General features: G+C 42.4%; 4 protein-coding genes and 1 pseudogene across 7 annotated transcripts; 1 reads left to right on the plus strand and 4 right to left on the minus strand.

Annotated features, from left to right (window-relative positions):
* Window positions 1–11,043: 11,043 nt before the first annotated feature.
* Window positions 11,044–59,827, plus strand: LOC139411174 (syntaxin-binding protein 1-like). 2 transcript variants are annotated; one of them, XM_071157087.1, is made up of 20 exons: window positions 11,044–11,141; window positions 22,173–22,222; window positions 23,124–23,205; window positions 23,307–23,383; window positions 23,754–23,832; window positions 24,393–24,496; window positions 27,350–27,498; window positions 27,792–27,876; window positions 28,321–28,451; window positions 29,032–29,139; window positions 29,286–29,346; window positions 29,483–29,548; window positions 29,845–29,925; window positions 42,536–42,674; window positions 42,874–42,983; window positions 43,349–43,453; window positions 44,080–44,165; window positions 48,027–48,181; window positions 56,815–56,940; window positions 58,497–59,827. In XM_071157087.1, exons 1-19 carry the CDS (start codon window positions 11,105–11,107, stop codon window positions 56,922–56,924), a joined length of 1,815 nt encoding a protein of 604 aa, XP_071013188.1. In that variant the 5' UTR covers window positions 11,044–11,104; the 3' UTR covers window positions 56,925–56,940; window positions 58,497–59,827. The 2 variants fall into 2 exon arrangements, with proteins under 2 accessions (XP_071013188.1, XP_071013189.1); XM_071157088.1 differs by lacking the exon at window positions 56,815–56,940.
* A 10,460-nt stretch (window positions 59,828–70,287) lies between these two features.
* Window positions 70,288–157,607, minus strand: LOC139412090 (whirlin-like). Its single transcript, XM_071158885.1, has 12 exons — window positions 156,849–157,607; window positions 115,765–115,977; window positions 111,140–111,265; window positions 100,639–100,865; window positions 88,264–88,300; window positions 83,873–84,055; window positions 83,249–83,452; window positions 80,417–80,491; window positions 79,402–80,173; window positions 78,590–78,762; window positions 78,115–78,240; window positions 70,288–70,728 (listed from the first exon to the last, which is right to left on the minus strand). Exons 1-12 carry the CDS (start codon window positions 157,605–157,607, stop codon window positions 70,516–70,518), a joined length of 3,108 nt encoding a protein of 1,035 aa, XP_071014986.1. The 3' UTR covers window positions 70,288–70,515.
* A 20,692-nt stretch (window positions 157,608–178,299) lies between these two features.
* LOC139411175 (neutrophil cytosol factor 2-like) lies at window positions 178,300–187,572 on the minus strand. The gene is made up of 15 exons (XM_071157090.1): window positions 186,856–187,572; window positions 186,679–186,761; window positions 186,350–186,458; window positions 184,852–184,989; window positions 184,464–184,571; window positions 184,308–184,367; window positions 183,797–183,834; window positions 183,197–183,335; window positions 182,108–182,179; window positions 181,559–181,650; window positions 181,236–181,344; window positions 180,024–180,184; window positions 179,714–179,819; window positions 179,378–179,501; window positions 178,300–179,260 (listed from the first exon to the last, which is right to left on the minus strand). Exons 1-15 carry the CDS (start codon window positions 187,081–187,083, stop codon window positions 179,115–179,117), a joined length of 1,713 nt encoding a protein of 570 aa, XP_071013191.1. The 5' UTR covers window positions 187,084–187,572; the 3' UTR covers window positions 178,300–179,114.
* Window positions 187,573–209,882: 22,310 nt separating this feature from the next.
* On the minus strand, window positions 209,883–225,693 carry LOC139411177 (ubiquitin-associated domain-containing protein 1-like). Of its 3 annotated transcripts, none has more exons than XM_071157092.1 (10): window positions 225,320–225,693; window positions 223,072–223,192; window positions 222,877–222,950; window positions 222,549–222,653; window positions 222,043–222,145; window positions 218,163–218,271; window positions 215,662–215,920; window positions 214,310–214,396; window positions 213,963–214,101; window positions 209,883–213,764 (listed from the first exon to the last, which is right to left on the minus strand). In XM_071157092.1, exons 1-10 carry the CDS (start codon window positions 225,455–225,457, stop codon window positions 213,649–213,651), a joined length of 1,251 nt encoding a protein of 416 aa, XP_071013193.1. In that variant the 5' UTR covers window positions 225,458–225,693; the 3' UTR covers window positions 209,883–213,648. The 3 variants fall into 3 exon arrangements, with proteins under 3 accessions (XP_071013193.1, XP_071013194.1, XP_071013192.1); XM_071157093.1 differs by having other exon boundaries at window positions 222,043–222,139; window positions 222,549–222,656; XM_071157091.1 differs by having other exon boundaries at window positions 222,549–222,656.
* A 3,278-nt stretch (window positions 225,694–228,971) lies between these two features.
* LOC139412376 (piggyBac transposable element-derived protein 4-like) lies at window positions 228,972–230,613 on the minus strand (annotated as a pseudogene).
* Window positions 230,614–231,972: the final 1,359 nt, after the last annotated feature.

Raw genomic sequence — 231,972 nt, forward strand, 5'->3', positions numbered from 1 at the left:
AAAGAGTTCAATCTTGGTTTCATCAGACCATAGAATCTTGTTTCTCATGGCCTGAGAGTCCTTTAGGTGCCTTTTGGCAAACTCCAAGCGGGCTGTCATGTGCCTTTTACTGAGGAGTGGCTTCTGTCTCGCGAGTGCTGCAGAGATGGTTATCCTTTTGGAAGGTTCTCCCATCTCCACAGAGGAACTCTGGAGCTCTGTCAGAGTGACTATCGGGTTCTTGGTCACCTCCCTGACCAAGGCCCTTCTCCCCGATAGCTCAGTTTGGCCAGGCGGCCGGCTCTAGGAAGAGTCTTGGTGCTTCCAAACTTGTTTCCATTTAAGAATGATGGAAGCCACTGTTCTTTGGGTGCATGGTAATCGAAATTGAGTTTTATTAAGTAAAATGCATATTTTTCCAGTTTTCTTTTCGGTGGCACACCATTCAACTAGTTTAGGAGGAAACAGATGCCTTTGCAGCCTGAATGGAGGATATTTTATGTACTCGTTGGTTGCAGGGGTTAAGAGTGTATTGCCAGCTACGCTATTCATATTGGGACGCCAAAGACAAGCTCCCTCTGCTGTTTCCTGAAGTCCACGATCATCTCCTTTGTTTTGTTAACATTGAGTGAGAGGTTGTTTTCCTGACACCACACTCCGAGTGCCCTCACCTGTGTATACAGTTGAGGTCGGAAGTTATCCAAGATGGCGTAGCAGTCAGACGTCTTTGTCCTCTTCTTGTCATCTTGTCGTGTATCGTGTATATATCTTTGTTCTTCGCATATCTTTTTTATATTTTTCCTAAACCTCAACTTCAATATACTCTCCTGCAACCCGCCTCACCCAATGTGGTATGGATCTGCTATTTTCTAAAGTATTTTTCTTTACTTTCAAACTGGAATCCCCAACAGAAGCGAGCCAGCTAACTAGCTAGTAGTCAGCTAACCACTGCTAGCGGTCATCAGCTAACCTCTAGCTTGGAAATCTCTCGCCAACGCGATTCAAACCAGAGCATACCGGACTTATTTTCTCTCCATATCCCCGGATTCCTACCGCAAGCTCTGAACCTTTTCTCCTGGATTATCGCAGGTAGCTAGCTGCAATCCGAGTGGCTACTCCTGGTTAACGTCTCTGTCCCGATGCAAGCACCAATTAGCCTGGAGCTAGCTCATGCTAGGCCCATCTCCCGGCTAGCTGAAGAGGTCCATCAGCCACTCCTTGGGCTACAATACCTATTTTGCCAATTGGCCTGGACCCCTTTTATTACACGAAGCCCTGCTAATCCATCACGACTGGACTACCGAGGTAATCTGCCTGGGGGTTCTTTTTCCAACAGGCCCCTCCGTCGCAACGTCCCCTGAAGGCCCATCTGCTAGCCTGCTTAGCCGCGGCCCGCACGCTGTCTAGAGCATATAGGACTGTTAGCTGAATAGGTCCATCGGCCAATTTCTTGGGCCACTATATCTATTTTTCCAATTTGACTGGGACCCTTTACCACATGGAACCCTACTAATCCATCACGGCTGGTCTGCTGACGGAACCGCACGAGGAGGCTACAACAGACTTCTTCCGTCGTGACGTCCCTCTAAGTCCCTTCTGCTAGCTTGCTAACCCTGGCCCGCTAGCTGTCTGAATCGCTGTGTCTCCAGCCAGCTTAACTACTCACTGGACCCCTATGATCACTCGGCTACGCATGCATCTCCCTAATGTCAATATGCCTTGTCCATTGCTGTTCTGGTTAGAGATTATTGTCTTATTTCACTGTAGAGCCTCTAGCCCTGCTCAATATGCCTTAGCTAACCCTTCAGTTCCACCTCCCACACATGCGGTGACATCACCTGGTTTAAATTATGTTTATAGAGACAATATCTCTCTCATCGTCACTCTATGCCTAGGTTTACCTCCACTGTATTCACATCCTACCAAACCTTTGTCTGTACATTATGCCTTGAATCTATTCTATTGCGCCTAGAAACCTGCTCCTTTTACTCTCTGTTCCGAACATACTAGACGACCAGTTCTTATAGCCTTTAGCCGTACCCTTGTCCTACTCCTCCTCTGGTGATGTAGAGGTTAATCCAGGCGCTGCAGTGCCTAGCTCCACTCCCATTCCCCAGGCGCTCTCATTTGTTGACTACTGTAACCGTAAAAGCCTTGGTTTCATGCATGTTAACACTAGAAGCATCCTCCCCAAATTTGTTTTATTCACTGCTTTAGCACACTCTGCTAACCCCGATGTCTAGCCATGTCTGAATCCTGGCTTAGGAAGACCACCAAAATGTCCATCCCTAACTATAACATTTTCCAACAAGATAGAACTGCCAAAGGGGGCGGAGTGGCAATCTTACTGCAGAGATAGCCTGCAGAGTTCTGTCATACTATCCAGGTCTGTGCCCAAACAATTCGAGCTTCTACTTCTAAAAATCCACCTTTCCCAGAAACAAGTCTCTCACCGTTGCCGCTTGCTATAGACCACCCTCTGCCCCCAGCTGTGCCCTGTACACCGTATGTGAATTGATTGCCCCCAGTCTATCCTCAGAGTTCATTTTGTCAGGTGACCTAAACTGGGACATGCTTAACACCCCGGCCATCCTTCAATCTAAGCTAGATGCCCTCAACCTCACACAAATTATCAAGGAACCTACCAGGTACAACCCCAAATCCGTAAACACGGGCACCCTCATAGATATCATCCTGACCAACTTGCCCTCCAAATACACCTCTGCTGTCTTCAACCAAGAGCTCAGCGATCACTGTCTCATTGCCTGCAGCCGTAATGGGTCTGCGGTCAAACGACCACCCCTCATCACTTTCAAACGCTCCCTAAAACACTTCAGCGAGCCTTTCTAATCGACCTGGCCCAGGTATCCTGAAAGCATATTGACCTCATCCTGTCAGTAAAGGATGCCTGATTATTCTTTAAAAGTGCTTTCCTCACCATATTAAATAAGCATGCCCCATTCACAAAAATAGAACCAGGAACAGATATAGCCCTTGGTTCACTCCAGACCTGACTGCCCTTGACCAGCACAAAAACATCCTGTGGCGTACTACATTGGCATCAAATAGCCCCCGTGATATGCAACTTTTCAGGGAAGTTAGGAATCAATATACACAAGCAGTTAGGAAAGCTAAGGCTAGCTTTTTCAAACAGAAATTTGCATCCTGTAGCACAAACTCAAAAAAGTTCTGGGACGCTGTAAAGTCCATGGAGAATAAGAGCACCTACTCCCAGCTGCCCACTGCACTGAGGCTAGGAAACACTGTCATCACCGATAAATCCACAATAATTGAGAATTTCAATAAGCATTTTTCTACGGCTGGCCATGCTTTCCACCTGGCTACCCCTACCCTGGTCAACAGCCCTGCACCCCCCACAGCAACTCGGCCAAGCCTCCCCCATTTCTCCTTCACCCAAATCCAGATAGCTGATGCTCTGTAAGAGCTGCAAAATCTGGACCCCTACAAATCAGCCGGGCTAGACAATCTGGACCCTCTCTTTCTAAAAGGATCTGCCGCAATTATTGCAACCCTTATTACTAGCCTGTTCAACCTCTCTTTCGCATCGTCTGAGATCCCCAAAGATTGGAAAGCTGCCGCATTCATCCCCCTCTTCAAAGGGGGAGACACTCTAGACCCAAACTGCTACAGACCTATATCTATAATACCCTGCCTTTCAAAGGTCTTCAAAAGACAAGTTAACAAACAGATCACCGACCATTTAGAATCCCACCGTACCTTCTCCGGTATGCAATCTGGCTTCCGAGCTGGTCATGGGTGCACCTCAGCCACGCTCAAGGTTCTAAACGATATTATAACTGCCTTCGATAAGAGACAATACTGTGCAGCTGTATTCATCGACCTGGCCAAGGCTTTCGACTCAGTCAATCACCACATTCTTATCGGCAGACTCAACAGCCTTGGTTTTTCAAATCACTGCCTCGCCTGGTTCACCTACTACTTCTCTGATAGAGTTCAGTGTGCCAAGTCGGAGGGCCTGTTGTCTGGACCTCTGGCAGTCTCTATGGTGGTGCCACAGGGTTCAATTCTCGGGCCGACTCTCTTCTCTGTATACATCAATGAAATCGCTCTTGCTGCTGGTGATTCTCTTATCCACCTCTATGCAAACGACACCATTCTGTAACCATCTGGCCCTTCTTTGGACACTGTGCTGACTAACCTCCAGACAAGCTTCAATGCCATACAACTCTCCTTCCGTGGCATCCAACTGCTCTTAATTGCAAGTAAAACTAAATGCATGCTCTTCAACCAATCTCTGCCCACACCTGCCCACCCATCACTACTGTGGACGGTTCTGACTTAGAATATGTGGACAACTTCAAATACCTAGGTGTCTGGTTAGACTGTAAACTCTCCTTCCAGACCCACATTAAGCATCTCCGATCCAAAATTAAATCTAGAATTGGCTTCCTATTTTACAACAAAGCCTCCTTCACTCATGTTGCCAAAGATTCCCTCGTAAAACTGACTATCCTACTGATCCTCGACTTCGGCGATGTCATTTACAAAATAGCCTCCAACACTCTACTCAACAATGGATGCAGTCTATCACAGTGCCATCCTTTTTGTTACCAAAGCCCCATGTACAGTGGGGCAAAAAAGTATTTAGTCAGCCATCAATTGTGCAAGTTCTCCCACTTAAAAAGATGAGAGAGGCCTGTAATTTTCATAGTAGGTACACTTCAACTATGACAGACAAAATGAGAAAAAAAATCCAGAAAATCACATTGTAGGATTTTTAATGAATTTATTTGCAAATTATGGTGGAAAATAAGTATTTGGTCAATAACAAAAGTTTATCTCAATACTTTGTTATATACCCTTTGTTGGCAATGACAGAGGTCAAACGTTTTCTGTAAGTCTTCACAAGGTTTTCACACACTGTTGCTGGTATTTTGACCCATTCCTCCATGCAGATCTCCTCTAGAGCAGTGATGTTTTGGGGCTGTTGCTGGGCAACATGGACTTTCAACTCCCTTCACAGATGTTCTATGGGGTTGAGACCTGGAGACTGGCTAGGCCACTCCAGGACCTTGAAATGCTTCTTACGAAGCCACTCCTTCGTTGCCCGGGCGGTGTGTTTGGGATCATTGTCATGCTGAAAGACCCAGCCACGTTTCATCTTCAATGCCCTTGCTGATGGAAGGAGGTTTTCACTCAAAATCTCACGATACATGGCCCCATTCATTCTTTCCTTTACACGGTTCAGTCGTCCTGGTCCCTTTGCAGAAAAACAGCCCCAAAGCATGATGTTTCCACCCCCATGCTTCACAGTAGGTATGGTGTTCTTTGGATGCAACTCAGCATTCTTTGTCCTCCAAACACGACGAGTTGAGTTTTTACCAAAAAGTTATTATGGTTTCATCTGACCATATGACATTCTCCCAATCTTCTTCTGGATCATCCAAATGCTCTCTAGCAAACTTCAGACGGGCCTGGACATGTACTGGCTTAAGCAGGGGAACACGTCTGGCACTGCAGGATTTGAGTCCTTGGCGGCATGGTGTGTTACTGATGGTAGGCTTTGTTACTTTGGTCCCAGCTCTCTGCAGGTCATTCACTAGGTCCCCCCGTGTGGTTCTGGGATTTTTGCTCACCATTCTTGTGATCATTTTGACCCCACGGGGTGAGATCTTGCGTGGAGCCCCAGATCGAGGGAGATTATCAGTGGTCTTGTATGTCTTCCATTTCCTAATAATTGCTCCCACAGTTGATTTCTTCAAACCAAGCTGCTTACCTATTGCAGATTCAGTCTTCCCAGCCTGGTGCAGGTCTACAATTTTGTTTCTGGTGTCCTTTGACAGCTCTTTGGTCTTGGTCATAGTGGAGTTTGGAGCGTGACTGTTTGAGGTTGTGGACAGGTGTCTTTTATACTGATAACAAGTTCCAACAGGTGCCATTAATACAGGTAATGAGTGGAGGACAGAGGAGCCTCTTAAAGAAGAAGTTACAGGTCTGTGAGATCCTGAAATCCTGCTTGTTTGTAGGTGACCAAATACTTATTTTCCACCATAATTTGCAAATAAATTCATTAAAAATCCTACAATGTGATTTTCTGGATTTTTTTCTCATTTTGTCTGTCATAGTTGAAGTGTACCTATGATGAAAATTACAGGCCTCTCTCATCTTTTTAAGTGGGAGAACTTGCACAATTGGTGGCTGACTAAATACTTTTTTGCCCCACTGTATTACCCACCACTGCGACCTCTACGCTCTCGTTGGCTGGCCCTCACTTCATACTCGTCGCCAAACCCACTGGCTCCAGGTCATCTACAAGTCTTCTAGGTAAAACCCCGCCTTATCTCAGTTCACTGGTCACCATAGTAGCACCCATTCGCAGCACGTGCTCCAGCAGGTATATTTCACTGGCCACCCCCAAAGCCAAATCCTAGACTGGCCGCCTTTCCTTCCAGTTCTCTGCTGCCAATGACTGGAACAAACTGCAAAAATCATTGAAGCTGGAGACTCATATCTCACTCACTAACTTCAAGCACCAGCTGTCAGAGCAGCTCACAGATTATTGCACCTGTACATAGCCCATCTGTAAATAGCTCATCCAACTACCTCATCCCCATACTGTATTTATTTATTTATTTTGCTCCTTTGTACCCCAATATCTCTACTTGCACATTCATCTTCTGCACATCTATCACTCCCGTGTTTAATTTCTATTTCGTCATTACCTTGCCACTATGGCCTACTGTATTATTGACTGTATGTTTGTTTATTCCATGTGTAACTCTGTGTTGTTGTATGTGTCAAACTGCTTTGCTTTATCTTGGCCAGGTCGCAGTTGTAAATGAGAACTTGTTCTCAACTAGCCTACCTGGTTAAATAAAGGTAAAAAAAAATAAAAATTAAACTACTCCCTGTAGGCTGTCTCGTTGTTGTTGGTAATCGAGCACACTACTATTGTGTCGTCTGCAAACTTGATGATTGAGTTGGAGGTGTGCATGGCCACACAGTTGTGGGTGAACAGGGAGTACAGGAGGGGACTGAGCTTGCACCCAGGTAAGGTGGAGGTGATATGATTCTTGACTAGTCTCTCAAAGCATTTCATGATGACAGAAGTGGGTGCTATGGGGCGGTAGTAATTTAGTTCAGTTATCTTTGCCTTCTTGGGTCCAGGACAAATGGTGGCCATTTTGAAGCATGTGGGGACAGCAGACTGGGATTGGGAGCGATTGAATATGTCAGCCAGCTGGTCTTCGCATGCTCTGAGGATGCGGCTAGGGATGCTATCTGGGCCAACAGTCTTGTGAGGGTTAACACGTTAAAATGTTTTACTCCCGTCGGCCATGGAGAAGGAGAGGGGGAGGTGCAGTACTTGTTTGTGGGCATTAACGGTAGCACTGTATTATCCTCAAAACAGGCAAAGAAGGTGTTTAGTTTGTCTGGAAGCATGGCATCGGTGTCCGTGACGTGGCTGGTTTTCTTTTTGTAGTCTGTGATTTCCTGTAGACCCTGCCACATATGTCTCGTGTCTGAGCCGTTGAATTGCAACTCCACTTTGTCCCTGTACCAGCATTTTGCTTGTTTGATTGCCTTGCTGAAGGAATAACTACACTCTTTATATTCAGCCATATTCTCAGACCTCTTTCCATTGTTAAATGTGTTCATGCTTTCAGTTTTTGCGCGAATGCCGCCATCCATCCATGGTTTCTGGTTAGGGTAGGTTTTAATAGTCATAGTGGGTACACCATCTCCAATGCACTTCTTTATAAACTCACTCACAGAGTTAGTGAGTAGATCGATGTTGTAACATATCCCAGTCTGCGTGATCAAAACAATCTTGAAGTGTGGATTCCGATTGGTCAGACCAGCGTTGAATGGTTCTATTCACTGGTACATCCTGTTTGAGTTTCTGCCTATAAGACGGTAGGAGCAAGATGGCATCGTGGTCAGATTTGCCAAAGAGAGGGCGCGGGAGGGCTTGTATGCATCACGGAAGTTAGAGTAGCAGTATTCCACCCGCGTGTAGTGCAATCAGTTGGTTGATAAAATTTAGGTAGCCTTGTTCTCAAATTTGCTTTGTTAAAATCCCCAGCTACGATGAATGCAGCCTCAGGATATATGGTTTCCAGTTTACATAGAGTCCAGTGAAGTTCCTTGAGGGCCGTCTTGGTGTCTGCTTGAGGGGGAATGTACACCACTGTGACGATAACTGGCGAGAACTAACTTGGGAGCTAATATGGCTGGCATTTGATTGTAAGGAATTCTAGGTCGGGTGAGCAGAAGGACTTGAGTTCCTGTATGTTGTTATGATTACACCATGAGTTGTTAATCTTGCAGCATACACCCTCGCCCTTTCTCTTCCCAACCTTGTTGTCAAGAGACTGAACATTGGCGAGTGGTATATTCGGGAGCAGTGGGCGATGTGCACATCTACGGAGCCTGACCAGGAGGCCGCTCCGTCTGCCCCTTCTGCGGCGCCGTTGTTTTGGGTCGGCTTTTGGGATTAGGTTGATTATCCTGGGTGGTGGTCCAAACAGAGGATCCGCTTCGAGAAGGTCGTATTCCTGGTCGTAATGTTGATAAATTGATGTCACTCTTATATCCAATAGTTCTTCCCAGCTGTATGTAAGACTTAAGATTTCCTGGGGTAACAATGTAAGAAATAATGCATATAAAAACACAATACTACATAGTTTCCTAAGGACTTCGAAGCGAGGCGACCATCTCTCGGCGTCGTCTTGCAACTAGATATTTCCACCTGCGTGTCCTGATGATCACGTCTGGTGTGGATGGACAAAATCGACATGCACGCGATGGCGCACGCACGTGCCTGCTCTGGTCAGCATGTTACTCCTCAGCCTGAAGTGTCCCCACTTGCACCAGCGAATAGCTGTTTTTTTGCATGGTGCCGACTGGGAAGACGCTTCAGGAGGGCGGTCATGTGTGCTAGCAAGGCATAGGTATCTAGTGTGACTGCCTTTCTGAAGCGTCTTATCAGTCGGCGTCATGCAAAAAGCTAGCTAATGAGGCAACACAAGCGGAACACTTCAGGCTGATGCCTTGATCAAACCAACCGCGTCATTGCATTATGGTACACCAGAAGTACAGATTTCCTATGAAAAGCTGCGTTTACCTTGCAGCATTGCGTTGCAGAGGCAATTGCAGTGCATTCTGTGTGTTTATTTGCCTATGCCTTTCGGCCATTGCTCATCCATATATTTATATGTACATATTCTTATTCTTTCCTTACACATGTGTGTGTATAAGGTAGTTGTTGTGAAATTGTTAGATTACTTGTTAGATATTACTGCATGGTCGGTACTAGAAGCACAAGCATTTCACTACACTCGCATTAACATCTGCTAACCATGTGTATGTGACCAATAAAATCTGATGTTGGGTTGGATTTATCGAACCCAACGTATGCGTCAAACTGTATGCGTAGACAGCTTGACAGAAATGGTAGCAGAGGGTGAATGTTGAAGTTTTGTTGCACACATATCCAGATGATGCTGCTGCATACCCTTTTGCGCAATGAAACTGTAGGTGTGGTCGAGGCGTGTTGATTAAGTTTCACACATCCCCATTTGCTACACAGGCTCTTCATGTTTTTGATTTAATCAACCTGGAATTCCAGGTTTGTGAAATTTAGGCAATCAGTGAACTGATCAATTAGCTCAGTTGGTCAGGTGTGCTGACTAGTTGGAACAAAATCCTGCAGTACCTGCAGCACTCCAGGAATAGGGTTGCCTACCCTTGGTGCATGCACAAGACATGACCTTACACCTCGATGACACTGACAACCTCATTGCATTTTGGTACAGCAGAAAAACATTTATTTCTGATGGAATGCTGTGTTTGCCTTGCAGCATTGCGTTGGAGAGGCAGTCGCAGTGCGTTCTGTGTAGTGCATACTTTTGGATTTATTAAACGTATGCGTGTACATTCAGAAATGGTAGCAGAAGGTAGTGGTGGAAAAAGTACTAAAATGTCATACTTGAGTAAAAGTAAAGATACCTTAATAGAAAATGACTCAAGTAAAAGTGAAAGTCACCCAGTAAAATACTACTTGAGTAAAAGTATTTGGTTTGAATATACTTAAGTATCAAAAGTCAAGGGAATTCTTCAAATATACTTAAGTAACAAAAGTAAAAGTATTAATTATTTCAAATGTCTTATCTTATGCAAAACAGACAGCACAATTGTCTTGTTTTTTATTTATTTTCCAGATAGCAAGGAGCGCACTACAACACTCAGACATAATTTACAAACAAAGCATTTGTGTTTAGTGAGTCCACCAGATGTTCTCTTGACAAGTGTGTGAACTGGACCATTTTCCTGTCAAAATGTAATGAGTACTTTTGGGTGTCAGGGAAAATGTATGTAGTAAAAAGTACATAATTTTCTTTAGGAATGTAGTGAAGTAAAAGTAAAAGTTGTCAAAAATATAAATAGTCAAGTACAGATACCCAAAAACTACTTAAGTAGTACTTTAAATTATTTTTACTTAAGCACTTTACTCCGCTGGCAGAAGGTGAATGTTGAACTTTTGTTGTACACATATCCAGATTATGTTGAGTTTTGTGCAAATACACTGTCAGTGTGAATGAACAAGGATGAATTAAAGGCCTATATTTACTTAGACATTACTGCCCCTCTGTGGACATCTGTGGGTATTATTGATAATGTAGCCATTGTAGTCTATTGTGTTTTATCCTATTGCAGTTGCTGTGAAAATACAGTATGTTAAAATACGAATTCAATAGTCTGATCATGCCTTTTTTCAATTAGGGTTGTACAATATCCTACTTGTTGTATACAAATTACTAGGCCCATAACTGCTATTTATTCTAACCTATTAAAATAGTTCATAAATACAATAACTTTATTTCACTTGATAAATAATACCACTGCAAACAGCTAGATAGGCTATGTGGATGTCTATTAAAAGTTGAAGTAGGTTGTCCGTGGCATTGTATGACAGACAGTTGAAATCGGCATGTTTGTGGAAGCGTGGAAGGGATTATTTTCGAAGCAATCCCTTTGGATGTTGTCCCGCGGCCTACACAGTATTAGCGGTGGTTGGGTAGAGTAGAGAGGGAAAGAAAAGGGGAGGCGGAGACACGGCCACGACAGAGACATCATTACCATGGCACCACTCGGACTAAAAGCCATTGTGGGAGAAAGTAAGAATATGTATTTTTGTTTAATCATTTCTTATGTAGGTCTATGCGCTATGGTTATTTTGTATTTTTTCAGGTACTGTGTGTTGGCCTAGGATATTTTATTTTTTGCTTTATTTTGGACATTCTATTAATTTGGGCTATTTAGTTGGTTTGAATTACTATTTTATTTAGATCTCAATTTGTATTTCAATCACAATTTAAATACTTTTTTGGGCCAAAAACTGGTCCAGAAGTAGACCTATTGAAAGTAAAATCTAGTGCGTCTCGTGTTCGATAGGACTGCTCAAAGTGCGTAAAGGCGCACTACCGCACTCTCAATTATCCTATATCTCTGCATCATTAGATATTGAAAAATGTTGGTCTTTTAATATTGGGTTTTAATTATGTGCACTGTACAATACTGGCATTTGTTTTGTAGTGAGTTGCACTATGAAATTGTCGTTTCGGGTAAATCCACATGCGCTAAATCCATACGGATTAAGCTCTTCCACTGTCATAGTGCTCCTTGCTGCATGGATCCACCACAATACAGCTCCACACTCAGTTACCTAAAGCCACCACGAAAGGGGAAAATCTCTTCTTTTGTGGATGAAAACGTGTAGGCCACAGGTGGCACTTTAATTGGGGAGGACAGGCTCATTGTAATGCCTGGGGCAGAAATACTGGAGTGGGATCAAACACATGGTTTCCATGTGTTTGATGCCATTCAGTTTTCTCCGTTCCAGCCATTATTATGAGCCGTTCTCCCCTCAGCAGCCTCTACTAGTGTAGGCCTATTACTTTGTATTGTGGCTTTTAAAATAAATCTGCTGTGTTGAAGGCAATTAATTAAAGAACGGGCATATAACCTAGTTTCCCCACTATGCACATAAAAAGCAAGACTTTATCCATGCATGAAAAAGTGAAAACAATAATTCCACAATGCAACTTCAGTCTTAATTATGTTAAATATTTGGCTGGCAGTCTTTTATTTATTTATGGTATGGTAGACGGTGGAATAGAGATATTGGGGTTAACGTGTGTTGTTATTGCGTGGGTATCCGCTATTTAATACCTCCTCAGCGGGGTTTGGTAGGTCACTTGGGTAGGTTACTTTCTAAATGTAATCCATTACAGTTAATACTTACCTGCCTAAAATTGTAATCAGTAACGTAACTTTTGGATTATCCAAACTCAGTAACATGATCTGATTACATTCAGTTACTTTTAGATTACATTCCCCTTAAGTGGCATTAGAAGAATACAAACATGTATGTTACCAATTGATTTATCCTGCAATAGATGTGGTTCAATGTTAACGTTTACATAGCTGGCCATATATGGATGTTAAATTTTACTTAATGGGTTGGTTATGTAGACTTCTTCTACCCATCGCTTTCTACTACATATAATAATACGATTACATTATATCTTTACAAGTCCAAAAATGAATGTTGCAACTACAGATTGCCCCTTTAAATCTATCGAAGGTGTGCGAGTTTGAGCATGTGTCCATTAGGCCTATGGATGTATGTATTTTATCAGCATGAATTAGACTGAGCAATTAAAAGCCCCTCTTTTATTCCTAAAGCAGGGATATGTACTACGCAGATGTTGCAAGAGCGCATTTTTCACTGGCTGTCGACTGGTTTCAAAAACAATGATTAATAGGCAGCTTAAACTATTTGAGTTCAACCATTATTGGGTTCAAATACACATTTAGATTTGTGAACAGCCATCCACAACAACCACAATCCGTAAGGCGCAAATAGCAAAATGAGAGAGCAGCAGTGTGATTCACATCAATGCGCTATGTAGATATCAATAATAAGTGATATCCGTATCGCCGTAGACTAAACCACTGCTGTCATCCTTACCTCCAAGTGTTTATTCAAGTTGGATAATCTTTGGGTGCCAACAGCAGTCACACCATTGGAAGACATAGCTTGGACTGTAGCCTACAAAAGCCTATTCCTGCTCTTTTCCCATGATCAATCAAACACATTCGGTGTGTCATCATAATGGTCTCTGACTTGTGGTCAGACTCGCTCAGGTGGAACCACCTTAAACCTGAGCCTTTTTTAAATGCAGATTTGAATGTCATCGAGAAAACAGAGAAGTGTCACAATATATTTTTTTAAAACATCCTTTCTGAATTTAAAGTATTCACCTAGTTTTTCAAAAGTATCTGTAATCTGATTACAATATTATTTTACTGGTAACGTAAAGGATTACAGTTACCGTTTTTTGTACATGTAATCCGTTACTCCCCAACCCTGCTCCTCAGATACCCACTTGTATTTGATTGAGGTGAGACAGGATGGTGCTACTCCACCCAGCCACCAGTAACATTCAGCATCACCAACTGCTAGCTATGCTGGACTTCCTGAAAATCACACATTGTAGTACTGTGTTCACAAGGAGTACTGTTGGTGTTCACAGTTTGTTGAGTCTGTCCCTTACATTTTCTGGGTTGAATTGCTCTTAATCCTGAAGGCTTTTATTGTCATACAGACATAAATATCTATAGGTATGACAAATACTGTATAATACATTTGAAATGGATGGAAATCACCAACTCAAAAAGACAGAGAAAAGTTAATTGAATTTCCAATGTGTTATCACTGCTTTCAACCATCTAAAAGCACAACCAAACTCCAATGGAAAAACAATGTCAGATTTTTGGATTAGTTGTCAACCAAATATCTATCACTGACCCCACCCCTGTTTTGGTAAAAAGCTGAGGAATGGGGGTTGGAGAAATTTAACCACTCGTACATTCATAGACAGAGCGACGGAAAAGGACTGACCATCCATGATATTAAAACTATAGTTTAAACCATGCTTTGAGGCTATGTGGTGTTTGTTTACATTTACTTTGTTTACAAACATCGGAGTAAAACAAGCTTACTGTAACGGTTTTCTATATGAGAAGGAGAGTCGGACCAAAATGCAGCGTGTAGATTGCGATCCATGTTTTAATGAACAAACGTAAAACACGAATCAATACAAACACTACAAAATAAAGAACGTGAATAACGTAACGAAAACCTAAAACAGCCTATCTGGTGAAAAACACATAGACAGGAACAATCACCCACAAACACACAGTGAAACCCAGGCTACCTAAATATGGTTCCCAATCAGAGACAATGACGAACACCTGCCTCTGACTGAGAACCATATCAGGCTGAACATAGAAATAGACAAACAAGACATGAAACATAGAATACCCACTCAGATCACACCCTGACCAATCAAAACATAGAAAATACAAAGTAAACTATGGTCAGGGCGTGACAGTACCCCCCCCCCAAGGTGCGGACTCCGGCCGCAAAACCTGAACCTATAGGGGAGGGTCTGGGTGGGCATCTGTCCGCGGTGGCGGCTCTGGCGCTGGACGTGGACCCCACTCCATGACAGTTTTAATCCCCCTCCTAAACGTCCCTAAATAGGTTACCCACCACAATGATAACATGGGACAGAGGGACAGCTCGGGACAGAGGTAACTCGGGACAGATAGGTAGCTCAGCACTGAGAGGAAGCTCAGCACTGAGAAGAAGCTCAGCACTGAGAGGAAGCCCAGGCAGGTAGTAGAAACTACCAGAACCTGGCTGGCTGGCGGTTTCAGCAGATCCTGGTCGACTAGCAGATCTGGGAGAATCTGGTCGACTGGCGGATCTGGGAGAATCTGGTCGACTGGCGGATCTGGGAGAATCTGGTCGACTGGCGGATCTGGGAGAATCTGGTCGACTGGCGGATCTGGGAGAATCTGGTCGACTGGCGGATCTGGGAGAATCTGGTCGACTGGCGGATCTGGGAGAATCTGGTCGACTGGCGGATCTGGGAGAATCTGGTCGACTGGCGGATCTGGGAGAATCTGGTCGACTGGCGGATCTGGGAGAATCTGGTCGACTGGCGGATCTGGGAGAATCTGGTCGACTGGCGGATCTGGGAGAATCTGGTCGACTGGCGGATCTGGGAGAATCTGGTCGACTGGCGGATCTGGGAGAGTCTGGACGACTGGCAGATCTGGGAGAGTCTGGACGACTGGCAGATCTGAGAGAGTCTGGTCGACTGGCAGATCTGGAAGAGTCTGGTCGACTGGCAGATCTGGAAGAGTCTGGTCGACTGGCAGATCTGGAAGAGTCTGGTCGACTGGCAGATCTGGAAGAGTCTGGTCGACTGGCAGATCTGGAAGAGTCTGGTCGACTGGCAGATCTGGAAGAGTCTGGACGACTGGCAGATCTGGAAGAGTCTGGACGACTGGCAGATCTGGAAGAGTCTGGACGACTGGCAGATCTGGAAGAGTCTGGACGACTGGCAGATCTGGAAGAGTCTGGACGACTGGCAGATCTGGAAGAGTCTGGACGACTGGCAGATCTGGAAGAGTCTGGACGACTGGCAGATCTGGAAGAGTCTGGTCGACTGGCAGCTCTGTCTGCTCCATGCTGACTGGCTGCTCCATGCTGACTGGCAGCTCTGGCTGCTCCATGCTGACTGGCTGCTCCATGCTGACTGGCAGCTCTGGCTGCTCCATGCTGACTGGCTGCTCTGGCTGCTCCATGCTGACTGGCTGCTCTGGCTGCTCCATGCTGACTGGCTGCTCTGGCTGCTCCATGCTGACTGGCTGCTCCATGCTGACTGGCTGCTCCATGCTGACTGGCTGCTCCATGCTGACTGGCGGCCCTGGCTGCTCCATGCTGACTGGCGGCCCTGGCTGCTCCATGCTGACTGGCGGCCCTGGCTGCTCCATGCTAACTGGCAGCTCTGGCGGCTCCATGCTAACTGGCAGCTCTGGCGGCTCCTTGCAGACTGGCAGCTTTGGCGGCATCCTGCAGACAGGCAGCTCTGGCGGCTCCTTGCAGACTGGCAGCTCCATGCAGACTGGCAGCTCCATGCAGACTGGCAGCTCCTTGCAGACTGGCAGCTCCTTGCTAACTGGCAGCTCTATGCTAACTGGCAGCTCTATGCTAACTGGCAGCTCTATGCTAACTGGCAGCTCTATGCTAACTGGCAGCTCTATGCTAACTGGCAGCTCTATGCTAACTGGCAGTTCTGAACAGGCGGAAGACTCCGGCAGCGCTGTAGAGGCGGAAAGCTCTGACAGCGCTAAACAGGCGGGAGACTCCGACAGCGCTGGAGAGGAGGAGGGCTCCGACAGCGCTGGACAGGCGAGGCGCACTGTAGGCCTGATGCGTGGTACTGGCACTGGTGGTACTGGGCCAAGGACACGCACAGGAAGCCTGGTGCGGGGAGCTGCTACCGGAGGGCTGGGGTGTGGAGGTGGTACTGGAAAAACCGGACCGTGCAGGCGCACTGGAGCTCTTGAGCACCGAGCCTGCCCAACCTTACCTGGTTGAATGCTCACGGTCGCCCTGCCAGTGCGGCGAGGTGGAATAGCCCGCACTGGGCTATGCAGGCGAACCGGAGACACCGAGCGCAAGGCTGGTGCCATGTAAGCCGGCCCAAGGAGACGCACTGGGGACCAGCTGCGTAGAGCCGGCTTCATGGCATTAGGCTCGACGCTCAATCTAGCCCGGCAGACACGCGGAGCTGGAATATACCGCACCGGGCTATGCACCCGCACTGGAGACACCGTGCGCACCACTGCATAACACGGTGCCTGTCCGGTCTCTCTAGCCCCCCGGTAAGCACAGGGAGTCTGCTCAGGTCTCCTACCTGGCATAGCCATACTCCCTGTTAGCCCCCCCCCAAGAAATTTTTGGGGCTGCCTCTCAGGCTTCCATCCGCGTCGCCGTGCTGCCTTCTCATACCAGCGCCTCTCTGCTTTCACCGCCTCCATTCTACGGTAACCTTCCTCGCACTGCTCCAGCGAATCCCAGGCGGGCTCCGGCACTCTCCCTGGGTCGGCCGCCCACCTGTCGATCTCCTCCCAAGTAGTATACTCCATACTGTACTCCTCCTTGGGCTGTTCCTGTTGTTTCTTCTCCCGCTGCACCTTAGTGCGGCTACACTCCCCTGGTTTAGCCCAGGGTCCTCTCCCGTCGAGGATTTCCTCCCATGTCCAGAAATCCTTATTGCGCTTCTCCTCGCGCTGCTCCTGCCTGTTGACACGCTGCTTGGTCCGTTGGTGGTGGGTGATTCTGTAACGGTTTTCTATATGAGAAGGAGAGTCGGACCAAAATGCAGCGTGTAGATTGCGATCCATGTTTTAATGAACAAACGTAAAACACGAATCAATACAAACACTACAAAATAAAGAACGTGAATAACGTAACGAAAACCTAAAACAGCCTATCTGGTGAAAAACACATAGACAGGAACAATCACCCACAAACACACAGTGAAACCCAGGCTACCTAAATATGGTTCCCAATCAGAGACAATGACGAACACCTGCCTCTGACTGAGAACCATATCAGGCTGAACATAGAAATAGACAAACAAGACATGAAACATAGAATACCCACTCAGATCACACCCTGACCAATCAAAACATAGAAAATACAAAGTAAACTATGGTCAGGGCGTGACACTTACAGTTTGGTTCCTGATGGGGTACAACAGTTGAGCTAGACTCATGAGGCATTTATAAGTTATATTCTTCAAGAATCAATAGGTATTTATCATTTATTTGTCGATCCAAAAATGTTTGTAGCAACTGCTGATTGCCCCTTTAAAAGTACATGGTGCAAGTGATCAATGCCTTTTGAAATTCTGCGCCGATTATTGCTGCAACAAACTGGAATTAAAGCCAGAATAAGTCAATGGAACAGATGGAACTATCCAAGCAGAAGATACATCTGCTTTAAAAGTTGATATTTGGTTGCCTTGACAACCGAACACAATTCAATATCACTAAATATCATTGCATTCACAGCTTGAAGCCCTAGGCCTATTGTATTGTCTATGTTTAGTTGAATTTTGGGTTGAATTGAAACAATAGCCGTTGATGTCTTTGCAATTGCTATATAGGCCTAAATAGCATAATGGATGAGATATGAGTGATAAAGTATGGTCCCATTTAATTTGCTCTTTTAAATCTACCTCGATAGTAACAGTGAATCTTAGTTTTCAAGTGGAGATCTCTCAGCAATCATTCTCACAATGGCACATTGATAATAGTCAGTGACAAATTGTAAATTCCACGTCATAATACGTTGACTAGTTACATTTAAGCAATGTTGATTCAACCAGTTTGTGCCCAGTGGGTTAGTTAATAATTGATATGTTAGTTTCACATCTCCTTCTCACCCCAAAAAGTCTAAATGAAAGAGTAGGACTAAATCAAATCAAACTTTAAATGCACTTTAAATAAAGTTTGATTTGATTTAGTTATATTATTTAACTCTCACAATAGCACACTGGTAATAGTCAGTTACAAATATCATAGCTAAGCAGGTCTTGTTTAAAACCATAGATGGGAGACCAAAGTGTAGCTGTGGATAGACCAATTATGTTGCACAGCCTATTGTTTATTTCTGATAGTGGATATAACTTTGAAGATCTGATGTTGTTTTAAAGGTACAAATTCAACATATTGTATACAAGGTTTGTCTGTTGAAATTTGGTTACCACGATGACATAATAATCCTGGTTGAAATTGAACTCTCCAAAAAACATGTTTATGTTGATTACTTTTTTCAAATCCAATGTATTTTCTACGTAGATTCCGCGTCACAATACATTGGCAAATTACATTGAAACAACGTTGATTCAACCAGTTTTGGCCCAGTGGGTGGGCTCTTCTGTTTACCTTCTGAGGCACTATAGTTGTGGCTGTCCGGCTCAGACAAACAGGAGGAGTTTAGTGGTGCGTCCCAAATGGCACCCTATTCCCTATATAGTTAACAAATGTTGACCAGAGCCTTATTGGCCTTGGTCGAAGGTAGTGCACTATATAGGGAATAGGGCGGCATTTAAGATACAGACATTATCTCCCATCCCAAAGCAGCTTCTTCGTTTGTTGATGCTGACTGACTCTTTCATGGGGCATTGGGGAAATTTCCCCTAACTAATCCAGTTGGGTAATTGGATACAGAACTCATTCACTGATAGACAGACATGTCACCTCAGTTTTCAACCCACCCGACCCATATTCAAAACAACAACAGTGTTTGAATGAAGCATATAGGCACATTTTTGTTCTTGATTTCTGAAATGTTAACAATGATTGAGTTGATTGATTGTTATATATTTGTGACATTGTCTTGTTTTGTCTTTCAATGGAGGTAATGCATGTTAAGATTAATTTAGAAAACAGAGAGCCATGCTATGCTACACCCTTTGAATAACTATTTTTGGTTCCATGTTGAAACATTTTTGTTCCAAGTAGAACCGTTTTTGGGTTCCATGTGGAACCATTTTCACAGAAGGTTCTACCTGGAACCAAAAAGGTTTTACCTGGAACCAAAAAGGGTTCTCCTATGGGGACAGCGGAAGAGCCCTTTTGGAACAATTTTTTAAATAGTGTATCCTGACACAACAGCCAACTACTTCTGCCACTGGCTTTTAGGATCCATGCTCTATGTAACAATCATTTTAAGCTGGGGATGAAGGATATACAGAGCCTTCAGAAAGTATTCACACCCCTTGACTTTTCCCACATTTTGTTGTGGTACAAATTTGGATTAAAATCGATTGAATTCTCTTTTTTTTTTCAACACAAAATACTCTAATGTCAAAGTGGAAGAAAATTCAATTTAAAAATAACCATAATATATCTTGATTAGATAAGTATTCAACCCCCTGAGTCAATACATACTGTATTAGAATCACCTTTGGCAACGTTCACAGCTGTGAGTCTTTTTGGGTAAATCTCTAAGAGATTTGCACACCTGGATTGTACAATATTTGCCCATTTATTCTTTTTAACTCTTCAAGCTCTGTCAAGTTCGTTGTTGACCATTGCTAGACAGCCATTTTAAAGTCTTGCCTTAGATTTTCAAGCAGATATAAGTCAACACTAAAACAAGGCCACTCAGGAACATTCAATGTCGTCTTAGTAAGAAACTCCAGTATATATTTGGGCTTGAGTTTAGATTATTGTCCTGCTGAATGATGAATTTGTCTCCCAGTGTCTGTTGGAAAGCAGACTGAACAGGGTTTTTAATCTTGAATTTTGCCTGTGCTTAGCTCTATTCCGTTTTTATTTTTATCCTACCAAAAAAACTCCCTAGTCCTTGCCGTTGATGAGCATACCCATAACATGATGCAACCACCACCATGCTTGAAAATATGAAGATTGGTACTCAGTGATGTGTTGTGTTAGATTTGCCCCAAACATAATGCTTTGTATTCAGGACAAGAAGTAAATTTCTTTGCCACATTTTTTGCAGAATTACTTTAGTGCCTCATTATAAACAGGATGCATGTTTTGAAATATTTTTATTCTGTACAGATTTCCTTCTTTTCACTCTGTAATTAAGGCAAGATACACCTGTATCTTTGTAGTGACTGGGTGTATTGATTCACCACCAAAAGTGTCATTAATAACTTCACCGTGCTCAAAGGGATATTCAGTGTCTGCTTTTTTTTATTTGTACCCATCTAATAATAGGTACCCTTCTTTGCGAGGCATTGGAAAACCTGCCTGGTCTTTGTGGTTGATACAGACAATTGTTTGTGTGGGGTACAGATATGGGGTAATCATAAAACATGTTAAACACTTATTATGCAATTCATTATGTTACTTTTTGAGCACATTATTACTCATGAAAGTATTTAGGCTAGCCATAACAAAGGGTTTGAATACTTAACTCAAGACATTTCTGAAATCAAAATTCCACTTTGACATTGTGGGTTATTGTGTGTAGATCAGTCCCACAAAATCTCAATTGAATCCATTTGAAATTCAGGCTATAACACAACAAAATGTGGAAAAAGTCAAGGGGTGTGAATACTTTTTTTGAAGGCACTGTAGCTACTACTCATTTAATATGTATACTTATTTAAAATCAAATAACACTGATGAATGTATTTAATATAGTTTTTTTTAGGATACTAGCCAAATCGAACATGCGCGTGTGTGTCAACAGGTTTCCCTGTGACATCACATCCGGTGGCACAGAAAGAGCCCAGAAATAGCGACCCTGGCGGTTCCGTGGCGTAAGAGGATTGGAAGAGATTAGGTCTTGTGATTGCTGTGTGTCTCTCTCACTGACTCATTCCAGTAAATAGATGGGCCAGCTTTTAAACTATAGATTCAATGCTGATCCTTCCCCCCTCTCCATTACCACAGACTGGCATTTGGGATGCATGAACTGTCTCCCAGATGGTTCCAACGGGGCACCAGGTTCCCAGACTCCTCACAGATGTAATGAGTGTTACATTGGTATAACTGCTCACTTCAGACCCCTCACCGGAGCCCATTAAATTCCAACTGTGGGTGTTTCGTCACTGCTAACACCGTCTGTCACCCACCTAAACTAACAATTCACTAGACCAAAATATCTAACATGCCCTTTTATACCTGAAGCATTATGCTTAGATACCCAGGCTTCGCTCAAGTTGTTCCATTAGTTTGAGTCAACGAGACGAGATTTGGAAGGATGACCATGGGAGACTAACCTGTATACAAGGTGTCAAGGCTCAGGAAAAGACCCAGATGCAGACAGTTTTGAAGTAACAAACGTTTATTACAAAAACAGGACGGCAGGCAAACGACAGGTTAAGGGCAGGCAGAGGTCAGAAGTCCAGAGCAGAGTCTGAAAGGTACAGAATGGCAGGCAGGCTCAGGATCAGGGCAGGCAGAGGTCAGAAGTCCAGAGCAGAGTCTGAAAGGTACAGAATGGCAGGCAGGCTCAGGATCAGGGCAGGCAGAATGGCCAAAAACCGGGAAAGCTAGAAAACAGGAACTAGAGACAGAAAGGAGCATGGGAAAAACCGCTGGTAGGCTTGACGAAACAAAACGAACTGGCAACAGAAAACAGGTATAAATACACTGGGGATAATGAGGGGCGACACCTGGAGGGGGGCAAATAGCACAAAGACAGGTGAAACGGATCAGGGTGTGACACAAGGGGCCAATAGCCTACAGTGCTTGTGCATGTTGAAGTGTGTGCTAATCAATTATTCCTCCGTTTACAGAGATTATGAATGATGTCATCAAGAAGGTGCACAAGAAGGGCGAATGGAAGGTATGGGCAAATAAAATAAAACGTTGTCACATGCACTGAATACAACAGGTGTAGACCTTACTTTGAAATGCGTACTTACAAGCACTTAACTAACAATTCAGTTCAAGAAAGAGTTAAGAAAATATTTACAGAATAAAATAAAAAATAATAAAAAGTAACACAATAAAAGAACAGTAACGGTAGCGAGTCAGTGTGCGAGGGTACAGGTAAGTCAAGGTAATTTGTACATGTATGTAGGGTTAAAGTGACTATGCATAGATAATAAACAGCAAGTAGCAGCAGTGTAAAAACAAATGGGGGGGTTTGTGTCAATGTAAATAGTCTGTGTGGCCATTTGATGAATTGTTCAGTGTTCTTATGGCTTAGGGGCAGAAGCTGTTTAGAAGCCTCTTGGACCTAGACTTAGAGCTCCTGTACCCATTGCAGTGTGGTAGCATAGAGAACAGTCTATGACTTGGGTGACTGGAGTCGGACAATTCTTGGGGCTTTCCTCTGAAATCGCCTAGTATGTAGGTCCTGGATGGCAGGAAGCTTGGTCCCAATGATGTACTGGGCCGTACGCACTACCCTCTGTAGCGCCTTTACGGTCAGATGCCGAGCAGTTGCCATACCACCGGTCAGGATGCTCTCAATGGTGCAGCTGTAGAACTTTTTGAGGATCTGGTTACCCATGCCAAATCTTTTATATCAATGACATTCTTGGTTATGAATGACTGTGTATGTGATAGTACATGATAGTAATTGTCTGCGCCCAAATGACACCTTATTACCTTTATAGTGCACTACTTTTGACCAGAGCCCTGTGAGCCCAAGTAAAAAGTCGCACACTATATAGGGAATAGGGTGCCATTTAGGATACAACCCTTGACCCCCTGTAAACCTCGTCCCTGTCCTCCCACAGGTTCTGGTAGTAGACAAGCTAAGCATGAGGATGATGTCATCCTGCTGTAAGATGACAGATATCATGTCAGATGGCATCACCAGTGAGTACCACTCCGTCAACATCACACACGCACATGCACGCTCAACGTTCAGCATCACTTCAAAGGCTAACTGAATGACTGTTCTTTTCTCTCCTGTACAGTTGTTGAAGACATTGGCAAGAAGCGAGAGCCTCTCCCCAGTATGGAGGCCATCTACCTAATAACTCCCAATGATGAGGTATTGGAACCATTTAGGTTTAGTAAATGCGTTTTTTTTTTTTAACCTTTTTTACCTTTAAGTCAGTTAAGTCAGTTAAGAACAAATTCTTATTTTTAATGACAGTGGGTTAACTGCCTGTTCAGGGGCAGAACGACAGATTTGTACCTTGTCAGCTCGGGGATTTGAACTTGCAACCTTCCGGTTACTAGTCCAACGCTCTAACCACTAGGCTACCCTGCATGCATACATTTATTTATGGGCGGTTCCAGTGTAATCAAACCCACAGCCCTGGCGTTGGAAGCGCCATGCTCTACCATCTGAGACATGCAGGAACAAAAAAGCTTTAGCTTTCTTTGGTAAGATTTGTGATGTTCCTTCTCCTACCCAGACTGTGGAGGCACTCATAGATGACTTCAGAGACCCGCGGTCGCCCAGATACAGAGGAGCTCACGTCTTCTTCACTGACAGTGAGTAATATTGGAGAGACATGGGACAACTTTGTACCATCACGTATTGTATACAGTATATGAATTTGAGTTTGGAGCAGTCTGATGATGCCTTTATATCTGATTCTCCTCGAGTACTGGGAACAGACTAGCAGACAACTCCTCTTTGCCACAATACCAACACTCAATGTCAACCTTACACAGTACACTCTCTCTTCCAAAAGGGTTCTTCAGCTGTCCCCATAGGAGAACCCTTTTTGGTTCCAGGGAAAACCCCTTTTTGGTTCCAGGTAGAACCATTTGGGGTTTCATGTAGAACCTTCTGTGGAAAGGCTTCTACTTGGAACCAAAAACGATTCTACTTGGAACCAAAACGGTTCTAACTGGAACCAACAAGGGTTCTTCAAAGGGTTCTCCTATGGGGACAGCCGAAGACCCCTTTTAGGTTCTAGATAGCACCTTTTTTTTTGTAGGAGTATATAGATTTCTATTCTATTTCCCTATTATTTTCATCCTTTAATTTCATCAAATTTCAATTTTCAATAATTTCATGTTTTTTTTCACTCCCCCCCAACTCCCAGCAATCCCAGATACATTGTTCAATCTGTTGACAAAATCCCGTGCTTCCAAAGCCATGAAGACCTTGACTGAGATCCACATCGCCTTTCTGCCCTATGAGTCACAGGTAAGAGCCTATCTGCCCCTCTGTCTCTGGCGAGGGATAGAAAGACTGTGGGAGAGATACATAGAGAGAGAGGAGGAGGAGGAAAGGGGAAGGATTATGATTAGGGGGGGGGGGGGGGGGTGAACAGGAGGGGACACAGTGTGGGAAACACCAGTGGAGAGTAGGAGAGGGAGAGGAGTTTGGGAAGAGTAGGGGAAGAGTGGGGGAGGGATTGCTGAATGAGCTTGGGCAGTCTCCTCTCCTCTTTCTCCTGATGGAATGTTCCAGAGCAGAGTGGCTTTAGCCAGGCCATGGCTTTGCTGTGCTTCCAATCCTCTGCTGTTCTGTTGTCCTCTAGAATTAATCCTACAGGGGACGGTGTGGGGATGAGAAGGAGATGAGGGGTGTGTGGGGATGCCACGTCGCCCGGCCTCCCTCCCTCCCAGTCCATCTCTAATCCCTCACCTCATTGGCGGATGCATCAAAATGCTGGCCAGGGAGTCAATGGGAGCCGGAGGAGGGTTGTGTGACAGCGGGAAGTTGTTTGCACACTAGAGGGATTGTTGTCATGTGACGGTCAACAGATGGGCTCGAGCGTTTGAAGGTGCTGGTTGCAGTGGTGCATGGGAAAGGGAGAGGCTGCCTGACTGACACACATGATTGGTTTAGTAGAGTGGATGAAGGGAGGCATGGCTGAGAAGAAATAGGAAGTTTAAGTTTGGAAATAAACTGTCACTTACTGTATGTCATGGGGCATTTGGCACTGTTATCAGAAAGCCTAGCAGTCTACATTTCTGTGTCACCAGAGGATTTTAGTTCCACAGATAAATTATTACACTGTATTAGTGATTTAAATACTTGTATGGTTCACAACTTCTTCTGGCTAAATCAAGACAAGACCGAGGTACTTATCGTTGGAACCAAAACACAGAGATAGAATCTAGCCTCACATTTTTATCAAAGATTAAACCTAGGTGTTATTTTAGATTCTGAACTAAATTTCAAATGGATATGTGACCAAAATAGCTTTTTACCCCCTGAGGAACATTGCCACGTGTCGTGGAAATTTCCTCTATTTACCAAATCATGAGAGCAAACCACACACACGTCAGAGTTAGTTATCACAAAGTCCATTTTTTATTATATGAGCTCTATCACAACCCTGTGACTCTCAGATCAATTCAGTGTCTATCAATGAATTCTCTGAGAGTCCATTCCACATTTCAACTTAGTTCCTTTATAGCAAAGACACACACAGGATAAGACAGCATCGGCATAATTCATCGTTCAGCTTTGTCTCCTAAAACATGTTATTTTCTCAAACTCAGAACCATAAACCAATCCTCCATATCAACAGGCATATATCAAATCCATCCTATCTTGACAAGATCACAGAGACACACTGACATTGTGGAGCCAAGAGATACACGCTTGACCTCTCCCCTCTCTCCGGCCCAAACAACTTAGTCTTGACATAGAACAGATACTGCAACCCCGCCACAGTATTATACAAAAATAACATTCTGATGAGAAGTAACTTACAAACATATGATGAATATAAAACATCTTACCTATGTTACCAACCAATACTGATTATTCCTCAACACACGGTGTGGCCATTTCAAATCAAATCAAATCAATCTCGCTCAGGCTGATACAGAGAGACTCATCCATGCTTTTATTACAAGCAAGCTTGAATACTGTAATGCTCTCCTGTCTGGTCTACCCAAGAAAGCCATTGGTCAACTTCAAAACATACAGAATGCTGCAGCACGGGTACTGACCAAGACCAGAGAGCACACATTACACCGGTTTTAAGGTCTCTGCACTGGCTGCCTGTGAGTTTTAGAATGAATTTGAAGATGTTTCTATTGGTTTTTCAATCAATCCACGATTGCGCACCCCAGTACATGTCAGACATGCTTTTAAGTTATGTAGCCATTAGGTCCCTCAGGTCTTCTGGCGCTGGCATTTTATCTATCCCAAAGCCTAGGACCAAGAAGCATGGAGATGCAACCTTTAGTTATTATGTCCCCAGCCTCTGGAATAGCCTGCCAGGGAACCGAAACTGTGGACATATTTAAAATAGATTTGAACACCTCTCTTTTTGCTTTGCTTTTCCTTTAGGGTGCTTTTTAGTTGTTCAGTTTGTGTTATTATTTAGTTCTTATCTTATGTTTGTTGTGTAGTAAATATTTCAGCTTTTATTTTCTAAATGTTTTTTTTTTTTTTTCTTCCTGTAAAGCACATTGCGTTGCATTCCATGTCGGAAACGTGCTGTATAAATAAAGCTTGATTTGATTTCAGAAATCAGTCATAAAGGAAAGAAATGGGAAGGGGAAAAGGGATTCATAGTCAGTTGCACAACTGAGTGGATTCAACTGAAATGTGTCTTCCGCATTTAACTCAACCTCTCTGAATCAGAGAGCCTTAATTAACGTCCACATCGTCGGAGCCCAAAGAGCAGTTGTTGTTGGGGTTTAACTGCCTTTCTCAAGGCTGGGGGAATTAATGAAAGATGTCCCATCTGATCCTACAACACCGTACTGTATTGTCAGTCATTTGGGAATCAATGCAGTCAAATAGGATTATATTATCTCACCCACACAGTCTCACACACTGCTACAGTGCCACCTGCAGGTCTGGCCCTGCATCTCCACTGGAAATTCATAAATTCACAGATTTCTTGCTTATTCTATCCTGATTCCGGGAATATTCCAACCAGGATTTCTAGAAATCCTAGGATTTTTGCAAAAGTGACCAACATTTTTGTGTATAGGACGGGTAACTGTAAAGCAAGTTGTTACTGCTGATGTAAAAACAGCCTAATAAAATACATTTCATTGATTTGATTATTTCTCTGTGTGCATCTAGGTGTTTTCCCTGGACAAAACAGATGCCTTCCAGGACTTCTACAGCCCCTACAAGGCTGACATCAAGCACAACATGTTGGCGCGTTGTGCTGAGCAGATCGCCACTCTCTGCAACACCCTGAAGGAATACCCTGGCATCAGATACAGAGGGTAAGAAAGAGCGAGAGAGCTACAGCAATATCAATTACTGCTCCTGTTTCATCTATACTGGCTTCTGTAGTGGTGGCTGGTGGTTCGTTTGAGTCCCAGACAGACCAGAATGGAATATATAGGCTATGTATCAATCCCAAGGCAGCTACCTACCTCCAAACATAGCATCCTTGTGGATTGGGACATAGCCTATTCATCCTCCTCTGAGAGGATTCTTAGAAGGAGTCAGTCTTCTGTACGTGTGATGGAAAGCTAAGAGCCTGTTTGTTGCCCACTCTGTTGTCTTGACTCAGGGAGTACAAAGACTGTGCCACTCTGGCTCAGCTCCTGCAGGACAAGCTAGACGGCTACAAGGCAGACGACCCCACCATGGGAGAGGTGAGGCAGGAGAGCAGCCAACCAACAAGCCACACTGATTTAACCGATATAACACACACTGTAAAGGGATTTCTGTGAATTTGACAGTATCTTACAGGCAGCTTGGTTGTGAGTACAATTCTGTATTTCATATTACAGTACACCTACTGTAATATAAATACAGTATCAAACAAGTACGATAGGTCAGCCACCCGCTGCTTTTACCCATTCGCCAGCACGGTGTGTTTTGTCCTTTAGGTTACAGTGAAACATGTCGTTATGTCAAATCAATGTATCATTCACAATAATGAAATAGTTGAATCTATTGTAGATCGTTATGACGTTTTGGAGGTTATGAAACTGCAATAGTACAGTCAAATCATAATGTAAAACTCTTTGTCCAGCCATTTGTCTCTCTGTCCCTGTCAGCTAATATGGCCCCCTCTTTCTCTCCGCCCTGCCTAGGGTCCGGACAAATCTCGCTCTCAACTCCTGATTCTGGACCGAGGCTTTGACCCAGTCTCTCCCATCCTCCATGAACTCACCCTCCAAGCCATGGGCTATGACCTGCTGGGCATCGAGAACGACGTCTACAAGTAAACACTCCCACGCTGGCACAGCCTGGCACAGCAATGGGTTCATCGCACACAACACACTGGGCCTCGCACCACAGAATTACAGAGAACATATAGGATCTCTATCCCTATGTGAATTATAGGATCTCTATCCCTATGTGAATTATAGGATCTATATCCCTATGTGAATTATAGGATGTCTATCCCTATGTGAATTATAGGATGTCTATCCTTATGTGAATTATAGGATCTCTATTCCTATGCGAATTATAGGATCTCTATTCCTATGCAAATTATAGGATCTCTATCCCTATGTGAATTAACAATAGGATCTCTATCCCTAAGTTATAGGATCTCTATCTCTGGCACAGCCTAGCAATAGGTCCATCTCTCGTTTTGTTTGGATAGGAATTGTCATCTTGTTCGGTAGCTTCCTATTTAGTTCTAAGTAAACATTTGGGAATATCAATCTTTGCTGTTATGAGCGTTTATGTTGTACATCTCTCTGTGTTTGACTCTGTTCCCTGTTTCTCTCTCTCTCTCTCTCCTCTCTTGCTCTCGCTTTCGTCTCTTGCTCTCTCGCTCTGTCTCTGTCTGTCAGGTATGACACCAGTGGGATGGGGGAGGTCAAGGAGAAGGCGGTGTTGCTGGATGAGGATGATGACCTGTGGATGAGTCTCAGACACAAGCATATTGCCGAAGTCACCACGTAAGTCTCTAAAAAATAGAATGCTCCCGTGGTTCTCACACACATACATGCACGGACACACAGACGCACGGAAGCCCTGCTGCCCTGTATAGATATTTTATTTATCTCTCTTTTTTTTTATCTATCCCTCTCACACATTCAAACAGGGCTGTGACCCGCTCCCTCAAAGAATTCTCAGCCACCAAAAAGATGAACACAGGAGAGAAGGTACATGCAACTCAGTCTTTATTAGTCCTACCGACCTACTGCATTATTGAACTGCGATGTGTCCTTCGTAACCCTCTGTACTGTATAGACTGCTGTATGTGTCTAACAGTGATGTGCTGTTCTGGGTTCGCTACAGACCACAATGAAAGACTTGTCTCAGATGCTGAAGAAGATGCCGCAGTATCAGAAAGAGCTAAGCAAGGTAAGCATGATGAGCCATGTGATACTGTATGTATATCCCAGCACAGAAATAATACACCCAACATGCTCAGACAGACAACTGGTTCCCCAGGCAGCTATGCAATATAACACATAGAAGACCTTCACTGTGGACTATTGAGACTATGAATGTGTGACACCAAACGGGAGACAATTGACTGAAACGCGGAGGGACTACCTTGACGTTGTCCAATAAGAAATGCTTGTTTCCTTTTTTCGGGCTGCAAATTGATTTTGCTACTGTGTACACTAATGAATCCAACCCTCCCTGTGTTTCAGTACTCTACCCACCTCCACCTGGCTGAAGACTGTATGAACCGATATCAGGGCACGGTGGACAAGCTGTGTCGTGTTGAGCAGGTAACAGAATAACCAGGGAGCCCAGGGAATTGGAATACATTTAAGTGAAATGTTTGCGATCTGTTTGTACTCTTGCCAACTCCATTGCTGTTATTGTCAAGCCAAACAACCAGTGACAGGGAGTTGGCATTATAGCACAAATAGACTAGCACTCGGGCTATTAAAATACACTATACGGGATATAACCTGAGTGTACAAAACATTAATATTGAGTTGCACCCCCTTTTGCCCTCAGAACAGCCTCAATTCGTCGGGGCATGGTCTCTACAAGGTGTCGAAAGCGTTCCACAGGGATGCTGGCCCCATGTTGACTCCAATGCTTCCCACAGTTGTGTCAAGTTGGCTGGATGTCCTTTTGGTGGTGGGACCATTCTTAGATACATCTTTTTCAACTATTATTATTATATAATTTTCCTTGTTTCAGGTCAACATCGTAAAGAGATTGTACATATATTTGAATTCCAAAATGAAACAAGGTAACGCAAAACATAGCATAACCAACAAACACCTAAACATAGCATAACCAACAAACACCTAAACATAGCATAACCAACAAACACCTAAACATAGCATAACCAACAAACACCTCACCAAAACATAGCATAACCAACAAACACCTCACCAAAACATAGCATAACCAACAAACACCAATCACCAAAACATAGCATAACCAACAAACACCAAAACATAGCATAACCAACACCAAAACATAGCATAACCAACAAACACCAAAACATAGCATAACCAACAAACACCAAAACATAGCATAACCAACAAACACCAAAACATAGCATAACCAACAAACACCAAAACATAGCATAACCAACAATCACCAAAACATAGCATAACCAACAAACACCAAAACATAGCATAACCAACAATCACCAAAACATAGCATAACCAACAATCACCAAAACATAGCATAACCAACAATCACCAAAACATAGCATAACCAAAACAATAACCAACAAACACCAAAACATAGCATAACCAACAAACAAACACCTAAACATAGCATAACCAACAAACACCAAAACATAGCATAACCAACAAACACCTAAACATAGCATAACCAACAAACACCTAAACATAGCATAACCAACAAACACCATAACCAACAAACACCAAAACATAGCATAACCAACAAACACCAAAACATAGCATAACCAACAAACACCAAAACATAGCATAACCAACAATAACCAGCAAACACCAAAACATAGCATAACCAACAAACACCTAAACATAGCATAAACAAACACCTAAACATAGCATAACCAACAATCACCAAAACATAGCATAACCAACAATCACCAAAACATAGCATAACCAACAAACACCAAAACATAGCATAACCAACAATCACCAAAACATAGCATAACCAACAATCACCAAAACATAGCATAACCAACAAACACCAAAACATAGCATAACCAACAAACACCAAAACATAGCATAACCAACAAACACCAAAACATAGCATAACCAACAAACACCTAAACATAGCATAACCAACAAACACCAAAACATAGCATAACCAACAAACACCAAAACATAGCATAACCAACAAACACCTAAACATAGCATAACCAACAAACAAAACATAGCATAACCAACAAACACCAAAACATAGCATAACCAACAAACACCTAAACATAGCATAACCAACAAACACCTAAACATAGCATAACCAACAAACACCTAAACATAGCATAACCAACAAACACCTAAACATAGCATAACCAACAAACACCTAAACATAGCATAACCAACAATCACCAAAACATAGCATAACCAACAATCACCAAAACATAGCATAACCAACAATCACCAAAACATAGCATAACCAACAATCACCTAAACATAGCATAACCAACAAACACCAAAACATAGCATAACCAACAAACACCTAAACATAGCATAACCAACAAACACCTAAACATAGCATAACCAACAAACACCTAAACATAGCATAACCAACAATCACCAAAACATAGCATAACCAACAAACACCAAAACATAGCATAACCAACAATCACCAAAACATAGCATAACCAACAATCACCAAAACATAGCATAACCAACAATCACCAAAACATAGCATAACCAACAAACACCTAAACATAGCATAACCAACAATCACCATAACCAACAATCACCTAAACATAGCATAACCAACAATCACCTAAACATAGCATAACCAACAAACACCTAAACATAGCATAACCAACAAACACCTAAACATAGCATAACCAACAAACACCTAAACATAGCATAACCAACAATCACCTAAACATAGCATAACCAACAAACACCAAAACATAGCATAACCAACAATCACCAAAACATAGCATAACCAACAATCACCTAAACATAGCATAACCAACAAACACCAAAACATAGCATAACCAACAAACACCTAAACATAGCATAAACATAGCAACCAACAATCACCAAAACCATAGAATAACCAACAATCACCAAAACATAGCATAACCAACAATCACCTAAACATAGCATAACCAACAAACACTAAACATAGCACCAACAATCACCAAAACATAGCATAACCAACAAACACCAATCACCAAAACATAGCATAAACCAACAAACACCAAAACATAGCATAACCAACAATCACCTAAACATAGCATAAACACCTAAACATAGCATAACCAACAAACACACCTAAACATAGCATAACCAACAAACACCTAAACATAGCATAACCAACAATCACCTAAACATAGCATAACCAACAAACACCTAAACATAGCATAACCAACAAACACCTAAACATAGCATAACCAACAAACACCTAAACATAGCATAACCAACAAACACCTAAACATAGCATAACCAACAAACACCTAAACATAGCATAACCAACAAACACCAAAACATAGCATAAAACACCTAAACATAGCATAACCAATCACCAAAACAAACACCAAAACATAGCATAACCAACAAACAATCACCAAAACCATAAACATAGCATAACCAACAATCACCAAAACATAGCATAACCAACAATCACCAAAACATAGCATAACCAACAAACACCAAAACATAGCATAACCAACAATAAACAACACCAAAAAATAACCAACAAACACCTAAACATAGCATAACCAACAAACACCTAAACATAGCATAACCAACAAACACCAAAACATAGCATAACCAACAAACACCTAAACATAGCATAACCAACAAACACCTAAACATAGCATAACCAACAAACACCTAAACATAGCATAACCTCACCAAAACATAGCATAACCAACAATCACCAAAACATAGCATAACCAACAAACACCTAAACATAGCATAACCAACAAACACCTAAACATAGCATAACCAACAAACACCTAAACATAGCATAACCAACAAACACCTAAACATAGCATAACCAACAATCACCAAAACATAGCATAACCAACAATCACCTAAACATAGCATAACCAACAAACACCTAAACATAGCATAACCAACAAACACCAAAACATAGCATAACCAACAATCACCTAAACATAGCATAACCAACAAACACCAAAACATAGCATAACCAACAAACACCTAAACATAGCATAACCAACAATCACCTAAACATAGCATAACCAACAATCACCTAAACATAGCATAACCAACAATCACCTAAACATAGCATAACCAACAAACACCTAAACATAGCATAACCAACAATCACCGAAACATAGCATAACCAACAAACACCTAAACATAGCATAACCAACAAACACCTAAACATAGCATAACCTAAACATAGCATAACCAACAAACACCTAAACATAGCATAACCAACAAACACCTAAACATAGCATAACCAACAATCACCAAAACATAGCATAACCAACAATCACCAAAACATAGCATAACCAACAATCACCAAAACATAGCATAAAACTAAACATAGCATAACCAACAAACACCATAGCATAACCAACAAACACCTAAACATAGCATAACCAACAACAATCACCTAAACATAGCATAACCAACAAACACCAATCACCAAAACATAGCATAACCAACAAACACCTAAACATAGCATAACCAACAAACACCAAAACATAGCATAACCAACAAACACCTAAACATAGCATAACCAACAAACACCTAAACATAGCATAACCAACAATCACCAAAACATAGCCAAAACAATAAGAGTTATACATTCCATTTCCGTTCTCTGCTCTTCATTTTTAATTACTTAAATCAAAAAAATATAACATTCATTTCATTATCATTATAATTATGTTTATGTTCCTTACATAGACTATCAAAATAAAGAAAGTCACACACTCCATATATTAACTCCCAGTCATTTAATGGGTATTTACCAACATTTCGGCAGCACTGTGCCTTCCTCAGGGTAATGTCATGAATACTTGAACCACGTTATGTAGACAAACAGTGCAATTAGTGCAACCAATGGCAGTAGTGAGGGGTGTGTCATAATGATTAAGTTAATTCAAATAAATGAGTGAAACTGTTAAAAAAAACAATAGTTTATGGCATATTAAATATATTACGCTATTGTTATCATAAAGAAACATAACTGAATATTATACATCATATTAGCATCAACATACATTATTGTTTAATTCAATTTCACATAATTGTTTCGTATTTAATTTCATATTGGTTACATGTAATCTTTTGGTTCAACCTTAATGTATAATTAGCATCATCAACAGGGGGGACGTATTAGGTGTACGCTAATAAGCTGTAGAAAGAATATATACATTTATAAGACTTGTTCATAAAATAAAGATACAAAACAAATGTGACTATGTGAATGAATGTCGCCAACAACTATCTAAAGGTGACTTCTATCGCAAACTGAATTGTGACCCTACCCTAGAATTCCAGTATAATATCTCATCCACAGTGGAAAGCTGTTTAGAATCAGGACAAATCACCAACAAATAAGTTTAATTTCTATGTGTGAAATTTCCCAAGATACCAACTTTCTATACAGTCGCTAAATTACACAAACAAGTGTCTCCTCCTCCAGGTAGACCCATTGTAGCAGCAATCGACTCTGTGACATCCAACATTTCTAAATTTGTGGATTACCACATTAAACCGATGGTTGAGAATCTCCCATCTTATGCCAAAGACACTAGTCACATGATCTCATTGATAGAGGGCTTAGGAAGGATACCAGAGGGCACCCTGCTGGCCACTTTTGATGTGGAAAGCATGTACACTAACATCCCACACACACAGGAGGCTTGCAGGCGCTGCAACACTTCCTTCAGCAGAGAGACTCTACCCTTGCTCCATCCAATGGTTGCATCTTACAACTTACTGAACTGGTATTATCCGATAATTACTCTGTCTTTGAGTCAGACTTTTCCTTCAAATTCGGGGTGTAGCCATGGGCTCCCCCTTTTCCCCCAACTATGCAAACCTGTATGTGGGACAATTTGAGGAAGCACTCCTTTATAAAAAAACAGAGACACACCCCTGACTTTCTAAAATACTCCTATGGAAGAGATACATAGATTATGTTTTTGTGCTCTGGGAAGGAAGTCACCAGGAACTAAATTAACTCCAAACTCTACTAAACGAGAGGTCTGAATACCTCAAATTCACCATGCTGACTGATGAGAGAAAAATAAACTACTTGGACTTATAGATTATCAAAGTGAATGATGCATTACACACAGACTTCCACATAAAGCCCACAGAACGCAATACCTTGCTGTGTGCGGATAGTATGCATCCCCTTCCCCTCAAGAAGGGTCTACCATATAGCCAGTTATGCAGGGTTGAACAAATCTGTGGCCACCAGACAGATTTTGACAGCAATGCTAAAAAAAAGACAGATACATTCAAAATGGGAGGCTACAAGGACAAAACTCTTGATACTGCAATGATGAAAATATCTCAAACTAAAAACTCAGAAGAAAAACAACGCAACTGTCTTTTGCACTAAGTACACCAAGGGTTCGGAGAAAATGAAAGCAATCCTGAAAAAGCACTGGCATATTCTGCAATCAGACATAAAAATCGCACACCTCTTCAAGGAACCCCCACTGGTGGTCTATAAGTGTGGTCGCAATATTGGAGATAGCTTGGTGAGATCTGACATGCCCACTCAGACACTCTTGAGACCTGTCCCAAATGGGAACTACAAATGTGGCTCATGCGCACAGTGCATTAGCACTATAAAAACGTCTTTCGTCAGACACCCACATACAGGTCGAAAAATCCCTGTTAGGGGTGTCATCTCATGCAAGACCAAAGGAGTAATCTATCTCATCACCTGTTTATTAGGAAAAGCCTACGTAGGACAAACGAAAGACAATTAAAACAACGCATAGCTGAACACCGCAGCTCAATCAGGTGTAAGAACATTGACTATCCAGTAGCAGCTCACTTTGTTGAAGCTAACCATCCCATCTCCTCCCTCAAATACACAGGCATTGAGCATGTTGCTCTACCAAGGAAAGGAGGTAACATCGAGATCCGACTACTACAAAGGGAGGCTTACTGGATATCCTATCTAAAAACATTGACCCCTGATTGGTCTGAATGTTGACTTTGATCTCAGGCCCTTCTTATGAACAATTCTTTATTTTATGAACAAGTCTTATAAACGTATATATTCTTTCTACAGCTTATTAGCGTACACCTACTATTTTCCCCCATTGATGATGCTCATTATACATTAAGGTTGAACCAAACGATTACATGTAACAAATCTGAAATTAAATACGAAACAATTATGTGAAATTGAATTAAACAATAATGTATTTTGATGCTAATATGATGTACAATATTCAATTATGTTTCTAATATGATAACAATAGCGTAATATATTTTATTTGTCATAAACTATTGTTTTTTTTAACAGTTTCACTAATTCATTTTAATTAACTTAATCATTATGACACACCCCTCACACTTGTCATTGGTTGCACTAATTGCACTGTTTGTCTACATAACCTGGTTAAAGTATTAATGACATTACCCTGAGGAAGGCACAGTGCTGCCGAAATGTTGGTAAATACCCATTAAATGACTGGGAGTTAATATATGGAGTGTGTGACTTTCTTTATTTTTATTAGTTTATAGTTTATTTGCCATTAGTCAGCACCTCCACACAAACTAATTTTTCTGGGTGTGCGCCAGCTCATGTGTTTTTTAAATCTATGTTCCTTACATGCCTTTATTAATGTTACTGTCACAAAATATGTGGCTGTAGTGTGTAAAATACCATTAGCAAAGTATTGAGGCCTATACGACAACATAATAACTTTATACAAGAAAGCGACAAGGGTCCATTTGACCAACAGACTCATAAAATGTTTATATTGACACTTCTCAGGGTATCTGTAAGATTAGGGGGAAGAGATAGCAAAATGGGGTCCCATATTGCATCGAAATCTCCTTCCGTGTTCCTAAATATAGCACTAATGTTCTCCAGTGGTAACACTTTTGAAAGATCTCACAATACCACTGCTTTATTGTTGATGGCTGGTCTTTTATCCAGTTAAGGAGAATGCATTTGTGGGCCACAAATAGTACATTTTTTAAGAAGATTGAGCTGTGCTAAGGTAAGTGAGGGCCTGTTCCCGACGACACCCAACACAAATAGCCATGGGTTCATTCTTATAGCACATATGAACATGCCTTCCAGTTCCGTTTTCAAATTTCCACAGAAAAAATCGTAGTTAGTAGGCCAAGTCCAAAAACGGATGGTCACGAGTGCCTTTTTCTTCTTACACTATCAGAAAATTCTGCTTTCATGTTATTCCATATAAGGGGAGTACTATGAACCCTTTTTGTATAATCTTATATTTCATCTCTTGCACCTCGTTGCAGATGACCAACTGTCTTGCTTCAAGCATAGTCTTTGTCCAATTTACTTGCAGATGTGGTACAGCACATTTTGGGGGGGATTTGCTGAAACGATAGCAACGTGTCACCATCAAATGTATCTGATATTGACCTTATACCTTTCTGGTACCAGAGGTGGAAAATGCTATCAGAGACGCCAGGGGAAAATACTTAATTCATTATTTATAAGGGGAGTCAGAGCAGAAAAGCAATTATTTCTCCCAAGATGTTTGCAAATATCTCTCCACATCATAAAGGGATAGTTAAGAGTCGGGTTATGTTTCACTTCTGTGCTGACTGAGTTTCTATCACCAAATCAAATTTTATTTGTCACATACACATGGTTAGCAGGTGTTAATGCGAGTGTAGCGAAATGCTTGTGCTTCTAGTTCCGACAATGCAGTAATAACCAACGAGTAATCTAACCTAACAATTTCACAACAACTACCTCATACACACAAGTGTAAAGGGATGAAGAATATGTGCATAAAGATATATGAATGAGTGATGGTACAGAACGGCAAAGGCAAGATGCAGTAGATGGTATCGAGTACAGTATATACATATGAGATGAGTAATGTAGGCTATGTAAACATATAAAAGTGGCATTGTTTAAAGTCGCTAGTGATACATGTATTACATCAAGATGGCAAGATGCAGTAGATGGTATAGAGTACAGTATATACATATGAGATGAGTAATGTAGGGTATGTAAACATTATGAAGTGGCATTGTTTAAAGTGGCTAGTGATACATTTTTAAATTATTAATGTGGCTGGAGTTGAGTCAGTGTGTTGGCAGCAGCCACTCAATGTTAGTGGTGGCTGTTTAACAGTCTGATGGCCTGTTAAAGAAGCTGTTTTTCAGTCTCTCGGTCCCTGCTTTGATGCACCTGTACTGACCTCGCCTTCTGGATGATAGCGGGGTGAACAGGCAGTGGCTCGGGTGGTTGTTGTCCTTGATGATCTTTATGGCCTTCCTGTGACATCAAGTGGTGTAGGTGTCCTGGAGGGCAGGTAATTTGCCCCCGGTGATGCGTTGTGCAGACCTCACTACCCTCTGGAGAGCCTTACGGTTGTGGGCGGAGCAGTTTCTGTACCAGGCGGTGATACAGCCCGACAGGATGCTCTCAGTCATAACACTGATTAATGAGTATGGAGATGTGAAGCAGGAGTCGTTACTGACCCAATTAGTGCAATGTTAATCTCTTAACCATTCTGCAATTATGCAAGCATGACATGCCCATTTATACAATAGCAAATTAGGTAGTGCTAAGCCTCTTAAATTACATGGTAGCTGCAGTTTACAGTGCCATATGAAGTCTTAGAGAAAACATTCATTTTAATCAGATGAATTCTAGCCAACCATGATAATGGAAAGTCCATCCGCCTATCTATGTCTGCCCTAAGTACAGGTGCAAAGTTGCTGTTAGACAGGTTGTGAAGTTTATTCAACATTTTTATACGAAGATAAACAAAACCATTTTTTGTCCAATTGAATTGGAAGTCATTCAAATTGTTGTCACTCAAGCTCCCTAGTGTCATAGTTTCTGATTTATTAAAATATTTTGAAGCCAAAGATCTATACCTCTTAAGTCAATAAGAAATAAATAGCTAACTATAATCTGCATATAGAGATATAATGTGAGTTTTGTTTTCCAATCTTGACACCTGTAAGACCTCTCTGTGAAAGTATAGCCTCTGCCAGGGGCTCTAATACCAAGGAAAATAACAGAGGTGACAGTGGGCAACCCTCGCATGTCCCTCTAATCAAAAATAAAGTGGGTGACTGCATTCCGTTTGTTATCACAGCAGCCTGTGGGGCAACTTGATCTGGTTATCGAAATTCTCTCCAACTTTAAAGCGGTGGAGTCCTTTAAATAGGCATGGCCATTCTACTCGGTCAAATGCTTTCTCGGCATCCAACGATAGAGACACTACTCAATGTTTTGATTGCTCACAATGTTGTATTATGCTAATGACTGATATTTGTAAATGAATGTATTTGCGTTATAAAACCAGTTTGGTCCCGCTTTATTCAAGTTTGTAGAAATCTTTCTAGTCCCCTGGCTAAGATCTTACTGTCTACACTAATAAGGGACACCAGTCTATAGTTACAGCAGTCTTCATCAATATTAGCATGGCTTAAAGTGGGAGGGAGTTCGCCCCTGGCAAAGGAGTCTGTATACATTTTGAGAAGGGGTTCCGTTATGAAACCTTGACCATTCCGATAAAACTCTGGTCCAAACCCATCATGTCCTGGGGGTTTCCCATCTTTAAGGGTTTGAATCATCTCTTGTATTTCGTCTTTGGATATCTCCTTGCATAATAATTATCTGTCTCCCACATGTATTGTTGGGAGAGACATAGTTTATCGAGAAAGTGTTGTACGTCAGCCAGATGATTGCTGGAGTCTGTAGTTTGATCCTTTTAATTGAAAGTATAGCGTCTGGTGAAGTTCTCTTCTTTGCCAGTCGACTTGTCTTATTTTCCTGTTCCTATAATCTGTGCCCAGACTGGGAAATAGATGCTTCTGCTTTGTCTGGTTTAATGCTGATCTTGCAGCTTGTAATTCTTTAAAAGGGCTGTTTGGAGGAAGTACTATACATTTTCTGTGTACCTTTTCTTTTTTTAAACTGAGCCAATACTTTTGTACATTTGAAAGGCAAATGAATTCCTTTCAAATGAATAGTAGTTATTTTTTTAATCACTCATTGGGGTTTGCTGTTGTTACAGGATTCGCAACATGCAATGAAAGAGCAATGAGAACCATCTGAGAATATTTCACGTTTGGACAACATTAAGATAAAGAAAAACATAAACACACCGTATACAGCCAACATTACATAACATAATAAAAACACCTGACAAAGACTGAATCAGTACGTTATACTGATTGGTTAAGCCACAGGGGAGGTGGAGTCTTGAAAATGGAAATCATTATTCTTCACCAAACCGTTCAATCCTCCCCATTTCTAACCTTAAATTATGTTCACTACGTATGAAACCATGCTTAAGGTAACCCATTGAAAATGGAAAAAGCGACAATATATTGACCGCATTTGGAGATACATTTAACGTTGTCTAGGCCATCGTCTCCTATGAGCATCTTCCATGGCGTTCATTAGTCCAAATAAACGTTAAGATTTTACCTGTTAGCTACCCTGGTACGGTCTACCTTCCCAGAGGCCTTTTCCCAAATTGAATTAGGGCAATTAAAACGGCATTCATAGTTCGTTTAGTCAACAAAACCATTAGCTGACAAGTCATTTACTAGCCTATTTAATTCATTATAGCCTAATGATACTAACGATAAAGTCATAATAATAATAATAATAATAATAATAATAATAATAATAATGGGCTGGGAAGGAGAAAAGAAAATGTATCAAACTTCCCTTAATTAACAAGCTCATTGTTTAATCAGAACAAAATAGACTTAAGAAAGAAGAAGGATTCGTTAATGACAGCTGGCTTCTTAATCAAATACCAGGGCAAATCCCATTCGGCTTCATATTATAGTCAGCAAAATCAAACAGAACCACCTCTCAATATTTGAATCCCAGTCTGAGAGCCAGGGCGAGGCTATAGTGGCACATTAATCTATCAATCTTGATTATTCGGGCCATATTATGATGGGCGTCTGACCAGCTCGAGTCATTTTCACCAACTGAGCTCTCAGCACCAACATAAAAAACATACGGCTAATAAATTGAATCCTTTATATGAGGAGGAAAAGAGAGGGATCTTTGGAATTTGGAATCTTTATGCTGAAAGTGGACAGGCACCCAGTCACCACATCAATGTGAAAATCCAAACAGAATAGACCCATACAAACCGCTACAGGTAGGTGCTCTCGAGCCACTGGTCGGCGGAGGCCCCTGCCCTCGACCAAAGGGATTTTCCAAGGACCCGGGAGAGACCCAACCCGGCCGGCCGACCCGACTGGCATGGAGACGAGCGCACCTACAAACCCAACTCCAAAACAATAATTTAAAAAACAATTACAAATAAATCGGGTCTATGATTAGTCAGATAATATCTTCATCAACACAAAGAATGTATATGCAGTTAGCCTATATTGTCCCGTTTGAATGACATGACACGTGACCAGTAATAGTCACCGTTAGGCTACCTCTGCCAATAATTAATATCCCGTTGAAGTCCATAGTCGTGCAGCATACTTAATAGGGACAAGAAGAGGGAACTTAACAAGAAACGAAATAATTCCTTCACGACATAGCATGAGTCATGACTTCCATTTCCTTTAGTCTTTAGTGAGATCTTTGTATCCATTTGACTGTAGTGTCAGCGTGCAGGTGGTGGTTGGACCATTCTTGATACACATGGGAAACTGTTGAGCGTGAAACCCAGCAGCGTTGCACTTCTTGACACACTCAAACCGGTGCGCCTGGCATCTACTAGCATACCATGTTCAAAGGGACTTTAATATTTTGTTTTCCCATTCACCCTCTGAATAGCACACATACACAATCCATTACTCAATTGTCTCAAGGCTTAAAAATCCGTCTTTAACCTGTCTCCTTCCCTTCATCTACACTGATTGGAAGTGGATTTAACAAGTGACATCAATAAGGGATCATAGCTTTCACCTGGATTCACCTGGTCAGTCTATGTCATGGAAAGAGCAGGTGTTCCTAATGTTTTGTATATCTGTTAGATCTCTCATCCTCTAATCCACCCTGTGCCCCTCCAACTGTCTTGCCCTACCCCAGGATCTAGCGATGGGTACAGATGCAGAGGGGGAGAAGATCAAGGACCCCATGAGGGCCATCGTACCCGTCCTGCTGGATAAAGATGTCACTGTCTTCGACAAGATCCGCATAATCCTGCTGTACATCTTCATGAAGAACGGTGAGAGAGAAATCTATTTCCTGTGTGTCTGTATTTTATGATGTACATGACTCCACTTCTCTGTTACCATTACAATTCAGATTTTGTTGTATGGGTGTGTGCATATTTCTGCATGTCTGTGCATGTTTTCACGCATGTGTGTGTTTTTCTGGGCATGTGCATGTGTCCATGTCTGTGTTTGTGCATGCGTGCGTGTCAGGTGTTTCGGAGGAGAACCTCTGTAAGCTCCTCCAGCATGCTAACATCCCTCCTGAGGACAGTGACATCATCGCCAACATGGCCCATATGGGCATGCCCATCATCTTAGAGGTGAGATCCTATAGTACCATACTTTAGTAACACCAGGACATATATCCATTAGGCACTGAACAGAAGAAAATGGACTGAAACAGGGAGGAACTACTAGCTAACTTGTCCAACAAGCAACTCTTGTTTTCGTTTTCTGTTGTAAAATGTTTTGTTATTTTTTTCTACAGTGTGCCCCAATGAATATGACCCATGAACCATTGTGGAACTCTCACAACTCTCTCACACACGAGTAAAACATTTTAACATGTGGATTGGGGATCCATTTTTGGGATAGTGGCATAAATATGATATCTGCAGTGTTTATATGCTATCTGGGTCCAACTGAATAGTGTTTCAGTGCGTCAATCATCTACTGAACTTCCTAGGGGAACCCGACCCGCAAAGTGAAAAAGACTGACCGGAAGGAGCGAGTGAGTGAGCAGACCTACCAGCTCTCCCGATGGACCCCTCTCATCAAGGACATCATGGAGGCAAGTCCAGCCTGCTGTTGTTGTCACGAGAATTTTTATCCCAATGGTTTTTCTCAACTATCACTATAGCTTTGACCAATTCCCAGAGGTTGTAAGGCCCTGGTTAATGAAGAATTAGACAAAGTCCCAGTCTGCAATAGATCAATACTTTATTCAGAGAGCGGTCTGACTTCAAAATGAGAACACAATCTTTTTATCACACGCACACACACACACACACACACACACACACAGGTTTCAGAGTTATCACAAGTCGACAGTTCAGTTGGCCTTGAATGTCTCAACTATACCCAGCTCATATTGCGAAATAGCAACACAATGGCCTAGTCACACACATGATTGAATTAAGACTCTAATACATTTCATACAATTAAATGGTTTCAGGGTAGAATACTTTAGTCATAATCTTAAACATACAAATTATTCTATCAGTTATAGACTGTTATATACATGATCAATTTGTTAGTAGGGTCTAACATACATTAATTTAGTGTGGGTTAAGACTGGCATGGAATAAATGGTCTCTCGCTTTTAGGGTTGAGCCAGGGTATGGACATAAAGCTAGGGTTAGTTTGGGTTGAGCCGGGGTATGGTTAGTCCACTGACCTAATTATGTCTCTCTACAGGATGCCATTGAGGACAAACTGGATCCAAAGCAGTACCCCTACATCTCCCAACGCACTGCATCCACCCACAGCAGCGCTCCATCAAGGTATACAGATAAACCCTATTCATTTTACATCACCTCTGTGCTCTGTACCTTCTGAGATTCCAATTACTTAATGACATTTTTCGTTTTAGGTCTTATTGGAACAGCCTCAATATTTCCCAACACTTTGATGTAATAGTTTTTATGCTGAACCTAAATATAAACACAACATGTCTAAAGTGTTGGTCCCTTGTTTCATGAGCTGAAATAAAAGATTCCAGAAATGTTCCATACTCACAAAAAAATGTATTTCTCTCAAAACTTTGTGTACAAATTTGTTTACATGCTTGTTATTGAGCATTTCTTCTTTGCCAAGATAATTCATCCATCTGACAGGTCTGGCATATCAAGAAACTGATTAAACAGCATGATGATTACACAGGTGCACCTTATGCTGGGAACAATAAACGACTACTCTAAAATGTTTCGTTTTGTCAGGGAGTCAAGTTGAGGGAGCACGCAATTGGCATGCTAACTGCATGAATGTCCACCAGAGCTGTAGCCAGATCATTTAATGTTAATTTCTCTACCATAAGCCGTCTCGAACGTTGTTTTAGATAATTTGACAGTACGTCTAACTGACTGACTGACTAACTGACCTCACAACTGCAGACCACGTGAATGGCATTGTGTGGGCGAGCAGTTTACTGATATCAACGTTATGAATAGAGTGCCCCATGGTGGCGGTGGGGTTATGGTATGGGCAGGCATAAGCTACGGACAACGAACACAATTGCATTTTATCAATGGCAATTTGAATGCACAGAAATACCGTGACGAGATCCTGAGGCCCATTGTTGTACCATTCATCCGCCGCCATCACCTCATGTTTCAGCATGATAATGCACAGCCCCATGTCACAAGGATCTTTACACAATTCGTGGATCCTGAAAATGTCCCAGTTCTTCCATGGCCTGCATACTCACCAGACCTGACACCCATTGAGCAGGGGGAATAAATATATTTCTCCCATGGGCATAGAAATTCAAAAGGGGTGATGATATGATTTAACAGTAATTTTTATCCGAATGTGCAAATTGTCTAAACAGATCCTCAAGGTAGATGGATGATTTAAAAAATGTTATTGGACCATAAACAGATATGGCTCTTCAACCTACAGGGTATTGGGAAAGTATTCAGACCCCTTGACATTTAGGTTACAGCCTTATTCTAAAATTGATTAAAAACAAAGTTTCCTCGTCAATCTACACACAATACCCCAAAATGACAAAACCAAAACAAGATTTTAGATTTTTTTTGCAACTGAAATATCACATTTGATATACACTATTACAAAATAGCCTCCAACACTCTACTCAACAATGGATGCAGTCTATCACAGTGCCATCCTTTTTGTTAACAAAGCCCCATGTACAGTGGGGCAAAAAAGTATTTAGTCAGCCACCAATTGTGCAAGTTCTCCCACTTAAAAAGATGAGAGAGGCCTGTAATTTTCATCATAGGTACACTTCAACTATGGCAGACAAAATGAGAAGACAAAAATTCCAGAAAATCACATTGTAGGATTTTTAATGAATTTATTTGCAAATTATGGTGGAAAATAAGTATTTGGTCAATAACAAAAGTTTCAAACGTTTTCTGTAAGTCTTCACAAGGTTTTCACACACTGTTGCTGGTATTTTGGCCCATTCCTCCATGCAGATCTCCTCTAGAGCAGTGATGTTTTGGGGCTGTTGCTGGGCAACACGGACTTTCAACTCCCTCCAAAGATTTTCTATGGGGTTGAGATCTGGAGACTGGCTAGGCTACTCCAGGACCGTGCACTGCTTCTTTACGAAGCCACTCCTTTGTTGCCCGGGCGGTGTGTTTGGGATCATTGTCATGCTGAAAGACAAAGCCACGTTTCATCTTCAATGCCCTTGCTGATGGAAGGAGGTTTTCACTCAAAATCTCACGATATATGGCCCCATTCATTCTTTCCTTTACATGGATCAGTCGTCCTGGTCCCTTTGCAGAAAAACAGCCCCAAAGCATACCTACTGCTTCACAGTAGGTATGGTGTTCTTTGGATGCAACTCAGCATTTTTTGTCCTCCAAACACGACGAGTTGAGTTTTTACCAAAAAGTTATATTTTGGTTTCATCTGACCATATGACATTCTCCCAATCTGCTTCTGGATCATCCAAATGCTCTCTAGCAAACTTCAGACGGGCATGGACATGTACTGGCTTAAGCAGGGGGACACGTCTGGCACTGCAGGATTTGATTCCGTGGCGGCGTAGTGTGTTACTGATGGTAGGCTTTGTTACTTTGGTCCCATCCCTCTGCAGGTCATTCACTAGGTCCCCCGTGTGGTTCTGGGATTTTTGCTCACCGTTCTTGTGATCATTTTGACCCCATGGGGTGAGATCTTGCGTGGAGCCCCAGATCGAGGGAGATTATCAGTGGTCTTGTATGTCTTCCATTTCCTAATAATTGCTCCCACAGTTGATTTCTTCAAACCAAGCTGCTTACCTGTTGCAGATTCAGTCTTCCCAGCCTGGTGCAGTTCTACAATTTTATTTCTGGTGTCCTTTGATAGCTCTTTGGTCTTGGCCATAGTGGAGTTTGGAGTGTGACTGTGAGGTTGTGGACAGGTGTCTTTTATACTGATAACAAGTTCAAACAGGTGCCATTAATATAGGTAACGAGTGGAGGTTAGAGGAGCCTCTTAAAGAAGAAGTTACAGGTCTGTGAGAGCCAGAAATCTTGCTTGTTTGTAGGTGACCAAATACTTATTTTCCACCATAATTTGCAGATAAATTCATAAAAAATCATACAGTGCGATTTTCTGGATTTATTTTCTAATTTTGTCTGTCATAGTTGAAGTGCACCTATGATGAAAATTACAGGCCTCTCTCATCTTTTTAAGTGGGAGAACTTGCACAATTGGTGGCTGACTAAATACTTTTTTGCCCCACTGTATATATAAATATACACTACCATTCAAAAGTTTGGGGTCACTTAGATATGTCCTTGTTTTTGAAAGAAAAGCATAAACATAAAATTGATCAGAAATACAGTGTAGACATTGTAAATGTTATAAATGACAATTGTAGCTGGAAACGGCTGATGTTTTATAGAATATCTACATAGGCCCATTATCAGCAACCATCACTCCTGTGTTCCAATGGCACGTTGTGTTAGCTAATCCAAGTTTATCATTTTAAAAGGCGAATTGATCATTATAAAAGCCTTTTGCAATTATGTTATCACAGCTGGAAACTTTTGGGATTATTAAAGAAGCAATAAAACTTTAGACTAGTTGAGTGTCTGGAGCAGCAGCATTTGTGGGTTCGATTACAGGCTCAAAATGGCCAGAAACAAAGAACTTTCTCCTGAAACTCGTCAGTCTATTCTTGTTCTGAGAAATGAAAGCTATTCCATGCGAGAAATTGCCAAGAAACGGAAGATCTCGTGCAACGCAGTGTACTACTCCCTTCACAGAACAGCGCAAACTGTCTCTAACCAGAAGTTAGAGTACATTAGAGTGTCTAGTTTGAGAAACGGACGCCTCAGAAGTCCTCAACTGGCAGCTTCATTAAATAGTACACGCAAAACACCAGTCTCAACGTCAACAGTGAAGAGGTGACTCCAGGATGCTGGCCTTCTCGGCAGAGTTGCAAAGAAAAAGCCACATCTCAGACTGGCCAATAAAAATAAAAGATTAAGATGAGCAAAAGAACACAGACACTGGACAGAGGAACTTTGGTCCATCCACAGATGTTCAACAAACTGTCAGTAGACTATTATCAATATCTCATCAGCTTTTCTTTAGCCTTTCAGTAGCATCTCAACAGTATGTCTCACCATAAATGGACTATCCAAATAAAGTTACTTGAATATCTTCCCCTCTCATTGCAGTGCCCGGTACGGTAACTGGCATAAGAACAAGGGCCCCACAGAGATGAAGACAGGTCCCCGAGTCATCATCTTCATCATCGGAGGCATGACCTTCAGCGAGATGCGCTGCGTCTACGAGGTCACACAAGCCAATGGAAAATGGGAAGCAATCATTGGTGAGTTGGCAGCATATGTAGGGTTACATGTTTTACTGTTTTGTGTCCTGTTTTTCTTTATCTAACATGGGAATATAAACTGTGAGTAAATACATAGGCCTAGGCAATATCCATGGGCTGGTTGCACTAGTTGGATGTATTCCTGGTAAGCAAATAAAATATACAACTGTATTTGTCACATGCTTTGTAAACAACAGGTGTAAGACTAACAGTGAAATGCTTACTCTTTTTCCAACAAAGCAGAGTTAAAGATAAATATATATATATTTTAAATATACAGTAAATAACGAATAACAATAACGAGTAAAATTAACATGGCTATATACAGGGAATACAGTATCAAGTCAATGTGCAGAGGTACGAGGCAATTGAGGTAGCTATGTACATTTGAAGTCGGAAGTTTACATACACCTTAGCCAAATACATTTAAACTCAGTTTTTCACAATTCCTGACATTGAATCCTAGTAAAATTTCCCTGTCTTAGGTAGTTAGGATCATCACTTTATTTTAAGAATGTGAAATGGCAGAATAATAGTAGAAAGTCATTTTATTCCAGCTTTTATTTCTTTCATCACATTCCCAGTGGATCAGAAGTTTACATACACTCAATTAGTATTTGGCAGCATTGCCTTTAAATTGTTTAACTTGGGTCAAACGTTTTGGGTAGCCTTCCACAAGCTTCCCACAGTAAGTTGGTGAATTTTAGCCCATTCCTCCTGACAGAGCTGGTGTAACTGAGTCAGGTTTGAAGACCTCCTTGCTCGCACACACTTTTTCAGTTCTGCCAACTAATTTTCTATGGGATCGAGGTCAGGGCTTTGTGATGGCCACTCCAATACTTTGACTTTGTTGTCCTTAAGCCATTTTGCCACAACTTTGGAAGTATGCTTGTGGTCATTGTCCATTTGGAAGACCCATTTGCAACCAAACTTTAAGTTCCTGACTGATGTCTTGAGATATTGCTTCAATATATCCACATAATATTCCTGCCTCATGATGCCATCTATTTTGTGAAGTGCACCAGTCCCTCCTGCAGCAAAGCACCCCCACAACATGATGCTGCCACCGCCGTGCTTCACGGTTGGGATGGTGTTCTTATGCTTGCAAGCCTCCCATTTTCCCTCCAAACATAACAATGGTCATTATGGCCATAAAGTTATATTTGTGTTTCATCAGACCAGAGGACATTTCTCCAGAAAGTACGATCTTTGTCCCCATGTGCAGTTGCAAACCGTAGTCTTTTTTATGGGGGTTTTAGAGCAGTGGCTTTGACCATGTTAATTCCTCAGTGATGTGGACACTGAAGAACTTGAAACTCTCGACCCGCTTCATTACAGACCCATCGATATGGATGGGGGCGTGCTCGCCCCTCCATTTCCTGTAGTCCACGATCACCTCCTTTGTCTCTGACATTGAGGAGAGCTTGTTGTCTCTGACCTCCCTGTAGGCTACCTTATCTTTGTTGGTGTTCGGTCCTACCACGTCGTGTCACAGCAAACATGATGATGGTGTTGGAATCGTGCGCAGCCACACAGTTGTGGGTGAACAGTGAGTACATGAGAGGACTAAGCACACACCCCTGAGGGGCCCCCTTGTTGATGGTCAGCATGGCATATGTGTTGTTGCCTACCCCCAACACCTGGGGGCGGCCCATCAGGAAGTCCAGGATCCAGTTACAGAGGAAGATGTCCTGTCCCAGTGTCCTGAGCTTGATGTTGAATGCTGAGCTGTAGTCAATGAGCAGCATTCTCACTTAGGTATTCCTTTTGCCCAGGTGGGTGAGGGCAGTGTGGAGTACAATAGAGATTGCATTATCTGTGGATCTGTTGGGGCGGTATGCGAATTGTGTGTCTGGAATGGTGGTGTTGATGTGAGCCATGACCAGCCTTTCAAAGAATTTCATGGCTATAGATGTGAGTGCTATGGGGCGCTAGTCATTTAGGCAGCTTAAGTTGGTATTACAGACCGGGTCATGGATGGGTTGAAAATGTCAATGAAGACACTTGCCAGCTGGTCAGTGTGTGCTCTGAGTACGTGTCCTGGTATTCCGTCTGGCCACGCGGCCTTTGCGACCTGTTAACCTTACTCACATCTGCTACGGAGAGTGGGATCACAGTCATCCGGAACAGCTGTGGGTCTCATGTAGGGCGTGGCGGTGACAAACTTTCGTCAGACGGTGATAGTCAAGCAAATAACTGTCGATCTCACGGTAATTGACCGTTAATTAACATAAACACATTTATTATCTCCTGGTTTCCAGACATAGCCTACAAGCCACTGATGCAGACCTTTGGAACATTACATTTTTTTAAAGTCTAACAAATCCATGTAATATAGCCTACACCTTCACAATAAATCCATTATTTATTTTAGAAGGGTCAAAAGAAGTATGATATGAATAAAATGTAGTCTATTTCAGAAGAACAGAATAGCATACTCTGAGTTGTCCTGGCTCTTTCACACTGTGGTAAATGAAGCATGCTGTCATTCAGTGATATTTATTCCCATAGTAATTCGTTATGGATCCATTAATATATTTAAAGTCCCTAAACTCGGCAAGAGTCTATTGTCCTGCTGATACTTTTTTTTTTTTACCCCTTTTTCTCCCCAAATTCGTGGTATCCAATTGTTGTAGTAGCTACTATCTTGTCTCATCGCTACAACTCCCGTACGGGCTCGGGAGAGACGAAGGTTGAAAGTCATGCGTCCTCCGATACACAACCCAACCAAGCCGCACTGCTTCTTAACACAGCACACATCCAACCCGGAAGCCAGCCGCACCAATGCGCCGGAGGAAACACCGTACACCCAGCCACCTTGGTTAGTGTACACTGCGCCCAGCCCGCCACAGGAGTCGCTGGTGCGCGATGAGACAAGGACACCCCTACCGACCAAGACCTCCCTAACCCGGGAGACGCTAGGCCAATTGTGCGTCGCCCCACGGACCTCCCGGTCGCGGCCGGTTACGACAGAGCCTGGGCGCGAACCCAAGGACTCTGATGGCACAGCTGGCCCTTAAACACTGCGCCACCCGGGAGGCCCTGTCCTACTGATACTTGACAAACATCTGCATTTTGAGAGAGTATTTTTATCATTATTTTATTAACAAAAGCATAAAGATGTTGATGAAGATATTCTGTACAGTATATGCTTTATCCAACATTATGCGGTTGCATGTTTGTAGTTAGAAATGTAAAACTTTAGAGTACTTAATACATTGCAAGTTGGGGAGATTTTTTTTCACACCTAGCCTGAACTATCCTCTTGTAAAGGTTGAAGAGTCTATTGTCCTGCAAACAACCCATCATGGAAACATTGTTTGCACTCATAGGTTTTAGGCCTGCACTAGGTTATAACAATCCATGCCTTCTGGGAAGTCCAAGAATTATGGGTGGAGTTAGAATTTTGGCTGTAAGAAGTATTAAAATCAACCAATGTCAGCCTTTAAATGCTTTATTATCCCATTTTGGTCTACAAGTTCCTTACTTTTCCCCCCTTCCTCATAAAGGTTCCAATTGATAAAGTAATTTCTCATTTCTGCCCTCCGAATTCATATTCATTATATAAATAGGCCCTTTTAATTTTGTCTGGCTTGCCATTCCATGTAATTATATAATTTTAATTTTAACAGGTCGCTAGGTGTAGTCAAAACCATAATTTAACCTTTATTTAACTAGGCAAATCAGTTAATTAAGAACAAATTCTTATTTACAATGACGGCTTACACCGGCCAAACCCAGACGTTTGCTGGGCCAATTGTGCGCCGCCCTATGGGACTCCCAATCATGGCCAGTTGTGATACAGCCTGGAATTGAACCAGGGTGTCTGTAGTGACGCCTCAAGCACGGGTGCCCAATAAGCAAATAGTTAAACTGTGATATGACTAAAGAGTTAATTAGGGTGATTTTTCCACAAATAGACAGGTATTTTCATCAAGGACACATTGTTTGCAGAGTCCACAAACAAGAGGTGGAGTTCCAGAGCTCACAGGTGTGCCTGGCATGGATTGTGACTTCATCTCGTTCCTCACCCCCTTCTTTACTTGAGTGAATGCCGCAAATGCCACCTGACTCCCCACCAATGACATGATTTTCCATCTACACTACCTGGCTCTGGATCAATGCATCAGCTGATTTCATTTTACGGGTTTCTGTTAGGAAAATATGGTGCTGTACAAAATAATCCTAACATTTCCAAATAAAAATCTGATTGATTTATCAAGACCAGTCCCCATGCTCTGTCATTCAGTAAAAGTAATAATAATCGTTGGATAACAGATCGGCTCTTGGAACTGATTAAGAGAGTGGCTTCTATCTTCAATATAATCATTAATTCAGGAGGTTAAACCCAAAGGTTTCAGGCCTGCAGTATGTTATAATGAACTGAAAATTGTGTGTCAATTCATAAACCATGTGCCAAGGACTCGGTATATTGATAATCTCTTCCCAACTATTTTGCAGTCTACATCCTTAAATGAAACTGGTATATATTTTTTATCTATCACAATTTTCTTTAACCAATTTTGATCTTTAATGCAGGGCTGACAGACAGGTTCCTTACTTTTTCCCTTTTCCACATGGTAATGGTTCTAATTGATTTTTTATTAATTAGCATATTTGAGTTTAACCACAATATTTGTTGCATTATTTGTTCTGTCTTTTCTGGTGGATTAAACTGAAATTGCAACCAACTTTCTGTGGCTTGTTTAAAAAATAACTATATTTTTGAGATTATTTTGTTTTCAAATAACCTAAAGTGAGCAGTTGTAATCTGAATAAAGGGGGAAAGGCCATTGTTGAACATGGGGTGAGGCATTCTTACTCATTTTTAAGTAAAGCCAGTTTGTTATTTAGAATTATTTATTTCTGTTTTTAGAGGGAGATTAACCAAAAGCCCACCGTGGCTTTTTAAAAAAACATCATCAGTCCACATGTAAAGTGTAATTCCCACATTTTGTTTACCCAAGTTCTCTCTTAACTCCAGCACCACCGACAGTTTTTTGTTGTTGCCTGATGTAGGAGACTCTGACTGAAAACACCCCCATTAAAGTCCATTTGTGCTACAATTTAGACTACCGATATATCAGCGTTCTAACTCCCCCTTGTGATAGTGTGGTGCAATGACAGAATGCCACCATCTACCAATAACGGTCATGGCATAAACTCAAAACTTTTAAAGGAAGAACCACTGTAGGTCCTGATCTGGCTATGCCAAATGGCTGTGGGCTGAGTGCACACATGCGGCTTTTCTGTGTTCAGCGGTTAACAAAGAAATGGGTATTCCTATATGCTTAATTTAGAGTTATTAATGTAACTTTAGTTGTTCTACGAACATGTTTTGATTTTTGGGATATATGTTTTGATTTTTAATACATGTTTTGATTTTTGCTTGAAAGCCATATATGTTTTGTACACATACATCAGTCACACATTCACAATTTGACAAGCACTTGATAATGCCTAGAATTTCATGGCGGCATGATGCTTCGCGTTCTCTAAGTATTTCGTTTTTTTATGTATTATTTCTCACATTGCTACCCCAGGAAATCGTAAATCTTATTATATACAGCCGGGAAGAACTATTAGATATAAGACCAACGTCAACTTACCAACATTATGACTAGGAATACGACTTTCCCAAAGCGGATCCCCTGTTTGGACCACCACACAGGACAATGGATCTAATCCCAGTAGGCGACCCAAAACAACGATGCCGCAGAAGGGGCAGACGGAGCGGTCTTCTGGTCAGGCTCCGTAGACGGGCTCATCACTCACCGCTCCCGAGTATACTACTTGCCAATGTCCAGTCTCTTGACAACAAGGTAGACGAAATTCAAACAAGGGTTGCCTTCCAGAGAGACATCAGAGATTGTAACATTCTCTGTTTCACGGAAACATGGCTCACTCCGGATATATTATCAGAGTCGGTACAGCCACCCGGTTTATTCACGCATCGCGCCGACAGAAACAAACATCTGTCTGGTAAGAAGAAGGGCGGGGGTGTATGCCTTATGATTAATGAGTCGTGGTGTGATCATAACAACATACAGGAACTCAAGTCCTTTTGTTCACCTAACCTAGAATTCCTTACAATCAAATGCTGACCACATTATCTACCAAGACAATTCTCTTCGATTATAATCACAGCCATGTATATCCCCCCCAAGCAGACACCTCGACCGCCCTGAAAGAACTTCATTGGACTATGTAAACTGGAAACCATATATCCTGAGGCTGCATTTTTTGTAGCTGGGGATTTTAACAAAGCTAATCTGAAAACAAGGCTCCCTAAATTTTATTAGCATATCGAATGCACGACATGGGCTGGCAACATTCTGGATCATTGCTACTCTAAATTCTGAAACGCATACAAAGCCCTCCCTTGCCCTCCGTTCGGCAAATCTGACCACAACTTTATTTTGTTGCTCCCAGCCTATAGACAGAAACTAAAACAAGAAACGCCTGTGCTCAGGTCTGTTCAAAGCTGGTCTAACCAATTGGATTCCATGCTTCAAGATTGCTTCGATCACGTGGACTGGGATATGTTCCGGATAGCCTCAGACAATAACTGATTCGGTGAGTGAGTTTATTAGCAAGTGCATTGGTGATGTTGTATCCACAGTGACTATTAAAACCTTCCCCAACCAGAAACCGTGGATTGATGGCAGCATTTGTGCAAAACTGAAAGCGCGAACCTCTGCTTTTAATCATGGCAAGGCGACCGGAAACATGACCGAATACAAACAGGGTATACAGTCAATCACAGATTACTAAAAGAAAACCATCCCCGTCACGGACACCGACGTCTTGCTCCCAGACAAATTAAACAACTTCTTTGCTCGCTTTAAGGATAATACAGTGCCACTGACATGGCCCCCTACCAAAACCTGCGGGCTCTCCTTCACCGCGGCCAACGTGAGTAAAACATTTAAATGTGTTAACCCTCACCACGCTGCCGGCCCAGATGTCATCCGTAGCCACGTCCTCAGAGCATGCGCAGACCAGCTGGCTGGTGTGTTTACAGACATATTCAATCAATCCCTATCCCAGTCTGCTGTTCCCACATGCTTCAAGAGGGCCACCATTGTTCCTGTTCCCAAGAAAGCTAAGGTAACTGAGCTAAATGACTATCGCCCCATAGCACTCACTTCTCACAGTGCTTAGAGAGACTAGTCAAGGATCATATCACCTCCACCCTACCTGACACTCTAGACCCACTCCAATTTGTTTACCGCCCCAATAGGTCCACAGATGACGCAATCGCAATCACACTGCACACTGCCCTAACCCATCTGGACAAGAGGAATAGCTATGTAAGAATGCTGTTCATCGATTGCAGGTGTGCGACTATGATTCGAAAAAGTTGCAAAAAAAAGGCAGTTTCTTATGCTTGGCATCATTCACATGTGATATTATATAATTCACAAGTGATAGGCTAATATTGTCACCAATCAAACTATTCTTTATTTCATCTTTACATATTCTAAATAATATTTGTGTGAAATTTGTTTTGATTTAGAATGGACCGTTCATACACCTGTCTCGAACAGGGGCAGTGGGAGAAAATATGCACTTAAATATCTCTTGCAATTTCATAGCCAATAGAAATGTTGCTCAACATGAGCTCATGGGCTCCCTTGACGTCACTGATGCACTTATTAATGACTGATGTGGTAAACTCCTAAATGTTACCAGAGGAATCCCGGAACATATTCAAGTCTGTGCTATCGAAACAGTCCTGTGGCTTAGCATTTGCTTCATCGTACTTCGGAATTGAGTGAGTCACTGGTACTTCCTGTTTGAGTTTTTGCTTGTTAACAGGTAGCAGGAGGTGGTTATGGTCTGATTTGCCAAAGGGATGGCGAGGGAGGAAGCCTAGCTAACGTTAGCCACCTAGCTAACATTAGCCACAACAAATTGGTATTCGTAACATATCATAGAATTTGTATGATAGCACCCTTTGACTTGATCTACATATCTTGAAACCTCCTATCTATACTTAGGAACTGTGGAAATCATTAGAATATACAGTTGATATCCTATATTGCTTTTCCACTGTGTCTGACTCAGCTGTTGCTGCTGCTACTGGGTGGAATCGGCTTAGTGTGTTAGTGGGCTCAGATCAGATGGTGTTTCTGAGAATGCATCAGATAGAGGATGTGTGTGTTGTGACAGCAGGGAAGGGATACCAACAGTGGCAGGGACAGGACACAGTTACTCTACGAAGGTACTGAATTACATTGATCTGCAGATGAGTTATCTATCAAATACCAAGTCTAGGTCAAGTTAAATGACTTACCTGCATCCTAAATGGCAGCCTATTCCCTATATAGTGTGTTACTTTAGGGTGCCATTTAGGACAAGAAAACCAGCTTAATTTCTGTTATCTGGAGAATGTCCTTTCACACATGTTATCTGCTTTTACATTCATTTTTTTTGCCACTAATATTTATCTTTTTCAGGGGACCTTACCATTTTGCATCAGATCAAGTGCGACAACTCCATCTCCACTTACAGTTCATGGCAACGCAGTCATGTTAGAATAATGTTATCTGTCAGAAGACAATGGAGATTTTACACAAAAACAGAGAATGAGATTAGGGTGCAATGTGAAAGCCTTTGTCCCTCCTTAGGTTCCACCCACACACTCACTCCCACCAAATACCTAAAGGAGCTGCAGCACCCGGACTTCCTGGACCCCAACGCTGCCCCTGAGGAACCAGAGCCTGCCCCTGCAGAATGAGAACACACACTGAGAAGTAAAGATAGTTGTTGTGATGTGAAGCCACCTTTTCTGATCTCTCTCAGCCTCACCCCACTTCCCCTCCTCTGGCGTTGGGCCCGGGTTCCCGATAGCAATGGAACTTAGGCTTTCAAGTGTTTTAAAGATGCATCGTTCTTACAACAACAGAACACGTAACATGCATTTCCCAAAACACTACGCAGAAAGAACGTTGGCTAAGTGTGTCGTTGGAGCATGTGTCAATACTGATAGGTTCGAAAGAAAGGCCCAGCTACTCTCGGATCAGCTTTCTCCATTGGAATCTTACCTTAACATTATAATTATTCCACAATACTGCCAACGGATCAGGTCCTAGAGAGATATTATCACCTTATGGCTTCAAATATTGAGGCGGCTTATTCTAATGCTTACCCTGGAGCCTAATAATGCATTAAATCACAAATCTGGCACATCAACGCGCACATATTGTTACACATCATTAAATATATTAAAGCAAAAAAATTCCAGACAGTTTAGCCTACAATTAGCAAAATAGAACTCGTTTGACTAAACATTTAAATGAATTTCAATATGATTGAAATACTGTATATGCAGAGGCCTATGTAGCCTACTGTATTTATTTTTTGAAGCAGTCATCTCGGTTTTCTGTTATCCTTCACAGACATTGCCGACTTTGTATTTGTCGTCAACTTCGATTCGAAGTTATGGGGGTCACAGAGCGACAGATAAACATCTTGATTCTATGTTTAGTGGAGATCGTCTGTATATAAAGTGACACGGAAGGGCAAAAAAAGCATCAAACGACGCACTTAGCTGTTTTGAGGCAGTCGGAAAATAACGAGAGTTTTCAAGTGCAACTTTACTAACGATGGTTTTGGGAAACAGCTTGGAGATTTAACGGTGCCCCTACAAAGGTTCTAACGATGAACTTGGCCTTAACTAGCCTTAAGACGCTTTCGGGAAACCGTGCCAAAGACTCTGTCCCCTGTTGTGCATCCCAAGTGGCACCCTGTTTCCGTTACATTGCACTACTTTTGACTAGGGCCCATAGGAAAGCACATTCTGATTCTACTGTTTGTGATCTATCCCTTTGTTCCTCACGGTTCAGTGGATTGTTTGTTCTCACCTCTATTCTTTGTCTGTATGTGTGTACTTGGTTAGTGGTGCTGTCGTCTATTCTGTTTATCTTGTCTGTGCTCTCTGTATCTGTCCTTTGGAGATTTGTCCTTGTGGTGTGCTGTATGCAGACAGTTGTCAATAGCTCCCATTTCTGTATTAACAATCAACAAGGCACTATGTCAGTATTGTATTTAGCAATGTAATATTCCTTGCAACGATTTTTTAAATGTAAGCTTTTTTGCCCCTGTATTTTTTTGTCATTTGGCTGAAAATGACATGTTTTAGAGAAGCATATAACAGCTGAACCCATGTATTTATATGTGATTTCTGCTGTCTGTGTATTTCTCTCAATGTCATTCCAATTTGGAACTGTACTGTACTATAATTAACAGACGAGCCTAGTTCAAACTGAGAAAATATGTGTAGTTCTCTCTCTCTCTCTCTCTGCTGCAGGATCAACCAATATCTTCACCCCTACACGCCTTCTTCAAGCCCTCAAAGACATGGATAAGCAACAAGATGTTTGAGCTGAACAGCTCCCTGGCTGCAGCTGTCCCTCTCCTAACCTCCAAACTCTCCCAACTGGCATACATGAATAGTCAGGACCCAAGACATAACAAGCCCTTCTACTCTATACATAAGACTGAAGAAAACAAATGGCAGCATCTATTTCTAGCATATCCAAGTCATGTATTCAGATATCATGTTTCAATAGAATTACATAAGATCCCTCAAAACCAGAGCACCAAGAACCACAATGTTTTAACTACTGTACACACACCCTTAATGATTGGATGGAAGAGTAGAGATTGTGTACGCTGGATAACTGTTGATACTATGAGCAGTCGATGTAAACTGCCATCTCAGGATGCTGTAGTTGCACTTCCTTAAAAGGGAAGCCAGTCATAGAGGAGATTAGAGTAGTGTAGTTGGAAATTGAGGAATTATTTAGGCTGGTGTTTGGTGTAGAGTGCTCATCATATTTCAGATAGGAGTAGAAAGGCACCAAATGTGAGGATAGTGGGATGGGATCTATGTATAACATTCCCCCCTCAAAAATATTTGCAAGATTCCTGTGTTTCTAAGACGGTCTGTTTTTAGTGTCATTATAGTATCATTTTAGTGTCATTATTTAGTGTCATCTTTTGTCTCATTGCTTGTAAACATTTCCGGAACACTGAGCAAATAGACTGATTTACTTTCCGTATTTTGAAAAACTATTTTAGAATTTGGAAACTTCAACCACCATTTTAAAATAAGAAACATCTTCTGTCTCATGCAATCAGTAGTTAGTAGAATATATGCCGTGCTGTATCAATGTTTTGACGGTGATGAACCTGACTTTGGACATGCCAATGTGAAGCCACTCTGTACTAGTGGTCATTTTAGCTGTAGTAAACAGTATAGTAGGTGGACAGTGATCAACCATTGGAAGGTTCTTCCTCTATTAGATTAGTTGTCTGTCTCTGTTCATTAACATTATGTCACTATGTTGACTTGATTTGTTATTTCCTCTCCCTGTAGAAGTTATGGTCATTTTCATTCAGCTTTCCAGTGTTGACACTGTCATGATGCAAAAAAAAATTGTTGTCATTGCAGCTGTTGTTGTTGTATAGTGATTTGTTAGCTTTCTATTAGAGTGATCTATTATTTATTAAGAGATATTAGTTCCTGTAATACCAGTATAACTTAGCAGAATTCGATGCTTGGAAGTGATTTATCACAAACCGTACTCTTTCTGCAAATATCATGTACAAAAGCTCCAATAAAGGCTTCAAATAAAAGTTGGTTTTGTGCTGTTACATTACTACATGACTATTGAAATACATACAGTGCATTAGAAACGTATTCAGACCCCTTGACGTTTTCCAAATTTTGTTACGTTACAGCCTTATTCTAATTTGTTTATTTTTTATTTATGATTCTCATCTACACACAATACCCCATAATTCCAACAAACTTCTAAAGCTTTTGAGTATTGTGGGGGTTACTTCAATAAATGAAAAATTGATTTGAATGGTAGGACTAAATTAATACTATGTTTTGTGGGTGGGGCTAATAACAAGATAACAAATGTAAAATATACTGTGTCTGTAAAATGTATATAGGTTCAGAACTTTTGTGAAATAGCACAGTTAAAAATATGTGGATGGAACTGGATGGATGGACATCAGAAATAGAGGAATGCCAGGACCAAAAACAAAAACGGAACTACTGTAAAATAGATTGTGTCTGTGAAATGTATATAGTATGTATAAGCTGGAAGTAGAAGCCTAAGTGTTGTTGTTTTTCGTTTACTCGAATTAGGGGACAGGCAGTAGGGTTTGTGAGAAATTATAAAGGAAAATATATGTATGTTTATATGTACAGTACCAGTCAAAATTGTAGGACACGCCTACTCATTTCAGGGTTTTCTATCTTTTTATTTCATTTTGTATTTCATTTTTTCCCCCCCGTTTTCTCCCCAATTTTGTGGTCTCCAATTGGTACTTACAGTCTTGTCTCATCGCTGCAACTCCCGTACGGACTCAGGAGAGGCGAATGTCGAGAGCCTTGCGTCCAAAACACAACCCACATTCTTTATTATTATAAGAATGAACACAAACAAACCAAAATAACAAAACGACACGTGCCGCTATACAAATGTGTGCTGACAGGCAACGACACATAGACAAGAACCCACAAACACCAAAGGGAAATGGCTACCTAAATATGATCCTCAATCAGAGACAACGATAAACAGCTGTCTCTGATTGGGAACCATATGAGGCCAACATAGAATGCAAAAAAACCCTAGACCTACAAAACCCTAGACTTACAAAAACTCTAGACAATACAAAAACCTTAGACAATACAAAAACTAGCGTACCCACCCTAGTCACACCCTGACCAAACCAAAATATAAAGAAAACAGAGATATCTAAGGTCAGGACGTGTGTCACGTCCTGACCCTAGTTCCTTTTTTATGTCTCTGTTTTAGTTTGGTCAGGGCGTGAGTTGGGGTGGGCATTTGATGTTTTTGTTCTATGTTTTGTATTTCTGATTTTGGCCTGGTATGGTTCCCAATCAGAGGCAGCTGTCAATCGTTGTCTCTGATTGAAAACCATACTTAGGAAGCCTGTGTTTCCACTATGATTTGTGGGTAGTTGCTTTCTGTTTTGTGTATTCACCTGACAGAACTGTTTCGTTTCTTCCTTTCACTTTGTTATTTTGTTTTGTGTGTTCAGTCTAATAAATTAACATGGACACTTACCATGCTGCATAGTGGTCCGATCCTTCCTACTGCTCCTCAGACGACGAATGTGACACACCCCCATCCCCCCCCCCCCCCCCCCCCCCCAAAGGTGCGGACTCCTGACCGCAAACCTGAACTCATAGGGGAGGGTCCGGGTTGGCATCTACCCTCAGTGGCAGTTCCGCTTCTGGACGCAGCACCCCCCCCCCCCCTTTACACGGATCCCTCCACCTTTGTATAACTAGACCGTGGATCATCGCCGGAGGCTCTGGACTACCGATCATCGCCGGAGGCCCCAGACTGGAAACTGTCGCTGGAGACCCCGGCCCGGGGCCCATCGCTGGAGACCCCATGCTGGGGCCCGTCGCTGGAGACCCCGGACTGTGGCCCATCGCTGGAGACCCCGGACTGTGGCCCGTCGCTGGAGACCCCGGATTGTGGCCCGTCGTTAGAGACCCTGGATTGTGGCCCATCGTTAGAGGTTCCGGACTGTGGCCCGTCGTTGGAGGTTCCGGACTGTGGCCTGTCGTTGGAGGTTCCGGTCTGGGAACTGTGGCCGGAAGCTCCGGACTGGGAACTGTCCCCGGAAGCTCCAGACTGGGAACTGTCGCCGGAAGCTCTGGACTGTGGAGGCAAACTGGAGGCCTGGTGCGTGGGACCGGTACAGGTGGCACCGGGCTGATGACATGCACCTCAGGGCAAGTGCGGGGAGCAGGCACAGGACGTACTGGACTGTGGAGGCGCACTGGAGGTCTGGAGCGTAGAGCTGGCACAACCCGTCCTGGCTGGATGTTTATTTTCGTCCCTGCCAATGCAGGGCGCTGACACAGGATGCACTGGGCTGTGCAGACGCACCGGAGACAGTGCGCAGAGCAGGCACCATCCGTCCTGGCTGGATGCCCATTCTAGCCCGGCCAAAGCTTGAATAGAGCGCACCGGGCTATGATAGCGCGGTGCCTGACCAGTACCACGCTCCCTACGGTAAGCACAAGGAGTTGGCTCAGGTCTCCAACCTGACTCAGCCAATCTCCTCGTGTGCCCTCCAATTTTTTTTTATTGGGGCTTGCTTCTTGGGCTTCCGTGCTAACCGCGTTCCCTTGTATTGTCTCCATTCCTCCTGCGCTATCTCCACCTGCTTCCATGGCAGGGTCTTGTCCCCTGCCATTACCTCCTCCCAGGTCCAGGATGTCCTCCACTCATCTTTCTCCCGGGCCCAGGTTGTCCGCTCCTCATTAACACGCTGCTTGGTCCTTTTGTGGTGGGTTCTTCTGTCACGTTCGTCGTACGAAGGAGACCAAGGAGTAGCGTGGTATGTGTACATTCTTTATTATTATAAGAATGAACATTGAACAAACTAACCAAAATAACAAAACGACACGTGATGCTATACAAATGAGTGCTGACAGGCAACTACACATAGACAAAAACCCACAAACACCAAAGGGAAACTGCTACCTAAATATGATCCTCAATCAGAGACAACGATAAACAGCTGTCTCTGATTGGGAACCATATCAGGCCAACATAGAATACAAAATAAACCTAGACTTACAAAAACTAGCGTACCCAGCCTAGTCACACCCTGACCTAACCAAAATATAAAGAAAACAGAGATAACTAAGTTCAGGACGTGACAATATTTGAGATTCAATATTTGGGAACTTCTTCAAGACTGTTGGAAAAGCATTCCTCATGAAGCTGGTTGAGAGAATGCCAAGAGTGTGCAAAGCTGTCTTCAAGGCAAAGGGTGGCTACTTTGAAGAATCTCAAATATAAAATATATTTGGATTTATTTAACCCTTTTTTGGTTACTACATATGTGTTATTTCATAGTTTTTATGTCTTCACTGTTGTTTTACAATGTAGAAAATAGTCCAAATAAAGAAAAACCCTTGAATGAGTAGGTGTTCTAAATCTTTTGACTGGTAGCGTATATACACCGTCGTTCAAAAGTTCGGGGTCACTTAGAAATATCCTTGTTTTTGAAAGAAAATAACATCAAATTGATCAGAAAAACAGTGTAGACATTGTTAATTAAATGACTATTGTAGCTGGAAATGGCTGATTTTTTAAAATTAAATACCTACATATGCGTACAGAGGCCCATTATCAGCAACCATCACTCATGTGTTCCAATGGTATGTTTTGTTAGCTAATCCAAGTTTATCATTTTAAATGGCTAATTGGTCATTATAAAACCCTTTTGCAATTATGTTAGCACAATTGAAAACGGTTGTCCTGATTAAAGAAGCAATAAAAAATAGCCTTCTTTAGACTAGTTGTGTATCTGGAGCATCAGCATTTGTGGGTTCAACTATTGGCTCAAAATAGCCAGAAACAAAGGATTTTCTTTGGAAACTTGTCAGTCTATTCTTGTTCTGAGAAATTAAGGCTATTCCATGCAAGAAATTGCCAAGAACTTAAGATCTGGTACAACGCTGTGTAGTACTCCATTCACAAAACAGCGCAAACAAATGAGCAAGAGGTACATTAGTGTCTAGTTTGAGAAACAGACGCCTCACAAGTCCTCAACTGGCAACTTCATTAAATAGTACCCGCAAAACACCAGTCTCAACGTCAACAGTGAAGAGGCGATTCCAGGATGCTGGCCTTCTAGACACTCTAATGTACTTGTCCTCTTGCTCATTTGTGCACCGGGGCCTCCCTCTCCTCTTTCTATTCTGGTTAGGAACAGTTTGCGTTGTTCTGTGAAGGGAGAAGTACACAGCGTTGTACGAGATCTTAAGTTTCTTAGCAATTTCTCGCATGGAATACTCTTCATTTCTTAGAACAAGACTAAACTGACGAGTTTCAGAAGAAAGTTATTTGTTTCTGGCCATTTTGAGCCTGCAATCGAACCCACAAATGCTGACGCTCCAGATACTCAAAAATATGAAAAAAAAAAAAAGAAGGCCAGTTTTATTGCTTCTTTAATCAGGATGACAGTATTCAGCTGTGCTAACATAATTGCAAAAGTTTTTTTAAATGATCAATTAGCCTTTTATAATTATAAACTAGGATTACCTAACATAATGTGCCATTGGAACATAGTAGTGATGGCTGCTGTAGTGATAATGGGCCTCTGTATGCCTATGTAGATATTCTATGAAAAATCTGCCGTTTCCAGCGAAAATAGTCATGTACAACATTAACAATGTCTACACTGTATTTCTGATTTAAAACATTTATTTTAATGGACAAAAAAATGCTTTTCTTTGAAAAACAAGGACATTTCTAAGTGACCCCAAACTTTTGAACTGTAATGTGTGTATATATATATATATCTGTTTGGTTCGACAGCAGGATACCCAGCAGTGATGCAGCTTCAACTTGCAGGTATATTTGAATTTGTCACTGATTATCTCCTTACGTAATGAATGCATAGCCAAAATAAAACTCCTACCTGACATAATAGAGAAAAATGCAGTACATCAAGAGTCATATGTGCTATCCTATTTATTAGCTCTATAATACTAGTCTCTCTGTTGAGCACTGTGAAGGAAGTGGCTGCTGAGCCAACTGAACACTATGTCAGCCACCAATTTATGGTGACAGCAGCAGAGGCTGGTGGGATGAGCTATAGGAGGAAGGGCTCATTGTAATGGCTGGAATGTAATAAATGGAACAGAATCAAACGTTGTTTCCTTATGTTTAATAGTGTTCCATTTATTCCATTCCAGTCTTTACAATGAACCCGTCCTCCTATAGCTCCTTCCACCAGCCTCCTCTGGGTCACAGTGTATTCTTAATTGATAAATGATAAATGAAATGAACAATATTTTGAAATGTTATAGCTATACAACCAAACCAGGCAAAAAAATGATCTAAGACATGAGTTGGTAAATCTTTATTCAATTCACTTCAGTGTGACATTGCTATGCACTCTATAGACTTCAGGAATATGTCTAAGGCCTAGATTCAATCAGATCAAGCATTAACCGGTGATAGCCGACACCTGATGCTTTGCCGGTGTTGGAGGTGTCAAATCGGTGAGCAGCTACTTGTGATCATTTTCAACAAGCCACATCCGTCCTACTGCTATTAGAAGTGCAGAATGAGAAAGTGTAGGCTGTATAGAAATAATGACACTCAAGCTGAAAATCATTAAACGAAATGATGAGGATTTCTGTCATCCTAATCGAGGTGTAGGCTTCATCTTACATTCCAGTGTTCAAACCTTTTTAAGAAAGCTGCATGGGATTTTTATTAATGCGGCTCCATGCAGCCAACGGCAATGTCCGCTTTAGGTGTAATGCCAAAAGCCGCTTGTGGATTTCACAGCTCTAACGCAGCTCCACCTCCGACACCGCCAAAACAACCCCTATGCAGATGTCGGATCTGATTGAATAGAGTCCTAAGGTTTTAGTGCAGTAAGCATTTGGTTATGATTGTACACCTCTAATATTGTGTCAGCTCTGTAGTAGTGAGATGCACTATGTTACTATGATATGCTGCTACAGCTATAGTGCTGCAACATTAGCCTGGTCCTAGACCTGTTTGTGCTTTTTTTTGTTGTAAAATGGGTATTACGTTTATTTGGCAGGGACAACGCACAACAAAAACATAAGTCTCAAACCACTGAGAATTGATGCGTCGCACCAGATTTCGCTTTCAGCTACTTTCCATCCGTAGCCAAATCCCTTGCTGTCATTGTCAAGCCAAACATTGCCATGACAATGAGTGACAGGGAGCTGGCATGATAGCACAAACAGACTGGCACTCAGGCTACTAAAACATTGTCCAGCATGATTTTTCTTTTTTACAATACAGCCTACTCTTGGGTAACAGACGGCCGGCACAGAACAAAAAAAATAACAACAAAAAAAAGGCAAATTGACTGACAATGTATTACCTATAGCAGGTGAGGGTGTTGTAATGTTACATCACTTTTATCTTTGCACCAAAACGATGCAAATACTCACGGTAAACAGTGTGTGACATCAGTTTAAATATAATTGTATTTGTCACATGCGCCGAATACAACATGTTTAGACGTTTACCATGAAATGCTTACTTACGAGCCCTTTCCCAACAATGCAAAGTTAAAAAGTAAGAAAAGTTAGCAAAATAAAGAAAGGAAACAGTAACACCAAATATCAATAATGAGGCTATATACAAGGAGTACCGGTACCGAGTCAATGTGCAGGGACATTTAGTTGACAATATAGCCAGATGAAAAACCCAATGTAAACCTAAAGTAGACTATTTACAAGTCTGCTGCATCATGGCTGCGTTTACACAGGCAGCCCAATTCTGATCTTTTGCCCAGTTATTGGCAAAAGTGCTGATCTGATAGGAGGAAAAACCAATTAGTCAAAAAAAGATCAGAATTGGGCAGCCTGTGTAAACCGGGCCAAGATGCAGCAGACTTGTAAATAGTCTACTTTAGATTTACATTTCATCTGACTGTATTGTCAACTGATGTTCACATACTGTTACTGTGAGTATTTGTAAATCTTGGAATTATTTTGGTGCAAAGTGCCAAAAGGTGATGTAGCATTACATCACCCTCATCTGCTATAGGTAATGCATTGTATGTGGTCAATCAATCAATACCCAACTGGAACCTGAGCAAATACACTCTGAGCAACTAGTCGAATGAGAGCTACTGTAGAATGTGACAGCAAACACAGGAATAATACATTGTTTGTAGTTGTGTGATACTTTCAAACAGTAATGTAATCTGTCACTATAATATGTCTATTAATCTATTTACAGCATATACAGTGCATTTAGAAAGTATTCAGACCCCTTGACTTTTTCCACGTTGTTACGTTACAGCCTTATTCTAAAATGGATTTAAAAAAAAAATCCTCTTCAATCTACACACAATACCCCATAGTGACAAAGCAAAAACAGCTTTTTATGAATTTTTTGACATTGAGCTCAGGTGCATCCGATTTCCATTGATCATCCTTGAGATGCTTCTACAACTTGATTGGAGTCCACATGGGGTAAATTCAATTGATTGGGCATGATTTGGAAAGGCACAAACCTGTCTATATAAGGTCCCACAGTTGACAGTGCAAAGACCAAGCCATGAGGTCGAAGGAATTGTCCGTAGAGCTCCGGGACAGGATTGTGTCAATGCACAGATCTGGGGAAGGGTACCAGGACTCTTCCTAGAGCTGGTCACCCGGTCAAATTGAGCAATTTGGGGAGAAGGGCCTTGGTCAGGGAGGTGACCAAGAACCCGATGGTCACATTGATAGAGCTCCAGTGTTCCTCTGTGGAGATGGGAGAGCCTTCCAGAAGGACAACCATCTCTGCAGCTCTCCACCAATCAGGCCTTTATGGTAGAGTAGCCAGAAGGGCGCTACTCCTCAGTAAAAGGCACGTGACAGCTCAGATGTTTTTCAGCGGCAGGGACAGGGAGACTAGTCAGGAATGAGGCAAAGATGAACGGAGCAAAGTACAGAGAGATCCTTGATGAAAACTGACTCCAGAGCGCGCAGGACCTCAGACTTGGGCGAAGGTTCACATTCCAACAGAACAACATTCCTAAGCACACAGCCAATACAACGCAGGAGTGGCTTCAGGACAAGTGTCTGAATGTCCTTGAGTGGCCCAGCCAGAGCCCAGACTTGAACCCGATCGAACATCTTTGGAGAGACTTGAAAATAGCTGTGCAGCGACGCTCAACATCCAACCTGACAGCGCTTGAGAGGAGCTGCAGAGAAGAGTGGGAGAAACTCCCCAAATATAGGTGTGCCAAGCTCGTAGCGTCATATCCAAGAAGACTCAAGGCTGTAATTGCTGCCAAAGGTGCTTCAATAAAGTATTGAGTAAAGGGTTTGAATACTTATGTAAATGTGATATTTCAGTATTTTATTTTGTATGAATTTGCAAAAATGTCTAAAAAACTGTTTATGGGGTATTGTGTGTAGATTGATGAGGGGAAAAATAAATTTTAAGCCATTTTAGAATAAGGCTGTAACGTATGCAAATGTTTAAAATGTCACAGGGTCTGAATACTTTCCAAATGCATATATGTGGACAATATATATGTATCATGTTTGGACTGTTTGCAGTCACAAAAACATGTCATTTGTATAACATTAAAAAATACATACAAACCTTTAGTCTATGATAATCTGTTATACTCTTATTGAAAGATGTATCGTTAGTCATTTTATACATTCTTATACTCTTTCAACAGTTCATCCAGTTCAAGACATCCATCAACAGCAAGCAATGTGATCTTTCCCAAATGGCACCCCATTCCCTATATAGTGCACTACTTTTGGCCAGGACCCATTTGGGAAGTGACTGGTGCCAACCTCCCCGTTATGGTGACAGGATATCCACTAGTATCTCACTACACTAGCATACACTGCCGCTGATACACTACATGGCCAAAAGTAGGTGGACACCCCTTTAAATTTGTGGATCCGGCTATTTCAGCCACACCCGTAACTGACAGGTGTATAAAATGGCGCACACCGTCATGCAATCTCCATAGACAAACATTGGCAGTACAATGGCCCATACTGAAGAGCTCAGTGACTTTCAACGTGGCACCATCATAGGATGCCACCTTTCCAACAAGTCAGTTTGTCAAATTTCTGCCCTGCTAGAGCTGCCCCGGTCAACTGTAAGTGTTGTTATTGTGAAGTGGAAATGTCGAGCAGCTACACACAAGCCTAAGATCAGAAGCGCCAAGCGTCAGCTGGAGTGGTGTAAAGCTCCCCGCCATTGGACTCTGGAGCAGTGGAAACACGTTCTCTTGAGTGATGAATCACGCTTTACCATCTGGCAGTCCGGCAGACAAATCTGAGTTTGGCGGATGCCAGGAGAACGCTACCTGGCCGAATGCATAGTGCCAACTGTAAAGCATGAATAATGGTCTGGGGCTGCTTTTCATGGTTTGAGCTAGGCCCCTTAGTTCCAGTGAAGGGAAATCTTAACGCCATAGCATACAATGACATTCTTGACAATTCTGTGCTTCCAAATTTGTGACATCAGCATGAAACTGTGCACAGACGTCGATAGTGAAATGGTTCGCCGAGATTGGTGTGGAAATACTTGACTTTTGGCGATGTGTACAGTATATTCTCTCCCATACACACAATGTGCATTACGGCTGCTGCTGCATCCCCTCCACCCCATCTCTGCTAATAGTGAGTCAGTTACCTATAATTGACAAGTTATGTATCTGTATAACGATGCATTAGCAGCTCATGTACTAATTTTCCTCTCCCAGGAAACATTACTGTCTCTGATTCAGCTCTACAGCTCAGATGAAGTGCCTTTGCTAATTCTCAGTATTGTCTCTGCTTTTATCTACTGCGTATATACTGTATATATACTGTATATATATATATATATATATATATATATATGGAAGTGTATGACAAAGGATTCTTAATGTAATCACAAGATTCACCCCACAGCCAATTAACCAATACTGTGTACCATGAACACAAAGTATAGAAAACGAACTGCCCTTATAAATAAAAAATTAAGTCAATTAATAAAATCCATAAAGAAATGTTATCTTCTTACATACAGACGACCTAGTGTTATAAATAGCTCAAATCCTCTACCCATTTCAATGTTATATACAACATATAGGGTGTTCATAAAACATTACAGAAATTATACAAAGAAAGTATTTTAGAGATAGCAGAAAGGTATAGTTCGACTAAGATTAGATACCATTTCTGTCCATTTTCAAAGCACCATCTTGGTATAACCACTTCCAGGGGAGAGCTGCTACAAATGGCAGACCTATTGGAGAGGAGAGAGCAGGGAGACTGAAAAGCAGCTAAATGGAATGACATAACTAATGACATCACAGCATTGATATTGTTGTTATAAGCTGTGATTTTCAAGATTTCAGTTCAATACCATTCGGTTCCTTTGGTGGGTTCTTCTTAGGTTCTATTAGGTTATATTGGTGAGTTCTTCTTATGTTCTATTAGATTATATTGGGGAGTTCTTAATGCAGAATGTCATGCATTTTGGCAATACAACTCTACATGGAAAGCCTGGTTGCGATCTACAGACAAAAAAAGTGGGAAGGGAGAACGGTCTTAGACGAGACTAAGATAGATTGTTTATATTAACACTCAGACCTCTCCCTCCCGTTCTCTCCTTCTCCTTCTCCTTCCGTTTCACCTCTTTAAAGTGCAAAGTCCTGCTAAAGCCCCTGCAGGAAAATAGGAACAAGCGTTTCTTATTTGACAAGTTCAGGTAGTCCCTGCCTATTTTAGTCCATTTTCTTCTGTATGGTGGCTAATGAATACGACCCTGCAAAAGGCCCTGCAGGAGGGTTGCGTTGAACTCTGTGACCAGGAAGTCAATGTGGTCCCTCTCTTTGGACTTGTAGGCCTCAGCGATGATGCAAGCAGCGTCCTGGTGCTCACGGCCCCTCAGGGAGACACCGTTCACTTCCAGAATCACCTGACCCACCTTCAGCTGCCCACAACCGTGTGCCGAGCCCCCCTTCTATAAGAGAGAGAGAGAGATGTGGGGGAGAGTGAGAAAGTGAGTGAGATACAGAGATACAGAGGGGGGAGTGAGAGAGAGAGTGAGAGAGATACCACAGTGTGCCATCACAGCAGCAAGATTTGTGACCTGTTGCCACAAGAAAAGGGCAATCAGTGAAGAACAAACACCATTGTAAAGACAACCCATATTTATGTTAATTTATTTGTCCTTTTGTACTTAAACTATTTGCACATAATATGACATTTGAAATGTCTTTATTCTTTTGGAACATTTGTGAGTGTCATGTTTAATGTTCATTTTTTATTATTTATTTCACTTGCTTTGGCAACGTAAACATATGTTTCCCATGCCAATAAAGCACTTAAATTGATAATTAATTGAATTCAGAGAGACAGAGAGAGATACAGGGAGAGAGAGATAATGAAGCATATATTAAATAATCACTTTTGTAGACATGATGTGTCCTTGTGACAGAAATAAAGAGCTAAAGAGAGCAAGAAGATATGAAGCGAAGAGAGAAGAGGAGAACATGGTTGGTGATTTCAAGGATAGGTGAGAGACAAAATACAAAGGTAGAGGATCTTCTGATTAATTGTCAGAAGAGATTGAGGGGAGGAATGATTTGGCACTTCTATCGGTCAGGCCACATAAGGACAAAGACATCAGGGTAAAGACATCAGGCTAATCAAATCAAATACCATTTTATTTGTCACATGCTTGTAAACATCAGGTGTAGACTAACAGTGAAATTCATACTTACGGGTCCTTTTCCAACAATGCAGAGTTAAAGACAAAACATTTAATAAAAAATGTATATAATGACCCAAGTTAGAAATACACAGTGAAAAACAAACAACAGTGAATCACTGTGAATTACTCCTATCCTCAAGCAGGCATTGACCATCAGAAGGAGCAACATCACAACATCTGATAAGCCATGGATGACTCCTCAAATAAAGGAGCTCATTGCCGATAGGCCGAGAGCTTTCCAATCAAAGGACAACAGTGAGTACCAGAGACTGGGGTCCAAAGTGGCATACCTGGGGCAGCAGGTAGCCTAGTGGCTAAGAGCATTGGGCCAGTAACCGAAAGGTTTGCCGGTCTGCCCTTGAGCAAGGCAGTTAACCCCCACAACAACTGCCCCCCGGGCGCCGATGACGTGGATGTCGATTAAGGCAGACCCCCCGAGCGATGGGTAACGATGCTTCGTGGGTGACTGTTGTTGATGTGTGCAGAGGGTCCCTGATTCGTGCGAGGGGACGGTCTAAAGTTATACTGTTACACATGCAACCTTATGCGACTCATAATAAGACTAAGCAATTAGCCTATAATGCTTTTTATCTGACTCCATGAAGATAATTAAAATATACAAGCAAGCATTACATGCTGACCACACCGCTTGCAAAATAAATGTGCACATACATGTTATTCAATCATTGCACCCACATTGCTTGCACGAGTCAACGAGTGTCTACGTAGCCAGGTGCTAAAATAGAACTTGGTTATATTTGTGATGCTTGACATACTGCAAGTCCCGCCTCTCCCATCTCCTCATTGGTTTTTAGGAGCATATATCCATGTGAGTGATTGAAAGATGAACTGAGGTCCACACTCCAGTTCAGTTGGTAGTGGTAATGCTTGATATTTGATATTTCAACCTGCGTGTCCTGATCGTGTCTTGTGTGAGTGGACAAAATCAACATGCGCACGATGGGGCACACGGACACACGTATTGACGAGCAAGACTTGGTCTGAGAATTGTCTATATCAAAATGCAGATATTTAAGTGATAACGCCCGAGAAGCCGGTGTTTGGAGGACACTGTATATTAGCACAGGTGTTGTTAAGCCCGAGTTGAAGTTGAAGACCGGCAAACTGTGCAAATATATCCTCCAAACACCGGCTTCGAGGGCATTATCACTTTTATACAACGAGTTACCAACATATTCAAATAATTTAACAAATAATGATTGACATATTTTCATTAAAACCTTTATTTTGATAAATGAGTGAAACGGTTCACAAAACTCACGGTTCGGTACGATACGGTACAGTGGTGTCACGGTTCGGTACGGTTTCGATACATTGACAAAATAAATGCCTGAGAAATATGTCATTTGTATTTAGATTTTCCATTTATTATAATTGTAAACATGGGTATCTTGAATTCCCAGGAGCATATGGAATCAAAGGGACAACAAAAAAACAGCAGTGCCTGCCTTATAACATGAAATGAAATAGTCATTTAAAACAGAAGTTCAACCAGAGTGCATAGTCCAGCAGCATATATCAAAATGAAATCACATAGCAGAGCCTTAAACAAAATAGGACCACTTGAGACTGGTTAGTTAAATTATAATTTTTTTTAATCAGATTTTCAAGTTTTTCTTTAAGAAGATGAATCTATTGAAATGATCTGCAGTGAGCGCAGATCGGCTTGTTGTGACAATGTCAGGCCCTGTGGAGAATACCCTCTCTCTAGGGACAGAGGTCCCAGGCACAGCCAGGTAGCACCTTGCTAACATGGCAACATGATGATATATTAACTCTTTGGTCTTCCACCATGTAAGTGGATCAGCAGTCCACTACAGTCCACTTCCCTGTATGAGGTCACCTCCTCCTCTATGACCTTGACCTTTGACTTGGTTCCCTGCTCCTGGATCGTGAACAACTCTCCAAAAAGCTCAGCCATGGCAGACATCTTGTCTGGAGGAGAACCCCTGTCTCTGTAGAGGGGTTGGCTCCTGTGGTATCTGTGGCTTGACCCTGCAGAATTACAATTAAGATGAAAATGACTGTCTCTGAAGTGGCTTTAAAAATATGATTTGTTGTTAGAAATATATATCAGACACTATTATGACAATTACAATTATAACTTTATAATGAATTGTTAAATCACTAATTAATCAAATAAATGTCACATTAACAAAATAAATACAATACCTGTTGTATATTGGTCACAAACTTTTAGACAGGCAGCAGCATCCAGGTGCAGCAGGGACTTGAACCGGGGGTCCAAAGCGGTGCTCTTGTGTAAGAAGTCTTGGACACCAGGGTCAGCATATCTAGGCTCCAGGTTAACTCTGATAGCAGTCTTGACACCCCTTACTGCGGGTTCATCTTCATCAGATGCCACCATTGATTTCAGGGTCATTGTTTTCATAGGCGGGACCATGGAAACTGAGAATGCTCTCAGTGCATATCAGTGTTGTGACTGTTTTGAGAGGTTTGAGGTTTGCACACTTTGATAAACTTCCTCTGCTAGTCTCACGTCATTTTCAGACAAAGTCACAATATCTTTGACATTCTTTCTCACAGCTTGATCAGTCAGTGTAGAATACACCACACCTTTCTGATCAAAGTATCGCTCAACCATGTTATGGCTTGAATTCCATCTAGTAAGGGACATCTTGGATTAGTTTGTGGTTTGGGAACTCCATCATGTGCAGCAGTTGTGCTTTTATGAAAGAAGGATACAACCTTCCTGATCTTTGCTAGGAGGCGAGAGATTGGATTCACTGACATTGCTTTTTGAGATGCTAGATTAATAACGTGAGAAAAGCATCCTATCTGTGGCTCCAATCCAGCTAGTGCAACTGCATTTACAATATTTCTAGCGTTGTCAGTGGTCACAGGAATCGTTACATTATCCCTCTCCAACTTCCACATTGCAACTACTTCCCTTAGCTCTTCCCCCAAGTTTACACTGGTGTCACTCCTCTCAAGGGGACGTGTTTAAAGGACATGGCTTTTAATCTCCCACTCTGCCGTAATGCAATGAGCCATTACAGTAAGGTAGCTCTAGACGTCCAAACTGTCTGTTGTTAGAGCAACAGACCGCGTTTCTGACTACTCGCTCTCAAGTTGTTCTTTTGAATAAAGGCAGGTATTAATATCTGGGCAAAATGTTTCTGAACCCCGCATTCTCTACAACAGAGAAAGGTCTCATATCTGCCACTATGAATTTTGCTATCGCTGCGTTGATTTCTTTAGCCCTACCAGAGTCAGCCGCATATTGTTGCCTGAAGGCTGTGGGGAGAAGTGGTTTAATTTTTTCACCTAGTCCCACTGATTGGCACTTTAGGGTGATGTCGACGCAAATGAATAGTCATGTTACGCGTATTGCTACTCGAATTGGCTATCGGCAATGAACAGCGCCTAAATTACATGTTGTAGAAGTTTAATCCACCACTCGTTGGCAATCCCCGTCATAGTTTAAAGGGAAACCGAAATGTTCCCAGATGGCAGACCTGAATGGTACTGGGGCGTCTTCTAGTTCTGGCTCGCCAATGCTTGCCATGTTGCTCCTTTGCATTGAGCTAACTGCTAATTCCTTCATAAGCTAATTGCTGCTACGATGTTTTCAGCTCTGTTCTCGACTGAAGTGAAATAACTACGTCAATGAGCGGCGCTGCGGACAACTATAAACAACTTTATTATTATGTGGATATGTTGCCTATGTTAATTTATACACCATTGGTTTATGCAATAAAACTTTTTTACAATGAATTTTTATATATATATATAAAAAAATGTTAAAAAAATAATATATATATATTATTTTTTTCTTCTTCCTAGCTATAATATATGATTAATGTATTGTTCAGTTCGCAGTGCGTACCGAACCGTGCACCGTGGACCCTGTACTGAACGGTTCAATACGAATACACTTACCGTTTCACCCCTAATATACTGTATATACACTACCGTTCAAAAGTTTGGGGTCACTTAGAAATGTCCTTGTTTTTGAAACCACATTTTTTGTCAAATAATATCAAATTGATCAGAAATATAGCATAGACATTGTTAATGTTGTAAATGCCTATTGTAGCTGGAAATGGCTTATTTTTTATGGAATATCTACATAGGCGTACAGAGGCCCATTATCAGCAACCATCACCCTGTGTTCCAATGGCACGTTGTGTTAGCTAATCCAAATGTATTATTTTAAAAGGCTAATTGATCATTAGAAAATCCTTTTGCAATTATGTTAGCACAGCTGAAAACGGGTTGTCCTGATTAAAGAAGCAACAAAACGGGCCTTCTTTAGACTAGCTGTGTATCTTGAGCATCAGCAATTGTGGGTTTGAGTACAGGCTCAAAATGGCCAGAAACAAAGACCTTTCCGATCCTGGATTACTACTGCCTCTGATCTGGCGGACTCACTAAACACAAATGCTTTGAGTGTTGGAGTGTTCCCCTGGCTATCGATTAATAAATAAAAACAAGACGCATGCTTGCCTTACTGCTCTCACTGTTCCTTCACTGTTTCTTACAGCAGACGCTTTTCAGAAGACGCTCTTATCCAGAACAATTTACATTCAGTTCATTTTTTGGTAGAAACCCCCCACCCCCCACATATCACAGTCAGTGCAAGTAGACCCTTCTTCAAAATAATGATCCTCTATCAGCAGAATCAGCGCCAGGAAGAAAAATATAAGTGTGGGATGTAATAACACTAATCAAAACACCCTAACAACAATTATATTGGACAGCAGCAGTCGCCACTTAAGTTTAAGCACCCTGCAATCTACCCTCATTACAACAGAGGAGTAAGGTATTCCAACTAACCAACAATGTTTACTCTTTGGAAAGCAGTGGCACTCTAGCGTTACGCAATAGCTGCTGCAGAGCCTTGAAATTGGCTGTGACAACCTATTGTTTATAATCTTCTTATCGCACCATATCCCCAGAGGTGGCAAGGCTACATATCATTAAGTCAGTAAAACAATACAATCCCATTAATGTTGACTGTCATATCCTGAAGTAACCTCTTCAACCATGTCACTTATAATTCTCTGTGTGACCATTCAGAGCCAACCTAATGGCTGCGTGTCAAATAGAACCCTATTCCCTATGTAGAGCACTACTTTTGACTAAGGCCCATACACTCTTAGAAAAAAGGGTTCCAAAAGGGTTCTGTGGCTGTCCCCATAGGAGAACCCGCTTTCGTTCCAAGTATATCCCTTTTTGTTTCAATGTGGAAGACTTTTGGGTTGTGGAAGACTTTTGGGTTCCACGTAGAACCCTCTGTGGAAAGGGACCAAAATGGGTTCTTCAAAGGGTTCTCCTCTGGGGACAGCCGAAGAATCGTTTAAGGCTCTAGATAGCAACTTTTTTTTTCTAAAAGTGTAGGAACTATAAGCACTATATAGGGAATAGGTTGCCATTTGGAAAACAACTATGGACTGTTACTGAATCATAGACAGTAGACAGTACCATTAAATGGTGGGGGGAAATAGTTGGAATAACGAGGCAGTGTGATATCCCTGCTATGTTGATAATGGGGGGGGGGGGGGGGGGGCAGTGAGTATTGTGTTAGATGAACCTATAAATGAGTGGGAGTCTGTCCAACAGGACTCTATTGGACTACTGATATTTATGGGGGCTGTTCATGAGGAGTCATTGATATGGAAATCTATGCACCTTGTCACACATACACCTGTTTCTGTCACGCCTGCTCCCGCTCTCCCTCTTTGGCGCTCGGGGGCGCCAGCCTGCCTTTCATTATGCACACCTTTCACCATCATTACGCGCATCAGCGCTCATTGGACTCACCTGGACTCCTTCACGTTTTGATTGCCTTCCCTATATCTGTCTGTTTCCTTGGTTCCATCCCTGTTATATTATTGTTGTTTCTGTTTCCCCTGTCCAGATGCTGTCTGTATTCTGTTCCTGTCCGTAGTTATTAAATGTTTACTCCCTGTACCTACTTCTCGTCTCCAGCGTCGATCCTTACATCAAGGCTGTTCTTGACAATAATATTTACATACACATGTAGGCCCACTCACAATGACTATGTCGGTCTACTCACACCTGAAAACTAAAATCCTTATTGGACAAGTTCAGGTAGACCCTCCATGTTTGGGTTTGCTTCCATTTTGTTCCTAATGAATATGGGCCCTGGTGACCTGAATTGATCATCCAATCCAAGATTTCGGAGGCTAAAACAGGTGGTAGAAAACTTTCTTCGACAAAGTTACAAATCCCCAGGAGAGCATCCTTTACCTGATTTGAGATTCTTATCAATGCAAATATAGGCAGCTATTACGCACATAAACAGATGCTCGGGGGAAAGTCACATTTAGGATGAAAGTGAAAATGGTAATTCTGTCGTTTTTTATGCTTGCTGCTATGCAATAAAATATATATAAGTATGGCACACCTTCAGGCGCAACATCGGGGGTCTACATTCACATAGGACGAAGTAGTTCTTACTATGTGCAGACATCACAGTACAAAAGCCCTGTGTAGTCCTCATCATGCTACATTCATGTTCAGAGTTACCCTTAAATGTTGGAGTCTGATAAGGTGATGGTCAAAAGTAGTGCACTATTTTGGGAATAGAGAGCCATTTGGGACGCAGGAGTCTCTCTTTCTCACCTGTATGGTGACGATGCGTGGCAGCGGCTGGCGTGTGTTTGCCCCTCCCTCTATAGCGATACCCAGAGTATTGGCATTCTTTACCACATGTACCAGGGTAGGGGTGGGCACTGGAGAGCCAGGCTGCTGCAGGGAACACAAGAAGAATGAGGACATAGAATGAGGACATTGAACAAGGTCAAAAAGACAGAAGCAAGACAAACACTATGGTAAAAGGATGGACAGTGTTCTGTAATAAAACGTGTGGCAAACCATGAATTTGTGAAAAGGTAAAACAGAGTGTTGTGAAACTCAAGAGATTTTTGAATGTTATGTGTGCGTCCCAAATGGCACCCTGTTCCCTAGCTAGGGCTCTGGTAAAAAGTAGTGCACTATGAGCCCTGGTCAAACGCAGTGCACTATATATGGTAAAGGGTTTCATTTGAGACACCAACATGTTATTTCTGTTGTGATATGGGCCCTTGGTGGCCCTCACCTGTTTGGATGCCAGTGCTGCAGGTCCCTGGGCCACTTGGGACTGCTGTGTGGCCTGGTTCTTACTGGGCCGAGGACTGCTGTCTTTACTCAGCCCTCCTGCCTCAGCAATGTCCACCCCACTGTCCTCACTCAGAGTCTGACCACTGTCTGACAGTTGGGACAATGTGGCGCCTGGATACACAGAAGTAATAGATTTGATTATATATACACCTTTCCTAATATTGAGTTGAACCCCCTTTTGCCCTCAGAACAGTCTCAATTCGTTGTGGCATGGTCTCTACAAGGCGTTGAAAGCATTCCACAGGGATGCTGGCCCATGTTGACTCCATTGCTTCCCACAGTTGTGTCAAGTTGGCTGGATGTCCTATGGGTGGTGGACCATTCTTGATACAGACGGGAAACTGTTGAGCATGAAAAACCGAGCAGCGTTACAGTTCTTGTCACACTCAAACCGGTGTGCCTGGTACCTACTACCATACCCCGCTCAAAGGCATTTCAATCTATTGTCTTGTACTTCCACCCTCCGCATGGCACACATACACAATCCATGCCTCAATTGTCAAGGCTTAAAAATCCTTCTTTAACCTTTCTCCTCCCCTTCATCAACACTGATTGAAGTGGATTTAGTGACATCAATAAGGGATTATATCTTGCACCTGCATTCACCCGGTCAGTCTATGTCATTGAAAGAGCAGGTTTGTCTAATGTTTTGTACACACAGGGTTCAAGCATGTAAAGTGATACACACACAGAAACACGGGCAGGTACGCACAAAAATACATAGACACACAGACACACATTGACCTTTACCTCTCTGCTGGGGCTGGGGCCTGACCTCAGCAGTCAGTCTGTGTACGCCTGCCATGACACACTGACCTCCCTGGCTGAGGGAGGGAGAACAGGGAGAGCAGGGTCTGTCTGGGCTACATGGGGGCGGCTTCAGGACAGTGAGAGAGGGACAGGGCGAGGGACAGGGGGACAGACATGGGGAGAGACCAGGGGAGGGACACGGTGAGAGACAAGGGGAGGCAGTCTTTTGGGAGGTAGCAGGCTTCTCATGGGAAGAGGATCTGAAGATGGGGTGCTTGATGGTCGTCTCCTGGGTTGGAAGAGCAGAGGGGAACCACAAGGGGTTGTGATCAAGGGAGCAGGTATGGTGGCCAGAGCTAGGGCAGCCTTGGTGGGGGTGGTGGTCAGAGGTGGGGGTGGAGATGTGGAGGGAGTTTTGGCAGGTGTGGTGAAGAGAGTTTATGGATGCCTGATGACCAGATCTTAGATTGGCACTGTGGTTGGTGCCAAGGTTGGGGTTGTTTTGGTGGCCAGGGTTGGGACAGGTGTGATGGAGGCCAGAACTAGGGGAGGTGGAGGTTTGGTGGTTGGAGGAGCTGAAGGCTTTGAGGGATTTGTGGTGACATTCCTGGTGTAGCCTGGTGGGGGCAGTAAAGATCAGGCCAGACTGGGAGTGACTGGATGAGGGACGCTTGGAAGGGTCCCTCTCCTTGGGGTTTCTCGTCTGGGTATGGCCGGAGGGAAGTGATGGCTTGAAGGACGGAAGAGATTCAGCTGTAGACCGCACTTCTTTCTAGAAACACAAAAGGACATCGCTTGTACCGAAAAGTGGTCCAAACTCTTTACAACCTCAGTCTGTCTGCTGAAGTTCACCAACAATGTTTTTAATGGAGAGACTCACCTTCAAACGCAACTTCACACCTCACCTTTAAATGCATTGTACACAAAGATTAGCATTTAAGTCTAATCTGCACATAATAAAACCTGACTATTATTTCCATCAAACTAGAACAACCTCAAACTCACACAGACTCACCAATGTAATGTCAGGTAGGACATTAGTGCGTACCCCTGGATCTTGCTCTACACTGTCACCATGTGAGCACTCATGCTGAAAGTGACAGACACAAGGTTTTGTGTGTTATAATATGACTTCACCTGTTTACTTTAACTTATCATTCAAAATAAACAGGCCCAACCATAGACTCACTGACCTGCATCCCAAAACAATGTTGTGTGACAATAATGTGCTGAAACATTAACCCAGAACCCGTGACTAAAGACTTCAATTATCAATTAACACAGGAAGTTAATTTAGTGCATACAATATAAATGAACTGCAATTACTTGTTTACTAAGGGTGTGATTTTACAGCTATAGTAATGAGGATGTCAACGAGGCCAATTATACAAGCACAGAATGGACCATGGCAATCAGCAAAACCAGCCAACCAACAGAAAACAACACTTTGTCACCTTGGACAATGGGGAAACTGACACGCACACACACACACACACACACACACACACACACACACACACACACACACACACACACACACACACACACACACACACACACAGTCACGTACAAACACACACACAGACAGTCGCACACACACACAGTGGCACACACACACACAGTCGCGTACACACACAGTCGCGTGCGCACACACACACACACACTAAGATGAACTACTGCTGAGCACACAGAGATATACAGTTGAAGTTGGAAGTTTACATACACTTTGGTTGGAGTCATTAAAACTTGTTTTTCAACCACTCCACAAATTTCTTGTTAACAAACTATTGTTTTGGCAAGTCGGTTAGGACATCTACCTTGTGCATGACACAAGTAATTTTTCCAACAATTGTTTACCGACAGATTATTTCACTTATAAATCACTGTATTACAATTCCAGTGGGTCAGAAGTTTACATACACTAAGTTGACTGTGCCTTTAAACAGCTTGTAAAATTGGCTTTAGAAGCTTCTGATAGGCTAATTGACATAATTTGAGTCAATTGGAGGTGTACCTGTGGATGTATTTCAAGGCCTACCTTCAAACTCAGAGCCTCTTTGCTTGACATCATGGGAAAATCAAAAGAAATCAGCCAAGACCTCCACAAGTCTGGTTCATCCTTGGGAGCAATTTCCAAATGCCTGAAGGTACCACATTCATCTGTACAAACAATAGTACGCAAGAATAAACACCATGGGACCACGCAGCCGTCATACCACTCAGGAAGGATCAGTACGGAAGGAGCGGTTCTGTCTCCTAGAGATGAACGTACTTTGTTGCGAAAAGTGCAAATCAATCCCAGAACAACAGCAAAGGACCTTGTGAAGATGCTGGAGGAAACAGGTACAAAAGTATCTATATCCATAGTAAAACGAGTCCTATGTCGACATAACCTGAAAGGCAGCTCAGCAAGGAAGAAGCCACTGCTCCAAAACCGACATAAAAAGCCAGACTACAGTTTGCAACTGCACATGGGGACAAAGATCGTACTTTTTGGAGAAATGTCCTCTGGTCTGATGAAACAAAAATATAACTGTTTGGCCATAATGACTATCGTTATGTTTGGAGGAAAAAGGGGGAGACTTGCATCATGTTGTGGGGGTGCTTTGCTACGGGAGGGACTGGTGCACTTCACACAATACATGGCATCTTGAGGAAGGGAAAGGATGTGGATATATTGGAGCAACATCTCAAGACATCAGTCAGGAAGTTAAAGCTTGGTCCTAAATGGGTCTTCCAAATGGACAAAGACCCCAAGCATTCTTACAAAGTTGTGGCAAAATGGCTTAAGGACAACAAAGTCAAGGTATTGGAGTGGCCATCACAAAGCCCTGACCTCAATCCTATAGAAAATGTGTGGGCAGAACTGAAAAAGCATGTGAAAGAAAGCCTGACTCAGTTACACCAGCTCTGTGAGGAGGAATGGGCCAGAATTCACCCAACTTATTGTGGGAAGCTTGTGGAAGGCTACCCAAAACGTTTGACCCAAATTAAACATTTTAAAGGCAATGCTACCAAATACGAATTGAGTGTATGTAATCTTCTGACCCACTGGGATTGTGATAAAATAAATAAAATCTGAAATATATCATTCTCTCTACTATTATTCTGACATTTCACATTCTTAAAATAAAGTGTTGATCCTAACTGACCTAAGACAAGGAATTTTTACTAGGATTAAATGTCAGGAATTGTGAAAAACTGAGTTTAAATGTATTTGGCTAAGGCGTATGTAAACTTCCGACTTCAACTGTATTTGGGTTCAGCTCTCAGTCACCTTAAAGATAATCTCTCCTCACAATGGTTTCAAATCCCCCCGGTCCACGGCTGAATAATCTCTGCTTTGTTGGAGCAAATGGCACCCTATTCTGTATAGTGCATTACTTTTGACCAGAGCCAGAGTCTGGCCAAAAGAGGAGCACTAAATAGGGAATAGGGTGCCATTGTGGATTCAAACACTGTTTTAACCGTTTCTATTACAGGGTGGCTGGGTCTCATTTGGATGGTTATAGAGTGTTTTGTAGAGTGACTGTGCCCTGGAAGAATGAGGTCCCATTGTACTGATCAGGGCCATACTGATTCAGTGAAACATCGATGCTACACTGGCACTGCAGCTCAGTAATCTCATCTGAAATCACTGCTCTCTCTCATTTGACACTGGTGCCAGATCCAATTGATGACAGAACATATTTTAAAAGGATGCCTGGAGGAAATCAAACACACACGCACCATAGACCTGAATAGGCATGCACGCACACGTGCACACACAGGGCTAATGGGGCTCTGGTCAAAGGTACTCCACTGTATAAGGAGTAGGGTGTCATTTAGGGTGAAATCTTTCCACTACCTTGGCAGAGCAGAGAGTGGTGGGGTTGGAGTGGCTGTGGCTGGCTGAGGGCTCTGTGTGTACACAGTGGCTGTGTGGATGCAACGTTCCTGTTTCTCCATGCCAGGCCTTCAGAGCCTCCCTCTCACGGTGCAGCACCAGACCATCATACACCTCCAGGTCCTGGGGAACCACCAGGCTACGCACCTCAGACAGCAAGGATAACTGTAGAGGAGAAACGGTCAACAAGTTACATAAAGGCCCAATAGAGTTACATAAATGCGCTCTCACAGTTACATGGAAGCCCTATGATGTTACAGAGGCCCTGTCGGTTACTTAGAGGCCCTATAGGTTATATAGAGGCCCTATGGGCTATATAGAGTCCTTATTTGACTTAGAGCAGGTGCTGTTCGTCAGAAAGGGTTCAATAAAAGGTGAAAAGGGAACTCCACACACTGCATTTATGCTCTCAATGGGAATTTATTGGACAGCGTTTAACTTTCGAGCACAAGGTTTTCATCGTCTCCTTTGACAAAGGGAACTGGAGGGAGGACAGGAGGAAGAATGGTGGACAGTTAGGGTGACCTATAGGGCGCCATTTGGGATGCTAGCTCAGATGTGCTGTCTCAGCAGGCTTTACAGTACCTTGGCGTGGGTGTTGAAGAGTTCAAACAGGGCCATAGCCAGGGGTTCCAGACCGATGTGTCCATCCTGGTACTCCTGCAGGTAGTAAACCATGGTCTGCCTCTCTGGGTCTGTCAGCAGCAGAAAGGCCTGCTCCTCCAGAGACACCTGGGAACCTGGGGGCCACACACCTCGACACACTGACTGTATCGAGGGAGGGAGAGGAGAGAGAGCGAGAGAGAGAGAGAGAGAGAACAAGAGGGAGGGAGAGAGAGAGAGAAAGAAAGACAGACAGGCAGAGAGTGGGAGGGAGAGAAAGAGAAAGACAGAAGAAGAGAGAAACAATGAATGTGCACTCTTAGAATTAAGGGTTTGGTTAGGGTACAGTATTGTTAACGAAAGGTACAAAGGACATACCTTAGAGTGTACCGCTACAGTGACAAGCGTTTGTACCCCTTTAAGAAAAATCTCAACCTTTATTTCTGAGCGCGTACAGAGTCTGCTGTACAGCATATCTCCTTTGCTCTCAGACATCCCACACACAGCAACAGCACACCAACAAGCGTTTCTCAAGATCTAACAATAGAAACCACTTCAAAGTCATCAGTGTTAGGGTGAGACCAATAACTGTATCATTGTTATTCAGCTGCAGCTTGAAATGACCATTCCGGCTTTAAATAGACCGGAACATAGAATATTGAGTACCTAGCCATTGATGGATCTTAAATACCATTCATGGTTAAACGATGGCACTCAAAATGATGCAGTTCCACTCATTCTAAAATGGGTGCCTGGATGAGAGCTGTGCGTGTATGTGGAGAGGACGTCTAACACAGATGGTTATGTTTGGACATCTGATATATCTGATATATGACATCTCACACCTTTTTGAGGACACAAAATGTTATAGACGCCTGGGAATGTGAAGCAGATTGTCAAGAGGAGCACCAGGAGGATGAATATGTTGCGGGGCCCAGAGAGTAAAGAGAAAAATGACAGAGACAGTTAGCAGGTCAGGAGCAAAGCATTGACTCTTGTTCCTATTAATTACTAAGGGGATTTGTCAGTCACGCCGGGCTCCTGTCCTGCGCGGTGCTGCCCTCACTTCTCCACCAGCAACATACTTAGCTCAGACCAGAGAAATTCCCAAATGGAAGCCTATTCCCGATGTAGTGTGCTACTTTTGGCCAGAGCCTCTGGTCAAAAGTAGTGCACAATAAAGAGAACAAGGTGCCATTTGGGAATCAATGAAGACATTCGTTTCTCCCCAAGGAGACCCTACAAGGGTTTACCCCGGTAGCATTCCAAGTAACACAACCCTGTGGAGTTTACGTGAGCTTCCATATTCTGCAGTGAAATCCATACAATGGAAGAGCAGTCACTTTTATGGTTACGTATCGGGTTTGAGATACAGTTGAAGGTCTACAAAGGTGTAAAGGAGAGTTGATGATGTGAACATTAGAGCATGACTAAGGACAGGGAAAACTGCGGAGAAAACACTTTCAGCATAATCAATCACAGAAAGTGTGATCAAGCACAGTATAGCTCTTTCGAGTCACCTCGGTCTCTGTCTTGGCCTCTCTATCTGTCTCTCGGTTTATCTCTCTTTCTCTCACTCTCTCACCATTGAGCTCCATTGTGAACAGAAAGCCAACATACAAATGTGCTTAGAATGCTTACAATTGGATCTACATCAAAGGACCTTGCTAAAATTAAACAGCTATTCATCAGGAATGAGTCCAAACTGGGTGCCTCTGGCGGTCTGCAACTAATGAGATTTGTAATTGGAGATTGGTGGTGAGAGCATGTTGATTTAATACAGGTCAGAGTATCATTTTAACAGCCGCAAGCCAGACTGACTGAATGCATTAGGGATACGAGGATGTGTCCTATGGGCTCTGGTCAAAGGTAGTGCACTATTTAGGGAATAGGGTGCAATTTAGGAAACAAGCCAAATAAAAGACATCCCCTCTTTGGAAACAAAGCTGCAACCATCGCAAGATTAGATGACACATTTAGGAACTGGTAGATGTGAATGTGTTGGTCTAGGTCAGAAGGAGGAAAGACAGAGCTTTTGTTTGCGTACCTGTATCATTTCACAGCAAGTGAATGTGTTTTTCTAAAGCTGGTTGTTGTGAGTTAGGTAGCATTGATATTGGCCATGAGTCCTCACTTCTCAGCAGGCGGCACCATAAGGTGTTCTCCTGCTGTTTTGACTGTGAGAGAATGGTATCTGTGTGTGTGTGACTGTGAGATTGGTTCCAGGGCCATTAACCTCTCTCTGGCTGCCAGAACTCACCATAGACACTGAAAAGCACACACACACACATACACACACACACACACACACACACACACACACACACACACACACACACACACACACACACACACACACACGTGTCTATATTGTGTGTGAAACCATTGTTGGTGCCATTGCGCTCCTTTGTGTCTCAACGTGTTTATGATGATTGAGTGTGTGTGTGGTGTGTGTGGCACACATGCGTGTTTGCTCAACCATGCATCTGTGTATGCATGCATGCTCGTGTGTATGATTGAGTGTCTAGGCTGTCTGTCATTGTATCCTGCCCCTCATCACCCCCATGGGACCACTCTGCAAGCCTCCCCAGGAGAGCCTGACTGGAGCATAGGTACACAGCACTCTACTCACAGCAGTAGAAGGTAAACCATAATACAAATGAAAGCTTCAGAACCTAGAATTGCTCAACCATCAAGTTGATATTTCTCTCACCAGACTCAGGGCACTCTGCACACTCACACAGTGGCTGTGAGAAGAGACTATTCCCAAACTGGAGAACATAAGGAGAACCTCAGGGTCTCCAAAGAAATGGATCAACTCTCTCTACATATCTCAGCTGATAAACACACTGCTTGCCCTAATAGTCATACTACTGTAAACTGTAATTCTACGTCATCTGTTGCATTGCATTTCTCTGTATTAAACTTTATAGATAGCGAATGCTCACGAGTAGCGTGAGGTTTTAGGGACAACAACAGTGACGCGTCATGGCTGAATACGGAATACAGCATTTCCTCCATGAGATTAGCTCAGTGTTCCCCTTTAATTAAAGATGACTAACGAAGGACTCTTCCCTCGCTTTTCTCTTTTATTGACGAGACCTGACTTTGAGTCGCCATGGTGATGGCGTCTTGTCAGGTGGCTGTCACTGTCCCTTGACAGGATCGATCAAAATGTCCAACTAAGGATGAGGTCATGGATGTTAGGAATGAAGTGAGGATGAAATTCAGCAACTCTTGGAGGACAGTGGATAAAAATGCTTCTTTATTGTTAAAACCACCACGTTTTGGCCTGTGAAGAAGGCCTGAACATGGAGAGTTGTTGAATTTCCTCTTCACTTCAGTGCCTCTTGTGCTAGGAAATAGAGAGAGAAAGAGAGAGAGAGAGAGAGCAAGAACAAGAGAGCGAGCGAGAGAAAGAGAGAGCGAGAGAGAGAAAGAGAGATAGAAGAGAAAAGCAGGGGTGAGCTACTCTTAACTGTAAAACGGTAAAACACAATATGTACATACAGTACCTAACCCGTGATGGTTTGTTAAAGTCCCATAACTTGAGTCACTGCTCTTCATGGTCAGATACCATCTGCAGTATTGATTTTCCAATCGAACTAGCCGCAAAGTGCCTCTCTTTCTTCTCTTCCAGTAAATCCTACTGTTTTCTATGTTTTCTGCATTTGCTACTAAATTGCATCCCATATAGCACCCTATTCCCTACATAGACCACTACGTTTGACCAGAGCCCATAGGGATCTAGTACACTATATAGGGAATAGGGTGCCATTTTGGGCCATAGCCCTGGTCTTACTTTAAGTACTCCCACTTTGAGCTATAGCTATTCGTACCTTAATGGTACTGTAAGATTTAGCGTGCATCCCAAATGGGACCCTATACTTTTGACCAGGGCCCAGAGGCACTTTGCGGCTAGTTCAATTTCAAAAATCCATATTGCAGATTGTATCCGACCCTGAAGAGCTGTGACTCAAGTTATGGGACTTTAACAAACCATCACGGGTAGCCCTGGTAGCCCACTATATAGTAATAGTCTGCCATTTGGGACACACACACTGTGTAGTTCATGTATGATGTGCTCAGCTGTCTGTGAGGTTAAAGGTACTAGAATATTAAGATTTAATCTGAAGATAGTGAACTGTCAGTCTAAAAGGCCTTAAGTGTGGCCAAATCTGGTGACCCCTCAATTAAGAGACCTATTATAAATGTGTGTATGCGATGTCCGTGTGTTCTTCACTTCTGATGTCATTCATTTGGGGTGGAGGAAAAAGAACTCGGATATTATACGTTTATTTATCAATGACGATATAGTAGCATCAAGTAGTATAGGAGTATATACTGTAAGTATGTAGTAGAATTTGACTTACCTTTCCTAATACAGGTGTAGCCCGCGCTGAAGATGGCCTGCAGCAAAAAACAGTAGAATATTAAAGATGCTCACATTATGAACCACTGACAGAAAACCTATTTTACAATAGCACATATAACAACCAAGCACAAATGACTTTGAAATATGTAATATGACGTGAAAACAACAGCCCGGAGAAAACTGGCAGAAGTGCTCCCTGTGCCTCAGCAAAAAGGAAGCCAACAGATGCATCCCAAATTGGCACACTATTCTCTACATACAGTGGTTCCTCAATTAAAAGTTGCGTGCGTAGATCAAATCACTTTTCAAATACACTTTCAGAATTCCATACAGGCAAGACGTTTTGATTGAGGAGATTCTAATGAATCTATTTTTGGCAAATAACTCTCAGAATTGTTTCCAAAAACTTTTTTCCACGTGAGTACTGGTAGCATTAGCCATCGGGAAAAATATCCTTTCTATTTTATTCTGTTATATTCCATTTTATTGTTACTGTAAAATGTGTGTGTGTTGATTACGGTAGGACAGGGGAATATTACACTGAACAAAAATATAAACGCAAAATGTAAAGTGTTGGTGCCATGTACAGTGCCTTGCGAAAGTATTCGGCCCCCTTGAACTTTGCGACCTTTTGCCACATTTCAGGCTTCAAACATAAAGATATAAAACTGTATTTTTTTGTGAAGAATCAACAACAAGTGGGACACAATCATGAAGTGGAACGACATTTATTGGATATTTCAAACTTTTTTAACAAATCAAAAACTGAAGAATTGGGCGTGCAAAATTATTCAGCCCCTTTACTTTCAGTGCAGCAAACTCTCTCCAGAAGTTCAGTGAGGATCTCTGAATGATCCAATGTTGACCTAAATGACTAATGATGATAAATACAATCCACCTGTGTGTAATCAAGTCTCCGTATAAATGCACCTGCACTGTGATAGTCTCAGAGGTCCATTAAAAGTGCAGAGAGCATCATGAAGAACAAGGAACACACCAGGCAGGTCCGAGATACTGTTGTGAAGAAGTTTAAAGCTGGATTTGGATACAAAAAGATTTCCCAAGCTTTAAACATCCCAAGGAGCACTTTGCAAGCGATAATATTGAAATGGAAGGAGTATCAGACCACTGCAAATCTACCAAGACCTGGCCGTCCCTCTAAACTTTCAGCTCATACAAGGAGAAGACTGTTCAGAGATGCAGCCAAGAGGCCCATGATCACTCTGGATGAACTGTAGAGATCTACAGCTGAGGTGGGAGACTCTGTCCATAGGACAACAATCAAGTCGTATATTGCACACATCTGGCCTTTATGGAAGAGTGGCAAGAAGAAAGCCATTTCTTAAAGATATCCATAAAAAGTGTTGTTTAAAGTTTGCCACAAGCCACGTGGGAGACACACCAAACATGTGGAAGAAGGTGCTCTGGTCAGATTAAACCAAAATTGAACTTTTTGGCAACAATGTAAAACGTTATGTTTGGCGTAAAAGCAACACAGCTGAACACACCATCCCCACTGTCAAACATGGTGGTGGCAGCATCATGGTTTGGGCCTGCTTTTTTTCAGCAGGGACAGGGAAGATGGTTAAAATTGATGGGAAGATGGATGGAGCCAAATACAGGACCATTCTGGAAGAAAACCTGATGGAGTCTGCAAAATACCAGAGACTGGGACGGAGATTTGTCTTCCAACAAGACAATGATCCAAAACATAAAGCAAAATCTACAATGGAATGGTTCAAAAATAAACATATCCAGGTGTTAGAATGCCCAAGTCAAAGTCCAGACCTGAATCCAATCGAGAATCTGTGGAAAGAACTGAAAACTGCTGTTCACAAATGCTCTCCATCCAACCTCACTGAGCTCGAGCTGTTTTGCAAGGAGGAATGGGAAAAAATTTCAGTCTCTCGATGTGCAAAACTGATAGAGACATACCCCAAGTGACTTACAGCTGTAATCGCAGCAAAAGGTGGCGCTACAAAGTATTAACTTAAGGGGGCTGAATAATTTTGCAAGCCCAATTTCTTCAGTTTTTGATTTGTTAAAAAAGTTTGAAATATCCAATAAATGTCGTTCCACTTCATGATTGTGTCCCACTTGTTGTTGATTCTTCACAAAAAAATGCAGTTTTATATCTTTATGTTTGAAGCCTGAAATGTGGCAAAAGGTCGCAAAGTTCAAGGGGGCCGAATACTTTCGCAAGGCACTGTATCATGAGCTGAAATAAAATATCCCAGAAATGTTCCATAGGCACAAAGCTATTATTTCTCTCAGATTTTGTGCACAAATTTGTTTACATCCCTGTTGGTGAGCATTTCTCCTTCGCCTAGATAATCCATCCACCTGACAGGTGTGGCACATCAAGAAGCTGATTAGACAGTATGATTATTACACAGGTCTACCGTGTGCTTGGGACAATAAACGGCCACTCTAAAATGTGTAGTTCTGTCACACAATACAATGTCACAGATGTCTCAAGTTTTGAGTGAGCATGCAATTGGCAGGAATGTCCACCAGTACTGTTGCCAGAGAATGTAATGTTCATTACTCTACCATAAGCTACCTCCAATGTTATTTTAGAGAATTTGGCTGACAACATGTATGGCATTGTGTGGGCGAGAGGTTTGCTGATGTCAACGTTGTGAACAAAGTTCCCCATGGTGGCGACGGGGTTATAATATGGGCAGGCATAAGCTACGGACAACAAACACAAATGCATTTTATCAATGGAAATTTGAATGCACAGAGATACCATGATGAGATCCTGAGGCCCACTGTGAGGCCCATTTTTGTAAGGTATCTGTGACCAACAGTTGCATATCTGTACTCCCAGTCATGTGAAATCCATAGATTACGGCCTAATTAATTTATTTCAATTGACTGAATTCCTAAAATGAACTGTAACTCAGTAAAATCTTCACATTTGTTGCATGTTATATTTTAGTTCAATATATAATCCTTATATAGTGTACAAAACATTGGGAACACTTTCAAAAGAGCCTCAATTCATCGGGCATGGACTCATCGGGGCATGGACTCTACAAGGTGTCGAAAGCATTCCACAGGGATGCTGGCCAATGTTGACTCCAATGCTTCCTACAGTTGTGTGACGTTGGCTGGATGTTCTTTGGGTGGTGGGCCATACTTGTTCCCTGTGTTGGGTAGGTTACTTTCTAAATGTATTCCGTTACAGGTACTAGTTACCTGTCCAAAATTGTAATCAGTAACTGAACTTTTGGATTACCCAAACTCAGTAACGTAATCTGATTACATTCAGTTACTTTTAGATTACTTTCCCTTTAAAAGGCATTAGAATAACACAAAAATCAATGTTAAAGGATGTTAAATCTTCTAACCCATCACTTTCTACTACATAGAATAATACAATTAAATTATATCTTTACATTAATATATATAATTGAAACTCCAAAAATTGATGTAGCAACTACAGATTGCACCTTTAAGTCTATCAAAAGTGTGAGAGCATTGTTTTTATCAGCATGAATTAGATTGAGCAATAAAAGCCCCACTTTTATTCCATTGGCTGGGATACCCACTGTGTATATGTTGCAAGAGTGCATTTTTCACAGGCTGTCGACTGGTTTCAAAAACAATGATTTAAAGGCAGTTTAAACTTCTTGAATTCATCCATTATTGGGTTCAAATACTGGTCTCTGACTTGTGGTCAGACTCACTCAGGTGGAACCACCTTAAATGTTAGCCTTTTTTCAATGCTAATATATATGAATGTCATTGAAAAAAACAGAAGTGTCGAGGATTTTTTTTCGGAAACATCCTTTCTGAATTTAAAAGTAATCCTCGATGCAGTCATCTAGTTTTTCTAAAGTATCTGTAATCTGATTACAATATTTTTTTCTGGTAACATAACAAATTACAGTTACCGATCGGTTTTTCCCCAACCCGTTTTTCCCCAACATACATGGGAAACTGTTGAGTGTGAAAAACCCAGCAGCGTTGCTGTTCTTGACACACTCAAACCAGTGCATCTGGCACCTACCATACCACATCCAAAGGCACTTAAATCTTTTGTCTTACCCGTTCATCATCTGAATGGCACACATACACAATCCATGTCCATACACAATCCATGTCTCAAGGCTTAAAAATCCTTCTTTAACCTGTATCCTCACTTTCACCTACACAGATTGAAGTAGATTTAACAGGTGACATCAATAAGGGATTTCACCTTGGTTCACCTGGTCAGTCTATGTCATGGAAAGAGCAGGTGTCCTTAATGTCTTGTACACTCAGTGTATATCAGAGTGATCCGCCGTTGATACATTTTAGTAAAGCTGGTGGTTAAATGCTGACATCTAGCACACCTAGCTAAGCTACTTTGTACAAACAACAGTCAATTACATTGTTACAAATCAAATCTAATTTTATTTGTCACGTGCACCGAATACAACAGGTAGACCTTACAGTGAAATGCTTACTTACAAGCCCTTAACCAACAATGCAGTTAAGAAAAAAAAGTTATAAGAAAATATTTACTAAAATAAACTGAAGTAAATTAAAAAAAAAAAAAACAATTACATAAAAAATTAAAAAATGTAAAAAATTAAGGAGCAACAATAAAGTAACAGTGGGCGAGGCTATATACAGGGGGTAGCGGTACAGAGTCAATGTGCGGGGGTACCGGATAGTTGAGGTTATTGAGGTACATGTAGGTAGAGGTAAAGTGACTACACATGGATAATAAACAAAGTAGCAGCAGTGTAAAAATGGGGGGACCTAGACTTGGTGCTCTGGTACCGCTTGCACGTGTGGTAGCAGAGAGAACAGTCTCTGACTAGGGTGTCTGGAGTCTTTAGCAATTGTTTGACACCCGCCTGGTATAGAGGTCCTGGATGGCAGGAAGCTTGGCCCCAGTGATGTACTGGGCCGTATGCACTGCCCTCTGTAGTGCCTTGTGGTCGGAGGCTGAGCAGTTGCTATACCCGGCAGTGATGCAACCATCATGCTCTCGATGATGCAGCTGTAGAACTTTTTGAGGATCTGAGGACCCCTTCCAAATCTTTTCAGTCTCCTGAGGGGGAATAGGCGTTGTCATACCCTCTTTACGACTGTCTTGGTGTGCTTGGACCATGTTAGTTTGTTGGTGATGTGGACACCAAGGAACTTGAAGCTCTCAACCTGCTCCACTACAGAATGGGGTTGGTCTCGGTCCTCCTTTTTCCGTAGTCCACAATCATCTCCTTTGTCTTGATCATGTTGAGGGAGAGGTTGTTATCCTGGCATCACACTGTCAGGTCTCTGACTTCCTCCCTATAGGCTGTCTCATCATTGTAGGTGATCAGGCCTACCACTGTTCTGTCCTCTGCAAACTTAATGATGGTGTTGGAGTCGTGCTTGGCCATGCAGTCATGGGTGAACAGGGAGTACAGGAGGGGACTGAGCACACACCCTTGAGGGGCCCCCGTGTTGAGGATCAGCGTGGCAGATCTTTACCACACCGGCCGGCCCGTCAAGAATTCAGACGTTACAGTTGTAGAGGAAGGTGTTTAGTCCCAGGGTCCTTAGCTTAGTGATGATCTTTGAGGACACTATGGTGTTGAACGCTGAGCTGTAGACAATTAATAGCATTCTCACGTAGGTGTTCCGTTTGTCCCGGTGGGAAAGGGGCGGTATGCAAATTGGAGTGGGTCTAGGGTTTCTGGGATAATGGTGTTGATGTGAGCCTTTCAAAGCACTTCATGGCTACAGACGTGAGTGCTACCGGTCGGTAGTCAAGGTTACCTTGGTGTTCTTGGGCACAGGGACTGTGGTGGTCTGCTTGAAACATGTTGGTATGACAGACTCGGTCAGGGACACGTTGAAAATGTCAGTGAAGATATATGCCAGTTGGTCAGCGCATGCTCGAAGTACACATCCTGGTAATCTGTCTGAAAGTTGACCTGTTTAAAGATCTTACTCACATCGGCTTCGGAGAGCGTGATCACACAGTCGTCCAGAACAGCTGATGCTCTCATGCATGCTTCAGTGTTGCTTGCCTCGAAGCGAGCATAGAAGTTATTTAGCTCATCTGGTAGGCTTGTCACTGGGCAGCTCGCAGCTGTGCTTCTTTTTGTAGACGGTAATAGTTTGCAAGCCCTGCCACATCCGACGAGCATCGGAAGCCGTTGTAGTTTGATTCAATCTTTTTCCTGTATTGACACTTTGCCTGTTTGATTGTTCATCCATGGCTTCTGATTGGGGTATGTACTTTGGTAGACCAGGGGGTTTGGTCAAGACGTTTACACAGATCAGACACGGACAGAGTAGGATAAACTCGGTTTCAAGGGTGTTTATTTAAATAATAAATAAAAAAGAAAAGGATAGGTCTCCCCTTTGAGACCCTCTCCGGGATACCGTCTTCTGGGCCCCGGGTCTTGCTGTATCCTGTCGGGATCGCAACTGCACTCACTCCTGTTCCCTCTGTAACCGTCCCCAACTATACGAGAGTCCTTTCTTCCCCCACTCTCCCTTGTGTGCTGCCCTTCTGGCAGCTTTAAGGGCCGTGCACAGCTGGTGAGCAATCAGCCCTTGATTCCTCACCAGCTCCCAATCAGCCCCATTTAGTCCCGGCCGGAGAGCTGTCGAGACCTGGCACGTCCAGCAGATGGAGCCATCGCCTGGTGATGTATACTCCGTCTGTCACCAGGCCTCGACGAGTCTCTCCCTGGTGGCTGACCTGCTGTACGCCACAGTATGTATGGTCACTGTCGGGATGACGTCATCGATACATTTATTGATGAAGCCAGTGACTGATGTGGTGTACTCCTCAATGCCATCGGAAGAATCCCGGAACATATTCCAGTCTGTGCTAGCAAAACAGTCCTGTAGCTTAGCATCTGCGTCATCTGACCACTTCCCTAGTGAGTCAGTTGTAGGGAGCTGCGCTGCTGCGCATAATTTTCTATTAAGAGCGGTCCATGATCTCTGTAAAAAGCATGAAGTAATTATTTTGCCTATTGGCCTGCTCCAGATCAGCCATGTGAATCCATTTGCAAATGAGAAAATAAATGGGGGCAAATTAATAATGAAGCATTACCATCGAATTTAACCAGAGGGCCCCTTCCATGTTGAGAAATAGCCTCACACACATGCATCTTGGTTGTGTGTTCTGGCTTGTGTTTGGGAGGGAGGTAGAGGGAGGGAAAGAGAGGAGGGGCTCATTTCTCCCATTCTGAGGACCGGAACGAAAGCATAATCAGCGTTCTAACTGCCCCTTGTGGCGGTTTGGCGCAATGGCACAATGACTAGGGCTGTTGCGGTGACTGCATTACCGCCACACCGGTGATCACGAGTCACAAAGGCAGTCAAATTCCGGTAAATAGGCTTCTCCAAGCTCTGATGCTGCTGATGGTTATTAGTAGCCTACCAAACTTACTAACTGCCTGTTACTCAGCACTCTATTGTCCCTCTAGTCACTCTGACATCAATGTAAATATAATCGAAAATCTAATCAAACACGTCATGAGAGCCCATGAGCAAATGTTGCGCAACATTTCTATAGGCTATGCAATTGTGCGAGAAAACCTAGTGATGGCCTCTACTAAAAAGTGGAGGATCCCATCGGCTTTCTATAGAGTAGGCCGATTATATTTATTTCTCAACTTTAATAATATTAAGCACATTGTTTATCTTTACATCAGGAGTATAGTCTTCCTGGCTGGCATGAAAATGAACCACATGAAAATCGTCTTCCATTCGCTATTTAAGTGCATACATTTGAAGTCGGAAGTTTACATACACTTAGGTTGGAGTCATTAAAACTTGTTTTTCAACCACTCCACACATTTCTTGTTAACAAACTACAGTTTTGGCAAGTCGGGTTAGGACATCTACTTTGTGCATGACACGTCATTTTTCCAACAATTGTTGACAGACAGATTATTTCACTTATAATTCATTGTATTACAATTCCTGTGGGTCAGAAGTTTACATACGCTAAGTTGACTGTGCCTTTAAACAGCTTGGAAAATTCCAGAAAATTATGTCATGTGTTTAGAAGCTTCTGATAGGCTAATTGACATCATTTGAGTCAATTGGAGGTGTACCTGTGGATGTATTTTAAGGCCCACCTTCAAACTCAGTGCCTCTTTGCTTGACATCATGGGTAAATCAAAAGAAATCAGCCAAGACCTCCACAAGTCTGGTTCATCCTTGGGAGCAATTTCCAAACGCCTGAAGGTACCACGTTCATCTGTACAAACAATAGTACGCAAGAATAAACACCATGGGAACACGCAGCTGTCATACCGCTCAGGAAGGATTGGTACGGAAGGAGCGGTTCTGTCTCCTAGGGATGAACGTAATTTGGTGCAAAAAGTGTAAATCAATCCCAGAACAACAGTAAAGGACCTTGTGAACTTGCTGGAGGAAACAGGTACAAAATTATCTCATTGGCCTATATATTTTGATAAGGTTTGTAATCATTACTAAAGTGGCTTCTTAAAATTAAGCACATTAATCTGCTTTACAAGGGGTTCAGAGCGTAACTGGCATACATAAGCAGGGCTTGGGTTTCAAGTGTGGGGAAGATCATTTTCACCATAAAAATGCGCCTTAATAATAAATGCATTACATGCATAATTGCATTCACGGTCATTTTTGATAGTGGTGTTTTCACAGCCTACTGCCATGTGCGCATTGCTGCACTTATAATGTGAAGAAATACCCTAATAGTTTATCAACATTTTAAGCTAAACGTTCTGATCTGATGCGTCAGCCACGTATTAATTTGGGATCTATTGCACCCCACAACTGTCCCAGACTATGTTTGGAATATTTATTTCTTGCACACAATAGAATAGGTCGACTTTTGTACTATGGGGGATAGTGGATTGACATAGGCTAGTGGTTTTGCTGTTCGTTGGGCCTTCTCATCTTGTTGGCTGACAAAAAGTAAATGTGGACAGTTCTTCCAATATCTTTAATATGCACCTCGGAATTGGACAAGGACATGCTCAATTGCGTCCCCAATGTGTCTGTCTTCACCTGTAGCCTGTGAGACAGACCCGATCATGTGATTGAGAGCCATGTGAGTGGGAGAGGCGCTTCGGATTGCACAGCAATCAGGGAGAAGGGCACAACGCAGCACTCTGGGCCACAAAAGGCACGGATCTTTTTAGGTTGCATTACGGCCACAAAGGAGATGCCGCCGTGAAATTCGAGGCATTATTAAGTGCTTGTCAAATTGGGAATGAGAGACGATTGAAGTGTGTACAGCCTGAGCAAAAAACAAAGCAGAGCTCGTGCCTTTTCAAGTGACTTTTTTCAAATCATCATTAGTCTCATCATGCAGCCTTACAATGTATTAAAAACAAAAACATATAGCCCAACGTTTGTGGAACAACTAAAGTTACATTAATAACTCTAAATTAAGGATAGGAGTTTGTAATTCTTTGTTAACTACTCAACACAGCATAGCCGCATGTGCACACTCCATCAAATCATTTGGAGAAAATGATTCAATTGCACTCATCATCCTATAAAATAATATAAAATAATGCCACGGATTTCTAAGCAAATCTTAGAATTAGCCCACAGCCATTTGGCATTGCCTCATCAGGACCTAACATAAGAACAACCCAGAGTATGATATTATTTATTGGGAAGGTGTTATATGAAGAGAAATTATCAAGAGAAAATATAGATAAAATGTAATGTTGCTCATCGGCCATTGGACATAAACATTACACAACAAGCTGGAAATTCAACAATGAGTGGTTTGGAAGGAATCAGTGGCTGCCTGCAAGCATTGCAAAGCAATCACTAGTCTGCTGGGTTTAAGGGTCTCTTTTCCAAGCTTAAAAGGATAAATATTAAACATTGGCCATGCTGTCAATCGAGCATGACTTCTAGAAAGAAGCCCGAGTTCCTGACTTGGAATCTCGGAACTGGAAAATCTCAGACTTCAGTGAGTTCAAGATAACTGGGAACTCTGAGAAAAAAACGAGCTCCGATTGGGAAAATATGTTTTGAATGGTCAGCCAATTCAGAATTCCAAGTCAGGAACTCGGGCCTCTTTCTAGAGCTCACTGACATCATGAATCAACCTTGTTTTTTTCAGAGTTCTCAGTTGTCTTGAAAAAAATCCAGAGAATGCCAGACTTTGACGACTGCCGCGCCACCTTCCTGTAAAAGTGAACACAACACAACAAGTCCAAAAATGTATTGTATGCTGCTGCATAAATTATGTAATATGACAGGGAGATATGTATACTGTAGCTAAAAAAGTAATACTAAATGTGTGTTGTTAAGTAAGCTGTTAGCTGTTGGTGGTGCATATGTAGCCTATAGCCTGTTTTAGATAAATGTCATCATTGAGTATTGTAAGAGCGTTCACTGTCTGCTTATATGCACCCTTTATTAATCCTACGTTTCTGACTTGGTGTACAGGGAAAATACTGTAACAACGGCCTATGTTCTGAATTCTGTCTTGGTACATTTCAAAAGTGCTCAACAAATAGTTATACTGACTACGTCCGTCCTAGCTCACTCATTAATGTCTTAATCAAAATTACGGATTGCCTCCTGTCCGCTCGTCGTCCCCTTATGCCATAGTTTGTACATCTCAATTGTCAGTAGAAACCACATGTGATTAAGCAAGTCAGCCATGTTTCTTTTAAAGGTAGTAAATGAGCCTGAGTTAACTGTTTTGCTGCCAGACAAGGCTTCACTAATAGCCAGGTGTAGCAGTGGTAAGGATTCATTCCATGGTGCTGAAAAGAAAGCTCTGTTGGGACAGCTTTATGTAGGCCCTAACAGTTTGTGGGCAACGTTTGTCACCGTTATAGTGCAACTAATGTATTGTTTAGTGTTGTGGCTTAGCTGGCATGCATCTTAAGCATTTTTTTTTTGCCCCCACCAATATTTCCATGGTAAAATCGCCACTGCACACACAAGTATACACCCACACTAAAGTGCCATAGGTTTTCCTGATAACCTTGAACAGTGAATGTCATTACAACAGTCAAGGACAGTATTCAGGAGAGAGCAGAGCAGACATTCAGACAGCTGCAGCTCAAGGTTCAGCCAATAACACACACTACACTGAAGCAGAACCCACCACAGCAATGTGTAGGCTATGCAGTTTCTTTGTTGACTAACTACTGCCCTCGCAAACACACACTTCTTACTCTGGAAATAATCGCTGGTGTCATTCGCTCATGGGAAAAGAAGCTACTGGCCTGGTCAAGCAAATTGGCTGCTGCACTCACGTTTCGTTTCACGGATACGTAAAGTGAAACAGCATGTGAGTTATTGCCAGATTAGCCTGGTTCCACCAGGCTAAGCAGCTGACGCAATGCGGTTTGATTGAATTGTGCCATAAGACCGAGTAGGCTCTTTGGTTAGTAATTAAACAGAAAGTGCTGGAAGGAGGATATCACTAATAATGAGATGCCAAATATATGGACGTGAAGGACTAAAAGCCACCTTGCTTGATTTCTAAAGGAGCTGAGGGGAAATGCATACTTCCTAGGGTTCTCAAACAGCCTGCCTCCATTAGAGCTGGTGACAGAGAGCTGAGGAAAGGAGGGAGAGACAGGCAGCTCGCTGTGGGACTGAGCACCATATCACACGTCACAGTCAAACCCCAACAATGAAGTGGATGTATTCTGCCTCACATTACTCACTCAATCACTAGCATGACAAAAGCCCTGCCACTGACAGTGGTAGGATAAATAAATACATTGGTCAGAGACTGAATGGTAATTTCATTCTGCTACCTTGCTATGTGATAATTCAATGAAATTCTTCAATGGGAGCTGTCTTATAAAGAAAACAAATATTAAATTATGTTGCTAATCTTAATGTCAACCGGTTGAATATAATTGATTTCACCCAACAGAATGACTGCATCCCAAATGGAATCCTATTCCCTATATAGTGTACTGGTAGTGTACTGGTAGTGCACTAAATAGGGAATAGGGTGCCATGCAGACAAAGTATTTTTCCATCAATGCCCTAGACATTCTTTCTGCTCAAATAAGAAATGACTGACTGAATGCAAATATCATTCAATGTTTGAAGCATGAAACATCCTACATCCCTCTTAAGAGAATGTTGGAGCCACTGTTCATTGTACATTCCAAGAATGTTTGGTTTAAAGGGAATTTAAAATAAACAGAGAAAAGAGCTTACACTCACTAGTTGCAGTTAGAACTGTGACCTTCAACATGACTTTTTCACTGAAAACAAAAATGTCATAGAACTCTCATAGGAAGCATCTCAAATGGCCCATAGGGTTCTGGTCAAAAGTAGAGTACTCTATTGGGAATTGGGGTGCCATTTGGGATACACCCATAGAATTCACAAAGAGATTGCCCTTTTGACAATGTTGTGCCTGTTTGTGCTAAATCACCGTGTAGTGGCTGGGCTGGCGGTGCTCTCTGCTATGGGCGGTGGGCTGGGGGGGCTAGGGCTGCTGATCCATTTGGTCTGGTCCACCACGGTGCGAGCATGGGGCAGGCGGCCAACGTCTCTCACCCTAACCAGCAGGTGGCGACACGTCTTCAGGATCCTCACCGCCTCATCATGGGGGATGGCCACGAAGCTCCGCCCATTCACCTCCAGCAGCTGGTCGCCCACCTGAACCCACAGAGAAGAGAGGTTATACTTGTAGATATACACTGAGTATACCAAACATTAGATACACCTTCCCTTTTGTCCTCAGAATAGCCTCAATTTGTCGGGGCATGGACTCTACCATGTGCTGAAAGTGTTCCACAAAGATGCTGGCCCATACTGACTGAAATCCTTCCCACGGTTGTGTTAAGATGGCTGAAAGTCCTTTGGGTGGTGGACAATTCTTGATACACACGGGAAACTGCCCAGCACGAAACAACCCAGCAACGTTGCAGTTCTTGACACAAAACAGTGCTCCTGGCACCAACTACCATTCAAAGACACTTAAATCTTTTGTTTTGCCCATTCACCCTCTGAATGGAACACATACACAATCCATGTCTAAATTGTCATAGGGCTTAAAAATCATTTTTTAGCCTGTCTCCTCCCCTTCATCTTCACTGACTGAAGTGGATTTAACAAGTGACATCAATAAGGGATCACAGGCAGAGCCCCACCTCTTTTGAGCCACACCTGTTTAGCCAAATGTTATTGGCATTTATACGTGTCACATATCCGTTTTCAAACAATGTAAAAGAATATATAAAAAAATTGCTAAGATAATAATGCCGCATACAAACATGGTCTCTTTTTTTGCTTTCTTGAGTAAGGCAGCTCCAAAATGCAGGTGTTTCAGCCTAGCTCAGTGATTTCTGTGGTGGAGGGGCAGCCAGCGGAAAATACAGTGTAGGGGTTGGTAATGTTTTCTAGTTGCATCATGATTGGGCGGCAGGGTAGCCTAGTGGCTAGAGTGTTGGACTAGTAACCGAAAGGTTTCATGTTCAAATCCCCGAGCTGACAAGGTACAAATCTGTCGTTCTGCCCCTGAACAGCAGTTAACCCACTGTTCCTAGGCCGTCATTGAACATAAGCATTTGTTCTTAATGTTCTTAACTGACTTGCCTAGTTAAATAAAGGTAAATTAATTGGCTCAGTGTTCTGTCACACATGGGGACACTATGTCACCTCAACATTTACAGAGAGAGCTAAAAAAATCAAGATTTACATTAGAAGTGCCCATCCAAGAAGGCTCAAGATTGGCTACAGATAAAATTACATCAAATCCTGTTATATCTACTGTATGATTTGATTGGACTGATGTGAGGCCACATCTATGGAAGGAACATCATTCATAAAACCATGTTCTAGCAGACCATAAGAACCAATGCTTATTATCTTCCAGCCTATTCATTCTTCAAAAGCACAAACAAAACACTTGACATAGTGATTTACAATCAATAATGTTTTATTTTTTATTTTTGTTTTATTTTCTTCCATATTCTTCCTGTTTGAGAAGCAGTTTAGCTTTGATTTGAGCTTAATAGTTATTAGGGAGTGAACGTTATACACAGAGAAAATTTTACCTCTCTGAAATTAAAATGAATGGCCCTCCCTTCAGCAAAATATATTTGACCTAAAGCCTCCCTGAACGCGTGAAAAAACAAAACAATTGACCCTCCCCTATACCCAAAATAATAATTAAAATAAAGTGAATAGCAGAGAACATGTCTACCGTTTACCCTCACTTCTTGGACAGACCTGAGACTTAGATATGCAGTTTTAAAAACGGTTCTTAATCCTGTCAGCATTACATAGCAAATCAGGAATTTTGATAGCGCTCAGAGCTGCCTGCCAGAAGGTTGTGGGTTTGCAAACCACCGTGGCCAAGAGCAGGGATGGAAATATCTCCTTTATAGTTAAAGCATTGCATGATTGACATTTATAAACATTTCATGCAATTCTACGTCATTTTACATATTAGCAGAACATTTTTTTAATACCACAAAAATTACCGAAAGTTACAGACTAATGGACAGAGTGATAGGCCTATGTGTTCATCTTATCATTATTTATCCAATGCCAAATCAGTGTGTCTTCTTTGTAAGGAAACTGTCCCAGTTGGCAAATAATAATAACCTGAGATGTCATTAGGAATCTGAGCATGGTACTTTCAAAAGCTAGGCCTACCTTTCCCGTTCTATCGATTCCTTGGATCATTTCATGTTTTCATGTGTACCTGAGTTATTGACGTTCAATCAGGCAGAAATCCCCGCCGGTATTACGGAGCACCGTGATAAAGTCACTCTCACTACAGTCGTGGACAAAAGTTTTGAGAATGACCCAAATATTAATTTCCACAAAGTTTGCTGCTTCAGTGTCTTTAGATATTTTTGTCAGATGTTACTATGGAATACTGAAGTATAATTACAAGCATTTCATAAGTGTCAAAGGCTTTTATTGACAATTACATGAAGTTGATGCAAAGAGTCAACATTTGCAGTCTTGACCCTTCTTTTTCAAGACCTGCAATTCGCCCTGGCATGCTGTCAATTAACTTCTGGGCCACATCCTGACTGATGGCAGCCCATTCCTGCATGGAGTTTGTCAGAATTTGTGCGTTTTTGTTTGTCCACCCGCCTCTTGAGGATTGACCACAAGTCTCAATGGGATTAAGGTCTGGGGAGTATCCTGGCCGTGGACCCAAAATATTGATGTTTTGTTCCCCAAGCCACGTAGTTATCACTTTTTCCTTATGGCAAGGTGCTCCATCATGCTGGAAAAGGTATTGTTCGTCACCAAACTGTTCCTGGATGGTTGGGAGAAGTTGCTCTCGGAGGATGTGTTGGTACCATTCTTTATTCATGGCTGTCTTCTTTGGCAAAATTGTGAGTGAGCCCACTCCCTTGGCTGAGAAGCAACCCCACACATGAATGGTCTCAGGATGCTTTACTGTTGGCATGACACAGACTGATGGTAGCGCTCACCTTGTCTTCTCCGGACAAGCTTTTTTCCGGATGCCCCAAACAATCGGAAAGGGGATTCATCAGAGAAAATGACTTTAGCCCAGTCCTCAGCAGTCCAATCCCTGTACCTTTTGCAGAATATCAGTCTTTCTTTGATGATTTTCCTGGAGAGAAGTGGTTTCTTTGCTGCCCTTCTTGACACCAGGCCATCCTTCAAAAGTCTTCGCCTCACTGTGCGTGCAGATGCACTCACACCTGCCTGCTGCCATTCCTGAGCAAGCTCTGTACTGGTGGTGCCCCGATCCCGCAGCTGAATCAACTTTAGGAGATGGTCCTGGCGCTTGCTGGAATTTCTTGGGAGCTGTCACCTTCTCTGTTTAGTTTGGTCAGGGCGTGAGTTGGGGTGGGCATTCTATTCTATTCTCACACCTGTGTTAACAAGAGAATCACTGACATGATGTCAGCTGGTCCTTTTGTGGCAGGGCTGAAATGCAGTGGAAATGTTTTTTGGGGATTCAGTTCATTTGCATGGCAAATAGGGACTTTGCAATTAATTGCAATTCCTCTGATCACTCTTCATAACATTCTGGAGTATATGCAAATTGCCATCATACAAACTGAGGCAGCAGACTTCTGAAAATTCATATTTGTGTCATTCTCAAAACTTTTGGCCACGACTGTACACTAGAAGTTGATAGGATTACAGACGTTTAGACCGCGAAAAACATCTATCATACATGTCTGATTTCAATATTGGCCGATGTCATAACTCGGGAGGATTTATTTTCTCGAATGAGCCATTTATCATATTTTTCGATATTCCTACCTCGAGAAATGTGTAATTTAACAGAGGATCTATCACATTTTCTATTTGTCTGCATCTTTAAGCTAGCGCGCATTGCATGTTGCATTTGCTAGAGATATTATAGAAAGGAGATAGGAATACAATGAACGAAGGAACGTATGACGTCCCACAAGCAGACTGTCAACCAATCGCGGTTGCTAATCACGCAATCCCTTCTCAAAGTCAGTGTATATTTTTTTCCTTGATAGTACCTAATGTCACGATTTAAACACTAAAAGATTTGTAATGTTGTACCTTTTGTTGACGAAATTCTGCAAATGTTGGGTTTTTGAGCTAGCCCCCAAAATAAGGATTTTTAAGCCTTGAGACAATTGAGACATGGCTTTTGTATGTGTGCCATTCAGAGGGTGAATGGGCAAGACAAAATATTTAAGTGCCTTTGAATGAGGTATGGTAGTAGGTGCCAGGCACACTGGTTTGTGTCACGCTCAACAGTTTCCCATGTGTATCAAGAATAGTCCACCACCCAAAGGACATCCAGCCAACTTGACATAACTGTGGGAAGCATTGGAACCAACACGGGCCAGCATCCTTGTGGAAGGCTTTCGACACCTAGAGTCCATGTGGAGTCCATGCCCCGATGAATTGAGGCTGTCCTGAGGGCAAAATTACATGACCCTCCCCTGGACCATGTAAAGAAATACTAAACCCTCCCCTTGACTGAAATTGAAAAAACATGACCCTCCCCCATTTTCCTCCAGGTACCCATTTTTTCCCATTTCTATCTGTCCCTTAGTAAGGAAAACATGATCTACAGGGGGATACAAAAGGCGTCTTTGCTATCAATATGTAACATGATTAGTATCTAATAGAAATATAATTCACAATGAAATAACTTCTACATAGACTGAAGTGTATCAATGTTGTTTTTCCATTTTTCAAGTCTTATACTCGTCTTCTCAGAGCATCAGAATGTTAGTCTAAAGGCCTGGGGTGGTCTAGCTCTCTCCCCCTGCCTCATAATCTCTATCCTATCCATTAAACATAAAAAAAAGAAAGGACTGCCCCACTCCTTAAAAAAGAATAAGTTAGTCTAGTCTAGAAATAAAAGACAACAGAAAATCTGAGAAACACAGGAGAAGCTGAGGATGTATAGTGGCATTACGGGACCTCTTCAAATGGCCAATTCTCTTTCCACAAGAGGAAGTAAAGGAAGAAATTAGTTATTGACTTCTCCCCTCCTCTCCCTCCCTCCCTCCCTCCTAACACTAATGCATTTACAGTATAAGCAGTGGAAGAATCAGCTTGAGTGAACTTCCATTACTCATTGAAGAGGAGGGAGGGAGGGAAAGAGATGGGAGGGGGGGGTCTGATTTACATCGCCCAGCCAGGGCATCTGAGGTGCAGCCACTGAACGGGAGAGTTTTACTATAGTGCACTATAAAGGGAATAGGGTACCATTTGGGACTCACCCAAAGTCCATGTCCCTCAGCCCCCTGCCTCTGTAATGCTTACTCTGTGGCAGTATGGGACCCCTCCAGCGTACTGTAACTCAGCTGCTCAAAGTCGATAGATTGAAACGTCATTTCCAACTGCCGTTTCATTGATCATCCGAGATGAAGCGTGAAATAAAATGGTTATGAGTCAGACGAGACTGAGAGGAGCAATTGTCCATACACAATGTTCTTGTCCTTTCTCAGAGAGAGAGAGAAGGGGGGTAGAGAGAGAGAGAAAAAAAAAACTAAGGAAGAGAGGCTAAGGGCAATTTCCTATTTTGGGTGGCCGAGACAGTTGTCTGACTTGATAGTTTATCTCCAGGTCGCCTGAGAGAGAGGGGCTATTACGGACACGGTACAGCAAATGGACAATCTCTCCCAAACACACTAAATGTTGTTTTTCAGAGGGTTGCCAGCCAAAGAGACAAGACACTGGCACCTATCTGTGGATGAGAAGTGGCAGAGGCTATTTCCAAAATGGCAGCCTGTGAAATGTTCCAGCTAAACAGGCCCTTGTCAATGTTTTATTGTGATCTCAAGCTGTATGCAAAGGTTGAACACGTCTATTTGAATTGCATACACCAGGGTTGCGAGATAAAATGTGTGCTTGGTTCATAGACCCGGGGTTGTTCTCTAATAAGAAACTACATGCATATGTTTTGGCACTGATTAACTGTTGAAGCTCTTTGGAAATAGGTTTGTTGATGTCTTAAGAAAAATTCTCAATAAGATTCTTCCATTTTGCCCCGTTCTCATGCTCTTTGGTTACAATCAAAAATTCGACATGTCTTTTCAAGAAAAGCAAATAATCTTAGCAGTTTCAACAGCTGTGGAGAAAAAAAAAGCATTCTCAAAAGTTGGTTTGAACTGAATATTGTATTGTGTAAAGTTTGGGTATTAATGTTCAGTGCCTAACAAACTTCATGGAGTTAGTGTTGAGATACTAACCACCTTGTCCAAGGCCATCATGTACACCCAGAAGATGATCTAGGATATTTCACTTTAAGATATTTGGCTGCTATTATAGGCTATATTTTTATGTTTGGTTTTTATATGTACTGTATGTGTACCTATAGGTAACTGCCAAAATAACAGAAACACCAACATAAAGTGTCTAAATAGGTTAACCTGGTAAACTCTGACCCCCCTGGTGGCATTTTCTAAACAACGCAGAATATTGTATACTACCCTCATAAAGTACATTTCGGTTTTCAAAACTATACATCCTACAAACCCATGCTAAGTAAAGTACTGATAGACAGGTAAGAACTGTGGGATGCTGATAAAGGTGTCAGAAACAACTACAGAGCCTGAGATAAAACAGGCCCTGAAATGTATTTTTTATTTTTTATTGTCCCCATTTAAGGAATAAGAGATTTGTAAGTTTAGGTTGAGCTCAAATATGTCACCAAAAAGATTTTCAAAAAAATTAAGAAAAACAACAATTTGGGGAAAAAACAAAATAAAAAAACTACCTGTTACCTAATGGTGGCGCTCTAAACATGCACAAATTCCAATAGGAACAGAGACTTTTGAAATGGCACAGGTCTTGTTCAACGTTCCTTGCCTTCATTTTTCGTCTTAAATAAATAATGGTTCCAAGTGGCACCCCATCCCCATAGGGCTCTGTTCAAAAGTAGGGGGGAAAGTATAGTGAGCCAGTGGGCTGGCCTGTTAAAATAAAATAAAAGGCATGGCTGTGGGCTGGATAAGACAGCGTCCGATCCCCTGGGGGAGTGACACTAATTAAATCCCACGTCATTGAACACAGATGGGACAGGCACACGATCATCTGTCACATCGCCCGTTAGACAACAGCTGTATCCAGACTGGCTTGATAGAGGCCCTCGTTATGGGGCTGACACCTGGCTGACGGACGGTGTCTTATTGCTCCTCAGTGACAGGATGACTAATAAGATGCATTTAGAGGAGTTTAGTTTATCCACTGTCAGAGGAGAGAAAAGAAGAGGAGGCATTTTGTTTCTCATAGCTTCTGTCAAATAACTTCAGAAAATGCCTTGAATCCAAAGAGCAACATTGAATTAGCTTCATGAAATCAGCCAGAACTTGATAGCTCACATTCTGTTTCACTGCTTGACCAGGCTAACATTGAATGTCCCTGTTCTCAAACATATTTTTTTTACTCCATAATTCACAGGGCTATACATAACTTCATCCATATATAAACAGGTTGTATAGAACATTAACATCGCCACAATAATGTCTGCAATCACGTACAGCCTTTGTGGTAAGTAATCATTTATACACCTGGCGATGATGCAGGTGCAAACTGCATACTAAAAAGAAACAATAGTTTGATATCTAGCTGTTTCCCATTGATATCTGCCAGAGGTAGCAGACAGACAGGCCTCGGGTCAGTGTTTAACAGGCTGAAGTAAGAGAGCGGTAGAGGGGAAGAAAGAGGACATAAGAGAGGGAAAGGAGAATAGAGAGAATGAGAGAGGGAGGGGAGGTAAATGGGGGTAGGCGAGACAGACAGAGATGGCCTCCCGAGGAGAACAGACAGCCTCTTTACTTTCCTACTGCTCCTCCTCTAATGGCAATATCACTCACTCTGCCAGACTGCCATGGATGTAGACCCACAACACAACTCCGACAGAGCATTACACTGGAAAACAGTCTAGTTCTTATGGATCTCTGAATACACTGTGGAGTACAATTACCAAAACTGAGGCAGAATATATATATATTTTTTTAAATCAAAATATCTGAGAGGCTTGTAGTAGAATAGAGAAAGAAAAATAACCTGTAACTTTTCCAAAATGAAAAGGTTCTCCAGAAATCCCAGTTGGAAGATTCCGGGAATCAGGAGGGAATAACCAGGGAATCTGGAATCTTCCAACCAGGATTTCTGGAAAACCTTTAGTCCATGCAGGTTGTCATCCCAGTGGCTAGAGTACCATCAGCCCCACAGAACTAGAATGAGTAGAACAGGTCTCCGTTAATGGGTGAACTGATGGCCATTTTGAGTGCTGGCATGAGTTTACCAGTTAAATTGCCATAGTCAGATATTTTTATTCCCATTCTAGTTATGCTATTTATATGATTGGCCGCAGAGCCCTAACACTCAGCTGATAGCGTGCCTGGCCTCTGTCCCTGCCTCCCCCTGCCACAGTCAGCTAGAAAACACAAGGCAGCACAGTGCTTTCTGTCAAAGAAATGCTGCCAAAATGTCAAGCGCCTGTTATTTAATCAAGAGTCCAGGCTTGGATTTAGTGTGGCTTTCTGAGTTTTTTTTATAGTCCTCTTTATGGAAGAAGATTTTTTCCAAAGAGGGAGATGGACATGTTGGAACTGGGCTGACAGAGGGGATGCAGTGAGAAACAGAGACAGATGTGTGCCAGATATCTTCCCAAGCCCAGCCATGCCATAATGCTATGATGCCAGTCATACTGTTTACAGGCACACTGATCTATACAGTGGCAAGAAAAAGTATGTGAACCAATTGGAATTACCTGGACTTCTATATAAATTGGTCATAAAATGTGAAACAATAGACAAACACAGTCTGCTTAAAGTAATAACACACAAACAATTACACGTTTTCATGTCTTTATTTAACACACCGTGTAAACATTCACAGTGCAGGGTGGGAAAAGTATGTAAACCCTTGGATTTAATAACTGGTTGACCCTCCTTTGGCAGCAATAACCTCAACCAAACATTTGGTCAGGAGGAATATTGGACCATTCCGCTTTACAAAACTGTTTCAGTTCAGCAATATTCTTGGGATGTCTGGTGTGAACCGCTCTCTTGATGTCATGCCACAGCATCTCAATCGGGTTGAGGTCAGGACTCAGACTGGGCCACTCCAGATGGCGTATTTTCTTCTGTTGAAGCCATTCTGTTGTTGATTTACTTCTGTGTTTTGGGTCGTTGTTCTGTTGCATCACCCAACTTCTGTTGAGTTTCAATTGGCAAACAGATAGCCTTACATTCTCCTGCAAAATGTCTTGATAAACTTGGGAAATCATTTTTCCGTCGATGATAGCAAGCTGTCCAGGCCCTGAGGCAGCAAAGCAGTTCCAAACCATGATGCTCCCTTCACCATACTTTACATTTGGGATGAAGTTTGATGTTGGTGTGCTGTGCGGTGCCTTTTTTTCTCCAAACATAGAGTTGTGTGTTCCTTCCAAACAACTCAACTTTAGTTTAATCTGTCCACAGAATATTTTGCCAGTAGCGCTGTGGAACATCCAGATGCTCAGACGTGCAACTTCAGACGTGCAGCAATGTTTTTTTTGGATAGCACTGGCTTCTTCTGTGGTGTCCTCCCATAAACACCATTCTGGTTTAGTGTTTTAGGTATCGTAGACTCGTCAACAGAGATGTTAGCATCTTCCAGAGATTTCTGTAAGTCTTTAGCTGACACTCTAGGATTCTTCTCAACCTCATTGAGCATTCTGCCCTGTGCTCTTGCAGTCATCTTTGCAGGACGGCCACTCCTAGGGAGAGTAGCAAAAGTGCTGAACTTTCTCCATTTATAGACAATTTATCTTATTGACTGATGAACATCAAGGCTTTTAGAGATACTTTTGTAACCCTTTCCAGCTTTATGCAAGGAAACAATTCTTAATCTTGTGTCTTCTGAGATCCCCTTTGTTCGAGGCATGGTTCACATCAGGCAATGCTTCTTGTGAATAGTAAACTCACATTTTGTGAGTGTTTTTTATAGGGCAGGGCAGCTCTACGATTGTACTCCAGGTTAGCTGACTCCTGATTCAAATTAGCTTTTGGAGAAGTCATTAACCTAGGGGTTCACACACTTTTCCAACCTACACTGTCAATGTTTAAATTATGTATTCAATATAGACAAGAAAAATATAATAATTTGTGTGTTATTAGTTTAAGCAGACTGTGTTTGTCTGTTGTTGTGACTTAGATGAAGATCAGATCTAATTGGATTCATACTTTTCCTTGCCACTGTATTCCTGCCTCAGAAATCTGACCTGAAAACACGGCAGACTGAAGTTGAAAATAGAGTGCAATGAACTATGTTTTGTACATAGAATTGATGTCTTTAGTCGAGTAAAAAGCGGCTGCCATGTTTCGAATCAGCAACACAGACCATAGCAGACTCTTTCCCCCACTGCTTTGCTGCGTCAGAACCTTTTCACTGTGGTGAGGTGAAACAATTTCCATAGGATGTGTATGGTAATGGTCTGTAAATACCTTGAGTCCACCGTGGTCTGCGGCTGAGCCTGGGTCCACTCCGGTAATGTATATGCCCAGGCCGTACTCTGCCCCTCCTCTGATCATCAGGCCCAGAGAGAGACCATCGTTCAAGTTTAGGGTGATCTGCAGGGAGACACAGACAGAGAGGACAGGGATCAGTGGTCGTGTTCATAAAGTGTGCAGATCTAGGATCAGGTCTTCCCTGTCTATATAATCTTATTCATTATGATCTAAATGTCACGACTTCCGCCGAAGTCGGTCCCTCTCCTTGCTCGGGCGGTGTTCGGCGGACGACGTCACCGGTCTTCTAGCCATTGCCGATCCACTTTTCATTTTCCTTTTGTTTTGTCTTGTTTTACACACCTGGTTTCAATTCCCCAATTACATGTTCATTATTTAACCTCTGTTTTGCCCATGGTTGTTGTGAGTGTTTATTCGTTGTGAAGTGGTCAGTACTTCTGTGAGCTGGTGTGTTTCCCAGTGGGGAATTTATTGTTGGTATATTTCGAGTAAAGTTACGTTTTTACTCAGTTCTGTGTCCTGCGCCTGACTTCGTCCAACCCGCTACACACGGACTCTTTACACTAAAAGGCAAATCCTTGATCAGCACTCCTATTGTGAGTTGATTGATACATATGGCCCCAGACTTCCTGGAAGTGACAGTGATCAGTGATTATAATTTAATAATAATAATAACAAGACTAACAATAATACATGGAACTTATACAGTATAGCACCTTTCAATGATCCAAAGTCACTTGACAATTGTAGAAACTAAACAAAACAACAGAGATCATAACAAGACAACACCAGACTAACAGAAGGAAGAGACAAAAACATTAAACAAAGAGAATTGGGAGGGGCTTAAAGAAGGGAAAAGAGTGTGATGTGTCAGTGTATGAGTGAGCGAGCGAGAAGGTGTTGCATGTGTGTATGAGAGAGAGTGCATGTGGGAGAGAGGGTGGGTGTGTGTGTGTGTGGGGGGGGGGGGCAAGGTGGCCTGCTGTGGTGGAATGTAGTGAGTGTGTGGGTTGGTAGGGGAGAAGGAGGTCGGAAAGGTAAGGGTGATAAGGTGGTGAAGGGCTTTGTTGTTCATAAGGAGGATCTTGTAGTTAATGCGTTGGGAGACAAGGAGCCAGTGGAGTTCACGGAGGACAGGGATGATGTGCTGCCAGGACTTAGTGTGGGTGAGGAGTCGGGCCACAGAGTTCTGAACCATTTGGAGCTTATGGAGGGAGCTTGCATTGATGCCGGAGAGTAGTCAGTTGCAGTAGTTGAGACGGTAGGTGATGGATGAGGGTTTCAGCAGCAGGACGGGAGAGGGAGGACCTGACTTTGGAAATATTGCGGATGTGGATTTGACAGTCTGTCGGATGTGGTGGTCGAAGGAGAGGGTGGAGGCCAGGATGACTCCAAGGTTGGTGCGTGGTGTTATCGATTTTGAGGGGGAGGTTGCTAACTTTTCTGAGTGTGGTTTTGGTGCCTAATAGGAAGAGTTCAGGTTTGTAATTCTTTAGCTTGAGGAAGTTGTGTTGCATCTAGGTTTTTATTGCAGAGAGGCATGATTCAATGTGGGTCAGTGGTGGGTCGAGGAGGGATTTGGTGCTGAGGTATATCTGGGAGTTGTCAGCGTAACTGTGGAAGTCGAGGTTGAAGTGGCAGAGGATCTGACCCAGGGGGAGGATGTTGATGAGAAGAGTAAGAGGCCCAGCACAGAGTCCTGGGGGACACCCTGTGTGACAGTAGCAGAGTCAGAAGTATGGCCATTGAGGGCAATGTAGTGGGCCCGGTTGGTACGATGTGATTGTAGCCATGAGAGTGCGGTGCCCCAACACCCAGACCCTGAGCAGGATGGCTCACCACGTAAAAGGCGGCACTCAGGTGGCGGAGAAGCAGGATGTTGAGGGCACCAGTATCAGTAGAGGTTAGGAGGTCGTTGAGGACTTTGAGGAGGGCAATTTCAGTACTGTGGATGAGATGGAAACCAGACTGGAGAGACTCAAATATGTTATTGTTCAGGAGGTGGGTTTGTAGTTAAAATCAAATCAAATTGTTTTTGTCACATGCTTCGCATGCTTTGTAAAAAGGTGTAGACTAACACACTAAAAAGGTGTAGACTAGACTGAAATCCTTACTAATAAACAATAGAAGGAAATTCTTTAGCTTGAGGAAGTTATCGTTACACATTGAGTAACGAACGATAACTTGGCTATATATACATTGGGTACCAGTACTGAGTTGATGTGCATGAGGTAATTGGGTATGAGGTAATTGAGGTAGATGTGTACAGTGCCGCGAAAAAATATTTGCACCCTTTCTGATTTTCTCTATTTTTGCAAATATTTTTTTACACACCCCATGGTATCCAATTGGTAGTAGTTACAGTCTTGTCTCATCGCTGCAATGAGGTGAAGGTCGAGAGCCATGCGTCCTCCGAAACACAACCCAACCAAGCTGTACTGCTTCTTGACACAATGCCCATCCAACCCAGAAGCCAGCCGCACCAATGTGTCGGAGGAAACAGCGTACACCTGGTCAGCGTGCACTGCGCCCAGCCCGCCACAGGAGTCGCTAGTGCGCGATGAGACAAGGATATCCCTGCCGGCCAACCCCTCCCTAACCCGGACGACGCTGGGCCAATTGTGTGCAGCCTCCCGGTCGCGAACCCAGAATATCTGGTGGCACAGCTAGCACTGTGATACAGTGCCTTAGACCACTGCGCCACCCGGGAGGCCCTTATTTTTGCATATTTTTGATACTGAATGTTATCAGATCTTCAACCAAAACCTAATATTAGATAAAGGGAACCTAAGTTTACAGTGTTTGGTTTTCGCCAGGCATAATGGGACCCATGTCATCGAAAAAGTTGACTCAAGTTTGGCAAAAAAGCATCTGGAAGCACCTGGATGATCATCAAGACTCTTGGAAGAATGATGATGATGATTCAAAAGTATATATTTTTGGATGACATGGGTCCCATTATGCCTGGCGAAAACCAAACACTGCATTCCACAGTAAGAACCTTTGGGGTGTCAGGTAACCTAGTGGTTAGCGCGTTGGGACAGTAACCAAAAGGTTGCTGGATCAAATCCCCGCGCTGACAAGATAAAAATCTGTCGTTCTGCCTGAGAACAAGGCAGATAACCCACTGTTCCCTGGTAGGCCGTCATTGTAAATAAGAATTTGTTCTTAACTGACTTGCCAAGTTAAAGAAAGGTTCACTTTATCTAATATTAGGTTTTGGTTAATGATCTGATTCAGTATCAAAAATATGCAAAAGTACAGAAAATTTGAAAGGGGGCAAATACCATTGTGTTGTCTGCAAACTTAGTGATGGTGTTGGAGTCGCCCGCTGCCACACAGTCGTGGTTGAAGAGGGAGATCAGAAGGGGACCAAGCACGCACCCCTGAGGGGCCCACATGCTGATGGTCAGCGTGGCAGATGTGTTGTTACCTACCCTCACCTGGGGGCTGCCTGTCAGGAAGTCCAGATCCAGTTGCAGAGGGAGGGGTTGGAGATGGGGAGGTAGTTATTGAGGATGGAGGTATCTAGTCCGGGCTTCTTTAGTATGGGGGTGACTGCATTTGTTTTGTAGTCTGATGGGACAGTTCCATGGGCCAGGGAGAAATCGATGTGGAGCTCCCCTCTGAGCATCCAGACTACATCCCAAATGGCACCCTATTCACGTGAGCCCTAGTCCAAATTAGTGCCCTTTATAGTGAATAGGGTGCCATTTGGGCTGTAGCCTGTGTTCTCCTTTCTCCAGTGTTTGTCCACCTCTCTCATATATTGATGTGAAACTGCATCGTCAGCTCCACAGACCAGGCGGGGTGGGCAGGGGTACGATACACCGTTTTGCACAGCGCTGCAGATTTAGATGGAAACTTTGATGATGGCCAAACACATCCAAACAGATTTACATTCACTAAAATAAACTGTGGGAATACTGGGCAGGCTTAATCCTACAGAAAATGGCGTATTTTTTCGCTGCATTTGGATGAGACTCGAATGTCGTGAGATGTTTTATGTCATTACTGTTGACAGTGATATAGTTTCTCTGGATGTGGGGCTGAGACATTGTTACCACTGATATCTCAGCCCAGGCCCCAGGCAGGGTATGACGTGTTGCTAAAATGGCACTCTATTCCCTTTGTACTGCACTACTTTTGAACATAGGGCACTACATAGGGAATAGGCTGCCATTTGGGAAGCAGACCGTGTCTTTAGGTGGAGTCAGGGGACATGAATCTCTTCCAATAGAGAGTCAGGTCTTTACTTTGGGACTCTTCCTTTGCTGGGCACCTAGCCTTCTTTGTGGGAATTGATGTTACCTCTGCACCTCTATATACACTAATTTGTATAGCATGGTTGCTGGCAAGGGCATTCTTTATCGTGTATATTTAAAATGTCAAGACACAGATCAAGTAGTTAGCATTTGATTCCTTGTAATAGCAAACCTACATGGCTGTCCGGAGCAGCCCGACCACGGACCTACCAAAAATTCTCTACCAACGCAGCTCCGCTTCCCCGGCAACAGAATGTGTTGATGGATAGAGAAATTGTTTGAACCTTGCTGAGAATTCAAAAAGTATGACAACCAACGGTCCAATATCAGACTCACCGTCTTCTCAGCCCTCTCCTGTGTGTGTCCACGTCTCTGGCTGTCCTGCCGTCCCAGGGTGCTGTGCTGCTCCTGCTTCTCCAGGTCGGAGGGAGGGGAGACACTGCGGCCCTGAGGGTCCACCCAGGTGTAGATGTGGTTGGTGATATAACCGCCAGGGATACGGCCCACAGAACACACTGACATGGCTAGCTTTTTACAGCCCTTCAGGACCTGCATGGAGGAGAGGGAGGGGATTCAATTGAATTCATCCCAAAGGGCAATTTCATTTGGGGATGTGAGACTAAGTAACCACAACAACATGAGAACATACAGCAAACACGCAATAAATGACACGCACACAGGAGAGTGAGTAGTAGAAGATGGGGAGGGAAGAAGAGGACAGGGGTGGATTGTGGATTGTTTGCTAACTTCAGTCATGACGCGTTGATCTTCTGTGGCTTACACACTCATTCCACATTCCACTTTGTGTCACGGCCGAATATACCCCTCACATCGTCCTAGCTGATTACGTACGCAAAGGCTCCACCATTATACAAGATACGGATGTTTTCAGACAAATTGGAGATGTAGACGCAGTGTTTCATTGTCCTCTCAGGATGAATCGCTGTGTTTACCATCGTCATGCCCCCGTCATTGATTTCATTATGTTCTGTTTGAAAACAGTGGAGTGTCTAGCAGCAGCCACATCATTCCCCTTCTTTATGGGCTGGAGGCAGCTCTCTGAGTGACTGTCCTCTGACTCATATGCACTGACGGAACTATGACAGAAACACACAGGGACACACACTGACACAGACATAGACAAACACACAAGGTTACACACACAGGGCCAAACACACACACACACACACACACACACACACACACACACACACACACACACACACACACACACACACACACACACACACACACACACACACACACACACACACACACACACACACTAGTACACACACTAGTACACACACTCAAACAAACACAAACACACACAAAGTACATGCCTCGCTATACAACACAGTCTGAGGGGGCAGGGAGATCATGTGGTGATAAGGATCTCCCTGGAGGCACCAAGCTGTCCCTCTCTACAGGATGGCTGTCAGAGACAGAAAGCAAGAGAGAGAGAGGGCAGAGACAGAAAGTGAGCACACTCGAGAGAGAGAGAGAGAGAGAGATGTGTATCTGAGAGTGGCAGATTGTCTGCTTTTATCTTTCTGAGTGCATCTATCTGTTTTTCTTCCTAGAAAAATAGTTCTGGAGAATATTGAAAACACTTTTCTGCTATACTGTTATTTGTGGCTGTACTGTATTTGTATTTTATTGTGGATGAATAGAGTCATCCGGAAGCGAGTTATATGTAAATTGGAGTTGCTCATCCTCTGTTCTTTCATGGTACAGTGCTAAAGAGAGCTCATAGGTTTCTTCACCCAGACCACACTGTTGAATCCACGTGCCTATCAAATCAAGCTTTATTTATACAGCACATTTCAGACAAGGAATGCAATATAATGTGCTTCACAGGTTAAAAAAACAAACAAATAAATACAATGAAAATAAAAACTGAAATATTTACCACACAACAAACAAGAGGATAAAAAAAACAAAAGAATAACAATAAAAACTGAACAACTAAAAAACAACCTGAAGAAAAGCAAAGATAAAATGTGTGTTTTAAGATCTCTTTGAAATATGTCCACGGTTTCGGCCCCCCTCAGGTTCTCTGGCAGGCTATTCCAGAGGCTGGGGGCATAGTAACTAAAGGCTGCCTCCCATGCCTCTTGGTCCGAGGCTTTAATTGGGATAGTTAAAAGGCCAGTACCAGAGGGACCGACTGGGGACCTACAACAGTAGGTACATAACTTAAAAGCATGTGTAACATGGATTTAAAAACCAATTGAAAAATCTTTAAATTAAACTCACAGGCAGCCAGTGCAGAGACCTTAAAACCGGTGTAATGTATGCTCTTCGTCTGGTCTTGGTCAGTACCCATGCTACAGGATTCTGTACGTTTTGCAGTTGACATTGGACATTTTCTAGAACATATGTGCCTCCATATACATTTCGTAGTAGTCAGCAGGATAAGTGCACTCTACATGTGTGTCTAGGTCAATAGACACCATTAGACATGCACCTGTCTGGGGAGTGGGCATGTCTGGTAATTTTTGTACCATTGCTATGGCCTAATATTTACTGTTGCTATGGTTACACCTATTGGGAATTTTCTAGAACATGTGTGCCCATTATACAGTTGAAGTTGGAAATTTACATACACCTCAGCCAACTACATTTAAACTCAGTTTTTCACAATTCCTGACATTTAATCCTAGTAAAAATTCCATGTCCTTGGTCAATTAGGATCACTTTATTTTAAGAATGTGAAATGTCAGAATAATTGTAGAGTGATTTATTTCAGCTTTTATTTCTTTCATCTCATTCCCAGTCGGTCAGAAGTTTCCATAAACTCAATTAGTATTTGGTAGCATTGCCTTTAAATTGTTTAACTTGGGTCAAATGTTTCAGGTAGCCTTCCCCAAGCTTCCCATAATAAGTTGGGTGAATTTTAGCCCACTCCTCCTGACAGAGCTGGTGTAACTGAGTCAGGATTGTAGGCTTCCTTGCTCGCACACACTTTTTCAGTTCTATAGGATTGAGGTCAGAGCATTGTGATGGCCACTCCAATACCTTGACTTTGTTGTCCTTAAGCCATTTTGCCACAACTTTGGAAGTATGCTTGGGTCATTGTCCATTTGGAAGATCCATTTGCGATCAAGCTTCAACTTCATGACTGATGTCTTGAGATGATGCTCCAATATATCCACATAATTTTCCTGCCTCATGATGCCATGTATTTTTTGAAGTGCACCAGTCCCTCCTGCAGCAAAGCACCCCCACAACATGATGCTGCCACCCCCGTGCTTCACGGTTGGGATGGGGTTCTTCGGCTTGCAAGCCTCTCCTTTTTCCTCCAAACATAACAATGGTCATTATGGCCAAACAGTTATATTTTTGTTTCATCAGACCAGAGGACATTTCTCCAAAAAGTATGATATTTGTCCACATGTGCAGTTGCAAAATGTAGTCTGGCTTTTTTATGGCGGTTTTGGAGCAGTGGCTTCTTCCTTGCTGAGTGGCCTTTCAGGTCATGTCGATATAGGACTCGTTTTACTGTGGATATAGACACTTTTGTACCTGTTTCCTCCATCATCTTCACAAGGTCCTTTGCTGTTGTTCTGGGATTGATTTGCACTTTTCACACCAAAGTATTTTCATCTCTAGGAGACAGAATGCGTCTCCTTCCTGATGGCTGCGTGGTCCCATGGTGCTTATACTTGTGTACTGTTGTTTGTACAGATGAACGTGGTACCTTCAGGCTTTTGGAAATTGCTCCCAAGGATGAACCAGACTTGTGGACGTCTACAATATTTTTCTGAGGTCTTAGCTGATTTCTTTAGATTTTCCCATGATGTGAAGCGAAGAGGCACTGAGTTTGAAGGTAGGCCTTGAAATACACAAATTATGTCAATTAGCCTATCAGAAGCTTCTAAAGCCATGACATCATTTTCTGGAATTTTCCAAGCTGTTTAAAGGCACAGTCAAGTTAGTGTATGTAAACTTCTGACCCACAGGAATTGTGATACAGTGAAATAATCTGTCTGTAAACAATTGTTGGAGAAATTACTTGTGTCATGCACAAAGTAGATGTCCTAACCGACTTTCCAAAACTATAGTTTGTTAATTAACAAGACAATTGTGGAGTGGTTGAATAATGACTTTTAATGACTCCAACCTAAGTGTATGTGAACTTCCGACTTCAACTGTACATCTTGGAGTGGTCAACAGAATAGGTGCGCTCTGTATGTGTGGCTAGCTCATTGGGCACCATTGGACATGCACCTGTCTGGGGAGTGGACATGTCTGTTTATTTTTGTACCGTTGCTATGGCCTAATATTTACTGTTGCTATGATTACGCCTATTGGGAATTTTCTGGAACATTATTCATCTTGGAGTGATCAACAGAATAGGTGCGCTCTGTTTGTGTGGCTAGCTCATTGGGCACCATTGGACATGCACCTGTCTCGGGAGTGGACACGTCTGTTTATTTTTGTACCATTGCTATGGCTCTAATGTTTCTATGCCCAAATATGAAATAAAACTAAAATTAGTTAAAGGCAAAAAGATAATGGTGGCTAAATGCCAGAGGGGATGAATTATTTAAAAAAGAGGAGTTACTATGTGTGTGACGTAAGGATGAAATCTGTATAAAAAGTGGTTGCCAAGGCTGGAAAGTTAGTTGTTTTCATGAACCAGCTCGGCTTATATTACTTTGTAATAAAAGTCTATTTGAACTCACAGGCTCCGGTATTTGAGACATGTTTTTGACTGAATAGTTCCACAACATAAATGGTGAGCTTGCTAGGAGTGGCAAAAAGGGACCAGAGACAGTGAAAATCTGCAGCTGCAGACTCTTGGATAAACTGCACAAATAAGAGGCCACTTGAAAAACAAGGTAAGCTTAGTTTGTGTCTATAGTATAGAGATTGTGTGGTCCGCTCCAGAAACCTGCCTCAGCGGTAGGTCACAAAGTGGGTCTCTCCAAATTTGCCAAACCAAAGATATATTGGGAGCTTTTGAGTTCAAATGAAATGCATGCAAAATTATGACGGGATAAAACGCTTTGAGGGTTGCAACAGTGAAAATAGAGTATATTCATTGGTGTGTGACCACTACGGAGGGAGAGTTGTGTGCTTCATCTGGCTTGACTGGCTCAGTTGAGTGGGGTTATTCACTAATTTGTTCGGGCGGTACATCTGACCAGTTTGTTCAATCTGTTTGAGTTGTGACTGTGTTGTCTGATTCAGTTTGGCTGGACTTATTTGTTTTAGACATGTTTGAGTTTGCGTACAAAACACAGCCCATTCATCTTATTCAATCAGTCCGAGTCAGCCAATTCAATTCATCCAGCTCGCTCAGTTGCTCATCTGGGGTGGGTGTGTTCAGTCTCGTTCAGGTTGGCTGTTGTCTGTCTGCCCTGTTGACTGTTCTGTTTGATCGAGTTTGGAGTGGCAACAGTCCATCTGCATGGTCAAATAAAATGAAATAGAAATCATGTGATACCGCTTATCGTGTTGAGGAAGTCAATCGATAACGACTGCTTGGATGGGTAGAAATCCTGTGATACCGCTTATCGTGTTGAGGAAGTCAATCGATAAGGACTGCTTGGATGGGTAGAAATCCTGTGATACCGCTTATCGTGTTGAGGAAGTCAAATGATAAGGACTGCTTGGATGGGTAGAAATCCTGTGATACCGCCTATTGCATTGAGGATATGAATCGATCAATGGGGACTGCTTGGAATACTGCCTTTTCTGTGTCGAGGAAGTGAATCAGAAAAATGCTGAATTTTCAGGTTGCTTAGAAAAGCGTGAGAGAGTGTGAAAGTGAGTGTAAAAGTTCTCTGCTGTTGGTGGGGAAAGGGCTACGCACCTCTCCCGAAACGTTGCTAAAAGAATGACCTGGTAGGGAGGATGCACCCAGTCCCGCACTAAAGGAGGGGAGTGTGAATGGTACATGAATAACCATTGAAGTAATATGATACTAGAAGTTTGAATAGTTAGGATAAATAAATAAAAAATACATGAACATTATAGTGAAATAGTAATAAATGTCAAGACGACATCAGCGATTGCCCGTAAGGCCATTGAAAATTGCATACTGTGTTGCAAGGTAGAAGAATATAGAGTTCAGAGAAATATAGAAATTGGAATATTTGAAGTAAGAATATACTCAAAAAGAGAGAACAATTATTTTAAAAAACTAGAGACGGGGCAATAACCAATAGACCATGTACAAGAATCAGAGAAACACGTCCTTTTTTATGTTTCTATTTTAGTTTGGTCAGGGCGTGAGTTGGGGTGGGCATTCTATGTTTTTGTTCTATGTTTTCTATTTCTGGTTTTGGCCTGGTATGGTTCCCAATCAGAGGCAGCTGTCAATCGTTGTCTCTGATTGAGAACCATACTTAGGCAGCCTGTTTTCCCACTATTGGTTGTGGGTAGTTGTTTTCTGTCTCTGTGTCTGCACCAGACAGAACTGTTTCGTTTTCGTTAGTTCTCTTGTTATTTTGTTTTGTGTTCAGTTTAAATAAATATTAACATGGACACGTACCACGCTGCATATTGGTCCGATCCTTCCTACTCCTCCTCCGAAGAGGAGGAAAACCGTTACAAACGTGGACATACATAGGAGGGAATAGGGTGTGGTCAAGTCGTTCAGGGCTTTAACAGACCGTTAAAAAGATTTAGCCCTGGACGAGTAGAGAGAAATCTAAGAACAAGAGAAAGAAAGTGGTTTTAATAAAGTGAATAGCACAATAAAACAAAACTAGGGAGCAAAGAATAAATACGGATATCACAGGAAAATAGGGAGAGGCTTGGAAACTAGTTAATAAAGGTATGTAATATAGAAGGGAGTGAAGAAATCTAAAACACCCTAGACACAGTAGGGAGAGGTTTGGGAATAATAATTATTCATGTGTTGACAAACGGCCCTGTTTCTCTCCGTAATATGAAGCTAGAGGATTTTAATAAAACCATGTCGCTGAAAGAAGCGCACGAAAATTCTACCAATTGAACTCGACTATGGGAAGAATTGAGCAAACTGGATAATATTGGCCAACATTACCCTGCTAACGGAGAATTCAAATCAAATAAAGAATTCAGGGAGGCAATTTTGAATTGGCACAATCACATAAAACCAAAATCAAAAGCTCAATATACCAGTGTATTGATGTTAGCATTCTATCAGCGTAATCGCATGAACCACACTATTTGAGTATGGATACTGTTGAATGGGGTACTTGGTAGAATCGCTCAGGCTATTTTGTTCGGATTTCAAAGTTCTAGTTTGAATGTACCAGAGTGCAGAATAACTGATGGGTTGAACATGGCCGGTGTTAGTAAACGTCAGGGAAATGACATAATTGAATTATTGCCAGAAGCACAGTTAGTCACCAACTTTTTTAACAAACTTTAGCCAGTTAGCTTGGGTACTTGACCGCCTTGTGGGGAAAAAAAGTATTGGGCATTATGAATCAACGTTTGGATCAACCCCGTTCATTAGCGGCTTTTGGGGTTGAATAATCCTTGTGAGAATCAAGGACAGTGGATATTAGGTAACATATTCAAATTGGCAGTGTATATGGGCGAGAGCACGAATGATATTTAAAAATAGTCATACTTTGTATCACGCCGCATTCAAACAAGAGCTAAAGGGTGTACATTTGGGGGTTCTCTGTTGATACAATATGTAAGGTAGTGTACTTGTTATTGGCGTTAAAAGACGAAGAAACTCACATGCCAAACATTGCCACATTAGTAAACTATGTGGTAGAGCAGGGACACAAGGAATTATAGCTATGGTAGAGTACAACCGGCGAAACAAGAGAACATATTTGGGGGTTTTGAGAACCATGCGACTCGAGAAGAAAACCCTAGTAGTTTTGAACTCGTGAGACTTTATTTCATTTTATTCTAAAAAAATATTTATTGAAGTGACAGAAGCGAGGAAGAGATAAGAGTAATTCAAGTGGCCTCCCTGTGAAAAGTAGAAGTTATGTTGTTCTGACTATAATTAAAGAAAAATTGAATGGTTGAGATTGCGGAGAGCTTTCTGAGTTTAAGGGGAGAGATGTAGACTAGGGAAGGTAACAAAGGAGAGTTATTCAGTTGGAAAGTAAGAATTTTGAAGATGAATTGTTTGGATTGATAAAAAATTGGTTGATGTATTTTCTACATTTGGGCATTACAAGTTCATCTTAAAATAATACATGTTTAATGAGTGTGAAGCAGAGGTTAGTGATTAAAAATATAGTTATATTGATAAGGAGGATTTATATAAAGGTAATGAGTGTTTGACAGTATGTGAATGGTAATATGTTATTTGTGTTTTTATAGCACTCTAATGATGTGATATTTTAGTAATTTGAAAAGATGAGGTTTTAATACAAGGTTAAGTGATGAGTAGAGGGATTGAGCCTTGAGATTGTAAAAAAGATTAGCTGCGGTTGAAAGCAAGCAGGTAGTGGGATATTTGAAGTAGAGGTATGAGAAACATTCTTTGTGTAATCGCGTGCGTGTAGGTGGCAGGGAAGTCAGGCGAACTTGATATAAATGGAGTCGTTTAATAGACTTAACAAAACTTCATAAACAAAATGATAAGATAAATTAAAGTGGGTACAATCACCCATCACGCACCAATACATAATACACGAACATACAAACAAACAATCTCCGACAAGGACATGAGGGGAAACAGAGGGTTAAATACACAACATGTAATTGATGGGATATGAACCAGGTGTGAAGGAAGACAAGACAAAACCAGTGGAAAATGAAAAATGGATCAGTGATGGCTAGAAGGCCAGTGACGTCGACCGCCGAACACCGCCCAAACAAGGTGAGGGACCGACTTCGGCGGAAGTCGTGACACTTTGACAGTTTCTGGTTATTGTTGCCTGGTTTTATAGTTGGGTAACACCAGTGAATTTGAGCAGGAAGTTCATGTATTCCAAAATTATAATCTGTTTCCATTACATGGAACAGTGTCTAGTGATAAAAGCATTAAATAAGAATTGACTATTAAGCTGATAAGACAGCTCCAACGTTTTGAAGGTTCTACATTTGTTAAACAACAGTTTTGTATTTTACTAAACTAATGCAACAGGTTAAACTGATAGGATTACCAGAAAGGGGTTCTGGGATTGTTTATTTTAGATGGGGTTGATTCCACTTGATGGAGTCTGATGTGTCTTGAGTAGGATTCTTGCTTCCAGGACTGATGGAAGTCCAATACAGTAGGTATGGTAATTAAGGGAGACATAGGAGGCCATGTCTCAAACAACTTTTTATTAGATACCTGGGATCAAATATCACTGATTCCTTAAGCTGAGAAATTGACTACATTTGCAACAGGAAAAATAATTCCATTTAGAAAGGCTAACAGGAACAATCTAAGGTGAAACAGCTATTACATATGTTGATTGGACATTGGTCTAGTAACGATATCAGGATAATTGTACATGGTTATGGAAGAGAGGGACCAATCATATAATACCATATGGGAGTGAATTGTGTTAAAGGTAATACATGCTAAATAAAGAATGGGGTGGATTAAAACAAACATTTAATGATTGGAGTAAGGACAGTGGATTTACCATTATCATGTTTGGTTTATAAATAATACTTTGGGATTGCTGATTAAGATGTAGCATAGTGAATGCTAACGAAATGTACACTTTCCTTTCCAGAAGAGGAGGGTGTCTCATTACCTCTCTCTGAAATGTTTCCTGGGGCTATGGTCTTGTGAGAGCAGTTAGTGAAATTAGGCAGTTTTATAGGTATAATTCAGTATAGGTATGATTCAGTGATGAAGAGAAATTACCAAATTAAATAAGGCCTGGCCATTATTGTTTGTTTTTGTCATATTGTTCACCACACACACACACACACACACACACACACAACAGCACGCACAAACAATTCACCGGTTATGAATATGCGTTAGTGGTGTTGAACCTGTGGGATTTATTTTGGATAGGGTTTTTTCATTTCAGTTTTAAATTGGGTATGCAGAAGAATGTAAATGCTTTGAAACATGTTTAAATGGTTTCGGAAGGTCAGGGAAAGAAAAGGGAGAGGACATATTTTAATGGTGTTGAATGCCCTGTATCCTGTCTTTCTGGTGAGGCCTTATCTGTCTCACAAGAAATAACAAGAACAGGTGGGATTTAATTATAAAATTAATGAGAAGCACCAGTATCTATTCAAATTGTACCATTACTGTATGAGATTCTAATATTTCCTTAGTGAGTTATAAAGAGTTGTAATTCTAAGTTGATTAGTTATTTGAATTGGTTTATTTTTTATTTAACACATTTTTTTAATCATGTCTTCGAAGGGGAACATTACCAGTTTCCTGGGGTCCTGGTCTTTGGGTAAATCTACAAATGTACTTTGTTCAGTCTGCATACAGAAGGAAAGATATATGTTAAGAAGGGATGACAGTTACTCCAAATGGAGTGTGATATGTAAATTGCTGATTACATTTTTTGTTTTTGTTTCAATACAAATTTCACCAGATTGGGATTTATGGAGCTTGGTATTTCTGCAAGGGGTTAGGGTTATAACGTTCTGATCTGGTAACTCTTCAGAGCGATCGCTAGGAAAATAAGATAGTATGAACTCATTTTGAAAATGGTTTTAGTAGTAACAGTATGTTGTTATGCGCTTTGACATTTCTCATTAGATAATGTTATTAAGAAAAGGTTAATGAATAATTTGACATATAGTCAATGCTTGTCTGGATTTCCTGAAACAGAAATGAATTGAACTAAACTGTTGGTCTGATCTGTTTCTTTAGGTTATCATGGAAGGTGACGTCAGATCGTATCTTAATGCATGGTAGGAATAATTTGACCACAAACAGTGTGTGTGAACCTCAAAACCCTCCCTAACCAGCTGAAGAAAGAGTGACAAAAGCATGCAATGCACAGTGACTTTTAACACTTTTATCTGAGTCCGAGTGCTGAGGGCGCGTGCGGAGTGAGTGTGAAGAGAGCAAACGGCTCAGGTGAGAGACTTGTGTACGTTGGAGATTAAAATTGGGTCATTATCAAGGGCCATCAAATGGGACAGGCAAGAGTTACATGTGCCATTGGGAAGAATAACTTTAAACGATATACAGTGCCTTGCGAAAGTATTCGGCCCCCTTGAACTTTGCGACCTTTTGCCACATTTCAGGCTTCAAACATAAAGATATAAAACTGTATTTTTTTGTAAAGAATCAACAACAAGTGGGACACAATCATGAAGTGGAACGACATTTATTGGATATTTCAAACTTTTTTAACAAATCAAAAACTGAAAAATTGGGCGTGCAAAATTATTGGTGAATTATTTGCCCCTAAATAAGATCTGGTGCAACCAAATACCTTCAGAAGTCACATAATTAGTTAAATCAAGTCCACCTGTATGCAATCTAAGTGCCATATGATCTGTCACATGATCTCAGTCTATACAGTTGAAATTTTAAGTTTACATACACTTGGGTTGGAGTCATTAAAACTCGTTATTGAACCCCTCCACACATTTCTTGTTAGCAAATTATAGTTTTGGCAAGTCGGTTAGGATATCTACTTTGTGCATGACACAAGTCATTTTTCCAACAATTGTTTCACAGACAGATTATTTCACTTATAATTCACTGTATCACAATTACAGTGGGTCAAAGTTAACATACACTAAATTGACTGTGCCTTTAAACAGCTTGGGAAATTCCAGAAAATGTCACGGCTTTAGAAGTGTCTGATAGGCTAATTGACATAATGCATGACATTATGGGAAAATCAAAAGAAATCAACCAAGACCTCAGAAAAAAAATGTAGACCTCCACAAGTCTGGTTCATCCTTGAGCAATTTCCAAACGCCTAGAGGTACCACGTTCATCTGTACAAACAAGTAGTACAAGTAGTACGCAAGTATAAACACCATGGGACCGCGCAGCTGTCATACCGCTCAGGAAGGAGACACGTTCTGTCTCTTAGAGATGAACGTACTCTGGTGTGAAAAGTGCAAATCAATCCCAGAACAACAGCAAAGGACCTTGTGAAGATGCTGGAGGAAACAGGTACAAACGTATCTATATCCACAGTAAAACGAGTCCTATATCGACATAACCAAAAACTCACCAAAACTCACGGACTAGGCAAAGAGGGCATTAATCAGAGAGGCAACAAAGAGACCAAAGATAACCCTGAAGGAGCTGCAAAGCTCCACAGCGGAGATTGGAGTATCTGTCCATAGGATCACTTTAAGCCATACACTCCACAGAGCTGGGCTTTACGGAAGAGTGGCCAGTAAAAAGCCATTGCTTAAAGAAAAAAAGAAGCAAACACATTTGGTGTTCACCAAAAGGCATGTGGGAGACTCCCCAAACATATGGAAGAAGGTACTCTGATCAGATGAGACTAAAATGTAGCTTTTTGGCCATCAAGGAAAACGCTATGTCTGGCGCAAACACATCACCTCTCATCACCCCGAGAATACCATCCCCAATGTGAAGCATGGTGGTGGCAGCATCATGCTGTGGAGATGTTTTTCATCGGCAGGGTCTGGGAAACTGGTCAGAATTGAAGGAATGATGGGCGACGCAAAACACAGGGAAATTTTAGAGGGAAACCTATTTCAGTCTTCCAGAGATTTGAGACTGGGACGGAGGTTCACCTTCCAGCAGGACAATGGCCTCAAGCATACTGCTAAAGCAACACTCGAGTGGTTTAAGGGGAAACATTTAAATATATTGGAATGGCCTAGTCCTCAATCCAATTGAGAATCTGTGGTATGACAAAGTGGTAGGCATGTTGTTTAAATCAAATGATACAAACCCCAGAAAATACATTTTAATTCCAGGTTGTAAGGCAACAAAATAGGAAAAATGCCAAGGGGGGTGAATACTTTCACAAGCCACTGTAGGGGTGACATTTCAGACACTATGATAAACTTTCAAGAAATATGCGACTCAGAGTTTTGTTTGGTTGGATATTCTTATTTTTTCTTTACATAGTTGAATGTGCTGACAACAAAATCACACAAAAATGATCAATGGAAATCAAATTTATCAAACCATGGAGGTCTGGATTTGGAGTCACACTCAAAATTATAGTGGAAAACCACACTACAGGCTGATCCAACTTTGATGTAATGTCCTTAAAACAAGTCAAAAAGAGGCTCAGTAGTGTGTGTGGCCTCCACGTGCCTGTATGACCTCCCTACAACGCCTGGGCATGCTCCTGATGAGGTGGGGGATGGTCTCCTGAGGGATCTCCTCCCAGACCTGGACTAAAGCATCCGCCAACTCCTGGACAGTCTGTGGTGCAACGTGGCGTTGGTGGATGGAGCGAGACATGATGTCCCAGATGTGCTCAATTGGATTCAGGTCTGGAGAACGGGCGGGCCAGTCCATAGCATCAATGCCTTCCTCTTGCAGGAACTGCTGACACACTCCAGCCACATGAGGTCTAGCAATGTCTTGCATTAGGAGGAACCCAGGGCCAACCGCACCAGCATATGGTCTCACAAGGGGTCTGAGGATCTCATCTCGGTACCTAATGGCAGTCAGGCTACCTCTGGCGAGCACATGGAGGGCTGTGCGGCCCCCAGAAGAAATGCCACCCCACACCAAGACTGACCCACCGCCAAACCGGTCATGCTGGAGGATATTGCAGGCAGCAGAACGTTCTCCACGGCGTCTCCAGACTCTGTCACGTCTGCCACATGTGCTCAGTGTGAACCTGTTTCATCTGTGAAGAGCACAGGGCGCCAGTGGCGAATTTGCCAATCTTGGTGTTCTCTGTCAAATGCCAAACGTCCTGCACGGTGTTGGGCTGTAAGCACAACCCCCACCTGTGGACGTTGGGCCCTCATACCACCCTCATGGAGTCTGTTTCTGACCGTTTGAGCAGACACATGCACATTTGTGGCCTGCTGGAGGTCATTTTGCAGGGCTCTGGCAGTGCTCCTCCTGCTCCTCCTTGCACAAAGGCGGAGGTAGCGGTCCTGCTGCTGGGTTGTTGCCCTCCTACGGCCTCCTCCACGTCTCCTGATGTAGTGGCCTGTCTCCTGGTAGGGCCTCCATGCTCAACATTGGATCATTCAGAGATCCTCACTGAACTTCTGGAGAGAGTTTGCTGCACTGAAAGTAAAGGGGCTGAATAATTTTGCACGCCCAATTTTTCAGTTTTTGATTTGTTAAAAAAGTTTTAAATATCCAATAAATGTCGTTCCACTTCATGATTGTGTCCCACTTGTTGTTGATTCTTCACAAACAAATACAGTTTTATATCTTTATGTTTGAAGCCTGAAATGTGGCAAAAGGTCGGAAAGTTCAAGGGGGCCGAATACTTTCGCAAGGCACTGTATATATAATTAGGCATAGCTTACCACATTGTTAATACCGTTATGTTTTTGTTTTTTTGCTTTCTAAGTCTTATGCTACTCTCTTAGGAACCAGAAGGAGAAAGTGGAGAAACTAAAAGCAGCTCAGCTGAAGTGAAGGAAGTCAGCGGCTTCAGCTGGAATGTCATTCTGTTGTGTGATGAGAGATGGAAATAAGATTGTGCATGGTGTGATCATAGAACAGAGGCCATAAGTCTCTGAGAAAACCTCACGGAAAGATGGCGAAAACCTGAACCAGGACCAGAGGTTCCCCGTCCACAAGGTACCATCTAAACCACTGCACCAAAGCTCCAAGGGCGATCGAACGACCATTGAGCCCGGAGGGAATGGAAGGAGAGTATGCCATGTGCCATGTGCCAATCCCTGTGCCGTGTGATTAGTTTCATACTGTTACAGTATCTAGAGTTTACAAAATGGTAGAATAGAGATAAATAATTATTCACAACAAAGACTGACATCTGCCCACATTATCAAATTGATGGTGGAGGAGAAAAGGATCACCGTGCAACTCCCAATAGTTAACAGATACCCTCGCCTGAAGATCCAGGGTGTCCAGGGATGGGCTGGAGGGACTTGCCTGTTGCTCCTGATGACATACATACTCTGGCAGATACCCCTGACGGAGGCGCTGTCCAAGGGGACAGAGAAATAACGACAGGAGAATGGAAAGGCCCTCACATCTGACCTCGCATTTTTTTTACATTTTAATTTGACCTTTATTCAACTAGGCAAGTCAGTTAAGAACAAATTCTTATATTCAATGACAGCCTAGGAACAGTGGGTTAACTGCCTTGTTCAGGGGCAGAACGACACATTTTTACCTTGTCAGCTCGGGGATTCAATCTTGCAACCTTCCGGTTACTAGTCCAACGCTCTAACCACTAGGCTACCTGCCGCCCCTATGGTCTTCCTAACAGACAGTGGAAACCAGGACAGATGAAGAACGGTAGAATGGCCTTGACAGCAACAGTGGAAAACCTAGAAGAAATGATAAAAACATCTCCCACTAGCACTAGTACACCAACAATAGCAGAAACACAAGAAAGTGGGTTGCTACAGAAAACCTGGACATCTGTTACTAATTGGGGTAGCCACAATGAAGAAAATACCCCAGAATCAAACATTGACCTAAAATTGAGGAAAAAAAGAGAAAAAAATGGCTGGTATAAGTGGGCTCAGTGGGCCAGCCCAAAAACATAGAATGGACAATTGTATACTGTGTAGAAAATACCCCATGACAGGCATATTAATAGTACCTGAACCTGCGACGTTTGAGGTTTGTGCAAATGGTACAAACTAGATGATGTGAAAATTGGACATTTTCATCATGATGACCCAATTTTCTGTGCCATTTGAAAAGGGGGGACTGCACCTTGTGTTGGGATAGAGAATGTGTTTAAAGTATATACATAGTGTAACAGAATATAACCATGTACTCAATGTAACAGTTGCTGAATGATATATGATGTTAGGGTTTTCCAATTACAGACCTTGCCCTTAATTCTTCAACAGGTTTAATAGGAGGGCCATATGTTTGTGTGTCATACTGAGAACGATGTTATAAGTGTTTATGAGGTTTAGTTTATTTTAAAAAAAGTTTTTCTTGTTTTTCTTATATTTTACATAACTGAGAACCTAGGGCAAGGCTAGGAAATGCATGCACATGCTTTTACACTGTATGTTAAAGGACAATTGGCTTGAGGAGGGATCTTTTACTTCCTTCTAGCTATGTAAAGGGATATATTTGGTCCTGCTGTCACAAATCCCGCTGAAGATGGTGCCTCTTCCTGTTCGGGCGGCACTCTGCGGTCGTGGTCGCAGGCCTACTTGCTGCCACCGATCTCCTTTTCTGTTTCAGTTAGTTTTGTCTGATTAGTTGCACCTGTTTCTTGTTTGGGTTTTGCTTTGGACTATTTAAACCCGGTAGGCCCGCTGGCTTTTGTGCGGGCTTGTTTTTCTGTTCATGGTGTGTGGATTATTGTGGATTCCGTTTTTCCGGACAGTTTCGTCCTGTTTGTTGGACTGGGTATTTATGCGCCCTTGTGTTTGGCGTGACCGTTAATCTGTTCTTGGAATAAAGATCCACGTTTTGAACTACCCTGCTCTCTGCGCCTGACTCCTCCACCCACTACTCCTAGAAGCCTTAACACCTGCCTCCCCAGTATGAATGAGAAAGTGAAGCAAAGGTTGATAAAGGTTTAAGGGAGGCAGATTGTCTCCTTAGCAACATAGAAGGTGCTTCCCTTCTCACTTGTACTGGAACAAACTTTAAAGTTTGGGACTTATTAAGCCCCAGAGGAGGGATATATTGGACATTTTCCAGTACATATGTGCCCATTACACATTTCGTAGTAGTCAGCAGGATAAGTGCACTCTACATGTGTGTCTAGGTCATTAGACATGCGTCTGGGGAGTGGGCATGTCTGGTTATTTTTGTACCATTGCTATAGCCTAATATTTACTGTTGCTATGATTACACCTATTGGGAATTTTCTAGAACATGTGTGCCCATTATACATCTTGGAGTGGTCAGCAGAATAGGTACGTGTAGGTATGTGTGGCTAGCTCATTGGGCACCATTGGACATGCACCTGTCTGTTTATTTTTGTACCATTGCTATGGCTATAATGTTTCTATGCCCTAATATGAAACTAAACTCAAATTAATGCAAGGCAAAAAGATAATGGTGGCTAAATGCCAGAGGGGATTAATTATTAACATAAAGAGGAGTTACTATGTGTGTGACGTAAGGATGAAACCTGTATAAAAAGAGCGTGCCAAGGCTGGGAAAGTTAGTTGTTTTAATGAACCAGCTCGACTTATATTACTTTGTAATAAAAGTCTATTTGAACTCAGAGGCTCTGGTATTTGAGAAATATTATTGACTGAATATTTCCACGACATTGACCAATGGCTTTCTTGGGTAGACCAGACAGGAGAGCATTACAGTAGTCAAACCTGCTTGTAATAAAAGCATAGATGAGTCTCTCTGTAACAGCCTGAGAGAGAAACGGTCGCACCGTGGAAATGTTCCTCAGAGGGTAAAAAGCTATTTTGGTCACATTCCTAATGTGTGTTTCGAAATTGAGTTTAGAATGTAAAATAACACCTAGGTTTTAGGTATTTAGGTAATATTTATTGCCCATTAATTAAAATGTGCGTCCAGATTCTCTCTCAGATTCTCTCTGCTTTGGCTCCAACAGTCTTGATTCATGTGGAGGACGTTGTGAGCCATCCAAGTATTTAAATCACTAATACAGTCTAATAATGTATTAGTCAAGCTAAAAGCCTCTCGTGACACAGAAATGGAAAGATGTGTATTGTCTGCGTAGCAGTAAAAATCCATGCTGTGCATTCTGATAACGCTGCCAAGGGTTAACATATATAAAGTGAACAGTACTGGAACCAAAATTGAACCTTGTGGAACGCCACATGTGATATGTATTTTCTCCGAGCTATGTTCACGAAGGGTGAAAAAACATTATTGACCGGTTCTAAACCAATTCCGAACTGGACCAGAGAGGCTAACCCATCTCTCCAGTCTGTCCAGAAGGATATCATGGTCAACAGTGTCGAATACAGCACTGAAATCTAAGAGTACAAGGACAGAGTGCTGTTTAGCATCTGTGTTTGGCTGTAAGATCCTTTTCCACTTTAACTAAGGCTGTCTCTGTGCTGTGGTGGGCCCGAAAACCAGATAATATTTTTTTTTTATACAGTTGGCACTATCAAATAATTTAACTGTTTGAAAACCAATTTTGCTTAAGAATGGAAGGTTGGAGATTGGCTGAAAATTGCTAAAAACGGAAGAATCTAGATGACTTTTCTTCAGAAGGGGTTTCACAATAGCAGTTTTTAGTGCAGTGCGGAAAGTGCCTGTGAACTTGCACTTCTTCCTACTAACAACTAAAATGAACCTGACAGACTGTTATTTCACAGCACGGTGCATTTTCAAGTGCTTTTTCATTAAACTTGACTTTCAGGACATTGCAATTGATGTGTAAAATATAAACAGCAGCTCCTCTCTTCCTCTTTCTCCCTCTCTCTCTACCCAATTAGGCTACTTAAAACCCCAAGGCATTTTTAACTCAAATAATTCTAGAAAGTTGAGCCCAATCTCCAGACCTGAACCCCATTGAAAACCACTGGAATGTGATCAAGAGGAAGATGGATGGTCAGAAGCCATCAAACAAAGCCGAGCTGCTTGAATTATTGCGCCAGGAGTGGCATAAAGTTACCCAACATCAATGTGAAAGACTGGTGGAGAGCATGTAAAGAAGCATAAAAGCTTTGATTGACAATCAGGGTTATTCCACCATATATTGATTTCTGAACTCTTCCTCAGCTAAAACATTAGTATTGTGTTGTTTAAAAATTAATATGAACTTATTTTCTTTGCATTATTCGAGGTCTGAAAACACTGCATCTTTTTTGTTGTTTTGACTAGTTGTCATTTTCTGCAAATAAAAGCACTAAATGACAATATTTGTATTTTGAATTTGAGAGAAATGTTGTCAGTAGTTAATTTTACCCAAACACATACCTATAAACAGTAAAACCAGAGACACTGGTAATTTTGGAGTGGTCTCTTAATTTTTTCCAAAGCTGTATATATATATATATATATATATAGTATATACAGCGGGGAGAACAAGTATTTGATACACTGCTGATTTTGCAGGTTTTCCTACTTACAAAGCATGTAGAGGTCTGTACATACCATGTGATTTTCTGGATTTTTGTTTTAGATCCCGTCTCTCACAGTTGAAGTGTACCTATGAAAAAATTACAGACCTCTACATGCTTTGTAAGTAGAAAAACCTGTATCAAATACTTGTTCTTCCCACTGTATATATATACAGTGGGGCAAAAAAGTATTTAGTCAGTCACCAATTGTGTTCTCCCACCAATTGTGTTCTCCCACTCCCAGTTCTCCCACTTAAAAAGATGAGAGAGGCCTGTAATTTTAATCATAGGTACACTTCAACAATGACAGACAAAATGAGAGAGAAAAATCCAGAAAATCACATTGTAGGATTTTTTATGAATTTATTTGCAAATTATGGTGGAAAATAAGTATTTGGTCACCTACAAACAAGCAAGATTTCTGGCACTCACAGACCTGTAACTTTTTCATTAAGAGGCTCCTCTGTCCTCCACTTGTTACCTGTATTAATGGCACCTGTTTGAACTTGTTATCAGTATAAATCTGCAATAGGTAAGCAGCTTGGTTTGAAGAAATCAACTGTGGGAGCAATTATTAGGAAATGGAAAACATACAAGACCACTGATAATCTCCCTCGATCTGGGGCTCCACGCATGATCTCACCCCGTGGGGTCAAAATGATCACAAGAACGGTGAGCAAAAATCCCAGAACCACACGGGGGACCTGGTGAATGACCTGCAGAGAGCTGGGACCAAAGTAACAAAGCCTACCATCAGTAACACACTACGCCGCCAGGGACTCAAATCCTGCAGTGCCAGACGTGTCACCCTGCTTAAGCCAGTACATGTCCAGGCCCGTCTGAAGTTTGCTAGAGAGCATTTGGATGATCCAGAAGAAGATTGGGAGAATGTCATATGGTCAGATGAAACCAAAATATAACTTTTTGGTAAAAACTCAACTCATCGTGTTTGGACGACAAAGAATGCTGAGTTGCATCCAAAGAACACCATACCTACTGTGAAGCATAGGGGTGGAAACATCATGCTTTGGGGCTGTTATTCTGCAAAGGGACCAGGACGACTGATCCGTGTAAAGGAAAGAATGAATGGGGCCATGTATCGTGAGATTTTGAGTGAAAACCTCCTTCCATCAGCAAGGGGATTGAAGATGAAACGTGGCTAGGTCTTTCAGCATGATAATGATCCCAAACACACCGCCCGGGCAACGAAGGAGTGGCTTCGTAAGAAGCATTTCAAGGTCCTGGAGTGGCCTAGCCAGTCTCTAGATCTCAACCCCATATAAAATCTTTGGAGGGAGTTGAAAGTCCATGTTGCCCAGCAACAGCCCCAAAACATCACTGCTCTAGAGGAGATCTGCATGGAGGAATGGGCCAAAATACCAGCAACAGTGTGTGAAAACCTTGTGAAGACTTGCAGAAGACGTTTGACCTCTGTCATTGCCAACAAAGGGTATATAACAAAGTATTGAGATAAACTTTTGTTATTGACCAAATACTTATTTTCCACCATAATGTGATTTTCTGGATTTTTTTTCTCATTTTGTCTGTCATAGTTGAAGTGTGAAAATTACAGGCCTCTCTCATCTTTTTAAGTGGGAGAACTTGCACAATTGGTGGCTGACTAAATACTTTTTTGCCCCACTGTATATATATATATATATATATATATATATATATATATATATATATATATATGTGTGTGTGTAATATATTTTAATAATTTTTGGGGGGTGACCCCAATTGGGACACGACCCGACTTTGAATACCACTGCCTTACAGGGTCATAGTGAGAAATGACTACAAAATCACTAACTAACTGTAGGCTACTCAGATATATTAAGTAATGACAGCACATTGGTGTTTACAGTGCATGGGAGGAGATAAGGTTTGTGTGATGCCCTGATTAGTGATCTCTACCCCTGGGACAATCGGACTATCATTCTCTCCCTCTTTTAAAACAAAATGGGCATGACTGTGACTCTCTTCAAACACACACACACACACACACACACACGGGTGCACGCACGTGCGCACACACAGCTTATTATTCACACAAATTATTTTCATTGTATCGTCTGCATGCATCCCCACCCCAGGGTTGGTGATGGATGTCTGCCTCAGCACTAAGGTACCTGAAGTGTCATTCCAGCAACACACTGCTCATCCATCACACTGTGCTCGGCCCATCGCCAACCTGACAAACCAGCTGACAAACAGCCAAAGACAGACCTCGGATATGTTAGCTACATCCCAAATGGCACCCCATTCCTTATGTAGTGCACTACTTTAGTTCAGATCCCTATGGGTCCTGGTCAAAAGTAGTGCACTATATAGTGTATAGAATGCCATTTGGGATGCAACCTCTATGCTGAGCCTATGAGCCTCGGATGGGCTGGGCCGGTGGTCCCCCACTCAACCATCCACATGCCCAGCCTGTACAGCTTCATCAGAGGGTGTGTGTGTCTGTCAGTCTAGGGCCATAGACACAACATTAACCCCACTCAGGCTCCACCCAGCCACAAACACATCAGACTAATTGTTGTTACATCAGTACAGTCGAAAATAAACAAACAATCCACAACAGTCCATAGTAATGTGAAGCTAGCAGCCAGATGTGAGTGACTGAACCGTTTTTGTACTGTTGAACCTTTGTTGTACCCAGCTGACTCAGTATAGAGCCTTTTGGGCCTGACTGACTCACAGCTTAAAGTAATACTTTTCTCTCTCCCCCTCTTCCCACTCTGTCAAACCTCAGCTACACTCAGGCTGAAACTAACTGCTGTAGCAGTCCCAGTCCTAGCAGATGGTTCCAGAACACTAAGTAGAGTGTTGGCACGCTGAGTTCTACCCCCAAAAGACTGAAGACCCAGAAACACACTTAAAACAGGTAGAAAAGGGCAGGAAAGGTAGGGCTGCACCCAAATTCCCAAATGGCACCCTATTCCATGGGTTCTGGTCAAAAATAGTAGAATAAATAGGGAATAGGGTAACATTTGTGCTGCACTCTAGGTCTAGTCTACCTCAGTCTCTAACAATAAATATGATAGACACCCCACATCCTTATGCTTTAAAGCATTTGTCACATTAAACAGGAATACTTGTGCTTTTTGACGATGTGTGAAGTTCCTCATTTACTTTGATGTGCCGTTCTATTTGGGAGTTAGGAAGTGTTTCAAGTACAGATGACAGGAGGTCATTGTGACAGTATAGTACTGTAGATCGCTTCATTTCTATGACAAGATAATTATAGATACAGTAAGTTCTGGGTTTTATCATATGAGAATGGGAGATATCATAAGTTGCTGAAGTTTTATTACTGCATTCTTTACTAAACATACATGATACAGCAGAATGTAGAGAAGTAGAGAAGGGACTGTCGAAGTCTGATTGTAAACTATGTTGACCAACATTATGCTTTGGGCATGGCAAAAAGTCCCCATGCATGTCCTAATTTATTGTACATTTTCTCCTAGTTCTATCCTGCCATCCTACAATCTGCTAGGCTTTCTAAATGATTTTTAATGTCATGATGACAAACATGGAAATTAAGTGTGGTGGAATGAATATAATTGCGACTGTGTTTAGTCATTATTCATTATAGATGCACAGGGGAGCAGACAGACATCAGGTGCATCCCAAATGGCACTCTATTTCCTATTCAGTGCATTACTTTTGACCAGGGCCCATAGAGTTCTGGTCAAGAGTGGGGCACTATATAGTGCAATTTAAGACGCAGCCTGTGTTTAGTTATTTTTTATTATGGATGTTCAGGGGAACAGACAGACAGTGTTTTCCTTGGCGCTGTCTATATAAAATCATGTGTCCTCCAACACTAAAGACCTCCAACCTCCAATTAAATCCTTCCCATGCTCCATTACTTCTGACAGCACACAGTAAAAGACACGCTGTTAAAACAAGCACTCAACATTAAAATGTCTCTCCTAGCCCATTATGGTCTTAATAAATTAGGTTGAGACATATAATCAATGTATTAATCACTTGACCCAGATACAGCTTAGAACAAAACAGAACAGCGCTCTTCTGCAGTATAAAATTGTTTCCCTAACTAACACACAAAACAATGTATGCTCGATGGTCACAAAAAAGATGCTAGCATAGAATTACAGTAAGAAAATAATCACTAGTGAATTACACAATCTTTATGGAGGCTACTGACTGGAACAATGTACTGAACCATCCACTACTTGTACAACATGCTTATATCACTCTTGAAGTATACATTTAGTCAGATGTACAGAACAGTAACCCCCTTTCTATTCTAAGTTGTTGGGTAGATATGCTGCAGGCACCAAGCCGAAGGTCAGTGCTGTATTGAGCACAGAGGAGTAACACTCAACTGCTATTAGGCTATACATGTCTCCCTCAGGTTTTCAACGGATGCAGTCAGAGTTGGAGTGGGCGTAAACAGTGCTGTCAGTGGTGTTGGAGTTGGATGTATGGTGATGGGTGGAGGAGGATAGAGGGCTTTATTTATAAGCTGGAAGAGCAGGCCGAGAGGAGCCTAGAGGAGAGGGGCCACTGCAGACGTCAGGGCAGGCGGCAAGCTGCAGTGGCTCTGGCTAACAGGGCTTTCAGAGTCGCACTTCACTACAGATGCGTATCTTAATTTGATCATCCTGTTTTTCCAGGAATTATTTCTGCACAGCAGGAAATGCAAACTTGTAGTGTTTTTGAGGTTTAAAAAGGCTTCTAAAGTTGCATATTCTATTTAAAGTGTCAGACTTTATTTGACCTAACTGAAAATGGATCATTAATTATAATCCACATATTAATTCACATTTCCTGTTACTGCAGGATTATTTTCCTGCTGTAGCAAACTGGTTCAAATTAAGATCCTACATCTGTAACAGTCTTCCCTCACAGCATTATCATAAATGTTTAAATCAAGTATCTGGTTCTGGGTGCCGAGATTAACATTAGTGGTATCAGATATTAGCTGACACCATGGAAAGGTGCTCTTCATTTCAGCTATTATTACAGAACACATCTTATGCTCTGTGTACAGTCGCTTGCAAAGTATTCATCCCCCTTGGCATTTTTCCTATTTTGTTGCCTTACAACCTGGAATTAAGATTGATTTTTTTTGGGATTGTATAATTTGATTTACAAAACATGCCTACCACTTTGAGGATGCAAAATATTTTTTTATTGTGAAACAAACAAGAAATAAGACAAAAAAAAAACAGAAAACTTGAGCGTGCATAACTATTCACCACCCCAAAGTCAATGCTTTGTATGCTTTGTAGAGCCACCTTGGGGTATGTCTCTACAAGCTTGGCACATCTAGCCACTGTGATTTTCGCCCATTCTTCAATGCAAAACTGCTCCAGCTCCTTCAAGTTGGATGGGTTCTGCAGGTGTACAGCAATCTTTAAGTCATACCACAGGTTTTCAATAGGATTGAGGTCTGGGCTTTTACTAGGCCATTCCAAGACATTTAAACATTTCCCCTTAAACCACTCGAGTGTTGCTTTAGCAGTATGCTTAGGGTCATTGTCCTGCTGGAAGGTGAACCTCCGTCCCAGTCTCAAATCACTGGAAGACTGAAACAGGTTTCCCTCTAAAATGTCCCTGTATTTAGCGCCATCCATCATTCCTTCAATTCTGACCAGTTTCTCAGTCCCTGCCGATGAAAAACATCCCCACAGCATGATACTGCCACCACCATGCTTCACATTGGGGATTGTATTCTCGGGGTGATGAGAGGTGTTGGGTTTGCGCCAGACATAGCGTTTTCTTTGATGGCCAAAAAGCTACATTTTGGTCTCATCTGATCAGAGTACCTTCTTCCATATGTTTGGGGAGTCTCCCACATGCCTTTTGGCGAACACCAAACGTGTTTGCTTAATTTTTTCTTAAAGCAATGGCTTTTTTTCTGGCCACTCTTCCGTAAAGCCCAGCTCTGTGGAGTGTACGGCTTAAAGTGGTCCTATGGACAGATACTCCAATCTCCGCTGTGGAGCTTTGCAGCTTCTTTAGGGTTATCTTTGGTCTCTTTGTTGCCTCTCTGATTAATGCCCTCCTTGCCTGGTCCATGAGTTTTGGTGGGTGGCCCTCTCTTGACAGGTTTATTGTGGTGCCATATTCTTTCAATTTTTTATAATGGATTTAATGGTGCTCCTTGGGATGTTCAAAGTTTCTGATATTTTTTTATGACCGAATGATCTGTACTTCTCCACAACTTTGTCCCTGACCTGTTTGGAGAGCTCATTGGTCTTCGTAGTGCCCCTTGCTTAGTGGTGATGCAGATTCTGGGGCCTTTCAGAACAGGTGTATATATATACTGAGATCATGTGACAGAGCCTGTGACACTCAGATTGCACACAGGTGGACTTTATTTAACTAATTATGTGACTTCTGAAGGTAATTGGTTGCACCAGATCTTATTTAGGGGCTTCATAGAAAAGGGGGTGAATACTTATGCATGCACCACTTTTCAGTTTTGTATTTTTTATAATTTTACAATTTGGACTATTTTGTGTATGTCCATTACATGAAATCCAAATAAAAATCCAAGGGGAATGAATACTTTTGCAAGGCACTGTATGCTTCTCAATAGAGTTGATATTGTACATAAAAGCAAACAAACTGCAAAGATACTATTTTTCTAGTTCATGAGGTTTGTCATTTCCAAAGCACCACAGTAGATTTACACAAGTACTTTCTTAACCCCTTCTACATGTGCACAAGCTGGAGTCAGACAAGATTGATTTCCAAACAACAAATAAGTAAACAAGGATTGCATAACAGTTTATATGAGGCCCAACAGCAGTGATTGTGTGTGTGTGTGTGTGTGTGTGTGTGTGTGTGTGTGTGTGTGTGTGTGTGTGTGTGTGTGTGTGTGTGTGTGTGTGTGTGTGTGTGTGTGTGTGTGTGTGTGTGTGGGACAACCTCAATGTAGCAGCTGTAAATTGAGGTAAATTGTCTGTCACCTCAAATCTCCTTTGCCAGCTGCTTTCCCCCATTTCTTCATCTATCACTGTTGACTCAACTCATCCCTTTCTAAACATACCTCCCCCATCCCTCTCATCCATCCACCCTCTGCTACCCCAGGCCGAGACACATCCAAACCCAGGACATGATTACTACACTCCCACTCCCACCTCCCTCTTCCTCTCCCTCACTCTCTCCTACATGGCCAGTTAGGGTGGTTTTTAGACACCAGAGGATCTGATTCACTTCATGTCCTCCTACACAGTGACTTTACTTAGAATATGTGCTTTGGAAGAATAACGAGCTACACTACATTACCAAAAGTATGTGGACACCTGCTCATCTCATTAATTTCATTCCAAAATCATGGGCAAAATCATGGGCATTAATATAGAGTTGGTCCCCCCTTTGTTGCTATAACAGCCTCCACTCTTCTGGGAAGGCTTTCCACTAAATGTTGGAACATTGCTGTGGGGACTTGCTTTCATTCAGCCACAAGAGCATTAGTGAGGTCGGGCACCGTTGTTGGGCGATTAGGCCTGGCTCGCAGTCAGTGTTCCAATTCATCCCAAAGGTTTTCGATGGGGTTGAGGTCAGGGCTCTGTGCAGGGCAGTCAAGTTTTTCCACACGATCTCGACAAACCATTTCTGTATGGACCTTGCTTTGCACACAGGGGCATTGTCATGCTGAAACAGGAAATGGCCTCTCCCAAACTGTTGCCACAAAGTTGGAAGCAATGAATCGTCTAGAATGTCATTGTATGCCGTAGCATTAAGATTTCCCTTCACTGGAACTAAGTGGCCTACAGCGAACCATGAAATACAGCCCCAGGCCTTTATTCCTCCTCCACCAAACTTTACAGTTGGTACTATGCATCCAGGCAGGTAGCGTTCTCCTGGCATCCGCCAAACCCAGATTCGTCAGATGGTGAAGCATGATTCATCACACCAGAGAATACTGTTTCACATTCCAATGGCGGCGAGCTTTCCACCACTCCTACCATCGCTTGGCATTGCGCAAGGTGTTCTTAGGCTTGTGTGTGGCTACTCAGCCATGTAAACCCATTTGATTAAGCTCCTGATGAACAGTTCTTGCTGACTTTGCTTCCAGAGGCAGTTTGGAACTCGTTAGAGAGTGTTGCAACCGAAGACAGTCCTGTTCTGTGAGCTTGTGATGCCTACCACTTCATGGCTGAGCAGTTGTTGCTCCTAGATGTTTCCGCTTCACAATAACAGCACTTACAGTTGACCGGAGCAGCTCTGGCAGGGCAGGACTTTGATGAACTGACTTGTTGAAAAGGTGGCATCATATGACGGTGCCACGTTGAAAGTCACTGAGATCTTAAGTAAGGCCATTCTACTGCCAATGTTTGTCTATGGAGTTTATATGGCTGTGTGCTTGATTTTATACAGCTGTCAGCAACGGGTGTGGCTGCAATAGCCGAATTCACTAATTTGAAGGGGTGTCCACATGCTTTTGTATATATAGTGTACATTCAAGGACACTCAACAACAGCCGCTGAAAAATGTGGTCTTATTAGAAGAGCTGTCATTGTTTGAAAGTGTGGGTTGTGCCATGAATAAAGAGGCTCCAAGGAACTCCAGGAGATGCTCAAGACAACAACGCTGGTTCTAATAACAGCTGTCATAATAATACGTCACTGACCTTTATCTAACTTTCAGAAAAACATCTCCTACGAACAAAGACATTTTCTTTCTTATTGTCTGTTGTGGAATATTCAAAGGTGTGAGCAAAATAACAGAAAGAAAGCGAGCTAGCAATTTAGCAAAAATGGTTCAAAGTTCCTGGAGTTATACTAATGTAGTTCATCACACTAGTTGAATAACTGAATAGTGTAACAGATGGGGATCAATAACTTACTCCTCAGCCTAAAATGTCTCCACCGGGCACTGCTGTATTGCTAGCTTTTCAGTGGCGTAACTTGCTAGGACATTGTCAAAGAGGTTGGTAGCGCATGTGTGTGAAGCAGAAGTTCCGAGTTCTAGTCTCAGTAAGTGCTGGTTAGGTAGGAAGTGGTACGGCAAGCACAGTGCCAGTGCTGTATCAACATTCACACTGTCTGCCAAAGAAACAACCTGATTACAGATTTACAAGTGCATCCCTGCTGTTACTGACAGACTAGAGGTGCACTGAAGGGAAAGAATGTAGTATTACCATTTCCCAACTGATGGCCCAGACAGAGAGGTAAAAATATAATAATGTCAACCACCAAACAGACACAAACAAACTTTTCTTCCCTACAGTATATAGTGCACTTTTGACGAGAGCCCTATGGGTCCTGGTCAAAAGTAGTGAACTATATAGGGAGTAGTGTGCTATTTAGGATGCATTCTAAGTTAATTAAGCAGGAAACACTGTCAGGCAATCAAGTGTTAGGGTACATAATGCTGCCTGCTGTGTGACTTGGAGCTCAGAAGCTGATGTGGCAAAGAGCATCTCTGTTCCACAGGGAATTCGGTGGCAATTATCAGAGTATCACAATAATGGATACTACAGTTTTGCTATTGTTATTCAACTGTAGTACATCCAAATTAGTCCATCATACTACTCATCGAAGCAAGCACCAGTGAGCCTGGAACTAGCCTTGTGCTAGGCCCATCTCCTGTCTAGCTGAAGAGGTCCATCAGCCACTCCTTGGGCTACAATACATATTTTGCCAATTGGCCTGGACCCCATTTACTGTCGACACGGAGCCCCGCCGTTTTCATCCCGACTGGTCTACCGATGTAATCAGTCCGAGGGGTTTCAACAGGCTCCTCCGTCGCAACGTTCCCTGAAGGCCCATCCGCTAGCCTGCTAGCCGCGGCCCACTAGCTGTCTAGAGCATATATGACTGTTAGCTGAAGAGGACCATCAGCCAATTTCTTGGGCTACAATACCTATTTTTCCAATTGGCCTGGACCCTTTTACTGCCTACACGGAGCCCTGCCAATCCAACACGACTGGTCTGCCGACGTAACCGTCCGAGGGGGCTAAAACAGACTTCTTACATCGCGAGGCCCTTCTGCTAGCCCAGGCCCGCTAGCTGTCTGAATCGCCGTGTCTCCAGCTCGCCTAGCTACCCACTGGTCCCTATGATCACTCGGCTATGCATGCCTCTCCCTAATATCAATGTCTTGTCCATTGCTGTTTTGTTTAGTGATTATTGTCTCATTTCACTGTAGAGCCTCCAGCCCTGCTCAATATGCCTTGACCAGCCCTTTCGTTTCCCTCCCACCTGGTCTAAATGATGTCTCTAGAGACAAAACCTCTCTCACCGTCACTCAATGCCTATGCTTACCTCCACTGTATGCACACCATACCATTCCCTTGTATGTACATTATGTCTTGAAACCTGCTCCTTTTACTCTCTGTTACGAACACACTAGACAACCAGTTCTTTTAGCCTTTAGCCGTACCCTTACCCTACTCCTGCTCTGTTCCTCTGGTGATGTAAAGGTTAATCCAGGCCCTCCAGGCCCTCCAGGTGCTCTCATTTGTTGACTTCTGTAACCGTAAAAGCCTTGGTTTCATGCATGTTAACATTAGAAGCCTCCTCCCTAAGTTTGTTTTACTCACTGCTTTAGCACACTCTGCCAACCCGGATGTCCTAGCCGTGTCTGAATCATGGCTTAGGAAGGCCACCAAAAATCCAGAAATGGCGATCCCAAACTATAACATTTTCCGACAAGATAGAACTGCCAAAGGGGGCGGAGTGGCAATCTACTGCAGAGATAGCCTGCAGAGTTCTGTCATACTATCCAGGTCTGTGCCCAAACAATTTGAGCTTCTAAAAATTCACCTTTCCAGAAACAAGTCTCTCACCGTTGCCACTTGTTACAGACCACCTTCTGCCCCCAACTGTGCCCTGGACACCATATGTGAATTGATTGCCCCCCATCTATCGTCAGAGCTCGTGCTGTTAGGTAACCTAAACTGGGACATGTTTAACACCCCGGCCATCCTACAATCTAAGCTAGATGCCCTCAATCTCACACAAATTATCAATGAACCTACCAGGTAAAACTCAAAATCTGTAAACACGGGCACCATCATAGATATCATCCTGACCAACCTGCCCTCCAAATACACCTCTGCTGTCTTCAACCAGGATCTCAACAATCACTGCCTCATTGCATGTGTCCGTAATGGGTCTGCGGTCAAATGACCACCCCTCATCACTGTCAAACGCTCCCTAAAACACTTCAGCGAGCAGGACTTTATAATCGACCTGGTATCCTAGAAGGACATTGACCTCATTCCGTAAAAGTGCTTTCCTCACCATCTTAAATAAGCATGCCCCATTAAAAAAATGTAGAACCAGGAACAGATATAGCCCTTGGTTCACTCCAGACCTGACTGCCCTTGACCAGCACAAAAACATCCCATGGTGTACTGCATTAGCGTCGAATAGCCCCGCGATATGCAACTTTTCAGGGAAGTTAGGAACCAATATACACAGGCAGTTAGGAAAGCAAAGCCTAGCTTTTTCAAACAGAAATTTGCATCCTGTAACTGCAAAAAGTTCTAGGACACTGTGAAGTCCATGGAGAATAAGAACACCTCCTCCCAGCTGCCCACTGCACTGAGGCTAGGAAACACTGTCACCACCGATAAATTCACGATAATTGAGAATTTCAATAAGCATTTCTCTACATCTGGTCATGTTTCCACCTGGCTACCCCTACCCTGGTCAACAGCCCTGCACCCCCCACAGCAACTTGCCCAAACCTCCCCCATTTCTCCTTCACCCAAATCCAGATAGCTTATGTTCTGAAAGATTTGCAAAATCTGGACCCCTACAAATCAACTGGGCTAGACAATCTGGACCCTCTCTTTTTAAAATTATCCGCCGCAATTATTGCAACCCCTATTACTAGCCTGTTCAACCTCTCTTTCGTATCGTCTGAGATTCCCAATGATTGGAAAGCTGCTGTGTTCATCCCCTTCTTCAAAAGGGGATACACTCTAGACCCAAACTGCTACAGACCTATATCTATCCTACCCTGCCTTTCTAAGGTATTCGAAAGCCAAGTTAACAAACAGATCACCAAACATTTTGAATCCCACCGTACCATCTCCGCTATGCAATCTGGTTTCCAAGCTGGTCATGGGTGCACCTCAACCAAGCTCAAGGTCCTAAACAATATCATAACCGCCATCGATAAAAGACAATACTGTGCAGCCGTATTCATTGACCTGGCCAAGGCTTTCGACTCTGTCAATCACCACATTCTAATCGGAAGACTCAACAGCCTTGGTTTCTCAAATGACTGCCTTGCATGTTTCACCAACTACATCTCAGACAGAGTTCAGTGTGCCAAATCAGAGGGCCTGTTGTCCGGACCTCTGGCAGTCTCTATGGGGATGCCACAGAGTTCAATTCTCGGGCCGACTCTCTTCTCTGTATACATCAATGATGTCGCTCTTGCTGCTGGTGATTCTCTGATCCACCTCTACGCAGACGACACCATTCTGTATACATCTGGTCCGTCTTTGGACACTGTGTTAACTAACCTCCAGACGACCTTCAATGCCATACAGCTCTCCTTCCGTGGCCTCCAACTGTTCTGAAATGCAAGTAACACTAAATGCATGCTCTTCAACCGATCGCTGCCCGCACCTGCCCGCCTGTCCAGCATCACTATGGACGGTTCTGATAATTACAAATACCTAGGTGTCTGGTTAGACTGTAAACTCTCCTTCCAGACTCACATTAAGTATCTCCAATCCAAAATTAAATCTAGAATCGGCTTCCTATTTCGCAAAAAACATCCTTCACTCATGCTGCCAAACATACCCTCGTAAAACTGTCCATCCTACCGATCCTCAACTTCGGCGATGTCATTTACAAAATAGCCTGCAACACTCTACACAGCAAATTGGATGCAGTCTATCACAGTGCCATCCGTTTTTTCACCAAAGCCCCATATACTACCCACCACTGCGACCTGTATGCTCTCGTTGGCTGGCCCTTGTTTCATATTCGTCGCCAAACCCACTGGCTCCAGGTCATCTATAAGTCTTTCCTTCCAGTTCTCTGCTGCCAATGACAGGAAGGAATTGCAAAAATAACTGAAGCTGAAGACTCATATCTCCCTCACTAACTTTAAGCATTAGCTGTCAGAGCAGCTCACAGAACATTGCACCTGTACATAGCTCATCTGTAAATAGCCCAACCAACTACCTCATCCCCATGTTGTTATTTATTTATTTTTTGCTCCTTTGCACCCCAGTATGTCTACTTGCACATTCATCTTCTGCACATCTATCACTCCAGTGTTTAATTGCTAAATTGTAATTACCTCACCACTATGGCCTATTTATTGCCTTACCGCCCTAATCTTACCTCATTTGCTCACACTGTATACAGATTTTTTATATTGTGTTATTGACTGTACGTGTGTTTATTCCATGTGTAACTCTGTGTTGTTTTTTGTGTCACACTGCTTTGCTTTATCTTGGCCAGGTCGCAGTTGTAAATGAGAACTTGTTCTCAACTGGTCTACCTGGCTAAATAAAGGTAAAATAAAAAATAAATAAATGTTTATATCATTTTAGCACCCAAAACCAAATAATCTTAATGCTCATATCACAGCAATACCTATAATCATCCAATTACCTCAAGCCTAGATTTGCAACTAATAGTGGTAAAGCCTACTCTCAAGGCCCAGTTTATCATAGTGTGAGGATGTCACCTGTCTGGACCTTTCATTATTGGGCCCATAGTTGTCCTGTGAGCCTGAGATTGTTCTGCATCCCACACAGCCCATAGTAAGGAAGTAGCCTTCCACAAGCCTTGGCTCCTGTTTCTGTAGCATGAGACAGCTTCATGTACAAGTTCACCCCCTGGACACTGGTCTATCACAGGGTCTTACCCCCAATCTCCATAACGCTGAGTGCCAAGCAGAGACACACCGGTTTCCATTTTTACAGTCTTTGGTATGACTCAGCAAGGGATTGAACTCCCAACCTTCCAATCTCAGTGCGGACACATTAACCACAAGGCCACTGAGTTGGTCAAAAGTATTGCACTCTATAGGGTAATAGGGTGCCATTTTGGATGTAGCCTGAGATGGAGTCTAGAGCCCAAGTATCTTCATTTCAGACAGTAATTACAAGCTACAGCTCAATGCTCTAACAGCTCCATAAAAACATATAATTTACTACTTCCTGTCTATCTATCCATCCATTCCACTGCTGTCTGACGGACAGACTGTTTTGATGTGCTGCTGAAGCATATCCGTTTCAATGTTTCTCTCTGTAGAGGGCTGTTGGTTGGTATTCTGAGTGAGTGGTAGAGTGAGATACACAGTATTGTCCAGGGAAGACAGAGTGCAAAGAGAGAAGGACAGAAATATATGTTTAGCAGTGAAAGGGAGACTGAAGAAAGAAAGGAATATAGGTCCAGAGAGAGAGAGACAGACAGAGAGAAAGAGAGCGAGAGATGCAGAGAAAGCGAAAGAGCTGAAAGACAGAGATGAAAGATGGGTGACAAGAAATGGATCCCTGGTGACAGGAGACAGGTGAAAAAGAAGAAAAAAGGAAAGAAAGGAAGATGGGGGAGAAGATGACAGACAGGTGGCTTTGATAAAGAGAAGCAGCACATACAATGGGGATGACAGTTCAGTAATGAAGCCAGGGACAAAGTCAGTCAGAACTGGGGGGGGGGGGGGACGACATGTATGGGCTAGGGCTGATCTGAGCCATAAACTAATCTAATTGTCAAAAGAATGAGCTCTCAGACTACAAATAACAAGAACTCATGTAAAGTGCATTAGTTAGCATCTTACATTTAACCTTGGGCAGCTTCAATATGTTCATTCTCAGTCCTTTGGTGCAGTGTTGAATACACTTTATGAATACAGGCCCAGAAGTATAAAAAGAGCAGGGCATGATTTTGAGAGATGGTTGAGGTGAGTCTCGTGTCGTCCTCTTTTCTTGCATCTCGTGGAGAGAGCTGTGCTGGAGTATGTTAGGCCCTGCAAGGCCCTCCATGGTGCCTCAGTAAGGAAGAGAAGATATATAGCACACATTTTGTGCATGGGATGAGAACCCACCCAATTGATTCAACTATAACTCCACATTTCAAACGTCTCCAAAAAAACACACTGCTGCCCCCTCAAAGCAAAATAGCGCTTTGATGAATCAATGGATGAACTGCGTCGCAAATGGCACCCTATTCCCTACATTGTGCACTATTTTTGACCAGAGCCTTATGGTCCCTGGTCTAAAGGAGTGCACCGTATAGGGAACAGGGTGCCATTTGGGATGCAACCCAAGCCTGGCTGGGATCCACTTTGATAATACTGACCACGCCATGGCAGCTGAACACAACTGCTGCTCCCTCCCTTGATATCTATTTATTTAAATATTTGCTTATTATTCACCTCATTATTCACACTCCGCCGTTATATAACGGTACCGTTTCTCTAAAGCTTTTGTCATGACATTCGCTTTTTGTTAGGTTACATGAAAAACTCAATTGCCCCTGTGTATCATGCTATATAAATAGCAGCAGCAGCATTGGTTAGAGGTCTGTTCCAGAGCGGTGGGAATTCAGCACAGCTTGTTTCTGCTTCATCTACTTCCTCCTGAATGAATGGAGAGGACGAGTAAGAGTATTAGCTATTCACAAGACTGTGAGGGCTGTTTTGCCTTCAGCAAATTCCTGTGTGTGTGTGTGTGTGCGCATGCGTGTGTGAGAGCGTGTGCGTGAGCGTGTGAAAGAGAGAAAGAGAGGGAGGAAAAGAGAGAGGGAGAGAATGCAGATAAGAGTGACCGATATAAGCTCCTTGCCCAGCCTGTTTGGTTTACTGTGAAGAAAGAGTCACAACACTGCAGGGGAGAACCATGTAGGTAAAACCCTATAGACCAAAGTTTCCATTTCACCTCAGCTACACTCCCCCCAGCTCTTTGACAGAGAATTTGAATATATTACACTGTATGTGTTCCATAACAGCACCGGATAAACAATGAAGAGTATACCAGCACAAAAAAGGTATGAAAATGTATGCATTCACTACTGTAAGTCGCTCTGGATAAGAGCGTCTGCTAAATCACTAAAATGGCAGCGTAAATGTATATAACTGCTCACTCCCTCCAGCTGCTTCCTGTCTGGCAAACTTACAGTGGCACTTTGTCTACGTCTCAAATGGCATCCTATTTTCTAAATAGTGCACTACACTACTAAAGTAGTGCACTATATAGGGAATAGGGTGCCATTTGTGACGTATCCTTTGAAGTAGCACAAGAGAGGAAGCATTAGCCTTGTTGCTCCCTGCCTTAAATGCTGCCTGCTTAATTAAAAGCTTTAATGAATTATTTAGTTCTTGATGAGATGGGGATCGAGACCAATGAATAACTGAGAGGGAGCCACAGTCTCTCTCTGCAGGGAAATCATAGCAGCACAGCAGGGTGGTACAGGCCTTAGGAACTGATAGGAGTCTGCTGGGAATGTATAGGAGACAAAAACTGAAAAGTGATGTAACAGTTATATAAAATGACAATTTCATCCTGTGGATCTTATCAGTTATCTGGAACAAAAACCCTTTTCCCATAACGTTATGAGTTAATAACCCTTTTCCCATAACGTTATGAGTTAATAACCCTTTTCCCATAACGTTATGAGTTAATAACCCTTTTCCCATAACGTTATGAGTTAATAACCCTTTTCCCATAACGTTATGAGTTAATAACCCTTTTCCCATAACGTTATGAGTTAATAACCCTTTTCCCATAACGTTATGAGTTAATAACCCTTTTTCCATAAAAAATATTAATGCCTAAAAAAAAATAACAGCAACAAACACACTGGAAAACCATTTTAATTTACTTTAGGCACACTAGAGCGCATTAGTAAAATGGCTCGGAAGAGGTGGTTTTAACTGCATTCTAATGTCGACATTACTTATGGAAACCGTATTTTTAAGCGAGTTAAGGCTTATACACATTTTCTGAAAATATATGAAAATATCTATGGCCACTTATGTAAATAGAGCTCTTTGTAATGGTTCAACTGTGTAAAGAATGTTAGAGACTGTAGTGACCTGAGCACCTTTTCATGTATAGTATAATTAGCTTATCAGGGTTATATTGAACCTACAGTGCATTCAGAAAGTATTCAAACTCCTTGAACATTTGCCCATGTGTAACACACATACAGTGCATTCAGAAAGTATTCAGACCCCTTGACTTTTTCCACATTTTGTTACATTACAGCATTCTTCTAAAATGTATTTTTTTAAATCCACCTCATTAATCTACACACAATACCCCAGAATGACAAAGTAAAAACAGGTTTTTATTAAAAAAAATTAAATGTATAAAAGTAAAAAACTGAAATATCACATTTACGTAAGTATTCAGACCCTTCATTCAGTACTTTGTTGAGGAAACTGTGGCAGCGATTACAGCCTTGAGTCTTCTTGGGTATGACACTACAAGCTGGGCACACCTGTATTTTGGGAGTTTATCCCATTCTTCTCTGCAGATCCTCTCAAGCTCTGTCAGGTTGGATGGGGAGCGTCGCTGCACAGCTATTTTCAGGTCTCTCCAGAGATGTATGATTGGATTCAAGTCTGGGCTCTGGCTGGGCCACTCAAGGACATTCAGAGAATTGTCCCGAAGCCATTCCTGCAATGTCATTGCTGTGTGCTTAGGGTTGTTGTCCTGTTGGAAGGTGAACCTTTTCCCCAGTCTGAGCGCTCTGGAGCAGGTTTTCATCAAGGATCTCTCCGTTCATCTTTCCTCGATCCTGACTAGTCTCCCAGTCCCTGCCAGCTGAAAAACATCCCACAGCATAATGCTGCCACCACCATGTTTCACCGACTTTCCTTAGTTTAATTAAGGTTACAAAAATAATTTGTAAAAACGTAGGGATGGTGCCAGGTTTCTTCCAGATGTGAGAGATCAGTCTTGGTTTCATCAGACCAGAGAATCTTGTTTCTCATGGTCTGAGAGTCCTTTAGGTGCCTTTTGGCAAACTCCAAGTGGGCTGTCATGTACCTTTTACTGAGGAGTGGCTTCCGTCTGGCCACTCTACCATAAAGGCCTGATTGGTGGAGTGCAGCAGAGATGGTTGTCCTTCTGGAAGGTTTTCCCATTTCCACAGAGTGACAGTCGGGTTCTTTGTCACCTCCCTGACCATGGCCCTTCTCCTCCGATTGCTCAGTTTGGCCATGCAGCCAGCTTTAGGAAGAGTCTTGGTGGTTCCAAACTGCCTCCATTTAAAAATGATGGAGGCCACCGTGTTCTTAGGGACCTTCAATGCTGCCGAATTTGTTTGGCACTCTTCCCCAGATCTGTGCCTCGACACAATCCTGTCTCAGAGCTCTACAGACAATTCCTTCGCCCTCATGACTTGGTTTTGCTCTGACATGCACTGTCAACTGTGGGACGTTGAATTGACATGTGTGTGCCTTTCCATTTCATGTCCAATCATTTGAATTTACCACAGGTGGACTCCAATGAAGTTGTAGAAACGAACAATGGAAACAGGATGTATCTGAGCTCAATTTCGAGTCGCATAGCAAAGGGTCTGAATACTGATCTAAATAAGTTATTTCTGTTTTTATTTTTAATACATTTGAAATTATTTCTAAAAACCTGTTTTTGCTTTGTCATTATTAGGTATTGTGTGTAGATTGATGAGGATATATATATATTTTTTTAATCTATTTTAGAATAAAGCTGTAACGTAACAAAATTTGGAACAAGTCAAGGGGTCTGAATACTTTCCGAATGCACTGTATGTGTGTTACACATGGGCAAATGGACAAGTACTGACAAGTACAGAAGGAGCATGTCTCTGAGTACAAGTACGATCCTATAAGAGTTGGATAGGAGCCATCTGTCTGGGATTAGAACATGTTTTGCAGAGTTGGACAGAAGCCATCTGTCTGGGTAATGATAAGGTCGTGGTTGAGTTACTGCCCACCAGTCTAGTTCCTATGGGAAGACGGGAGATGGTCTTCAACGTCGAAGTTGGGGAGCAGAGTGAGAATAACAGGATGCAGAGAGAGGAACTGCAACTCAAGGAGGAAGAATAGCCATCCGGCCCAGCCTGTGCAAATCCTCCTGTGACATTTGCTACATGCACTGTATATAAAGAACTGTGCAACCGTATGCTATCCAGCTGAAGCATCCAGTTGGGAGAGTACATCTGGTTTGAGCTTTTATCAGTGTCCGTCTAGATCTGTACCTTGAGAAGAACCGAAGACCAACAATAATACGTTGACTCATAATTACCAGGTTCCTAACATAACAAGCTGAACCCATTCAAAACGTAATAAGTAAGACAACACAACCCTATTTGCCTGTCCTTCAGAGACTCCTCTATTCAGGCACAATGAGCAGCCTGCTGAGCAATAACCACCAAGACCAACATCCATATATTTATTTATATGATTTATGTATATCTTAATACATGACTCTGCCAAGGCCCAACCATTCTAAATACCTCATTTTGAGGCAAGCTAACATTATCCAATAGAATAAATGTTTATTAAATAAAAAAAATATCTATTCATATTTTGACTCAGGATTTGACTAAATAAATGACTGGACGTGTTAACTTTGTAAAACTGTTTTTTCCTTCTAAAGTGATCCAAAATATCCACATTTTCTATGACTGTGTTGAAAATGGTTCTTTATTTGGTCTTAAATTATACATCAATCAATTCTGAATCGTCTGAAAGGGCTTTTATTTTGCAACAACAGAAAGCTGCAGGTTGTGTATTGAAGTCTGACTGGGTGAAATCAGATGGCATTTGCCATACAATGTCTTGCGACAGACAGCCTGACGAACACAGACAGCAGCACTGATAAAATACACCTGCTGTGACAACAAAACACCCCACTGATAGCAACCCCACAAATAATGTCACTATGTGAAACACATTCATTTTCCTGACTAGATAAGAAAACCAGGCATTACACTGTCTGATTGAGTCTTAAATGGTACCCTATTCCTTACAATGCACTAAATGACACCATATGGGTTCTGGGCAAAAGTAGTGCACTTTATAGAGAATATGCTGCTATTTGAGACACACACTCCCACTCTGCTGCTTGTATTCATCTCCCTCCACTCCACTCACCCTGCCCCCTCCACTTTACGTTCCACTTACAAGTCCACTTTCAATTTCATACTACTTTTAGTGCACTATGTAGGGGATAGGGTCATATTTGGGACGGCCCCAGTATCTGCACTATACTTTCTCTCCTCAGACTAGCAAAGTTCTGCAGAAATAGAAAATAAAAAAAGAGAAGTTCAGCTGAGGTCGCATTGGAGACACAGGCCATGGTAGGGAGCATGAATCTGTGATCGGTGGTGTAGAATAAAATACAATTTGATGGGATTAAAACTAGCGTCTTAAACTGGACCTTAAGCAACTGATGTCGTATCCCACATGACACTCTCTGCCGCTCTGTTTCAGCAGACAAGGCTACATTAGTAGTTTGCTTTTCACTGGTCCTGTCCTTTTTCCTTAACAGACATGAATTGTCTCCCAAAGAGCGCTACAGAGAGCTCTACAGTTGACGAGGGCCTTTTATGGCTCACGGTCAAAAGTAGTGCCCCTTTAAAAAGAATATTGTGCCATTTGAGACGTAAAAAGAGCTTTTGTGTGTTTATTAATGTCACATTATGTTGTATTGGAACTGGGCATCATTGCTACTACTACCCTGTGTCTTGGTTTCTTCTGTTTTATTAATCTTCTCTATTTAGCTGTGGATAGGCATATGCACTATGGATAGGGACAGTGGCAACCCGTCATTCAGGGCACGTGGGTTTTTCGCCTGTTTTGAATGCTATTTTGGAATGAATATATGTCACATATCAGTTAGCAAACAACGTCATTTAAAAAAATAACATTTAGTTAATAAAAACGCATACAAACATGGTCTCTTTTTTTGCTTTCTTGAGTAAGGCAGCTCCAAAATGCAGGTGTTTCAGCCTAGCTCAGTGATTTCGGTGGTGGTGGGGCAGCCAGCAGAAAATACGAAGTGTAGGGTCTGGTAATGTTCTCTAGTTGCGCCATGCTTGGCTCAGTGTTCTGTCACTCATGGGGACACTACATCACCGCAAAATCTACGGGTAGAGCTTAAAAATTAAAGCACGTTGGGTGCTGCCATAGAGTTACATTAGAAGTGCCCATCCAAAAAGGCTCAAGGTCTTTGGCCACAGATAAAATTACGTCAAATTACGTTATATCTACATTGGCTTTGATTGGACTGATCATGTCGACATCATATTTTCAAAACATTAGCTAGCATGCTACGACTGGGAAAATACATGTTCAATGGTCATCCAACTTGGAATTGCACGTTGGGAACTCGGGCCTCTTTCTAGAGCGCCGACCTGAAGATCACTGAAGTCATCAGGATTCAACCTTGAGTTCCCAGTTGTCTTGAAAGCACCATAAATCCAGAGAATGCCAGACTTTGATGTAAAAAACCGCTGCGCCACCTTCCTGTTCAAGTGAGCACAGCACAACAAGTTGAGTCCAAAAATGTCTTGTATGCTGCTGCTGCATAAATTATGTAATTTGTATACTGTAGCTAAGAAAGTAATACTAAGTGTATGTTGTGTAGTAAACTGTCAATTTTCCCCTCATAATTTAGCCTACTGTTCTGACTTGGTGGTGTACATGTAGCCTATAGCCTGTTTTAGAGAAATGTAAGCATTTAATATTGTAAGAGCTTTCATTGTCTGCTTATATGACCCCTTTATTTATCCTACGGTTCTGACTTGGTGTATAGGGAGAATACTGTAATAACGGTCCATGTTCTGAATTCTGTCGCTGTACATTTCAAAAGTAATGAAAAAATAGTTACATAGACTACGTTCATCCTTGCTCGCTCATTAATGTATTAATCAAAATTACAAATTGCCTCTTATTCGCACGTCATCCCCCTATGCCATCGTTTGTACATCTCAATTGTCAATGGAAACTGAAAAGAATGTTTCAGCAAGTCAGCCATATCAGCTATGTTTTGTTAAAAGCTAGTAAATGAGGCTGAATGAACTGTTTCGCTGCCAGACAAGGCACCACTGATAGCCAGGGGTAGAAGTCGTAAGGTGTTGGGACAGCTGTTGGGACTCTGCTGATGGGACAGCTTTATGTAGGTCCTAACAGTTTGTGGGCACCGTTTGTCACCGTTATAGTGCAATTAATGTATTGTTTGTGTGTGTTGTGTAGTGGCTTTGCTGGCATGCATTAAAAATGTTTTTGTTTGTTTGCCCCACCAAGATTTACATGCTAAAATCGCCACTTGATAGGGATATCCGTGTACACACACACACACACACACACACACACACACACACACACACACACACAATGAGATTTGAGGTGACAACCAATTTATCCTTGCTTCATGAAGGCTGACCCAGACACACACATATACACACAGCCACACAGCCTACCTTGACTGCCTCCATGTGTGAGAGTCTGTCAAACAGCATGTCGTTAACAGTCACTATTTGATCACCGACCCTCAATCCCTCATTCTCAGCAAAAGATCCGGGTTCTACTAGCGACACATATATTCCCACATCGTGCTCGGAGCCTCCCCGGATGCTGAACCCTAAACCCTCATTGCTCTTTCTGCGTCTCAATGTCACTTGGCGGATCTCTCCAAAAGGCTCCCCCTGGATGAAAGCCTCGGGAGCGGTCCCATCAGCAGTGGTGCTGAAACCATCCTTGCCGGGACACGCTCCTGGTGATGCATAACAAGAGAGATCATGAGGGTTCATACAGTGAGCTGTGGGAATTTGGACATGGTGGTTTGCAGCATTGCCTACATCTCCTCCAGAGCTTTCAGGGTTGTTACCACTGTTTTGAGGTAGATGGTCCGTTTTAAGGTACAGGCCCTCGGAAGTATACTGGTCAAACAACAGCTGGTCTGAGCGCGGAATGACCAACCGCAACATGGGGAGGAGTTGTCGTTTGTTTGGCGTGTTGAGGATTATTTTGAGAGTTTGAACTAAATCGAAGACGTTGCGCTTTGCATGGTACACATTTAGACAGTGTATGAACTGTTCTCTCTCGAAGTCTGTGAGCAGCAGGTTGAGCGCGTTGTGCAGCTTCCGAACGTTTGCTGACAGCGCGCGGCCACCCGACCCAATTCCCGAGTTAGCCGTCGTTGAATTGAGTGAAACGCGCTCCAAATCACTGTTCATCATGCTACAGCTTTACCATAAACAGCACACCCCAGACATGGATGGTCAGATCATGCATTTGAGATACTGCTATAGAAGTCTCTCCGCTCCGAAAACACATGAAAGCACGGTGATTCTTGGAGGAAGTCAGCGTTGAAAATGGTCATCTTTCCAATAATGCCTGTCGGAAGCATCAAATAATAACAGCTCTCCATTGCCGCCGCATCTTCGATCTTCACCTATTTATGGAGAGTCCGGTTTGTGTGAAGGTGCACCGTAGATCCGTAGATGATGGTGAGAAAATAATTGCTTCAAAAAGTTGGCAAAAATACTCGTGCAGCAGAGGAATATTTCTAGACTTGTCACAACAACAACAACTTTTATTCAACTGAATATTATCCTGGATAACAAAGAATACGGACAAGACGCGCGCGCTCTTGCGCTACGTGGCACCTGAATGTGTTCCTCTGGGTTGTCTGGGAGCAAAACTGTTCGCAATTGGTCATCTTTGTAGCCTACCTATGTCATCATTATTTTTATAGACCAAAATTAAAAAGCTGGTTGTTTCTCGTTCGTCTCAGTGTCCCCTTCAATTGCAAGGTAGTTGGTCTTCCTCTATCGGAGAAGAATATTTCATATTGTTACTTAAAAGCGCCACACTTGCTCATTCACTCAGATCTTTTCTGATTAGGAAATGGCGCAGGTGTGTGCAGTATGTATGTGTGTTGGTGAGAAACTGACGGGATTGCGAGGCGTTACACATCCACACATACAGATGCTTGGCAATACGTGAGTTGTTCTCATTGAAGTAACGCACATAAATAATAGAAGTTCCCAGCTACAGTATCACTACGCTCCAGTTAATTTACCTTACATAAGAAAGTTCCATAATGTACATGAGATCGACACAGGCTAGTGAGAGTGGCATCGAGAGTTCACTACTTAATTTCAATCACATGTAGGCCTATGGACTAAATGCAGGGCTACATTTCCCCATTCAGTGTATTATAATACATCTCTGGTAATTCTATATTTTTTTAGGCCAATATTTGGGGCTCCTCTGTGTCTGAGATACTGTTGCTGGTGGCTCTCTATTTGTCAGGAGCTAGATAATAATAGGCTAAGCATTCAGCAGACTTTAGGACCATACAGCTGCATTAGCCAGGTCCCTACACAGACCTCATCGCATAGCTGCACACCTTACCATGGGCTAATTATAATCGTTATCTATTTTTAGGTAATTGTCTCAACCAGCAATAACACAGCAATATGCCTTCTCTCTCCTAGCCACATATGTCCTCTTCCAGATGCACTCCATGATATTTGCTAAGGATAGGGTGAGCATGGAAGCATTAACGCTAGAATCCTTAGAAAAATGCCTTGAAAAAATGAAAATATGCCAAGACTGTGCAAAGCTGTCATCAAGGCAAAGGGTGGCTACTTTCAACAAACTAAAATATATTTTGATGTGTTCAACACTTTTGTGCTTACTACATGATTCCATATGTGTTATTTCATAGTTTTGATGTCTTCACTATTATTCTACAATGTATAAAATAGTAAAAAATAAAGAAAAACCCTGGAATGAGTAGGTGTGTCCAAACTTTTGATTGGTTCTGTATATATACGGTATATGGATAACATGGGTTCATGGTAGGCCTATCAAAACATGCGCCACCAACCAGCCCAGCAACACATGAAAAAGCGAGCAGGCGTATTGCACATCACGCTGACTTTAGTAAGACCCAGAAAGCAAGTGCCGACAAAAACAGAAACCTAGAAAAGTTTTTTTAAATGCTCCGGAGTTGCAACTGTTGGTAGGTAAGTAGCCTATCCAGAAACGGTCAAGTAAGCAAATGTCTACAAAAACAGCAGCCTACAAAAACAGTCGCTAACAACACGTTATTTAAATGCTCTGGATTTGAGAATGTTGCTAATTAACCTATTATGAGACGATAAAGCTGAACAGATAAATATAGGGTATATAATTTACATGAGGGGGGAATTGCATTGAATCTAAATATTAATGTCCAATGATAATACACATGCTTTAGAATAGATTCATATCTCAATCATGTGCATATACTTTATTAAGGACAAATCTAACATAAACTCAGCAAAAAAAGAAACTTCCCTTTTTCAGGACCCTGTCTTTCAAAGATAATTTGTAAAAATCCAAATAACTTCACAGATCTTCATTGTAAAGGGTTTAAACACTGTTTCCCATGCTTGATCAATGAACCATAAACAATTAATGAACATGCACCTGTGGAACAGTAGTTAAGACACTAACAGCTTACAGACAAGGCAATTAAGGACACAGTTATGAAAACTTAGGACACTAAAGACGCCTTTCTACTGACTCTGAAAAACACCAAAAGAAAGATGCCCAGGGTCCCTGTTCAGTCACAGGATGGCAATAACAACTGCCCGAGTTACACCAGGAACGCACAATCCCTCCATCACTGCTCAGACTGTCCGCAATAGGCTGAGAGAGGCTGGACTGAGGGCTTGTAGGCCTGTTGTAAGGCAGGTCCTCATCAGACATCACCAGGAACAATGTCACCTATGGGCACAATCCCACCGTCAATGGACCAGACAGGACTGGCGTGTCGCGGTTTTGTCTCACCAGGGGTGATGGTCGGATTCGCGTTTAACGTCAAAGGAATGAGCGTTACACCGAGGCCTGTACTCTGGAGCAGGAACGATTTGGAGGTGGAGAGTCCGTCATGGTCTGGGGCGGTGTGTCACAGCATCATCGGACTGAGCTTGTTGTCATTGCAGGCAATCTCAATGCTGTGTGTTCCAGGAAAGACATCCTCCTACCTCATGTGGTACGCTTCCTGCAGGCTCCTCCTGACATGACCCTCCAGCATGACAATGCACCAGTCATACTGCTCGTTCTGTGTGTGATTTCCTGCAAGACAGGAATATCAGTGTTCTACCATGGCCAGCGAAGAGACTGGATCTCAATCCCATTGAGCACATCTGGGACCTGTTGGATCGGAGGGTGAGGGCTAGGGCCATTCCCCCCAGAAATGTCCGGGAACTTGCAGATGCCTTGGTGGAAGTGTGGGGTAACATCTCACAGCAAGAACTGGCAAATCTGGTGCAGTCCATAAGGAGGAAATGCACTGCAGTACTTAATGCAGCTGGTGCCAATACCAGAAACTGACTGTTACTTTTGATTTTGACCCCCCCCCCCCTTTGTTCAGGGACACATTATTCCATTTCTGTTAGTCACATGTCTGTGGAACTTGTTCAGTTTATGTCTCAGTTGTGGAATCTTGTTATGTTCATACAAATATTTACACGTTAAGTTTGCTGAAAATAAACGCAGTTGACAGTGAGAGGACGTTTCTTTTTTTGCTGAGTTTAAGAATGACGCATACTCCATACAGTGAAAATTTGTTTTGAAATCAGCACTGTGAAAAGAGCTGGAACAAAGGGTTGTCATTGTAAAACATGAGCTGACAATTATGCAGTGACGGAAGTTAAAGACTAGTGGCGACCCGTCATTCAGGGCAAAAACCAATTGGACTAAAAAAAGGTTTTTATTTTTTACAAAATTGCCTGTTTTGCATGTTATTGTGGCATTAATACTTTTCACATCAGTTTACAAACAATGTCAAAATAAATCCATCAGTTAATAAATCCACATACAAACATGGTCTCTTTAGCTTTCTTGAGTAAGGCAGCTCCAAAATGCAGGTGTTTCAGCCTAGCTCGGTGATTTTGTGGTGGTGGGGCAGCCAGAGGAAAATACAGAGCGTAGGGGTTGGTAATGTTCTCTAGTTGCGCCATGATTGGCTCAGTGTTCTGTCACTCATGGGGACACTACGTCACCGCAAAATCTACAGGGAGAGCAAGAAAGTTCGAGCCCTTTGGGTGCTGCCATAGATTTACATTATAAGTGCCCATCCAAGAAGGCTCAAGGTCATTGGGCACAGATAAAATGATGTCAAATCACGTTATATCTACCATACCTTTGATTGGACTGATCATGTCAACATCATACTTTCAAAGTCTCAGCTAGCAAGTTAGACAAGCAGTCATAATCATGAATTAAGTCAACAATCTCTTTGTAAATCCTTTTCAATCCTTGTCAAATGAAGAGAAATTATAGATAAAACGTATCAGTGCTCATCGCGCATTGGACATAAACATTATACAAGTTGGAAAACGCTGTGGTTTGGAAGGGATCACTGCAAGCATTGCAAGCAATTACTAGCATGCTATTCAGTGGAGAGGGTGTGTGGTCCAAGTATGGGTTTAAGGGTCTCTTCGAAGCTTAAAATGATAAACATTCACATGCAACACCTTAATTATGCCCTCATTACTTAGCCTACTGTTTTGACACATGGTGCACATGTAGCCTACAGCTTATTTTTGAGAAATGTCATCATCAAATATTGTAAGCGCTTTCAATTGTCTGCTTATATGCCCCTTTTATTTATCCTACCATTCTGACCTGGTGTACAGGGAAAATACTGGAAGAAGGGTCCATGTTTCTGCATTTTGTCGCTGTATATTTCAAAAGTGCTGAACAAATAGTTATATTGACTATGTCCGTCTTAGCTCGCTCATTAATGTCTTAATTGAAATTATGGATTGCCTCATATCCGTTCGTCGTTCCCTTATACCATAGTTTGTACATCTCAATTGTTAGTAGAAACCACATTTGTTTAAGCAAGTCAGCAATATCAGCTATGTTTTTCTAAAAGGCAGTAAATGAGGCTAAATTAACTGCTTCACTGCCAGACAAGTCTGATAGCCAGGTGTAGCGTTGGTAAGGATTCACTCCATGGTGCTGAAAAGAAAGCTTTACGTGGGCCCTAAAAGTTTGCGGGCACCGTTTATTACCGTTATAGTACAATTAATGTATTGTTTAGTGTTGTGTGGTGTGGTGGCTTTGCTGGCATGCATCAAAAGATGTATATATTTTTTTGCCCCACCGAGGTTTACATGCTAAAATTGCCACTGATTCTAACTCCCAATCCATATTGCGATAGCACGAACATGAGACCCATATTTTCATGTTCTAGCACCATCTAGTGGAACTGTAGTGTATGACGTCTAAAGTAGTTCCAGAAGTATGTTGGATGCATTAGCTTCCTGTATGTTACTGCCCAAAGGTTTAAACACTTAGTAGGCTTTGAACTCAATCTGCGAGACAAGTCAGTGCGATGAGGATATCTGAACAGATGTTCAAATTTATTTTGGATGATAGTCCATAGTGATTCCACAGGTAGCGGATCTAGAATACCGACCTCATCTCACAGCATTTCAGATGATTCTGTATGTAAATCCGAGACACTCCATTTAGTATGACATGTTATGTTTCGTATGGTATGTATTAATTTGTGTTTGTGGATGTCCGGCATACATTTCGTATGATATGTTAGGGGTTGTGCCGGGAGGTTAGGCTTCAGCGAAGGGTTAGCTAAAAGGGTTAAGGTTAGAGGAAAGGTTAGCCTACAATTCTACTGTAAGTAGTTGCAAAGTAGCTAAAAAGTAGTAAGTAGTTGAAAAGTTCCTAATTATCTAAAATGCTGATGTTGTCCTTGATGAGATTCGAACATGCAACCTTTGGGTTGCTAGATGTTGGCGTTATACGCTCGACCAACCACCCCCCTTTAATTTTTTTAACCTTAAAAAACCTTTTGTCTTATGTAACCATACCAAACGTAACATATTCATGGTGCAATGCTGACCAGTACCTGATCACTTTACAAATATTTCCATTTCAAACATGGGACATTCTATTTCAATTATTTCTTAGAATTTAAAAATGTGGCTTATTCTGTTGATAATATTCAATCTGTTTGATAGATTTATTATGTAATAAACATATGTGATAGCATTCATTTTATTACATTTTCCTCCCCCCAAAAATGTATTAGAGTTGTAAAATGTAGCCTATTTCTGTTGATAATACTAAATTGATTTATTCGTGTTAATTTATGTAATTGATATAATAGAGATAAACAGGGAATTCATTTCAGGGGTGAAGTAGAAGAGGAGAAGGGGATTGTCTTACGTTAAGGGCAATATTAGCTTATCAGCAAAAATATTGATAGCCACGCTAGCTTCGCCCTCATGTGGGTGCTAGCAAGCAAGCAAGCATACTAGGTAGTGCTAGGTATCTATCAACAGCCAATCCAGTAGGGGCTGGAAGCTATAGTGATCTTTGATTGGTTAATAGCGTCGTGATGTCACAGAGTATTGCTCTCCGTGTTGCTGACACCTAGTCAGATCTCAGTCTCCAGTATCTATGCTGCAATAGTTTATGTGCCGGGGGGCTATGATCAGTCTGTTATGTCTGGTGTAATTCTCCTGTCTTTTCTGGTGTCCTGTGTGAATTTAAGGATGCTCCCTTTAATTCTTTCTCCCTCCCCTCCCAGGACCTGAGCCCTAGGATCATGCCTCAGGACTACCTGGCCTGATGACTCCTGGCTGTCCCCAGTCCACCTGGTCGTGCTGCTGCTCCAGTTTCAACTGTTAGGCCGGATGTGCCACCTTGTCCCGGACCTGCTGTTTTTGACTGTCTCTCTCTCTCTCTACCACACCTGCTGTCTCGACCTCTGAATGCTCTGCTATGAAAAGCCTACTGACATTTACTCCTGAGGTACTAACATGTTGCACCCTCTACAACCACTGTGATTATTATTTGACCCTCCTGATCATCTATGAACGTTTGAACATCTTGAAGAACAATCTGGCCTTAAATGGCCATGTACTGTTATAATCTCCACCCGGCAATGCCAGAAGAGGACTGGCTACCCCTCAGAGCCTGGTTCCTCTCTAGGATTTTTCCTAGGTTCCAGCCTTTCTATTAGGTTTTTCCTAGCCACCGTGCTTCTACATCTGCATTGCTTGCTGTTAGGTGTTTTAGGCTGGGTTTCTGTATAGCACTTTGTGACCTCTGCTGATTTGATTGATTGATTGATTGATTTTCCCTCCTCCACTGGTGGTGGTGCTAGCAGTTTTTCCCTTCCCCCAACTAGCTGCAGCCACGCAGATCAACTTCCCCAGCAACACTGGAAGAATGCCCAAAAGCTTCCCTGGCTCAATGTCATGATGACTTTGCTGCTCGCGCTCATGCGAGTAGAGCATTTCTAACTATCTAAAATGTCCATTAATTATATGAAAAATAATCATTCACATTTTCTGTTGCTGCAGAATTGTTTTCCTGCTGTGAGAAGCATGGTCAAATCAATATACGGCATCTGTAGAGTTAGAATGACAATTCAAACTCTGTCATGGGTTCTCACTTAGCCCTGGGCTACTCTTTTGAATCATTATGTGAGCGGGACTTATAGGTATCATAAACATCATTAGTATATGACTGACAACACACAGCCCTGTTGACCAAAGCACCAATCTAAATAGATGTGGGGTTATCTCATAGACTGAGGTTAGGGTGCAATAGGGTTAAAGGTGCTTAGGTGCAGAGGGTTGTTCTCTGTGGAGCAGTATTGCCTCTCACTGACCACAGCTGGAAGCCTCAGGCCAGGTTCATGGGAAGGGGCACGCTGGGGCAAATGGGAGGTCATATCAGGGTCTCGGCCTGCATAATTGTTTCTGTTTTCTTGTACGAGTAGGCTACGACCCACTAATGACTCCAGAACTTCCCTTTTGAGAAAATAAAAGTTATTTGAATTGGAGCGTTTTTAACTCTGGCCTAGATGTATTTTAGATCTGCTACCTGTGGAATCTCCACAGACTATTATCCAAAATCTATTTGAAATACTCAGAACACCTGTTTGGATATCATCATCGCACTGACTCGTCTCGCAGGTTAAGTTCAAAGCCTACACAGACCGCTTGCTAAACTAAAATGATTCGATCATGGATTTTACATCATAATAGACCAAATATCCTGTGCACGCTCCCTGTGTTGGAGCTAACCAGCTAGCTAGCTAGCCATTGCTACCGTATCTCCCGCAAGTGTTTGAAACTTTTGGCAGTGACCTACAGTAGACTATTGCATCAAACATTCTTAACATTCTTCTATATCTCTCTTGCTACATGGACTGGGTGAAATAATTATCTTTATCAGCTGTCACCAGGTCCGGTTCATTTTAAATCCATGGGGGGGGGCACAACTAGTATTACTTTGGAGCCATAATAACACAAGGTAAATTGGTCCTACTACTGTTCACAATTGGTCCAACTACTGTACGAAAATGCATCTGAAATGTAGCCGTACACATCAACAACCGTTGTTTTATATAATAATACATGAAAGATATGCGCCCCCCTCATACGACATTCAAGTGTATCCGAAATGCAGCCATAGCTGCACTGGAATATCGGACACCCCTGCAAGGGGGTGGGGGTGGGGGGGGGGGGGTGAGCTCTGAGTGCCCATGTGCCTGTCATCGATTAATTTAATATTTAACAAATCATTTTGACAGTAACACTATGAAATGTAAATGATAAATCTTTTTAATTTTCACATGTACTAAGAAGCTAAGTATTTCTTTCTTGGGCTTCAAGAATGTGACTGATCAAAGTGCCTCATGCCTTGAAAAATAAATCATTGAACTGATTGAAAGTAAGGGGATATCGGTGAACAAATGCCGTGGTCAAGGCTACGACGGAGCCAGTGCAATGAGTGGCTTACTCAGGTGTCTAAAAGCGCATATCAGAACAAGAGGCTAATGCTTAGTTCTTAGGTAGTTCTTTATGAGTTTTAGTTTAGAAAACAATCTCTCTACAGAAGCGACAGTTACAGGGATGGTTCAAAACGGCTTGATTACGGTAGCCGAAATCTCGACGGCCCTCAAAGAACTTCACTGGACGTTATGCAAACTGGAAACCACATATCTTGAGGCTGCATTTATTAGAGCTGGGGATTTTAACAAAGCAAATCTAAGGACTAGGCTGCCGAAATTCTACCAACATATTGACTGTCCTACTCGTGCTACTAAGACTCTTGACCATTGCTATTCAAACTTTCGGGATGCTTACAAGGCCCTCCCCTGCCCTCCTTTCGGCAAATATGACCATGACGCCATCTTGCTCCTTCTGTCCTATAGGCAGAAACTCAAACAGGAAGTCCTCATGCTTCGTACTATTCAACGCTGGTCTGACCAATCAGAATCTACGCTTCAGGATTGTTTTGATCACGTGGACTGGGATATGTTCCGGGGAGTGTACGAAAATAATCTAGACACATACACGGATACGGTAACTGAGTTCATAAGAAAGTGTATAGGAGATGTAGTACCCACTGTGACTATTAAAACCTACCCTAACCAGAAACCGTGGATAGATGGTAGCATTGAAAGCGCGATACACCACATTTAACAATGGCAAGGCGACTGGTAATATGGCAGAATATAAACAGTGTAGTTATTCACTCTGCAAGGCAATCAAACAAGCTAAACGTCAGTATAGAGATAAAGTGGAGTCACAATTCAACATCTCAGGCACAAGATGTATGTGACAGGGACTACAGACAATCACGGACTACAAAAGGAAAACCAGCCAGTTCGCCGAGACCGAAGTCTTGCTTCCAGACAGGCTAAACACATTCTTCGCACGCTTTGAGGATAACACAGCGCCACTGACGTGGCCCGCTACCAAGGACTGTGGGCTCGCCTTCTCTGTGGCAGACGTGAGTAAAACATTTCAACGTGTTAACCCTCGCAAGGCTGTCGGTCCAGACGGTATCCCTAGCTGCGTCCTCATAGCATGCACAGACTAGCTGGCTTGCGTGTTTACGGGCATACTCAATCTCTCCCGATCCCAGTCTGCTGTCCCCACATGCTTCAAGATGGCCACCATTGTTCCTGTACCCAAGAAGGAAAAGTTAACTGAACTTAAAGACTATCACCCCGTAGCACTCACCTCTATCATCATGAAGTGCTTTGAGAAACTAGTCAAGGATCATATCACATCTACCTTACCTGCCACCCTAGACCCACTTCAATTTGCTTACCGCCCCAATAGATCCACAGACGATGCAATTGCAATCACTCTGTTTAAGAATGCTGTTTATTGACTATAGCTCAGCATTCAACACCATAGTACCCCCCAAGCTCATCATCAAGCTTGAGGCCCTGGCTCTGACCCCCGACCTTTGCAACTGGGTCCTGGACTTCATGATAGGCCGCCCCCAGGTGGTGAAGGTAGGAAACATCATCTCCACTCCACTGATCATCAACACTGGGACCCCACAAGAGTGCGTGCTCAGCCCCCTCCTGTACTTCCTGTTCACCCATGACAGAATGGCCAAGCACGCCTCCCAACTCAATCATCAAGTTTGCAGACGACACAACAGTAGAAGGCTTGATTAGCAACGATGATGAGACAGCCTACAGGGAGGAAGTGAGGGCTCTGGGAGTGTGGTGCCTGGAAAACAACCCCTCACTCAACGTCAACAAAACAAAGGAGATGATCGTGGACTTCAGGAAACAGCAGAGGGTGCACCCCCATATCTACATCAACTGGACTGCAGTGGAGAAGGTGGAAAGCTTCAAGTTCCTTGGCGTACACATCACTGACAAACTGAAATGGACAACCCACACAAACAGTGTGGTGAAGAAGGAGCAACAGAGCCTCATCAACTTAGTCACCTAAAACCCTCACAAATGTTTACAGATGGACAATTGAAAGCATTCTGTCGGGCTGTTTCACCGCCTGGTACGGCAACTGCACCGCCCCCAACCGCAAGGCTCTCCAGAGAGTGGTGCCCAACACATTACCGGGGACAAACTACCGGCCCTCCAGGATAGGGCTGGGCGATATACTGTATTTTATGATATACCGGTATTGATGCAGGGACCGGTTTGGGTTTTTACTTTACCTTCTATACCGGTATTTGAATGTTTGGTTTGTTAAATGTGATACGCCATGTGTAATTTAAATTGTCATAGTTTACTTGAGTCATCTCTCTCTGCTCTTTCTCTCCATGCCACTTTCTACACAGACCTAGCCACGCCCCCTTTCACTCAAGGAGGGAATTTGATGTTCCTCAACCACGAGACACTTGTGTTCAGTCTGCATGGTCAATGCAGCACATGCAACAATGTTGATGACAACAATGCTGTTTTCACTTTGCTTCTTAATATAAATCCACTGGCGTTCTATAATGGCACTATTAGTTTGTGTTTCTTACATCAGCAAACAGCTAGTTTGTCTTTTCTTAGCAAGTTGCCCTAAATCTTGTGAGATGCTATTTGTTAGCCGCTAATAGCTAGCTAGCTAATAAATGTACTGAGAAAGAGCAAACGCAGCTAGCTAATACAGCCTGATAATACTAGTGATGGTGTGGACCTAAATCAGCATGTTGTTTGTGCAACAGTATCTTCTAAATCAAAGAAGAATATGCAAAGCAAGAATATGTTAGCTACATGAAGTAGCTAAGAGAAAACATGCAATGTAGCCAAAGCTTATAGGGAAGTGTTGCCAACTCCTCAGTAAGGAAAGTAGCTACTGGCTGTCCTAAAAGTCACTAGAAGTAGCTAAATGATGTCATCACCTAATTCGCATAATTGGCCATGTGCATATAATTGTGATGGACGCTGTAGGAGAGAGGAATAATGTCGTGGGAGAGACAAAAAGTGAGTAAAAAAATACCTAAATATGTTTATAACTACAAATGAGCAAGCTGCAGAGAGTGGCACACACAGCAAACAAGAACCAGATATTTGAGGTCATACTCCTCCTTCAGCACTTTATGGACCCCATTGTTAATCCCCGTCATAACAGAGGCATTGTCAGTCCCTATCCCCAGGAGTTTCTCTTTTTTAAGACAACACTTCTCTCGAGGAAAGCCACAACAGCACGGGCTATAGATTTGGCATCTCCTCCCTCCAACTCAACAAGCCCCAGAAATGTTGATAAATTGTCTGCTTGGTGTCACTAAAGTACCTTATCACAACCCCCCAGGTACTTAGAAACACTTACATCCGTGGACTCATCGAGGAGGAGGCTGAAACGCTGGTCACCCACATCTGCGACCAACATTTTCAGAAAGTATGGTGCTAGAACACCATTAATAATTTCTGTGCACTTTGAAGTGGGTAGCAGCTCTACATGCTTCTCCAATGTCATCACATGCCAGCATGGAACAGTGTTCAGCGAAAGCACACAGTGGACAAGGTGAGTAAGTGACTGAGGCTGTGTGAGTCAAATGCAGTGATTTCTTTTTGTGCAGTGGTTTATTTTAGACAAAGAACATTTTACATTTACATCCCACCCTGAATGTATACCAGGGCGGGATCAGCCAGCGGCGGCTTCCCACATGCGCGATTCATTTGCAGTCTGGACGTGGAGGGGTGAACATCTCCTGCTCTGACTGCAGCTGGGAGGGACTGCTGTGCGAGGACTGGGCCGTCGGTGAGTGCTTTGGGATGGGGTGGGGCCCACGGCAGCACCCACTGCTCGTTGAGAAGAGTAAGAACGATACGTGCTTTCACGTCAGTCTCCAAAAGTCTCCAATAACACAAGAAAAAGTCGCTAGTCAATTCTTTAAAAATGTGTCGCTAGAGGGGTCTGAGTGGCCACACTGTATACGGTCTCCTAGGAAACATTTCTCAACACTTCAGTTCCTATCATGTCACAATAACTCCTCCCTGCCATTTTAATTCATTGTCATCTCAAACAACACTATTCAAAATGTCCACTATTATATTCTATACTATAGAATTAGTCATTCTATTTCCATGATTCCAACAGTTTTGCTCTAATTCGCAAGTCAAATCGCAATTGCAACATTAGGTTAAAAATAAGTCCTAGAATATTTGCCCATATCGTGCAGCCCATGTGGCAGTGTGGAAATTATCTCAATTGAGCAGCGGTGTAAAATACTTCAGTAAAAATACTTTCAAGTACTACTTAAGTCATTTTCTTGGTGTCTGTACTCTACTTTACTATTTTTTTTTTTGACAACTTTTACTTCACTACATTCCTAAGGAAAATGCTGTACTTTTTACTCCATACATTTTTCCTGACACCTAAAAGTACTCGTTACATTTTGAATGCTTAGCAGAACAGGAAAATGTTCCAATTCATGCACTTGTCAAGAGAACATTCCTGGTCATCTACTGCCTCTGATCTGGTGGACTCACTAAACACAAATGCTTTGTTTGTAAATTATGTCTGAGTGTTGGTGTGCCCCGGGTTATCCGTACATTAAAAAAAAATAAAAATAAAATGGTGCCATCTGGTTTGTTTAATATAAGGAATTTGAAATGATTTATACTTTTACTTTTGATACTTAACTACATTTTATTAATTACATTTACTTTTGATACTTAAGTATATTTAAAACCAAATCCTTTTAGACATTTACTCAAGTAGTATTTTACTGGGTGACTTTCACTTTAACTTGAGTTATTTTCTATTAACGTATCTTTACTTTTACTCAAGTATGACAATTGGGTACTTTTTCCACCACTGCAATTGAGTGCAGGAAATGCAGAAATGATAAAAGGGCTGAAATTTGTTTTGGTTGAAGTTGAATTGAACAGTATAAAACAATCAGAATGGAGAAAGACTAATTGAAATCACTTAGAATGTACAGTGCCTTGCGAAAGTATTCGGCCCCCTTGAACTTTGCGACCTTTTGCCACATTTCAGGCTTCAAACATAAAGATATAAAACTGTATTTTTTTGTGAAGAATCAACAACAAGTGGGACACAATCATGAAGTGGAACGACATTTATTGGATATTTCAAACTTTTTTAACAAATCAAAAACTGAAAAATTGGGCGTGCAAAATTATTCAGCCCCTTTACTTTCAGTGCAGCAAACTCTCTCCAGAAGTTCAGTGAGGATCTCTGAATGATCCAATGTTGACCTAAATTACTAATGATGATAAATACAATCCACCTGTGTCTAATCAGGTCTCCGTATAAATGCACCTGCACTGTGATAGTCTCAGAGGTCCGTTAAAAGCGCAGAGAGCATCATGAAGAACAAGGAACACACCAGGCAGGTCCGAGATACTGTTGTGAAGAAGTTTAAAGCCGGATTTGGATACAAAAAGATTTCCCAAGCTTTAAACATCCCAAGGAGCACTGTGCAAGTGATAATATTGAAATGGAAGGAGTATCAGACCACTGCAAATCTACCAAGACCTGGCCGTCCCTCTAAACTTTCAGCTCATACAAGGAGAAGACTGATCAGAGATGCAGCCAAGAGACCCATGATCACTCTGGATGAACTGCAGAGATCTACAGCTGAGGGGGGAGACTCTGTCCATAGGACAACAATCAGTCGTATATTGCACAAATCTGGCCTTTATGGAAGAGTGGCAAGAAGAAAGCCATTTCTTAAAGATATCCATAAAAAGTGTCGTTTAAAGTTTGCCACAAGCCACCTGGGAGACACACCAAACATGTGGAAGAAGGTGCTCTGGTCAGATGAAACCAAAATTGAACTTTTTGGCAACAATGCAAAACGTTATGTTTGGCGTAAAAGCAACACAGCTGAACACACCATCCCCACTGTCAAACATGGTGGTGGCAGCATCATGGTTTGGGCCTGCTTTTCTTCAGCAGGGACAGGGAAGATGGTTAAAATTGATGGGAAGATGGATGGAGCCAAATACAGGACCATTCTGGAAGAAAACCTGATGGAGTCTGCAAAAGACCTGAGACTGGGACGGAGATTTGTCTTCCAACAAGACAATGATCCAAAACATAAAGCAAAATCTACAATGGAATGGTTCAAAAATAAACATATCCAGGTGTTAGAATGGCCAAGTCAAAGTCCAGACCTGAATCCAATCGAGAATCTGTGGAAGGAACTGAAAACTGCTGTTCACAAATGCTCTCCATCCAACCTCACTGAGCTCGAGCTGTTTTGCAAGGAGGAATGGGAAAAAAATTCAGTCTCTCGATGTGCAAAACTGATAGAGACATACCCCAAGCGACTTACAGCTGTAATCGCAGCAAAAGGTGGCGCTACAAAGTATTAACTTAAGGGGGCTGAATAACTTTGCACGCCCAATTTTTCAGTTTTTGATTTGTTAAAAAAGTTTTAAATATCCAATAAATGTCGTTCCACTTCATGATTGTGTCCCACTTGTTGTTGATTCTTCACAAAAAAATACAGTTTTATATCTTTATGTTTGAAGCCTGAAATGTGGCAAAAGGTCGCAAAGTTCAAGGGGGGCGAATACTTTCGCAAGGCACTGTATGTGTTGCCACCCTAGGATCACTCACTACTCGTAAAGCAAACGTAAAACTTGTATTATTCAAAAACAAAAAATACAGTCAAATACTGTCAAACTGTCCAATTAAAAAAAAATACCATGATATAATATTATGGCCATATCGCCAGGCCTCCTCCAGGACACCGACACCACCCGATGTCACAGGAAGGCCAAAAAGATAGTCAAGGACATCAACCACACGAGCCACTGCCTGTTCACCCCGCTATCATCCAGGAGGTGAGGTCAGTACAGGTGCAACAAAGCTGGGACTGAGAGACTTAAAAACAGCTTCTATCTCAAGAACATCAGACTGTTAAACAGCCATCACTAGCACATTAGAGGCTGCTGCCTATAGGCATAGACTAGGAATCACTGCCCACTTTAAGGAATGGAAGACTAGTCACTTTAATAATGTTTATGTATCTGGTATTACTCATCTCATATGTATATACTGTGTTCTACACTATTCTACGGTATCTTAGTCACTTAGTAATGTGTACATATCTTGCATTACTCATATCACATGTATACTGTATACTGTTTTTTCTGTACTATTCTACTGTATCTTAGTCCGTTCCGCTCTGACATCGCTCATCCATATGTATATAGTCTTAATTCATTCCTACTTAGATTTTTGTGTATTGGGTATCTGTTGTGTAATTTTTTAGATATTACTTGTTAGATAGTACTGCACTGTCAGAGCTAGAAGCACAAGCATTTCGCTACACCCGCAATAACATCTGCTAATCACATGTGACCAATACAATTTGATTTGATGCAGCACTCCATCACTCTCCTTCTTGGTCAGATAGCCCATACACAGCCTGGAGGCCTGTTGGGTCATTGTCCTGTTGAAATCAATTGATAGGCCCACTAAGCGCAAACCAGATGGGATGGTGTATCGCTGCAGAATTCTGTGGTAGCCATGCTGGTAAGTGTGTTTTAGTAGTAGTAAGTGTGTCCTCCTCCATGCTTCACGGTGGGAACCTACTCTGCGTCTCACAAAGACACAGCGGTTGGAACCAAAAATCTCCAATTTGAACTCATCAGACCAAAGGACAGATTTCCCCCGTCTTATGTCCATTGCTCATGTTTCTTGGCCCAAGCAAGTCTCTTCTTCTTATTGGTGTCCTTTAATAGTAGTTACTTTGCAGCAATTCGACCATGAAGGCCTAATTCACACAGTCTTCTCTGAACAGTTGATGTTGAGATGTGTCTGTTACTTGAACTCTGTGAAGCATTTATTCGGGCTGCAATCTAAGGTGCAGTTAACGCTAATGAACCTATCCTCTGCAGCAGAGGTAACTCTGGGACTTCCTTTCCTGTGCCGGTCCTCATGAGAGCCAATTTCATCATAGCGCTTGATGGTTTTTGTGACTGCACTTTTAAAGTTCTTGACATTTTCCGCATTGACTGACCTTCATGTCTTAAAGTAAGGATGGACTGTCATTTCTCTTTGCTTATTTTAGCTGTTCTTGCCATAATATGGACTTGGTCTTTTACCAAATAGGGCTATCTTCTGTATACCACCCCTACCTTGTCACAACACAACTGATTGGCTCAAATGCATTAAGAAGGAAATAAATTCCACAAATTAACTTTCAATGAGGCACACCTGTTAATTGAAATGCATTCCAGTTGACTACCTCATGAAGCTGGTTGAGAGAATGCCAAGAGTGTGCAAAGCTGTCATCAAGGAAAAGGGTGGCTCTTTTGAAGAATCTAAAATATATTTTGATTTGTTTAACTTTTGTTTTAGTTATTACTACATGATTCCATGTTTTATCATAGTTTTTATGTAATCAGTATTATTCTACAATGTAAAAAATAGTAAAAATAAAGAAAAACTCTTGAATGAGTAGGTGTGTCCAAACCTTCGACTGGTACTGTATATATATTCTTTGCTAAACAGGTGGGGCTCAAAACAGGTGGGGCTCAAAACAGGTGGGCTCTGGGATGCAGACAAGATCCTCTGCCCTTATACCTTTAATTCACACAGACTCAAGCTTCTATCTTTCTGCCAGTCCACAACCCTATTAAAAGAATATTACTTTCTGTTCAATGTGGGTACTAAGGTAAAGTAGGCCTATGTAGTCCTCCACATATAGCCTGCGTCTCAAATGGCACCCTATTCCCTAAATAGTGCATTACTTTTGACTAGGACCTATAGGGGTCTCTTCCCAAGGAGGGGGGGGGGGGAGACACACACACATACACCACAAATATACATTAACACACAGAAACTGCAAATCCTCCATATAATTAATCTCATAGGCCTAATAGTACTGTAGAGCTCTTTTTTACTTGCACACATTATAGCTGGGTCGCCCCGTCCTGTCCCTAGGGGTCCACCACCCTGCAGTGCCCCGACTCAACACACCCCACTCAGCTTTAGGATCTTAGTGAAACATTCATTTATTGGTTTTGGATGTGTTAGGCCAAGGCCAGAGTGACAAGCAACAGGACAGCAGACCCCCAGGGTCAGGACTGAGCAGCCCAGCAGCTAGGGATTGCCTAAATAGGTATCTCCCCTGACATGGGCATGTTTTCAATACAGACTCGTTTACTTGTCCTGTATTCCATATAAGGCATCAAATCAAATGTTATTTGTCACATACACATGGTTAGCAGATGTTAATGCGAGTGTAGCGAAAGGCTTGTGCTTCTAGTTCCGACAATGCAGTAATATCCAACGAGTAATCTAACCTAAGAATTTCACAACAATTACCTCATACACACAAGTGTAAAGGAATGAATAAGAATATGTACATAAAAAATATATGAATGAGTGATGATATAGAATGGCATAGGCAAGATGCAGTGGATGGTATAGAGTACAGTATGTACATATGAGATGAGTAATGTAGGGTATGTAAACATATAAAAGTGCCATTGTTTAAAGTGGCTAGGGATACATTACATCAAGATGGCAAGATGCAGTAGATGGTATAGAGTACAGTATATACATATGAGATAAGTAATGTAGGGTATGTAAACATTATATGAAGTGGCATTGTTTAAAGTGGCTAGTGATACATTTATTACATCAATTTTTTCATTATTAAAGTGGCTGGAGTTGAGTCAGTATTTTGGCAGCAGCCACTCAATGTCAGTGTTTAACAGTCTGATGTTCTTGAGATAGAAGCTGTTTTTCAGTCTCTCGATCTCAGCTTTGATGCACCTGTACTGACCTCGCCTTCTGGATGATAGCGGGGTGAACAGGCAGTGGCTTGGGTGGTTGTTGTCCTTGATGATCTTTTTGGCCTTCCTGTGACATCGGGTGGTGTAGGTGTCCTGGAGGGCAGGTAGTTTGCCCCCAGTGATGCATTGTGCAGACCACACTACCCTCTAGAGAGCCTTACGGTTATGAGAGGAGCAGTTGCCGTACCAGGCGGTGATACAGCCCGACAGGATGCTCTCGATTGTGCATCTGTAAAAGTTTGTGAGTGTTTTTTGTGACAAGCCGAATTTCGAGGTGCTGCTGCACCTTCTTCACCACACTGTCTGTGTGGGTGGACCATTTCAGTTTGTCCGTGATGTGTATGCCGAGGAACTTAAAACTTTCTACCCTCTCCACCACTGTCCCGTCGACGTGGATAGGGGGGTGCTCCCTCTGCTGTTTCCTGAAGTCCACAATCATCTCCTTTGTTTTGTTGACGTTGAGTGTGAGGTTATTTTCCTGACACCACACTCCGAGGGCCCTCACCTCCTCCCTGTAGGCCGTCTCGTCGTTGTTGGTAATCAAGCCTACCACTGTAGTGTCGTCTGCAGACCTTATGAAAGTTGCCCAGTATACCCATAATCTTGTAATAAATCAAATTTAGTGATACGTGAACTTGACATTTCTGCCATCTATTGTGACATTGTTGGGGGATAACCAACCTTTTCTTAGCTGCTATAAATGCTCGGCTACACAGTTTCTTCAGACAACAGTCTCCGGTATCAACATTGCCAAGCAAACAAAAACAGGCAGAAGGGAGAATCTGTAGACATGCTGAGATAAGAGAACATACTCTTTGCCAGAATTCAGCCAGCCTTCACAAGACCCTAACATATACAAACATGTCCCATGTTGTGTTTTACACCTCCAGCAGAGGAATGGCATTTATTTTTTTTCCCAGTATCACTGGCATATAGTATGTTCTATGGATGGTCTTAAACTACAGTAATTAATTTATGTCTGAGAGTATATGAACATGACTGGGCATTCAAACATATCTGTATCCATTCATCATCATCATCAATAGCTTTTCCTCTGATTTTTTGTTTTACCTGTCATCTGAAAAATGCCTGCGGGTGGCGACAGAGATCATTGCGACTTGGTCTGCATCTTTCATGCTGCGGGCGGTCAGAGAGACGTCTTTGGGATTCAAATATTTTTGTTGTCCTCTATATTATTTGAAAAGGGTCCGCTTTCTGCTTAATATGCGTTAGCCTATCTATTGTATTAAAAACACATCTTTATTCACACTCAGAATTGGCTGTTTCAATTTATGTAGCCTACCTCTCCTAGTTGGGCGTGAGAGTTCAAGTGCGCCTAGTATGTCTGGTCTCGTTAAAATAGAGTAGGCTGCATACGTGGGTGGAGAATCACGTGGTAGTTAATTGAAATATGAAATTAACTTAAATATGATTAGACTGTAGTTTACTACAGTGTCTGTAAGTAAATAGGCTTTTGATAATGGAAAGAAGTGGAGGGCGCTCAACCAAAGTGAGTCAAAGTGCAATATTTTTTGGGAATCATCATTGAGGAAAAAAGAAAAGGCACACAACACGCGCAAAGGTTAGACTACTGTGTTAAGCGAGCGTTGAACCTTTTCATTTTCAATAACTATTGATTATCCATTTATTTGTCTCTGCCTTGTAAAAGCTAGACTATATCCTATAGGCCTATGCAAAATGTAGGAAGTGTCGCTGTCATAATTCTTGCTGCTTCAAGTTCAGTAGCCATACCTGCGACATCAGGTGCGTGTGTGGTCTCAATTAAATAGAGTAGGCTATAGCCTATGCATGGGCAAAGAAGCACGGGGCAGTTATCTATCCGAGGAAATGTACTTCCTAAATACTTTACTACATTGCCTAGAAATAGATCACCCACATTTCTCCTTCTGATAATCTTCCAACTCCTAAAAGGTAGGCTATACAAATAGCTCAAGAGAAAGTGCAAGTCTCTCCTACTCTGCTCTCTTCAAACTACATCTAGCATACTGGCTGCCCAGTAATACAGATAGCCTAATATTATGGCCATGTGCCGAATCTTTGGTAATTTAAACTATTTCTTAAGTTATTTTTGCGCATCTGATATTGCCTATAGGGCACAACATTTCTGAGACCATGGCTGGCAAGTAAGCTGAGTCACATATGCCTAAAATAACATTGAGGGACTGTGGTTGGGTTTGGGACAAGTTCTTGCAGTAGCAGGTGGGAGTCAGACAGAAAGCCAGCGGTGCTGGCGGTTGCAGGTGGAGTGCGATATGAAAAACTGCAGATTAAGAAATCGGTCCCGCTCAGACCTCTACTGTGCACCATGACAGTGGAGCCTGTAATGTTAGAGCTGTTTATTACTGTGTCAGTGTGAAAGGCAGGGAATTAGCTAGGGAAACTGACAGATCAATAAAGTTACATTGCCATACTGACTAATAAAAACTCACATTGCACTGAAAAAACATTAGAATATCAATTTTCAATCATTTGGCTGATGGTTTCATCATTTGATTCAGGTCTAGTGTGATTGAGTAAAAAATCATAGCTAACATTAGCCAACCTTTTGCCAGCTCTCTCTTTCTAACGGTACATCAAGTTGTGAAAGCTTGACAAGTTAATTTACTTCTGTTGAAACAGAAGAAAACGAAGGCTAAAAAACATTTCCATACAAACAACTGCTGTTAGATAGTAATAATAGCCACCTCATATCGCTATCTGATAGATAGCTAGATGCTAGAACTGACCTGGCTGTGGTAGCTACAGTACTAGCTGGCGTAGCTAATTCATTCACCTCAGTAGCTAACGTTACATGTCAGTTACAATACTAGCTCAGCACTGCGAATAAACACTAGCTACCTTGTCAGTTACATCAGTCGCCTAAAGAGTAGCCAATTTTTACCACTCTGTGAAAAAGCGCAACACATACACACTGAACTATGCTCAACTCTCCCGTGCCGGTCCAGCCAGCCTTCCAGAAGCTTTGCCTTCAGACAGCCTGTCAGCCTGCTCTGTGGTATCCAAGCGGTCCTAAATCCAGCTGGCTGAACACTCCAAACAGCCTACCCGACCACTCGGAGGCATGGTCCTAAAGCACACCTTTGCCTCTTTTTGTATCACATTGCAATGATACAACTGGGGGGGCAAAAATGCCATTTCAGAATGTGGGGGGGACATGACCCCCCCCATCCCCAGTGAAAGTTGCACCCCTGGTTGTGGGGGTCTCTTCTTCCCGGTAGGCAAAACAGCTGGGGAAGATGCCAATGTAACCAGCACAGTGTCCCTCCAGCCACTCCTCGTTGACTGGTAGACCGACGGGGGAAAGAGGGGGGGGATAGAGTAATTTGTCAGAACAGGAGGTTACGTACTTACTGTGCACTTAAAAAGCACAAGACTTCATAATTTCTCATTCTCCATTACCTTCACTGAGAATGTCAATAGAGTCTCCCTCACTGAACTCCAAGTCCTCTGGGCCATCTGCTGCATAGTCATACAGTGCCACCATCTGGTAGAGAATGGTACGGTTGTCCAGGCGGTCCTCAGTCTGACACAGGGAGAGCAGAGGAACATACAAGTTATTTTTTACTCAGAAATTAGCCACACAATACATTGATGAATTTAAATTCAAAATGGCCCTGTGCTACATCCAGTATATTGTACTATTGATTATTCCAGAGGGATACAGGTCTTTGTCCAAAATGGCACCCTATTCCCTATATGCTGCAATACTTTTTGCCTGAGCCCTGTGGATCTCACCTGGCACCACAGTGTGGTTCTGCCTGCCTCTGCCACCTCCAGCAGGGCCCTGAGCCCCTCCTCCCCATCCAGAGGCTTCAGCACCTGGGAGCCATGCTGCCTGTGTCTGAGGGGAGAGGAGATAAGGAGAGGAAGAGGAGGAGGAAAGAGGGGAGGAGAGGGAATGGGAGAAAGGAAGAGAGGGGGAGAGAGGGAGAGGAAGAGAGAGGGGGAGGGGGGTAAAGTGGACACACATGAGGTTGAGTGGTTATATTTTTAGTGCGATAGCAGCACTGAAATGACAGAAATGGGTTGGCAGGTCTGCAGTTACCTGAGGCGCAAGTGTGAGGCTGGCTGCCCCAATTTGTGTGCAATTCTCTCCTGTAGGTCATCGTACGGCGTGCCTAAAGGGACACTCAGAGCCACGGTGTATCTGTAATGCACCTTTACCACCACAGACCCAGCCTCTGCTCCCTGGGGTGAAGTGGGATCCTGTGAGAAAACATGTAAATTCTATGGCATGGGAAGTATCTGCACAAAAAAAACGAAAATAAATTCTGCAAAAAGCACTTTCTACATGATTGTATAGGAAACAAACATGAGTGAATGATCATAAGGAAGCTTTCAGAAAAAATCTCCTGACAGTATAACTGGATTGGCAGCTTTTGCCTGGACAGAGATGGGGAAGTCTAGTCTAGTGTAGAACACTCTCACTGAAACCTCTCTTTCCCCTAGCCAGCCAGTCAGGCATCATATTGGAAAGTATAGCAGCCTTCACACGAGAAGTCCATTACATTTTGGCACAGGCATCAGGGAGATTTTAAGAGGTAATTTCTTCTTATGAAAAAAATTCAGGTCACTGACATGCTGAGGCACATAATAACATATTTTTTTATCTGACATCTCCCTCCCATAGGCATTCTCTGGACTTAATCAGGGCACATCATCAGCATTCTATTCATTACACCACTACAACACTTTATGAGTCATAAAAATATTTTCTATTTATACACAACTCCATCAGGATAATGTATATGTAAACCCAGCTGGAAGGAAGTATAGTATAACATAGTTTGTGGGTGTCAACTGATTACTCCTGTACACCTGCACATTGAATAAGGTGACCTGTATATACTTGCATTCTCATGCTTCTTTAACTCACATTGTAGTTGTTGTGCGTTTAAAAAAATATATATATATATTTCTGTAATTTTCTATGTTATTATCATCATCACTGCTTTGTTGGCAAATAGCTTTCAAGGTAAGGGTTTCCCTGTACTGTTTCATACCTCTTGTTTCCTGTGCACGTGGAAAATAAACTTTGAAACCTTGACCCTTCTTTGAATCATGCTGATACACATTCTGTGAGATATCCTACAGTACAACTTGAGGACAGATTGACTAAATATTTTCACCTGCTATCTTTAGAGGAATAAATGACATGATCATAATCTTCATTTTATCTTTAAATGTATTATTTCGCTGGTGATTAACAGCTACAAACTCAGATACAAACACTGATTAAGTCAGGCCCTTTACTCACCAGTTCAGTGAGGCTGTCTACTGTGGATGTGTGCTTGCGTAGCGGTGTGGAACTGATTGGTGGGTGGGTGGCAGAGGCATAGGATGGTGGTGGTGTCTGTCTAACTGGGCTCTCTGCAGATGAATTACAGTACAACATTAAAACACTCAGTGAAGAGGCTTTCAAAATGATCAAATTTATACCGGTAGTACTGTACATGGGCATGCCAGAATGACGACTGTTATAATTAAATAAACAACAAAAGGTGCTTTCGTTTAGATGGATTCTGGCCTGGCTCCATCCCCTTGTCCTGTCCTCTGCCAGAGGGGTTAAATGAGTTGAGCCTATCCTGAGGAGATTCTATGGGGCTGGGCTGGTTCTGTGGGCGAGTGGGCGGCCTAAGGCCCGGTGGGAGGGGGATCCCACTGGGAATACTCTGTGGAGGACACATCAGAACAGGGTAGTCAAGGTAACAGATCTCTCTCTGTGCTTTCCATTACAGCAGTGAACTATCCAGAGAGGCTGGGCTAATAATTGCTATTCCTTTTATGACACCTCTCTCCCTCATCGTTAAAGTCCAAGGGAATTCAACAAGCCTGTCTGTCCTCTACATCTAGAAGTGTTAAGCAGGTGCAACTTTAGTACATTGTGATACAGCAACTTCTTCCCTGACACATCACTTTTCCCCCACTAAGTCCCCGGGGGGGGGGGGGGGGGGGGTACAGTGGAGATAAAGCTCTGTTCAGCATTCCTCTAAAATTGAAAATTGAGAGATTAAATAGCCCAGACTTTATAAAATGTAAATGAAGCAGCTCCTAAATGTAGTGGCACATTTAGTTCACCTCTATAACAGACATTGTCTTTGTAAAATAATAGAAACAAAAAAATCTTACTTTATTATTTCTCCTGCCTTTGGACTTCTTGATATCCACTGGGTCTAGCAGTGTCATGGGGACAAGTCCTTTCTAAAGGAAGAAAGAAATTCAAAATGAAAGATGAGTGGTAACCAAATATCGAAAGGCATAGATACACAATCATACAGAAAGAAGACAAGCCACAATAAAAGGTGTAGGTGCGCTGGTGTAGTGGAAACCCCCGCAGTCCCCGTTGTCCAATTTATTTGTTAATTTTTTATAAATATTTTTTTTTCCATTTCCACACGTAGCAAGCGAAGTGTTTGTGTTGTCCAGTCTAGATGGTAGTAGGTGAGGCAGAGAGACAATATAGTTGTCATGCATTTAATTAGCCTATTTCTCGGCCGCCTCGACCTTCTCACCTGATTGGCTATCAAGTATCAAAAAAGTTAAATTAATCAGGGTGGAGTGAGTGCGTTGTTCAAGATGGATAAACAAAAGGCAAGAAAGACCAAGTGGTGCACAAAAACGCTGTAAAAAATCAATCTTGTGCCAAATTACTGAGGATAAGCATCATCAAAGCTACCACCTCGTCCTCGAATTACGAAACACCATCACAGGTGGTAGCTAGTTGACCTAGTTATGCAGCAGCTAGCACTAGCAGCCTCCCATTCCCGACAGAGCCCCTGCTGCCCTTGCCCGGCAATGAGTGGTCTTGCTCCTCCTCTTCTTCCTCCCCTCAAGAATAGTGACAGTTCCTCTAGTGATAGTCCCTCCTTCTCCTCCTCCTCTCCCAGAAAACCAAGCTGATGACTGCCAGTGACCCAGCGGCGCTCATGACAGCAACCTCCATTCTGTGAACACTGGTAAGCCTACGAGTGATGGAACGGATAGCCGCGACAGCATGGAGTCCAAGTTCCAATGTGTAATATAAATAGTCTATCAGTTAAATACTGTATACAGCTATAAATAGCCTACTAGCCTATCAATTGCCAGACAGCTCTTGTGGGCAGCACAGCCTCGTCTGGAATGTGGAAGTATTGCATTGTTCTTATGTGCTTTGTAATTCAAGCATCATTGTTAGCTTCTACTATGGAGTAGCGACCACTAGTTACAGGGGTCTTTCACCTGTCCATCGTGTATGACCGTGGCCAGTCCATCTCTTTCCATATCACTGAAGACAAACACCATGGCTCCCCCTGGCACCGTCAGCTGACCAGGGCCCCCGGATATGTAAGGGGTACGCAGACACATGTAGCGAGAATCCCTATGGGGAGGCAAATACACCATTAGAAGTAAAGGGTAAACATGCACACTACCATGCTTTTCTAACTTGTAGTGCAGAGAGTGAAAAAACCCTAATTTAATTGTACCTTTATTTAACTAGGCAAGTCAGTTAAGAACAAATTCTTATTTTCAATGGCGGTGGGTTAACTGCCTGTTCAGGGGCAGAACGACAGATTTGTACCTTGTCAGCTCAGGGATTTGAACTTGTAACCTTTCGGTTACTAGTCCAATGCTCTAACCACTGCCGCCCCAAAAATAAACTCACCCAATTTTACTTTTGGACACCATGTCACTCAACCCACCATATTAACACCATATTATCTTCTTTGGATTCAAATATCAGCTCTGAGCTTTTCCTATGATGTCCCTGCTCATTTTCCTGCTCCAATGACATTCATTTTGGGAACATAATTAAATATCAATGTGAATAATGTAACTTACTCCACTCTATCCACCTTGGGCTCGTAGTATCCAGGTTTCTGTTCAGAGGACAGAGTCACAGTCAGAGGGAGAAGCAGAAGGCATGGGCTTTGGGCTGTGTCCCAAATGGTACTCTATTCCCTTTATAGTGCACTACTTGGGTGTGGGGTGGGGGGCAGAAAATAATAATAATGTGTACATTGCAAATTGACCACAACTAATCCCAAAAAGAAATTGTATTTGAAAATAACAATCATTTCATACCTTAATCACATTGAGACATACAGTATGTCTATTTTTTTTATTTGGGGGAATACTTGGGAACAGATGTCCTAAAATAAAGTCCATTTCTGCTGAGCTTCTTGTAATTTTACAGTCATTTTTTTTAAACCCAAAACGGTATTTTTTCAAATATTTGAAGGGATTAAAAAAAAAATGGCTGTTGCCGACCCCTGATATAGTGTGCCATTTGGGATGCACACAAGGTTCTGTGTAATTCCAATGCTGTTCTAACAGCATTATTCAGCCTTACCTGAACCCTGAGAGGTTCAAATCCACCAAAGTCATCATTGGGAATCATAGAGGAAATGACCTGAAAGCACAGGAAAGGCCAATCTGTGATTAAATCTGATTCAATTTGCACGCACACACACACACAGAGACAGAGAGTGATGTGGATTTACTGTACCTTTGGTTTGCCCAGGAAGTCTCTCTCTCCCAACTGTTCTACGTCCTGTTTCCTGGGGCGGAACACCTGCCCCTCTGGCACCAGGAGGACAGGCAGCACCTCTCCCCTCTGGGGATGGACACACACGTACGCATGCACGCGCACACACAAAAAGAGAGAGAAAGAGAGAGAGAGAGAGAGAGAGAGAGAGAGAGTAACTCAGCACAAAGAGAAATTTAGCCATGTAGAACAGGACACCACACACCATCATGCCAATGTCAAAAGACTATGTGGGGATATAGCCAGGACTTTTTCCTGGCCATGTGACTTGATCAGTGAGAAACAACCTCTGGTTCTATGTGGGGAGATTTCCGATGTCTTCAGTGAATGTTTCTAATCGTGTACTTACAGAGATCATGTCTAAAGCCACCTCCAAGTTCCCTCCTCGCCCCCCTCTTCCTTTCTCCTGGGAGGCTGAGATCAGAATGTCCCGGGCTTTGTCCAACTGGTCCAGTCTAGAGTGGACAGCTGCTGCGTTATACAAGACCTGGACAACCATAGAGAGACTGTCACAACTGACACCTTATTCCTTATATAGTGCACTCGATTCCCTATCTTGTGCACTATTTTTAACCAGAGCCCTATGTGCACTGGTCAAAAGTAATGCAGTATAGGAATAGTGTGCCATAATAACAAAATCAAATGTAACTTTATTTGTCACAACACAACAAGCCCTTAAGTAAGCATTTCATGGTAAGGTTGTATTCGGCACATGTGACAAATAAAGTTTGATTTGTTCTTGTTGTACACTCTCCATATGCTCACACAGACAAGTAATACTCAACAACAGCCCATGAGAGAGCTAAATTATGCTGCAATTGAAAACTTTGGTGACGCCTCATCTCTTAACAAAAATATATAGATTTGTCTGGGTGCTACAGACAATACGTAATTCAACTTGAATCAATAAAGGTCTCACAAATGTGGTTAATAAACCAAAGACAATAAACACATTTGTTCTAGCGGATAGATTTGGGGAAATAAATTCCTATGCAATTCCTATGTCAAGAATGCCTTCACCTGACAGACAGACACATAGTCGGTAGCCCAGATTGAGACAAACACAGCCACAGGTGAACATGGGGTAGGAATGTGTAATATGTCTTATCTTCTTTATGAGAGGTATTTAATATTGTGTAACCTCAGAACCCCCCCCCCCCCCCCCTCCTTCAATGAGGCTTTGTCAAAGATCCCTACCAGGTGGGATTCTGAACTGCACAATGAAAGTGTTGACATATTGGAACTGGGGATATTCTCATATTTCTCAGTGTACACCCCAAATGGCACCCTATTTCCTATATAGTGCACTTCTTTTGACAAGAGCCCTATTATAACAAGTCACATGCCCAACATTTGTGCCCTTTAAAGAGAATAGGGTGGCATTTGGGATGCAAACTTAATTCAAATATCTGACACCATCATATCTGACACTATATACATTTGGATTGCCATAGATCCATTTAGAATCTTGTTTAATCATACTTTACTCCACTACTGGTACCTGGTGCACACATATAAGGTAAAAACTACACCTGCACGGAGATCCTATTATATTAGAGTTCTAATACAGAATGTAATTATATGTACACCTATAAGACTGTGGTGTAAGTCTACACCTATAAGTTACAAGTCCACCTATAGGATCACGGTGTTAGTATGATACAAGTCCACCTATAGGATCACGGTGTTAGTATGATACAAGTCCACCTATAGGATCACTGTGTTAGTATGATACAAGTCCACCTATAGGATCATGGTGTTAGTATGATACAAGTCCACCTATAGGATCACGGTGTTAGTATGATACAAGTGTACGCTTTTAAGAGCATGGTGTAAGTCTGTTGTACCTGCCAACTGTAGAGCTTGTAGCGTAGCCCCAGCTGTTTGTAATCAATGACCATGTTCCCTCTCATGTGTTTCTGAGCCGAGGTACAGTCATTCAGAGCCTCCTCCAGCCTGCACACATACCCACACACAGCAGCAAGGAGATGTCAGATATAATGGCTAAATCAGCTAAATGTCTCTTGTAATCCAAAGAATGAATAAACAGTCATTTGCCTTCATAGGTTAACCAATGTCTAAAAACTGTACAGACTCAACCTGTTGTTTACTTTAATAAAAGACAGAACATCAGTAGACCTAAGAGGAACCATAATGTTGTACAGTGATCACTTACCTGCTAGCCATCATGAATGCTCCAGCTCTTTGGAAGAAGCCAACTGCAAGTCGCTCATCCTTTGCTATGGTCTGATCTAGAGCCTTGGCAACACAGGGTGACAGATAAATATGACACACACACACGTGCACACCCATACACTCCAGATATTGATTAATCACTCTCCTCCAGACTGACCTGGATGGCAGGCTCCAGCTGCCCCAAGGCGAGGTGAGCAGAGGCGGTCAGAAACAGAGTCCGGGAGGTAGGTTCAGTGATCTGGTTGAGTTTAGACAGGGCTCCCTGCCAGTCTCTGGCATCCACTGCCTTTACCGCCTCATCCCACAACCGCAAAAACTCTGTGTACAACATCCTCCTCCTGTGGTATGAAGTTTTATATAAAGGACAAGTTATACCACAAAACATTTAGGACAAGTGGGAAGCAGAAGAATTGTATACTGCAATTTTAAAGAGAATCGGGTACATCCATTTTCACACTTTTAAATGTTTGATATAGAGCCATTGTAGTTTATATCGCCCCTGTTGTTTTTCAAAACCCAGACTCCCTAATTAACCGATAACCTTGACAAGTCTGAGTGCAATGAAGAAAATAACGAGATTACTCTGAGAATTTCATGTAGGCCTACAATGTAATAACTGGACGAACTGGTGTGGTAGCCTTTAAGAAGGGGGGGGGGGGGGGGGATAACACAACAAATAAAATAATTAGCTGATCTTCATCATTAAACAAGAACAACCAGCTTTGTGCTCATACTCAGCAGACACAGCAGGGAGATTTTGATTGGGTGACTTTTAAAGAGTATGCCAGTCTTTCACATGTAATAATCAACCACATGCAAGCTAGAAGGACTTCCTTAAATATATCTTGCCTTTAAATATGTATTTAAATCATTGTTAAATATATACAAAAAAATGGTTACTTACAGGTTCTCCCTCTAACACTTAAAACATAAACAAGAAGATAATCCTATGGACAGTTATAGGTTCCTGGTAAAGTATTCCACCTGAGCACCTTGAGTCTCCCTCAGGATGGTAGGGAAAGCTGCATAATTTGGCGACAGCAGTGAGTGAGCCACAACCCTGCTCTACAAGGAAGTCAGTCGCATTCCCTGGGGTGGGGAGGTTGAGCAAGCAAACAAGGCACGGAATGCACCTGGGCTGTTTCTCAAATGGAACCCTATTCCCTAAATAGAGCACTACTCTTGACCAGGGTCCATAGGGCAAAAGTCAAAAGTAGTATATTATATAGAGAATAGGGTGCCATTTGGGACAGACTCCAGGAGACAGTGACAATAGCAAGAACACAATAGCTTCAATTACAAAGTTTTACTGATTCACAAAGGGCGAGACTACAGTTGAAGGCACACACCCACTGAGGTTGACTTAGGTCATGGCTGATTCACACTTTTTATAACACACTCATTATGAAACAAGGACGCATTCACTTACATTCTGGTAATTCAAATTGAACTTTGAAACTTGGGACTTTAAATGGATGTTCAAGAAGAGGAAGATGGAAGGAAAATATATTTGCCATTGGGTTTTTACCTGTCTACCAGAGCTGCTTTCTTTGAGCGCTCACCTTTCCAATTGAATGATAGTTGGCTTAACTGTTTTACAAGCTATGTCGTGTTAAAGAACAGGTTCAGCTTTTTTTATTTTTTTATTTCACCTTTATTTAAACAGGTAGGCCAGTTGAGAACAAGTTCTCATTTACAACTGCGACCTGGCCAAGATAAAGCAAAGCAGTGGGACAAAAACAACAACACAGAGTTACACATGAACAAACGTAGTCAATAACACAAAAGAAAATAAAAATAGAACAATCTATGTACAGTGGGTGCAAATGTAGGAGAGTAGGGAGGTAGGCAATAGATAGGCCATAGAGGCGAAAATAATGACAATTTAGCATTAATACTTGAGTGATAGATGTGCAGATGATGATGTGCAAGTAGAGATACTGGGGTGCAAAAGAGCAAGAGGGTAAGTAATAATATGGGGATGAGGTTTCTAGCTTCTCTAGAAATGAAATGAAACATATGTTTAAGTAAACTATGCATTTTTTTATGAATACCTATCCCTGAGGAATCATATTAAGTAATCATAGACAAATGATTTTTGTCTATGAGATACATAGAGACAGAGAGAGAGAGGTCATGATCAGATGAGCTCCTGCATTTTTCAGCATTTTCTTAAAAAAACATAGGTTTAGAGTTAGATAAACTTGGATTTATTGTCAGGAACATATACAGGATGCTACCCTCTACACATAACCTTTACTCCAAATCAAAACTCAAAACCTACAACCTGATTTTGGACAGAATTACAGAATCACCTGGAAGGCTTACAACTACCAAGGATTATTATATTATTATATTAGAAGACAAATACACTACATCACTTTATAAGGACTGAACGCTAAATTAAGGCTGCCATCTTGATACAACTTCAATTAGCACTGACGTGTCAAGTGAGAGGTGTCAAAGCCCTTTGCCCAACAATGGAGAGTCGAACAGTCTACTCCAACCAAATGGAGAGGCCTTAGAAGCTGCCTCCCGCTGTTCAGAGGTAATTCAAATACAGTACCCTGTGTATGTAAAGAATGATAAGGCAAGAAAAGATCACAAAATGAAGCTCTTATGGAAAATCAAAAGACACTTTTGGATGACTGTTACAAAAATGGGATCATCAGCAACCTCATATTCCATACAAACCATCCCCTGGCATGACACAGTGCTATATTAGCACACTCCCCCTTTGTTAACCTCTCTGGGATATGTGGGAAGATAGCATCCCACCTGGCCAAAAGCCAGTGAAAATGCAGAGCACCAAATTCAAATAAATTACTATAAAAATCTAACTTTCATGAAATCACACCTGTAAGATACCAAATTAAAGCTACACCTGTTGTGAATCCAGCCAACATGTCAGATTTCAAAAAGGCTTTTCAGGGAAAGCAAACAATGCTATTATCTGAGGGTAGCCCCTCCCTATACAAAGAGAGAATATATTTCAACCCTGCAGACACAAAACGCAGAAATAGAAATATAAATCATGCCTTACCTTTGACGAGCTTCTTTTGTTGGCACTCAAATATGTCCCATAAACATCACAAATGGTCCTTTTGTTCGATTAATTCCGTCCATATATATCCAAAATGTCAATTTATTTGGCGCGTTTGATCCAGAAGAACACCGGTTCCAACTTGCGCAACGTGACTACAAAATATCTCAAAAGTTACCTGTAAACTTTGCCAAAACATTTCAAACTACTTTTGTAATACAACTTTAGGTATTTTTTAAAGTAAATAATTGATCAAATTGAAGACGGGATGATCTGTGTTCAATACAGGAAGAAAACAAACTGACGCTACCTTTCTGGTCATGCGCCTCTATCAAACAGTACACTTGAAGTGACCCTCGATTTGAACAGGGCTACTTCTTCATTACACAAAGGAAAAACCTCTGACTGCAAGCAAGTCCCTTAGAAATCTAGATTCCCAATGAAAAACCATTGAAAAGAGAGTGACCTCGGGGTTTCGCCTGCTACATACGTTCTGTTATACTCACAGACATGATTCAAACAGTTTTAGAAACTTCAGAGTGTTTTCTATCCAAATCTACTAATAATATGCTTATCTTATCTTCTGGGGATGAGTAGCAGACAGTTGAATTTGGGCATGCTTTTCAACCAAAATTCCAAATGCTGGCCCCTATCCTAGATAAGTTAAGAGATGGGGTGTTAATGAGGGGTGGAAACTCAGGATACTTGACAACTAGGACTCTGAGTCAGCTAATATAAATCTCTATATAAGTCTCGAACAGTAATGGTATAGGGCAACCCCAAACCGTTTCAGCTGGACTTTCACCTAATCAAAGAATAAGCCCAGCAGGAGAAGCTCTCCCTTGAGAAAGATATCCCCAACCAGAGCAGGTCAGACCAGACCTCTTACACTGCTCCAAAAAATAAAGGGAACACTTAAACAACACAATATAACTCCAAGTCAATCACACTTCTGTGAAATCAAACTGTCCACTACATGCTGTTGTGCAAATGGAATAGACAACAGGTGGAAATTATAGGCAATTAGCAAGACACCCCCAATAAAGGAGTGGTTCTGCAGGTGGGGACCACAGACCACTTCTCAGTTCCTATGCTTCCTGGCTGGATGTTTTGGTCACTTTTGAATGCTGGTGGTGCTTTCACTCTAGTGATAGCATGAGACGGAGTCTACAACCCACACAAGTGGCTCAGGTAGTGCAACTCATCCAGGATGGCACATCAATGCGAACTGTGGCAAGAAGGTTTGCTGTGTCTGTCAGTGTAGTGTCCAGAACATGGAGGCGCTACCAGGAGACAGGCCAGTACATCAGGAGACGTGGAGGAGGCCGTAGGAGGGGCAACAACCCAGCAGCAGGACCGCTACCTCCGCCTTTGTGCAAGGAAGAGCACTACCAGAGCCCTGCAAAATGACCTCCAGCAGGCCACAAATGTGCATGTGTCTGCTCAAACGGTCAGAAACAGACTCCATGAGGGTGGTATGAGGGCCCGACATCCACAAGTGGGGGTTGTGCTTACAGCCCAACACCGTGCAGGACGTTTGGCATTTGACAGAGAACACCAAGATTGGCAAATTCGCCACTGGCGCCCTGTGCTCTTCACAGATGAAAGCAGGTTCACACTGAGCATATGTGACAGACGTGACAGAGTCTGTAGACGCCGTGGAGAACGTTCTGCTGCCTGCAACATCCTCCAGCATGACCGGTTTGGCGGTGGGTCAGTCATGGTGTGGGGTGGCATTTCTTTGGGGGGCCACACAGCCCTCCATGTGCTCGCCAGAGGTAGCCTGACTGCCATTAGGTACCGAGATGAGATCCTCAGACCCCTTGTGAGACCATATGCTGGTGCGGTTGGCCCTGGGTTCCTCCTAGTGCAAGACAATGCTAGACCTCATGTGGCTGGAGTGTGTCAGCAGTTCCTGCAAGAGGAAGGCATTGATGCTATGGACTGGCCCGCCCATTCCCCAGACCTGAATCCAATTGAGCACATCTGGGACATCATGTCTCGCTCCATCCACACACCACAGACTGTCCAGGAGTTGGCGAATGCTTTAGTCCAGGTCTGGGAGGAGATCCCTCAGGAGACCATCCGCCACCTCATCAGGAGCATGCCCAGGCGTTGTAGGTAGGTCATACAGGCACGTGGAGGCCACACACAATACTGAGCCTCATTTTGACTTGATTTAAGGACATTACATCAAAGTTGGATCAGCCTGTAGTGTGGTTTTCCATTTTAATTTTGAGTGTGACTCCAAATCCAGACCTACATGGGTTGATAAATTTGTTTTCCATTGATCATTTTTGTGTGATTTTGTTGTCAGCACATTCAACTATGTAAAGAAAAAAGTATTTAATAAGAATATTTCATTCATTCAGATCTAGGATGTGTTATTTTAGTGTTCCCTTAATTTTTTTTGAGCAGTGTATAACCCCACAGACGAGCCACCCCCTGCGGAAAGTCAACCTCCCAGCACAGAGCAAAAAAAAAAGTCAACCTCCCAGCACTACCCCCTCATTCAAATTAAGGATACATTTACCCAGCTGGAGGTAAGGCAGGTAGAGCTGGAACAGCAGGTGATTACACTCCAGTCAGCACAGACCCAGACAACAGTCCAGCACAACAACACTCTCCTAACTAGACCCGGAGAGCTGGAGGTGGAGAGAGACATATCTGCACTCTGGACAGTGGTGAGACAACTTCAACAGGAGAAAGAGCAGGAGCAGGAGAATAACAGAGCACTAGATGAGAGGATCAGACTGCTGGAGGAGAGATTGAGGGGGATGGCGTGTGACAGAGAACAACCCACTAGAGAGGTGGCCACCCCCGCAGAGAAGCTAGCAGAACAGCCCACCTCGACAACACAGCAGAACAGTCCACACCAGACCCTGACCATAGCGTCGACATCACAGCAGAACAGACAAATGAAGAACCCCAAGCCCAGGGGATCTCACCCCCTCTGAACACCCCCCCCCCCCTGTCAGCCACCCTGATAGCCCTCCTGACAACCCCCCCACACCCACTGAGGACAATCACAAGACACAGATTGAACTCTTTATGGAAATAGGGAAATACAAGAAAAAAAAGTTTTTCCCAAACAGTGTCTAAACTCTGGTGTCCAAACACCCAGCGTGCCCTAGACCTTCTGTCTGAGGACCAACTAGGGTCACCCAGCCACATAATAATACACACAGGCACAAGTGACCTGAGAACACAGCAGGAAAGGGTTGCCACAGCACAGAAGGGAGTGATTGAAAAAGCTTCTTCTACTTTCCCCAATGCACAAGTGGTTATCTCTACCCTGCTACCACGAAAATACTTTCACCCTGCCACAATACAGCGGGTAAACGCAAGTATCTCCCGTGACTGTGCCTGAAAAAAACAAATGTTTACCTGGCCCACCACTTCACCCTGGACTTGAACAGCCTCTATGACCAAGTACAACTAGGCAGCAGTGCCCACCTTCGCCCGGACTCTAAAGGACATCACTCTCAAACATAGCCCCAACACTTCACACGAGCAACAGATCAATAGACACCCTGCCCAGACCGGCAAGACACTCTCCAAGACATAGAGGACCCACGCCGAGAGGACTTACAACCAGACCACAACACCACCAGCCACATACACACTCCCACCACAACCAATCAACCCCCCCCCCCCCCCCCCCAAGTCAACCATGTCCACACCCCATTTAGGCCTCCCTCAGATCAGACCTATGCCCCTCCTGCCCACCCCATGCACCCCACCTCCGCAAAGAGGGCCTCAACTTGGAAGTCACACATACGCCCAGGCCGTGAGCGGGCAAACAGGCCCAACCCCCACTCTTACACTAGCCCAAGCCAATGGCATGTACCAGATGCTCAGCAGGCTCTGCTCACACTTACTGGCCTGAAGCCAAACCACACGACCTACAACATTGGACACTTTATGGAACACAAAGCCTTCACTATCTCATCCTGGAATATCCAAGGCCTGAGGTCATCTGCCTTTGGCCTAAAGAGCAGGAACCTGGACTTCACCAAAGAAATCGGTAATACAGACATTGTCATCCTGCAAGAAACCTGGTATAGAGGAGACAGACCCACTGGTTGCCCTCTAGGTTACAGGGAGTTGGTAGTCTCATCCACCAAACTACCAGGTGTGAAACAGGGAAGGGACTCAGGAGGTATGCTAATTTGGTATAGAGCAGACCTAACTCACTCCATTAAATTAATAAAAACAGGAACATTTTACATTTGGCTAGAAATTCAAAAGGAAATTCAAAATGTCCTCCTATGTGCTACCTATATTCCCCCACTAGAATCCCCATACTTTAATGAAGACAGCTTCTCCATCCTGGAGAGGGAAATCAATCATTTCCAGGCCCAGGGACATGTACTAGTTAGACTGTGGCGACCTAAATGCCAGAACTGGACAAGAACCCAACACCCTCAGCACACAGGGGGACAAACACCTGCCTGCAGGTGACAACATTCCCTCCCCCATATGCCTCCCTAGGCACCACTATGACAACATAACCAACAAAAACGGGTCACAGCTCCTGCAGCTCTGTTGCACGCTGGGTATGTACATAGTCAGTGGTAGGCTTTGAGGGGACTCCTATGGTAGGTACACCTATAGCTCATTTTTTTGGTAGTAGTACTGTAGACTACTTTATCACTGACCTCAACCAAGAGTCACTCAGAGCATTCACAGTCAGCCCACTGACACCCCTATCAGACCACTGTTGTGGACGAATCAGAATTTGTTGGTAACATATGTAAGATGTTTTATATTAATCATATGTTTGTAAATTACTTCTCATCAAGAATGTTATTTTTGTATAATACTGTGGCAGGGTTGCAGTATCTGTTCTATGTCAAGACTAAGTTGCATGGGCCGCAGAGAGGGGAGAGGTCAAAGTATCATCATGTGTAAACATATCTCTTGGCTCCACAATGTCTGTGTGCCAGTCAGTGTGTCTCTGTGATCTTGTCAAGATAGGATTGGTTGTATTTAGAGTTAGTTGTATCTAAATTACAATTTGATATATGCCTGTTGATATGGAGGGTTGGTTTATGGTTCTGGGGTTTGAGAAAGGAGACAAAGCTGAACGATGAATTATGCCGATGCTGTCTTATCCTGTGTGTGTCTTTGCTATAAAGGACCTCATTTGAAATGTGGAAGGGGCTCTCAGAGAATTCATGGTTAGACACTGAATTGCCTGAGAGTCACAGGATTGTGATAGAGCTCATATAATTAAAAGATGGACTTTGATAACTAACTCTGACTTGTGTTGTGGTTTGCTCTCATGATTTGGTAAATAGAGGAAATTTCCACGACACCACAACAAAATCACAGTCTACTTGAACAGAGCAATACTCAATCATGAGGCACCAAAGCCAAAGGAACTGAGTAACATTAAGGAATGCTATAGATGGAAGGAATGCAGTTTGGAAACCTACCAAAAAACAAATTCAATCTCTTTTAGACAATTTCCTGGGTAAAACATTCCACTGTAGTAGTGAAGGTGTAAACTTGGCAGTAGAAAATCTTAACAGTATATTTGACCTATCAGCTTCCCTATCAAATCTAAACATCTCAAATAGAAAACCAAAGAAAATGAACAACAATGACAAATGGTTTGATGTAGAATGCAAAAATCGAAGAAATTGAGAAACCTGTCCAACCAAAAACATAGAGACCCGGAAAATCTGAGTCTACCCCTTCACTATGGTGAATCACTAAAACAATACAGAAATACACTACGGAAAAAGAAGGAACAGCACGGCAGAAATCAGCTCAATGCAATTGAAGAAGCCATAGACTCTAAACACTTCTGGGAAAATTAGAAAACAGTAAACAAACAACAACATGAAGAATTATCTATCCAAAATGGAGATGTATGGGTAAACCACTTCTCCAATCTTTTTGGCTCTATAACAAAAAACAAAGAGCAAAAACATATACATGATCAAATATAAATCTTAGAATCAACTATTAAAGACTACCAGAACACACTGGATTCTCCAATTACCTTGAATGAGCTACAGCACAAAGTAAAAACCCTCCAACCCAAAAAGGCATGTGGTGTTGATGGTATTCTCAATGAAATCATCAAATATACAGACAACAAATTGCAATTGGCTATACTAAAACTCTTTAACATTATCCTTAGCTCTGGCATCTTCCCCAATATTTGGAACCAATGACTGATCACCTCAATCCACAAAAGTGGAGACAAATTTGACCCCAATAACTACCGTAGGATATGTGTCAACAGCAACCTTGGGAAAATCCTCTGCATTATCATTAACAGCAGACTCGTACATTTCCTCAGTGAAAACAATGTACTGAACAAATGTCAAATTGTCTTTTTACCAAATTACCGTACAACAGACCATGTATTCACCCTGCACACCCTAATTGACAAACAAACAAACCAAAAAAAAAGGCTTAGTCTTCTCATGCTTTGTTGATTTAAAAAAAGCCATCAACTCAACAAATTTGTATAGGGTCTGCTATACAAATTTATGGAAAGTGGTGTTGGGGGTAAAACATACGACATTAGAAAATCCATGTACACAAACAACAAGTGTGCGGTTAAAATAGGCAAAAAACACACACATTTCTTCCCACAGGACCGTGGGGTGAGACAGGGATGCAGCTTAAGCCCCACCCTCTTCAACATATATATCAACGAATTGGCGCGGGCACAAGAAAAGTCTGCAGCACCCGGCCTCACCCTACTAGAATCTGAAGTCTAATGTCTACTGATGATCTGGTGCTTCTGTCACCAACCAAGGAGGGCCTACAGCAGCACCTAGATATTCTGCACAGATTCTGCCAGACCTGGGCCCTGACAGTAAATCTCAGTAAGACCAAAATAATGGTGTTCCAAAAAATCTCCAGTCGTCAGGACCATAAATACAAATTCCATCTAGACACCGTTGCCCTAGAGCACACAAAAAACTATACATACCTTGAACCCATTGCCCTTTATGGTTGTGAGGTCTGTGGTCCGCTCACCAACCAAGAATTCACAAAATGGGACAAACACCAAATTGAGACTCTGCATGCAGAATTCTTCAAAAATATCCTCCATGTACAACGTAGAACACCAAATAATGCAGAGCAGAATTAGGCCGATACCCGCTAATTATCAAAATACAGAAAAGAGACGTTAAATTCTACAACCACCTAAAAGGAAGCGATTCCCAAACCTTCCATAACAAAGCCATCACCTACAGAGAGATGAACCTGGAGAAGAGTCCCCTAAGCAAGCTGGTCCTGGGGCTCTGTTCACAAACACAAACACACTCCACAGAGCCCCAGGACAGCAACACGATTAGACCCAACCAAATCATGAGAAAACAAAAAGATAATTATTTCCAATGTGTCAAGTAATTAACAAAAAAACAGAGCAAACTAGAATGCTATTTGGCCCTAAACAGAGAGTACACCGTGGCATAATACCTGACCACTGTGACTGACCAAAACTTAAGGAAAGCTTTGACTTTGTACAGACTCAGTGAGCATAGCCTTGCTATTGAGAAAGGCTGCCGTAGGCAGACATGGCTCTCAAGAGAAGACAGGCTATGTGCACACTGCCCACAAAATGAGGTGGAAACTGAGCTGCACTTCCTAACCTCCTGCCCAATGTATGACCATATTAGAGACACATATTTCCCTAAGATTACACAGATCCACAAAGAATTTGAAAACAAACCCGATTTTGATAAACTCCCATATCTACTGGGTGAAATACCAGTGAGCCATCACAGAAGCAAGATTTGTGACCTGTTGCCACAAGAAAAGGTCCACCAGTGAAGAACAAACACCATTGTAAATACAACCCATATTTATGCTTATTTATTTTCCCTTTTGTACATTAACCATTTGTACATCGTTACAACACTGTATATATATACATAATATGACATTTGTAATGTCTTTATTCTTTTGAAACTTCTGTATGTTAAATGTTTACTGTTAATTTTTATTGTTTATTTCACTTTTGTATATTATCTACCTCACTTGCTTTGGCAATGTTAACATATGTTTCCCATGCCAATAAAGCCCCTTGAATTGAATTGATTTGATCTTTGTTAACATGAGGCCAAAGTTACTGCTGGACCAATAGTGTCCTCTAGTGGCGATTTCAAGAGCTACTGTGTTCTGAACTGTCTTGCATGATGGCACAGTATCTCTTCTATGGTTGACCCCCACAATGTAGCCTCAGACTCACTCAGGCAATAGCTTCACATGCCGTGCTTCTAGTCTTGAAGAGACTACCGGACATTCAAAACGTTAAACCACATACTCTATGGCAGGGACACTCAAGTACTATTTGAGAAGGTCCAGTCACACATTTCCTAGGTGGTAAAGGTCCGGACTAATATGTAATTTTTCGGCTTAGTAACAAACCCCCACCTCACAACCCATGCAACCCCAAACTGTTCACATCCTTCTTGTCCTATTCTTCCCGCTTTCATCACTCAAAATAAGAGCATTGTGGCAAAAACTGACAGACTGAATGGCCAAACCTTCAGGTTGCCGAATAGCCACAACTGTTCCCCGTTCCCCTCCTGCCCCACGTTTGTTTACAAACGTTGCCCCTTCTAACTGCAGCAACTGTACAGAATTTAAAAATAATTGTAAATATATACAGTGCCATAACCTAATATTAGATAAAGGGAACCTGAGTTTATAAATAACAAAAATTGATACTTATTTTATTTAATTAACATAGTTATGCAAGACCCAATTCCCCTGTGTGAAACAGTAATTGCCCCCTTACACTTAATGACTGGTTGTTCCATCTTCAGCAGCAATGACAGCAACCAAATGCTTCCTGTAGTTGTTGATCAGTCTCTCATGTTGTTGTGGAGAAAACTTGGCCCATTCTTGCATGCAGAACTGCTTTAATTCAGCGACATTTGTGGGTTTTCAAGCATGAGCTGCTAGTTTCAAATCCTGCCACAACATCTAAATTAGGATCAGGTCTGGACTTTGACTCGGCCATTCCAAAACGTCAAATTGGGCCAAAATTCATTGAGTATCAAACAATATGCAAAAGTAGAGAAAAATAGAAAGGGGTCAAATACTTTTTTTCACAGCACTGTGTGTGTATATCAACTCAGCAAAAAATGAAATGTCCTCTCACTGTCAACTGCATTTATTTTCAGAAAATTTAACATGTGTAAATATTTGTATAAACATAACAAGATTCAACAACTGAGACATAAACTGAACAAGGTCCACAGAGATGTGACCAACAAAAATGGAATAATGTGTCACTGTACAAAGGGGGATGTCAAAATCAAAAGTAACAGTCAGTATCTGGTGTGGCCACCAGCTGCATTAAGTACTGCAGTACATCTCCTCCTCATGGACTTTACCAGATTTGCCAGTTCTTGCTGTGAGATGTTACCCCACTCTTCCACCAACTTGCATCTGCAAGTTCCTGGACATTTCTGGGGGGGGTGGCCTTAGTGCTCTACCTCCGATCCAACAGTGCTCAATGGGATTGAGATCCGGGCTCTTTGCTGGCCATGGCAGAACACTGACATTCCTGTCTTGCAGGAAATCACGCACAGAACGAGCAGTATGGCTGGTGGCATTGTCATGCTGGAGGGTCATGTCAGGAGGAGCCTGCAGGAAGGGTACCACATGAGGGAAGAGGATGTCTTCCCTGGAACACACAGCATTGAGATTGCCTGCAATGACAACAAGCTCAGCCCGATGATGCTGTGACACACCGCCCCAGACCATGACGGACCCTCCACCTCCAAATCGATCCTGCTCCAGAGTACAGGCCTCGGTGTAACGCTCATTCCTTCGACAATAAACGCGAATCCGACCATCACCCCTGGTGAGACAAAACCGTGACTCGTCAGTGAAGAGCACCTTTTGCCAGTACTGTCTGGTCCAGCAACGGTGGGTTTGTGCCCATAGGTGATGTTGTTGCCGGTGATGTCTGGTGAGGACGCGCCTTACAACAGGCCTACAAGCCCTCAGTCCAGCCTCTCTCAGCCTATTGCGGACAGTCTGAGCAGTGATGGAGGGATTGTGCATTCCTGGTGTAACTCGGGCAGTTGTTGTTGCCATTCTGTACCTGTACCGCAGGTGTGATGTTCGGGATGTACCGATCCTGTGCAGGTGTTGTTACACGTGGTCTGCCACCGCGAGGACAATCAGGTGTCCGTCCTGTCTCCCTGTATCGCTGTCTTAGGCGTCTCAAGGTATGGACATTGCAATTCATTGCCCTGGCCACATCTGCAGTCCTCATGCCTCCTTGTAGCATGCCTAAGGAACGTTCACGCAGATGAGCAGCGACCCTGGGCATCTTTCTTTTGGTGTTTTTCAGAGCCAGTAGAAAGGCCTATTTAGTGTCCTAAGTTGTCATAATTATGACCTTAATTGCCTACCGGCTGTAAGCTGTTAGTGTCTTAACGACCGTTCCACAGGCGCATGTTCATTAATTGTTTATGGTTCATTTAACAAGTATGGGAAACAGTGTTTAAACACCTTTATAAGATCTGTGAAGTTATTTGAATTTTTACGAATTACCTTTGAAGGACAGGGTTCCGAAAAAGGGATGTTTATTTTTTTTGCAGTGTTTATATACACATAGAAATGTCCTTGTTTTTGAAAGAAAAGTTAATTTTTTGTCCATTAAAATAACATCAAATTGATCAGAAATACAGTGTAGACATTGTTAATGTTGTAAATGACTATTGTAGCTGGAAACGGCAGATTTTTAATGGAATATCTACATACAGAGGCCCATTATCAGCAACCATCACTCTTGTGTTCCAATAGCACGTCCAATGGCACAAATTGCCAAGAAACTGAAGATCTCGTACAACGCTGTGTACTACTCCCTTCACAGAACAGCGCAAACGGTCTCTAACCAGAATAGAAAGAGGAGTGGGAGGCCCCAATGCACAACTGAGCAAGAGGACAAGTACATTAGAGTGTCTAGTTTGAGAAACAGAGACCTCACAAGTCCTCAACTGGCAGCTTCATTAAATAGTACCCGCAAAACACCAGTCTCAACATCAACAGTGACGAGGCGACTCCGGGATGCTGGCCTTCGAGGCAGAGTTGCACGGAAAAAGCCACATCTCAGACTGGCCAATAAAAAGAAAAGATTAAGATGGGCAAAAGAACACAGACACTGGACAGAGGATCTCTGCCTAGAAGGCCAGCATCCCAGAGTCGCCTCTTCACTGTTGACGTGGAGACTGTTGTTTTGCGGGTACTATTTAATGAAGCTGCCAGTTGAGGACTTGTGAGGTGTCTGTTTCTCAAACTAGACAATAATGTACTTGTCCTCTTGAACCGAGCTCAATCTTAATTTCATCAGACTAGAGAATCTTGTTTCTCATGTTCTGAGAGTCCTTTAGCCAAGCGGGCTGTCGTGCCTTTTACTGAGGAGTGGCTTCTGTCTGGCTACTCCACCATAAAGGCCTGATTGGTGGAGTGCTGCAGAGATAGTTGTCCTTCTGGAAGGTTCTCCCATCTCCACAGAGGCACTCTGGAGCTCTGTCAGAGTGACCCTCGGGTTCTTGGTCACCTCTCCCCTCATTGCTATATTGGCCGCGTGTGTGCCTTTCCAAATCATGTTCAATCAAATTAATTTACTACAGGTGGACTCCAATCAAGATGTAGAAACATCAACGCTGATCAATGGAAACAGGATGCACCTGAGCTCAATTTCGAGTTTCATAGCAAAGGGTCTGAATAATTATGCAAAAAAGGTATTTGTTTTGTACGAGATCTTCCTCCACCCTTCTAAAAAAAAATAATTTTACTGTGATTATAGGGTATTGTGTGTAGATTGATGAGGGAAAATAACTTAATCAATTTTAGAATAAGGCTGTAACGTAACAAAATGTGGAAAAATTCAAAGGGTCTGAATACTTTCCGAATGCACAGTGTATATATATTTATATACAGTTGAAGTCAGAAGTTCACATACACTTAGGTTGGAGTCATTAAAACAGTTTTTTCAACCACTCCACAAATTTCTTGGTAACAAACTATAGTTTTGGCAAGTCAGTTAGGACATCTACTTTGTGCATGACACAAGTAATTTTTCCAACAATTGTTTACAGCAGTTTCCAAACGCCTGAAGGTACCACGTTCATCTGTACAAACAATAGTACGCAAGTATAAACACCATGGGACCATGTAGCCATCATACCACTCAGGAAGGAGATGCATTCTAAATAAATTTGAAATTTGATTTGATTTGATTCTGTCTCCTAGAAATGAACGTACTTTGGTGGGAAAAGTGCAAATCAATCCCAGAACAACAGCAAAGGACCTTGTGAAGATGCTGGAGGAAACGGGTACAAAAGTATCTATATCCCACAGTAAAACGAGTCCTATATCGAGATAACCTGAAAGGCCGCTCAGCAAGGAAGAAGCTACTGCTCCAAAACCGCCATAAAAATAGCCAGACTACGGTTTGCAACAGCACATGGGGACAAATATGGTACTTTTGGAGAAATGTCCTCTGGTCTGATGAAACACAAACATATAACTGTTTGGCCATAATGACCATCGTTATGTTTGGAGGAAAAAGGGAGAGGCTTGCAAGCCGAATATCACCATCCCAACCGTGAAGCACCGGGGTGGCAGCATCATGATTTGGTAGTGCTTTGCTGCAGGAGGGACTGGTGGACTTCACAAAATAGATGGCATCATGAGGGGAAATTATGTGAATATATTGAAGCAACATCTCAAGACATCAGTCAGGAAGTTAAAGCTTGGTCGCAAATGGGTCTTCCAAATGGAAAATGACCCCAAGCATGCTTCTAAAGTTGTGGCAAAATGGCTTAAGGACAACAAAGTCAAGGTATTGGAGTGGCCATCACAAAGCCCTGATCTCAACCCTGTAGAAAAATTGTGGGCAGAACTGAAAAAGCAAGGAGGCCTACAAACCTAACACAGCTCTGTCAGGAGGAATGGGCCAAAATTCACCCAACTTGAAGCTTGTGGAAGGCTACCCGAAAAGTTTGACCCAAGTTAAACAATTTAAAGGCAATGCTACCAAATATTAATTCAGTGTATGTAAACTTATTTTTTTATTTGTTTTTGTTTTTTGAATTTTACCCCTTTTTCTCCCCAATTTCATAGTATCCAATTGTTGTAGTAGCTACTATCTTGTCTCATCGCTACAACTCCCGTACGGGCTCGGGAGAGACGAAGGTTAAAAGTCACGCGTCCTCCGATACACAACCAACCAAGCCGCTGGTTCTTTAACACAGCGCACATCCAACCCGGAAGCCAGCCGCACCTATGCGCCGGAGGAAACACCGTGCACCTGGCCACCTTGGCTAGCGTACACTGCGCCCAGCCCGCCACAGGAGTCGCTGGTGCGCGATGAGACAAGGACACCCCTACCGACCAAGCCCTCCCTAACCCGGGCGACGCTAGGCCAATTGTGCGTCGCCCCACGGACCTCCCGGTCGCGGCAGGTTACGATAGAGCCTGGGCGCGAACCCTCTGATGGCACAGCTGGCGCTGCAGTACAGCGCCCTTAACCACTGCGCCACCCGGGAGGCCTCATTCTATTATTTTACTTAGTATTATTACTATTATTGTTTCACTCACATCTCTTTGACCTGCACTGTTGAAGCTTGGAACATAAGAATTTCATTGTATCCTGCAATTACATCTGCGACCCGGTGCATGTGACTAATAAACTCTGAGTTGTATTTGTATTTATTATGGATCCCCATAAGATGCTGCCAAGGCAGGGGTCTGTCAAAATTAAGGCAGTACTACAATTTTAAAAACATTACATTCATAACAGATTTCACAACACACTATGTGCTCTCAGGCCCCTATTCCACTACCACATATGTAGAATACAAAATCCATGTGAGTATAGTGCGTATGTTATCGTGTGTGTATGCATGTCTGCCGCTATGTTTTTGTGTTTGCTTCACAGTCCCTGATATTCCATAAGGTGTACTTTTATCTGTTTTTTAAATCTGATTCTACTGCTTGCATCAGTTACCCAATGTGGAATAGAGTTCCATGTAGTCATGGCTCTATGTAGTGCTGTGTGCTAGTCGTTTAAACAGACAGCTCAGTGCTTTCAACATGTCAACAACTCTCACAAATACAAGTAGCGATGAAGTCAAACTCTGCTCCACTTTGAGCCAGGAAAGATTAACATGCAGATTATTAATGTTTGCTCTCTGTGTTCATCCAATGGCCAGACGTGCTGCCCTGTTCTGAGCCAATTGCAATTTACTAAGAGTTGGTAAAAGGCTGATTGGTCGGCTATTTGAGCTAGTAAAAGGGGGCTTTACTATTCTTAGGTAGCGGAATGACTTTTGCTTCCCTCCAGGCCTAGACTTTCTCGTAGGCTTAAATTGAAGATATGGCCAATAGGAGTGGCAAGCCGGTGGCTTGTCATTGTTGATACAAATAATTTTTTAACTTCTTCCACACTCACTTTACAGAATTCAAAATGTTCCATGGCTTGTGTGTTCGTATGATACCAGGAGTCGAATCCCGAATCCAGTCCTTGTTTTACCCATTCTGGGTCGGGATTACGACCTGCGGTCCACCAGTTGAGAATGTGCTGTGACCTTGCCATAGAGCAGCCATATGGGAAAATATATTCTTTATCACATTTAAAGAGTTGTAGCATACACCTGCAATTGACACAAACTTCCATGAAAGGATGGAGAGGCACTACAAGGACAGGGAGCAGTTGGTTTTCAGAAAGCAGTGAATGGTAAACACACAAAATGAGCATTCCCGCGCATCAGGTAAGTTCAAAACCTTTATTGGTATTAACAAACTTGAGAAGTGATGTTACAAGGCTTTTCACATTTTCCACAGTTGAGGAATGAACAAATTCACGTTAAAATGACCCAGCGTGACAGCGGAATTATCTGAATTAGATCAGATAGTTAGTGAGGACTTGCTCAGAGCAACAGTTGGTCGCAATGTGCTCCATATCCCCCCCCCCCTCCTCTGGCCCTAACCCATTGATGTCTGCGGATCTGAAGGCTTTGGAAAGGTATAAGCAGTGTAGTGGTGGAGGGTCCACCCTACAGATCTGCAGACATCCAAGGGTCAGGTTCACATACTGGTTAGGACCAAGAGCGTAGTGATAGGGAGCAAATTGGGACCAGCTGCAAGACAAGAGAGTTGGGCAAATAGAGGAGTAAGTACAAGAGCAGATAACCACCAGACAAATACCAAGTCACTGTGTTGATACTTAAATCAACAGAAGAGTTGTGTACGTGTCAGTGCTGCACACAACATGCATCCTGAGATCACACAGCAGCATAGGTTAATAAGTGCTTAAAGTGGTTTAATGCTAGAACAGAATGCCATCCCAGTTGAAACAAAACGTACTCCCCATTTCACGTAAACAAAGCACAGGATTCAAAAAGAATACTGCAACAGAAATGCTCTTGTATGTAATAATGATTTGCATGACAGTAGCCCCGAGGGCGAGGCTAGTCGGTTTAACAGAATGAGAGACTATATTGCATTGGTTGTTGGTACCGGACAGTACTGTATGAACACACAGTGAACAATCCCAACTGCTAAAATGACTCACACACACCAAGAAGACCCCTTAAGCACTGATCAAATGTAAATCGTTAAAGAATGGCGCCGGAGGGGATGGCTGCCGTTTTACGTGCTCTTCAACAATTGTGCTATTTTGTGTGATTTTTCACATTGTTTGTAACTTATTTTGTACATAATGTTGATGCTAGCGTGTCTTGTGAAAAGAGCTTCTGGATAAGAACAGCGATTACTCACCTCAAACTGGACTAATATGTTTTCTTTAATGAGTCTGATGCAAAGGATATAAAGTTGCTCTCAGACAAAAGCCAAAATCCCTGTCATTCGCATGAAGAAAATAAAGAAATACAAGGGGCGGAGATCAGGGTACCTTGTGAGAATTTGTAGGTGAGTGGATAACCCGGCTCTACCATCCATTCTATTGGCCAACATGAAATCACTGGAGAGTAAACTGTATGAGCTCCGTTCGAGACTATCCTACCAACGTGACATTGAAAGAAGACACGGATAATATACAGTTGGCTGGGTTTTCCGTGCATCGGCAGGACAGAACAGCTACATCCGTTAGACAAGGGGTGGGGGTGTGTGAGAATTTGTCAATAACAGCTGCTGCGAGATGTCTAATATTGAGGTATTGCTCGCCTGAGTTAGTGTGGCCTACAGCTTATCATGAGGTACTCCATCTACCAAGAAGGTTTTCATCTATATTTTTCGTAGCCGTCTATTTACCACCACAAACCGACGCTGGCACTAAGAAAATGCTCATCCAGAAGCGACGCTCCTAGTGGCCAGGGACTTCAATGCAGGCAAACTTAAATCCATTTTACCTAATTTCTACCAGCATGTCACATGAGCAACCAAAAACCACCTTTATCCGGCATTCAGAGACGCGTATAAAGCTCTCCCTCGCCAACCATTTGACAAATCTGACCTTAATTCTATCCTCCTGATTCCTGCTTACAAGCAACAACTAAAGCAGGAAGTACCAGTGACTCGCCCAATACGGAAGTGGTCAGATGATGCGGATGCTACGCTACAGGACTCTTTTGCTAGCACAGACTGGAATATGTTCTGGGAGGATGTTCTGTTACATCCTCAGAAAGCATGAGCTCATGAGTTGGGAAAATCTTGTGCAATACACCGACGCATGTCTTGTATTCAAGATCCTAAATGACCTGGCTCCCCCTCCACTCAGTATTTTTGTTCAACAGAAAACCCAAACATATGGCAGCAGATCCACAAGGTCTGCCATGAGAGGTGACTATATAGTTCCCTTAAGGAAAAGCACCTTTAGTAAATCCGCTTTCTCTGTGAGAGCTTCCCATGTCTGGAATACACTGCCTTCAGACACATAACTGCACCACCTTATCACACTTTCACAAAAATGTATGAATACATGGCTAAAGGTCAATCTGATTTGTGATCATAATCCATAGCTGTGTATTGCCGCTTTCCGTGTTGTCTGTAGCTTGTGAGGTGTGGAAACACTTCATACTTTTATGAATTTTGTCTTATGTTGCTCTGTCTGTATGCTACGTCTTGCTTGTCCTATGTTGCTCTGCGTGTGCTCACTGCTCAATGCTTGTCTATATTGTAATTGTTTTTAATAACCTGCCCAGGGACTGCAGTTGAAAATTTGCTGGCTGGCTAAAACCGGCACTTTTACTGAAACGTTGATTAATGTGCAATGTCCCTGTAAAAATAAAATAAACTCAAACTCAATTCATCCAATGTCATTGAGGAGTATACCACCTCAGTCACCGGCTTCATCAATAAGTGCATTGACAACATCAACCCCACAGTGACCGTACGTACACATCCCAACCAGAAGCCATGGATTACAGGCAACATCTGCACTGAGCCAAAGGCGAGAGCTGCCACTTTCAAGGAGCGGGACACTAATCCAGGCAAAGCATCAATACAGGACTAAGATTGAATCCTACTACACCGGCTCAGACGCTCGTCGGATGTGGCAGGGTTTGCAAACTATTATGGACTACAAAGGGAAACCCAGCCACGAGCTGTCCAGTGACGGGAGCCAACCAGACGGGCTAAATGCCTTTTATGGTCATGTCGAGGCAAGCAACACTGAAGCATGCATGAGACCACCAGCTGTTCAGGACGACTGTGTGATTATTCTCTCCGTAGCCGATGTGAGCAAGACGTTTAAACAGGTCAACATTCACAAGACCGCGGGGCCAGACGGATTACAATCACATGTACTCCGAGCATGCATGGACCAACTGGCAAGTGTCTTCATTGACATTTTTAAACTTTCTCTGACCGAGTCTGTAATACTTACATGTTTCAAGCAAACCACCATAGTCCATGTGCACAAGAAAGTGAAGGTAACCTGCCTAAATGACTACCGCCCCGTAGCACTCACGATGGTAGCCATGAAGTGCTTTGAAAGGCTGGTAATGGCTCACCTCAACACAATCATGCCGGAAACCCTAGACCCACTCCAATTCGCATGCCGCTCCAACAGATCCATAGATGATGCAATCTCAATCCACACTCCCCTTTCCCACCTGGACAAAAGGAACACCTAGGTGAGAATGCTATTCATTGACTACAGCTCAGCGTTCAACACCATAGTGCCCTCAAAGCTCATCACCAAGCTACGGACCCTGGGACTAAACATCTCCCCCTGCAACTGGATCCTGGACTTCCTTCCCAGGTGTTAAGGGTAGGTAACAACACATCTGCCACTCTGATCCTTAACATGGGGGCACCTTAGGGCTGTGTGCTTAGTCCCCTCATATACTCCCAGTTCATCCACGTCTGCGTGGCCAAACACAACTCCAACACCATCATTAAGTTTGCTGACGACACAACGGCGGTAGGCCTGATCACCGACAACGATGAGACAGCATATAGGGAGGAGGACAAGAGACCTGGCAGTTTTGTGCCAGGATAACAACCTCTCCCTCAAAGTGAGCAAGACAAAGGAGATGATTGTGGACTACAGGAAAAGGAGGACCGAGCACACCCCCATTCACATCAACTGGGCTGTAGCGGAGTGGGTTGAGAGTTAAGTTCCTTGGTGTCCACATCACTAACAAACTAACACGGTCCGAACACACCAAGAAAGTTGTGAAGAGGACATGACAATGCCTTTTTCACCCTCAGGAGACTGAAAAAATTTGGCATGGGTCCTCAGATCCTCAAAGGTTTCACAGCTTCACCATCGAGAGCCTCCTGACCGGTTGCATCACCACCTGGTATGGCATGGCAACTGCTCGGCATTTGATTGTAAGGCACTACAGAGGGTAGTGCGTACAACCCAGTACATTACTGGTGCCAAGCTTCCTACCATCCAGGACCTATTACACTAGGCAGTGTCACAGGAAGGCCCAACAAATTGTCAAAGACTCTAGTCACCCAAGTCATTGACTGTTCTCTCTGCAACCGCACGGCAAGTGGTACCGGTGCACCAAGTCTAGGTCCAAAAGGTTCCTTAATAGCTTCTACCCCCAAGCCATAAAACTACTGATCAATTAATCAAAATAGTCCACCAGGACTATTTACAGTGCATTCTTGACCTGTATACAGAAAGGCTGCCAATATGGTCTAGAGACTCTATAAAAATGCATTGGACATTCAACAATGCTACATTTTCTCAAGGTCTATCTATTTTGTAAATAAATTGTATTTCAATAACTTGAAGGGCAGATTTCAGATTCTCGCAAATGTAATATTATTAATAAGAGCTCGTAACTATTTTTGCTTAATTATAAATACACACAATTGAAGGAAATACTTATATATAAAAAAAAATCTAAATCGTGTTCAAATATTGCATTTAACCAAACCATACTTATTGACGCTCTGTTCAATAAGCCACGTTACCATCGATTAGTTAAAGCCATAAAAGGAGTAGAGGTTTGGCCTCACAGTGGCATAGCTAGAGAAACAACAGCAGCCTCCCTGAGGACAGTCACTTCAACAGCACATTTCAAATATTGAATACAAAAACTAAAATCTTGCAAAACACACCTCCCATTAGCCATGTTCTTCTTATAGCCAAAACTCGCAATTAAATTAAAGGTTGCGTCCCACCATTCCCTAACATAGTGCACTACTACACTGAACAAAAACACAACATGTACAGTGCTGGTCCCATGTTTCAAGAGCTGAAATAAAAGATCCTAGACATTTTCTGTATGCACAAAACACTGTGTGCACAGACTCGTTTACACGCGTTAATGAGCATTTCATCCTTTGTCAAGATAATCCATCCACCTGACAGGTGTGGAAATATCATGAAGCTGATTAAACAGTATTATCATTACACAAGTGCACCTTGTGCTGTGGAAAATAAAAGGCCACTAAAATGTGTAGTTGTCTCACACAACACAATGCCAGAGGTGTTTCAAGTTGAGTGTGTGCAATTGGCATGCTGACTGCAGGAATGTCCACCGGAGCCGTTGCCAGAGAATTGAATGTTAATTTCTCTAGCATAAGCTGACTCCAAGGTTGCTTTAGAGAATTTCTCAGTACGTCCAACCGGCCTTACAACCACAGACCACGTGTAGTCACGCTAGCCCAGGACCGCCACATCTGGGTTCTTCACCTGCAGAATCGTCAGGAGTATATCTATCTATAATAAAGCCATTTTGTGGGGGGAAATCTTATTCGGATTTAAAAAATAAAGAAAAAAATGTACCTTTGGCTGGGCCTGGCTCCCAAGGCAAAGGGTGGCTACTTTGAAGAATAAAATATATTTTATTTGTCTAACACTTTTTTGGTTACTACATGATTCCATGTGTGTTATTTCATAGTTTTGAGGTCTTCACTATTATTTCTACAATGTAGAACATCGTAAAATAAAGAAAAACACTTGAGTGAGTCGGTGTGTCCAAACTTTTGACTGGTACTGTATATATTTTAGGGAATGGGGTGCCATTTGGGACGGAGCCCAAAATAATCAGTCATATTGATTCATCAAAAGCAGTACTAGCGAGTCGGAGTACACACTTACTATAAATTGTAAAAATATATAGAATAAAGATATAGCCTTACTAACTTATTTCAATTCACACATTTGACACACTAATCACCATCACTCAATCAACCCCCTTCCACTAATGTGACATCTGTGACTCAAGCATCAATTTCCCCTGAAATCTATCATATGTAACCTGGTCCCTGATCTGTTTGTGCTCTTGCCAACTCCAACACCCAGTGTCATTTTCTGCTATTGAAATCCTTGGGTGGGCCGCGTAAGCATCCAAACTGTGTAAAAAATAAAAAAGATAAACAGGCCGGTTGCGCCCATTGTCACGTCCACCACCTAATACACTTTTTGATCCTGAAAAACCCCTGCAATCAGTGAAAAGGAGTTGGTCTAATAGCACAAACAGACAGGCACTCCGACTAATCAAACCGCCCATTGTCAGAAAATATGAGTACATTTGTTCCTGGTGTAGTGAGTTGTTTTAAGAGCATTGAGAACAGGCGCAGAATTAGAGCAACACGATAACATTCAGAGCACAATGACAACTAATTAATACATACAGTACCAGTCAAAAGTTTGAACACCTACTCATTCAAGGGTTTTTATTTTTACTATTTTCTACATTGTAGAATAATAGTGAAGACATCAAAACTGTGAAATAACACATATGGAATCATGTAGCTGCCAAAGAAGAAGTCACCCTTTGCCTTGATGACAACTTTGCACACTCTTGGCATTCTCTCAACCAGCTTCATGAGGTAGTCACCTGGAATGTATTTCAATTAACAGGTTAATTTCCGGAATTTCTTTCCTTCTTAATGTGTTTGATCAGTTGTGTTATGACAAGTTAAGGGTGGAATACAGAAGATAGCCCTGTTTGGTGAAAGACCAAGTCCATAACATGGCAAGAACAGCTCAAACAAGCAAACAAACAGTCCATTACTTTAAGACATGAAGGTCAGTCAATACAGAACATTTCAAGAACTTTTAAAGTTTCCTCAAGTGCAGTCGCAAAAACCAAGCGCTACGATGTAACTACGATGTAGCTACGATGGCTCTTCCAACACAGGAAAGGAAGATCCAGAGTTACCTCTGCTGCAGAAGATAAGTTCATTAGAGCTACCTGCACCTCATATTGCAGCCCAAATAAATGATTCAGAGTTCAAGTAACAGGCATATCTCAACATCAACTGTTCAGAGGAGACTGCGTGAATTAGGCCTTCATGGTCGAATTGCTGCAAAGTAACTACTATTAAAGGACACCAATAATAAGAAGAGACTTGCTTGGGCCAAGAAACACGAGCAATGGACATTAGACCGGAGAAATCTGTCCTTTGGTCTGATGAGTTAAAATTTGAGATTTTTGGTTCCAACCGCTGTGTCTTTGCGAGACACAGGGTAGGTGAACGGATTATCTCTGCATGTGTGGTTCCCTTCGTGAAGCATGGAGGTGGTGTGATGGTGCTTTGCTGGTGACACCGTTGGTGATTTATTTAGAATTCAAGGCACACTTAACCAGCATTGCTACCACAGCATTCTGCAGCGATACACCATCCCATCTGCTTTGCACTTAGTGAGACTATCATTTGTTTTTCAACAGGACAATGACAACACCTCCAGGCTGTGTAAGGGCTATTTGACCAAGGATATTGATGGAGTGCTGCATCAGATGACGTGGCCTCCACAATCACCCAATCTCAACCCAATCAAAATGGTTTGGGATGAGTTGGACCGCAGAGTGAAGGACACGCAGCCAACAAGTGCTCAGCATGTAATGTAGAAAATATTAAAATAATAAAAATAAAGAAAAACCCTGGAATGAGTAGGTGTCCAAACTTTTGACCTGGTACTGTAGCTATATATATTTTATAAATCAAGACCATTACCAAGACAAACTTGACTTCAGACACTAAAAAGACAGCACGTAATACACTTTTCTAAAAAAAGAAAGTTGCCATTAAATAAATATTTGGGAGAAGGACAATGTCCTCCTTTACTTTCCCACTTCTTTGAGTAGTGTCACACTGACTCACAGCAGGCAGACCACTAGGCTCCCAAGGTTGAACACACAGAGAGAGATTGTGAGCGAAAGCAAAAGATAAAGTCAGTGTGTCTGACCACCCAAATCCACCTGTACCTCCACACTCTAAGTCCTGGACTTAATGTGATAAGCATAACCATTGCCATCACAGCAAGTGCATCCCAATACTTCCTACAAATCTAAAAGCATCAGATTTGTGGAGGCATGGACTAGAGGGAGTTTCAACCACATTTCTTACACCAGTCATTTCCTTTTCACCCACAGAAGGGAAGTGAACAAGTGCACAATTTAGAAGGAAGGGGAGGTTAACTGGAACATAGCCATAACCTGGGGTTTAATCATTCAGGAAGAATGGAACATTACACAACTTTAAGATAGAAACACGTAATTTAGAACAGACCTTATTTGTCACAGGGAATAATCAAATCGGATCCACTCTATACATTACATGTCTATCTACAACCTCTGGTTAGTACTGAACACTAATTTCATCATCACACAACAGTTTGATGCATGTTCACTTGCAGTCTGACTTGTCTTCAACCAAATTATACAGACTGCCTGGAGTCATTCAACTCACGCTAGAAACATTCACCTTTGAGGAAATGAAAACAATTTATGGAGACAAATTAAACAAATCAATATTTGAAAATGGCAAAAGGGAATGTTTTTGAAGAGTAAACATTGGTTTGATGCCTGATGGTCTTTTTTTGTACATGGATAAATTGATCAAATAAATCATGTGCGTCATAACTATAAAAAGGTAATTTTTAAAATGTAAAAAAAAAATAATAATTGTAATAATCATGTTAACATAGTTTTGTACAAGGTTTTCTGTGGTATAAATAAATATGTCTTTTACACTCCCCCCCCTTCTCCGGCTTTGACTTTTCAAGGCAAAAAACAATACTTGTCACAGCCGTGTGCACACTCACACAAGCTCACCCACACACAAACAAGCTCACCCCACCCACACACAAGCACACCCCACACAAGCAAGCTAATCCACAAGCAAGCTCACCCACACACGCTCACCCCCACCCACACACACTCTCACACGCACACACACTCTCACACGCACACACACACACACACTCTCACACGCACACACTCTCACACGCACACACTCTCACACGCACACACGCACTCTCACACGCACACACTCTCACACGCACACACTCTCACACGCACACACTCTCACACGCACACACTCTCACACACACACACTCTCACACACACACTCACACACACTCTCACACACACTCTCACACACACTCTCACACACACTCTCACACACACTCTCACACACACTCTCACACACACTCTCACACACACTCTCACACACACTCTCACACACACTCTACGTGCGGTTGAGTGTCTGGAAGATTCTGGAGATCTGCAGCATGACAGGCCCAGTCTCAGGGTCATTCATCCATTGGGTGCTGTTCAGAGGGTTCTCCAACATGTCCTCAAACGCTACACACAAACAGAAGGTTTTAGAGGGTTTTAGAGACTATATAACAATTCAATAAGTAGCCTCGTCTGAGCCAGAACGGCCCATAGGACTGAAGCATGTTTCTGTAGCGTGATGCTTGATGAACAGGTCCACCCCCTCCCCTTATCCTCTGAGCTTTGTTATTTTTAACTGAACAATTTGTTTTACTCCAAACCTACCCAGCAGTGTTTTGGGATTGGTGAGGCCCAGCTGGACCACAGGGTTCTCCAGGATGGCCTGGAACAGAGAACTGTTGATGTCGATGCCTTTATCCAAGTCCTCCGGAGACGGCTTCCTGTCCCCCAGCAGCCACTCGCACTGTGGGTTTAGATCGGTGAGTTAACTTCCCTTAAACTAGGACGGTCAATGGAGAAACAGTTCTCATTCCAAATGACAACATGGGTAAGAGCTGTAAAAAGCAGTCCATTCATAGAAGACAGGAAGCAATGACTTATTTTGTTACTCAATAAGTGTGTGCTTCATTTTCTTTGATCCTTTATTCCTCAGTGTGGACAGTAAAACCTACTGCAGCATCCTGTTGGTTGTTATTGACTCTCAGGGCATCGACCACCTCCTTCTCATCAAAGCCCATCTCCATCAACGCAATGACAGCCTGCAGAGACAAAGAACGATACGGAGTTAGTTTATCATTACACAGTCATTCTATAAAAGAACCAATAGTTTATCACAGTTTGAAGCCAACATTCAGTAAGGGAGTAGCAGAGACACAGTTTACAACATTTTAGGTAAGCTAGCTAACAGCTATATACACAGTGTACAAAACATTAGTAATTGCTTGTTCCAGGTGAAAGCTATGATCCCTTATTTATGTCACTTGTTAAATCCCCTTCAATCAGTTGACGGATTCTGTTAAAATGTAACATGTTTCATTTTAAACTATAGTTTGTTTGATTCTTGTTTAGTGAATAATCATTAACAAGTGAGTATTAATGGAGTTCAGGCCATGAAACTGTGTGTATGCTAATTTGGAAAAGTTGACCTAATCAGATAAGAGGAAATTGCCTAGGATCAGAGAGCAGGGTCAGGAGCAGGACAATGAAGATGGACGGGGTGTGATTCTGACATCAAGCTAAACAAAGAGAGGACCGTGGACATTCCACAGTCCAGATATGGGATACTCATTAGGGGTCATAAAATGTATAGCTGGGGTGGTGACTAAAAGGAGAGAAGAGTATAAGCGTTTTGAACTTTCTAAAAATGTATGCATTCAGCTGACGGCATCCGTGGTAATAAAATCTTAACTTCTCTTGAGCTTTTGGTCTCAATTCCAGGCTGCATCACATCCGGCCGTGATTGGGAGTCCCATAGGGCGGCGCACAATTGGCCCAGCGTCGTCTGGGTTTGGCCTGGGTAGGCCGTCATTGTAAATTAGAATTTGTTCTTAACTGACTTGCCTAGTTAAATAAAGGTTCCATTATTTTTATTATTAAACAATTCCTTATTGCAAAGAGGTTGCAATAGCAATGGGGAGGAGACAGGTTAAAGGATTTTTAAGCCTGGAGACAATTGAAACATGGATTGTGTATGTGTACATGTCAGAGGGTGAATGAGCAAGACAAAAGATTGAAGTGCCTTTGAACGGGGTATGGTAGTACGTGTCAGGCGCACCATGGGCCAGCATCTCTGTGAAACGCTTTCGATATCTTGTAGAGTTGAGGCTGATGAATTGAGGCTGTTCTGAGGGTAAATTGGTGTGCAAACTCAATATTAGGAAGGTATCTTGCCTGGTCACAGATGTGTTTGTCGTCTTGCCAAATCCTTCAGTTGACTATTCAGCACAAACAGATATGGGACCAGTCTAACATGTAAGCTTTAGCTTGGTATATCCCAGGGCATTGGGACAGAGAGAACACTCACCCGTGACTCAGGCCTGAACTCTCTTTTCCTTCGGATCCTCTTGAAGATCTCAGTGAGTTCGTCCTGCCTGGCGGCGGAATCTGTGTTAGTCTGGGAGACGGTGCGGAGGAGGTTTGGAAATGAGGCAGAGATAGAGGGGATCAGGGGTGGTGATGTGGCTCCTACTGCTCCTTGGGTGCCCTGGCCGGGCAGGGTGGTGTCCACCGTGGGGTCGTCTACGTGCTCAATCAGCCACTCCATGGCCTGGGTCACTGACATGCTGTAGGAGAGGCAGTGAGGGAGGGGCATGGATGAATTTGTTGTTTCAGACTCATCGGATGAGACTGGACTCACTTGTTGTGATGGATAGAATCACAGGCTAAGTGTCTAATTGATTCTTTATAGACTTCACTGATATGACCACTGACCAGTATCATTGACTCAGACTACACTCCAGGGCAGTGGTCCATCCTCAGTGAACTCTAAAAAAACAAAACATGTATGTCAGACATTTATTATTTTTTGGACAAAACTATACTAAATATAATCACGTCACCAAATAATCGATTAAAACACTATTTTGCAAAGAAGTTCTATAGTAGCCTCAACAGCACTCTGTAAGGTAGCGCCATGGTGTAGCCGTAAGACAGCTAGCTTCCATCCTCCTCTGGGTACATTGACTTCAACACAAAACCTAGGAGGCTCGTGGTTCTCACCCCCTTCCATAGATTTACACAGTAATTATGACAACTTCCAGAGGACTTCCTCCAACCTCAGAGCTCTTGCAGCATGAACTGACATTTTGTTCACCTGATCAAAGGATCAGAGAATTAATCTAGTACTGAAAGCATAAACTACAGCTAGCTAGCACTAGTGTATAAAATGTGATGAGTAGTTGACTCAGAGAGAGAAAGACAATAGTTGAACAGTTAAATGAATTTCTTCCAAAATGGAGAAGCGAGAGTAATTTCTCTCTCTCACTTTGCTAGCAAATGCAGCTAGCTAGTTTAGCCTACTGAACACCCTGCTCAAACAGAGGGATGCTATGTTAGCTAGCTGGCTTTGACTTTCCAACAACACTGGAACTCAGGGTAAGCTTTCGGTTTTTACAAATGTATTGCCACCGGTGTAACAGCTTAGTGACTATACAGTACACTAACATTACTGCATGATTGTAGCGGGTTTACTAACACGTTAGTTCAATTAGCTATGCTGACTATGACGTTACTTTAGCTAATATGGTGACAATGATGTAGGCTGAGTGTAGCGGTTTGGCTTGGAAAGGTTTTTTCTCAGCTAATGTGTTGCACATTGAAGTCCACAAGCGAAAGGGAAGAGGTGAGAGGAGGAGAGCGCATAGATGCGAGAAGGAATACAACGTGGCAGCTATGAAAGCGAACTGTGTTTATGTGCGATTGGGGGTGAATTTATTCTGATGATTCTGTTGGAAAATGTTTCTTAAAAGGAAGCAAACGGAACAAAACGACTATAAACGTAGCTGAATTTGTCAATTAGAAACTTTCGTTTGCAACTGTTGGACTAATGATTACACCCTATATCAGCTAGATGCAGGCAAGAGTGTGCAAGGCAGTATTTAAATGGCACTGTCTGTCCATGTATCAAAACAAAAAAAGTGTCACTGTCACCCTAAATTTGGTGTCTCGCCCTGTGTGCACCTACGTTGTAAACTTTTATTCATAGGCTAGGTTGTAGCAACCTCATGATGGGTATAGTGAAAATTTGAGTATCATGTGGCAGCCTAAACCTATCGCAGTGACATTGAACATGAATGAGTGTCATCCAATATGCTGTAATAGAAATAAGGCCATGCTCATAAAATAACAATCTTCCCTCATCTTAAACACTACAGATTTTTTGGGGTTTTGCCTAGAAACGAACGGCCAAATCATTTGTTTAGGTCCAAACAATGTTTTCAGAGGGGAGGGTTCATTTTTGGGATGGAAAAACATTCTGTGTTGTTGTATATAGAAAAAACTAAACAGTTAGTATCATGTATGTAAAAAAAAAAAAAAAAAGGTAATGGACCTATATATGTTTAAATAACTATGAGAAATAAAAAAAATCACTCAAATAAAAGCTAGACAAAAACAATGAATTCAGGAGTATTGGTTTTGTTATCATGTTTGAGCATAAGAACACCGCATTAGGCATGGCAAAATGCATAAAATTGCAGGGGGAAACATGCAGGAAAATAGCCAAATGTTCTCTCAGCTCTATAGCAGAACTGCAGAAAATTGGTTTACAAAGTTCTCTCAACTTCATGGAAAAATCTGCAGAATTGCAGGAAATAGCCGCGCGGCCAAGATGGGGGCCTCAAATGTTCTTGCCCAGGGCCTTGACCAAATACAGCTGGGCCAAGATAGCACTAACCATGAGCTGAGCATGCCCATTGCCACACCCCCGTCACACCCCCTTTTGATTCAGAAACAACCCTGCACTCCTTGTGTCAGTCATTATCTCATTTGGACTTCAGGTGATAAGTATTATTGATTGTGACTCACTGGTTGAGCCTGAGAGCTTTGATGGCTCTGCTCTCAGGGAAACCCATCTCAGTCAGCTGCTGAAGGGTCGTCTCATCCACCCGGTCCTCCTCCTCCTCATCCAGCATGGCTGACAAACCACACACACAATATTAGTGAATAATAGTATAACTATAATAATACTTCATGCCATGGCATTGCTACTGACTGCCTTGAAGGGAATTCTAGAGTGTGCATTATTTAAGTGATAATGCCCGAGAAGCCGGTGTTTGAGGGATATATTGGCAAACCGTGCCAATATCTCCTCCAAACACCGGCTTCTCTGGCATTATCACTTTTATACAACGGGTTACCGAAATATATATATTTTTATTTTGATGAATTTATTCCTACTATTTAATCATTCCACAAGATAAAGTACTGACACAAATCTAGGGTTGCTACCCAAGCTGGCTGGTCGGTCGTTCGTTCTATCGGTTCGGTTGCCAGAGATGTGACACAGTCATTTAGTCTTTTTGTTCTCTTCTACAGTTGAAGTCGGAAGTTTACATACACCTTAGCCAAATACATTTAAACTCTGATTTTCACAATTCCTGACATTTTATCCTAGTAAAAATTCCATGTCTTAGGTCAGTTACGATCACCACGTTATTTTAAGAATGTGAAATGTCAGAATAATAGTAGAAAGGTTTTATTTCAGCTTTTATTTCTTTCATCACATTCCCAGTGGGTCAGAAGTTTACATACACTCAATTAGTATTTGGTAGGATTGCCTTTAAATTGTTTAACTTGGGTCAAACGTTTTGGGTAGGCTTCCACAAGCTTCCCACAATAAGTTGGGTGAATTTTGGCCCATTCCTCCTCACAGAGCTGGTGTAACTGAGTCAGGTTTGTAGGCCTCCTTCCTCACACACGCTTTTTCAGTTCTGTCCACGATTTTTCTACAGGGTTGAGAGCAGGGCTATGTGATGGCCACTCCAATACCTTGACTTTGTTGTCCTTAAGCCATTTTCCCACAACTTTGGAAGTATGCTTAGGGTCATTGTCCATTTGGAAGATACATTTGCGACCAAGCTTTAACTTCCTGACTGATGTCTTGAGATGTTGCTTCAATATATCCACATCATTTTCCTACCTCATGATGCCATGTATTTTGTGAAGTGCACCAGTCCCTCCTGCAGCAAAGCACCCCCACAACATGATGCTGCCACCCGTGCTTCACGGATGGGATGGTGTTCTTCGGCTTGCAAAGCCTCCCCCTTTTTCCTCCAAACATAACACATAACAAGTCATTATGGCCAAGTAGTTATATTATTGTTTCATCAGACCAGAGGACATTTCTCCAAAAAGTACGATCTTTGTCCCCATGTCCAGTTACAAAACGTAGTCTGGCTTTTTTAATGGCGGTTTTGGAGCAGTGGCTTCTTCCTTGCTGAGCGGCCTTTCAGGTTATCTCAATATAGGAATAGTTTTACTGTGGATATTGATACTTTTGTACCCGTTTCCTCCAGCATTTCACAAGGTCCTTTGCTGTTGTTCTGGAATTTATTTGTACTTTTCGCACCAAAGTAGGTTCATCTCTAGGAGACAGAATGAGTCTCCTTCCTGAGCGGTATGATGGCTGCGTGGTCTCATGGTGTTTATACTTGCGTACTATTGTTTGTACAGATGAACATGGTACCTTCAGGTGTTTGGAAATTGCTCCCAAGGATGAACCAGACTTGTGGAGGTCTATCATTTTTTCCCCCTGGGGTATTGGCTGATTTCTTTTGATTTCCCATGATGTCAAGCAAAGAGGCACTGAGTTTGAAGGTAAGCCTTGAAATATATCCACAGGTACACCAATTGACTCAAATGAGGTCAATTAGCCTATCAGAAGCTTCTAAAGCCATGACATTATTTTCTGTCATTTTCCAAGCTGTTTAAAGGCACAGTCAACTTAGTGTATGTAAACTTCTGACCCAATGGAATTATGATACAGTGAATTATAAGTGAAATAATCTGTCTGTAAACAATTGTTGGACAATAACCGACTTGCCAAAACTATAGTTTGTTAACAAGACATTTGTGGAGCGGTTGAAAAACAAGTTAATGACTCCAACCTAAGTGTATGTAAACTTCCGACTTCAACTGTATTGGCGCAACCCAGTCGTTCGTTCCAAATGTTCCATTGCCATACTGGCTGGCAACGTTCTTATCCCATGCTTGCTAGCTATTCAACTACGGCTAACTTACAGTCATGTCAAACAGTGCAGCCAGAATAACAGCTGCACTTGCGTTTGTTGAAGCTTTCTAGTGATCTTTTTTGGGACACATCCATAACAGTGAGCTAATGATGTGCGATTTCACCTGGCATAGAAAATGTACTCTCATCTGGACACTGTTGTTCAGAGGAGCTAGCCAACAACACAGCTAACACAATCACTTCAAACTGAAGCTAGAAAGACTGCTAATTAGCTGCACTTCATTTAGCTTTACCTGTTAATTGACATTTCTTTGTATCCATAAAAATGTATGCTGATTCATGATTTCGACTGGCTGAGAAAAGCTGCCTGTATGTCTCAAATTTGAATACTGAAATGTTGCAAATGTCAGAAAGCAAGATTTATACAAATCTCTGCTGTTGAAAACTAAATGTTAGTCTAAAAGAAAGGTGAGATAATGTCTAGATTATTTTTATAGTAGAGATCAAGTTTATAAATTGCCTGGCTGGGCTGATGAGACACGGGATTGCGCAGTCAGATGGAACAGAGTAAATAGGTATTTTAACGGCATAGATATGTGGTAACTTGTGGAATAGACACCGACTGCAACGCAGTTTTAACCAATCAGCATTCAGAATTAGACCCACCCGCTGTATAATTAAGCGATAAGGCACGAGGGGGTTTGGTTTATGGCCAACATACCACTGCTAAGGGCTGTTCTTAGGCACGATGCCAACCCACAAAGCCCAGAGGTGCCTTATTGCTATTATAAACTGGTTACCAACGTAATTAGAGCAGTAAAAATAAAATGTTGTCATACCCGTGGTATACGGTCTGATATACCACGATTTTCAGCCAATCAGCATTCAGGGCTCGAACCACCCAGTTTATAATTCCCTATAATGCACAGTATAATTCAGTGGCTATGAAATTCATACTTACATGTTCTGTTTGAGCTGCTTTTGAAAGCAAAAGTTGATTTGAAAACATTATTGGCATTGTTGAAATAGATTTTCATAATAGCAAGCTAGGACTAATGCTTTGGCCATAGAAATCAGAATCGAATCATTCTGATTTCTACGGATTTGGTTAGTTGAGCTAGCAAGTCTATTTGTTTGGTTACCAAGGCAACTACTATAGATATCTAGTAAACTTGCTAGCTACTTCAGTGGATGTTGAACACATTTCTAGCATCAAATGTGTTAAATTATAGCCATGGTATATAATAGGGATAATCAACTTTGGAGCTCTAATGCAACTCTGTGTAAGGTGAGTTCCACGTTGCACATTATTTTCCAGAGAACGTAGTTGATTATCGCTTACATAATGCACTATTCTGTCACTTATACATAAGCTTAGTGACAATAAGACTGTTACAGCTCCAACTTGTTGTTCATTAAAAAAACATCAGGTAGCCGTCGGGGCGGCAGGTAGCCTAGTGGTTAGAGCGTTGGGTCGTAACCGAAAGGTTGCTCGATCGAATCCCTGAACTGACAAGGTCAAAATCTGTCGTTCTGCCCCTGAACAAAGGAATTAACCCACTGTTCCCAGGCCATCATTGTAAATAAGAATTTGTTCTTAACCGACTTGCCTAGTTAAAAAATAAAAAATAAACTAATGCAAAACCAGCCTCTTAGCCCTGCAAGGCAGTTACCAAAAACAATCTTTGATAATGAAATAATGTCTGCACACTGTACCATTGGCCTTTTTGAAGAGCTCCACAGCATCGGGGTTCAAGGCGAGAAGCTTCTGGGCCACTTCAATGAGAGAGACAAGGATTTTCCTGAGCTCCGTCTGAAACTGATGGAAAATGTATTTTATTTGTTTATTTAACCAGGAAGTTCCAATGAGGTCAGAAGACCTCATTCCCAAAGAACCTCATTCTTAAAGAGAGGTTATTCATTCTGGTTTATACACATAAACCAGAATGAATAACCTCTCTTTAAGAATGGGTTCTTTGGGAATGAGGTCTTCTGACCTCATTGGAACTTCCTGGTTAAATAAACAAATAAAATCTTAGTATCAGGGATATAGAATAGGCTTAATATGACCTAATTCACTCATTTTAATATGTCTCTGATAAGTTTGCAGGCGACATTTTAGGACTATAGTTAAATTTCAGTACAATAGTCAGTGGAAAGCTCCTGAAGTGCTTTGAACTATGCATTCTGACAGGTTATTTACTGTATTGTGCTGTACTTACATCTCTGATGTTATGCTGGGTGACAGTGCGGTCTGTGTGGCGGGTAGACAGGCCGGCGGTGGCCTTCAGGATGGCATCTTTATCTGGAGCCTTGTTATCCTGCTTCTTCTGACAGACAAGGAGGAAACACACATTAAGAGTGTTGCAAACAGTACAACAAGTTGGACATAATACGTTTCTTGTTGTGTTGTCCCTGGTTCTAGCAGTCTTAGCAATTCATTAAACATTTTTGTCTGATGATCGGTGCCTATTGAGTTTAAGCGCCGAGTTAGATAAGCCACAAACCAATACAATTAGGGAGAGTATTTAAATCTGTTGTTTTGCCTACCTTTTCCTCTGCAGTTATGTCAGCTATTTTCGGAGGGGGTGGCAGTGGTCTCTTCTTTATCAGTAGAAGAAAATCTAAAAACAAAGGAAAACATTCACTTAATGGCATGTAGTAGCATTGAACATATCGGCTAATTGTTTGATTGGAAAATATTAACATTGAGACAACTTCAAACCTTTAAATCCATAGAAGTACCTTTATCTTTTAGATTTTCATCTGCAACCGTTTTAGTTTCTGTGAGGATCCTCTCCTTGGCAGCATGGACAAGTTTATGGTGTGTGATTGTTTTGGGGTCTTCGAGGCTTCCATGTACATACTGCAAAAAAAACAACCCCCCCCCCCAAAAAAAAATACAAATTAATTATAATCCCATCGACAGGAACAAATAGCAGTACTTTTACCCTGGTAATTATATTACTGTTGTTTTTATTTAACCAAGCAAATAATTGGTAATGGATAGGCTAGTTAGCCCTATATCAACAGCCAAACATATTTCTAAAGGTACCAATGATTTCTGCATTAGCTGGGTCTCTTACTGTCTAAATTTGTACTAGGAGGATGCAGTGCAGAAAGAGACTGGCAGCCATATGGGGTAGGCTAGCTGCATGTGGGGCATCATACTGGCACTTACAGGCGAATCAAGTGTAAAAATGGGTAGCCAAATCAAATCAAATCAAATCAAATTTATTTATATAGCCCAGTACATCAGCTGATATCTCAAAGTGCTGTATAAAACCCCAAACAGCAAGCAATGCAGGTGTAGTCTGTGGAACAAATAAGGCCAAAACCTAGGAAGAAACCTAGAGAGGAACCAGGCTATGTGGGGTGGAGTCCTCTTCTGGCTGTGCCTGGAGATTATAACAAAACATGGTCAAGATGTTCAAATGTTCATAAATGACCAGCATGGTATAATTACAGAATAGCTGGAGCAGCAGCACAGTCAGACACGTCATCAGCATTTGCATGGTCCTAGGCTAGCTATCAGCATATGTGGGATGGCAGTCCTCTTCTGGCTGTGCCGGGTGGAGATTATAACAGAACATGGCCAAGATGTTCAAATGTTCATAAATGACCAGCATGGTCGAATAATAATAAGGCAGAACAGTTGAAACTGGAGCAGCAGCACAGCCAGGTGGGGGTGCACACTTAGATTCACACAGGACACCGAATAGGACAGGAGAAGTACTCCAGATATAACAAACTGACCCTAGCCCCCCGACACATAAACTACTGCAGCAAACAGGAAGGATATAACCCCACCCACTTTGCCAAAGCACAGCCCCCACAACACTAGAGGGATATCTTCAACCACCAACTTACCATCCTGAGACAAGGCTGAGTATAGCCCACAAAGACCTCCGCCACGGCACAACCCAAGGGGGGGGGGGGGGGCCAACCCAGACAGGATGACCACATCAGTGACTCAACCCACTCAGGTGACGCACCCCCTCCAGGGACGGCATGAGAGAGCCCCAGTAAAGCCAGTGACTCAGCCCCTGTAATATTCAGAGCCTTTCCGTTCACCCTCCCACTCCTGGGCCAGACTACACTCAATCATATGACCCACTGAAGAGATGAGGCATAAAAATGGAGCTCTATAGGAGAAAGCCCTGCCTCCAGCTGTTTGCTTAAAAATTCTAGGGACAATTAGGAGGCCTGCGTCTTGTGACCGTAGCGTACGTGTAGGTATGTACGGCAGGACCAAATCAGAGAGATAGGTAGGAGCAAGCCCATGTAATGCTTTGTAGGTTAGCAGTAAAAACTCAGGATTCTGCATGGATTAATTTTTCTGCATCATTTTTGGACAGAAAGTTTCTGATTTTTGCAATGTTACGTAGATGGAAAAAAGCTGTCCTTGAAATGGTCTTGATATGTTCTTCAAAAGAGAGATCAGGGTCCAGAGTAACGCCGAGGTCCTTCACAGTTTTATTTGAGACGACTGTACAACCATTAAGATTAATTGTCAGATTCAACAGAAGATCTCTTTGTTTCTTGGGACCTAGAACAAGCATCTCTGTTTTGTCCGAGTTTAAAAGTAGAAAGTTTGCAGCCAACTTGAAACACATTCTTCTAGCAAGGGCAATTTTGGGGCTTCACCATGTTTAATTGAAATGTACAGCTGTGTGTCATCCGCATAGCCGTGAAAGTTAACATTATGTTTTCGAATGACATCCCCAAGAGGCTAAATTATAAATAGCAGTGTCTACCCAGGTTAGGAGGGCCAAGCACAGGAAGCACAGTAGTTTAGTTCTAAATACGTATAGAACGACTGACAGCTCATGGGGTGCGCCCGACTAACTTTGAATCAACTTGCTAAATTATAAATAGTTCTCAACTACTGGGCTAGGGCTGCAAACATCGGCGACACAGTTACACAACTACGTTACAATTTCACCCGGGCAAACACCAATCAATGAGCAAGTAAGAAAATAAACAAGCATACATGTTTCAAGCACTTCTCTTTGAGTTGTTCAATAGTGGTATCCTCTGTTACTTCTTCCAACCACTCTGTACCCTCCATAGTACAAATGTGGATTTTTAATATTTTTCCAGCGAATATCTTCTCTTCTTGCACAAACATAGCTGTAGTTTTGTGTGTAACTATATAGCTAGCGAGCCAGTTCAGTGATGGCTACGTTAGTTTGCTAACATTAGCTAGCGCCTTCGAAAAACAGCGACAATAGTGCAAATACCTACACTTATGGTTTTCAAACAGTTTGATCGGACTTCAATGCTATAGCAGTCGAGTGCTGTTAATTTCGCAAATAAGAGTTGTTTATCTTTCTCCAAGAGCCGAGCAGCTAGCCAAGTATACTATTGTGTTGGTTATGATTAACCTTTGAACCAAGGCAACGTTTGTCCCTGTGCAAATGGGAATTGTAGTTGTTTTAAATTGTGTAGTTTCGCGCTCATTTAGCTGAGCTGTGAATCCTAAAATGTACCACCAGAAGAGGGAGACAAAGCCTGCAGTGCCTGGGACTACTACACTGAACATAAACATAAATGCAACATGCAGCAATTTCAAAGATTTGATTTACAGTTCATATAAGGAAATCAGTCAATTTAAATAAATAAATTAGGCCCTAATCTATGGATTTCACATGAATGGGAAAACAGATATGTATCTGTTGGTTAAAGGTAGGGTTGTGGATCAGAAAACCAGTCAGTATATAGGAGAGGGTTTGGCCGGGGTAGGCCGTCATTGTAAATAATAATTTATTCTAAACTGAATTGCCTAGTTAAATAAAGGTTTTAAAAAAAGAATATATATATATATTTTTATTTATTTATATATATATATATATATATATATATTAAAACCTTTATTTACAATGACTGCCTACCCTGGCCAAACCCTCCCCTAACCCGGACGATGCTGAGCCAGTTGTGCGCCGCCCTATGGGACTCTCGATCATGGCAGGTTGCAATACAGCCCGGGATCGAACCAGTATGTAGTGACGCCTCTAGTACTGAGATGCAGTGCCTTAGACCGCTGCGCCACTCGGGAACCCTAGTATATGGTGTAACCATCATTTTCCTCATGCATCTCCTTCGCATAGAGTTGATCAGCCTGTTGACTGTGGCCTGTGGAATGTTGTCCCACTCCTCTTCAGTGGCTTTGCAAAGTTGCTGAATATTGGCGGGAACTGGAACATGCTGTCGTACACGTCAATTCAGAGCATCCCAAACATGCTCAATGGGTGAGTATGTAGGCCATGGAAGAACTGGGACATTTTCAGCTTCCAGGAATTGTGTAAAGATCCTTGTGACATGGGGCCGTGCATTATCATGCTGAAAGATGAAGGGATGGCGGCACGACAATGGGCCTCAGGATCTCATCACGGTATCTCACGGTATTCAAATTGCCATCAATAAAATGCAATTGTGCTAAATGTCCGTAGCTTATGCCTGCTCATACCATAACCCTACTGCCACCATGGGGCACTATGTTCACAACGTTGACATCAGCAAACTGCTTGGCCACACAATGCCATAGGATTCATCCGTGAAGAGCACACTTCTCCAGCGTGCCAGTGGCCATCGAAGGTGAGCATTTGGCCACTGAAGTCATTTTACGATGCCGAATTGTAGTCAGGTAAAGAACTTGGTGAGGATGATGAGCACGCAGATGAGCTTCCCTGAGACGTTTTCTGACAGTTTGTGCAGAAATTCTTCGGCTATGCAAACCCACAGTTTCATCAGCTGTCTGGGTGGCTGGTCTCAGACGATCCTGCAAGTGAAGAAGCCGGGTGTGGAGGTCCTGAGCTGGCGTGGTTACACATGGTCAGCGGTTGTGAGGCCGGTTGGACATACTGCCAAATTCTCAAACGACATTGGATGAGGCTTTTTGGTAGAGAAATTAACATTTAATTTGATGGGAACAGTTCTGGTGGACATTCCAGCAGTCAGCATGTCAATTGCACGCTCCCTCAAAACTTGAGACATCTGTGTAATAAAACTGCACATTTTAGAGTGGCTTTTTATTGTCCCCAGCACAAGGTGCAGCTGTGCAATGATCATGCTGTTTAATCAGCTTCTTGATATGCTACACCTGTCAGGTAGATGGATTATCTTGGCAAAAGAGAAATGCTCACTAACAGGGATGTAAACATGGAACATGTTTGTGATTTTTGATTTCAGCTCATGAAACATGGGACCAACACTTTACATGTTGTGTTTTATATTTTTGTTCAGTATAAATATTGCCTTACTGAGGCATCCCATTTTGGCCACAGAAGGATCAGCCTGTCATGGGAAACACATTACAATTCAGATTCTACACATGTCACTACTTCCAGTATCCCCTTAACTTTTTTCTGTAGGCCAATATGTATTTCATAAACAGTGCATTGGGTTGAATGGGCCATGGAAACACAATGGGTCCATACTTGCCAACGTTAGAAAACATTTAAAGGTGAAATATGCAAAAATCGCTCCTCCATTTCCTGGTTTCTAAACTTTTACAGTTTAACTGACAAAATAAGTTGTGTATAAGCAGTGTAGAGAATCATTGTACCATCTAAACCGCTGTGAAATATATTTTCAATAACCAAAAATATTGTATTTTCAGCTTGTGTACAAAACCGACATTAAAAGACTCAAAAACTAAACTAAACTAAAGTCAATTTATGATTGATCCGAAAATGTTGTCGGAGACTTGGTATGGAGTGCAGTGCCTCCGGAGGCATGCAGCGGCCAAGCTCCTTACTGCATTACTGTGCACCTTTCAAATGTTGTAACAATGTGGAGGCCTCTGCATTGTTCCGCACTGATTTGATTGGTTTATGGTAGGTGAGGGCAGTACATCCTGTATAAACACAAACTCACTTCAAGTATGAAAGCCCGGATGTCTTCGGAGGCTACATCGCAGTAAATGAGGTATGGTCACTTCAGACTGCTGATTGACCATGAAGAGCAGGGGTTCTTAACCCTTGTGTAGTGTTAACATTCTGTATACTCCCGTCGTAAGGGTAAAAAAATGACCCGCCTTCACTAAACCCCTAAAATAAAGCAGCTTAATTGAATTTTAAACCCCAAATCTATTTTGCATGAACAAACAACCGGTATTCATCACAAACTTTGTGAATATCTGAGTTTTCCCTCTTCACAATGCAGAAAGACTGCATTTAATCAGTGGACACCAGTTGTTTTTATTACAACACACCTGTCACAATTGTTTTCTTTACTAAAGAAAAGGTTTATTATTATTATTATTGCTAAAGGTACTACATAGGTGTAAACACACATTTTTAGCAAGAAATAAGACTTGTATAGCCTAAGAAAGTAGCAGAAATGTACAGATAGTAGTTTTGAATGCATTTTATTGAAGGGAAACAACCGTCTTGAAGTTTTTTGGCAACATCGTGATATATTCTTATATACTGTACAATGAGGAATTCAACTACAAAATACTAGTCTTCTCCCATTTTTTAACCATTGCCTCCACCCACAAGGTGTATAAACAACAACAATAAATAAGAATAAAATAAGATAATATATACAAAACAAAAACATGAAGAACATCCAATTTGCTTTAATTAGCACATGTAGGACAGTATGCAAGTGTGTGTGCATGGACTTTGCAGATGTATTTTTCACATGTGCAGCACATCGTATTTGTTTTTACAGTCCTTCTTTGGGGGGCAGAATTGGCATCTCCTCCTCTTGCCTGCCCCAGCTGCAGCCTCAGGTGGATCAGGACAAGATTCAGCCCCCTGAACAGCTTTCACAAGCGCTGCAGAGGCTGCTGTGTGGGGGAGGCGCGCCCTTCTTTGAATGTGTGGGGTTTCAAGTGCCTTTCCCAGCTGCTCCAGGAACACCCTCCTCTTGTTCCGCTTATCAGGCATCCAGGTAGGGTTGATCTTGTTCCATATCACGAAGGCATTGTATGAGGACACATCAATGATATTGTGGAAGATGACCAGGGGCCAGAGGGCAGTCATCCTCCTGCAGCTGTAAGTTCCAATCACCTTGTCCAGGTTGTCCTACGCGTCCTTTGTTGTGGTTGTAGTCCAGGATGACAGCTGGCTTCCTGTCCTCACGATCACTGGTCTCAGCCATTTTGTGCAGTGTGCTCAGGAGGACCACATTCTTGTTCCTCTTTGGGAGGTAAGAAACTATAGTGGTGGTGAAGGCAAACTTTGATGAGAAGGCCTCTCTCCCCCTTGTTGCGAGGATTGCACGGGGGGAGCTCAGGCTTGTTCTTTCTAACTGTGCCAACCATGGTGATCTTCCTCTTCAGGAGCTGCTGGCTGAGTTAATAAGAGGTGAAGAATTTGTCACACGTGACATTGTGCCCCCTAAATCCATCTGTCACGTCAAGCACAGCCCAGGACTGTCATCTGGTTCTTCTCCAGGCCTCCACCGGTCGGCTTCCCTGTGTAGACTTGCATCTTCCAAGCACAGCTGGATTGTGTGTCAAAGGCCACCCATATCTTGATGCCATACTTTGCTGGCTTGCTGGGCATATACTGCCGGAAAGGACAGCAACCTTTTGACAAAAGAGATTACTATCAGTAATTAGTATCAGTGTCACAGAAAACAATCACATAAATCAATGATATTACAGCAGTACATAATAAAATGAACAGTGAAAAATCACTTACATTACAGATATGTAAATAGAAATGTACCTCTGAATGGAACCAGTTGCTCATCCACTGTTACTTCAGGCCCAGGGTTATAGAGGTATGGCAGACGCTTCAACCACTTCCCCCAGACCTCTCTTATGGCCGCCAGTTTGTCTCTCACATGTCTTGCAGGTCTTGACTCACAGTTATCAAATCGTAGCATTCTTGCGAAAGTGTTGAAGACTTTCAGTGGCATTGTGGCACGGAAAATCTCCCTTCCACTCTCTGCATCCCAGAGACTAAATGTAGCCTAGCCTCGGGACCTATATATACACCCGCTAAGATTAGCAGCCTTATGTAGGCACGCAGGTCAATCTCATCAATCCTTTTCCAGTTGTCTCCATATTTACAGAAACCCTCCAAATTTGTCATCTCCAGTATTTTTTCGATGGCTGGTGTGATGAACATGTACAATGTTTTGGAGATGTCCTGGGCATGGGCAACTAACTACATGTCTTGTGGGCCCTTGGGTCGTCCTTATGACATTTTGTCCTGCCATCTTGCTCTGGTTGTCATATGGTGACAAGGACAATGTTATTTTGATGTTCTTTGACAATAATGTTTCTTTCAGCTTGGGGGATTTCATCTTCATCTGAAGATGATGCATCGTGCTCTGGGTTGTTCTGGGTTCTGCTCTGGGTTCTTCCCCATCTTCTAATTCAGATACCTCCTCTTCTAAATCATTGCTCACTTGTTCCTCCTGGACATCTGAAAAAAATCTGATTCACGACCTGTTGGGCACTAAAACGTGCAATCATGTCTTCAGCAAAGCGAGAACTAGGGGGACTGTCATCTGCAGCACCTTTATAGCCTCTGACTGCATTCCCCATTAGTAAACAATGCTTTCAAGAAATGTTTATTTAGTCTGAAATTGTTTTTATTTTGTCTGAAACTGTTTTTTATTTTGTCTGTGAACTTGAGTCATGTTTTTGGGTTGTGGAGGGGAGATGCTGCACATGCACAAGAAAGTTTTAGTTTTGTCTGAGTTCAATCAGTAGCACACAATCTCACTTTTCCATTGTGTGTGTAAATGATTTTATAACTGCTGGGTCAAAAATTACCCTAAGACAATATTTGTACCCTGGTGGTGTACAGCTTTCATGGAAATATGAACAAAGGCGACGTTTCATTTTTTATAATGTTGGTGTCACTCTAGGAAAAGTCATCCAATTTCAAGTTGAAAAAATATCATTTAGGGGGTTTTCTCTGCTGTTAAACATAGTGGTGGGTGATTTTTCTACCCTTAAGACAACACAATGGTTTTAAACTTTTCCTGGGACCCAAGCTTTGGAAAATATGCAACTATATTACGTAAATATCAATACATTTCATTGCCATTATGCCTAAAACAAATGCAATATAGCTAAAAACAAATAACAATTAAATGAAATACCCATATAAATATCTATTCATGTTTATTTTCCCCCATTAAAAACACTCTTACATATGGGGTGGCAGGAAGCCTAGTGGTTAGAGCATTGGACTAGTATCCGAAAGGTTGCAAGATCAAATCCCCGAGCTGACAAGGTAAAAATCTGTCGTTCTGCCCCTCTGTTCCGAGGCCGTCATTGAAAATAAGAATTTGTTCTTAACTGACTCGCCTAGTAAAATAAACATCAGTCGAGGTTGGAACTGTTGCTTTTAAAATACAATTCATATTTTTTATTCAGAACTGGAATAAACTGATTGATCACATCACACAGATGTGGACCAGAAAACACACACCCACACAGTCATAATGAGAGGTGTATGCCTGGTTGAAGTTTTCAACAGGCATGTCTATTCTGGGCTCAGTTTTTGACAGTGCAGGTCATGCACAGCATTGAGACTGTTTCTGTACACATAGGTACAGTTGAAGTCGGACATTTACATAAACAAGTTTTAATGACTCCAATCTAAGTGTTTCAACCACTCCACAAATGTCTTGTTAACAAACTATAGTTTTGGCAAGTTGGTTAGGACATCT

This window comes from Oncorhynchus clarkii, chromosome 6 (genome assembly GCF_045791955.1).
Source record: "Oncorhynchus clarkii lewisi isolate Uvic-CL-2024 chromosome 6, UVic_Ocla_1.0, whole genome shotgun sequence".
Taxonomy (NCBI): domain Eukaryota; kingdom Metazoa; phylum Chordata; class Actinopteri; order Salmoniformes; family Salmonidae; genus Oncorhynchus; species Oncorhynchus clarkii.

What these genes read in the sequence shown, in the direction of transcription:
- LOC139411177 (XM_071157091.1), bottom strand. Translation starts at nt 225,457, where the DNA reads ATGTTTGTGCAAGAAGAGAAGATATTCGCTGGAAAAATATTAAAAATC. An exon ending in AAGAGAAGTGCTTGAAACAT is followed by an intron (nt 223,193 to 225,319) that starts GTATGCTTGTTT and finishes TTTTTTTTGCAG; the next exon opens with TATGTACATGGAAGCCTCGA. An exon ending in CCCAGCATAACATCAGAGAT is followed by an intron (nt 222,146 to 222,548) that starts GTAAGTACAGCA and finishes ATTTTCCATCAG; the next exon opens with TTTCAGACGGAGCTCAGGAA.
- LOC139411174 (XM_071157087.1), top strand. Translation starts at nt 11,105, where the DNA reads ATGGCACCACTCGGACTAAAAGCCATTGTGGGAGAAA. An exon ending in TTCTGCCCTATGAGTCACAG is followed by an intron (nt 24,497 to 27,349) that starts GTAAGAGCCTAT and finishes GTGTGCATCTAG; the next exon opens with GTGTTTTCCCTGGACAAAAC. An exon ending in AAAATGGGAAGCAATCATTG is followed by an intron (nt 48,182 to 56,814) that starts GTGAGTTGGCAG and finishes GTCCCTCCTTAG; the next exon opens with GTTCCACCCACACACTCACT.
- LOC139412090 (XM_071158885.1), bottom strand. Translation starts at nt 157,607, where the DNA reads ATGATGAACAGTGATTTGGAGCGCGTTTCACTCAATTCAACGACGGCT. An exon ending in CCACTCTCTGCTCTGCCAAG is followed by an intron (nt 80,492 to 83,248) that starts GTAGTGGAAAGA and finishes TGTCACTTTCAG; the next exon opens with CATGAGTGCTCACATGGTGA. An exon ending in GCCCCAGCCCCAGCAGAGAG is followed by an intron (nt 78,763 to 79,401) that starts GTAAAGGTCAAT and finishes CTGTGTATCCAG; the next exon opens with GCGCCACATTGTCCCAACTG.
- LOC139411175 (XM_071157090.1), bottom strand. Translation starts at nt 187,083, where the DNA reads ATGTTTTGTGGTATAACTTGTCCTTTATATAAAACTTCATACCACAGG. An exon ending in ACTTCCTGGGCAAACCAAAG is followed by an intron (nt 184,368 to 184,463) that starts GTACAGTAAATC and finishes CTGTGCTTTCAG; the next exon opens with GTCATTTCCTCTATGATTCC. An exon ending in TAGACAGCCTCACTGAACTG is followed by an intron (nt 180,185 to 181,235) that starts GTGAGTAAAGGG and finishes GTTTTCTCACAG; the next exon opens with GATCCCACTTCACCCCAGGG.